Source organism: Brachyhypopomus gauderio, chromosome 17, assembly GCF_052324685.1.
Source record: "Brachyhypopomus gauderio isolate BG-103 chromosome 17, BGAUD_0.2, whole genome shotgun sequence".
NCBI lineage: Eukaryota > Metazoa > Chordata > Actinopteri > Gymnotiformes > Hypopomidae > Brachyhypopomus > Brachyhypopomus gauderio.
The window spans coordinates 7,258,660-7,536,159 of NC_135227.1; the positions used below are offsets into that span (position 1 = coordinate 7,258,660).

At 43.5% G+C, this 277,500-nt stretch overlaps 21 protein-coding genes, 2 long non-coding RNA genes and 1 other non-coding gene across 41 annotated transcripts in view; 13 read left to right on the forward strand and 11 right to left on the reverse strand.

The window, feature by feature from the left end:
* Positions 1-1,992: 1,992 nt before the first annotated feature.
* On the reverse strand, positions 1,993-19,145 carry LOC143481042 (serine/threonine-protein kinase MRCK alpha-like). The gene is made up of 5 exons (XM_076978984.1): positions 17,873-19,145; positions 9,399-9,490; positions 3,473-3,556; positions 3,177-3,272; positions 1,993-2,161 (listed from the first exon to the last, which is right to left on the reverse strand). Exons 1-5 carry the CDS (start codon positions 18,048-18,050, stop codon positions 2,009-2,011), a joined length of 603 nt encoding a protein of 200 aa, XP_076835099.1. The 5' UTR covers positions 18,051-19,145; the 3' UTR covers positions 1,993-2,008.
* A 3,905-nt stretch (positions 19,146-23,050) lies between these two features.
* LOC143480930 (left-right determination factor 2-like) lies at positions 23,051-24,609 on the forward strand. Its single transcript, XM_076978798.1, has 4 exons — positions 23,051-23,437; positions 23,524-23,767; positions 23,856-24,107; positions 24,201-24,609. The coding sequence occupies exons 1-4, from the start codon at positions 23,173-23,175 to the stop codon at positions 24,523-24,525; spliced, it is 1,086 nt and encodes a 361-aa protein (XP_076834913.1). The 5' UTR covers positions 23,051-23,172; the 3' UTR covers positions 24,526-24,609.
* Positions 24,610-25,284: 675 nt separating this feature from the next.
* Positions 25,285-35,764, forward strand: LOC143481153 (jouberin-like). Its single transcript, XM_076979089.1, has 27 exons — positions 25,285-25,386; positions 25,819-25,871; positions 25,964-26,085; positions 26,294-26,838; positions 27,195-27,313; positions 27,421-27,604; positions 27,769-27,961; positions 28,058-28,153; positions 28,336-28,521; positions 28,630-28,770; positions 28,902-29,034; positions 29,231-29,354; positions 29,470-29,699; positions 29,785-29,891; positions 29,984-30,102; positions 30,407-30,537; positions 32,297-32,437; positions 32,643-32,830; positions 33,016-33,061; positions 33,676-33,713; positions 33,856-33,970; positions 34,121-34,176; positions 34,300-34,350; positions 34,517-34,679; positions 34,773-34,864; positions 35,106-35,185; positions 35,319-35,764. Exons 2-27 carry the CDS (start codon positions 25,862-25,864, stop codon positions 35,473-35,475), a joined length of 3,567 nt encoding a protein of 1,188 aa, XP_076835204.1. The 5' UTR covers positions 25,285-25,386; positions 25,819-25,861; the 3' UTR covers positions 35,476-35,764.
* A 17,040-nt stretch (positions 35,765-52,804) lies between these two features.
* LOC143480878 (MFS-type transporter SLC18B1-like) lies at positions 52,805-57,907 on the reverse strand. 4 transcript variants are annotated; one of them, XM_076978740.1, is made up of 15 exons: positions 57,681-57,907; positions 55,809-55,950; positions 55,592-55,722; positions 55,404-55,499; positions 55,238-55,311; positions 54,935-55,082; positions 54,584-54,740; positions 54,270-54,406; positions 54,065-54,166; positions 53,887-53,978; positions 53,675-53,770; positions 53,438-53,512; positions 53,238-53,331; positions 53,104-53,153; positions 52,805-52,981 (listed from the first exon to the last, which is right to left on the reverse strand). In XM_076978740.1, the coding sequence occupies exons 2-15, from the start codon at positions 55,834-55,836 to the stop codon at positions 52,912-52,914; spliced, it is 1,350 nt and encodes a 449-aa protein (XP_076834855.1). In that variant the 5' UTR covers positions 55,837-55,950; positions 57,681-57,907; the 3' UTR covers positions 52,805-52,911. The 4 variants fall into 4 exon arrangements, with proteins under 4 accessions (XP_076834855.1, XP_076834856.1, XP_076834853.1 ...); XM_076978741.1 differs by having other exon boundaries at positions 55,238-55,259; positions 55,412-55,499; positions 55,809-56,039; XM_076978738.1 differs by having other exon boundaries at positions 55,809-56,039.
* Positions 57,908-59,723: 1,816 nt separating this feature from the next.
* Positions 59,724-74,346, reverse strand: LOC143480771 (tubby-related protein 4-like). 2 transcript variants are annotated; one of them, XM_076978604.1, is made up of 16 exons: positions 74,000-74,346; positions 72,926-72,990; positions 72,318-72,587; positions 72,006-72,134; positions 71,659-71,820; positions 71,385-71,565; positions 71,112-71,219; positions 70,727-70,893; positions 70,351-70,575; positions 69,406-69,640; positions 68,203-68,347; positions 66,198-66,339; positions 66,004-66,097; positions 65,727-65,870; positions 62,001-65,638; positions 59,724-61,796 (listed from the first exon to the last, which is right to left on the reverse strand). In XM_076978604.1, the coding sequence occupies exons 2-16, from the start codon at positions 72,944-72,946 to the stop codon at positions 61,680-61,682; spliced, it is 5,778 nt and encodes a 1,925-aa protein (XP_076834719.1). In that variant the 5' UTR covers positions 72,947-72,990; positions 74,000-74,346; the 3' UTR covers positions 59,724-61,679. The 2 variants fall into 2 exon arrangements, with proteins under 2 accessions (XP_076834719.1, XP_076834718.1); XM_076978603.1 differs by having other exon boundaries at positions 72,926-73,219.
* Positions 74,347-74,380: 34 nt separating this feature from the next.
* Positions 74,381-75,610, reverse strand: LOC143480772 (myc target protein 1 homolog). The gene is made up of 2 exons (XM_076978605.1): positions 75,470-75,610; positions 74,381-75,311 (listed from the first exon to the last, which is right to left on the reverse strand). The coding sequence occupies exons 1-2, from the start codon at positions 75,522-75,524 to the stop codon at positions 74,794-74,796; spliced, it is 573 nt and encodes a 190-aa protein (XP_076834720.1). The 5' UTR covers positions 75,525-75,610; the 3' UTR covers positions 74,381-74,793.
* Positions 75,611-77,546: 1,936 nt separating this feature from the next.
* On the forward strand, positions 77,547-155,314 carry LOC143480059 (nesprin-1-like). Of its 2 annotated transcripts, XM_076977495.1 has the most exons (145): positions 77,547-77,739; positions 86,988-87,049; positions 89,585-89,680; positions 89,917-90,000; positions 91,063-91,155; positions 91,587-91,765; positions 92,082-92,278; positions 93,041-93,150; positions 93,602-93,634; positions 93,883-93,990; positions 94,145-94,282; positions 94,594-94,758; positions 94,885-94,997; positions 95,073-95,241; positions 95,339-95,435; positions 96,146-96,348; positions 96,619-96,783; positions 96,931-97,083; positions 97,984-98,127; positions 98,245-98,412; positions 98,576-98,734; positions 99,615-99,779; positions 99,917-100,051; positions 100,315-100,473; positions 101,629-101,837; positions 102,096-102,204; positions 102,282-102,446; positions 102,713-102,880; positions 102,992-103,168; positions 103,549-103,689; positions 103,856-104,016; positions 104,219-104,369; positions 104,510-104,737; positions 104,820-104,918; positions 105,019-105,206; positions 105,312-105,435; positions 105,583-105,749; positions 105,856-106,009; positions 106,121-106,746; positions 107,167-107,346; positions 107,447-107,597; positions 107,763-107,921; positions 108,017-108,199; positions 108,288-108,389; positions 108,469-108,672; positions 108,832-109,039; positions 109,147-109,259; positions 109,443-109,648; positions 109,814-109,963; positions 110,098-110,389; positions 110,542-110,714; positions 110,928-111,237; positions 111,486-111,650; positions 111,869-112,225; positions 112,400-112,536; positions 112,664-112,841; positions 112,971-113,153; positions 113,519-113,662; positions 114,393-114,548; positions 115,083-115,247; positions 115,331-115,503; positions 115,755-115,908; positions 116,237-116,380; positions 116,475-116,639; positions 116,829-117,146; positions 117,575-117,730; positions 117,890-118,060; positions 118,194-118,520; positions 118,835-118,987; positions 119,647-119,814; positions 120,064-120,240; positions 120,339-120,485; positions 120,622-120,747; positions 120,843-121,019; positions 121,385-121,650; positions 121,733-123,893; positions 124,330-124,667; positions 124,767-124,911; positions 124,998-125,216; positions 125,498-125,766; positions 125,883-126,048; positions 126,164-126,319; positions 126,451-126,603; positions 126,706-126,888; positions 127,048-127,185; positions 127,709-127,894; positions 128,097-128,219; positions 128,974-129,156; positions 129,530-129,673; positions 129,878-130,075; positions 130,282-130,422; positions 130,683-130,802; positions 130,902-131,063; positions 131,193-131,387; positions 131,534-131,695; positions 132,055-132,246; positions 132,966-133,097; positions 133,268-133,368; positions 133,665-133,809; positions 133,910-134,041; positions 134,145-134,294; positions 134,409-134,618; positions 134,726-134,827; positions 134,906-135,025; positions 135,150-135,350; positions 135,449-135,622; positions 135,847-135,978; positions 136,186-136,382; positions 136,652-136,784; positions 137,033-137,215; positions 137,416-137,565; positions 137,708-137,884; positions 137,967-138,122; positions 138,223-138,378; positions 138,486-138,656; positions 138,770-138,903; positions 138,986-139,190; positions 139,506-139,688; positions 139,780-139,926; positions 140,033-140,187; positions 140,561-140,708; positions 140,842-140,936; positions 141,109-141,343; positions 141,592-141,786; positions 141,917-142,042; positions 142,942-143,097; positions 143,824-143,982; positions 144,264-144,430; positions 144,524-144,686; positions 144,878-145,065; positions 145,451-145,601; positions 145,916-146,098; positions 146,318-146,455; positions 146,577-146,768; positions 147,818-148,124; positions 148,434-148,502; positions 149,645-149,787; positions 150,135-150,261; positions 150,476-150,729; positions 150,913-151,113; positions 151,273-151,401; positions 151,522-151,734; positions 151,839-151,931; positions 152,742-152,800; positions 154,268-155,314. In XM_076977495.1, the coding sequence occupies exons 1-145, from the start codon at positions 77,673-77,675 to the stop codon at positions 154,515-154,517; spliced, it is 26,388 nt and encodes an 8,795-aa protein (XP_076833610.1). In that variant the 5' UTR covers positions 77,547-77,672; the 3' UTR covers positions 154,518-155,314. The 2 variants fall into 2 exon arrangements, with proteins under 2 accessions (XP_076833610.1, XP_076833611.1); XM_076977496.1 differs by lacking the exons at positions 77,547-77,739; positions 86,988-87,049; positions 89,585-89,680; ... (87 more) ...; positions 148,434-148,502; positions 152,742-152,800 and having other exon boundaries at positions 130,288-130,422; positions 154,268-154,455.
* A 309-nt stretch (positions 155,315-155,623) lies between these two features.
* On the reverse strand, positions 155,624-159,367 carry LOC143481154 (coiled-coil domain-containing protein 170-like). The gene is made up of 11 exons (XM_076979090.1): positions 159,298-159,367; positions 158,807-158,976; positions 158,453-158,709; positions 158,205-158,349; positions 157,944-158,129; positions 157,524-157,841; positions 157,250-157,429; positions 156,912-157,085; positions 156,520-156,762; positions 156,020-156,235; positions 155,624-155,881 (listed from the first exon to the last, which is right to left on the reverse strand). The coding sequence occupies exons 2-11, from the start codon at positions 158,915-158,917 to the stop codon at positions 155,624-155,626; spliced, it is 2,088 nt and encodes a 695-aa protein (XP_076835205.1). The 5' UTR covers positions 158,918-158,976; positions 159,298-159,367.
* Positions 159,368-159,959: 592 nt separating this feature from the next.
* Positions 159,960-163,756, forward strand: LOC143480971 (required for meiotic nuclear division protein 1 homolog). Its single transcript, XM_076978860.1, has 12 exons — positions 159,960-160,154; positions 160,622-161,094; positions 161,225-161,333; positions 161,494-161,569; positions 161,646-161,685; positions 161,871-161,971; positions 162,092-162,198; positions 162,316-162,380; positions 162,642-162,718; positions 162,803-162,923; positions 163,176-163,292; positions 163,639-163,756. The coding sequence occupies exons 2-12, from the start codon at positions 160,633-160,635 to the stop codon at positions 163,669-163,671; spliced, it is 1,308 nt and encodes a 435-aa protein (XP_076834975.1). The 5' UTR covers positions 159,960-160,154; positions 160,622-160,632; the 3' UTR covers positions 163,672-163,756.
* Positions 163,757-165,165: 1,409 nt separating this feature from the next.
* LOC143481155 (zinc finger and BTB domain-containing protein 2-like) lies at positions 165,166-167,548 on the forward strand. Its single transcript, XM_076979091.1, has 3 exons — positions 165,166-165,371; positions 166,093-166,281; positions 166,402-167,548. Exons 2-3 carry the CDS (start codon positions 166,109-166,111, stop codon positions 167,546-167,548), a joined length of 1,320 nt encoding a protein of 439 aa, XP_076835206.1. The 5' UTR covers positions 165,166-165,371; positions 166,093-166,108.
* A 948-nt stretch (positions 167,549-168,496) lies between these two features.
* LOC143480980 (uncharacterized) lies at positions 168,497-170,038 on the reverse strand. The gene has a single exon (XM_076978872.1). It carries the CDS (start codon positions 169,956-169,958, stop codon positions 169,005-169,007), a length of 954 nt encoding a protein of 317 aa, XP_076834987.1. The 5' UTR covers positions 169,959-170,038; the 3' UTR covers positions 168,497-169,004.
* Positions 170,039-170,866: 828 nt separating this feature from the next.
* On the reverse strand, positions 170,867-174,522 carry LOC143481156 (uncharacterized). Its single transcript, XM_076979092.1, has 3 exons — positions 174,447-174,522; positions 171,912-174,265; positions 170,867-170,992 (listed from the first exon to the last, which is right to left on the reverse strand). Exons 1-3 carry the CDS (start codon positions 174,511-174,513, stop codon positions 170,867-170,869), a joined length of 2,547 nt encoding a protein of 848 aa, XP_076835207.1. The 5' UTR covers positions 174,514-174,522.
* Positions 174,523-181,782: 7,260 nt separating this feature from the next.
* LOC143481059 (syntaxin-11-like) lies at positions 181,783-184,479 on the forward strand. 2 transcript variants are annotated; one of them, XM_076978997.1, is made up of 2 exons: positions 181,783-182,331; positions 183,291-184,479. In XM_076978997.1, the coding sequence occupies exon 2, from the start codon at positions 183,296-183,298 to the stop codon at positions 184,175-184,177; it is 882 nt and encodes a 293-aa protein (XP_076835112.1). In that variant the 5' UTR covers positions 181,783-182,331; positions 183,291-183,295; the 3' UTR covers positions 184,178-184,479. The 2 variants fall into 2 exon arrangements, with proteins under 2 accessions (XP_076835112.1, XP_076835113.1); XM_076978998.1 differs by lacking the exon at positions 181,783-182,331 and adding an exon at positions 183,136-183,195.
* A 2,368-nt stretch (positions 184,480-186,847) lies between these two features.
* trnal-uaa (transfer RNA leucine (anticodon UAA)) lies at positions 186,848-186,930 on the forward strand. Its single transcript has one exon. It is a non-coding gene; the product is annotated as a tRNA-Leu (tRNA).
* Positions 186,931-193,132: 6,202 nt separating this feature from the next.
* On the forward strand, positions 193,133-197,525 carry LOC143481182 (utrophin-like). 2 transcript variants are annotated; one of them, XM_076979131.1, is made up of 5 exons: positions 193,133-193,207; positions 193,506-193,662; positions 195,500-195,623; positions 196,758-196,873; positions 197,258-197,525. In XM_076979131.1, the coding sequence occupies exons 1-5, from the start codon at positions 193,170-193,172 to the stop codon at positions 197,447-197,449; spliced, it is 627 nt and encodes a 208-aa protein (XP_076835246.1). In that variant the 5' UTR covers positions 193,133-193,169; the 3' UTR covers positions 197,450-197,525. The 2 variants fall into 2 exon arrangements, with proteins under 2 accessions (XP_076835246.1, XP_076835247.1); XM_076979132.1 differs by lacking the exon at positions 196,758-196,873.
* An 832-nt stretch (positions 197,526-198,357) lies between these two features.
* LOC143481184 (uncharacterized) lies at positions 198,358-198,856 on the forward strand. Its single transcript, XR_013121968.1, has 3 exons — positions 198,358-198,421; positions 198,582-198,642; positions 198,819-198,856. It is a non-coding gene; the product is annotated as an uncharacterized LOC143481184 (long non-coding RNA).
* A 1,401-nt stretch (positions 198,857-200,257) lies between these two features.
* On the forward strand, positions 200,258-201,600 carry LOC143481095 (dystrophin-related protein 2-like; the record flags this gene model as incomplete). The annotated part of the gene is made up of 3 exons (XM_076979043.1): positions 200,258-200,428; positions 201,336-201,502; positions 201,597-201,600. Coding segments are annotated over 3 exons (342 nt in total), but the record flags the coding sequence as incomplete, so codon positions are not given.
* Positions 201,601-201,722: 122 nt separating this feature from the next.
* LOC143481183 (uncharacterized) lies at positions 201,723-206,578 on the forward strand. The gene is made up of 3 exons (XR_013121967.1): positions 201,723-201,769; positions 202,834-202,967; positions 206,439-206,578. It is a non-coding gene; the product is annotated as an uncharacterized LOC143481183 (long non-coding RNA).
* Positions 206,579-211,478: 4,900 nt separating this feature from the next.
* On the reverse strand, positions 211,479-217,030 carry LOC143480859 (F-box only protein 30-like). 2 transcript variants are annotated; one of them, XM_076978717.1, is made up of 4 exons: positions 216,762-217,029; positions 213,302-215,387; positions 213,048-213,180; positions 211,479-212,092 (listed from the first exon to the last, which is right to left on the reverse strand). In XM_076978717.1, the coding sequence occupies exons 2-4, from the start codon at positions 215,348-215,350 to the stop codon at positions 212,085-212,087; spliced, it is 2,190 nt and encodes a 729-aa protein (XP_076834832.1). In that variant the 5' UTR covers positions 215,351-215,387; positions 216,762-217,029; the 3' UTR covers positions 211,479-212,084. The 2 variants fall into 2 exon arrangements, with proteins under 2 accessions (XP_076834832.1, XP_076834831.1); XM_076978716.1 differs by lacking the exon at positions 211,479-212,092 and having other exon boundaries at positions 212,947-213,180; positions 216,762-217,030.
* A 342-nt stretch (positions 217,031-217,372) lies between these two features.
* On the reverse strand, positions 217,373-218,272 carry LOC143480861 (pancreatic secretory granule membrane major glycoprotein GP2-like). The gene is made up of 3 exons (XM_076978718.1): positions 218,121-218,272; positions 217,699-217,804; positions 217,373-217,545 (listed from the first exon to the last, which is right to left on the reverse strand). The coding sequence occupies exons 1-3, from the start codon at positions 218,250-218,252 to the stop codon at positions 217,373-217,375; spliced, it is 411 nt and encodes a 136-aa protein (XP_076834833.1). The 5' UTR covers positions 218,253-218,272.
* An 802-nt stretch (positions 218,273-219,074) lies between these two features.
* LOC143481060 (alpha-tectorin-like) lies at positions 219,075-223,026 on the reverse strand. Its single transcript, XM_076978999.1, has 6 exons — positions 222,786-223,026; positions 222,189-222,277; positions 221,955-222,059; positions 220,391-220,551; positions 219,946-220,081; positions 219,075-219,344 (listed from the first exon to the last, which is right to left on the reverse strand). Exons 1-6 carry the CDS (start codon positions 222,934-222,936, stop codon positions 219,150-219,152), a joined length of 837 nt encoding a protein of 278 aa, XP_076835114.1. The 5' UTR covers positions 222,937-223,026; the 3' UTR covers positions 219,075-219,149.
* A 1,611-nt stretch (positions 223,027-224,637) lies between these two features.
* Positions 224,638-236,364, reverse strand: LOC143480963 (E3 ubiquitin-protein ligase SHPRH-like). Its single transcript, XM_076978846.1, has 29 exons — positions 235,721-236,364; positions 235,302-235,431; positions 234,940-235,158; positions 234,716-234,794; positions 234,409-234,559; positions 234,148-234,241; positions 233,778-234,022; positions 232,804-233,475; positions 231,829-232,080; positions 231,623-231,701; positions 231,352-231,515; positions 230,987-231,243; positions 230,678-230,799; positions 230,474-230,562; positions 230,263-230,355; positions 229,709-229,816; positions 229,479-229,621; positions 229,188-229,361; positions 228,951-229,013; positions 228,604-228,829; positions 228,136-228,273; positions 227,900-228,001; positions 227,511-227,582; positions 227,142-227,330; positions 226,275-226,367; positions 225,741-225,827; positions 225,396-225,574; positions 225,234-225,314; positions 224,638-225,111 (listed from the first exon to the last, which is right to left on the reverse strand). The coding sequence occupies exons 1-29, from the start codon at positions 236,270-236,272 to the stop codon at positions 225,015-225,017; spliced, it is 4,950 nt and encodes a 1,649-aa protein (XP_076834961.1). The 5' UTR covers positions 236,273-236,364; the 3' UTR covers positions 224,638-225,014.
* A 1,108-nt stretch (positions 236,365-237,472) lies between these two features.
* On the forward strand, positions 237,473-253,129 carry grm1b (glutamate receptor, metabotropic 1b). Of its 3 annotated transcripts, none has more exons than XM_076978867.1 (10): positions 237,473-237,545; positions 237,934-238,787; positions 239,804-240,053; positions 241,814-242,049; positions 242,278-242,289; positions 245,043-245,289; positions 245,490-245,658; positions 245,906-246,032; positions 249,038-249,968; positions 250,475-253,129. In XM_076978867.1, the coding sequence occupies exons 2-10, from the start codon at positions 238,079-238,081 to the stop codon at positions 251,316-251,318; spliced, it is 3,525 nt and encodes a 1,174-aa protein (XP_076834982.1). In that variant the 5' UTR covers positions 237,473-237,545; positions 237,934-238,078; the 3' UTR covers positions 251,319-253,129. The 3 variants fall into 3 exon arrangements, with proteins under 3 accessions (XP_076834982.1, XP_076834984.1, XP_076834983.1); XM_076978869.1 differs by having other exon boundaries at positions 250,510-250,752; XM_076978868.1 differs by lacking the exon at positions 242,278-242,289.
* A 10,122-nt stretch (positions 253,130-263,251) lies between these two features.
* Positions 263,252-277,500, forward strand: part of stxbp5b (syntaxin binding protein 5b (tomosyn)) — a 29,525-nt gene continuing 15,276 nt past the window's right edge. For 4 of the 8 annotated variants that reach the window (XM_076979169.1, XM_076979172.1, XM_076979171.1 and 1 more), the window contains exons 1-12: positions 263,253-263,748; positions 264,486-264,583; positions 271,327-271,408; positions 271,744-271,844; positions 272,435-272,569; positions 273,393-273,456; positions 273,561-273,644; positions 276,436-276,559; positions 276,782-276,860; positions 276,970-277,124; positions 277,337-277,409; positions 277,482-277,500. The exon at positions 277,482-277,500 is cut by the window's right edge and continues 129 nt beyond it. In XM_076979169.1, the coding sequence (XP_076835284.1) occupies positions 263,611-263,748; positions 264,486-264,583; positions 271,327-271,408; positions 271,744-271,844; positions 272,435-272,569; positions 273,393-273,456; positions 273,561-273,644; positions 276,436-276,559; positions 276,782-276,860; positions 276,970-277,124; positions 277,337-277,409; positions 277,482-277,500 (1,152 nt within the window). In that variant the 5' untranslated portion in view covers positions 263,253-263,610. Of the gene's footprint in view, positions 263,749-264,485; positions 264,584-271,326; positions 271,409-271,743; positions 271,845-272,434; positions 272,570-273,392; positions 273,457-273,560; positions 273,645-276,435; positions 276,560-276,781; positions 276,861-276,969; positions 277,125-277,336; positions 277,410-277,481 lie in introns of all 8 variants that reach the window. The other 4 variants (XM_076979174.1, XM_076979175.1, XM_076979176.1 and 1 more) reach the window with 2 other exon arrangements.

Sequence of the window (277,500 nt, forward strand, 5' to 3'; positions counted from 1 at the left end):
TTTTGTCCCACTTTGCTCCTCTTCCCCCTTTTCCAGCACACACACACACACACACACACACACACACACACACGCACACACACGCACGTAGCACAAATAATCTGACACATTGCTCTAATCAATCTTACCTTAATACCTAAATTAAGGTGTAAAGAAGAAATTAAATAATTAAATATAGCCTGGTTCAGTATTGGGGTATAATCCTGTTCCCCCCCCCCCCCCCCCCCCCCCCCCCCCCCCCCCCCCCCCAGTCTGGGCAGCACCGCATCAGCACCGAAACTCAAGACTAAGCCACTCCACGATGAGGTAATACAGTACAGATGAGCTGGGCTGCGTTATGTCATGCGGTGAAAGACAAGTCGGCCTGCCTGTGCTCCTCATCAGAGTCTCCGCCACTAGTGTCACCATAGAGGCAGTCCCAGCCGGAGAGGCGACCGCCAGGTGGGCGTCTCTCACACGCGCTCACCTTCTCACACAGGCTCGTCGGGTGACACTAATGTAATTACTCGAGCTCTGGAGACGAGAGGAGAACACCCTACTGGAGCTGAGCGGCGTGTGCACAGCGGCGTGATGACGGTACCGCTGACCCGAGGGTGGAGGGTCACATCGTTAGAGCAGACAACAAACCAGCAGCACTAGAACCAGTCAGGCAGCTGCTCTGGGTCATTCTTGAGCCAAACAGAAAGAGTGTGATGTGCCATGCAGAAATCAAAACAATACTCAAGATTCCTTCAGTGTACTTGGACGGCTCTCTGCACACACACCGTTCAGCAGAATAGCAGCAATACGGGCGGACCAATAGGAAGTGAGACCCGCCCCTTCCTGCATCGACCGCCAATCACAAGAGAAGGTCCTCCTCAACCAACATGCCTACTCAGCATCCTGTTCCATTTCTCAGCACGGCCATTAGTGTCTGTACATATCCTACGTAATATGGCGTCGCTAAAACGCTCCAGGTTTCCGCAATGGAAGCGGTCTTCCATTATATCAACTTAGCTATGGCAACTAAGGTGACTAAGGCATGAACAACTACAATAACCAGCACGTGGTTGGCAAGTGTATTCAACCAGTGGCTTACCTACCATGCTGAAACACTGCCTGAACATACTCCTTCTGAGGTGAGAGATAGAAATTCCACTGTTTGTATTCATATGCAATGAAAACCGGCATGCAATTGAGATATGCACAACAGTAATAATGGTTATTTTAATTTCGGCATATTGTGAACACTACACAGACAGGAGGAACTGCATTTTCTTTTAAAGTTCAGCCAAAGCATTTTACTTCAGCTTGCAGATGCTGTGTGATGTAGATGAGTTTCCATAAAACACAGTAATACTGCTACATGTCTTTAATGGGGCTGGTTGGAATATGGCTGCCCTGTTAAAACTCCTAAGCAAACTCCTATGGTCCGGCCGCCTCTCTCCACAACCATACCAAACACTCTCTCTCTCACACACACACACACACACACACACACACACACACACACACTCACACACACTCACACACACTCACACACACTCACACACACTCACACACACTCACACACACTCACACACACTCACACACACTCCAGCTGCTAACCACCTCCTCCAGCGTGCAATTAACAGCCCAGAATAGTTCAAGTCCTCTGGAACCACATCTGAGAGCCTGAGCTCCTCAGAACATAATCTCTGGAAAGAAGGTCTACATATGAAACACATACAGAAAAAGCAGTCAAGGACTTCCCAGAGCCTTACAACGCGTTGTGATTCCAGACATCAGTTCTGTTTAGCCAGTTCCCATACATCAGCAGTCCAGCCTTCACAATTCCTGTCCAACGAGCCCAATGTGCCCTCCAGAGAAAACTACACAACCAGGCCAGTGAAACTGGAGCTACGCACCACCCACCTGCCCATCAGTCACAGATCAACCTTTTGGATCACTTGTTTTGTTCCACATCCAATTGTCCAGTTCAAGATGTTGGGCCTGTGGGCTTGCCGTAGGCTGAAGGCAGCCTGAGGGCTTACCTGTGCACGTAGTGGAGCTGATGCACAGAGTCGATAGCCAGCACCATCTCGGCCAGGTAGAATCGGGCCATGTCTTCAGGCAAGCGGTCCTCAAACTTACTCAGCAGAGTCAGAAGGTCACCACCCACGTAGTAATCCATCACCAGATACTGTAAGACAGTCGCACCATTTGCCTTATGAAGACATCTAAAGGAAAGATCTAAAACCTATAAAATCTTGCTATAAAGTTGTGGTTCCTTTGGTTAAAAATTCATTTAAAAATTGTAAAATAAAATGTATAAAAAGTCTCTCAGCCATTAGATTCTGAATGAAGGCATGTATAGCTCAATGTAAATGCTGGACTACCATCGGAAGAAGACCAGTAAGCCTCTTTATGACTACCTGAACCCATTCTAAAAGTAGTGCTGGGTACCAAAATCCAGTTCCAACATCATTTTCACTTAGATACCTAGATGCAGTCAGTCAGCCGAGACGTGTGGAGTCCAAACTGTGCTTCAGTGTTATCATTGCTAAACACTGGATATCAACAGCAACAACCTTGTAAAGAAGGTACATACACACAAACTTCTCTCAACCTGTTCAAACTGCAATCAGGTCACTGTCCATAGCAGTGACGTTTTTTATTCACTTTTATAGTTCAGAGTCTCGTTGCATCCTAAAACACACTGACTAGTCTGCAAGAACTTTATTTAGACCTGAGCAGTTGTGCACCTGCATTTATGAAGATTTGGACCATTTTTCCCCATACTTACACACACACACACACACACACACACACACACACACACACACACACACACACACACACACACACACACACACACACACACACTTCACATCACACTTGCTCTGATGCAGCAGGTGTCTACAGTTACAGTTATAACTAACAAATAAATACATTTGTTAGTTATAACTGTAAAGAAATCAAAAAGACATTCTTTAATGTCATGAAGGCATCAAGCTTTAGTGTTTTTTAAGCATGGGTTCAGGCTCCATTTTAAAAGCATTGTGTTAGCACTGGCACTGCAAAAACCCAAAGGAGAGCCATGTGCCTCTCTGCCATATCAGCAATCATCCACAGTGCTCATGTTTGGTGTGGTAGAGCTCTGAACCTGCTTGGAACCTCTCACAGCTGCCGCAACACGCTCGAAGTTGCAAGCTCACCAAGAAGTTGTCGTCCTGAAAGGCGTAGTGCAGCGTGGTGATCCACTGGCAGTCCCCGTACACCAGAACGTCCCGCTCCTCCCGGAAACATGCGGTCTACAAACAACATTCAGATACTAAACCCTCCACAGATGTCTAATACCACATTTAAACCAGCGTTCTCATTCTCTTTTGACTAACAAAAAATGTTAATGATCTGCAGAAACCATTTATGTATAATGTCAAATAGGTCTTGAGCCATCAGTCCTCCACCATAACTGCAGTAGGAGAAGTGGAGACAGGAACATGGACATCACCTCAGCCCTTTTTAGCATCTCCCACTTGTTAAGAATCTTCATGGCGAACACTTTGTCTGAATTCTTCACCTTCACGACCGCTACCTGGAACGCACACATGACAGAGGGGTTATTTTACAGCCGCACACAAAACAATCTCAGCCCTTACAAATCATAACACATAGATGGAAGTTTGAACATAAACCTAAAGGAAGAAATGGTGTTGAGTTAAATTTGCTGAAAGATTCTGTTGCAGATATGGCAGCTGTCCAATCACTGAGCTGTCTGGGTGTAAACCTCCAGTTCAGCAGCAGCTCTGGTTACTGCAGGCATTCAAGTCCCAGCTGAGGGGAGCTGAGGAGACAGAACGTCCAGGAGACGAGACGACCTGAGCTGAGAAGGAACGATCAAGTACTGAGGCACAACACAACCTTCTCTACCAGCACCAGACAGGCAAAGATGAAACCAGCTGGCAATGGCTATGGGTCACGCCAGGACTGAGGTTGCCTTCATTGGAAAGAAACTCTTGTACCGGAGAGTACAGAGAAAACCTCACACATCCTACACTTCACACATCCTACTTCTGTAACTCTTCTTCTACAGTGAAGAAGAGTTACAGTGTAGGAGAGTTACAGTGTAGGAGAGTTACAGTGTAGGAGAGTTAACATGTAGGCATGTTAATCATCATAAACGTTTGGATGAAACCCTTTCCTTTACTTGAATTTGGACCGACCGAGGGCAACAGTGAGAAGGGCACTTATATTCACACTGTTCTAAGGGAGCTAGCTGGTAGTCAGTAGGTCGCTTTGGGCAGTAACATTAAATTGATAAACGCACACTACTTAGAGCACATCCATGCAAGACCATCATTACCACAACACAGAAACGTGTGATTTGGAGAGCAAAACACTGGAGCAGCTATAATTGAGCAAATACTACCTCCAAATTAACTTAGACTTAACATAGACACAAACAGGATGCATGTTGTCTGAGGACCAACTGGTATGATGGATCTGGTGATTCTAGAAGGAACAGCAAAAATGTGTTCAACACCACAGCTCACCACGCCGCTGTGTTAGCTAGGCAAACGCTACAAGCATGAATTCCCTTGTTTACATGATTTCACACTGCAGCCCACGACCTGAATGTTACCTTATGGGTTTGCTTGTACCGTTAGCTGCCACGGTTTTACAAAGGCAGAACTAAAACTTCATTAAACTTCACCGTCACATGTGCAGAAAAACTTTCTCCCTGGTATTTTGCTTTTGAAATAGTAACCGGCTTCTCTTACAGCTAATGTTTACAATATAAAAAAACCCTTTCTATCCGTTTATTAGAAGAAGGCAAATCTGATCTGCCATGAGCAGATTTCCAGGAGAAAGTGACTTTTAAAAAATCTGTCAAACAAATACAGCTATTAGCCATGGTAATGAAGTCTGCCAGAGGGAGACTTTCCGGTGTACCCTTAGATTCAACAAGCGCTTTAAAACCTTAACAGTTATATGAGCCTTAGTAGAGATCCAGGAATTGATGGATAAAAAGAGCGAGTAAATCAAATAAGAGAAGTGGAATGGACATTCTCTTCCAGTCTGCTGTGTGTAAGGGAAACAACTGTGTGCTTCTCACTCTGCTGTTTAATAAGCCAAAACAAGCAGTCACTGAACACTGCACATTCCATCCTAAGTGGGGTTAGCAGAGGTAGACCAGACAAAGTCAACTCCTGGTTTCTACTTCCTCATCTCCTCATCTCCAAGCGAGATTCAGCCTAACATTCAAGTAACTTCTTAAACGATCCACATCGTAAACACGATTAAGAGATAGAAAAGAAAGAGTAACTTCTTAAACAATCCACATAAACATACAGACATTGATAGGGAAAAGACTGATAAATTCAGACGGAGAAGCAAAAGCCAAACACTGAAGCAACTACAATTCACCTGCTGAACCACCACCTGTATGTTTTTAAATTCAACATAAAACAATGCCAATACAATGAACAAAATGAATACAATGGACAACTAATTAAAACTTTAATTGTTGTTCAAGGAAGGCTGTTATATTCCTCTCCAGATGTCCACAGTAAAATAAAAAGTGTTCAAGACTGGAAAATGACGGGAGGCGGGAAAAACGAAAATAGAGCAACGTCAACAACATTCCTACTCCACTCGGCCTCCCTCGGGGCCAGCACTAGGATCATAATGTCCCTCACATTTGTTTTGCTTCTAAATATTTGCCACAGTTGAATTTGAATATCATTATACACAATATGACTGGTTACATTACTGTTTCTACCATAGCCTCCGTGACTTGCCCTGGCCATTTTCCCTCGGGGAATTCCCACCATTTTAAGGGCGATTTCTTTGCCTTTTCAACTTAGATGACCCCATACAGTCTCCAACCACTTTTTAAAACCACCTTCTAGGTGTTCCGTTAGATTAAGGCCTATTGGCTGCAGCAGACAGTGTGTTAGCCATCCTGCATCAATGTGCACTCTGTATATTTGACAGTGGCAGAGTACTCTCAACCCAGTCTCATGAATATAAACTCCAGGAGAACTCAGCAACATTCCTGATGCAGTCCTACTAGCCATCCTGTCAGTTGTGGTTTTGCATTAAGAAAGTGACCATAAAAGGTAGGTGTACCTGAAGAAGTGGGCAGAAGGCATATATGTACAATGACATAAAGCATAAAGCAAAATAAAGCACAGTACAGTAATTACCTTGCTACATACTCTCATGTATACACATGCACATTCAAATTATATATATATATAAAGTAATATCAGTCATGACTATTCAAACCAGAACTCCAGCACAAAATCTGGCAGCAGCACCAGTGCCCACACCATAAGGAACTTCAAGTAAGGAAGGTACTGCTATGAATGTTATTATGAACATACAATTATTATTATATATGTAATTAATGACATACATCACACTTCAAATGCAAATATGTCATTATTTTACCTCAGGTAATACCAAAGAAAAACAGAAAAAAAGAAGTGAATGCAATGCTACAAGTGATCACTCCTCCGATCAGCTAATATATGCCACAACAACATTAATTCTTGAGGTGCTTGGCTGGAACAGTATGAAGGACCAGTGTCCTCCATGGAGAAAGAGATGGGCAACATGGAGACATCAGACAGCTACCAGACATCAGATAGCTACCAGACATCAGACAGCACAACTGCACAAAGACGTGACAAAAGTCTAGAAGGAACTTGGGAAGGACAATAAGCTGATGCCTTGGAAACCGAAAATTCACAGCTCTGACTGGCCACCCAAAGAGGTACACAAGAAAAGTAGAAGCCAGGAGAATAAAACGGATATTCTCCCATGAGCCATCCAATGTTTACTCTCAGTGGACTAAGTAACAGCATGAGGACAGCCACACCAAAGCTGAAGACTGAACAGTACTGGAAAAGTATATGGGAGAAGTCATCATCACACAACAACAATGCCCAGTAGTTGCTGAACCTGATAGCAGACCACAGCAACCCCCTGAACAGGATCCAGTGACAAACATGCTAGCAGACAGGGAAGGGCATCAAGTATGAAGAGATGTTCAACTCCAAGTCCTGACAGGATCCACCGCTACATGCTGAAACTACACTCCATGGATGCCTTGCAGTGCAAATGATCCAGCTGATAACAGACGGAACTGAATGGTCAACTGAGGGCCACACAGTCCTTCATGATCATGATGCCAGAAAAGAGTGGGTGGCTCCATGCAACCACCAGCCGATAACGTGCCTCTGCACAAGATAGAGGCTCCTATTAGGAATCATTAGAGCTCCTGCACCTGGAGTCACATTGCTCAGTGCTTGAATCCAGAAAGGCATTGGCAAGAACAACATAGGAGCCAAGCGCACCAGCTCCTCGTGGATAAGCGTTATCTGAGACTGTTAGACCAGACAGGCCAACCTGTGCACCACCTGGATTGACTACAAGAAAGTCTATAATAAATGAATAAAAGACTATATAACATGAATAGGAGTCTTAAGAGTATTTTAAAAATCTCAATAAGGATGTGGAAATTGACCCTAGAGGTCAACTTTACACCAATGACACCAAGTTGCCATCAGCTTTGGGATTTACCGAGATGATGCCCCTGAGAGACCTCATCTCCAAAAGTGGCTACAGAATGGAGTGACCATCAGGCAAGTACTCTACATGGATGATATCAAGCTCTATGCCAGCAGTGAACAAGACATTGACTCACTACAGCTCACAACAATATACAGCAATGACACTGGAATGTCATTCAGACCAGATGGTTGCAAGGAGAGGAAAAGTAATTAGATGGCACAGAGAAAATAATAGAAAGTATGCAAGATGTAACAGGTCATAACTTACACGGAACGCCATAACCAAGTGGCTGGCATATTATGCATAAACATCTGTGCCAGGTACAGTCTGGTTCCAGATAAAGAATGCTAAAACGGTAATGACTAACCAACCAAACATCAGAAGAAGGACAAAGTGATAGATTTAGCAATCCCAACTGAGAGCGACATCAGGAGTGAAAGGCTCAAGAAATCCCAAGCCGAGCATGGGGAAGGTAAAGACAACAGCGGTTCTCATGGTAACTGGAGCACTAGGGGCTATTCACAAAATATCACAAACACAACAAGGTCATTGGCCACTTTATTAGGTACACCTTGCTAGTACCTGGCTGCCCCTCCCTTTAACTGCCATAATTCTTTGTTGCATAGATTCAACAAGGTGCTGGAAACATACTGAAGAGGTTTTAGTCCATATTGACATGACAGCATCAGGCAGTTGCTGCAGATTTGTTGACTGCACATCCATGATGCAAATCTCCTGTTCCACCACATCCCAAAGGTTCATTGTTGAAATGAGATTTGGTGACTCTGGAGGCCGCTTGAGTATAGTAAACTCACTGTCATGTTCAAAATGATTTCAGGTTTGTGACATGGTCCATTAACCTGTTGGAAGTATCCAACAGGCAGACTGCAATCATACAGGGTTGAACATCCTCAGCAACAGTACCTAGGTTTGCTGTGGTGTTTAAATAATGCTCAAATGCATTTGACAATTGGGTCTAAGCATGTGCCAAGAAAATACGCACCACACCATTACATCACCATCAGCCTGAAGTGTTGAAATGAGGCAGGGTGGATCCATGCTTCATGTTTATGCCAAAATTCTGATTCTAACATTCAAACATCAAAGCAGAAATCAAGGCGCGTCAGTGTTTTTCCAGTCTTCTAGGGTTGTTCATTTAGAGATGCTCCTCTGCATACCTCCATTGTTACAAGTGATTATTTGAGTGACCATTGCCTTTCGATCAGCTCAAACCAATCTGGCCGATTCCCTCTGACCTCTTGCATCGTCAAGGCATTTTACCCACAGAACTGCTGCTCACTGGGTATTTTTCCTTTTTTAGACCCTTTGCTGTAAACCCTGGAGATGGATGTGCACGAAACTCCCAGTAGGTCAGCAGTTTTTGAAATACTCAAACTAGCTCATCTAGCACCAACAACCATGCCATGTTCAAAGACACATCACCTTTCTTCCTCATTCTGATGCTCAAACTTTAGGTCATCTTTGCTATGTCTGCTTGTGTAAATGCACAGAGATGCAGCCATGTGATTAGATTACTAGGTATTTAATTTTTTACATTTCTATTCTTTAATATTTCTAAAGTACATTGCAGTTACTCACCTGGAATCTTCTTTGGATTTTTACATACATACAAATGTGTGTGCGGAAATCAAAAACAAAATGACACACACATACATGTACATACACAGCTGATCACATCGCTACCACCACAATTGACAAATGCTTTAGGCCTTAGAGCCTTTCCTACTGACCTTTGTTAGTGCTTCACTTTTCATAGATCAATATCAGAGTCATACAAAGTGAAAAATCAATTGCTCCATGCAATTCCCCATTGAACATGTGTTGTGCGTGCCTACCTCCCCAAATGCTCCTCGGCCAATAACTTTCAGGATTTCAAAGTCCTCCTTGTGGAGTCTCATCTGCTTCACTTTAGATGTGAATGACTTAGCTAGAGAGAGAGAGAGAGAGAGAGAGAGAGAGAGAGAGAGAGAGAGAGAGAGAGAGATTAGAACACAAGAAAGAAACATCAACCTGTGCACTTCCATATGGCTTTACAAGCACCTTTCTTAACAAGCATCAAACCACACAATGAAAACCAAAGTGCTTTTCTGATGCCAACAATGGATGAGGTGGTTATTGATCAAGATTAACATTCACCACAGAGCTGAATGCTCTAGTTGCAGCCATCTTAAACCCACAATCCCCTGGTATATAAAACATTTATCATTAGACACAGGCAATTTGAAGGCAGAATTGCATGCAAAGATAAAATATATAAATATGAATTGACTGGTTCCCATTTGATTTATATCTCTATATATCCAAAATTATAATACAAACTTTTTTATATAAAGCTGTTTTATATAAATTTCTTCAGCAATGACATTGCTGTGTCAAACACTGGTGTCTCAAGCGTATGGCAGTGAAGTGTATGGTAATTTCAGCATGCTAATTGGTGGCCACATGTTAGGGTGTTCAAACATCCGTATTTCCCGGGACATGTCCATATTTCACGTCCTGTCCTGGGCGACACAGGTTTTTTTTTTAAGTGAGGAAATGTGCTGGTTTTTTAATTACCTTCATTGGACTATTATTTGTTATTGGAGTTTCTGTTGTTGACTTTTACTGAAAAGCATTTTTTAATAAACCAACTGTAAATATGTTATTGTAGGATTGTGTGGGCCCATGTTAAGTGAGTGCATGTCACAGTATATGTGATAAACTCCCCCCCCCCCCCCCCCCCCCCCCCCCCCCACCAATCCAAGGTGTCCTGGTTTTCCCAAATGAAAATATGGTCACCCTACCATGTTTCCATTCTATTGTTAGCTACATTAGCCTTGTACCTTCAGCGCTAAGCTAAAAAAAAACTAAAACGCTTTAATTCTATTTAACACTGGTTCTGAATCTCATGTGAGAATGTTTCCAACAAGCAGCATGTAGTTGCTTTGCTCCTGGTGTCTCGACAAATGTCACTTGAGAAAACGTGTTAATGATATCCTCTCTAGTCTAACACGCAACACAGGATTCTGTGGGCTCATTAACCCTGTTAGACCATGATGCATGCATTCACCACAGTGCCTGGGGCACAGGTGGATCCCTGTCCTCAACCAGCAGACAGCAAGCAGTCAAAGCAGGTTCCCAACATGACTGTGGGAAACAACCATGCTTTTCATTAAAAAATATATATATACATATATAATAAATATAAATCATGTGTGTCATACCTAATTGACATTGCTTCCAGCAAGTCTTTTGCTAATTTTTATTTTTATTATTAAGACTACATGGTTTGTATCATAATATGACAGGTGTCATCCAGACTATAACAAAGAATTAATAAAAACGCTACACCTAATTATACGTGGAAAAAGAAATGGAATGACAAAAAGAAGCTTAAGGGCTAACGTGTCCAGTTCCAGGGTGGGAGCCCAGCATGGTGTGGTGATTTTCCACCTATTACACACCTGGTTCAACTCATCGTGTAATTACCAGATTTAGCAGGTGTGTAGAGAGACCACCAGATTCTGCTGGTTTGACACCCTTTGCTCTAGAGGCCACTCTGGTGCCTACAAAGAAATGGCTTGGGTATAAAAATTGAAGTCTGAATTTCAGTGAGAGGGGGGGTGAGAGGGGAAGCCCGGCGCACTAAACGGGTTTCCATGGAGCTTGACCTCTTTCAAACAACTGCTGCGTACACTGAATAGCTCTACACAAGACATAAGGGCAGAACAGTTTATGTAGCTAAACTGAGAAACCCCCCCTCTCTAATTACAATTTGTGCTGGCTACCTTACACTCACTGATTTCTGGATCATCAAAGCTGCTAAGCTGTCCAAAACTATCTATAAAATCATAGACAGATTCAGTCAGATAAGGTAACGGACAGATAACAGATTGTAGATGAATAAAACCAACTGTGTCTATCCTACAAATCAACATCATATTAATGTCAAGACTGCAACAGTGTCTGGGTTTCACATTTAGCCTTGAAGTATGGTAGGACGATTCTCACCATCAACCATTTTATATATTGGTGTGTTAGTCTATATTTGTTTATTGTTTTCCTTACAAGTGATTCTTATCTTTTTTGTACTCAATGACTTCCCAAACATGCAGGCTGGACATTGGGACCCAATCTCTCCGAGTTCCCCCCAAATCGTAGTACTGGAGTCCCTGCAGAAAAGCACAGGAGCGTGGACTGCATAGAAAACCCTTTCACTGATTGATGCACTACGTAAACACATTAAACTACTGTTTGTCCTGCTACTTCTAGCATGTTTGTAACTTGCATGAAATGTTAACAAAAATAACCACTGCCCCCCTCCCCAAAAAAACATTCTCACAACTCCCAGTTTGAAAACCACTGAGAGACTCTAATAGTCAAACATGGCTTAAACACCTACACGTCTGAAAAAGCATGAAATAATTAAAGCTGGTCGTCATCATACACGATTTACTGGCCATGTTTTGAGTTTCAACAATACAAAATGCAGTAAAATTTCAGCAGGTTATTTGGTGTGTTTAGTAAGATGTATCAGTCATAACCTGCAATATAACAGTAATCTACAGTATGGTCAATGAAAAGCTGCTTTGTACAAATTAGAGAGTTTTGCACAATGTTTTCGTAATAAATTATTTTACTTATTTTCATCATTGGCTTGTGTGTTCATAAATGTTCAATTAATACCATGATACTGTGATAGTTTTAGACTAGGATATCAAATCGTGAAAATTTCAAAAAGCAACACTACCATCTTGCTCAGTCAAGATTCTGCATTCAGAAACTTGCACAGCAGTGTAGCACTCTGTAGTCAAGGTGGTATGTGACTATAAATTAAATTAACCATATTGTCCATCTACTGGAATGCCCTGCAACACCACACCATATAAAGACAAAGGAACAGGAGAGGCACTAAAACACCATTTCCATAGAGGGTAAGAATCTCTCAAAGTCACCGAGCCACTCAAGTATACAAGAATAAAATGTTATGTAATGAAGTGGACAAGTCAGATCCACAGTTGTTAATAATAATAACAAAGGCCCCTGGGCTTCTGCATTGGTTTTGTGTTAACTAAAAACACTTCAACTTCCACATTTTAAATTGTGATCATACAGCAATATCGTATTCCCTCTTATGACATTTTATCAGAACTGACCCAAAGTTTTCTTATTTATGTCTAGTCACAGCTGTTTCTTGTTATCATACAACAGAGGAGTCTGTTTAGTGACAGACTACTACTCCCCAGGTGCAGGACTAATCGACTCAAACACTCCTTTGTCCCTCATGCCATCAAACTACACAACTCCTCTCTGGGAAGGAGGGGGGGGAAGGAGTTAAATAGGTGGATGTGCCAATGGGCAGACTGAGGATGTCTGGGAATTAGCTGATCACCTATAAACCGGACTATGTGCAATAAATAATATAATCAATCAGAATCACAATACTACATAATGGGCTGCAATACTCCATAATGGGCTATGTGCAATCACATGCTTTTATACATTGCCTTATTTCCTAGTTTATCTTTACTATTATTATTATTATGTTGTGTGCTTAATCTTGTCTTATTTCTTGTAAACATTACAGTACTGTAACGCTGCTACTTGAGAAATGCAATTTCCCGAAGGGATCCGTCCCAAGGGATCAATAAAGCTCTATCTATCTATCTATTAATATTTGTAGTGCCACCTTCATGGTGCAAAAAGGTTACCTAATATTAGGTATTAGGTATAATATACGAAACCTCTGTAATAAGCTGAATAAAGCTCATTCTCTCATGCAAAAGAGCCTGCACAAAGATGAATAAAACCTGTAATCCTTCACATAGTTATTATGTGAAGTTATTTTGTACACTCTGTATGTATTCATATATAGGTACTATATGAAGTAATTGTATATGATGTATTACATATATACCCTATAAAAGTGCAGATTTATCTCTTAAAATATATCCCTTATTTAATGCATAAATGTACAAAAGGAACAGTGCAGTTTGCTTTTTACCAGAAATACCTCTTCAATATATGAAAACTACATCTTTTGTCTTATGTGCTAGACACCAACTAAAACCTTGTGAATAGAGTAATTGACAATGTATAACAAAGGTGAAGATTGCAGCATTTTCCATGGTGGGTCTTGCTAATGGTTTTCCATGGCTTAGGAAGACAGACAGTAAAGTGATATTGGTAGAAGGCAGCAATATAGGCAGTAAAGAAATTTGCTGACAGAACTGTATCAAGCAAATTATCAATTTCATTGATTCGACCTGAAGTCAACTACTTGGTCTTGCCCCATTAAGACATGTGTGGCAGGAACCCCACACAGCGTCCATTATTGGAATACCAGAAGACAGATGTCAGGGTCCGGTCTCTTAGTCAGCATTTTCCATTGAACAGTTGGGCTCTGCATCTATGGCATTCCTACAACTATGCATGCCTTAAAGTCCACGTCCTCAGCATGGCTGGCGAGAGCAAAAACAGTGATGACACACCACTGATGTCACATTCTTGCACAGCTATGCATCGTTATTTTGTGCATTTGACCTTTAGTTCTGTAGTACTGCCTGAACTGTGCCTCTCACAAATTATGTAAGCCCTCACTGCTGATGCAAAGTCAGCCTTTTTGCTTAATAAAGGAATTTATATGTAGCTATTTCAACAAGATAGTGGTTCAATTATGATTTGCAGGGCTTTATTGTGAAATATGCTAAAATAAACCCTGCTTCTGTTAATAAAACACTGGTGCTCTTTTGTACAAGAGACAGTCTGAGCAATAAACCTCCAAAAAACACATCAAAAGACCAGTTGATTGAACAGGCTGCACACTCCATCATCTGCAACGTGTCAGTCAAACCAAAACATTTCTAAACCATGTGGTCATCACAGGGTTAGGACAGGCAGGATAAATCTGGCTGACAGGAAGAATGAAACAGTGATGCCACAGTCCTTAACTGAAGATCAATAATGCCACAAAAGATCTCAATGCTATAATGATACTATTTATAAAACCGGTATAGCATTTAAACTTTCAATTTTCATTTATTTCTAACATGAAATAAAAAATTTCCTCAACTCTTTAAACAGTTCTGTTCAAAACTGATAATATTTAGTCTTGATCTAGATTTGTTATGTTGCAGCGCTGCCCCGCATGTGAAATGTTAACTAATAGTCTTTACATATTAGTTAAATGGGAAACAATAACAAAGTTACTAAACTGAACGCATATAATGTCAGTCATATTTAGGATTCAAGGAGACGATCATTCACATCACATGTGGTACATGACGTGGAATGTCATTGTGCATTCAATTATGTTTACACCCAGTTTACAGCCAAAGAAGTAACAAACAATACAACAATAAATGACAAACAATGTAAATACTATGTATAAACACTATGTAAGGCCAGGTAGGGTAGCATTAACAAAAATGACCTTATAGGATTGAATTCTTAAAATGGAAAGGACAACCATCCACATGATGTCCTCTTAAAAAGAGTGCTGCCTTACAGAGAAAGGACCGCATTCTGCTCTTAATTTTTTTATTTAAATAGTGGAAAGTCTTCTGCCATGTCTGAGTTTTGAAAAAAAATGTGGTGTTCACTATCATAAATATTCTGGAGCAAAGAAATGACCAAACAATGTCAGTGTGTCTGTATGAAGTAGCACCACAGCGCAACATGGCCAATCCACTAACCCCTCCCCTAGTTCCAATGGATTTAGTGCACACAAGCTCCAGATCCGGCGTTAAATACTTCTTGAAGTATTCTGAACACATGCCAATGTTTAATAAGCATGTAGCCTATGTCAGTCAAACTTTAGGCTATCGGAAGCAGCCCGCTACTTTTAACTCCTTTCAAAGTGGCTGACTGGTATGCAGTGAAGACTCGCTTTGCTTTCTACACACCCTTCAAAATCACAAGTCAGCATTATGACTGGCTCGTGTAAAAATGCTTGTTCATTTCACAGAAAAAAAGTCTTTACCACAGCAGCAATGCTAAACTAGTGTCTCTCAGGACATGAGATTCCAATAGTCCACCAGCTTTAATGGTTAAAGTGGGGGCGTGACCGTGTCAGTACAGAGCAGACAAAGCCATGCCCCCACGCACCACCTAAAAGTTTAAGGAAGTCTGGGAAATGCAGGAAGTAGGCTAATGCATTGTAGCATAATATAAATATGTAGTACGGTACCATACAGAAAAAAACATAAATACGTTTTTTTTTTCTTTCATATATTCTATCATATATAAATTTTACATCACTTTATTTTATTAATTCTATTCCTTAATTCCTTTACATTCAATTGTTAAATTATTTTATTTGTCTTAATTTTGTAATTGTAAACTGTGTTTAAGAAAGTACTAGGCCTATATACATATTGACCATATGACATGGTCGCCTTTAACTAATGTGTTAATGGAAGACAAAAATCCTCAGTAGGCAGAAATGAAACCATTAAGTAGGACTGCCTACAATGATTTTTTAAAAGAAACACAGCTCAATATTTAACACCCATATTGTACAGTACTGTTCAAAAGTTTGAAATGGTTTCAGTAAGGTGAACTCCACTTAGCTACAGATATAATTTATTCCATGTTTTAATATTATAATCACTTGGTACTAGGAGTAAAAAAAAGAAGGTTGTATGTATATATATATATATATATATATATATATGGTGAACTCCACTTAGCTACAGATATAATTTATTCCATGTTTTAATATTATAATCACTTGGTACTAGGAGTAAAAAAAAGAAGGTTGTATGTATATATATATATATATATATATATATATATATATCACACACACACACACACACACACACACACACACACACACACACATACATTCATACATACACACACATCTTAAATGTTACAAGTGTTTAATTACAAACTGTATGCCATCTGTTGCCATTCACAGTTCATTACATTAGTCTTTCTCTTTAAATGTAAATGTACCTCACTCTTCACAGGTCAGTTTCTGACCACAGGACCACAGCTGACATGTTATTACTTTGCTAGCGGACCTCTCTCTCTCTCTCTCATCACAGTATAATGGTTGTGGGTATTGCTTTCACTAAGGCATCATGCACAAGAGTAGCAGTAGTTTTAACACATCATAATCACTGCTGGCCAGATAGAAAGTGGTCAGCCACCTAAAAGTATCAGTAGTGTTGTGATCATAAACAGGATCAGGAAACAGGATCAACAAACCATGCATGAATGAATGTTCAATTTATATAGCGCCTTTCAAGATACACAAGGTCACTTTACAATTTTAACACAGGTACAAGTCTTACACAACCAATCACACACCGGTGAGAAGCGGCAGCCAATTGCACACAGCGTACTCTCTACCGGAATCCACAGCCCCTTGGGGGACTGAATGGGGTGCAGGAAGGGGAGAGAGGACAGACCCTAGTGGCAGAGCACCATCCACCACTGGGCATACAGGTACACACATTCACACAAAGACACTCAGACAACTGTTTTTTTTTATTGAACATGAAGACACACAGACACACTCAGGAAGAATTTGTCAGGGAATCAGGGAGGGCCAATTTACCTAACCTCCAAGTCTTTGGACTGCGGGAGGAAACCCACACAGACACGGGGAGAACATGGAAACTCCACTCAGATAGGGACTTGAACCCAAGACCCCAGTGCTGAGAGGCACATGCTAACCACCAAGCCACCGTATGGAGACAGATGGACTACAGTCTCTAACTGTACACCTACAGAATGTTTCTAGTAATGTTTCTAAAAAGATTTATACTAAATGTAATAGGAGATGCTGTTCTAGATACAACATTGATTAATGTATGATCATATCACATACTCTAGACCTGTGGGGGCCGGAGAGCTTTTTTAATGGCAACATACTGAGTGTGCTCCAAACCTTCACATAACTAATATTATTCATAGTCTTGGAGGTATGAGGGTTTATGTACACATCATGCAAAAGTGTGTTTAGATAAATAAAGATTATGCATCTGTTTATAATATAGCCCTTATGCAGATGTTTAGACTACCAGTGAGGGTACATTTGGGAAATTCTGGTTAATGCAGCGTTCCTTGATGTTTAGGTCAGATGTTTAGTGCAGTTCACCACACAGGCATGAGTACAAAGTATTTAGCAGCATGTTGATACTTGACTTTACGGTAGGGCTGTATCCACACTTAAAAGGCTCGCTGACTTTAATCATCGAAGAAATGCATTCAAGTCGCATAGACAGCATACTTCTTTTTACATTGTTGGGTCTAGTGGATTTTAACAACGTTACTGGCGGTACTGTGTGAATCAGATGTGCTGAGGCTGCCTACTCACCCCACTCCAAGAACTCGGCTATATTCTTCTCTCTTCTCAGTGGAGAATTGTTGCACTCATCGTAAAGGCAGATCAGCACATCCAGAAGTGTCTCCACGCTGAGACACTGTCCGTTTGACTGGACGGGGCCATCCAGGACCATTTTCTCTAGCTTTTTCAAACGCACTTCCCCTGACATGGTTCAAACGCGGACGGTCCCCTGATTTAAATCAAAATGTGACAGAACAGTCTTCGTAATGAAAAAAATATAAAAAATAATAACACGAAACGTGGTTAGCAAGCCACGTCGATGGTGGGGTCACCCGGATAGCTACATGAGAAACCTCACGGTCCCGTCCGTGCGCAGCGGCGGACCGTGGCGTGTGGGGACCGCGATAGCTAGCACGCTAGCTCTTTTGTGTGTTAACGTCGCTTTGCCGCAGCTAATGTTCCGCTGCATTTTTTCAAAAATGACATTTTTTTAATACATAAGCGGATGAAACCGAATTAAAGTAGCCAGCGACACGCCACCGACATCGACTGAACTATCTCTCGCGTTTGAAGGACCTGAAGGAACCTTCCATAAACCCTAAAAAAATAACCCAGCTAGTCCCGAAACACACGGAATATATCAGCTAGACATCTACCTAAGCTAATTTACATGACTAATGTTTTCATTTATGGTAATATATATATATATATATATATAAGAAGCTTTCATTATCGACTGGATGTCTGGCGTGTGTGGAATTAAAGCTGGCGACCCACTTGCCCTGACCTGAAGCGCTAGCTGCGTGAGCTAACGTACACGTACGCTAGCCAGCTAGCTAGTGACGGTTGGTCGCAAACTGGAGAATTAAGACGCCACCTTTTTATCTATACGGTCCCTTCTTTTTAAACTTTTGGCTGAAACGACTACATTTGGCAGAAACAGAGACGTTAAACTCCGCTACGTTAAGTTCCGCTAAACTAACTACATTAACACAACAACAACAAAGTTCCTCGCCGCCGACCTATAGCCTAGCGGGCAGGACGGGACGGCGGCTCCTGCCAGACGGCTACAACTAGATCTGCTGCGAACTTGACAGAACTTCTCAAATTTATCTCGCTCCTCACAGAAGACGACATATCTGGTCCATAATAATCCGGTGGGTCTACGGATCAAGTCCCTTTTTTCATTTCTCCCCACAGTCCAAAGTCGCCAGCGTGAGCAGCAGCGGTGTTTTTGGTCAGTGATGTGAGGAGAAGGGTGTTTGAAATCCCTGCAGGAAGAGAGAGAGAGTTCCTCACCAACATGGCGCCCAGCGCACAACAGCTGTTGGGCTTCACGGGGATGTTCGGGACGCTCTGGGTCTCCCGCTACGCGTGTTAATAGTTACTAATAAAGAAGCACTTTGATATATACATTTGGAACAAGTCCCACGTTAGAGAAATGTTAATGTTCATAAAAACTTACTTTACCGGTTTATGATTTTCAAAGCAGCATCAACACTGCAGGAGATCTTTAGATAGTATTCGTAGATCGATTTATAAACTTGTAAAAAAAAAACAAATTATTAACAGTAACAAAACGTAGCCTACTTAATACCATAATTGCTAAAAACGCTACGTTTTGTGAAGGTAAAAATCTAAACTGTATGCATCTCAATTTGAAGCATCACGGTATTTACAAAGTAACAAATAGTTTAAATCCAGTTTGATACTGAAGTGCTTATTCATGGACAAATGAATCAGATGCGAGTGGCAAAATGTAGACATGCATTTAAAAAGTAAATATGCCTCTCTTCATCTAAAGGTGGATCTGCCTCTTTGTCTAAATGTAGACCTGCGTCTTCATCTAAAAGTTCTGTAAGGTTCTGTAAGGTGGGCTTACACCAACCACAATGCATGACCAGATCCGTCGGTGAGGTAGACGCTTACCGTAGTTAAATCACCACGTGAGAGTTTCTAGTTCACATCAGCTAGTGAATTACAGCTGAACTCTACAAAAATCGAACTGAAATGGAAGAAAAATGTGGATTGGCTCTGGGTCTAAGCTTGAGAACCAATGAGCTAGAACACGTAGACACAGTAACCCACTTGTATAAGATAGTGTAGGGCAGGGGTGCTCATTACGTCGACCGGTCGATCGCGAAGGAAGTGTCGGTCGATCGCGAAGGAATGTGCGTAGATCGCGTCACATAAAATAGTAGTAGATGAATCGCACATCTGCACTGACGGTTGTATTTTGATTGACATTCACGGTAGCCAATCTGCAATCCACTCAACAAATTACGTTCGCCACCCCCCCCCCCCCGCTCAACATATTACGTTCGCCACCCCCCCCCCCCCCCCCCCGCTCAACAAATTACGTTCGCCGCCACCCCGGTAGATCTTTCTGACTTGGTCATCTTATAAGTAGCTCACAAGCTGAAAACTGTGGGCACCCCTGGTGTAGGGTGCACACAGTAACCCACTTACATAAGATGGTAGGAAAGAAAGAATTTTTAACATGCTGAATGAAATTTTTTTGTTCACTTTGTATAATGTAGAATACGTTTGAATGGTTCTAAAAACAGGTTAACGAACATTTAGTCTGAAGCTTTGAGGAGAGAAAATAAATTAAAAAGCCATTTTACTATTACTATTCTGTACCTCTGTATGTACTATGTAGCTGTATGTAGCAGAAAGAGTAGGAAGTAAATAAATAGTAAAAAAAAAAACAGCAGGTGCAATTATCTTAAAGAAAAACCTTATTAATCTGCTGCCGTTGCTGATGATTTTGATTATGATAATGTAACTGCGCCCACTGCTGGCCAAATTAGAGAGCTGACGTTCGACGAAGGCCTAGTTGATTTGCTTTGCAATTATATCGCAAATGCAATTCAAAACATATAATCGCACCCACATCTACTCTAAGTAATTAAATAGTTGTTGTAACAATACATGTTGCCGACTTTATTCCAATCTTTAAAGGTTTGTTGTAAGTCATTAAGTTTGTTACACTTGCTGACCTAGATTGTAATAATTGATTAATAGTCTACATGCTTTATTGAATAACCTGCCATAATTTACCGGATCTGTCTTTAATTATTGACATAGAAAATGGCTTTCACATTATCGTTTTGCAGAAATATAATATGAGTTCAATAGTTTCATATGTTCTATTCTCATAAAAGGGAATATTGGTGGCGCCCTGGTTGGAATGGTAGCCTCTAATGAACTAGTGTCTAGCCTGTAGTAGTTTCAATGAGCTGATTTTGTAATGCTAATAACCTACATGAACACCATCATTAACACTTAGCCTAATGTGTTTATTGTGGATTGCATTTTGATTTAAAGGATAAAAGAAAGAAAGGCACAGTAGTTATTTTTATCCAGCTGAGCTATTGTTTTCCACTCGGAGAACAGACGGACCATGTCTCCAGAATACATAAGCTAATAAAATGAAGGGAATTATTAAGGACGTTTTAGATGAACAACCAAGCTCATGTTAAAGGATGGCACTACATGTATGTTAAGATACAAATTAAAAAATGATTGAGATTAATGATCGAGATTTCTTAAACAGAAAAAGTATCTCGTGTCAAAAAAGAAAGAAATGTTTGCATTAACTGATCTCTTGCTTCAGCAATGATTCTTAAAACACTATAAAAACTACTACCCATCATTTCGTGTTTAATTTAAAAATGTTACCCAAGATAACGCTGCAACTTTAAGACTACCAATAAACACGTAACACTGAAAGACTTGTGCTCTGTTATAGGAGACCACAAGACATCAGAAACAAATACGTGCTTCTCTCATTCAATTAAGTTGTTAGACCACTGTTTTATTTAATTAGATTTGGGAACAGTCAGCTAAATCATATAGGTAGAATATAATGAATTGTATGTCTAGCCAGGAACATTAACTGTCCAGTGGCATCAAACACATGAACAACTCCATACAAGACTTCACTATGTGGAATGACCATGATGACAGTTCCTAGCTCATGTATTATTGGGCTCAACAAATACCACTGGGACATTTTACATATATGATTGTTGTCAGTGATGCTTAAAATGTATATGATTTATATGAAAGCTAGAAGGCTACCTTAGCTACCTTAAAGAATGTAATGACTTGTACTTATTCTTCTTGAGACTCTTTGTATTTTTATATTGTTTTATATTTATTATATTGTACATGTTTAATTATTTTAATGTAAATTGTTTTAAGATGTTGTTCATTCTTATTCTGTGGTTTGGCAGCTACCTTGGCTAGGTCTCTCTTGTAAAAGAGATTTTGAATCTCAATGGGACGTCCTGGGTAAATAAAAATAAATAAATAAATAAAATGCACAAATAAATTTCACGTATTTATTTTTCTTTTTTTGGGGGGGGGGTGCACCATGTGTATTTTGTGTGTGTATTTATAATAATATGGTATATGATCGAAAATGAATTAGGCGTGTTAACCCAATTATACAATAATTATACCGTTCCACACTAATTTACATTTATTTAAAATACAGTCTTTTAAACCTATTTTATTGTGATTTCTTGATTGAATAATATCAATACTGATTTTTAAACTTTACACATTTTTTTCCCAAACAAGCTATCGTTAATAACATGATTAGCAAGTTGCATGGTGAGATAGCCTTTATTTAGTTAGTTGTCTGATATGATCTGTCATGGAGTTTGACTGTGTCCTTGGAGTCTGTCATCCTCCGGGAGCCTGTAAGGCAATACACAAGGAGGACTGAAGCCCACTTTGGTGCTGCTGGAGGGAAGCCTGACTGATCCAAACAGTGGAAACAGATAATAACCCTTTTAAGAAAACCCAATCCACATCTCTAAGTGCATGCTTAACTTCAGCCCTGTAAGAGATTGTCATTCCTGAATACACTTTAGTCTTTTAGTGTATTTCCAAATGCGCTGCTGTGTGAACACATTGCAGTAGAAATCTGTTTCAAACAATTCTGAAACAATTTTGACAACTGACAGACACACCAGACATTCAGTACACCAGAATAATGACATTATATGCCAGTTCTGTATACTAAACATGCACACTTCAACACACGTTAAAGTGTGGACTTTCATTGCGCCATTTCTGACTAATTTATGCAGATAGAAATTGCACGTTTTCGACGGAGAGACCTCATACCTGTAACGAGTCGCAATTAGCCACACAGATGCGCTGCGCCTTTGAAATGCATATGTCCTTTTAGGTCACCACCCCTCCGTGGCTGCAGCCGTCTAGACGTAACGTACAGCATGCAGCTCCATATAAAAGAGAGCCTGCGATCGTGTTTGGACTTCACTGGTGCAAGCGAGCCTGTTGCGTAAATAGACATGTCTCTCCTTATCCACCTGCTGGTGTGTGCTGCTATCATCTCCACAGTACTATGTTACAGTAGTGATAGTATGAAAGAGTCTGTCCTGCAAAAACTTGGACTAACGGAACTTCCCAAGATCCAGAAGAGCGACATGGAGAATCTGGTGGTTCCGCCTCACATCAAGAACAAGTATGTGTCTCTGTTGAAAATGCAGAACACGCGGCGGCGCAGATCACTGCCGAGTTTGGCGGGAATACTCAGGCGTATCCATGGCAACGCAGGTAAGTTCATTTCTGGAAACGAAAGGGAATCAGCTGGAGCCCGAATGGCGGCCAGAACTGTAATTGTTGCACTCTCTGTATTTAAGACATGACAGGGCAAGAGATGTACCCGGACATAACTCGCCAGCGCTTCGTATTTGACATGGAATCAAGACTACAAGCAAACACTGAGGTCACCATGGCTGAACTTAAACTTTATCAGACGGCTGCGCGTAAGATGCCAGTGGTGGAGAAGAAGAGGCACAGGGCGGTCACCAACGCTCGTGTGAGCGTGTACTGGGTGGAGGTGTTGGGGAACGGCTCCAATAAAACATCTCTTATAGACTCCAGGTAAGTACAAATAATCAAGCTTTAACAGCCACGTTCACGTTATCACGAACAATATCGAAACCTGATGTGTCTGTCCTGGTTTTGACAGGTTAGTGCCAGTACACCAGGCCGGCTGGAGGAACTTTGATGTGACCCAAGCAGTTCACCACTGGTCCAAGTCTCAGAAGAAAACACCCTTGTTTTTGGAGGTGTGGATCGAAGGAGAGAGACCTGGCAGTTATGCTGCTCAAATGGCAAAGCGAGTGCATTTCATTACGCAAAATGCATTAGTAAACACCCTGGACACGAGTTCAGGGACACCCGAGCTCGTTTTGTACACCCTAGACGTGGACGAATATGGGTAAGTACTGTTATTCAGTAAATAGAATAATAAGCAGTTACGTTTGAAACACATACACGATTCAGCATGTGAATAATTGCTTTATCTCCACAGGTCCTCGAGCGACTGCAACCGAGGTGGAGATAATATTATGTGCTGTCGTGAAGAGCATTATATAAACTTCCGAGAACTAACGTGGACGCAGTACTGGATCCTCGAGCCTGCTGGATATCAAGCTTTTAGATGTACAGGAGGATGCAAACAGCCTAAACGCAGTTATGGATATGGACAGAGGTCCTGCGCGGTCCTGGAGAGCGCACCACTGCCCGTTATGTATCTGGTGAAGAAAGGCGACCACACAGAAATAGAGGTGGCTCAATTTCCGGATATGATTGTTGAAAAGTGTGGATGCTCCATGGACAACATTTCTATAACGTGAACGTGGACCACTCTTAGTATTCAATTAAGCACTTACATGTCATATTTATGGTATTTTCTTGAAAACTTGCGTTGTATTGCATTATAAGGCACTATGTGTGATTCTTTTGAATATGCTTTTTGAAAATAAATTCATTTACGTTCACTTGAATAATTAGTTATGTTATCTGTTATGCAGGGTATTAGCCTACAAGATGCATACAATCATTTATATATAACCTACATGTATTTATGTAAACTTTTAAACGTTTCATTGGCTGGAAATTAATGACGAAATGGAATTTAATTGTGGTTAGACACCCTATAAATTCGTCTTTAAGTAGTTACAACACACGGATTAGTTCCATGCAAGTTAACACCATAATCGCCCACATTTACATACAAACGATCATACTTAAATACTTAAAGACGCAGAACACCCATTAACACCCGTGAACAACATAAACATTCAAACTGATATTTGAAGGAGGGAAAGAATTACTTCATGTAAAGCGCTACAGCCAGTGTTTTATTTTGGCCATGCACATATAACAATTGAGCATATTGCTTAATTTGAACTAATGTTAATTTATGCTTGTCATCTGTATATTTTTTAACGGTTGGATAATTAAACTTGGTGGAACTCGAACAATATTTGATCTGCGACTTCATATAGCCGCGTTTACCCGTATTTCCCAGCACGTCCCTATGCTCGTCCAGCAGAGGGCGCTGTAGTGACAGAAAACGAACCGGCGCGCTTTAATCTGCGCTCTGACGGAAACGTCAGACAAGAGGCAGGACCAAACGTTGTTTATTTTGGGATACCATCGCAACCCCTCATTGACTGGCGAAGCGTTTCCACAAGACTTAATTTACTTTTAGGGTAAGTAACCCACTTCATCTGAAAGTTCATCTTGATTTGTGACTACTGCAAAAAAAGCTTTTATATTGTATTCTTTGTTAAAGTTTACTTGGTAGCTTGCTAGCTAGCATGCTAGTTAGCTAGCTACGTGAGCGCAGTGATTCATTTACTGTGACCAGCTCAACATGAGCGCAGCACGAAAACAAGACTCGCGTTTCTACTGTAATGTTAACAGAAATCATTCATAAGTAGCTTATATGCTTATTTTGCATATCATTATATATGCGGTACTGTAGGTTAACTCGCTAGCTAATGTCAGTGACCTGGTTGATATACCCTAGTCTTACCCAGTCTAGCTATAACCCACTGTAGCTGTAGCTATGTTGGCTAGATAACGTTATTTTAACCAAGGCACTAGTATGTCCCAGAGACCGTATATGTTTTATGTTTTAGGGGTCTGTTTTATACAGAATGGTGTTTAACCAAGTTTTCGAGAATGCCGGCGGGTAAGGACTCTGAAACTCACACACACACACACACACTTGTATACTCATACATAATGTGATCCTGCCTGATGATATAAAACACGTTTTTATAGGTCAAAGTGACGTGCGAGAAAAGACGAGAGCCCGTTTTGACGAGGTTTTGAAGAGATATACAAATCCTCCTGAGAAAAAGAAATCTAAACAGCGAGTTGACCAGTTGCAAGAGAATGTTGTGGTATGTAGCAGACACAAGCTATCAAATACATTTTCTGACAGAATTAGAGAAAGAGAGTGAATTTATAATACATGGTAGTGCGAGAATATATTGCAGATAATACATATATAATTATATATGTATTATCTGCAATATATTCTCAAGGGTAGGAGGTAAATACATTGTGATTACATTAGTCATTGCTCTTATTCTTTTAATTTCCTTGCAGCTTCAGACCATAAGGAAAAACTTAGATTTCAGTAACAACACTGGAGAAGATGAGACGGTTCTCAGTAACACATACAACCCTGCCCAGGCTAGCCCGAGGTTCAGTAAGAACAGGCGCAGAGAGGAGGAGGTGTCGGAGAAGGCCAACGCCGTTAGTAATGACGGCGAGGAGAAGCCCCCTCTCAAATCAGGGAAAAAGAAGAGTAAAAGAACATTGCCTCCACCGCCCACTTCCATTCAGGACGAAGAGGAGAATGACCGAAGTGCGCAGAGGTTCAGCACAGACTCGGGAAGGGAGAGAAGAGGCAAGAGAGGGAACAGAACAGAAGGAGATGGTGGAGGGCAGGTAGCAAGGAGCGAACCGGACCTCCTTCAGGAGTATCAACAGCAGATCTCGCAGGAAGAGGAGAGGGCTCAGAAGAAGGCAGCTCAGAAGAAGCATGGTGAAGAACTGCCCAAACATCAAGAAGCTCTGGTATTAAACAATGAAGTAGGAAAGAAGAAGAAGAAGAAAAAGAATCTGATAACAAACGAGGGAGATGAAAGGTAACTTTTCACTTCTAGGCAACATCAGCTCTGAGTGGGGCTGTGCTTGTTCTTTTGGGGGGATGCTGTGATTTATTATTGATTGCAGTTGAGAGATTATTGCATTTCAGCACTGTTTACAACATGTATGTTTACTCTTTTTATTGGTGACCCTGTATGAGCATTCAGAATATTCAGAGCAGTGCAGAACACGCAACTAAAGTGTTCAGTATTAGCATAGTCATATGATTATTACTGATAATATAATAATTCACTAACCATATATTTTCATTTAGTAGTCATTTCATGTGTATTCACCAGAAACAATATTTGGTATCTTCTGTTATTATATGACCTTTCATTGAAATACCACAAAGCCATTCTGAAGTAGCAGCAGACAAGACATCAAAGGAAAATGTTCAGAGTGATACTATAGAAGAGGACAAAGAAGATACAGCAAAACCCAAAAAGAAAATGAAGAAAAAAAGACAGGAAGGTATGATGTAACACCTAGTGTTAATCCTGACAACAGCTTCAATACAGAGAACAGAAGATCTCCATTAAAGTATGTATAATGATAGTGTTCTCTTTCCTGTGGTGAAGTAACGGCTGAAGAGAGTCAGGACGAGGTTGTGTCTCAGAGACGGGTCTTCGACGATAGCTTGGTGCTAGGTGTTTACGTTCACCGGACAGACCGACTGAAGACAGACTTTCTGGTCTCCCACCCCATGGTCAAACTCCATGTGGTGGACGAGATGACTGGACAATATGTCAAGAAAGAGGATGGGTAAAGATATGACATTATTTTGTTTTCTCAAAAAACACAAAACATTGACATTAAACAGACATTAAATTCATGTTTGTTTGCTATATTAAAAGAGCCATCAGTGTCATCCATCAGCATAATGCCCACCTGGTCCATATTCATAGTAATTTCTCTGTTCTCCTCAGCCATCGTCGAGTGTCTTCCTTCTATGAACAGGAGGACATCGAGCACATCCTTCCCATCATCACTCAGCCCTTTGACTTTAAGAAAAACAAATCCACAGTCCCAGAGTGGGAAGAGCAGATCATCTTCAATGAACGCTTCGCCTACTTCCTACAAGATGGTGGAGAGAGTCCTCGGGTGATCCTCTTTTTTGAGGTGAGTGTGTAGTTTTCTAACAGGTGGGTGCATTATTCATCTTTGGTGGTGCACATAAAGTATATGTGAAAACCAAAACAATCCTTCGTGTTGTAGATCCTTGATTTCATGAGCATGGACAAAGCGAGAGCAAATCCCTCTATTGATCAGCATGAACAAGGATTCCGCAAAATTGCTTGGGCTTTTTTAAAGGTACCACAAATTTCATATCAGATTTCAAAGGTTTCATCACAGGTTGATCATACTCGCACCAGTAAGTTTCCATGTTTACAGAAGCTTCACAATATTTTTGTGATTATACTATCTATAAAGGGAGGTTACCTACTGTTGCCTCCCTTATTTTCAGAGACATCCAAAAAGCTGTTTTTCATTAGCTTGTAGGGACAAATGGCACGCTGAACATCAACAGCAAACTGCGTCTCCAGCTGTACAGCTGTCCTCCTAGAGCAAAGAAGACCACAAAGACAGTTGAGGTGTTCCACTGGTGGTCAAACTGCCCTAGGAACAGATATGCCTCCACTCTTTATGTCACAGTGAAGGGGATCAAACTACCAGAACACGTGAGTCTAAATTCTTCATGCAAATGAATTATGTCCTTTCGGAAAAGCTTGTAGTTCAATTTGTGTGTCGGTTTCCCGGTTTCCACTTATCCTGACTTTGGTTTGCAGGTGGACCCTGGTATCCGCTCGATGATGGCTCTCCAGCAGGAGGGCGTCAGCACCACGTACAGTGACCCTGACCAGAAAACCTCTACCCTGCTGCCTGAAAAAAGACCGGAGCCTACAAGGTGGACTCGCGTACCTGGACAGGTATTTCCTGACCAGTCAGTACCACCTTTGAAGACATTGCAAGCTCATAAAGGTCTTCAGACTTGTTGAACATCTCTTAAACCAAAACGAAGATCTCCAAAACGAACGAAAATAAGTTTGTGTTCTGGCAGGCGTGTCGCGTTCCCAACAAGCTGCTGCGGTCCCTCCGTGGAGGTCACATGGGCTGCTTTACTCTACGGTTCTCCCACGACGGGCTTGTACTGGCCGCTGCATGTGCAGACAGAGATGCCTTCCCCCTTGTAGGCAAGTTTCCTCCAGCCCCAATATGCCTCCTATTTGAACCTAGAACCTACTTATGTTTTAGGTCATCACCATCACAGTTATTCAGGTAGAAGCCTGGATTGGATATAGCGGCTATATTATGCAAATGTGTGGGTTTTTATTATCATTTTTAATTGAAATTTGATATGCTGACTCTAGTGTTTGTGTTTATCTCTAGTGTATGAGATACCTTCGGGTAAAGTTCTGGCATCTTTCCATGGTCACCTCAATATTGTGTATGATCTCTGCTGGACCAGAGATGACAGACGCTTAATCTCAGCATCCTCTGATGGAACAGTCAGGTAAATGCTCCCTTCACTGGTATTTTCAGTAGGTTTGCCCATCATCAGAAACTTAACATATGTGCATTTGAATTGGAATATATATAATATGATCATCTCTTTTCACTCTTCTCAGAGTATGGAACATGGAAAGGCTCCAGGGCCTCGCTGAGAAGATCCTCCCACACCCGTCGTTTGTATACTGTGTCCAGTGCCACCCGCATATGCAGAGCCTGGTGGTCACAGGCGGATATGATGGTCTGCTCCGGGTTTGGAATTTGGACATTAAGGATGTGAATGGACAACTCCTGCAAGAGTTTGAGGGGCACAAGACCTTTGTCAATGCATTGTGCTTTGACAGTGAAGGTAGATCATACATTACGTTTGTCCTCATTTTTGAGTATAACCAGAGGATTCAGGAAATCGTATTAACATGGTGGCTTTGACGCAGGGACCAGGATGTTTTCTGCAGACAGTGCCGGCCTGATTATTGTGTGGAATACTACAACTGAGCCTGGATCTCGCCATGGGCCAACATGGCATTGGAACATTGAGAAGGTCAGAACCATACTAATGCAGAATTCTAACTGTTCAACAGCATCAGCGTCTACTAAAACATGAAATAACGCACATCAATCGTGTGTCCACAGCAAATCAGGGAGAGTGATCTGAATGGAATTCCCATCAGTTCGTTGGAAGTGCATCCAAATGGCAGACGTCTCCTTGTCCACGCCAAAGACAGTGTTCTGAGAGTGATGGATTTGAGAATGTAACTATCCGTTATCTATCTATTCTAATCAGGGAGTTGGGTCTAGTTTGAAACACTGCTTTGAACTTTTACTAAATATTTCTGGATCTAAAATCGAAATGTGATGGTTAAATATAACTCACAAAACATGAGTTTGGAAATTATGCATACTACATGTATCATATATCAAATTACCCCAAATAATAAATTTTCTGCAGCCTGAAACAGGTTCTTGTAAGACAAACATCAGATATATGTATACAAGAAGAGACTCTGTTGACCTGTCCTGTTTTATTTCACTTTGACTTTGTTATTGTTATTGTAGTCTCGCTGTAAAAAAGTACATAGGAGCCACAAACTACGCAGAGAGGATTAACAGCACCTTCTCACCATGTGGGGGCTTCATCTACTCAGGCAGTGAGGATGGACTTGCCTATGTGTGGAACACAGAGACAGGTTAGTGCCTGGCCCCCCACACACAGCCCTAATATGTGTGGAACACAGAGACAGGTTAGTGCCTGGCCCCCCACACACAGCCCTAATATGTGTGGAACACAGAGACAGGTTAGTGCCTGGCCCCCCACACACAGCCCTAATATGTGTGGAACACAGAGACAGGTTAGTGCCTGGCCCCCCAAAAACAGCCCTAATATGTGTGGAACACAGAGACAGGTTAGTGCCTGGCCCCCCACACACAGCCCTAATATGTGTGGAACACAGAGACAGTTAGTGCCTGGCCCCCCACACACAGCCCTAATATGTGTGGAACACAGAGACAGGTTAGTGCCTGGCCACCCACACACAGCCCTAATATGTGTGGAACACAGAGACAGGTTAGTGCCTGCCCCCCACACACAGCCCTAATATGTGTGGAACACAGAGACAGGTTAGTGCCTGGCCCCCCACACACAGCCCTAATATGTGTGGAACACAGAGACAGGTTAGTGCCTGGCCCCCCACACACAGCCCTAATATGTGTGGAACACAGAGACAGGTTAGTGCCTGGCCCCCCACACACAGCCCTAATATGTGTGGAACACAGAGACAGGTTAGTGCCTGGCCCCCCACACACAGCCCTAATATGTGTGGAACACAGAGACAGGTTAGTGCCTGGCCACCCACACACAGCCCTAATATGTGTGGAACACAGAGACAGGTTAGTGCCTGGCCCCCCAAAAACAGCCCTAATATGTGTGGAACACAGAGACAGGTTAGTGCCTGGCCCCCCACACACAGCCCTAATATGTGTGGAACACAGAGACAGGTTAGTGCCTGGCCCCCCACACACAGCCCTAATATGTGTGGAACACAGAGACAGGTTAGTGCCTGGACCCCCACACACAGCCCTAATATGTGTAGAACACAGAGACAGGTTAGTGCCTGGCCCCCCACACACAGCCCTAATATGTGTGGAACACAGAGACAGGTTAGTGCCTGGCCCCCCACACACAGCCCTAATATGTGTGGAACACAGAGACAGGTTAGTGCCTGGCCCCCCACACACAGCCCTAATATGTGTGGAACACAGAGACAGTTAGTGCCTGGCCCCCCACACACAGCCCTAATATGTGTGGAACACAGAGACAGGTTAGTGCCTGCCCCCCACACACAGCCCTAATATGTGTGGAACACAGAGACAGGTTAGTGCCTGGCCCCCCAAAAACAGCCCTAATATGTGTGGAACACAGAGACAGGTTAGTGCCTGGCCCCCCACACACAGCCCTAATATGTGTGGAACACAGAGACAGGTTAGTGCCTGGCCCCCCACACACAGCCCTAATATGTGTGGAACACAGAGACAGGTTAGTGCCTGGCCCCCCACACACAGCCCTAATATGTGTGGAACACAGAGACAGGTTAGTGCCTGGCCCCCCACACACAGCCTTAATATGTGTGGAACACAGAGACAGTTAGTGCCTGGCCCCCCACACACAGCCCTAATATGTGTGGAACACAGAGACAGGTTAGTGCCTGGCCCCCCACACACAGCCTTAATATGTGTGGAACACAGAGACAGTTAGTGCCTGGCCCCCCACACACAGCCCTAATATGTGTGGAACACAGAGACAGGTTAGTGCCTGGCCCCTCACACACAGCCCTAACAGCCTTTATTATCATTTAAATAATCTGCTGTCAATTTTATTGTTTATTTTTATTGCATATAAGCATTTCCTGAAGGAAAAAAAACTTGTCTCTGCTCTCTGATCAAACACAGGTGATCAGGTGGCTGTATACTCAGAGCTTGGCTATCCAACGGCTCTCCGAGGCGTTGCTTACCATCCACATGAGCACATGGTGGCATTCTGTGCCTATGGGCAAAGCCAGCCGATTCACCTATATCTTTACGACCGGAAAGGTGAGTGCACATAATGGCGGATAAGTAGGGGAAAGAGGTTTTAAATGTTGAAACATCCTGTTTGAAGCTTCACCTCTGTCAAAATGCAAACAGGTAAACACCCCTTGTGTATTTGGCTTGTATGAATGTGTGATGTGAGATAACAGATGCACAGGTGTAGTACACAGATGCACAGGTGTACTAAGCCTCGTTCTGGTGATTGCAGTTGCCCTGTTGGAGGTGGACGGGCTGAGAGGCCAGAGCAGGGCTGAGAGCGGGGACGGTAAAGCGATGCACCCCACTGGGGCGCTGCAGGTGCAGGACTCCTTGGCCTCTGGGATGGAGCGCTTTACCGGCACTGCACGCATGTCCCTCAAAATGCAGCGAGTGAGACAGACACTGGACTCTGTCCTGGTAAGAACACACACGTTTTGGTTTGGGCACAGTAAACAAACCTCCGTCTCTTGACTACAACCGAGACACTGTCACGTAAACTAATATTTTCTATGGGCCTTTTGAAGAAAATGATAGCAGGTTCTCAAGTAATTGAGTGCAAAGTTTGATGAAACATGTATAATATGTTTGTTCTGTTGTTCTAGGAGACACATCGCAGTCTCTCTGGCATGGAGTACCTGGATGAACAGGGTAAGAGGTTCTGCATTGACCTTTCAGTTGTCTTTCATTGCCTGTTTGGTTATATTTTTATATGTACCATTTCTATTATTGTGAATTTGTATTATTATGATATGAATTTATCAATTGCTTTTCCAAATTCACCTGAAAAGTAGTCAAATTTGTCTGGATAACAAATGACATGATATTTAGTATGATGCTTTATATTATAAAATACGGGCCATAGTTTATTCCCAAAGTTCCCAAAATATGGGAAGTAGTTTATTTTAAAATAATATTGTTTTTATGTATTCAAAAATAATTAGGTAAAAAATGCTGTTTGCATAACTTATGTGCCATAGTTTATATAGATGACAATTATTGCCAGAATAAGGACAGATTTGTCTTACTGGGAATCATAAAAAGATTGACCTTTTCTGGTCATATGCCTTACAGATCTTACATCCAACTACTAGTGCTGGACTGTCTCAGGGGCTCCTTCCCAGTCTACACATTGTGATGCAACCCTGTTTCAATAGACCTAGTACTCAGTGTTCAATCGTGTACTGCTAAGGTGATGCCATCTGTACTGTCCCATGTAATACGATGTTTATTATTAACACACATTTCCCTTTTTTTAAATGAAGGAGTCATGAATGAGACAAGGAGGAGCCTAATCCAGCAGGCAAGTCGTCTAGATTAAACCAACAAATGAGTCCAAGATCTAATTGAAATCTAAAGTATGTTTGTGCACATTAGAATGAGTGAACACTCAGTACTGTGTAATGTGGAAGGGGATAAGGTGAAGAAGCTGTGCTGTGTTTCAGGGCCTGAACGTATTCCTCCCTCCGCCGCCTCTCCTGTCTCCTCACTCCAAGCTCCAGACGGCCGGCTCACTCAGTGCCCATCTGATTCCTCAAGCCACACTCGGCTCCCAAACATGTATGCAAAGCTCCTGTCATTAGTACTACACACAGTCTCCACAGAACATTTACTGCGTATTGCACAGATGGAGATGAGCACAACTTCTTAGATCTGTGTTTTCAAGGACTATTCCTGTACCCCCCCCCCCCCCCCCCCCCCCCCCCACAGTTGGCCACAGTGCTTTCGGACAGGCCATCAGAGGTCTTCCATCCCTACAGCAAAGGGTATAGTTTGATTATTTTTAGTACTTTTACTATTTTTACTACTATATTTTCTCACTGGGTTTTTGTATACTGTTGTGGAAAGATTACTACCTTCTTAATGGCAGATTCTGTTAATTTGCCTAGAGCATTCAAGATCAGGAGGTTCCTGTACAAGCAGTGGCTGACCTTGCACAGGTGCATCAAACAATGCTCTGGAGCTTTGTGATATCATTTATTAATGGGTTATATTTCCATGTACTTTTGTACTCTCTGAATGTTTTTTTTCCCTGATGACCTGTAATGTGGCACTCTCGTTTAAACCAATAACCATTGGTTTAATGGTTATCGGTTCCTCCTCCAGGTTGTGTCTCTGTACGACTATAGAGCCAATCGGTCTGATGAGCTCACATTTCACCGTGGTGAAGTGATCCACGTGTTGTACAAGGACAATGACAGCTGGTGGTTTGGGTGCTTGGCCAGTGGACAGAAGGGTTATTTCCCAACTGCCTACGTCGCAGAGGAAAGTGCGTAGAGCGTCTTTGGTAACTTGAGTTCCAGATGAAGCTGGACATTCAGTTTGTACTGCATTCAAAGTATTTCCTCCCTCTCCCATACAGATTGTTCTGACGAAGAGCCCTCACAGCCTATAGAGGCTCAACCCAGACCCTCAGACCCTCAAAGAAGTCTAGGAGTTGACCGACCTGCCAAGGTAACGTTGTTACTCCTGTTCCTGTGTTGCTATCAGCATCAGCACTATGAAAAATTATTTTTCCAGTATTCTGTTTTTGTTTCCAACGTTTACCACATGATTTGGTTCATTTATTCATAGATTTCATAGCATTCTTGTGCTGTGAAATCCCACTGTATAAGTGATCCAACAACTAATTATTGAGCTCCTTCTAAGTAAAAGAAAACAGGTGTAGTAAATCCTCCTGTTGCCCCCCCCCCAGCTGTCTGCTGCTATCAGTGCCACCGGGGAGCTCAGGATAATTTCTGAGCAGGACACGGACGTGGAGGCTCCCTCTGCCAAGTACGGCACTGCCACCTCCAGAACACATAATTATATATATATATATACACACTTATCTTTCTCCTTCAAGCTCAGGAAGGTACTATAAGATATTGCTCACAGTTTGTTCTATCCTCTTTATTACTCTTGATAGAATGAAAAAGAAGAAGAAAAAGGTGAAGAAAAGTGAGATCTCTTGTGATCTTCCTCAGAGAGCATTATCAGATCATATATCAGAAGCTTCTCAAGCATCTACCAGAAAAAAGAGACCTCTTCCAAGGTTAGGGGCCATTAGTGGGATGACTGACTGAAACACTACCAGTCAGAGATAAAGGGGTAGTGTCAGATTGAGCTGATCTTCAGTACTGAGAATAAGCGTGATATGCATTACAGTCAGTGATGTGGTCTTCCTATATTTTTGTAGGCAAACCTTATATACGAAAGTGTTTTGTAATTTTATAATGGATATTTTAACAGCTAGTTTTGCAATGTTATTTATAATGTTTATTAGATATCTTAATTTTGTAATATTTGTGTTGTAATATTTATTTGTGTATAAATGATATTCTGCTGCAAAGGTATAAATAAATACCCAAATATTAAAGTGATGTGATTAACATAAATGCTATATATGACGAATCCATTGCTAGCCTGTAATTTATGATACACTACTTAAGAATCTATTTGAAAATTGATTTACATTTATATCAGTGGTGTGATGGTTATTATGAGATCCTGAATGCCAGTTTCAAATCCTGGAGTTTGGTACTGTGATCTTTCCTGAGTGCCAGCACTGTGACACTATGTGCTTGGACTGTATTAATACTGGAAACTCCTGCAATACATACCAGAGGTTTCGTCCCACAAGGTGCAGACCAGATCGCTTTACGGATTGTGATATGAACATAGTCTGAATCTTGGCAGATTGTCCATGTTTCTGTGTCAAGAAACGGATCTGTGTCTGCAGAAGCAGCACATGATCAGGTCTGGATGTGGTCTTTCTTGAGGTGGCACGTCTGCAGAAGCAGCACATGAAATTTTCTGAGCAGGGGCAGTGATAGCATGCAATGACATCACATTTTCATTAAATAGTTCACCAACCAAAACTGGGCAAAATCCACATGGTTAAGGGAACAGTCAACAGTAGAATAGATCCCAAAACTAGGAATAGAATTTCATATCCGAATGCCTGATACATCCATCCACCCAGTGGGGGTCCTAGAATAAGTCCTAATCCTGTAAAGATTTCTATAAAACCCTGTCAAAAAAAGAAATGATCTATTATCAATTTAAAATTAGCATTAGGATTAATATTATAAACCTTTCAGCATTTATAATAAAGGTAAAAATGCTAAACATGTTTTGATTCCACGAGAACTTTATCCAAGGATTTCCTACATGTGCAAAGCAACAGCCTAGCAACGTCGGCCTTAATGGAGACATTGTTCGAATCAACACACTAATCTACTAAATACCATGGCTGCACTGAAAAAAATCGACCCCAACTTACCAAGATAGTCGCTATATTGTCGGGAAAAACTTTTGCAGACACCGCAAAAGCCGATGTTACTGCATTTACACACCTCACGACAAAACAGAGGGCTACAAACCTCGTTCCTTCAGGCACTCTGCCTAGGAAGCTGTAAATGTGTTCAAAAAACATTTGACAAAACCCAATGAGACATCTTAAGTATATTTAATCGAGTCTATACCTGAAATTTGCAAATAAAACACTAAAAATATGAAGATATACCCACAAGCACAGGAACTAACAAAACACTCACCCAAAGGCCACGGTACATCCGCCTGAAATAAACAAGCCTGCAGTCATCATGAACTTGGCCCCAAATTGGACAATCTGGATTTGCAAAGGAATATGAATTTCAAAATATCTTACAATGGAAGAACATGTTCAACAATACTGTTGTAATTCTAAATAGAGCAACTTACATATTTAACCAGTATTAACGATCCAATCAAAGTGCACAACGCATAGCACCCAAATATCAAACCAATTACAGCTTGGCCAGCTCCCTTTTTTTCTGCCTATACGCAATTCAGACGAGTGTCAAATGTTTGTAATAAACACGGGTAGAGTTTAAGAATACAATTTTTAAGATACAACGTAGGTACTTACCTCTTGTGGGGAAAAAGGGACCTAATATTGAATAACAGATCATCGAACTGAAATTTATGGACGCAATCGCAATCAGGGTTAATATCTGCTTCTGGGTCATTTTGGGAGAGGTCGCCACAGGTGGAGAACAATCTATGAAGGAATGTTCTCAGCTCAAATGTAGATAGGGGAGAGTGGGGTGATTTGTGCCAGTGGGGAAGTTGTGCCACCCCCTGTTTCTAGGGAACCAGAGAAGAAATCGGTTATGTGACCACAGATTTTTTTAAAGTCATTCATTTTACTCATCCTGCAAAGAAGAGAGCCTCATTGCATGAGAGGTAAGCACATTTCAGTTCAAACAGTTCAAAAACTGTTATGTATCCAAGTAAAATTTCTATGATCAAGGATTTTTGATTGTTGTGTCTGAACAGTTATAGAGAAGTATGAAAACATTTCACACATGTTTTAGTGCTTTGGTAAGCTACACTATGAGTCTTTACAGCTAGCATGATGCTGGCCCAAAACTACTGGATGATGCATTTTTTTCCTCAAATGGTGGGGTTGGGGTGATTTGTGCCAAAGGGCCTGGGTTAAGTTGTGCCAGTGGCACAACTCACCCCCACTTGTGAATATTTTAAACGTACTTTTTTTGTAATTGTACATTGTATTCTTATATTTAATCACTAAAACTATGTGACTTAATTTTAGACCCAAAATAGAAATAGACCATCATGCCATGGAGTTATAATAGGAAAACATGCAGGGCTTCCACTCCTCTAGAGGACATGGACAGAGCAGTGAAAGAGGTGGAGAAGGGAAAGTCCATTCGTCAGGTGGCGAGGGAGATGAGCATATGCAGGATGTCATTAAAATTATACATGGAGAAGAAAAAGATAAGTAAGGCCATGATATAGAAGAACTGGACTTGCCAATCAAGTATTTGATGAACATATGGAGAAAGAGCTTGCAGAACATATAAAAGCACTAGCAACAATGTTTCATTGTCTAAGTCCCATGAAATGCAGTGAACTGGCTTTTGAATACGCATGAAGAAATGACATTGATATCCCTGCCAGCTGGATCAGAGAGGAAAAAGCAGGTTAGAGGTTAGGTTAAGTGTGCATTTATTAAGAAAAATTAATAGGGAACATTAATAATTATTTCTCCAAGAACTGCTTATTATCAGTTATCACAATGCAGATAGTTCACAGAGAAGCAAACTTGGGTACTTATTTAAAGCGTATAGCTTCAACTTATGCAAATGTAAATGTAAACTGCAATGGCTCAATAAGGGACAAATTAAGAGATATGCTAATTATGCTAATAAACTTAATTAAACTTTTAATATTTGCTACTGTTTTTGTTTAATTTTGAACTGAACTTTGTTTTGCAGTGCTAGACCTTGTTTAAGAAAATTGACCTTTGGTGTGCTCATGTGGCATAATAGGCTTGTAGAAAATTGACCTTTGATGTTGTAAAGTAACTTTAAATAAACCTTAAATGTAAATGTAAACTGCAATGGCTCAATAAGGGACAAATTAAGAGATATGCTAATTATGCTAATAAACTTTTAATATTTGCTACTGTTTTTGTTTAATTTTGAACTGAACTTTGTTCTGAAGTGCTAGCCCTTGTTTAAGAAAATTGACCTTTGGTGTGCTCATGTGGCATAATAGGCTTGTAGAAAATTGACCTTTGATGTTGTAAAGTAACTTTAAATAAACCTTAAATTAGTAATTTTGTATTGAATTTGTCTAGCTTTTATATAGCATTACAGTTCTTGAGTTCAAAATATATTGTTTTACTTCAGTAATCAATGGGACAATTTACCCCCAATGTACTGGCACAACTCACCCCACTCTCCCCTAAATTACTTTTAAATGATTTACGTGTGTTTTATAAGTGTTTTAAGTGCAGAAGTGCATTTTAAGTGCATTTTCAAGTACTTTCGCCTAAATTCCAGCACTTTTCAAATCTGAAACACAAAGCAAAATTAAAATTGGTCAGATAAATGTTCCTTCTCCTGTTTTTGAGGGGTTTCTTTATACTACCACATCGTTCCGCCGTTCGAGGAGGTTCGTGCGAGGTGGGCGGAGTCGCGAGCTACGGTCACTCACGAAAGTATGGCTGTGTTCGAAATAACATACTACATACTACTGGCGTACTGATCGAGCCCCAAATCAGTATGCCGTGTGTAGTATGTGACCAAAATGAAATTTTCCAGTACGCGAAACATACCCGGATGACCTACTACTTCCGCAAAATATTCCAGTACGCGAACAGAGCTATCTTCGTGGTGTACTGCATCCCCTCATGCAACGCTACAATCACGTGACCCCGTAGTATGCTTTGCTTTTGTCGCATACTGGAAACTGTACTGCATACTACTACGAGGACCAGTATGCAGTATCCAGTATGTAGTAGTCTATTTCGAACACAGCCTATAACTAGCTTTATAGGGGAGACGCCTAAAGGCATCGCTAAAAAGGAGAGCTCTTATGTGATTTAGAAAGCCTGAATGTGGATCTTGTGTTTAAAAAATGTCTTTTATAAGATTATTTGTTCAATTAATTGGTTCAACGCAGACAGATTTTTCATAACTTATAATTAGTAGGCTTGAAAGTGACCGGATCGAGGCAGACAGTTCCCGGAACGCACCCTTCAAAATGAAAGAGTTCCTGGATCCTGTTCCGGCAGGATCCGGCTCAAATTAAGCCCTGTACAGGTATACCGATGTTCAACTGCATAACGTGAACTAGCTAACCTAGCAATCCATCCACATGTTGACTGAATAAATAGCCTACTTCTCAAACTGCTTACAAGCGTAGCTTCAGAATATCAAGCTAGCTTGTTGACATTTTGTTAAGTGGACACAACTTCCTGAATGCTATTTTAGTAAAAAAAATAAAAAAAACCACACATCCAGCACCTTGCATATTTGTAAAAATTCTTGCCACTTTGTTTTTCAAGCCATTTAAGAATGGAGAATGAGACATTGGTACACTTCAAGTAGACATTTTAGTAGACATCTTCTGAGCGACCGCTAGTCCGCCTACTTGATTCTTGCGGACAAACGCAACTACATCGACAAGGTAATTGAGACTGTGACGTCACATGGATTCATATCTAAAGAGACATTCCAACAGCCAGAAACAATCATTTGTTGGACAACGACATGAATTAAAGATCATCTTAAGGGTGCAAAATGGATTTTCGACATTTGATTGAGCAGCATTACAAGTTTTCACAGTCGGATTGTAGCAGCAACAGTGGCACATCCACACAGGTACCCTACTTCAAATAACTGTTTATGTTATTTATAACTCTGCTTTCAATGATGAAAATTATTTGGTAATTCAACATTGTGTCATACCTCAGTATGATTACTGTTTTGCGTGTCGATGTAGTCTGAATGGATACGTTAAATGAGAGCACTAATTCGAGTGTTTGGATGTTGTATTATTTATGTAGCCTAATGTATTGGTCTTTAGACCTACACATTTGTATCTAAACAGTTGTGATAGGAAATCATATAACAATTTATAGAGTGTGCAATATTTAAATGTAACCAGGGATGTATTTAAAATAATGTAAATAAGATGATTTACATGTGGTTTCTGTGTTTTGTCCCATACTTCAGGATTACATGCGGGACAGCCCATTGCAAAACCCCATAATCTCATCCTCCAAGCAGCTGGAGATGATGGAGCGAGAGCAGCGGCAGTTGCAGGTGGGCCGTGTTCAGAAGGTGATGGAAATAAGTTTACGTCATGAAGAAAGACAGGAGGCAATTCTTAAACGAGTATGTGGCAAGTCATTCCACCAGTCCACCAGGATCAACCACAACATCCGACTGGAGCCCATGAGGAACGGTCAGAGTGGCTCTTTCCACTCTGCTGTATCCTCTGTGAGCCACTGCACAAGCCGCAGAGAGTGCGCAGAATCCATGGCTCACAGGCTGCTGTAGGAGAGGAGCTGTCTCCCTTCAGGCCGGAGGACCCGTGCACGCCCGTTGAGCTCTGGGCAATCTCTTCTATTCGGACACCCATGCCCCCACCAGCGGTGGCCAAGCCCAGCAGGCACCCCAGACTGCTGACTCTGTACAAGCGGGCCAAGCCTGTGGAGAAGGCCTGTGAAGTGCCAGGTGAATTCTCTTCCTGGAAATCATCAGCTGGAGTAGTAAAGCCCAACACGGGGGCCATGCTCAGCTCCCCATGTATCTCATGTTTTCTGTAATGAATTATAATACTGTATATTTACAAGAAACCTGCAAGTAGAGCTTCAGAAACAGAAAGTTAATGAAACAGTTAATGAAAGTTAAATAACAGTGGCATGTTGTGAGGCTATAGGCAACCGAGCTGCTCCAAATGCAGCAGGATCCGGTCAGGAGCAGCAGCCAGAACCCCCCAGCAAACCGGCCAGCGGCAAGGCCGGCCTGAAGGCGGCTCGGTTCAGTCAGGGGTTGGCGACATCCTTCAAGCCTGCTGAGGAAAGAGACACCGCTAGGGCTGCAGAAATTAGCCAGGGCAAAGGGGCTGTGGCAGAGACTCTGTGCCTGGTTTGGGAGCAGCCTCTGGCCAGACCTGAGCTGGCCCTCAGCCAGGCATTTCAGCTCCTGGAGAATGAGGACTGGTAGGCTTTTATCAAGCTCCAGCCGACAGTCTGCTTCACACCGAGCAAACAAAGTTTACACAAAGCTATCCCAGCTAGAACAGGGGTGGGTTTCCCGAAACGTTCATAGAGCTAAGTACTTCTTAACCCCTTTCGTTTCATACGAGGTTATGAAGTACTTAGCGCTACGAACGATTCGGGAAACCCACCCCAGAGCTATAATGCCTGAGAATATAGAAATATCATGCTTTGGCAATATAAACATAACTAATTAGTGATGGGCACTCTAACAGGGAATACATAGCCTATAGCTTATGTGTTGATTTTTTATTGATGAAACTTGTTTAGCATTACTGATGTGATAACACCAGATATGTACACTGTGTTTTGGAACAGGGAGAAGTAGATCAATGGCCTCAAACTGGTGCGTTCGCTGGTGCAACACCATGCCAAAATCCTTCTGGCCAATCTCCACAACGTGTGCCTAGCCGTGCTTGAGGAGGTGAGGAACCTGCTTATGAACTAAATATTCTGTAATCCAGTGGAGAACCGTCAGGGCCCTCTACGCCCTCTCAGAGGGCTTAAAATATTCTTAAAATATAAATATATATAATTTATCCAATTTTTTTATCTACTTACAGTTTGACAATCGACATCTAAACAATTACAGAAATATAAGCAAATAAATTATTCAACCGTGTCTATTCAATCTGTGTTGGAAGGTGAGGGGTTAAGTGGAAGCCTGTGAGCCTGTGTCTCTCCCTATCAGGACTGTGATGCCCGCTGTTCGTTTATAGAGGGTCTGGCAGTGATAATTCAGTACAATACCAGTTTCAAATGACAGTAAAATTGACCAATCATATCTTCCCTCTTAGTGGGCGGGCTTAACTGTATGATAATTTCCGCCCGCAGTGGCGACGCTAGCTGACATTAGCATACCACCGCTAGCTAGTTTCGATTCAGTCCGATGCCCTTGTGTGCGTTGTTTACATATTCCGCTCCCGAGGAACACGGAGCTGTGAACCTTATTTTGTTTGGAACCTTATTTTGCTTAAGAACATATATTATTGTTTATTGCGTTTCTAAAGCTGTACTGTCGTCTCAGTTTTTTTTTTCTTTATTGCAGTTAATTAGGAAAGGGGGGGATGGGAGCGGGCCCACTTTTAATGGTCACGGTTCGCTACTGCTGTAATCAAAGCCAAGGCGCTTGAGAATGAGCTTCACCATTTGCTACCCCAACTGGACATGCTCCATTTTATGTATTTGGATGTTCTGACCTGTGGAATAGTCAATTTCGAATGTTTTAGAGAGGAATTTCTTGTCATAAGATTGGTGTGGAGGCCTGGCCTGGAACTTGAGGCTTACTGTTGCCTGTCTCTCTGTCTTTCTCTTCTGTGTCCACTGTCTCAGGTGAAGAACCTGCACTCCAAGGTTTCATGTGCTGCCATGACCACGCTGGCACACATGTTCACCTACCTGCGGAGGGCCATGGACCCCGAGGCAGCAGAAGCCCACGTCCTGCTGCACAAGGCGTGTGAGAGCAGCCTTGTAAGAATGAAGCTTGCGTTCATGTGCTTGCAAACTCCAGATGTATTTCTCACTATGTGTTTCTCTTTAATCCTCCAACCACAGAAACGCCACTGTGAGGAAGACTACAGCGTTTCATATGGAAAGCCTCGTTCAGCTGCAGGGGGCTTCTAAACTGCTCACGGGCAAGGACCTCACGGAGCGCTTCCTGTCCGCCATCAGCCGATTGGCTCTGGACCCTGCACAGGAAGTGAGGTAGACAGCTCCATTGCTCTCTATGGCCCTGGAGTCAGCACTGTGTCCATCAACACGTAGAATTGATCAATCAGCCATAAGAGTAATTTAAAAACATGTCTCCTCTGGTTCCATGCCCGTAATTGCATAACGTTTTTGGCCACCAATAAGGACTTTGTCAAGATGGTGGAAAAATTTGTGTCCCCAAAAGATCGATGGTCTGTTAAAGATATCATCATGAAGGGCAGGTAAAGAACAAGATAATCAACAACCGTACAGAGTCTTAAGTCTTATCATTTTCATATACAGAAAATAATAGTACTTATAACATCTGTTTGTAACCCAGGTTATAAAAGCTTAGTATTTTTAAAATTAAATAAGCTAAGAACATATAAATAATAAAGACAACTTTATTAAAAACTTTATTCAGTTGATAAATAATAATAATTTAATAATTATTTTTAATTTAATTCCCGGCATATTTCACATCCCTCCATAGTACGTCACACGCTACAGCCAATAAGGTGGTTAATTAAATCGATAGGCGCGGGAAATACTGCCGACCTGGACCCAGTTCTTCCTTTTGGTTCGAGCAGCCATCGTGAGCAGAAGGCATTTCTGTAAGAAAGTTAACAGAAACGGGATTTGTGATAAAAACTGCCGTGCTGGCAAGTAAAGCCCTCTTTAATTTAAAACGCGGAGCGGGTGGACCCAAGAAGCGCTTTGTATTGAACGGGGAGTGTTTACTGCTGGGATACACGGAGTTTTGCATTGGTCAGGTTTTTTTGCTAGAGTTCAGATTGGATCCCTTTTTCCGTTTGATGGCGAGCCTCCCTGGATTTCGACCCTGGACGCAGTCTGCAAGTGCTGTGGACAACTGTGATTAGTGAAAGTGAAACTATTCGGTTGCTGTTGCTGAACTTTAATTCATCTTCAGAGCGGTTGGAGAAACGCGTACCATTCCACAGACTGGATATTCCAACTGCACCTGTGAAACAAACGGACATTAATTACACCTACACACAGATCACAAGGGAAATTATATTGTATAACTATTTGAAACATACATAGATATTTTATTGCTGATTGTAATTGACACCAACTAGTGAATATATATATATATATATATATATATATATATATATATATATATATATATATATATATATATATATATATAATATTATATTATTATATGCATAATCTACCTAGAGATATTATTCATATTGGATGTTATGATTGTTTTGTTTTATTTTTTATTTTAAAGAAAAAATTATTTTTGCTTACCTTGTCATTAAAAGGAGGTTACCCTAGCCTCCCAAATTCCAAAACAGTTGTGCAGTGTCATCTCTAGTGTGGTGTAGTCCTTGGCTCCGTAGACGATCCTAGGTCTTCTGATTGGTCCACAGTATTCCCTTTATATTTCCTATTAATTAACCTCAAACACTTACCTTTGGTATTCAACACTGGTATTTAAATACTGAAACTAGTTAACTTATTGCAACTTCCTAGTCAGTCCGTTACATGTTGTCTTCTCTTTGAAATGTATAGATGAAAATGGACGCTGTTTGAGAAAAAAGAAAGTCCCCTACCGGTCGCCTCCATCTACAGCGCAGTTGTTGTGTTGTGTTTGTTCCTCAGGTGGGCGGAGCCCGCGATCCGTCTCACCTGAGGGTCGTTTGTTTGTCTATATATGTCTTGTCTTTGTACCTGTTGACTGCTGGTTATAATATCCTTCATTTGGATCAAGTCACGGGTACAGCGACAGTTGTCGTTGTTGTGTTGTGTTCGTCCCTCAGGTGGGCGGAGCCCGCGATCCGTCTCACCTGAGGGTTGTTTGTTTGTCTATATATGTCTTTGTACCAGTTGACCACTGGTTATTATATCCTTCATTTGGATTAAGTCATGGGTTTTGGTTTGTGCACTTTTTCTATTAAACCATACTTTTTCCCCTGAGACTTAGCATGATCGCTTCCTTTTTGTTTCGCTCACCCTGCCCGTCACACAATCAGCTATAAAGAAAAACACCACCACATCCTACTGGTCAATTGACATGACCACCATCATAAGATCAGCTTCAGGATTTACAGCAATAAGCTACTTCTTGAATCAATTAAACAAGTTCTTCCAAACAGTTCTATTTCTCATTATTTTCTCATCTCATTTCTCATAGAAAAAAGCACCGGCTAAAGTTTCCTATATATCTACTTTACTTGAATACATCTTGCTACTTCAGCTGCGGGGCCAGGTGCTTGAACTGGTACTGCAAGGGGTTCAATAGCTTGAGGCATGACAGACATTAGTGAGTTAGTGCATACATTATCCAGACAAATCAGAAAACAAACTAGGACAACAACCAGTAAACTATCCTGACAAATAAATTTTCATTTCTTTTCTTTCTCTTTGTGTGTTAATGGGCAAAACTTTCTTTGTTTTTTTGCATAATGAACTTCAGCTTAAAATAATGCAGAACATATTGCTAAGAAGAGAAAAAGCTTACAGCACCTGGTATTCCCAAGTGGTCTCCCATCATACCAGGCCCAATCCTGCTTAGCGTTCTCAGGGTTGTGTGGCTGTATGCAGTAGAGCACATGTAAAATTGAGCTTTTATACACTACAGGTTTAAACAGGAACGTCGTCAATGTTGTCAGAAAAGGATAAAATAACGTGTTGCGTTTGTTGTTTTTTCTTTCATTGGCTTTAATCTCCTCTTAGTCTCTGCAAGGTGGAATGTAGTTATTTAGCTCTGTAGACGCATAACTAGCGCACAACACTGTTTACACCAAGCAGAATGGTCTGTTAACACTTTCATGGTAAAATCATATGAAGTTTGTTTTAAGAGATAATTATTCAATGTTTCCCAATGTTTGAATTTCATCAGTATTTTGTTTCGTTGTTTGAATTTAATAATTTTTTAAAATATAATTTGAGGTAATTATCATCTTAAAAAAAACTGAATTATTTTCATGCTGGTTTACAGGTGATCTCATTTTAATGTTTTTAAATATCAATAAATTAGCTGTTTGGTGGCATATGCTTTTTTGTCAATAGCAAGGTTTTAACTGGTTTTGTCATGTTTTAAATTGGTGTTTAAAAAGTTGGTGATCTTAATAGTAAGATTAGCTGAGTTTAGAGCATTATTTAATTTTTCAGAGCTATGTGAAAACCTTCTGTACATGCTGTGGACGATACTGAACTTACTGGCTCCACGTGGAGTGTCTTTGGGTAGATTGGAGTGTTTGAGATACAGTATTCATTAATTTGATAATGGATTTCACTGAACCCTAGTTTGTTTAACCCTAGTTTTTTTCACCCTGCACTGATGCATTGACCATCCATGTCAGTGACGGCACTGAGATGTATGTGGTTGGCAAGCTTCCTCTGTACCACATCAGAATTCCTCCCAAGTCTCAACCATGGTGGACAGCCCTTTATTTGAGTAAGGGTGCAGTAATCTCATAGCAGCCAGAGTGCCAGTGGGTGTGTGGGTCTGCATGACACCAGGTTTCTGTTAAAATGGGGGTGTCTACATCTTCGGTGCTCTTTAGAACATCAGGAACGCTTCAGCTAAAAGGTTGAGGAGCGTCCTCAATGTCCCAAAAGCAATCAATCATCAATTTGCAATGAGTTAATTTATATCACGCCTTCAAAATTACACATTTACAGTGAGACAGAACCATAGATTGGTACAGAACTTTTTTCTCACATGCAATACCATTGTACTAAACATTATATCAATCATCATGACATGAATCATAAAATTCAGATATCTAGTTTTGTCAAGTTTAACTTATTTCTATATAAATATAAATAAAAGGCCAAATGTTTTGCTTAAAAACCAAACAAGCAACAGTTGACCGTGATGATGATCTATAAGCTTGATTATGCTTGGCCTTCAGAACAGAATCAGTTCTTCTAGGTTCACTTGCACAAAATCAGGGAGTTTGTAGGATTATAGTCAGATGTATGATTATCCAATTATACTAAATATACCCAGAAAAAACTGACATTGGCTAACTGGCTCACCTAACTAAAGGTCTAATATAACAGGTTTGCCATAACTCATTAGCAAATATTGCCATCTACTGGCCGGCAACATTTTGACCCAGTAACTGAACAGGAAAAGTACGGAACTATATATATCTATACGGTAGTGTTGTCAAAAAAATCGATATATCGATACGTATCGATACTGAACATTCTGAAACGGTACAATACTCGTTTCCCTTAAGTATCGATTCTTTTTACATAAAATGCGCTTTCGTTTGACCCACCCAAGCTGCCGTAATGCACAGGACAGTTTGTAATGCTAAAATGGCAGCTAAAGCAAACACAGTGCTATTGGATTTGAAGCAGATACAGATAGAAAACCGAAGGACATGAACAAGCCAGTTTGCAAGCGGTGCTTTTGGAACATTTTAACGAAGGGCGCTAAAGCCTGGTTGAGTGACCATAGTGCTCGACTCCGCGCGCACCTCGAGCGAACCTCCGCGAGCGGTGGAGGCTTTATACTTTGCGCTTTGCAGTGTTGTCCGAAACTATATGTGGTAGTATAAAAGAAACACCCCTCAAAACAGGGGAATGAACACTTACCTGACGAATTTTAATGCTGATTTGTGTTTCAGGTTTGAAAAGTGCTGCAATTTAGGCTAAAGTACTTGAAAATGTTGAAATTGTAACTACTTCGTTTCACAACAAATATCTGTCTGACTGAACAGTCTTCATGTATTACATTAACAAATACGAGCCTCTTGTAATTCCAGGATGAAACATGAGAGAACGTGAAGACGTTAAGATTGGGTGTTTTGAAAATAAACAACCATTAAATAATGTGATTAAAAGCGCAATATTTCGAATCATTTCGAGTATATGTATAAATATTTAACTTAATTAAGTTTAACGTGCTGGGAAATATTGGTACAAGCGCTTGAATTGAACCCTGCAAACATGACTTTGTTCATTGCGCTGAGGCGCGACGCGCGCGAAGTTACAAAATTCGAGAGGTGCACGACCTCGCGTGCGCCGCGCTTCAGCGCGATGAACAAAGTCATGTTTGCAGGGTTCATACACCTTTGTGTAATTCAAAGACTTGTATGTCACTTTCAAGGTCCATTTCAATATTTCCCAGCACGAGCAAAGACACTTTGTCAGACGTTCAAAAGACGTCCACTGAAAAGCCAGAATGAAAGTTTTAGCGACGTCTTTTTTAAACGTCTATTACTGCCGTTAAGTTGCAGTTTTTGCACGTCCTGACATCCAATAAAGGTCCTAGTCAGACGTTCAGATAGAAAACTCGTCATAGACGTTCATGTTAAGTTAAAAGGTTAAGGTCCTAGTTGTGACTACCCGATCCGTACACCCTGCCCGATCCGTACCGAGCATGCGCGAGAAAATGTGCGCATGCGCGTTGCGATTGGCCCAGGCACGTATCGGGCAGATATTTTGCGCATGCGTTAACACTTGACGACACAACTAGATGCGAAGTAGTGAACGGAGTCTGTGATCGTACGAGAAGCATTGTAATTAAAAAATGAAGGATTTCAGATTTTATGGCGAGTTAAAGGAGTATATCTCCCACGGTTTATTCAAATCGACTTGTGATAAAAATATGCGACGTGAAATTCGTCGTGTATCTGAAAACTTTATAGTTGAAAGTAAGTTAAATTCAAACCATGTTCCTAAGTTAACAGTCTGTCCTGTCGTGGAATATAAAGTTCTTATATATATATTTATAAATAACAATGGTGGAACGTTTTCTTTTTATGTTTAGATAACCGAATGTTTTACATCGGACCAAACAAAAATTATATGCGTTTGGTTATGTTGACTGAAGAGAAAAAGAGGTCTGCTCTGATCGAGTGTCATAACCCTGGCACCGGTGTTACCATCATGGTGTACGACGCACTAGAGACAGGGTTATTGCCGGTTACTTTTGGCCTACCTTTTGTTTGGTCCGATGTAAAATATTCGGTTATCTAAACATAAAAAGAAAACGTTCCACCATAGTTATTAACTTTATATTCCAGGACAGGACCGACTGTTAACCTAGGAACATGGTTTGAATTTAACTTACCTTTAACTATAAAGTTTTCAGATACACGACGAATTTCGCGTCGCATATTTTTGTCACAAGTCGGTTTGAATAGCTCCTTTATACTCCTTTAACTCGCCATAAAATCTGAAATCCTTCATTATTTTATTACAACACTTCCTGCACCCCAAACCAATGTTCTCCCCAATGTAACCAATGTATAAATCTATATTATATTATAATGTATGTGTATGTATTAATCCGCAGTTACAATTATAATAAATATAATTTATTATTATTTCTATTATTATTTAATTGTTATACTACTATTATTTTTAACTGTTTACAAAGGTGTCGTAAAATGTAACGGTAGTGTCGTAAAGTGTTAACGCATGCGCAAATATCTGCCCGATACGTGCCTGGGCCAATCGCAACGCGCATGTGCACATTTTCTCGCGCATGCTCGGTACGGATCGGGCAGGGTGTACGGATCGGGTAGTCACACTTGTCACACTGTCAGATTTTGAACCAGTTTTGAACGTCCACCAGACATGCAAAAATGGGTCTGGACTGACCGACGTGATACAGACTTGATTTTAACGTCTTTCTGACGTCGCATGTTTGTTGGGATAAGTTAAATATTTATACATGTACTCGAAATTATTCGCTTTTTTTATCACATTATTTAATGGTTGTTTATTTTCAAAACGCCCAATCGTAACGTCTTCACGTTCTCTCAAGTTTCATCCTGGAATTACAAGATGCTCGTATTTGTTAACACAAAAGAACTGTTCAGTCAGACAGATATTTGTTGTGAAATGAAGTTACAATTTCAAGCATTTTCAAACACAAAGCAACATTCATTTGTTTGTTTATAAAAAAAAATAAAAAGGCTTTAAAACGGAAATTAGCACCGTATCTGACTTTGGTATCGAAAATGGTATCAAATTTCAATATTTTTTTAAGTATCGTATCGAAGTTGTAATTCTTAGTATTGTGACAAGCCTATCTATGATGTGACGTTTGGTGCTTTGCAACAGTTGCATTTCTAGGTGAATTTGAATCATTGCTTTTTTAATGCAAATTTGAATTTTAACACTGGAAAATAACAATTAAATAAATTTAAAAAGGCATCTAAGGCATCACAGCAAGGGAACCAGACCATTCGTTGCTTGAAAAAAAACAACAAAAGCACAGCGCTAATATAATCTTCTTTAGAGTTCAAAAGTACGTCTTTATTGAGCAGCACAGGTCACAAGACAATAGTAACTCAACTCAATGATGCTTTTAACCACATTTTTAAATGGATTCCAGCAGCTGCCAATGAGATAATTTGTAATTTTGAAGAATATCGTGATTTATAAAGAAGAAATGGCATTCAGGTGTGTCTATGCAAGGTTATATAAATCAGATTTTTTTGGAGGAGCACATTATTTCCTGGTTTTTGTGCCGTTTTTTTCACATCTCCAACAGGAATCTGCTGGGATTACATTCCCTTTTGCAACCTGATATTCATTTCTTTGCATTAACTTTCAAAAATGACTTCCAGTCTACAGTAGATGTGTCAATAGATCTATTGTCCACCGTTTCTTTGACCTTGAGCAAGAGAACATAATTGTTCCCATAGTAGATAGCTTCCTAACCATTTAGACAGGATACTTGGCCTTTGAACAGATCTCCAGAATTGATAGTGTGGTTGTTTATAATTACATACCATTTGATTGAAGTGTAGGAAATGCTGTGTTATTACCAAATAAGTCATCTTTATGTCACAGTGACTATACAATTCATACCATACTGACTTATTGACAAGCAGTCATAATTTTGATGGAATGTATTCTCCCAGAACAAATATTCATGAACTTTCAAACAGATTATTACTTTAATATAAGAAAAGTGTTAAGAACACTGGCAATGTGCAAATCTACTGTAAAACTTTAAACAAGTACATGGAATATATCAGCAAAGTATTATTTGTAAAGTATTTGAATAGAATAAAACTTTATTGTCCTGCCAAAGCAGAAAATTTTCCTTTGGTTTCACCACCAAACAACACAGCACACCACAACCAAAATAATAACAGTAACAGCAACAACACCAGCAACATAACAATAATCATAAATACATAAAACATACACAGACCTTGAAACAGATTAGTGTGATTTGTTAATATATTTGATAGCGTTAGGAACAAAAGCTCCTTTATAGATCTTTTTTTCCACCAAAGGCACTCTATAGCGCCGGCCTGAAGGGAGCATCTCAAACGCAGTATGAAGAGGATGTGTCGGGTCCCTAATTAGATATAATCTCTGACTGGCTTTCTTACATACACTGTCAACATGATCTGCGAAACTCAGCTGATGATCCAATTGTATTCCCAAATACCTGAAACACTTCACCCTTTCCACAGATTGGTTACACAGTATAAGTAGTGGAAGAGAGTTTGTGTGATGTAAAATAAGCTCCTTTGTTTTCCCAACATTAATTAACAAGGAGCTATATTTACACCACTGTTCTAACTTTAAGACCTGAGCAGAATAATCAGAATTATCATTATCCTTATAAAAAAGTCCAACTAGAGCCATATCATCTGCATATTTTATCAACCTAAGATTATTCTCTTGCAATCTCATCTCATTAGTATACACAGAAAAGAATAAAGGCGATAAAACACATCCTTGAGGTGCTCCTGTACTTAAAATAATCTCATCAGAAAGAGTTCCCTTTATACACACTCTTTGTGGACGGTCTATTAAAAAGTCCTTAATCCAGTGCACAAGGCCCCCATTCACACCCAAATCCATAAGGCGCTGTAAGAGTATGCATATCTGCATTGTATTAAAAGCCGATGTAAAATCTATAAATAGTATGCGTACATAGGCCTACATACATTTGAAAAACCTTTGTAAAATCAGTATTTACACCTTTGTATTAATTTCATTTATTTAAGGCAGAAACATCAACATTGAGCGTACTGTATGTAAATTAAATAGATTTATCTATATCTGCGCTGCTGACATTTCAATAAACTATGAAGTCAGTTTTACAACAGCACTACATAACTGTCTGCCCCCAATTTGGGAACTACCTCAAAGTAAAATAGAAAGATTTATTGTGTTTATTTAGTAGTACTTTTGAACAGTACCACTACGTTGAATTTTTCAGTCTCATTAGAGTTTCGAATGGCTTTTTAGACAGGAACATTATAATTTTGCAGATGGTCAGAAGCTAACTGTGTTGAGCAGAACCGAGAAGAGGAGAATTTTCTCCTGATTCAATTGTATCTGTCTTCTGTAACCTTAAATCAAAATAGAAACCATATTAGAGCAAACTGACGATGAATGAATGTGTGTGTATCAGAGGTTAGAGTGCTACTTATTACATGAATATCTAGACTAAGTTACAAATCATTCAAATTACCTTCTTTTCTGTATCTTTTCATTGGAAATATATATTATTTGTAGAAATGCCTGCAGGAAGTGAGGGGAAAGATATTTACTGTCTAAAGCAATGTATTATTTGCTGTGAAGATTTTTTTGAGAAGTTGGGCTTACAGCAAGAAAGGTGAGCATTCCTTGAACACCTGCACTCCATTCAAAGTTCAGTTTCTGTGTGATGTATCCCCCAGTGGTGGGCCCAAAGAACATCCTTACACAGCATGGAAACAAGGAGAACATGGAAACCCACCGCTCACACATAAAACGAGCAGGGACTCCCTGAAAAAGCTTTAAAGCCAAACTTATTCAGTACATACCCAGCGGACCACACAGCGGTGAAAAGTCCCGATACCAAACCCAGGGTGCTCAAGCCCTCCTCAAAGTCATTTTCACTACAATATCAAAAGAACATTTTATTTCATTTGGACACATTTTGTCCTTTCTATTTTGCCTTTAGTTTGGGGCTAAACTAAACTTAAACCAATGGAATTAAAATGTTAATGAGGTGTATACGTGAAAAACTGCATGTGAAGGCCTGGCACTCTGGTTCTTACTGCGCACATATAAGCATCTCAGTGAAGGTCGGGATGCAGGTCATGCACAAAGAGAAGCCGATGACCACCATCATGACGGCGGTGAGCCAAAGCTGGCTAAAGACAAACAAAAGCACATCACCAGTGTAAGCCCACATGCCCAGTAGTTCCAGTAGTCGCCTATTGAAAACACACCACAGTTTACCCATTGAAGCATTTTATGCTTAGCCTACCTCTGAATATGCAAAAAGGGAACAGGACCAAGTAGCAAGAAGCCAACTGATGTGGTCATTCCACCTACCACCACCATCCACTTCCTCATAAACTGCAGGACGAGACAGAAAACAGGCAGCTGCACAATGCCTTAAGTAAGCACACACAAAAATTGTCATCAAACACTGGACTGCTTACTGGATACTTATCACTGATTATGCCAAAGATGGGTGATGCAGCGCTGTACGGTAATGACATTCCGATCATGAGCAAGCCCACAGATACAGCGCTCAGGCCAAACTGCTCGGGGAAAAGTTGGACAGCATCAGTCACAGCACTTGTGTTTTTATGAGGCTCTGACAGGAATCACTGCAGTGACATTTTGAATTTTCACTGTCACTACCTTTTCCATGGCGAACAGTGACAGTGTGGCATCCAGGAAGCCAATTCCTGAGCTGAGCGTGAATACCACAAAACAAATTAGAATGATTTTGACTTGGGAACATAGCCTGAAGAAAGAATCCTGGGAGGGAACTGCATCTGAGAATAGGCGTAAGCACAGACATTTATTTCTGCATCTTGGAAGCAAAATACACCTTTAATATGCATTCTTAAGAGTGATCATACTGAGATTTGTCAGGACCACTATGAAATTTTCTGAGCAGGAGAAGTGATAGCATGCAATGACATTACATTTTCATTAAATAGTTCACCAACCAAAACTGGGCAAAATCCACATGGTTAAGGGAACAGTCAACAGTATAATAGATCCCAAAACTAGGAATGGAACTTCATATCCGAATGCCTGATACATCCATCCACCCAGTGGGGGTCCTAGAATAAGTCCTAATCCTGTAAAGATTTCCATAAAACCCTGTCAAAAAAGAAATGATCTATTATTCATATTTATAAATTCTTATTTATAAACATTTTGATTCCACGAGAACTTTATCCAAGGATTTCCCACATGTGCAAAGCAGCAGCCTAGCAACGTCGACCTTAATGGAGACATTGTTCGAATCAGCACACTAATCTACTAAATACCATGGCTGCACTGAAAAAACTTACCAAGATAGTCGCTATATTGTCGGGAAAAACTTTTGCCGACACCGCAAAAGCCGAAGTTATAGCGGCAGCAAAGCCTACCGCGTTTACACACCTCACGACAAAACAGAGGGCCACAAACATCGTTCCTTCAGGCACTCTGTCTAGGAAGCTGCAAATGTGTTAAAAACATTTGACAAAACCCAATGAGACATATTAAGTATATTTATTCGAGTCTATACCTGAAATTTGCAAATAAAACACTAAAAATATGAAGCTATTCTCTCAGTGAAAGTGTACAAGCACAGGAACTAACAAAACACTCACCCAAAGGCCACGGTACATCCGCCTGAAATAAACAAGCCTGCAGTTATCATGAACTTGGCCCCAATTTGGACAATCTGGATTTGCAAAGGAATATGAATTTCAAAAGATCTTACAATGGAAGAACATGTTCAACAATACTGTTGTAATTCTAAATAGAGCAACTTACATATTTACCCAGTATTAACGATCCAATCAAAGTGCACAACGCATAGCACCCAAATATCAAACCAATTACAGCTTGGCCGGCTCCCTTTTTTTCCGCCTAAACGCAAATTCAGACGAGTGTCAAATGTTTGTAATAAACACGGGTAGAGTTTAAGAATACAATTTTTAAGACACAACGTAGGTCCTTACCTCTTGTGGGAAAAAGGGACCTAATATTGAATAACAGATCATCGAACTGAAATTTATGGACGCAATCGCAATCAGGGTTAATATCTGCTGCCGGGTCATTTTGGGAGAGGTCGCCACAGGTGGAGAACAATCTATGAAGGAATGTTCTCTAATGTTAAAAATAAGCGAAACGGCTCAAATGTAGATACACGAGTGACGAAAAGATTCGCTTACAAACCTGTAAGTTCGTCAACGGTTGTAGACATATCGCCGTGTTATTTCAATGAGTTAACCTTGACCCGTAGCAGTTGAGCTTCTCAGTTCCACAGACGTGTGGAGTTCGTCCAGGTCTGATAGCGCGCTGTGGGCAGTGTTGATCACTTCCAGCCCAACAACCCAGTCAACAGTTGCACAAAATCCCCCCAAAGGCACGAAAAATATTGTGTGTCAAAACAGTAGAAGTTTTGTACTAGAAGGCAGACAAAAGAAGACATTGTTCTATTAGAAAGATAGAATTATTTCCCGATGTTACACCAGATTCTGTGACCGTCGAGTTTTGTGACCACAGGGGGCGCTATTTCACAGTTTCTGTTCACAGGCACGAGCGCTACGTAAACTACGCTGATGCGCTTTCTTTTCTCGTTTTGTTGGTGTCAGCGAGCCAAAAGACGACAGATATTTTTGTATTCACTTTTTATCGTCTCTTAATTACATAAATGTTCTTAAACAAGAATGTTTTGATCATTTTACATGAAAATAGCAAGCTTCATCGTAAGCAAGCGCTGAAAGATTCTGTAATTACGAATGGTAATTCTGCCCCTTTGGATAAAATGTTTAAATATAGAGTAATAAAAAGTTAGAGTTAATTTTATTTATTGTGGAGTCACGGTGGGGTTTCCATGGTAGATGATGAAACTGTGCCAGGTCTTTAAACCATAGTTATTCACAAGAGTCATAATTTAACACAGCTGCCACAGAATGTGTGACCCCACTGAATGTCCAGATACTGTTGATAATAAAACAACCACATATTTCCAGGAGTCTTACCATCCTCTCACCATTGCAGCCAACTTTAAATTTCATGAATGGGATGGAGAGGTGAGCCTTTTAACTGGGGTCACATATTCTGACGGCCGCCATCAGAATATGTGACCCCAGTTAAAAGGCTCACCTCTCCATCCCGTTCATGATTTTTATTGTTGGTTGCACCGTGACTCCACAATAAATAAAATTAACTCTAACTTTTTATTACTCTATATTTAAACATTTTATCCAAAGGGGCAGAATTACCATTCGTAATTACAGAATCTTTCAGCGCTTGCTTACGATGAAGCTTGCTATTTTCGTGTAAAATGATCAAAACATTCTTGTTTAAGTACATTTATGTAATTAAGAGACGATAAAATGTAAATACAAAAATATCTGTCGTCTTTTGGCTCGCGGACACCAACAAAACGAGAAAAGAAAGCGCATCAGCGTAGTTTACGTAGCGTTCGTAAAGCGCTCGCCTGTGAACAGAAACTGTGAAATAGCGCCCCCTGTGGTCACAAAACTCGACGGTCACAGAATCTGGTGTAACCGGTGTTACCACGTAGTATACCATTAGACTGTATGCTGCCCAAAATAAAAATAAATACAGCCGCAAGCGACGATTGCGGGTTCACACACGAAAAGGCAAAAAAGCCCAAAAAACTGGCAAAATGATTCAGATAGAAGTAAATCACATGCTGTGATTAGCTTTGTGTGTATGTGTGTTTGTGTGTTGATGTAAGCAGTACATCTTGGCTTGAGCCAAGAACAGAAGAATAATTTTGTTTCTAGGCCATACAGTGTGGAAGATATTGGCAAAATGATTCAGATCATACATCTAAATCACATGCTGAGATTAGCTTAAAAGCACTGACACACTGACTCAGGAGCCTAGACAAATGAATATACCTTTGGCTGAATTTGTCAGAAGTTGTGAACATAGCAGGAGAGGTCTGTTTAGTGCTCCACATGTAAACACCACTCTTTAACCCTTTTCATTTAGTTAACAAAATCTGTCAAATGGGAATCCCAAACAAACCAAAGAGTGATGGCTTACCATACAATGACACAAAAATCTTACCGGTCCGTGTACTTCGCGGCCAACGGATTTTCGTTTAGGAATCAGAAAGCGAAAGACGGAAACGCAGTAAGGGTTCAGTCCTTGTTTGGCATGTGGCAACAGGAAGTGACACCTAGCGACATGTGCCACAAAATACGTCATCCGCAATCGGCACATGCCGATTAGAAGTGGCATGTGCCACAAAATCCCCACATATATATAATGCTGCAGGCCGGAGCCCCGGTGGACGTGAGTAAAGGGCGGAGCATGTGTCAATCATTTTCGACTGCAGCCAATCAAATACTAGATTTTCGTTGTCAATCAATTTTTATTAAGCCAATTATCAGCTAGAGTTAGCTGTCAATCATTTTTTACTGCAGCCAATCATCTTAACAGATCTGCCAAAAGAAGGCGGAAACTGCACGGAGAAGCTCTTTAAACAGAAGCATTACCCTTCTCCAAAATCGTGGCACATAGTGCCACTCGATTTTGGCATCTGCTTTATGTTTGGTGAACGATTCTAGCCGATAGCCGGCTAACTAGCTCTAAATTAAGAGTTTTTATGTTGTTTGACGATATCATGTCGAAGTTAGTTATAGTGTTCTACACTGGTAACAGTTTACGAAAGAATTATATATTAAATATTTATTATATTTCTCGATGTACGTTCATGTTATTCATGCTATCAGCGTATTATAAACCACTGTGAGCGAGTAGTACCGGCACATGCAGATTAGAAGTGGCCACCGCTAACGTAATCGGCCTCTCAGATGTGGCACTGACCACCGCCAGTGTCCCTTGAAAACCATTTGTTATGCTGGCCAAAGTACCGTTTGTAGGACGTGTGGACATGAAGATTTGTTTGTCAATTTGTCAATTATTCTACTATTAAATACACCTATTAAATCAATAATATGTCTTATTTCATTAATGTATTATTAGTATGGTAGTACTTGTGCACCATCTACTGGCCAAATACTGGAACTGACTGAAAACTACTGCTGACATGAAATACCACACAAACACACACAAAGCTGATCTCAGCATTGTGATTTAGTTCTGTGATCTAAATAATTTTACCAATACAATTCATTTAGATCCTTTTGGGCCTTTAGTGCCTCTGTTGTATCTTTTTTTGCACATTGATTGATTTATGCATTTTTCTCACTGAAACAGCTTCTTTTCACTTTTAGGTCTAAAGGACCTTTTGTGCTTCTTTTTGCCTAATTGAGGCCAAAATGCCTATTGTTGTGTGAACCCTCCAATCGCCGCTTGCGGCTATATTTCTAATTAAAATTAATTGGCTTAGGCAGCCATGTTTTTTGAGTGATGAGGTCATCATTGTGTGTCTTGATACCACTTGACCCCATGATGATGCCTGTAAAGTTTTGGCTTGATGTGACTAATGGTTTCTGAGAAACAGTTTTTCCCATGTTATAGCGCCCCCTATTGCACAATTGTGGCCAGCTTTGACCTGTGACCTCTGAGTCATGTGCCCTAACAATTACAATAGGGTTCCCACACTATGTGTGTGAACCCTAAATCTAACACACCGCGCAGCACAAACCAACATTAATTGTTTCGTAGTTTGCGAACCACACACACAGCCAAGCCAAACTAATACCAAAGGCTAGTGGTTTTGTCTATTGAAAGGCTTATGTAGCCTACATAAAAAGGAAAATACTTGTGACACCTATAAAACCTGTCAATATCAGATTGTGAGTTTGTCTACAAGATCCAAGTACACTATGCATTTTCCTGCATGATTTAAAGAGTTTACCTAAATCCGCCCCATCTGGCTGCACCCATCGACGTTCTGCGTCATTCGACCTTTCCCACGTGATGACATCACTGTGTTCGCTAGAGTAGTTACTGTGTAGAAGGTTGTTAGTCTTGTGATAAGCAAAAGGGTGCAGCTGTAGGGCATTCTAGTGGTGTATAGGCGTGGCAGTTATATCCTAGCTGCATTTTAATAAGGGCCATAAATATACTGCAAAAATGAAATATACATAATCAATAAACGTGTCTTCAAACTAGTTGATTTTATTCCGGTGATTCGTTCTGTTGGCTCATTAACCTACTGCACGCACATTCTACTTTTTGAGAAACATCCTTGAGTTAATATAACAAGCTCATCATGGTTTATTGTACATAACAATACTAAAGCAACAGCACAGTAAAAGCCTTACATTCCACACAATTCAGACTGGGCCTGCATACTCCAGTATAATAGAATTAGAAATTGCTGCATTTGCAAATCATCAAAGCATATACAACACCAAGAACAGAATGCTCATAGCAACCATCTTCAGGGACTCTCAGCAAATTTTTAGCTACAAGGAATATGTGAAATTAACCAAATAGGTTCCATAAAATTACATAAAGAGTCAGCTGGAAAATTGCATACTTAATGGCAAATAAATCAAAATAATAAACATGTTTACTCTCTTTCCTGACTGATACAGAATCAGTATACCAAAGATCAGCTTTCCAGATACGGAAAAACCTGGAACCAGACTATAAATGTCAGTGAAGAATCACTTTGCCAATGTAGTGTTCTACGTTACTGCCCCCTGTTCCTGCCCAGAAAGGTGTCCAATCTCCAGCAATCAGTGCAGCAGCCGGTTTTACTATGATTTGCTCACAATGAGCATCATCTCTATTAAAACTACCCAGGTATCCTTTATAAGGTATTTCAGTTTACACAGTGAGGTGTTTTTTGTAAAAATTAACACAATACATTTTGTATTAGTGTCATTGTGAACATACTGTTCAAAACGTATATTTACTTAAGGTGATTTGTTTACATTTTATATCATATGGTGATATTTATCGATTTATAGGTATGATAAAATGTACATTTTATAGTGATTCATGTGATATTAACATCCCAGGTTCATGATATTCATACATCTATTCAAGATTTGTACAGGGACAGAAAACTGTTGCCATAACAAAGTGTGCTAATAATGCATAAAAATGGAATGAGAGACACTGAAAACAAATTAGGACAACTATTAACTATCAAGGCAGTGGACCCATTCATTGTAATGGCACAAAACAAAAAAACAGAATCTTAGAAATGCCTGGTGTAGGACAATTAAGTCTTACTTAAGTGAGATACTGTAGATAGAACAGTTTAAATAAGTTATTTTCACCCTTGGCATTTCCTCTTTGTACGCAATTGCAAACAATCTGTCAATTTCATAATACAGTTGAATAACCTGCAGCACTGCAGCAAACATCCTTAGAAATCTTTAGGGAATCCCATTAGCACAGGGTAAAAGAAGTTAGGGAAACCCATTAGCACAGGGTAAGAGAAGTTAGGGAAACCCATTAGCACAGGGTAAGAGAAGTTAGGGAAACCCATTAGCACAGGGTAAGAGAAGTTAGGGAATCCCATGAGCACAGGGGAACAGAATTAAGGGAATCCTATCAGAATAGGGTAACAGAAGTAAGGGAATCCTATCAGCACAGGGTAACAGAAGTAAGGGAATCCTATCAAAATAGGGTAACAGAATTAAGGGAATCTCATCAGCACAGGGTAACAGAAGTAAGGGAATCCTATCAGAATAGGGTAACAGAATTGTTACTTGTCTTGCATGCACATCATTATTTAGCCTTCCAAATATCAATGTTATGAAACATATACACATACACACAAAATAAAAATTATAACTAGGAACTGATCTGTACTAGCTGTATTTTCAGCATTCACTTGCCCCTTATTTTCTTTGTAGTGGCCCTGCATTCTTTATAGTTGATTTTTTTCACCTATTTAAGATGACCACAAGCGCTTAACATGGTTATTTCAACCATTTCTGTACCTTTTAATGCCTCTAAAGAAAATGCGTATCTGGCTAACCAAATTGCCCTGACTATAACCTGTTTGACCCAACACAACACAAGCAGTGCCATATTGCGGCAACGCCGAGCATTGCACTTCCTTTTCCTACAATGCACAATCCACAAACATTAACTGTGTTGTCTTTGAACAAGATGGCTGTAACAGTTCTTTTTTTATTTAAGCCTTTGAGTCACATTGGCCAAGGCGACAGCAAATGCTTGCACAGCTGAGAATGGATACTGGAAATCCAGGATGTATGCATTACCATCAATTCTGCCAAACTGCATTACCTGCAACAGGAGATCAAATTTATGTCATAACAAAAACTTGCACTTTTGTTACCAAGCTAGTCATTTAAAATTAGCCAAAGCTCAAGTACAAACCTTTAAAATTTTGAATCAAAATTAGATAAATATTTTTAAAAGTTGTGATAATTATTAATGTGTAATAATTGCATGAATTAAGAATGAAGATTACGCTAAACAAAGCCTTACTTGTCGTCCGTCCAGCTCAATCTGAAAGTTTTTGGCAGACTCCTGTGTCACCCTGCCTCCAAAATCAAGCTGGTAGACTTGCGTGGCTTCATTCCACAATGGCTGTTTGTTGGCCATGACATATACAAACCCCTGGCTTCCCAGGCCCCGGTCCTCCCTTTCGTTTGCCTTGCGGCACTTTATTTCCTCCAGTTCATTCGATGTGCGCAAGCTACGTTTGCTCTTCCAACCTTTCTTACTACTCTGGCTTTGATTCATCAGCTCATCACCACTAATGAAAAGTTCGGGCTCGCTTTCGGAGCTGTCCTGAAACTCGTTTGTGGTCCTACTCAACTTTTTGGTCTTGTTCAACTGCTCCTTCTGACCTTTAGGTTTCTTCTTCTCTCTGCTTCCAAGTCGTGGGCTGGAGATGAGCGAGTTGAAGTCGGACAGTGCACGGCCGTCTTTTTTTGATTTACTCTCCGAAATGGTTGACATGTTTGCTTCTTCTGCCCTGCTGTCAAGCCTCTTGCGACTTTTTTTGCTGAACCTGTCTGCCCCTTGTGGAACTGGGCTCTCATTAAGTGATGACTGTTCCTGAAAACTCTCACCAGAGTCAGCTAAGACCTCTGAGGTGCTTTGATGGCTCATGAGTTCAGCTGGAGGTGGTGGAGGGGGTAGAGGGGGAGGAGGAGGTGGGGGTGGAGGTGGAGGAGGTGCTGGAGGTGGTGAAAGAACAGGCTTCTCAAGGCCTGGATGCATCTTACTTGGTAAAGTTGCTGAGTGGTCCTGCATGGGAGAGCATGCACTGTAAGTGCCCCAAGGATGTAAGGCCATTGGGTGAAGCTGAAGGTTGGTGCATGAGCTAGCCCCAGGGTACATAGGTGGTAGTGGGCAACAGGCAAGACTCGCCAGATTATTGGCATAACCAGGGGGCAGGACAAGAGCTGGGTCCTGTTGGCTAAATGGGACCGATGTTACTATGTCAGTGGGCCCACATGATGGTGGAGGATTTTGCAATGACTGAAGCTGAGGTCCATTGTGTCCCACATTGGGAGGGAAGGGTGAAAGTGAAATCTGATAAGCTGATGGCAGGGTCATTGTACTGGGACTGGACGGAGGTTTTGTTGAGAGGACGAAAGGCAGTCTGGTTATGTCCAAGTACTGTGTTTGACTAGGCAAAAGTGGGGGCGCTTTGTGAGGTGCGGGTGGGCTAGTCAATAGGTTTTGATCCTGGGACATCCATATTTGGTCCGAAGCAGGAGAGTCCCATTGGTAGGGAGGTGGCCGCTTCACAGTTAAACTGACATCCCCAAGTGTTAAGTGGCGCACTGATTTTTCCAAATGGCATTGTTGACTGAGAGTCTCATCTTCAGTAAAGGCAGAGTTTATATACACAGTCCTGTCTCTGCTATTGTCAACTGGACTCAGCAAGTTGTAAGATGACTGTGAAGCTAGAGGTGAGGTGCTTTTGGAGTGCACAATAATGGTACTGTGTTGGGCCCCTTTGCCAGGGGGAAAATCCTGCCGCACCACCGTACCACCTGCGATGCCACTACTGTTGCTGCCACCGCCACTCACACTCACACTAGTACTGCTGCTGTTGCTGCTGCACTGTGTGCAGGTGTACAAAGCTGTAGGGATCCTGGGCTGATAAGACAGTGTAAGAGCACTGTTGACTTTGGACTTGGTTGGCAAAGTCCTTGCTGTGTCCACCATCTGAGGAACCTTCAGAGATGTATCTCTACGATCACGTCGCAGAGTAGCATGGATGAGGCTGCCGTCGATCCTTTGTGTCGGACTCCTGATGACATTGATCTGGTTAGCCGGGTCGGGGTATGGTGGAGGATCTCCACTTGGTATAGAGTACCGAGGCACAGAAAGGCGACTGAGGGTTGCCGAGCTGTAAGGGAGCTGGACCTTCTTGTTTTCGGATGAGGTGACTTTCAATGTAGCCGAGCTACCCATTCCTTGCATGCCGTAGGCATTCTGGTTCCGTATAAGACGTCTACGTGGACGACACACCTCCTCCACATTTCCACTGCTGTCAAAAGTTGTGATCCTTTCATAGCCCAAAGGAGTCGGATACTGGATGCCCACTGGATGAAGAGAGAACTCGTCCTTAGTCAGGCACGGGTCTGCCGACAGCGTGTTAGCATTCTCCCCGCCGCCGATCAGGCCCGGAGGGGCCGCGGGGGACGCGGCGGCTCCTGCCCCTGTGGACACCACCGTGCCCGGGTACGGGGGCGGAGGGTTCATCTTACGAATCTGAATCTCGAGGGAGGCGTCGCTTTCGATGAACGACTGCGGCCTGGGAGGGGCTTTCGGGGCGTGCGTCTGTTCCCCTCTGTCCTGCGGCTGGTCCGGGTGAGGGACCTGCGGCATCATCTGGAGCTGGTGCACGGAGATGGGAGCGTATCCGGAGGGCGGAGGTGGCGGAGGAGGCAGGGTGATCTGCAGCTTGAGCTGCTGCTGCATCTGCTGATGCTGCCTCTGCATCTGCTGATGCTGCTGCTGTATCTGCTGGTGCTGCTGCTGGAGCTGCTGCTGCTGCTGCCTCATCTCCTGGATCTGCTGGCGGAGCTGCTGCTGCTGCTGCTGCATCTGCTCGTGCTGCAGCTGCATCTGGTGGTGCTGCTGCTGGATCTGCTGCTGCTGCACCTGCTGCTGGTGCTGCTGCACCTGCTGCTGCAGCTGCTGCTGCATGTGCTGATGGTGCTGCTGCAGCTGCTGCTGCTGCATCTGCTGATGGTGCTGCTGCAGCTGCTGCTGCTGCAGCTGATGGTGCTGCTGCTGCAGCTGCTGTTGGTGTTGCAGCTGCTGTTGGTGTTGTTGTTGGAGCTGTTGTTGGTGCTGCTGTTGCAGCTGTTGTTGGTGCTGCTGTTGTAGCTGTTGTTGGTGCTGCTGTTGGAGCTGCTGTTGGTGTTGCAGCTGTTGGTGTTGCTGCTGCAGGTGTTGTTGGTGTTGCAGCTGTTGGTGCTGCTGTTGGAGCTGTTGTTGGTGTTGCAGCTGTTGTTGGTGTTGTTGTTGGTGTTGTTGTTGTTGTTGTTGTAGCTGCTGTTGGTGCTGCTGCTGTTGTATGTGCTGTTGGATCTGTTGATGATGCTGCGTTTGCATTTGCTGCTGGTGCTGCATGTGCTGTTGGTGTTGCTGCAGTGCCTGTTGGTGGTGTTGCACCTGTTGGTGCTGTTGCAACTTCAGGTGCTGCTGTTGCGTTTGACTCTGCTGCTGATGTTTAGATGGTGGATGATGGTCCTCTGGCTGCTGCTGCTGCTGCTGTTGGCGTTGCTGATGGGGTTGAGGTGGAAGGTGATGTGGAGGTGGAGGAAGCGTTCCACTCAACAGGTTCCCCATTTCTAGTCCGCTGAAGATGACCTGCCCCGGACTGGAGTATCTCGTTGGCACGGTGTACTGTGCAGTTACGCTGTCTGTGTTATGGTCAGGGACCGTTACATTGGCTGCGGCCGCCGCTGCAGCGGCTGCAGTGGCCGTGGGATTGGTCAGGACATCAAGCTGTATATTCTGATTGGCCAAGAGGGACTGGACCAATCCTATGCTCTGTGTGGGTGACATGGCTTGAGCCGGGCTATGTATGGGAGCGATAGGAATATTAACTGTGCAGGGAGGGTTATCTGCTGATACCCCTGAAGGACCCATCACTGAAACAAAACATATTAGCGTCACAGAATTTTTTATTTACAGAGCCTTAATACTGTATACTTGAAAATGTGTTCAGCAAATGTTTACCTGGTAAGTCATCTTCATCTTCACTGAACACGTTGGGATTGAAGACTGGCAGACTCATGAAATCCAGGGAAATTTTACGGACCTCTGGTAGATAGATTGTCATCTGACGTGGTTGCAAGTGTAGCAAACTGGTTTTATAAATAACTGTAAAAAATCAAGATTTTTTAATACATTAGTGATATCAGTGATGTAGTGAACTGTGTAGTGAAATCAGTGTAGCACAGCAAACAAAAATATATATCTTTTTATTTTCATTTTTCATTGATCTAATACTTACCTGCTCCCAAATTTGCAGGCAAAAAGGAAGCAAGTCCTACAATCTTAAATTTTGTACCCCAAATATTAGATGTGACTTGAGCCAGATAACTATGCTGCAAGGCAAAACACAAATGTTATGTGTTTATAAAAAAAATTTGCCAAAAAAGGACAGAATTCAGAACAGAAACAGGGCAGAAACGACATTTCTCATACCTCACTTATTCCATCTATAGGAAACTCCCTGCGGGTCAGACTTGGAGATCTTATGGTAGGTTTCTTTGGTAATCTTGGTGATCTGGACATTTCTTGTGATGTTTGAGCTAGTTTTGGAGACTTTCGTGATTCCATATTGATTCTGGTGAAACAAAATGTAAACACAAAGGAGCAGAGGAAATGTGTATTTTCACACAAATGTACAGTATCTCTTGTATGTTCATACACATACACTACTCACAAAAAGTTAGGGATATATGGCTTTCGGATGAAATTTCAGGATGAAACATAAATGCACTCTAATCTTTTCAGGTGAACTTAATGTCACCTTCTCTAAATGTTTGAATATACATGTCCAGCTGTTCAATGTTTCAGTACTCTATGCACAATTTGGTGTTCTCTAACAAAGAGCTTAACAGCAAAATTTACAACAGGCGTTTTATCCATGAATCAACCAATAACTTTCCTGATTCAATTAAAACTGGTTTTTAAACAGTCCTCATCATACTCTTCACATTTTGACATCATGAGACCAAAACAACACCTAACAACTGATCAACAGTACCTCACCATTGTGAGGATTCAAACAGGATGTTCTCAGACAGAAGTGGCCATTGAGCTTAGAGTGTCACAGAGTGTCATCATCAGGTTGCAACAGAGATACAGAGACACTAGAAGTCACAGAAAGGCATAGGAGTGGATGTCCTTTGACTACATCCCACACTGATGACTGCTTCATTGTGAACAGAGCCCTTTGAAACCAGATGATGAATGCCACACAACTCCAGGCACATTTCAGAGAGGTAAGAGGCACCCAAATGTTTTGTCAAACCATTTGACACATCAGAGTGGTCTGCATGCTAGACAACCTGCAAGGGTACTTGACCACCCCACCAAGCACAGGTAGCAGCGTCTTTATACTATACAAGGGATCGGTAGACCTCAGTTCTGTTCAGTCGATTCACGCTGAGCAGAAATGTTGGCCGCCAAATATTTTGGAGATGTTAAGGAGAGGAGTACTCTACTACATCAGCTACTGTTGTCACCAGATGACTAGGTGGTGTTAGTGTGGGCAGGTGTGTATAGTCAATACAGAACTGCACTACACTTAGTGAATGGTACAGCGATAAGCCCATACTACTGTACTTGAATAACATCAACAATCCAGTCATTGTGCCTCTGCATGAACAAAACAGGCCTAATTTCATCTTCATGGATGGCAATGCTCCAGTTCATCGAGGTCGCATCATTAGGGAACGGCTGCTGGAGACTGGGGCACCTCAGATGGTATAGCCTACACTTTCTCCAGATGTGAATCAGCTGAATCGGTGTGTAGAGGCTCGTAAACTCTGTACCCCAGAAGAACCTCAATGAATGCCCCCCCCCATATGCCCCCACCGCTGAGGTGTCCTCAGATCTGGTCATACTAAATATGCCCACCACTGTTTGGCTTTTGTTTCAATAAATCCTGAGATGAGGTAATCACGAGTGCATGCTTCTACTTAAACACCCTACTTTCATGATAGAAAATCAATGTAGCTTGAACTTTTTACATCTTCTATGCATTTTACTCGAAAGCCAAATATCCTGTATATGTACCGGTATATCTCCTGAAACACTTTGCTTCCACAGCTGATGAAGGATTGCTCTCCTAAACACCTTGTGTCTCTGGAAACCTTATGTACCTCTCTGCAATCTACTACCTGATTTTGCCTTTGTTTACCAGCAGTTCTGAATATTCAGTTATATATGCTGTCATTAATAAATAGTGAATGAAAATGTACTTAACGTCTGTTAGCATTGTGAGCTCATTATTTTATCATTATGTAATTTGGGACATGTATTGACCGATTAACAATGGAATTCACACAATCTAAAGGATAACTGGTGCTATTGAAAGATAAAAATGGAGATTTTCATGTTAAAACGAGAGAACTGCAATAATGTTTCACTGTATCATCCTCCTGACAATGAGTGGATGGATCACTGCACTGCTCAGCTGTACCTGGGAAGTTTAGGGGACCTGTTGCCTCTGGAAAGCTTGGGTGATTTTCTTCCAACCCACTCATCACTTAACTCAATGTCACTGGAGTCAGAGCAGTTGCAGCTGTCAGTCATGTAGGACATCATACCATTCACACACACCTCATCTGAAATTCAATGACAAAATTCACATTAGCTTTGAAAAAGAAGCCAAATTTATAAACATCCATGACGTTTGTGTAGGTGTATGAACAATCAGTCATATGAATTATGTTAATAATGAGTTTAATTTATGTACCACATTTCTCATACTAAAGGTGACTGAACAAATATGAAATATATAAACAGAGAAAGCTGGAATTTCTGTAATATCAACTGGAGTGTCACGAACAGTTAAGGTATTTTCAAATGGAAAGGTTTTAAGCCGAGATAAGAAAGAACAAAATCTATGAAACTATAAAAAGGTTCCATAATGTGGGTGCCATGAAAAACATCCCCCCAAGATGGATTAGTCTGAACTTTGGGACAGCTAGGGGTCCAGAACCAGACATTACAGGTTAGCAGGGAGACTAAATAGGGTGGAGCTAGGCAATGTAGGACGTCACAGGTTAGCATGGAGACCAAATAGGGCAGAGCTATGCAATGTAGGATGTCAGGTTAGCAATGAGACTAAATAGGGTAGAGTTATGCAGTGTAGGATGTCACAGGTTAGCAGTGAGACTAAATAGGGTGAAGCAGGGCAATGTAGGACGTCACAGGTTAGCATGGAGACATAATAGGGCGGAGCTATAAAATGTAGGATGTCACAGGTTAGCAGGAAGACTAAATAGGGCAGAGCTATGCAATGTAGGATGTCACAGGTTAGCAGGGAAACTAAATAGGGCGGAGCTAGGCAATGCAGGATGTTACAGACTAGCAGGGAAGACTTAAAAGGTGGAGCAAAGCTATGTAGGACATTACAGGTTAGCAGGAAGACTAAATAGGACAGAGCTAGGCAATGTAGGACATTACATGTTAGCAGGGCGACTTAATATTGCAGAGCTAGGCAATGTAGGGAGTTAGTAGGACAAATTGGATGTAGTCAGAGTAATTGTTAGAGCACATGGGCGATGTGAACATATATTTGCAATAAGAATTCTGCTGAGTTTCCATTACACTGAAGAAGTTGTAAAGATCAGGGATGTGTCAGGGATGCCAGTAAAGAAGAGTGAGAACAGACATAAACCTGTTTTGCTGTCCATTTTCGGGTCCATTATTACAAACTCTGGGCGCAGCTTGCTAATGCGGCGGCCTTTGAGTATGGGGACGAGCCCTCCCAGGTGCTCAAGGTAGAGGGTGTAGCATGGCCCTCCCGCCTCAGGATTCTCCTCCGCCCGCTTCATGGTACAGTGTAACCTCTCGTTCCCTGCTGTGGGGTAGCTGACAAAGTCACGGAGGTTGTTTGGATCTGGAATTGGAGGCTGTAGATGAAAGACACATAAGTGTTAATTATTTTCTTTTTTACCTGCTTTAACATCATAACATCTGATGTTTTGGGTAATGACTGACATGAACACTGAGTGATAACTTAATTAGGTTCACATACTCTAGCTGTAGCCAATAGGTTGCAGTGAATTTTACAACCAATTGTAAGTTGTAATGCACCATTATTCATGTCTCTATTGTACTCTGAAGTCAACAGACTTACTGTAACGTGTCCTGTACTGTGTGTACGCAGTATCATTAAGTGCATGCATTTAATACTGTACATTCATACTCTGAATGCACTTGTAAATACAGTTTATGCAAACACACGTCTGCCCCTTTATATAAATATGCAATTTAGGAAAAAGTAATTAGTTAGTAAACCTCTGAGTCCATACAACTGACTGAAAAAGATTGATAGCCATTAGGCACAGCTGTAGAGTACATGTGTCCAATTAAGATATTGTAGTATGCACTGCCTATTACAGTCATGACAAGATAGTAGAGAAAATATGTAGAATTCAATTCTTTAATAAGCGTCAACAAGTACATGAAAGTGAGACCTGGGCTACCACCCAGAGTACTCCCCTTACTTCCTTTTGTTTTATGACATCACTCCTAGTATCCAATAAGAAAGCATGTTGTGAATACAACGCAACAATAGCAAGAACGATGTAGTCATTAAACAGCATCCCACGTCAACTACCTTTATAGTTGGGATGAATGCGCTGGTAACGTACGAACAGAGGAGGGAGGGCATGTTCAGTTTGCCCACGTCTTTCTCCTCTCGCAGGGCACTGGCTATGCCCTGCTGGCACAGGAGCTGCAGGCTGGCCACCCTGTGCTCCACCCGCACTACATACAACGCCGGCCCACACGCCAGAAACAGCCGTGAGTCCCGGTGGCCCCAGCAGATTGTGGTGATAGGCCGCTGAAATTAGAAGAGAGCCAAGGTCTTGGCGTACTGGTTCGCCGGTTATTTGCGACACATTTCACATGTGTTTTCTACAAATAAGTGTTTTCGATTTTAGTAAAAAATCTGAGCATCACTATTGAAAAGAAGAACCATTTTGTGGTCTCACCTGGGCTGGCGTTTCCAAAGTGTATATGTGTTCTCCTTGAACATTATAGAACTTTACTAGTGCATTTCTCATAATGGAGGCACAAGCTGAGTCAGAAGGAAGTCCATGCCTCTCCATCCCAGCCACAGCTAACAAGTCCCCCTGAGAGCACCACTGCACCTCCACATCTGGACAAGAACAGTGGATTATGTGGGATTGAGCAATCTGTTGCAAATTAAGGTCGACAACTAGTCTGACAACTAGATTAAAGCTAAAGCAGAATGCTGTTTACTCATAATCCCCCAAATTCAAAACAAGATGGTAGGAAATTATAATACTATTGCATGATATTGCCATAAATCATATCCATGTTCCTTGCATCTACAGAAAGGTCAGTGCGGTTTACCTTTTAGTCCTGAGTGGATAACATGGGGTGAAAGGTCATCATAGTTGGTCATGAGGCTGATGTCTCCAGATATGAAGCTCACAGTAAGCAGGGGCTTCACATTACGCACTTTAACGCAAAGACAGTTTTACAGTGAACTGAATGGCACATCAACACAAAACACACAGTTGACCAAGCTTTTACAAACCTGTCTGTGTGGTTAAGAATACCAGCAAAACCATCCTGATCAACAACAATTGATTTGTGATGCATGCAGTGATGGGAAGCTCTCACCTTGACTCGGCATGTTGTCGTCCGAGTCCGTGTCACTCTCCGTGCTGTCCTCCACCAGGAAGTCCGGGCAGTTCCAGGACATGCCAACGATGCCATCTGACTCGTGCAGAAGGACATGTGCAAGCATGCGCCCATGGCAATCCATGACGATCACCTGACCATCTGCTGTTCCGAACAACACCTATGTGTGCGTGCACACAGAAAGTAAACTCATCATGTTCAGGCATAAACTTTACCCACCCTAACACGTCATATGCCATCAGTGACAGCTTACTTGTTGATCATCGGGGGTCCATATCCCACAGGTAATTTGACTCTCCAGGTTGATCTCAGATGACCAGTGTCTCTGACCACTGACAGAGCCGACCAGAACAAAGCCGTCCCTGTAGGCAATGAGAGCCTGGGTGCCATCATGGGACCAGGTGAAATCACTTACCTAAAAGACAGACCACACATTAAACATTAACACATTGCAATTGATTAAATTGCTAGAATGGCCAAAATTTGCAATGATTAGCAGTGACCATTGTTTGCCTTGTGACATGCAATAACATTTATACTTTATCTGTCATTGCCATGTAATTGTGATTTTTAAACCACTGCACAGGTGTGTCACACTACCTGAGCCCCCCGATCATTAACCAGCTCCACAGACCATCGGCCTTCATACTGGATCCACACAAATATGCCCCCTTCCATGTCACACGTAGCAAGCTTCTGAAAGGGCTCGTTCCATCGCACCAGCACAACCTGCGCACACACAGCAGCTCTCCAGCGACCATTTCAGTGGGACTCATCACTCAATTTTTTAATGCGGCCTAGTGCACAGCTGGTAGCGGCTGTATCAATGTCTTCTAATACATCAGGCACCACATGGCCTTTTAAAATATGAAGGTGTAGCTGTATGAAAGGCAAATGTTGAGAAACACAAACCTCACTGTTGTGGCCTCTTAAGTTGAAGTTAATCCTCTGTGGGGTATTCCTGTCCCTCCTGCAGTGACTGGAGGTGAACGTCACGCCAACCACACCCCTGGCGTTCCCAGTGGCCAGCCACCCTTCCTCATAGTAGCGCCTCCTACACACAGCCTTCTCCTTCTCGCTCTTGGGAACTCTGCCCTTCCACGAGAGGCAGAGGATGTTGGAGTCACTGCAGAGGACAGGCCCATGCTCCACCGCAGCCAACATCCCTACTGAATGACCAGGCTGCCCAACACAAGAGAGAAGAATTCAGCTGTCTGCTGCAGGTTGCAGAGTGTTAACACCAACACACCCTTTGAGGAGTCGTTAAATACTGGTATGATGCTAAAAACGTTGGAAAACGTAACATTTTAGAGCACAGCACAACAATGATTATCGTTAAACCTTTATTTTAGCAGTGTAGAATAGCAGTGTTGTAGGGGGAAAATGCTCTAAGAACTCACTATGTAAATGAGTGTGTATGTGTCTTTGTGCATATGTGTGTGTGCATGCAAACAGCCATAATACACATCAGAATATACACATGGCCATTTAAGAAAACTGGAACCATGGAGCAAACCCACCTCTTCATAGTCCCTGGACATTATTAGTCCGAATATCGTCTTTGAATGTGTCTTCCATTTTGTTTCTGAATGAAGAAATGTGTAGAAGAACCTGAGGAGTCTTACTAGCAGGGGTGTGTTACTGAATAATATTACAGGTCATCGGGCCATTATAGGCTACTCTGCGTGTGTATCATAAAAAATACAATTCATTTTTATTTTAAAATGCCAAATACTATCTCTTGGAACAAAGGCATATTCCTTTTAGTTTCCTTCGTATACAAGCAGAGGTCAATATTCAACAGTCCAGGTTTTCTGTTGGAAAACAACAAAACAATAACAACAATGAGCGAAATGAGATTGGAACAAAAGCGTTTGTGGCTCGGTCGTGCTCGCGCTCTATTCTGCGAGAAATACGGTCTGCCCAAACAGACGAAACCGAGCCCTGTCGGTATCCTCTCTTACGTCACAGCACGTCAACCACGGTAAAATCAGCTCTTCGATATGACAAAACGGCCAATATGGGTATTTAATCGCTGATTTAAAAGAGGACCACAAAGGATGGTAACGCAAACTAACTGTGAGCGTATGTAACCAGAGCAAATGAAGGATGAGACTACATCCCAGCCGTCATGGCAACAAGGATGCGATGATCACTGAATTTTAATGATATCTCAATGTGCCCCTTCATTTTTATTGTGCTTACTGACATATTCAATTATTACATAGACTACATCCATTGGTATGTGGTCAGTATTAGTGTATTTAGAATAAATAATAACAGAGCAGTATATAATCTGTACAGGAATAAATATAACGACTCATAACGGCGTCACCAAGCAGTCTTATGATTATCCTTATGCGCTGTACCAGATAACGACAATGAACTAGGACTGCGTTTAAGATACATTCATAGTACCGTCGCTAGCTGTACTCATTTGGGGGCGTTTTATTCAAACCGCATAGTAAATATTTGCTGCTTTTTGGTTTTACCTATTACCTCATCAGCAATATACAGTGTATTGACATAGTATTTTCATATAGGTGTATGGCCTAATATATATAATTTGCGACAAATATTAAAGGCAAACTCACCTTTTCCAACTCGCTCTCAATGCGCCTAAATGGTTGCCAAGTCCACATCATGGATTAAGCCTCCGACGAGAACAGATTATTGTCGCTTTGGCGCAAAACAACCGCCGAATGCAGGATTTTAGTGCTCGTAAAGGCAACCTATTCTCTGACGAAGTATTAGATCACGTGACGGGCAACCCCATCCAGAGGGTACATTTACGGATTATCACTGCAGTGCACAGTGAAACTGTAGTGGTAGGAACAGACATTTTCCCGTTTTCTTACCTTATTCTCACACTAATGAGATATCCCACGGAGGAACATGGAGAGATAGATCAGACATGCTGTTTGTCCTATATACTGAGGAGCACTTGCAAATTTGCAGATGGTATGAACCTCAGGTTCACCACAGAGAGGCTACTTTAATAATTTGTGTAAAAATGTATAAGCATCAGTACATGTAATAATACATTTATTACTGTTTAATCTGTCATGCGCCAATGCGTTTTGTGTACAGATTTCTTTGCACCAATTTACTGTTTATATATTTTAACCTAAATTTTTAAATTACATTTACACACAACAGAATATTTACAATTGTGTATACTGACTGCTGCATTTTCCTCACATGGCTACAAGTCAAAGATCTACACAGCAAGTTGGAAGTAGCAAGATGGAAGTATAAACAGCCCTTTTGCACTTGAGCACAATTCCATAGTCCTCCTTTTCAGTCACCGGCTACAAACATCCACAAAACAATGGAGCACATCGAACTTCCTTCTTAAATGCCCACACATTCTCATCACATGGCAGAATCAGGTGTGAGTTTGAAAAACATGAATGACACTGTCATAGGCAGGTGGAGGACTCAGTGTGGGGAGGAAGCCTCTCAGACTGCCCTTCCCTAACCAAAACGACTCTGACTGGTTCATATCCGCCACAGTGGGGCTGGTGCTGCCGGAGCTGTCAAGAAGCGCTCCCTGGTTCTCGTCCCTTGTCTCACCACCATCCTTCTTCTTTGGTGGCCGGAAGGTGGATGCTTGGAAGCTGGGGCTCCGGCCAAGCAGTTCGTTAGGGTCGACAGATGTCTGCCTGTGAAGGTTCAACGCAGCTCTGTCCGCACCATCGCTGCTGAGGTTGAAGCCGTTAGTCCTGTAGAGGCTCAGCTGAGCATGGGTGTTGCCTGACCTGTTTGCTCTTGCCTGTTGATCTGGATGTGTGGTAATCCTTACTGAGGATCTCCGTCTAGACATCCATGTAAGGAAGATGAAAATCAGGATTCCAATCAGAAGACCGACTAGCATTGATAAGCAGAAGGCCAGGGTCAGTTCCTCTGGTGAAATAAAAATGGTAGCACATGAATTAATTTGATGAACATTGTTAGAAGTAAAAACTTGATATACAACAAGATATACAAGATATTGCATTTATTAGTTAGCATTTAAAAGTGGATCTTTTCAGGATGGTACTTAAATATGATCAGGGTCTTACCAATATCAAATGTTTTTAGTATTTCCAAGATGCCATCATTTTCATTTGCAGCCATATCATATATGAATAATAAAACAAATCACATGTGGTCAGATCCGAGAGTCCAGAGCTCCAGAACCCCTCTACAGTCACTCCCAGGGAGGTGGGTTCTTTCTCCCCTCAAAACGGAAACTTTGCTGTCATGCTTCCTGGCTCTCTATTTATAAAACTAGCCAACCCATGTCTTATCTGTGTGGGACAGAAATCCAGAGGAACAAACCTGCTTCCTTTTGCATCATTTCCTTTGTTTCATTGGACACAATGCAATGGCTCTATGCCTGGTGCATGTTGTAATGAATGTTGTGATAAATCGCATCTTCTCAGTAGCTGGTAGCTTCTCTGTAGTGAACTGTGTTTGAGCTGCGTGAAAGATGAGTAGATTCTAGCCTGTCACCTGGAGTTTGGAAACAGAAGCATGTTTGGAAAACCTCAGCCTTTCTCTCTGTGAAACCACAGTGATTCCTGTTGATGTTCCATAAAGTATCCATGAGAAACTGAGAGGGCCCATGTGATAACCTTTCACTACTGGATTTAAAACCACACAATACGGGTTATTTCCACTTCTGCTCCTTGTTGGGGGATAAATCATTTTCTTTCTATTTGAATTAACACTTGGTATTGTGAATTAACTCTTACAGTATTTATTTGTATCCATTTGGACCTAAAGAAATATTATAGGTTAATTCATTGTTTTTCTATGTGCAACATCTTTAAAAATATCTTATTGATATTTTATTTTCCAAAATATTGCAGGGCATAAATAAATGAGCTCTATGAAATTTCGACTTACATTTTACAGTCAGTCTTAATGACATACTTTGATATTCAATAAACATAAAATCTATATAAATCTACACACATTTATGAGTCACACAATTTTCTCCTGTAAAATATATCCTAGAAAACAATAAAAACATAAACACATGTATAGATGATAAAAGAAAGACTACATTTTCAAAACTGTGAAGTGTTTTTTTTAACCTAAAATGTTACTACGTTGCGATATGCTAGCGTTGACGCATAGAATGTAGACCTGCGATAGGTTAGAATGTACAGTATTCTAACTGATCTATTTACTGTACATAGATGATGGTGTCAGATTTATTCATCGCTAGGTGGCGATAAAGGACGGAAAGACGGCAAATTTGCAACACCATTTTTATCGTTTCCATAGGCAACACAAGTAACAGAGGTTTCTCCAGGCGAACGAGGGAGCGAGCTTAAAACTTTTAAAGAATGATTAATGATTGTTATTAGTTTCGAAATAGGGGCGAAATTGCCTAATGACATTTCTCCAAAAATCGAAAGTTAGGTTGCTTAGAGTATAGTTTGTCTACTCCAGCGCAGTCTAGCTAGCTAGTACCCTAATTATTAATGCTGACTCGCTTTATCTGAAGTATCTTACCACATGAAGGCTGTTTAACTATAATTTGAACAAGCTCTCCGATTTAACCTGCTGCTGGTAATAATGAAATGGTACACAGGCAATTAAATTCCTGGAGTTATGTTTGCGTATGTTTATGTAAGTACTTTATTCTTTCATGTTTGTAACGAGGACAGCAGATATTTTCTAAACAAACAAAGGAAAGATCTTTTGACTGACAAATTTATCATGCATTTGACTGATGAAATTCTTAATGTTGGCTGTATGGCCAACAACATATATTTTTCATTTGTATATTTTGTATATAATGTGCATTATTTTAAAGATCTATATCATTCAATTTTGATCAGTGGCTGCAGACTATAATATGACCTATTACTCAACTAATATGTATTCTGTGCCATTCTGTCTTGTGCATTGAAAGTCGTATGCAGATTACTTCCCCCGTTCTTGATCTATGGACAGTAAAAGGAAGAAGGCTTGTGATTTGACGGTGAAGCATCCACACAGCCAGGCCCCTAAAAGAAACCTGCCCTCTTATTGGATCCGTTGCAGCAGCAAATCAAGTTCCTAGACTGAGAGAGAGAGAGAGAGAGAGAGAGAGAGAGAGAGAGAGAGAGAGAGAGTGAGAGTGAGAGAGAGAGAACAAGCAAGCATCTGCAAACTGCAGGAAGGTTGAGTGGGGATGCCCTTCTAAGAAAGTAGTGCAGCAGCCGCTTTGCTGACTGCTTGAGAGATCAGACCCCACAGAGCTGTAGCCCTGCGGTGCAGTACGGAGCCATGGCCTCTCGCAGCCCTTTCGGAAGGTCCAGCAAGGACATCATGAACGTGATGCAGAGACTGCAGGGTAAGTGATGCTGCTTAAGCGTCCGCTGCCTAAACTCAGTAGCATTTTCAGTCGGGAGAGCAAACCAGAAGCAAGGCTGCTCCTCCTCCATGATCGTGCAGTGCAAACTTCTGAGCAAGCTGTTGATCAGACAATCCCTTGAATTACTTACATGCATGTGTCCTTCCTTGCGTGTGTGAAGATAATCAGAGTTTGATTGAGATGTCCCTCGCCAGTGCTACTGATGAATGCCTTGAATGAATCTGCAACCTCTTTTGTTCTCTTTTGAAATGCTATATAGTATATGCATAGGAATATGTATGTACGTACACAATTGAACGTGTGTTTGTGCACATATGCATACTTGATAATTCAATAAAATAGAGTTAAATGTTCTCTATGTCTTGTGACTCAGCCCTGAATCGGTTGGTCAGCGTAGAGATTCTGCTGATTCAGTCTAGCCTGGAATTTGCCAAATGCTTGTTCCTCCCCAGCCACAGGATACAGACGCTGTGTGTTATAGCACAGGTGCCTTAAAGAATTCAGTGCAAAAAGGACCGCTCAAACTAATATTTCTCTACTCATTCAGCCATACTGTGAATATATTGCCACAGCAATATTGTAGATGCGAACTGTGATTGTAGAATCTTTCCTTTGAATAAATCTAGAATCAAGAAGGTAAACATGAGCAAATTTTAGTTTAGGTAGGGAAGATTGCTGCAGGGATACTGAGATTTAACTCTCAGCTGAATGTTTAAAGAAACGGTTCATCCCAAAATTCTAATATTGTTAGTATTCAGTGAACTCTGTGGACCAATTAGCATTATGCAATTTGTGGTCGTTTCATTCTTTCTGGGTTTTCTTTGACTGTAATGATCCCTGCCAGAACGGGCCGTGTCCGGTCCGATGTCTAGACAGAGTGTTGCTGGCTGTGCTGCATTGCTGTAGGAACGGCCAGGGTATCATAGGGGAATATCTCCCCATAAGGCCTTAGCACAGCCAGGTTAAGGGATCTTATCAGGTTACGAGGACACTGGTCTCATTCCTGCTATTCTGAAAGATGAATCTTGGCAGAAACCCATAACCTTCCTGCGAAATAAGTGAATTATTCGATTAGAAGTGGCGGATTAAGCCATAGTGATAAAGCAACAAGGCACAGCCAGTCCCAGGTAGATCTGTTTTACAAAGAAAATCTCATTCTGATTGCAGCTGAATGAAGATGGTCAACAGAAGGAGCAGTGTTCATTCATTACACACTTTCATTTTCTCCATTGAGTGTAGCGTTCTGAAGTGTGAGTCACACTCTTCTTTAAGGAAGTATTATTTAAGGTTTTCATCAGGCACTTTTGTTACCAAGGAGAACCAAACTTTGACCAATCTGTGTTGCTCAAGCTTCCTTTGATGATCTGGCATTTCTATCTAGAAGGACTATTGTCACAGTATTGTCACAGTGTTAAAACAGAGGGCTCGTAATGATCCATTGTATGCTTGTGGTCACTTCATTGCATTAATTTCCTTGTTTTATATATAGAAAGAAAGAGAGAGGGAGTGTGAGAGAGGAGAAAGTGTCTCCTGGGAGAAGAAAGTGACGTTTTTCATGCAGGTGGCTTGGTGGTCAGCACATTTGCCTCTCAGCACTGGGGTCTTGGGTTCAAGTCCCTATCTGAGTGGAGTTTCCATGTTCTCCCTGTGTCTGCGTGGGTTTCCTCCGGGATCTCCGGTTTCCTCCCACAGTCCAAAAATATGGAGGTTAGGTAAATTGACAGTCCCTGAAAAATTCTCCCTTAGTGTGTGTCTGTGTCTCTATGTTCAATAAAAAGTAGTGTCTGTGTGCGTGCGTGTGTGTGTGTGCTTGTATGCACAGTGTTGGATGGTGCTCTGCCACTAGGGTCTGTCCTCTCTCCCCTTCCTGCACCCCATTCAGTCCCCCAGGGGGCTGTGGCTTCCGGTAGAGAGTACGCTGTGCGCAATTGGCTGCCACTTCTCGCCGGTGTGTGTGTGATTGGTTGTCTGTGACTTGTACCTGTGTTAATCTGTAAAAAGCGCCTTGGGAATTTGGTAAGGCGCTATATAAATCGCACATTCATTCATTCATTCATTCATTCAGGTGCTGTTCATATTGATGTATGTTTTACACTCACCACCTGCTTTTAAGAGCAAAACATCGCTCATGCAGTTTGAACCATACCACACATGTGACCAACAGATTATACCCCAACACAGGTGACCAACCACCAAACACACATGATAACCTGATAATACATAACCAACTCATTATACCCCAACACACTTGACCATACCCCAACTCATTATACCCCGAACACATATAACCATACCCCAACTGATTATACCCCCAACACACATGGCCATACCCCAACTGAAATATCCCAACTGATCATACAGCCAATATTGCATTCTGAAAAGACAATGCACCTCTACATTTTTAGTGATGATCACAAAAGCAACGCATATGGATCTGTTTATATTCATATTAGTTTCAAAGATTTGCTGGGAGGCACTCTAGACAGCCTCGGGAGATGCCCCTTTATCAATGGATGTGTAGCGAGAGACAGACACTGATACCCTTTCTGTCCTTGGGAAATGAACAAATCGATAGGACCCCCTCTCCTCCTCCAACGCTCACAGATCCAGGACTGATGTGTGTGTTTGTGCTCATCGTCTGCCTCAGGCACCTCTGAGCCGGTCCTGCACTGGCGTTCATATAGACAGGTCGTGTTGTTGGGTGTAAAATGGAGAGGAGAACGTTCTGGGCGTCTGATTCCAGCTCACCAGGGGATTAGAGGCATTCTGGAGAGCAAAGTGACCTAGTGACTGACTAAAAGATGATGTGTTACAGTGGGTTGCAGATGATGAAAGGCATCAGGCCATAGTATAACTGTCGGTCTTTTTGAACAGGCCCGGAGAGAAAGGATGTGTCCGCTTTTACTCTGAAATATTTTTTACTGCCAGTGATGTAGTGCGGGGGTTGTGGGGTGGTGGTTAACTTGACCTCTTCTGAAGCTGTATGACAAAAGGTCTGGAAAGTGTTAGTAATTACAGTCTGCAGTTATAGATCCACAACAGTTGATTGTTTTGACAACAATGTAAGCAGCCTACATAAGAACCTGCACTGAGATGAATTGGAGATCTCTGAAATTTGGGCTTTGGTGCAATGATGTCTGCAAACACAGACCAGAACAGCATCCTGCCTGTTTTAACAAGCCCCGATTCCATGTATGCAGGACTGGGTCTCTAGTGGGCCAGTGTGGTGCAGGACGGGTGCACGGTAGCCTGCAAGTTGGTCTAATATGTAGCTCTCACCAGCAGGGAGATTCTTGAGTGTCTGTAATCCGCACAGTCAAAGTATAACTGTGAATAATGTGTAGGGAGGAACTGAGTATTCATACACACCAGGAAGGAAGTAATGTTTGCAGCTAGTTTTGTCACAGTGGTAAAAATGAATCAAGGTTGCATCCAGAATGCAATTTTAATATTTAGCATTTGCATTCCCCAAATTTCACATGTTTTATTCCTTGGTTTTGTGGACCGATAGGAGGTGATCAGCACTACGTGGGAGGATACTAGCGTTTGTTTTCTTATATGTATTTGTATGATATTAGACCTTTCAAGGAGAAAGGCACATTGAAGGTAAAGAGGAAGGAGAACGCTTCACGCGTCACGCAGGAAAATCCCGTTGCCATGGTAGAAAGGTCCTAAATAAAGGCGATACGTTAGTACTGTGAAACAGAGCTGTGGTTAGCGCTGCAGTTGGTCTCAGACACGAGCTGCCATGTGGTTTCCTCCAAGGTGGTGGCTGCCATCATCCATTTAAGAGTCTGTGGTTGAAATCGCGTGCCATTCATGTACCTAACATCGCACACCATCTGCCTATCAACCCGGTTGTTGTTCTGGTGTTAGGAACACAGAAATGCTCTTTGCAGTGCTTGTTTTCAGCTAAGTGATCGTAGACGTGCGAGGGATAATGAATTTGTTAGGCCGTAACCACAGAGTAGATGTTCATGGTCCGAGATGGTGGATCAGTACGCATTGATTGTACTGTACATACAGCAGGGAGAAGGTACTCACAGAGGCAGGAGTGGTAGGCAGGAGCTCTAAAGGCAGAGCTGACTGTGATGTTATCTCAGACCCAAGAGACCATCAGCACCCTGCCAAACACTCAGTCTTTCCTAAGCCTAAGACTCAGTGTCTTGTCTGATACTGACTAATGCCTGTTGTGAATGCTTCACTGGGTAATTACTGGACAGAACTGGTTACACTACACACTACCTACGTTAGTTGTTTGATTGCTCACCTAAAAAAATATTTTACTTCAATTGTGATTGTACTAATAACTATTTTGACAGTAGTTTTGACTACTATAAACATGTAGCAGATTACAGTATATAGACTTACATAATTAAACATGACGTTCTGAGGCACCTTTTGTCACTTTTTCTATCAAACACTAGATGGCAGTGTTTCTACAATTGCCATCTACAATGTTTCTGTGTTAATTTAGGAGGTGAAATGCCAGGCCTTTGGTGTCTCTTCATGGAAAACCTTAAAATCATTTAGCGCAGTTAATAGCGTGCAGGTCATGGCAGCAGCATCAGGGTGTTGGAACTGGGGCACCCAGGAGGGGGCAGTAACAGATCTTGGCCGTTACAAGGGCCCCGGGTGGATGGAGCTCCAGATTTCTCTGTGCTGCCTTTAATGAGAGCTGCTACAGTCAGTATAACACACCTGACCTGCTGCCAAGCCGAGTACCTGTCACTGGTTTATATTAAGTGGCAGGTGGACCCCTGTGAATCTCAAATGATTAGGGGCACATCATTTCATTAAACACGTGGTCCTGATCCGCATCACCGTTGCTGTGTTTGTAAGTGGAATGGATTTGTTGGATATGGTATTAAAGTCATTTGGCACTGGTTGTAATACGATTGGATTCACTAAGAATTTTTATGATCAATTTTACTGTAAAGAAATCTTACCCATGAGGAAACAACCTTATGTTTGAGGGCCACTGGGACACTGCTGTGTATTACTTGTATAAGTCTTGTATAAGTGTTCAGTAGGGTGTGATAGTAGGGTGTGATAGTAGGGTGTGATAGTAGGGTGTGATTATATGGTGTGATTATATGGTGTGATAATAGGGTGTGATAGTAGGGTGTGACAGCAAGGTTTGATAGAAGGGTTTGACAGTAGGGTTTGATAGAAAGGTATAACAGTATGGTTTGATAGTAGGGTGTGATAGTAGGGTGTGCTTTGTTCAGCCATTGTTCCCTCTCAGTGGTGTTAAGACTCTGCATATTCACTCAATAGTGAATATTGAGTATTCCTACATTTCTGTTCCTGTTCATGAAAAAAAAACCTCCTATTCACTAGGGCTGAACGATTTTGGAAAATAATCTAATTGCAATTTTTTATCTGTAAATTGCGATTGCGATTTAAAATCGCGATTTTTTTTCCAGTTTTCAGGAAACTCTGTTTCGGCATTTTTTATACAGCTCAGATACAGGGTTGCCAACTTTTCAAGATCGCTTGAAGTGAGACTTGAACCTGGAGTGGGTGGCGAACGTAATTTGTTGTTATCGGGGCGGTATAAAATGGACAAAATGTATTATTATTATATCGCGATCGATCGATCGCCTGTGGTTTACGCCAGAGCGAACTAGTAACTTTTTAGTCTAAGACGCTCAATGCGTGAGAGTTGGCAGCCCTGCAGGTATAGCAACTTGGCTAAAATATGTGCGTGAGGGCATTTTATCCAGTGTGTTTAACAAAGCCATGAAGCCGGGCTTGTTTACTATATTAACGGACATCATGTCTTTCACTATGAACTCCGTTACTGCCCGAGTTATTTCAGCGTGCCGCTTCCAATTATATCCATAAGGAGTTACACTTTCAAACGGTTCGGTCAGTGAACCCTGTCTGCTGGACCGCGGTCAAGCTATGCGCGCTTTTGCGATTCATCTGCGCTTTAAATCTTATTGCGCCTATATGCGTGATTTTATGGAATTTCGCTGCTCACCGCATACTGTATAAGCGCAGACAAACACTTTTGCGTATTTGAAGATGCAACTGGTCGTTGGCATTTTAGCCTTACAAATATCATACGAGGCTTTGTGGTGTTTTTTTTAAATGCTGAAGGTTTGTAGTGTTACCTCGCGTCGTAGCAACAGTAGCAAGGCACGTTTTGCAGGGTACCTGACGTTGAGCAGCATCTTTTTTAAAGCCAAAGTAATTTCACACAACTGATGTGCTGCCCCTCTTTGGTATTAGACTTTCAGTTGTGTCAGCTTCTGTCGAGCCTGAAGCCATTGTGCAACAAGTTAAAGTGCGCTGTGTTAACTTCACTTCTCCACCTCCCTGCCTCCTGCTCGGGTTTTCTCAGTTCGTCCCCGGCTCGGCTCGCTCCCAAGTCACGTGACCAGTTTAAATTGCAGCCTGTGCAATTAGAGAATCGCGTTTTAAAATATCGCGAGATTATCGCAAATGCAATTAATCGTTCAGCCCTACAAGTATTCACCCTCTTCCTTGACGGCAGTCAAAGAGAAAGGTGTTTATTTCTGAAGAATGGAAAGCCATCAAATCTGCCTGCAGTTGCAGGTTATTGTCACAGGTTTAGATTAGTCATGAGGGAAGAAGAAGGATATGCTGTCTGAGTTGTACAGTGGTTTTGATCGATATTGATGGACACGTGACAGCTAATACTGAACATATACCGTTCCTCCTACAGCAGTCAGTTTTTATCTTGATATATATGTAACAACAAAGATCAACATTACTTCATCTGAGCTAAAGTGCTTTGCTACTGTGTGTTTTTCTGTTAGTGTTCTGTATTAGGTCAGAGTACAGAAGGCTCCCTGAGAGTTAAGTACTTCAAGCACGCAGGCAGTGGACTTTACAGTACCACACAACCCAGACACAGAACATGAGATTACATTAAGCACAATTAAATTAACCATACTTTGAAAAACAATGCGTGCTTTCAAGTTCAAGCCATAATTCATTCTGGGCGTATCCCTGCTAGCATCACGGCCACGGCGGTTTAGCACACGGCCAAGGTGGGCTAAGATTTCACTGCCGTTAGGAGGCTGTCAGGGGGAGACGATGAGTGAGTGTAGAGGCCCTCAGGACGAGGGCTGACAGCAGTGCAGCAGGTGGCCCGCGCTTAGCAATGCGCTACATCATTAATGATTCAGAACTTCGATTGGGGTACTTTGCATAGATCTACCAGAGCATCGCAGCTCTTTTCCTTGATGCCTGTTTCAGCTGCTGCCAATAATGTGTGTGTGAATTTGTACGGGATGGTTTTGGCTCACTTCTCAGCCAGTAGCTTTATGTGAATATCAGTGGATGACGTGAATTTGTTTTGGTCGAGGCTCACTGTTTCTTATGTGCATGGGGATTTTGTGTATCAGCACACCCTCACCAACCTCATGCTCATGAGAGGAAAAGAAAGAGCGTTTATTGGCAAAGCCTCTCGAGGACTGGGGCCCGGCTTCGCTTGGTACAGTGGCCTGGTGGATAATATACGCTGTGCAGCACAGGAGTGCTCCCTCCTCCCCTAAACCAGGATAATACCAGCCACCCTGTGACATCACAGCTCCCTGCGTGCTGATTGGAGGAGCGGTGCTGTAGATGTTGGGATGCCGCGGATGGTGCTGGAGGCAGAGCTGAGTAGCGGGGGTTGTGCACATCCACAGTAGCATGGCTCTTCTCCAGCCTCGACGACGACAGGGACCAACCCCCGCCTCGTAAACCAGCCTTTATGAGGCAGAGGGGCGTACGCAGGTGAAAGGGGGAGAGAGAAACGGAGGGAGAGAAAGAAGAGAAGTGGAAGGGCCGGGAAGAGAGAAGAGGAGTGAGAGGGAGGTGTTTGCTGTGGGAAAGCCGCTCTGGGGAAAAACAACGCTGCCTGCTCTGTTTTGCTTCCTGAATAAAAAAAGGATTTTATTTCAACTCCCTGCGTTTCCTTTTTGGATGACATCTCCACACACACAGACACACACACATGCGTGTGTGCTGACCGCCACTGGGAAGGAGACAGGACCAGCTGCCCGGTAGAATGGCTCAGTTTAAGGACATAGCCATGAAAAAGACCACATCTCTGAACCTGGTGACTGGATTCTTTCAGTATCTGCGTGGTAAGTGGGTCACTGGCGTCTCGTCCTCACGGACTCGTGTGGGAGTGAGTCCGGCAGCCTGGACTCATATGTAGTGTGTGCTGTGCCGTATGTAGGTGAAGCAGATGTATGAGCGAGATATGCAGTGACACAGCACTGGGTCACAGGCCTCACTAGACACTGCTGGCCAGCTGAGATCCTCTTCCAGAGAGAGGTAATTACCGTTCGGTGGCTCAGCTGTCCTGCTGCCGTCCTGACTTACAGCAGGTCCCGCTCTGCACGTGGGCACTAGCCGAGGTTGCAGATGGAGTGCGCATGGGTTTTGTCAAACGTGACCCCGGCGAGCTGGAGATGAAGCTGTGCGTGCCTTTCTGCTACAGGATGTTGTGTGTTGCAAGGATGCTTGGGAAACAGAGCCCCCAGTGCTGCAGTGGTTGCATGCATGCGAACCCAGGCCTGTGTCCTCTGCCAGTGTGTTTAATGTCAGCTGTGTGAACCCAGGCCTGTGTCCTCTGCCAGTGTGTTTAACATGAGCTGTGTGAACCCAGGCCTGTGTCCTCTGCCAGTGTGTTTATCGTGAGCGGTGTGAACCCAGGCCGGTGTCCTCTGCCATTGTGTTTAACGTCAGCTGTGTGAACCTGTGCTGCTTCAGTACCAGTGCTCTGTAGGTGAAGGTTTGCTGGATTCATGTGAAATGTTGTTTTCGTTCTGGTACAAGCTTCACGTATTCAGTGCAGACGATTAAGTGTGAGCTCCAGTCCTCAGTGACGAGCCCCGTTTATACATGTGATCGCAATAATGTTTCCTTCGTACTGTCTCACAGTGGTTTGTAATGCTGATGTGATTTTGCTTGCTCAGTGTCAGCATCAGCACTGTCATCCATGCCACATCAGTTGAGTTTCTGCTGTGCTGTGGAATCACTCCTCCAGTACTGTATAATGTCAGATGGATGAGCTAGACCAGCTTCCTTTACTGCTCATGTGTAAAGTCACCGCGTGCTTCAGATCTGTTATGTTAAAGCTTGATGAGCGCCGGGCAGGACGTAAGCAGGAAGATCTTCCACCTTCTCAAGAAGACGGCAAAAATAGGCACATGTATTCTTTGTTTTTTTGTAATTACTCGTTTTCTCTTCTTTTCCAGATGAACAAGAGTTGGTCCAGAAAAGAACTTTTACAAAGTGGATTAATTCACATTTGGCCAAGGTGAGACTCCTAATGTGTCCAAATGGTTTTCACTCATCTGTTGCATCACCGCCAAGTCTGCAAAACACAGACCGAATGACACGGGCCTTTGTTCTGATCTACACTGCTAACATGGTTGCTTTAAATAGCTTTTAGAACCCACAGCGGTCATGTCGCCGGACTTAATGAAATTTAAGTCGCAGCAAATCTCTCATCTTTTTGCCTGGCACTGTCTCCATTAGCTCCCTGTTCATGATCAGAGGGTGTGTGCAGCTCAGTTGATCTGTGGACAGTCTGATTTTCTCAAGTTAAATGTGTCAAATTTCACCTGAGCTGTCTTGTGATATTCATGTTGCAATAAAAAATGTATGTATATATGTATTATTATTATTATCATCATCATCATCATCATCATCATCTTGTGAGCAGGGACTGAGGGCCGTATTGTTCTGTCTGAATGAAGAGCACCGTGACGAGTGCTTGTTGATATTGCACTTGTGCTGCAGGAGTGCTGTGCTGGCCTCCCTGTACTCTGGCTGTACTGGCCTCCCAGTACTCTGGTTGGTTTTAAAAGGCCCTTATAGCACCTCCAGGGGCAGGCTCTTATAATACAAGATTGAAATAATGCTGAGACCCAGTATGAGGATGGTGGCCATTGTTGTTAGATTGATTAGATTTGTGTGGGTTGGTGTAGAATGGAGAGTGATGGTGTGTCATATCTGTTGTGAACCTGAGCACCGATGCTATATTGAGAGAGAATTATTACACTCATGCTTGTTGAAGTGATAGTAGCCTTTGGTGGTCTCACCTTCCTATGTGGGAATGTGTGTGTGTGTGTATGTGGGTGTGTGTGTGTGTGTGTGAGAGAGAGAGAGAGAGAGAGAGAGAGAGAGTGTGTTTGTGTGGGCACTTTTGGACAGTACATGTATGCAGATGGTGGACAAGAAGGGTTGGAACACATCTCAGCAGGATAGCTCTCCGAGGTCTGCTCTCTGAGGTCTGCTCTCCGAGCATTTGGCTTCATATCTTGTGTATTTGCATGACACGTTGTTATAGATGACACGTTATTAAAGATGACACGTTATTAAAAATGTCTCATTAATATGGATATACAATGGTGGTCTTCCACACTAGTGTCTAAGCAGGACTGTGTACCAGTGAAGAACATCACAGCTGATGATGGCCTATGCTTTGTCACTGCTCCTATTTTTATTCCTGATTAGTTGCTGTGGTGACAAGGCATGTTGCTTCCCACAAAGACAGCATAATCTGGCCCTAATGTGCAGGGTTTAAGTATTCCAGTCAGGGCAGATTGTGTTGAGAAGCCCTTTTCTTTGCCTGAATTGGTCTGGCACTGGTATGGAGGCACAGTACTGAAAAGTTTGGGGAAATGCAGTTAGGCACTCTGCAGACTGCTTGATTACCCCTCATGCATACGGATCCTCAAAGCAGAGGAACATGGTGAATCCAGCTACGGGTGCGTATCCTGGGGGAACGTGCATATCCACGTTCTGCACCGAGTGTGTTTGGTTGCTGTATTATAGTTCTTCTGTGTGGCGGGAGGTGTCTCGTCCACCTGGGCCCGTCATGGAGAGGGCAGGACGCTGCCTCAGCACAGACCTGTCTCCTCATTGTTTCCATTTCCTGTTGTGGCAGAAAGGATTTTGCCTTTGACCGGGAAGAATGAACTCAAACTTGAACCTCATTTTTGCTTGCTAGTAAAATGCATTTCATGCATATGTATAATGTTGGAATGAATCAGTCAAAATCCCAAAAATGAACATTACGAGTGCCACAGCTCATGTGTGTGTGCGCGTGTGTGTGTGTGTGTGTGTGTGTGTGTGTGTGTGTGTGTGTGTGTGTGTGTGTGTGTGTGTGTAGCATGACGCAGCAGCATCTCAGTAAAAAATGAGAATGAAATCCAGTCCATGATGCTTGAGCATGCGTCTGGTTGTCACCATGAAAAACACAGTTGAGAGGCGTCTGCCCATTTTGTCTTTGTTTCACAGATGCTGCTTTTTGTACTTTCCTAATAAAGACAAAGACCCCCTTTGTTACAGATTTACATGCAGACAATTAAGCTATGCTGAATGACCTATTTTCTGAGTGCTGTGTTTTAGATCTAAAAACTGTCTCAGAACCCAATAAGATTCTCAAGATGGTTGTCATAAGACCTGTGATAATAGATGGTTGCCTGACCTCTCACCTTTACTCTTATTAAAGTGTGCCTAAGAAACAGGACCTAGTTAGACGTGTGCGGGCTGAACTCAAAGGTCTACTCTGAGTGACTTTATTACATGGGATTGGCATGGTACCAGGCACTGGCATGGCTCCAGGAGTTGGCCTTCAGAAGCTGTTCTCCAGCAGTTAGAGATCTGCAGACTGTTGCCTCCTATAATCACTGTGCAGAAGGCAAAAAGGGTGTTTAGGTTTTCCTAATGTGATGCTGAGACACTGACTTGTTCTGAAAGCCATTGTAGTTAAAGATATCACATGAACACACAAACAACAATTTTGTTTTTCATCCTTTTGCTATTTTTGTGCTCTTTCCTGAAGCATAAACCTCCTTTCGAAGTCAGTGACCTTTTTGAGGACATCAAAGATGGGGTGAAGCTGCTGGCTTTGCTGGAAGTGCTGTCTGGGCAGAAATTAGTGAGTGACGCATTATCACACACTGTCTGACACATTGTCTCACCAAATCTGCAGATGATCGCTCCAGATAACGAGACTGAAGGTGTGAGCGGACCTGCAGTAGCGCGAATCGAGTGTAATATCTGCTGTTTGCTTTCAGATACATCAGTGGTTCAGATTTGATTCTGTGCAAGTCAAAGAAAAAGGCTGTTTAATTGTAGCTCTTATCAAAGCTCTACCCCCTCCTCCCTCCCCAGCCATGCGAACAGGGCCGGCAGCTGAAGAGAATCCACTGGGTGTCCAATATCGGCACTGCGCTCAAGTTCTTGGAAGGCAGAAGAGTAAGTGATCTTCCCGCAGTCCTGAGACAAAGGTCCCGTTTCTCCAAACACAAGGCCCAAAACCTTATCCTGTCTCTGTCTGAGAGGCCCCATCTGAAATCTTACATTTAAACGAACATTTTAGATTTATATTCATAAAGAATTTTTAACCTTACGTGGTGCCCCTCTTTTGACTACACTAAGGCCTTCAATACTCATGACAAGCACAGTAGGTAAAAATATAGCAAATTTCCCCTTAGTCATTGTCCACAGATGTAAAGCCTGTGTCTTACTGTGTCTCTCTCCTGCCATGTCTTGCCTCAGTCTTTGTACAGAGGATCTCCGGTCAGTATGATTGGCCGCTGTAGCTCTCACTGTGCTCATGGTGGTTTGCTCGTGCTGATTGTGGAGAGACATCCTGGTTCTCTCTGACACCCAGTGCTTTAGCCTCACGCAATTACAGAAAACAGGCTTCCTTTAAAGCCATGTCAGGACAAGCACTGGAGTGTCAGCTAAGCTGACTTCAAAGAGAAAAATATTACATTTGTTGTGCTAAAAAAGGAGACGGGAAAGCAAAACGGCACAGCATGCATGTCTGAGCTGGAGGTGGGACATGGCTCTCTGGTGTTAATGTTTGGGACATGGCTCTCTGGTGTTAATGTTTGGAACATGGTTCTCTGGTGTTAATGTTTGGGACATGGCTCTCTGGTGTTAATGTTTGGAACATGGCTCTCTGGTGTTAATGTTTGGGACATGGCTCTCTGGTGTTAATGTTTGGAACATGGTTCTCTGGTGTTAATGTTTGGGACATGGCTCTCTGGTGTTAATGTTTGGGACATGGCTCTCTGGTGCTAATGTTTGGGACATGGCTCTCTGGTGCACAGTGAATGAGCTTCGCTTTCGGGTTTGGTTTTGCCTGGCTTGCTTCGGCTGACAGCGATATCTCCTAGTAACAGTGATGTTGCTCAGACGTTAGCTAGCTAAGAAACAGACCATGCCCTGGGTGTATACGTGCTTGTCTACTCATCTTTCCGTGTCTACTGGAAAATGTCACAGTGATTTTCTCCCCCTCCCCCCCACCAGATCAAACTAGTCAATATAAATGCCACTGACATTGCTGACGGACGGCCATCCATAGTCCTGGGCTTAATATGGACCATTATCCTTTATTTTCAGGTAATCTATTTTTAGAAGGTGTGCGTCTATATTTATATTTCTCTTTCATCTCCTAGAACTTAAAAAGCATTGTGCTTGCACAGCTAACAAAGGATCAGATGAGTCTGAAGGAGATATTCCGTAGAGTAACTGCAGCGTACTGTAGTAAAAAATGTAAGAAGGAAGTCACAACTGCAGTAAAGTACACAGGAGAAACGGGATGTTTTGCTTGTACAGCTGACGGAGAACCTCTGCCCAAAACATCTTGTTTCTCTGGATACTTTGTGCATTTCACTACAATTGTAAATATCTACATCTTTTACTACAGTACACTGCAGTACAGTCATTAGGGATCTTCTTCAGATTTATATATTGTTATATATTTCACCATTTTATTGTAAATGGTGACTGGTGTACAAATGAGCCCTGACTTGTCCCGATCCCATGTGCAGATTGAGGAGTTGACGAGTAACCTGACAGCGTTGCAGGCTCTGTCCACCAGCGCCTCGTCCGTGGACAGCATGGCCAGCTCGGAGACAGCCAGTCCGCCCATGAAGAGGAAGGTTATCACCAAGTTCCAGGGCAATGCCAAGAGGGCCCTGCTCCAATGGGTGCAGTGCACTGCAACTAAGTATGCAACGCTTCTGTCACTACAGTAACCGTTACTGTAGAAACGGGAGAGTCATACAGTATTCAGCTGCCATCAACAAATGTTGCACTCCTCTGCAAGCAGATAAAAAAAAATTATAACGCAATAATAATATTTATTTACAAAAGTGAAAGACCTCATAAACTGCATATAAACCAGAATAAACTACATACTCTTTAATCTGGATTTAAAATCAGAGCTTACACAGAGCTGGCAGCACAAATCCAGGAAAGACTTTGTGCTGGCGGCTGATGTTGGGAGACCCAAGCTGAGAGGGTGTTGTGTGCTGTGTTGGAAGGCGCTTGGGTGTGGAGGTGAAGGACTTCGGGCCTAGCTGGCGCAGCGGGGTCGCCTTCCACTCCGTCATTTACGCCATCCGGCCCGACCTGGTGGACATGGAGCTGGTGAAGAGGAGAAGCAACAGGGAGAACCTGGAGGAGGCCTTCAGCCTGGCCGAGAACCAGCTGGGCATCCCACGCCTCCTCGACCCTGAAGGTACCTCCACTTCCTCCTCTTCCGTGATGAGTCTTTTAGCAAATGTCTGGTTTGTGATGTTTCCACCTTTTGATTACCCTTGTGATGTTCTTTACTAAATATGTGCCTTTAAATGCTGCAAACACATATTCTTGCCTCGGATTTAAAACGCTGTCCTGACAGCATTACTGACGCTGTCCTGACAGCACTACTGACGCTGTCCTGACAGCATTACTGAAGCTGTCCTGACAGCATTACTGACGCTGTCCTGACAGCACTACTGACGCTGTCCTGACAGCATTACTGACGCTGTCCTGACAGCACTACTGACGCTGTCCTGACAGCATTACTGATGCTGTCCTGACAGCATTACTGACGCTGTCCTGACAGCACTACTGACGCTGTCCTGACAGCATTACTGACGCTGTCCTAATAGCATTACTGATGCAGTCCTGACAGCACTACTGACGCTGTCCTGACAGCATTACTGACGCTGTCCTAATAGCATTACTGATGCAGTCCTGACAGCATTACTGACGCTGTCCTGACAGCATTACTGACGCTGTCCTGACAGCATTACTGACGCTGTCCTAATAGCATTACTAAGGCTGCCAGCAGCTCTTAACGGGCTGAGGGTGACACCGCACTGCAATCTTTATGTAAAAGACAGCTTTATTTCTTATGTTGATCCACATCATTATGCGGCTTGTGTCCCAGTGTGTGATTGTTGCTGATGCCACCACCATCGTGCTATAGAGCTCGTGCATCTCTGTGCTTGTGCAGATGTGGACGTGGACAAGCCCGACGAGAAGTCCGTCATGACTTATGTGGCGCAGTTCCTCAAGCACTACCCGGACCCCCACCGATCAGAGACAGATGGCCAGCAAGAGGAGGTTTGCCTTCGAGCCCTGCACCAAATGCCCGTTGGCGTCTATACGCATGCGCACTGGCTAGACACCGCTGACCTAACCCCGTTGCTCTAGTGCTTGTTCACCGCGTGCGTCCAGCCGTTCGCATTGACGTAGCGGTTCCTTCTTTAACCCTGTCCCTCCATAACCACGTGCTTCACATGCTCACTCTGTGTCTCTGTGTGTCACCTGTCATGTGCACTCATAGCTGCTACCGCGCTCCATCCCGACCTTTGCCCTCTCTGTCCCCACGCTGCAGGTAAGCACCGACGTCACCTTTCCGCTGCATGTGGCCTGCACACTGTCTGCAGTGGACTTTCCATGCAATTTTTTTCTGTCTCTCTGTCCGTCTCTCTGTCTTTCTCTCCTTCTTGCTGCTAACGTCTTTGACTGTGTTGTGTTTGGGTCTCTCTGTGTGCCTGACTCCCCTGGACAGTATGAGCCTCAAGATATTGAACTAATGCTTGAGGTATGTGTATGTTCCTGTACAGTGTTCATACATGGTGGTTCTGCAACTCTGTGAATGATGTTTTATTGTGTCACAGGTTGCTATTCTTATTGTTCTAGAGTATTTTGAGCTGTTTCCAGCTGTTGTGTCCAGCATGGCCATGTTGTGGTTAGCCTACTGTTGGTTTGGGTAGATGTTAGCTGAGCTGATGCAGGAAGCTTGGCAAGGTGGCCTTGTACGAGGACTGAATGGGACTTGTGCCCTTCCAGAGAGAGGAGCGGAAGGTCCTGCGTGAGCTGAAGACCTGGCTGGATCAGCTGGAGAGAGACGTCCTCCGCACCCAGGGAGGAGAGGGCAGCCCGGCAGACAAGTACCAGGTAACACGCTCCAAACACACACCCCGGCATTGAGAAGTCTAGTCTTGGACTAGTTTAGGACCAGACCCAGTGTTTCTGTCGCTCTTGTTAATATACTCGTCATTACAGTCGCAATGGAGAAGATGTGGACATGTCCTTCTGCTGTATTCTCCAGGCCTTTAAGAGCTTCCGTGTGCAGTATGAGATGAGGAAGAAGCAGGTGGAGTCTCTCCTGCAGCCCGTGCACAGGGACGGTAAACTCTCCGTGGACCAGGCGGTGGTGAAGCAGGCCTGGGACCAAGTGTCCGTCCGGGTACGCTCCCTCCCACCACATCGGGTCTCCACAGTAACAGTAACCCAGGTGCCGCGCAGGGCTGTAATAGCGCTGGAGTGTGAAGTGGTGCAGAGGCCATTCCCTCACAGCTCATTAATGGGGACGGAGGACAGAAGCACACGGAGCGCTTTTGTCTGGAGGAACACACGGCTCTGCTAACGCCACCCGGTTGCCAGCGCACCATGTGTAGTACGCGCTTGTCAGCTGGAAGAGGACTTAACGCTTTTCACTGTACCAGAAGCACGCCTGTCTTTTAAAAGCTATCGACGTTTTGTTTTTTTAATCTGTAGCTCCTGGACTGGCACATCCATCTGGATAAGTCTTTGCCGGGGCCACTGGGAGTGATTGGGGCCTGGCTGCATCGTGCAGAGCTCGCGCTCAGAGAGGAGATCCCCATCCAGCAGGCCCACGAGGAGACGGCCAACATCGTCCACAGAAAGCTGGAGCAGCACAAGGTATGCTGGCGGTCTGAGCTCCCGTAATCTCCCCTGATCCTGCATCACAGGTTAATTCGGGTATGTGCTCCAAAACGACAGAGGGGGGCGCTGAACATACCAATGCTGCGGTTTTCTTTTTTGCAGGAGGTGCTGGCGAATTTGGAAGGGCACAGGCAGACGTTCCAGAAGATACACCGGGACAGAGCAGTAAACGGCGTCCCCGTCCCCACCGAACAGCTCCAGGACATGGCAGAAAGGTCAGACCCGCCCCTGCCCCTAGCCACACGGCGCTAGCTGTTTTGGTCCTTTAACCGAAGCATTATTGTCCACAGATTCAATTATGTGTCCACTTCATCTCACGTTCACATAATTAAACTGGAGTTCTGGGAAATCAAGTATCGTCTCATGGCGTTTCTTATCCTGGCCGAGTCCAAACTCAAGTCCTGGATCATCAAATATGGCCGTCGGGACTCTGTGGAGCTGCTTCTACAGAACTACATTGTGAGTCCTCACTGCTGTGCTGTATGACGGTCACTGTCGCTGTTGTGTTTGAATGGGCCATACCACAGACACATCACCAGGCCTCTCTTCCCTACAGACCTTCATCGAGGGCCACAGGTTCTTTGAGCAGTACGAGACCGCGTTTCAGACACTTAAACAGGCTGCAGACACCTACATTAAATCGGATAACTCAGGTACAACCCCTTCACTCATCCTCTCCTACGATTGGACAGTTATGCTTCCTTTACTGGTCATTTGCTAGTGCCAGAGTGTTTACTATTGCTAATATGTGTACACTAGGTGTTTGGTAATGACACTCCGCCTATAGTAGTAGTACTTGAGTTTAGTGGTGCTCCTAGGTGTTTGGTAGAGCTAGTATGTGTTTCTTCTATACCACTAATGCAGTGAAGTCTGACCTGTTTCCATATCTCCAGTAGTAGATGAATAATCATGTGGTGTTTGGCTGTTTGCCTTTGGGCACCTAATTGTCCGTCTCATATTCTAGGCTGTAGTAGCACCAGGCGAGGTGTGTGTAGAAACATGCAGGCACTGGAAAGCATTTAGGCCATTAGACCCGTAGTCTGTGTGCAGCGTTCCGTGATTGTGCACTAATATTTAATCCAACAGTGTAAAGGATACTGAATCTGACTCACTCAGTATCTGATTTGCTCACATTGTAACATCTACTGCCAAAATCTAGCCGTAATCATTTGTAGTAATACTAACCTCAAATGTCACATAATGGACTTTCTGCACGACTGACAGCCTTGAACATTTGTAAGCAGTATGTGTAGTTACGTCTAGAGATTGTTGTTGCAACATCTCGTGTTTTGGGGCTGAAACGCGGCGTTCGTGGCGTTTGCCCCTCGCGTGCGCTCACGTCCCCGGCGCTCTGTGCTTTCAGCGGGCGAGCGGGAGGGGGTGGGCGAGTTCCTGAGCGAGGCGACGGCCCAGTGGAGGAACCTGGCTGTGGAGGTGCGCAGCGTACGCAGTATGCTGGAGGAGGTGATCTCCAACTGGGAGAAGTACAGCAGCGCCGTGGCCGGCCTGCAGGCCTGGCTGGAGGACGCCGAGCGCATGCTCGTACACCCCGAGAGCGACAAGCGCGTGAGTGGGGTGGACGCATGGAGACCTGGCCCGAGGAGGGGGGGGGGGGTGTTGTCTTGATGGGGGTCGGGTTATTTGTTCTGCATGTTTTTGTTTACTTTTTTTCTAAACCTTGTCTTGTAATCTTGTAGTTCCATACTGTATATGTTGCTGCACTTTTAAAGGTTTGACATGCCAAGTTTAGTTCAGATGTGACAAATGCCCAGGCTTTTCTCACATAGCTACAAGACAAAAAAGAATTTGATATAGTTGTCTCGATGTCTCGTTCAGGAGTTCTTCCGGAACCTTCCACATTGGATACAGCAGCACATGGACATGAATGACGCGGGGAACTTTCTGATCGAGACCTGTGATGAGACCGTGTCCAGAGACCTGAAGCAGCAGCTTCTCCTCCTCAACGGCAGGTGGAGAGAGCTGTTTGTCAAAGTTAAACATGTAGGTGCCACGTCCTTCAGCATTTTACACATCTGAATCATCTCATATTTGGCATATGTTAATAAAATGCGAGCACAAGATAATGAGGATAAATAAAATCTAGGCTCCTTGAGGAAATTAACTGGCCCTTGTTTTCCTTAAATGTAGTATGCACGAGCAGATGAAGTGGACAAGCTAAGGAAAGACTATGAGGACAGTGTGTTGGCTTTAAAGATTTTTGTGGAAACGTCCAATGAGAGGATGAATGCACCAGTTCAAGTTTCCTTCTTGAACATAAGGACATTTATTCAAGACATTGAGGTAAAGACATCCTTGCTTTTATTTTACTGTATACTTCTGTAAACATCCATACACACATCATGTGAATTACAGTCTTCATGACACTGTACAGTCTTCTTCTACTTACTTTTTTTTTCTATTTTTAAGCAAACATTAAGATTTCGTTACATTAATATGAGCCAGCTACCTGGGCCAGATCTTATTTAGTGACCAGAGCGAACATTTTGTGGAGGGCATATGCCAAGATTCATGAGAGCTGTGACTGAAAATCAGAGTTATTCCATTAAATTATAATTGGATCAAAGCATCAGTTTTGTGTTGTTTAAAAATGAATATGGACTTGCTTCCTTTACATTATTTGAGGTCTGAAAACACAGCATTGTTTTCTTATTTTGACCAGGGATGGAGTGAGATGCAAGTGCTGGAAAACATACATCACACATATTTGTGTTTATTTGTTTATTCTCCATTGTGCAATAAAGAAAACAAACCAATGAGCACAGCAGCCAGCTGGCTAAACACAACATAACATAATGGCGGGTGCTAAGGCGCAGGGCTCTGAGGTGTAGAAGCAGCTCTCAGGGTTTGTGTGTGTGTGTGTGTGTGTGTGTGTGTGTGTGTGTGTGTGTGTGTGTGTGTGTGTGTGTGTGTGTGTGTGTGAGTGACAGTGGGCATGTCCCTCAAGATGTCCCTCAGTATGACATCTGTGTTCTATAAATAAATGCACGAAATAACAATTTTTTATTAGGAATTTGGGAGAAATGTTGTAATATAAATACCAGATCCAGAGAAACTACTTTTCTAGAGCTTAATATGTACAATTGTGCATACATACATTCACAGAGTTTTAATAAACTACTTCCTTACAAACATTGGCTTTTGGGTGCTAATTCAGCCTTTGCTTAAATGGTGCCCCTGCAGGACATCAAGCATAAAGGACCCTCAATGGAGGCTGTGTATAAGGCAGCCACTCGCCACGCACAGCAACTGACCAAAGACACCCCTCCGGAGGAGGTCACTGAGATGCTGACTGCCATGGCGACCATCAAAGAGGAGCTTAGCAAGGTGCCTGCCCACACCTGTCTGAATGAGCGGCTCTGTCACATCAAAGAACCGAGAGTCACATTTCTCTCCTTCACCCCTTTGCTGTTAAACGAACCAAATGGCCTTTCTGTGCACTAGATCAGGGAGAGGGTGTTGCCCTTGCTGCGGGATTCCCAGGCCTTGCTGCCTCTTCTGGAGGAGATGGAGAAGCACATCACAGGGTTCTACCAGGCTCTGGAGAAGGCCAGCCGCATCACTAGCACACGCGACTCTGACAGTCCGGGAGACTTCAAACTGAAGTGTCAGGTGACCTGGAAGCGTTCTGTCAAATTATGTTTTAACACAAACTCACACAAATATGGGCAGCATTGAAATGAAGATAATCAAAAGAAGATCATCGCTTACGTTCTAAGATCTGATTTCAGAATATATGATCTACTATTCTCTCTGTCCTCTGTCCTGTTTGTAGGAGCTGGTAACGTACCAGCAGAGCTGTAAAAAATGTCTTACAGTGATAGATAAGAACCACGAGATTATAATCAAAGCCCTTGAGAGCAGTAAAACTCTGAGGCACCTGGACACATCCCTGCTACAGAAGAGAGTAGGAGAGCTTCAGGCCTCATCACAGGTTAGTAACATCACAAAGAGCTGACAGCGGCAGATTAGTAGGAATGAACATGTCCAAACTCAATATTCTTATATAGTCTGATGAACATGTCCAAACTCAGAATTCTTATATAGTGTAATGTCTGTACATGCTGCAGCATTAACATTACCCTTTGGTGAGTTCTAAAGGGCCTAGCCCTCATCCACAAAGCTGCTGCTGGTTCCAGCAGTCTGCTAGGTTGTATCATAACTGCAGAGAAAATCTGTCCACTGCACCAGAGTCCAGTGTCCCTCCCGGTCATGACAGTAGGCATAGTGACCTCAGGCCTGTGGGCAGTGGCTCAGCCATGGAAACTAATTTCAGGAGGTTCTGGATTGCCGTTTTTGTGATTACCCTGTAGTGAGGATCTGTCTGCGCCGCACCCTTCAGCCCTTGGTAGCCATGCCCCGTGAGTTTGTGTGCTTTTCTGCTTCATGGCCGTGCCGGTGTTTCCCCTCAAGGCTTCTATTTCACAATTACAGCACTTAGAATTGTGTGAGGCAGCCCTGACAGGGCAAAGATTTCACAAATATCCTTGTGACAAAGGTGCCGTCTAAGTCACTGCGATCCTGAATATGACATTTTCTACAGTTTGTGTATGAAGATGGCTTGCTCACTAAGGGGCTAGGACTCGGCACTTGTAAAGCTGCTTTGTGACAACAACTGTTGTAAAAGGCGCTATATAAATAAAATTTGATTGATTGATTGATTGATTGATATGACTATGTACTTGATTTTATGCAGCTGTTAACAGTGGGTGTGGCTGATAGAGCTGATGTGACCAACACACCTGAATTAATTAGATGGGGTGTCCATGTTACTATGGCCATATGTAATGCTGTATGTGACGGTGTGTCTGAAGGCCATGGTAAAAGAGACGACCGAGTGGAAGAAACACATGGAGGCCAACAGTAGCCTGATGAAGCGCTTTGAGGAGTCGCGTGTGGAGCTGGAGAAAGTTCTTAAGTTGGCCCAAGGCTCCATGACAGAGAGAGGAAACCCAGAGGAGCTGCTCAAAAAGCACACGGTACAAATAAAATAACATCTGTTCTGGCCAGCGTAAAGTAGGCAACGGGCCGAGCTGGACTCAGCCTCAGTCTCCAGCAGGAGCTAAGTCCCTGGAGATGAAAGCTTTTTTTTTCTTTGTTGCTTGTGTTTCTGCAGGAGTTCTTCGGGCATCTTGACCAGCGGGTTCTCAACGCTTTTCTGAAGGCTTGTGATGAGCTCACTGACATTCTGCCTGAGCAGGAACAGCAGAGTCTACAGGAAACAGTCAGGAAACTACACAAACAGTGGAAGGTCAGGTGACCCCTTTCAGAAGACAGTTAGACTCATAACACATTAAAGGTTCATGTAACCTGACTCACAGTTTTAGAAGTATGAGCTTTTTTTTGTCGGTTTTGAAATTGAAATCCTCCTTCTGTGTGGTATAAATATATTTTAATTTACATTGTGTGTTTTCCCATTTGACACTACAAACGTTTGAGAAAAATTCAATCGGAAATCTCAGATTAGTGGATAACATGGCTTCTGATCTGAAGGGCTTCATTTCTGCCTTGCAGGATGTGCAGAGTGAGATTCCCTACCACCTGCTTGGCCTGAAGGTGGAGGTGGAGCGTGGCCGTTTGATGGCATCTCTGCAGGAGTGCCAGTCTGAGCTGGCGCGGGAGAACCGCAGCCTGCCTGGCATGGGCAGTGAGAGGCTGGTCAAAGAGCACAGGGTGAGGGAGAGGCGTCATACATCACACAGTGGCCTCTGCCCTTCAACCACACTACACTGTACCATGGCCACCTGCAGGAGGTCTGAGTGTCCTATATGCAGAAGGGCTGTGAATGTAAATGTTGGTTATTAAAAATATTTATTCCTTAATATGGCCTATTTCATACATAGTTGTGTTTTTTCCCATTTGCCATCCCTTTTGTATAGCTCAAGATTAATTATGGACAAAAATTATATTTGACACATACAGGACACATATGGAGTTGTGACCAATTGTTATTTCAGTCAAACACACCAGTAATGTTAATTTAATCAGTTTAAAATCAAGAAACCTGAAGATATATAACCAGAAAATTAACCCACAGTACAGCTTAAAAACCACAAACCAAACACATAATAATGAACTATACAAATAATCACCGTCATGAGGAGTAATGTAATATATGTTAATGTATATTGTAGTGTTGGTGTCTCCAGTATTTCTGATGAGAGGTGTCTGTGTATAGCTATAGTTTAGGTGTCTCCAGTGTTTCTGATGAGAGGTGTCTGTGTACAGCTATAGTTTAGGTGTCTCCAGTGTTTCTGATGAGAGGTGTCTGTGTACAGCTATAGTTTAGGTGTCTCCAGTGTTTCTGATGAGAGGTGTCTGTGTACAGCTATAGTTTAGGTGTCTCCAGTGTTTCTGATGAGATGTGTCTGTGTACAGCTATAGTTTAGGTGTCTCCAGTGTTTCTGATGAGAGGTGTCTGTGTACAGCTATAGTTTAGGTGTCTCCAGTGTTTCTGATGAGAGGTGTCTGTGTACAGCTATAGTTTAGGTGTTTCCAGTGTTTCTGATGAGAGGTGTCTGTGTACAGCTATAGTTTAGGTGTCTCCAGTGTTTCTGATGAGAGGTGTCTGTGTACAGCTATAGTTTAGGTGTCTCCAGTGTTTCTGATGAGAGGTGTCTGTGTACAGCTATAGTTTAGGTGTCTCCAGTGTTTCTGATGAGAGGTGTCTGTGTACAGCTATAGTTTAGGTGTCTCCAGTGTTTCTGATGAGAGGTGTCTGTGTACAGCCATAGTTTATGTGTCTCCAGTGTTTCTGATGAGAGGTGTCTGTGTACAGCTGTAGTTTATGTGTCTCCAGTGTTTCTGATGAGAGGTGTCTGTGTTTAGGCCTTTTTCAGGGAGAAGGGCCCTCTGGCCCTATGTGAGAAGCGGTTGCAGCACATGGAGGAGCTCTGTGGGAAGTTGGTGGACAGCCAGCAGGCCCGCCAGTCCCTGGAGAGCGCCAGGACGGCCGTCGCTGAGCTCAGAGACGAGGTGGACGGCACCCATCAGAAACTCATGCAGCACCCTGACAAGTGGAAGGAGTTTAACACCAGGTTTGCTCCTGTGTAGAGTATGTCATGACGGTTAAATGCACAACTGCGGTTGTTTAGGAGAAAATAGAAGGGCATTGAGTTTGATATGAACATTGTGCTACTGGATACTTCACCACCTCATCGTCAAAGATGTGTGCAGTGATGCGGTAATGTGCTGCCAGTGTCAGAGTGCAGTATGATAATTTATCTTTTAAGACTATTGAATAATGTGAATAATGTGTAGTGGTAATAAATATTGATTTATCTGTGCTATTACAGATTCTCTGAACTGTCTGCCTGGCTAATTTCAAAGGAGAGTCAGCTTAGGCTTTTGCGTAACCGTGCTGGTGACCCCAGTAATTTTAGCCAGGTGAAATCCACCATAGAGGTAAGTGAAAAAACACAGACAGCGGGATGTGCAGTTATACATGCAAAGCAGCCGTCTCACTCTCTGATGATTAACAGAGTCTGCGGAATGATGCGGAGCTGCAGGAAGGCAACATGGGCTGGCTCAAATCTCGCCTGGCTGGGCTCATAGAGATCTGCACCGAGAGCGATGCCCAGAGGCAGGCCGCCACCCTTAGCAAGCTCTCCACAGACTTCAAGAGTCTCCTTACCTCCCTCTCCGAGGTAGGACCCGGCAGAACAGATGAAGCGTTTCTGCTTGAGTAAAGTAGTTCCTTACACCACCTGATAAATCATTGATCAGTTCTGTGAATTTTCCCCCCATCAGTAAAGGAGGCCAAACAGCCACACACTTTCCAGATGACTGTGCTTATTTTTAAGAGCTCCTCGTGGTGAAGGTATTGATCCAGTAAGAACCTGTGTGTGTGTGTGTGTGTATGTGTGTGTGTGTGTGTGTGTGTGTGTGTGTGTGTGTGTGTGTGTGTGCACAGTCTGAGAAGGTTATATTGGCCGTTGGGGACTGTGTGCAGTTCCAGGAGGAGGTGAGGAACTCTGTGAAGGAACTGATGGAAGGCCAGCAGGAGTTGCAGTCAGAAGCCACAAAGATCCTCAACTCAGAGTGTGCCCGAGAAGCCCAGCAGCTGCAGCTCATACACCAGGTACTGGTGTAGGTTCGCTTCACTTCCATGTCATTTACTTGGTACCTTTAACAACCCTCTGTGTCACAGAGCAGCTTTGCGGTTTGCGTTTTTCTCCTTCCCGCCACACAGCAACAGCTGAAGCGTCTGCGTCTGAAGAGGAGGGACATGAGGCAGCAGCTCAGTCGAGGACAGCAGCTCCAGATGGAGGAGGGCCTGGGCGAGGGTCTGCAGGAGGACCTGGACCAACTAGAGACCACCCTGGACAAGATGGACCACAGCATGGAAGATCAGGAGCAGAGCCTAGAGGTGAGCATAGTTCCAAAGGTCTTCAACTGCAAACCATAGATCCTCATTTTGGGCCTGGTTTTGGTAATTGCAGACAGTAAATGTAACAGAAAGGCCACTGTTGGTTCCTCCTGGCTCCCAGGTGAAGGTGGGTAGAAGATCTGTAGGACTTTGACCTTGAAGACTGTTACTGTGTTCTTTGAACTATGTTCTATGACATAAATGAAGTACCATTAATCAAAAAACACAGAACGAGATTATGGATTCGGTAACTTGAGTTTTGGTTTATACAGGTAATTCATCATTGTCAGGGGGTTTATATCTCTCATAGAAGGACTTTGTATGCATTAAGTAGTTGTAGTCAAACAGACTCCACAGCTGCCCTCTCCTGCCTATCACAGGTGACGCTGGCTGCATGGCAGGAGTTTGACAGCCAGCAGGCAGCAGTGAGTGAGTTTGTGAGCCGAGCGCGGTCAGTCACAGACAGAGAGATGACCTTCAGTAGTCCTGAGAGCCTGACCACAGAGCTGGAGCAGGCCAAGGTGACCAGCAGCATTACGTCTTTCTATGAACTTTTAAATGACAACCAAGTTTTTGGAAAACTACATCTTTGACATGTGATTCTGATATTTTAAGTATTTAAGTATCTAGGTTTTTCCTTGTTTCCCTATTCCAAGTTTTTAATCATATGTCATAAAAACTGTTCAGGAGCTGTTAAGCCAGTGTGAGACTGAGACCAAGCAGGTGAACACTCTCCTCAAGAAGGCAGCAGAGATCCAGCTCGGCCCTAAGAATCAGTTTCTGCTCCAGAACCAAGGCCGATCTCTCAGTGAACAAATGGACAAAGTTGAGACTGGCCTCAAAAAAGAGTAACCTACCATTCCTCAGATCCATATTACTGTGACTCTACACAGAGATCTTCAGCACAGTCCTCGAATTGGAACCTATACCTTACAAGATTTTTAAGGACTGGGTTGAAGACTTCTGTTTTATTAATATTTGCATTTTTGTTTTTTGTTTGTATATGAGGGAATAGTAAGGGCTGTATTTCGATGACTGTCTATTTCTCAGTGTGAAAACTCTGGAGCAAATGAAAACTCAGTGGGACTCATTTGGAAATGAGTTTGAAGCATTTTCCACATGGATTTCTGAGAAGGAGAAAGAACTTGAGACACTGAAAACCTCCACTGTTCCTCTGGAACAGCAAATCAGTACTGTGAAGGTACTAGTGTTATTTATTAGTACCTTTATAACATGCACTATTTGAAGGTACAAATCTTATTTATTAGACCCTTTATAACATGGACTATCTGCACATTGCTGAAGTCTCTTATTTACACCTTTGCTTCCCTTGATGGACAGGCTACATTGGTTGAGCTGCAGGACAGAGCAGAGAGCCTGTCCCATCTGGACGAGGACGCTCAGGCATTGGGCCAGTTTGTGTCATCAGGCGAGTCTGCACGAATCAAAGCTCGTCTGACACAGATTGGCAGGTACTGGGAGGAGCTTAGGGAGAGTGTGGATCATCTGAATGGACAGTTGCAGGAGAGTTCATCTAACCAGCAAAAGTTCAATGCAAATCTTCAACAGGTATTTTGACATATTAATTAGTGCAGTTAATGCAAAACATTAAATTCAATTGCTGTCTTTGACTCCCGGTTCCTATTTTAAGGTGCAATCTGAGATCGATGACATTCAGAAGAAGCTGGACACACCTGTCACGTCCTGTGTGTCCTCATCAGAGACCTACAAGGCTCTTCAAGACTATATGGTAATTTTCCTTGGTTTGCATCTCACGCCTATTACCACCACGGTGTATTAACAGTGCAGTGCTCCATCTTCCCCTAACAATGGCCCTGTTGTGTCCCTAGGATGTGCTCCAGTCCCTGGAGAGGCTGAAGGTAACCCTGCTGTCTCTGTGCACGGCGCCCCGAAGGCTGAGCGAGAGGGAGGCGGCAGAGAGGGCGGTGAAGGCCTTGCAGAGCAGCTACGAGCAGAACCTTCAGCAGGCCAAAGACAAGCAGGTCCAGCTGGAGGGCCTGCTGACCCGCTGGCAGAAGTAGGCTCACCGTCACTCCGTTGCGCTGCGACCCGCCTTATTTACGTTTTTACTTCCAGCGTCAGGTACGGCATCTCAGTGTTTCCTTCGACCGTTCTCTCTCAGGTATGAGAAAGACTGGACGTCTCTGCAGTCGTGTCTTGAGAGGTGCGAGTCTGTGACGGCTTCTGCAGGCCAGTGTCTCATAGTTGACAAAGCAAAGCTGGAAGGAGAGCTCATGGAGCTGAATGTAAGTCCATATAGTAAATATGTATAAAAGAATATAAAACTATAGTCAGATATTCACCATGTTCATAAATACCGACATCTGATATGGACTTTATACATTCAGACTTTAGCCACAGCATTTGCAATCATTGGTGTTTCTGCTCTATAGCACCTACGTTCTGAGCTGCAGTCTCTGGAGTCAGTATATGAGGGTATGCTGGCCCAGGCTCCAGCACTTTACCCCACTGCTTCAGAGGAGCGAGTAAAGACACTGGAGGAGGACCAAGAACAGCTGAAGGAGAGATGGACGTCCCAAAGCACAGTGATACCCCAGAGGTCAGGAGTGCTGAAGGACACGGGTGTCTCGAAGACATGCTGCATGGTGGCTATTGCTTAGTATCATGAGCAGAGCGTTTGGCCATAATCTACTTTGTCTTCACAGGATCCAGGTGCTTCAGGACCACCTGTCTCAAGTGGCAGAGTTCGACCAAGCCCTTCAGACATTCTTCAGATGGGGAGAGTCTTTCCTCTCCTCTCTCCACTCATTCTCCCAAGTGAACATCACCAATCTACAGCCAACAGCCGTGGAAATAAAGGTGCGTGCCGCCATCGAGGTGTCTGTGTCTGACAGAACGGCACGCGGGGGTCAGAGAGCTTTGCTGTTGTTGTGGTCACTCTGTAAGGCAGCTGGACTGTTTCTTTGGCAGGAGAAGGCAGAGCTGCTCCAGAACCAGAACTGTGAGAGGGAGAGGCTCCAGCAGCAGGCCAGGGACCTGTGCTCTGCCTGCGACTTCGTGGAGCGTCAGCTCCTGCAGACCCGGCTGGAGAGCAGCTTGCAGCCCTACCTGGAGGCCCAGCAGCTGGTGACGCTCCGTGGCGAGAGCGTGGAGAAGCTGGAGGCCTTCCTGCAGACCCACGGCGTGGCCGCCGGCGTCCTCCGGGGCCTCCGGCACACCGTGGAGAGCGCAGGCAGCTGGGACAAGGGCCGGGTGGACGAGCTGCAGAGGGACCTGGAGGCCATCGTCCCTGACATCAGCCGCCTGGAGACGCTGGCCATCAGTCTGGACGGTAGCCTGTGCAAGGCCCACCTCCAGCTGGCGGACGGGAAGGAGGCCCGCACCTCGTGCCGCTCGCTGGCCGACTCGCTGAACGCCGACCTGGACGGGGTCAGGACCCTGCTGGGCTCCAAGCAGAGTGAGGCGGAGGCTCTGGGAGCGCTGTGGAGCTCCTTTAGGCAGCGTAAAGAGCAGCTCCTTAAGAGCGTGGAGGACATAGAGGAGAAGGCTGATGAGCAGAGCCTCACCGAGCCCAACCTGCTCACCTTACAGCAGAGGTAATGAACAAGATCAATAGAAATCACCATTTTTGTTATCACTTATAACTAAAAGATAAGCTAATTATATTTTGTATTTTGTTTTTAGTAATCCCATAACCTGTGCATGTACATCTAGCCATGACAGTGTGGGTCAGTTCTGTAGCCTCTTGTAGGTCATTTTAGTAATATTACCACTAAAAGCAGGATTAAGACATTTGAAATACAACAGCTCAACCCAGCAGCTCAAACACAGCAGCTCAAACTAACCAAGGGTAATCATACTAGAGGGTTAGAAAACGGGTTAATGTAATGTATTAATAAAAATAATGCATTATCTACAGATGTTTAACTTCTCATTATCAAATGCTCTGTGTGTGTGTGTGTGTGTGTGTGTGTGTGTGTGTGTGTGTGTGTGTGTGTGTGTGTGTGTGTGTCTAGACTGCGCTTTTTTAACCAGCTGGAGGATGAACTCCAGTCTCACCAGCATGAGGAACAGTGGCTGAGGGACAAAGGGCAGCAGCTGGCCCAGAGAGATGCGGAGCTCGCCGGGGAGGTGATGAGAGAGATCGGCCTCCTCCAGACCACCTGGGAGGACACCAAGAAGCTTATTACAGAGAGGTGGTGTGCTCTCTCCATCTACCTCTTCACCTCATCGTGCTGTGCATAAGTGGTTAAATTAATTAACGTTAACACGACCTTCCCGTTGGTCTCACTCTAGGCAAGAGCAGTGCGGGGCCTTGATAGAGCTCATGAGGGACTATCAGGCTCTGAAGTCCTCCATTAATTCAGTAGTGGAGAGTGCTGAGACTGTGGCTGACATCAAATTGGTTCTTAAAGACCAGGAGGATACCAGGCGATCACTTTCTAAGGTAAGTTAAATGGTGATCTATTAGGACACATGGACTTTGTACCTGGAAAATTCCACATTTTCACTGCAATTAGCATTTAAGCAGTTTTATTCTGTTATTGACAATTGTGTCCATTTGTACTTCTTTTTGTTATTAAAGAACTTATTTGTTCTGTCCATTTTTCAGCATGAATCAGTTAAAGCCGAGCTAGCACGCAATCAGAAGGACCTGGACTCCTTCTCCAGTAAAGGGAAGCAGCTACTCTGTGAGTTAAGCAGGATTCCAGACTGTCAAACCCAGGTGTTAAAGACTAAAATGGAGGCCATGGTGGACCAGTGGTTAGATGTGAGTGTGACACACTAATTACAACTCCCCTATACTCCCCTATGTGAAACACACAAAGCCCCAACACTGACATCCTCCCCTTGCTTCACCTACAGGTGTCTGAGAGAATTGAGGAGAACATAGAGAATCTCAGAAAAGCTTTCTCCGTATGGGAGGATATTTATGGTATCAACGAGGAGATTGACAGCTGGTCTAATAAATCTGTAATGGAACTCACCGAGACCCTCAGCAACTTCAACGACAGCCAAAAGACTGAAAACCGCCTTGTGGAAGTCAAAGTAAGAATGTTGATGGAAGCTCACAGTATTTCCTTCATACTGTAATCAAAGTGCTGGTGCATCATCTAGAGTCTGCTTGCTTATGTAGGCTGAGGTGGAAGAGAAGGAGAAGAAGTTAGACACTCTACAAAGCAAAGTGTCGGAGCTGCAGCAGATTGGTGGCACCCAGGACATCCCTACATCACTGCAGGTGGGGCTTCTACTGCAAATCCCACAATGTTAGTTCATCAGTGGCAGTGTGTAATCTCTTCTTTTGGTATCTCTGACAGGTCATGCAGGCTGACCTGAGTAAGAAGATCAGTACCGTGAAGGAGTTGTGTGAGCAAGCCAAGGACAACCTGAGAGACTTCTGCTCTCAGAGACAACAGCTGGAGGACTTCCTCTCCCGCATGACTGACTGGCTGAAGAACTTGGAGGAATCCCTGCTGGACTTTACATGTGGGACTCCACCAGAGGAGATCTGCAGAGTGAAGGTAAACAAAAAAAACCTGCCAAGCCCACGTGAATATCACAGCTGTAATTTCATACAGTGCACCTCCAGTTTTAGAGCTCACTGTGTTATATGACTCCGTGGTTTCTTGCCGGGACAAATAAAACGTGCAGAAGTTCCTCAGTTACTTTTGTGCATGCAGGACATCCAGAAAGAGTTGCAGAACCAGCAGGTGAGCATAGACTCAGCACGGGAAAACCTGAACACACTGTGCAGGAAGTACCCCTCGGAGGAGCTGACCACGCTTGGCTCCGCCCTCACCGCCCTCATCAAGAAGTACGAGACTGTTAATCAGCTCTGTGTTAAGATGCTGGCCTCAATGCAGCACAGCCTACAGCAGCTTTTCAACGGTGAGTGTTCTGATAGAAAAGATAGACACACTCACGTTTGATTACCACCATGTGAGCGCACACTGTTGGCCTTCTCACCTCCCTACCATGGTCTTGTGGTTCTTTAGACCTTGTGAAGCAGTTTCACACGTGGCTGTGTGGACAGAAGGACATAGTGAGAGAATGCTGCGACCACTCTGGAGACACCAGCGTGGTCGAGCGCAAACTACAGAAGCTGAAGGTGCAGCTCAGCATTTAGTCAACTCAAAAAAAAACCCTCAGTAAAAAGGGGAAATTGTTTCAGCTATTAACTTGAAATCTTCTGTCATCTTAAGAATGCTATTGACCATAAAATGAATCATTTATAATGAGTAATAGCAGCTTTGCAGTGCTTCAATGTGCAGTGGCCTCCTGTGTCCTGCAGGGGGCCCTGGAGCGGGTCGAGGACGGAGAAAGCCGTCTGATGGAGGTGTGTCAGGAGGGGGAGAAGCTCCTTCTTCACCTCCCCAAAGCGAGCGCTGGCCAGGTCCAGCAGAGCCTCTGCTCCATCCAACAGGACTGGGACAGTTATGTGGAGCAGTGCCGAGTGAACCAGCAGAGTCTGGAGGAGAGTGCCGGCTTGCTCAGCGGGTGAGGGCACTGCATCACACGGGCCTTCCCCCCCTCTCGTGTCTCCCTTGCCCGGGGGATTTCTGTCTGAAGCAGCCCGGGCTCGGTGGCACGTCCCGCACGTGTCCCGCACGTGTCCCGCACGTGTCCCTCACTCACGTGTCACTCGCGTGCCTGTCTGTGCAGCTTCGAGAGCCGCCAGCAGAGACTGTGCCGCTGGCTGGAGCGGATGGAGGTGAGACTCAGCACGGAGCTTCCGGAAGGTAAGCACAGCGACCCGGAGAAGGCCACGCTGGAGCGCGTGGAGGAGTTCTACCAGGAAGCCCTGAAAGAGAGGTACGAACCTGCAGCCTGCTTTAGCGCTCTCTGTATAAAATACAAGATGACTATGCCACTCTGCCAAGCGTGGATGGATAACGGAAAAACAATAACGGGCTGACGTTTGTTTTTCGTGCTCTCCCGTCCTCCAGGGACTCCTTCGAGAGCCTGTGTCAGGAGGCGCAGGCCCTGGCCGAGGGAGGCCACGGCAGCGGGGGGGAGCTACGTCTGGCGGCGCAGCTGCAGGTGCAGCAGCAGGGCCTGCTGAAGGCGGTGCGGGAGCGCCTGCGAGGCTGCCAGCTGAGCCTACAGGAGCAGCAGGCCTTCGAGGAGACGCTGCAGGGCACCTGGGCCTGGCTGGGCGGCCTGCGGGAGCGCCTCGCCACCCTCAGCACCACCACGGGCTCCAAGGAGACCCTGGAGAAGAGGCTCAGCCTGGTTCAGGTCACTAAAGCCACTTGTTGTTGGGCCGTCGGCCCGAGCCCTCGGCTTTCCCTCGGCAGTGCTTTGTTTCACCAGATGAACAGGCAGGATTTAGATTTTGATGTTTTCACTGTAGACTACTGTAGTGAATGAAGTGCTTTGTGGTGTTGCAGGAGATCCTGTTGATGAAGGGTGAAGGAGAGGTCAAGCTGAACATGACGGTCGGGAAAGGGGAGCAGGTGGTGAAGAACTGCAGTATGGATAAACAGAAGGCCGTCCGCTCTCAGCTCCAGAGCCTGAAGGATTCTTGGGCCAACATGCTCATGACAGCCATGAGCTGCCACAGGTAGACAGCCTGATGAAGCTAATGCAGAATTGCTAATTCAGAAACAGCACACATACAGGTGTAGAACTTTCCAGTCTGATATGTAAAAGCAAAATGTGAACCGAGGATATGAACAGTATTTATTGGTATGAAGTTATAAGAGGTAAGCTTCTGATTTACGAGCGTCATCGCTTACTTACACACTGCTTACTGCTGTGCGTATGTAAACGACAGCCGCCTCGAGTGGACGGTGGCACAGTGGAGCAGCTATCAGGAGGGCAAGGCCCAGCTGCAGCAGTGGATGGAGACGGTGGAGCAAGAGGTGGGGGTGTCCCTGCCCCAGCAGCCTGGGCTGAAGGAGAAGGCCTCGCTGCTGGACCGGCTGAGGGCCATCCAGGGCGACGTGGAGGGCCACGCGGCAGCACTCGGCCACCTCAACGACAAGGCCGGCGAGCTCCTGGAGAAGACCGGAGACCAGACTTTCGCTGAGGAACCCAGAGCAGAACTCAACGCCCAGTTCTCTGACATCACAGCGGTCATCAAAGTAAGGGGGGGTCGGCTTCTATACGCATGTTCCTTTTTCATAGACTTGATCTTAGTAGCATCATAATCTCCGGTATGATACAAACATGGACCATTATTGCTGAAAATTTATGCTGTAACCCAAATGCATGTACAAATGATTCGTGGTAGACCTGCCCATAGACCTGCCCATAGACCCTCAATACTATCAAGACCAGGAGGGAGCTGTGCTGATGACTCTGATGGCTGGTGTTGTGCCCTGTGGTCTAGAACAAAGTGCAGCAGATGGAGGAGATAGTCAGAGAGCACGAGCAGTATGTGGAGGCCGTGCGGGAGCTGAACGACTGGCTGACGTCTGCTAAAGAAGAGCTGCAGCGCTGGTCCGACATGTCTGGGGACGCCGCCTCCGTCCAGAAGAAGCTCTCCAAAGTGCGGGTGAGGATATCCACGTGCAGACTTGTTCTCATAGAGCTTTTCTTGAGAACGATCAGTGTTAGAAATAAAATCCTACATTTGGAAGATTTAAATTCATTTGTGGAATCTGCAATTGGGAGCATTTAACAGAATGAAAGTTAAACAGAATTCTGTTAGAAGGTTCATATGAATATTTAGGATCCTCACGTGTGATTTGTCGCTGCCCTGTTCCATGTCAGGAGCTGCTGGACTCACGGAAGCAGGGGAGGGAGCGGTTGGTGCGGGTGCAGCGGTGTGGGGCAGTGGCGCGGGACCACACCTCCACCATGGGCTGTGAGGCTCTGGAGCGGGAGGAGGCGGGGCTTCTGTCGGCATGGGAACAGTGGGATCAGGGGGCCAAGCACGTGCAGGCTAGCCTGGAGGCCACACTCGCTCAGATGGCCAGCTCCGAGAAGGAGTTCAACAGCCTGGCCACACAGCTGGAGCACGACTTGCACGGTTTCGGAAGCCGTCTGCGCGAGTGTCGTGAAACGCTGCAGCAGGTGGAGACCATGAAGACCAGCCAGGAGGCCGTGAGAGGCTGGCAGATGGCCAAGGTAACAGGCTCAGTGGGGAATTCATAACCAGACTGCATGAAGGCGTGTGAAGACGTTGCCAAGAAATCAGATCTGTAGTAACAAAATGAGGTTCAGGGGTTGAGTTATAGTAAATGCCTCTTGAGTGTCTGTTATCACGTCTAACCATTGCACTTGTGTTGCACTGTGAATCAGGACACCTTGGAAGCTTTGCTGAATGTGGAGCCCATGTCAGACGGTCTGAAGTCCCAACTGAATGACCTCTGTCGCTTCTCCAGAGACCTGGGAACTCAGTCTGAAAGGGTGTCTGCCCTTATCAAGGAGTACAACAGGTGAGGCCATTGACTGAGCTTTATGTTTTAGTTTTTTTGTGATGCAAAGGCTGAAGACTCAACGTTGTACAATTCCTACATTAAAATAAACATTGACCCTGTAGTTAAACATTGACCCGTCCTGCAGTCTCAGTCTTCAGGCTTCCCGGGAATGCCAGGGAAAAGAGAAGCTCCTGGAGCAAACGTTCCGGGCGGCTTTCAGAGACTTTCAGCAGTGGCTGGTCAATGCTAAAATCAACACAGCCAAGTGTTTTGATGTCCCTCAAAACCTGAGTGAGGCTTCATCTAGTCTCCAGAAGGTCCAGGTACTGTATATCAGCATGCTCCTTCTCAAATACCTTTTAGAGACCAATCATGGTTATGAATAGTGTTCGTGATGTATTGATGGGTTGTGGCGTTGTGCGTGAAGCTACCTGTGCTGTGATATTGTGCAGGAGTTCCTGAGTGAGAGAGACCAGGGTCATAGCAAACTGACCACAGTGGCTGTGAGTGGAGACCTGCTGCTCAGCGTGGCAGCCAAAGACCGCGTGGATGCAGTCCGAGCTAAAGTGAGCAGCACCAGGGAGGACTGGAAGACGCTCATGAGCAACCTGCACCAGAGAGAGACCGCCTTACAGGTGCGGCTCGCCACACCCGCCGTCCTGAGCAACGACCTCATACCAAGCTCTAAAAATGCAGTACTAAGGTGCATTAGTAAACTCCTGATGGCATGGTCCTGAATTGGCCAAAGTTGTTTACTCTTGTTGGATCTTACAGAACACCCTTCTGAAAAACAGGCTGTTCAGATCAGGATAGTCAGGATATTCACAGCACACAAATAAAACAAAAATCTGACTTCACCGAATATTCGTCTGAATATTGCAGATAAATTCACTATAAATATTACAAAGACAAACTTTTGACTAGCATCTTATTAGTCTTTTGAGGTCCAGCTCAGTAAGTCACATAAGCTAAAATAACTGAGGCTTGTGTTGTGTGACAGAACCTGCAGGCTCAGATGAGGGATTTTGAGGCGAGTGTGGAGCCCCTGCAGGACTGGATGAACGAGACCGAGGCAGCAGTGCAGGAGAGCAGCAGTCGGCTGCATGACCTGCCAGCCAAGAAGCATGAGCTCCAGAGGCTCCAGGTACACACCCAGTCCCCTCATGGCCACACCCAGTCCCCTCATGGCCACACCCAGTCCCCATGTGGCCACACCCAGTCCCCATGTTGTTACACCCAGTCCCCATGTGGCCACACCCAGTCCCCTCGTGGCCACACCCAGGCCCCATGTGACATCACCATGACCACTGACCTGTCCAAACACTGCACACACTGGCTTCAACAGCTGGAGTGTTTTTCCTTAGAAACATCCAGACATGGTGTGTGTCATTAATTCCGAGACCTTTTTCTGCATCACACTCATCTTTAGATGTATAGCTGCAACTTTCATTATGCTTAAACCATATGCTTACATAAGCTTCACAGTAGTGAAGGTTTAGTTATGTGAGTTTGTCATTCTATTTATTATAATAGACTTTTGTAGATATTTTTGTAAACAATGAACATCGATTTGAACTTGATACCATAATCAATCTAGACCATCTATTACTCATGATTAGTGGTTTCCACAAACAAGACTTCATCGCTCGTAGGCCATGAAAGAAACACCACCTCCGCCGTAGTTGCTTTCGCCTCACGCTTTAATCTGCATTGCTGCTAGCCGTGTGCCATGCTGCTAACCTAACCCACACCGGCTCCATGTAGCTGAGTTATTCCTTCTGTCTTACTAACGGGGGACGTCGTCCCCTGCTGTCGTGTGCTGAGCCGCGCGCTTGCGCTAACGTGCTTGCGCTAATGTGCCTGTGCGTCCCCAGTCAACGCTCGAGGAGTTGGCCTCCCGTGAGGTTCAGCTGGGCCGGCTGAGGGAGAAGGCCCGGCAACTGTGGGATGGACACACGGCCGGAAAGGGCTTTGTGCATCGTGTCTCGCAGCTCTCCGCCCACTACCTAGCTTTAAGCAACCTGACCAAGGTAACGTCTGTCTGCACCTAGGCTGATCCTACTACTGCCCACCAGGCTACACTGTGTGCTATGTGCTTAGGGACAGGGAGCCCATGCGCTCGACATATATTGGGTTGTCGGCATAGACTGTGTAGCCTATAGTTTAAACAGATGTACCATTGTAGTGATATGTAGGTTTTAAACTCTGGATATTTACTGGATATTTTTGCCAGTAAATGTGATATTAATTGATACCGTTATTCTGTCCAATGATATTAACATGTATCTTTCTCACAGTCTGTTGTGCATGAATATAACAATGTAAGTCTTGTAACAATGTAAGACCTAACCATTAATTAACAAAGATAAATCACAATTATTAACTCTAAAAAAAATCTACCTGAGAAGATATGAAATGACTCTCAGTACTGTCTTTTTAACACATTTAATATTCTACTTAAGATTTTAAATCTTAAGCCACAACCTTTACTCCATGATTCATTTTTGACAGGTCCCGGTGTTAAGTGTGATTTTTGCTCCAACGTGTTGGGCCTTTTTCACCAGGAAAAGACCTCGAGGATTGAGCGGATCGTTTCGGAGCACCAGCTCTTTTCCCAGAGCCTGAAGGAGCTGCAGAACTGGGTGGCAGACACCTGCCACATGTTACAGACCTACTGCACGCCGACGGCCGATAAGAACGTACTGGACAGCAGGATGATCAAGCTGGAGGTACACAGGCTGGAATTCATCCTGCGATCTCCGCATGAGGTGGATTGCAGCCTCATCCACTGAGTGTCCTGCTGTTATTCTAGGCGCTGCTCACAGCTCGCCAGGAGAAGGAGATCCAGCTGAAGATGCTGGTGACGCGAGGTGAGTCTGTGCAGAGGAACACGTCTGCAGAGGGGGTTCCTCTGGTGCACAAGCAGATCCAGGACCTGAAGGACTCGTGGGATGGCCTGCTGTCCACGTCCATCCAGTGCAAAAGGTCAGTGTACCATTCAGTGTACCATTACTCCTGGGTCACGTCAAATCCACCTGATTGTTCAGCAAAAGGAAATTATTGTATGCAAATGGCTTCATCACTTAAGAGGAGCAGTAGAAAATTCTCAAGCTTTGAACGAACACCTGCTGGATGTGGCGTTCAGGACACTGGTGGTGGCGTTCAGGACGCTGGTGGTGGTGTTCAGGACACTGGAGGTGGCGTTCAGGACACTGCTGTACTGTTTGTTCTCACAGCCAGCTGGAGGCAGCACTCTCACAGTGGACCAGCTACCAGGAGGATGTGCGCCAGTTTGTGAGCTGGATTGAGCGCGTGGAAGAGAGCCTCAGCTCCACAGACAAACAGTGCTCTGAGATGAGGGATAAAAGTGCCAACCTGGGCAAGGCCAAGGTAGTGCTGTCACTGCATGCTTCGCAACAATATGGCAAAGCCGCTCCACCATATGCTGTGTAATGCAAAACATAATTACAAATAACATGCGTGTTTCTCCAGTGGCAGACTTACTGTAGAGAGTTCCAACCAACATGTGATGACACATGCCACCGTTTCAGTGTTAAAACTTGATTTAGTCTTTAAAGGGAACAATTGTCAAAACATCAACAAAGATCACTGGCAGAATGCATTTTGAACAGCTCAAATAATATGAACCAGTTATGTCTGTGTAAATAGAGACTATTTAGGGACTACTGTTTAACTGACTGATTTCTGTTGATTGTAGTTGCTGCTGGAGGAAGTTCTAAGTCATAGCTCTGTGCTGGACATGATCTCTGTGAAGGGCTCTAACATGGCTGAGCACTACGTCACCCAACTGGAGATTCAAGACCTGCAAGAACGGTACAACACAGTTAAAGAAAAGGCCCAGGTACAGTTCCATGTGCAAAGTTACAAAGTTAAGTCCATTTCACAATGTGTGCTATTGTATTGGTGAATTGAGTGTGGGGCCTCTTATTACCCAGCATGCTGTGGGAAAGGCTGAGGAGCTGGTGCTGGCCCACCAGGACTACCAAGGCAGTCTGCACGAGTTTAAGGACTGGCTGGAGCAGCAGCAGGAGAGGTTGGGCTGCTACACACAGCTGGAGGGAGACGTCGACACGCTGGAGGAAACTCTGCAAAAGCTGCAGGTGGGAACACACGTGTATATGGACTGACTTAGTCTAGAAGTCAGATTTATTTATATAGTGCTATATGTCGATAAATCAGTTTTAGATGGAGGAGTCTCAGATATATATATATAGTCACTATCACAGAACAAGTGTAGTTGAATCACTATAATAGAACAGGTCTAGTAGAGCGACTCTCACCCCCTGCAGGAGCTGCAGGTGCACTGCACGGAGGGCCAGGCCCTGCTCAACACCCTGCTGGGGAGCCGGGAGCGGGTCATCCCCTGGGGGGCGCCACAGATGGAGGAGCGAGTCCTGGAGACGGCACAGCAGGAGTGGGGCGCCTACCAGGCCCGGCTGGGCGAGGCCCGCTCCCAGCTCAACAGCGCCCTCGCCAAGCTCAGGCAAATCCAGCAGAAGTTCCAGCGTCTGGATAACTGGCTGAGAGGGATGGAGGGCAAAGGTCAGCTGCGAGAAGGAAGGCGCTCGGACCGGACCACCAAGGAAGCCCAGCTGCAGCTGCTGAAGGTCTGGGGGGCCACGCACGCTGGTCTAACGCTTCGTGGTTGGGTTCCCATAGCTGACATTACTCTGAGCACTAGTTAACATTAACTAACCATGAACATGAGTGTAAATAATATGTAAGTAATGTTAACAAAGCAACATTTGCTCATGGGGAAATAGATGATAAATGCTAAGAGTTACAGGTGTAACTGTGAAATCACTACTGTGTTACATAGTGATGACAGGTTTGTCTTAGCAAGTCTTTAAATAACTTATGGGAACCCTCATGTAAAGTATAACAGATCGATCTAACCACCAATCTCTCTGAGACATAGACCCTTTGCTGTAATGGGATGTAAGACTTGTATAACACAACATATTTAAAGCAGTGTTGTATTGGGTGAATTGGCTGTAGGTTTAAACAGTGAAGTGGTGTTTATTGTGTTGTGCAGGGATGGCATGAGGAGGTGCTGGTCTACCAGGAGGAGATAGAGGGCTTAAGTACTCTGGCCCAGCAGGTTCTGGAAGATACTCACATCAGCAGCAGAGTCAGCACCAGGGCTACTCAGCTCACCTCACGCTACCACGCCCTGCTTCTGCACCTGCTGGTAGGCTTCACACACACATACACACACACATACACACACACACACACACACACACACACACACACACACATACACACACACACACACACACACACACACACACACACACACATGTAGAGCACACACAGTACAGTGCATGAGGTTCTGTGTATTCTACAGGACACGATAAAACAGCTGAAGGAGGAAGTGTCCACCATCGAAGAAGCACACAACATCTTCAGCACCTTCTCTGACTGGCTGTGCACCGCCCAGAAGAACTTCGGCAGCGTGGCCGTCAGCATTGATGTTGTTGACCGCGCTGCAATGGAGAAGAAAATGAAAAAACTCGAGGTACCGAGTCCTCCACCGTTACATCACCTGTGGCTGCTGCTATAGTGCTACACTCACCCACACGCTTTCCACGCTCAAGTAAATCAATACGGTTTTTCCACATTGCCTCTCCCCACTCTACTGGAACATTTAGGCTCTGCAAGGGGACATGGAACAGGGTCGCTCCTTCCTGAAGACCACGCGGGAGAAGGCTGAGAGGGCCATGGCCTTCTTGGAGGAGCCGGAGGTGGAGCAGCTGAAGGAGGAGATCGCCGCACGCCTCGGCCAGCTGGAGGAGCTGGTGGGGGCTGTGCGGGCGGAGCTCAGTGCACAGGAGAAGTGCATCCAGCTGTCAAAGGACTACCTAGACAAGTACAAGGCCCAGAGGCAGTGGCTTACTGAGACCAAATCTATGCTGGCCTCCGCTGTGGAACTTAAAGCTGAGCTCTATCAGAAGAAGGCCCAGTTGGCCAAATACAAGGTTGGTTTGAGGCTGTTTGCTGGATTTGTGATGTGTTTCCTGTATGTTTGTGCTGCATTCAGTTCAGTGTTCTTTGAATGATTCGCATTTAGTCAGTTTAGTTTTTCTGCTATTTTCTTGTGTTTCACCCTACAGTTGAGTGTTTCAGTGTGCGGTACTGATTCCTGCTGTAACACACATTGTTCGGTTCATTTGCTGAACGTCAGACCCTTCTCAAGCTGATGTATTAGATTATACGTATTAGAGACCAGAAGGCAAGAAGCACAGCGTGAACGTGCATCTGTTGATTCAAGTGTTTTCCATCTTTGCCACAGACAATCCAGCAAACTGTGGAGTCTCATGAGGCAGCGGTGAGGGCTGTGATTGAGAAGGGAGAAGCCCTGCTCGACACGGTGCATGACCCCACCATCACTGAAAACATGAACAAGATGAAAAATGATTACCAGGATATATGCAACAATGTCAAGGTATTCACCCGGATGCATATTAGTTTTTTGCAGTCCCTAATACTCATTTTGTCAAAACATAAAACACAGCAGCCAAAGCAACATACACAAACATGCAAAACATCATCTCGACACTTTTGGAAAAAAAGTCTAAAACTCTTTTAATATATATATATATATATAAATAAATATGCAAATATGCAGGTTATTTATGCATATTCAGTACATATACTCAATAAAGTAAAACAGAATTTTAAAATGAATGTTTATTTTCTTTTTTTGCATGAACAGTACTGAAACACATGGTGTATATGGTATATAATAAAATTTAATAGAATTGCTATGTGTGTGGCAGAGAGTGTGCTTAAGGTTTAGTGTACTGGGTCAGTTACTGGATCCCAAAATTGTGCTATAAGTACCAGTTTTTGGGTCTTGGCAACTGCAAAAAACTTGATCTTTAAATAGAGTTCATTCCCCCTTCCTGTTTTTACAGGTGCAAGTCATGTACTGCATTCTTTCCTTAATACATATTTAGCATAAATATTTAGCATGAAACAATTCTGTTGATTTTATATAAATACTTTCACATTCATCATTCGACATTTTTTGCAGTCAGTGTTCAACTGATAATCAATTACTGCGGCAAATATTAGAAGGTGTAATTGTTGTGTGAATTGCAGGCTCATGTCCAGAGGCTGTTGGAGGGGGTGAGAGAACATGAGGACTACAACGTGGAGCTGCAGGAGGTGGAGAAGTGGCTGCTGCAGATGTCTAGTAGACTGGTCACCTCGGACTCTACGCGCAGCGCCAATCTAGAAACGGCCACTCAGCAGCTGGCCAGACACAAGGTGCACAGGGCTTTCTTAACATAGTGGGACCACTCGTATACCAGGGGCTTTTCAACACTGATCTAGATTACAGAAGCATTGTTTGCTGTTGGTTGCCAAACTCTTTCCATTCATGTAATAATTTGGTTGTAATGTTGAAATGCACTGACCTTTAAGGTAAATTAACCTTAAAGGCTACATATTTAGCTACTTTAATAGCTCCATTTACACGGTTTCCTAAGTAATCTTTCTAGCTCTCTTTCTCCCCAGGCAATAATGGAGGAGATAGCTGGCTTTGAAGAGCGTCTGACAAGTCTTAAGGAGAAAGGAGATAGCCTTGTCAGTCACTGCTCCGAACAGGTTCAGGCCAAGATAAGCCAGCAGGTTCAGGTCCACCAACAAGGAACCAAAGACAGCTACTCAGCCATCTGCAGCACCGCCCAGCGGGTCAGCATCTCTCCTATTCTACAGCTGACACCCGATTTTAAGTATTTCAAAGAACTAATTGGCGTCTTTTACTGACCACTGAACCTGTGTCTCATCAGGTCTATCAGAGTCTTGACCGGGAGCTGCAGAAGCACGTTAGTCACCAGGACACCCTGCAGCAGTGTGACACCTGGCTCTCCACTGTCCAAGAGGAGATACAGCTACATTCACAGACCCCATTTGGCCTGCAGGAGGCGCTGAAACAAGTGAGTGGATGACTGTGATCCAGTAGCTCCAGTTACTGGAGAACTCCAGTTTTCACATATTTCATATATATGGCTTATATATGCAGAATGAGGTGCCTCTAAGTGCTGTTTATTTAATTTGTTTTTTTTTTTGCAGGTGAAGCACTTCAGGGCCCTGCAGGAGCAGGCCAGCACCTATCTTGATCTGGTTTGCTCAGTGTGTGACTTATCTGATGAAGCTGTGAGGACCACAGCTGCCAAGATCCAGCAGATCAAAACCATGGTGAGTTTGGTAACTTTATTTCCATACTTTAGTGGGTTTATCGTGTACTAACCTGAGCATTACTGTTACTTGATGACACATTAATCACGCCACAGATCGAAGAGAGGATGACTAGAGCTCAGCAGCTGTCCGAGAGCTGGAGAGAGATTAAGGAACAGAAGCAGGAGTTATCTGTGCTCTTCCAGGATTTGGAACAACAACTACAAAGCCTCTCCAGGAGACCAGCTGAACTGGAGCCCAAGATTGCTCATAACATGCTGGATCAAGCCAAAGTAAGAACTGCCATCGTACAGTTCATTAATAACTCAAGTCAATGTCAGTTAGGATGCATGGGTGTTTACATACGTTTTGGGTGAAACGTAGGAATCAGGTCCTTTTTTATACACAATCCCACAGTTTTAGTGGGTGATATGTAATTAGGAATTTGACTGTTGATCAAAAACAGAAACAAATAAACATAATGTTTTTGTCCAGATTCAACTAAAATGCATGAAATACAGTTTAATTAACATGCTAACATGTTGTCGTGATATGTATTTAAAGCCATAACCAGTTGAAATTTGTTTTTTTTAAGTATTATAAACTTATCTAAAATAATTTTTTAGCTTTTTCCTAAACACTCATATTTTCCTTATAGGAGTTTGGCCAGCAGCTTCAAAACAAGCAGACTACTTTGACTAAGATGACCGAGTGTGTGAGCAGCCTCACTGAAGGCAGAGCCTGTCCAGAGCACACAGAGATTAATCGCCTGAGTCACGCGTGGCTGGAGTTGTGTCATCAGGCCAGCAGGCTGCAGACCCAGAGGGAAGAGGACCTGCTGAGGACCAGGGAGTACCACAACTGCATCGGAGCCATGGAAGCCCTGTTTGAACAAGTTTCCAAGGAGTGGGACAACCTTGCTAGGTAGGCTCTTAACATCAGCGGTTCATAGCAGTACTAATGTGCAATTGCAGTCTAACTTTTTTTTCATTTATTGTGTTTTTAGGACTGATGCAGAGAGCTCGTCTGATCATTTGGAGGCTCTCCGGAAACTTTCTGTTGCCCTCAAAGAAAAGAAGAACACTCTCGAAGACCTGAAAGACCAGCGTCAGAAAGTTATGCATCACTTAAATCTGGACGACAAAGAGCTGGTGAAGGAACAGATAAGTCACTTTGAGCAGCGTTGGGCCCATCTCGAGAGCCTCATTGAGAGAAAGATACAGGACTCCGTTGTGACGCTTGAGGACATGAGCCAGGTTGAGGCTCGACTGAAAGAGGCAAGAGAGTGGGCAGAGGAGCAGCGGCCTGCCCTGTCTGAGGCTATGAAAATGAGCCCACCACCAGAGCTGGCACAGAGCTTTCTCTTTGACCACCTGAGCATCTGCAGCGAGCTCGAATCAAAACAGCTTCTGTTGGCTCAAGCCATGAGTGATGCAGACAGGGTTTTAGCACACCTGGGTCTCAATGAAAGGCAGCGATTGCAGAAACTCATCTCTGAGACCCAAAGGGAGGTAGAGACACTAAGTGTCAAAGTATCCCAGCGAAGGAAGCACCTCAGTAAGGCTTTCACTGAGAGGAATCAATTCCTGCTAGCTGTGAGCCAGGCCATCACTTGGGTTCAGCAGAATGAGAAGAAAGCGCAGGCTGATGACTACATAGCCCTCTTACCAGATGACCTGGCCAAGCAGGTGAGAACCTGCAGGAACATCCAAAGCAGCTTGAGAGCTTACCAAAGTGAGCTGACTTCCCTGTGGTCACAAGGACGGGACCTGATGAAGGATGCAACTGAAGATGAGAAGGCTGAGATGCTAACTAAGCTACAAGAACTGCAGAATACTTTTGAGGTAGCTTTGCAAAAGTGTAGTCAAAGACTGCAAGAGCTGGAGAAAGTACTGGTAACTAGGAAATATTTCAAGGCAGATTTAGAGAAGACATGCCAGTGGTTGAAACAAGCAGATATTGTGACATTTCCCGAAATCAACCTCATGAATGGAGATGCCGAACTAAGTGCACAACTTATAAAATACCAACAAATATTAGATCAAGCAACCGAATATGAGAATCTCTTGCTAATTGTCCAAAGAACAGGCCAAGATATTTTGCCAACTCTCAGTGAGGTTGACCACTGCTACCTAGATGAGAAACTTAACGCTCTTCCACAGCAATACAACAATGTCTTGGCATTAGCCAAAGAAAAACAGGAAAAAATACAACAAGCCATTCTTGCGCGTCAGGAGTATGCCTCCTTTATCGATGTGACCCACAAAGCCCTGAAAGAACTGGAAGAGCAGTTCCATAACCTTGGCACTCAGCCAGTTGGGCTACAGACAGAGGAGGTCATCAATTTGCAGCATGACTATAAAGCACTGCTTGATGAGTTAGTAAATCTAGGCCAGGCTGTTAGTGAACTCAACCAGAAAAAAGAGGGCTTTCGTAGCACTGGTCAACCCTGGCAGCCTGAGGAAATGACTCAGCTAGTCAGCCTTTACAATGGTCTGAAGAGACTGATAGAACAGAGAGTTGAGCACTTAGATGACACTTTGGAGTCATTTGAGGATCACCAAGCCATGGCCATGCAAGTTGACTCTGAGTTAAAAGCCACCAAAGAGCAGCTTGTCAAAGTCAATGCAGAGACTCAGTCAGCAGAGGAGAGACTACAGAACTATCATGCCCTGGCAGCCAGCCTTCAGGGAGCCAGCTCCCACCTCTCCAGGCTGATGGAACAGATGGGCAGCCTTGCTTCTCACATAGACCCAATGGCCCATGAGGCCTCTAAACAGCGGGTGACGTCCTGGCAAGAGGAACTCCAATCTCTACAGTCATCTGTTGGAGAGCTGATAGTGGAGTGTGAGAACAGATTTGTGCAGAGTAAGGACTTTGAGACCGAAGTGCAGCGGACACTGAGTTGGCTACAGCAGATCAGGGATGAGCTGGGCTGCGCTGTGGTTGTGGACGTGAAGGTGGAGAAGGTTCAGGAGGAGATCCGGAAGCAGCAGATCATGCAGGAGGAAGTGCAGTCTCGACTCAGGATTGTGGCTGCACTCAGTACCAGGGAGAAGCAGAAGTACACCAGTGCTAATGAACTCGTCCCAGCTCACGTGGACTCGAGCCTGCAGGAAATGGCACAGCTAGAGGCAGATGTTCAACGTGCTCTCAGCTCTAAACAGGTAAGTGACCATTCCAACTAAGACTGTGCTGAAGCTAGGGTTAACCACAGCTGTACTTTCTTACATGTTGTACCTTTGAAGCTGCACCTTTGTTGCAATAATTTGTTTGTTTGTTTGTTGGTCTTCTTATTTACCTTTGTTGCCAGCTAAGCTGTGAACCATATGATTGTTGGTAGATTGAGTCTAGGTTCTACCTGAATTGTGCTCTTGGGCAAGACACTTAAAGCACTACTTAAAGCACTTAACCCCTACTGCCCTGGGGAATTAACCTCTTATATTGCTTCCACTTGCATGCTGTAAAGCAGAAGAATGACTTCCTGTTGGAAAATAATCTAGAATGTTGTTTAATGTTGTGTTCTTATCTCAGTCTTATCTTAATGTTGTGTTCTTATCTCAATCTTATCTCTTATCTTAATGTCGTGTTCTTATCTGTCAGATCACGCTAGAGCAAGCATTGGCTTTGTGTCAGAAGTACCACTCACGCATGCAGGCTGCATGTGAGTGGCTCGAGGATGCCGTGAGCTTCTTGCAACAGGCCAGTCTGGGAGTGGACGTGGAGAACTACGAGGAGTGCTTGAGGCAGCAGGAGGACATCATGGCCACCGAGCAGGAGTTCCTGGGTGTGCTACGAGAACTGGAGGCACTTCCACCCCAACTGGAAAACTTGGTGAACCCAACAGCCCAAGAACAGCTGAGGCTGAGTGTGGAATCGGCACAGCAGAGAGGTGTGGAGGTCAGAGATCAGCTTCAGTGTCACCAGGATGTCTTGAACAGGTACGTCGCATGGATGTCTGGGCTCTATTTTCCAACAACAGCAGCGACAAAGGTAATGTTGTCGTAATGTAGGGATTACATTTATCATGTTTTTGACAGCTGTGTGGCACAATGGACATCCTATCAAGAGGCCCGACAGACGGCCATTGAGCTGATGAATGAAGCGGAGAAGAAGCTTACTGAGTTCTCTACAGCCAAGGCTGCAACCATTCAGGAGGCAGAGGAGAAACTCAGAAGTCATAAAGTAAAAGAGAACCCAGAAAACCTCACTAGCTTTCTAAAATAATCTATCGTGGACCATTTGGTGATTCCTTCTTCTCTGACTTTCAGTCACTGGTATCCATGGTGAATGGATTCCAGGAGAAGCTCACAGGCCTAGAGGAGCAGGCGTCTCAGCTGGAGCTGATCGGCAGCGATGCCAGCAAGGCCACCATTAGCCGCTCCATGACCACGGTCTGGCAGCGCTGGACCAGGCTACGCAGTGTGGCTCGAGGACAAGAGAGGGTGCTGGAGGACACGGCTCATGAGTGGAGGACGTTCAGAGAGAAGGTAACTTCATATAAGCACACAACATTTCCAAAATGGGCACATGCCATATGCAAACACCAGTGTCATTTTTGCCTACGGACAGAGTTGAATAGTTCTGGTTCAGAACATTCAAAGCCTCGCTGGGCTTTGGCAACAATCATCGTCACCGCTTAGCTTAGACATGAGTGTTTAATCAAATAATTCAAATGATTCGTTATCATAGCAAAGCCGTAACGTATTTGTTTGCCTATTGCTGCTGTTTGCAAACTAGCCTCATTAAACCCTTTTTGTAATATCTAAAGATGATGAAAGTGAGGACTATGGCAGAAGAGCTGAGAAGTCGTGTTCCTGAGTGTGCTGTCGAAAAAGCCTCTAAGGCCACGCTGCAGTCCCACCTGGAGCAGCACGAGCTGGTCACTCAGGACCTGGAGAGGGAGCAGTCCTCACTCACACTCCTGCGCCAGTACGCCCTCAGTCTGCTGCACGATGTCGGGGTCCCTGCGCCGACCGCCGACCTCGACCAGCTGCCCAGTCTAAAGGAGATCAAAGCCGTCCAAGATCAGTTTGAGAGGTAAAGACCCGAACAGAACAGACCGTTTCTTGTTGGGTGGTTGTAAACCAGTTTCCGATTACAAACCGCGATTACTGTGAGCTTTATTTAGGAGTTTTGGTGTTTGTCTCTCCCAGTCTCCTGCAGAAGTCCAGAACAGGCAGAGGACGTGTCCAGCAGGAACTCAAAGACAGGGAAGATGTGGAGAGGGGGCTAAGCCTGGTGAAGAGCTGGATTCAGGACTCCAGAGAGCTGCTGCTCAATCCCACAGCAGATGTAGACATTCTCACGCAAGAGCTGGAGGTGACTTGTTTCTTTTGATTTCATCATAGTCATTCACATTAGCAAGCACATGTTCTATATTGTGGTCCACACTATATATTGTGTAGTTAGAGTAGTGTCTTATCACTCTATTTAGGTAATGCATGGGGAACTGATCACCCATCGCCAGAATGTGGATAAAATCGCAGAGCAACAGCAGAGCAAGTATCTGGACTTGTACACCATCCTGCCCTCAGAGATCTCCATGCAGCTGGCTGAGGCTGCCTTAGCTCTGGGCTCTATTGAAGATCAGGTACATAACCGCTGTCAAGTAGACCTGTAATGTAGTTTATAAGAGAAATAATGCATTTTCTACTTTCTTTCTACTTTCATGAATCTATGATGTCATTTTAATGTTTCAAATGGTACCTGTTATTGCACAAGATTCAAGCCAAGGAGAGAGACATTCAGAAGACCAGAGCTATCAAGGAGGAGTTCAACTCCAGGATCCATGATGTGTCTGAAAAAATGAAATCCATTTCTGCAGCACTTAAGCAGAAGGCCACCGACATTGATCAAGCCAAAGAAGAAACTCAAGTGTGTTTTTAATCAGTTTTGTGCGCTATCCATATTCCCGAATGCCAATAGTGGTCTCACTACTTGTGTCATTTCATGGGTGTCTGATTTTGTTTCACTCAGGGTTTCTGTGACGAGCTTGAGAACTGTGGCAGGACGCTGGCGGAGCTGGACGCTGCCGTACAGGACTGTGGTCGGCGTAATCCGCTTCTGGCCAAACAAGTCAGCGACGCCATCACCAAGTTAAGAGAGATCCACCACCACACCCTCCGTCTGGCAGAGTACAGGACAGTCTGGCTAAAGAAGGTATATGTATGTCCTGTCTAAAAAGAAGCTAAATTCAAGCCAGAAAAAAAAATCAGACAAAATTGTTCCACACCTGTGTTGGTGTTTTCCGTGCTTGTACCTTTTAAAATGAAGGAGTCCCGATACACTGTTCTTCATCTTTGGGCCTCTTTTCACCAGGCTGACGCTCATCTAGACGAGTACAACGAGATGCTGGACTTCATAGTGAAGTGGGCGGAGCAAGCCAGGAGCCTGGTTAAGGCCAACATCATCTGGAGCTCCTCCTCTCACTTGCAAGAGCAGATCAGAATGTACCAGGTCAGCAAATGCAAATGATCATCTTATTATTGTGATGATTGTAATATATGCAGTAGCATATAGGCTGTACAGTATGCATGCTCACTGCCCCAGGTCCATATGGGCTTTACACACTACACCAACAGCACATTCTCACTTAGTCTCACTATTTTTAGCACTGGTTCCATCTGCCTAGTCCTCCACATGAGACACCAAACAGCTATTGCGTCTTTATTATGTATTTCCTTTACTAGACTATGCTGTTTCAGGTCTTTCACTGCTTTCAGATAATTTATTTACCAATATCCTTATATTAAAACATGGCCTTTAAATCCATGTTGCACAAGGTGAGAATGTGGTTGACTTAGTCCCATCAGACCTATCTGTTGCCCTTACATATGTCTCCCGCCTGCATTCTCTCACCTCAACCATCAAGTCTGCTTATTTCAGCTTCTCCCATCATCCACCCCATCCTCACACAGAATTGTTAGCACTACAAAATAAACTAGAATTTCATTTTAACCTAATGACCCTGGACCTGCAGTCTGTGTTGCGCGAGTCGAGGGAGCTTCGCGGAGACCTGGAAGCCATGCAGGAGAAGGTGGAGCTCTTGTCGGAGTCCCTGCAGGCAGAGGCCATGGGGCAGCAGGTGGCTGAGCTGAGCCGCCACACGGAGGAGCTGGAGCAGGCCGTCAGGTTCCGTCTGCAGAGCCTGCAGGATGCAGCTAAGGTGCCACACACTCTCCACGGCTGTCTGCTACGGCCCTCGTAATCACGCGCTCACGTTAATGCGTCTCCAGTCACACTGATTTATTGCTTGTGTCTGCTGGAACCCTTGAAATGAAAATATTTTCAACTGAACTGGGTAACAATAAGGTGATGTAGCGCGCGTGCTAGTGCAGACAAGTCACATGTTGAATTCTCTTCATCAGGACATGGAGACATTTGAGAACGAGGTGAAAGCCCTGCATGTGGCTCTGGAGCAGGTCCAGTCCACTCTCACCTCACCGGAGCTGGCACGCCTGAGCCTCAAAGAGCAGCTCACTCAGAGACAGGTACTGCTCCACCCACCGGGGACGCTCACTTACACACAGGTGTTACTCCACCCACCGGGTACACTCACTTACACACAGGTGTTACTCCACCCACCGGGTACACTCACTCAGACACAGATGTTACTCCACCCACCGGGTACACTCACTCAGACACAGGTGTTACTCCACCCACCAGGTACACTCACTCAGACACAGGTGTTACTCCACCCACCGGGTACACTCACTCAGACACAGGTGTTACTCCACCCACCGGGTACACTCACTTAGACACAGGTGTTACTCCACCCACCGGGTACACTCACTTAGACACAGGTGTTACTCCACCCACCGGGTACACTCACTCAGACACAGATGTTACTCCACCCACCGGGTACACTCACTCAGACACAGGTGTTACTCCACCCACCAGGTACACTCACTCAGACACAGGTGTTACTATACCCACTGGGTACACTCACTTAAGCACAGGTGTTACTCCACCCACCAGGTACACTCACTTAGACACAGGTGTTACTCCACCCACTGGGTACACTAACTTAGACACAGGTGTTACTCCACCCACTGGGTACATTCACTTAAGCACAGGTGTTACTCCACCCACCAGGTACACTCACTCAGATATAGGTACTGCTCCACCCACTGGGTACAATCACGTAAACACCGGTGTTACTCCACCCACCGGGGACGCTCACTTAGACACAGCTGTTACTCCACCCATGTTCCCACGTTCACTGAGTGTGGTGTTGTCTGACAGCGTTTGCTGATGGACATGGAGAGCTTCAAGCTGCACACACAGGCGGTGCAGGCGTGTCAGAGTGGCCTCCGCGTGCCCGAGGAGGTGATGGTGAGCTTGGCCATCTGCCGCACCGCCCTCACCCTGCAGCAGGAGGCCAGCCAGCTGCAACACACCGCCATCCAGCAGTGCAACATCCTGCAGGTAGGGGGCGACGGCGCACCACATTCATAAGCCCCTCACTATGGCTATTTTTATAACCACGCACTCGTGGTTCTGTTTCCACACATCGCCTTGAGTGTGTTCTCTCGACTTAAGACTTGGACCCAGAGCAAGTATTAGCGTTAAGCAGGCGTATGCTTGCAGTGCACTATGCAGTCACGCAGTCATATTTATCATCCAGATCTGTAGCTCCATAAGCATCTTATTGTCTTTAGATGCATAATAACTCCGAGCACCTGCGCCTATAATTTCAACTGGCATGCTGTGAGCTTGTCTGAGACGATGGTTTTATGTTATTGCTTCAATATATTGTGATTCGTGTCTGTGTGTCTGTGTGTGTGTGTGCGTGCGCTAGGAGGCCGTGGTGCAGTATGAGCAGTACGAGCAGGAGATGCGGCATCTGCAGGGACTAATTGAGGACGCTCACAGGGTGATCCAGGACAGACCCGTCCCCACCACCAACATCCAGGAGCTTCAGACTCAAATACGCCATCATGAGGTAAGCATGCTCCAGAACAGATAACATAGCATTTTAGGTTTATTCTGTTCATGCTAATATTTTTCATGTTTATATTGAATGTCATCTGTGATGAAGATGGCCTTATCGGAATAGGGTTTAGTGTGTACATTGCCTTGTTTAAGTGCTTGTTACGGAAATACTGTCAAATGCAGTAACTGGAGGGGTTTGGCTCTTCTTAAACAGGAACTTGCCCAGAAAATCAAAGGCTATCAGGAGCAGATTGCATCTTTGAACTCCAAGTGTAAGATGCTGACCGTTAAAGCCAAGCATGCCACGACGCTGCTGGCAGTGAGTGATGCTGAGAACCGGCCTGAGGGCGAACAGGAAGTGGACGGGGATGCCGAGGCCAAGCAGCTACTGTGCCAACCCTCCATGGGCATGGTGAGTACGTCTGTGTTGCGGGTTGGGGCATTAGCACACACAGCCAATCTACAAATCGGAAGGGGCGCGGTCTGCATGAGACACACCTGTAAAGCAAATGGCTTTGTTACCTTCTGGCTAACCAGATCAAAAGTATCTGGACTAATTGTTGACATTAACGTTCATCTGCTTGTTTCTGCACTGCTTTTTGCCTGCCGCGGGGTCAGACGGCGTCTGGGCGCAGTCACGACCTCCTGTCTCCTGTCACTGAGGAGTCTGGGGAAGAGGGCGTGACCAGCGAGGTCTCCTCCCCTCCTTTCTGTCGCTCCCCCTCTCCTGTAACTAACAATGAGGCCTCGTCTGGCCAGGTACTCTAGATGATGCCTGAGCACCTGCTGTTACAGGTTGATTTTACAGTCTGACATCTGCTGCCAAATTTCTGGCTCACTGAAATCTTTATAACATTTCACCCAGTTCCTTCCTTCCTTCGTCCATCCAAGCATGTTAAATATGTGGATTGCAGTATTAAACTGTTATAGCTCCAGTTTAGGTGCAGTGAGTTTTTGCTCATCAACACTGAATTGCATATAATGGACGCTGGCTGACTTGTTTGCTCTGCTGGTTTTAGCTGGTTATGGGCCGAGCAACTCTGACCAGAGCGCCTGTACAGGAGCTGTACGACCCCAGCCTGGAGTCTGTAGCCAACCTAGATGAACTTCAGCGCTCATGGGACACCCTGAAAAATGTGGTATGTGACAATGCCAGTAATCCAGTAGGCATGTGCGCTGTAGTTTTTCAGCAAAGGACTCGGTGATCTCATTTTTATCGTATCTTCTCCACCTTGCAGATCAGTGAGAAGCAGAGGACGCTTTACGAGGCCCTGGAGAGACAGCAGCGATACCAGACCTCTTTGCAGAGCATTTCCACAAAAATGGAGTCCATCGAGTCCAAACTAAATGAGCCCCCTCTGCAAGACCTGAGCCCAAACAGACACATTGTCCTGCATCAGGTAAGAGGCTGCTGTAGAAGGCATAGTCTATCCTACTGACTTTTGCTGCTTTTCCATTATGGAGATCAAATACTTCTACAATGCAGGTTTTCGTAGTAGTCACGTAGTCGGTATGCTACATGCTTTCAGAACCTTACGGAGGACACCGTTCAGCTGCAGGACGACATAGACAAGCTGCAGTCAAGCTTTGTTGAGGAGCTGATCTCAGACACCACGGACTCGGACGCAGCCGAGCAGCTGGCCATGCAGTCCACCCTCACCGTGTTGTCCGAACGCATGGCCACTATCCACATGAAGGCTTCTGGCAAACAGCAGCTTCTGGAGGTATTTACTATACTGACTGCAAGCGAACAACCAGGGACCCACAAATCTCTTTTCCTTCATCTACCAAGAAAATGTATTCTAGCCCTGCGATTATTGATGTCCTGGACGCTGAATGGTGTGATGTGATTGGCTGGTTTGTGGTGCAGGAGCGTCTGAGCGAGCAACTGGAGAAGAAGCAGCAGGAGCAGGCCTTGCACCGCTGCCTCGGACAGGTGGAGGAGCTCCACCAGTGGCTGCTGAGAAGACGTCGCATACTCGACTCCGCCCCTCAGGATGCAGAGTTGAACGAGCAGCTGTCAGACTGTCAGGTTGGATCGCCACCTACTGGCCACATTCATTATGGACATGTTTACGGACCGAAAGGTTTTGTTTATTACATGTGTATGACAGCCCTATTATTAGTCATTGTACAATTTTAAGGTGGTGTAAGCAGGCAAACGGCAGTATTAGACCTCATGGTTGGGGTCCTAAGCTTGAGGAGCATGAGCTGTAAGCAGATTATGCATATGCCTCAGTGCCATATGCACTGGTTGCTGCAGTGGCTGTAGAGCGATTAGCAGATCCCTCTGAGTGGACTGGTGCTGGCAGCAATATCCACCAGCCCATCTTTTAATATTCATTAATTCAGGCCATGTTTGAGCTGGTTCCTTTGCTGCTTCTGCTGCAGGCCTCTCTGCTGGAGATGGAGGAGAAGGTGCTGACTCTGTCCGAGCTCTCGGGCTACTGCGAGGCCCTGCTGCTGGAGGGCCGGCCCGAGACCAGGGGCGAGGTTGAGCAGCTGTCCAGGAGACTGCGCACCCTGAAGAGTGGCCTGCTGGATCTGCAGCGCACGCTTCAGGACAGACAGATCAATATCCAGGTCAGCTCCCCAAAGTCCAGCACAAGCTGCACACTGTCCGGGATTCTTTACACTCATTAGTATTGAGCACTGAACTAATGCAGAAGTGTGTAAAGGTGTTCTCAGCAACTCCACATGGTCTGATTATTATTAGAAAAATGCCTAAGGTTGAACTAACATGATTAAAAATAATGAAAGCATAAATGATAGTGAAAGCACATTATAAAGCTTGACATTACGATTTCTCTTTGTAACACCTAGATAATTGCCTATATGATTATCTATAATGCTGCAACAAAGGTCTTTCGAGACTCCCTGACTATATTACAAAACCATGCTATTGTGTTCCTTGCAGGCTGCTGTAGTTTGGGAAGAGCTGAAATTCCTGACTCTGAATGTAATGAACATAATAAACGTTGCTCTCTACAGCATAGAACGCTACTGTGTTTGATCAGTGGGGCAAGCCTATTATTTGTGATGTTCACAGACACATTCAAGATGGATATTCATTCATGATTGTTATCAATAATTGTTTCATGATTTCTCTTGTATCAAAATTACAATGAAAATCTCTGTGAATCAGATTTCTTCTAACAGATTTTTCAGTCACTGACCCTTTTATTCTGAGCAAATCATCTCGTACACGCAGACGTCTTTTGAGCAGCGCTTCACTCTCTTGAAACTAATGGCGGTGTAACTACAGAATCTGACGCTCCCCGACGTCTCTGTGTTGAGCGCAGGGCTCACTGCAGGAACAGTCTGACAGTGAATCGGAGTCCAGTCTCTCTCAGAGTCCCAACATGCATGAGTGGCTGGCTGAGGCCCGGTCCACACGGAACCTGCAGCACCAGGACTCCCTCCAGAGACAGAAGGTACGGAGGACCGTCTGCTACAGGGCCACTGTCTCATCAAAAACGCCTCAGATAGAAACTACTCACATTACACACTTTGTGCGATTTTTACAAACAGGACAGCAAGTGCTCGCCCTTGTTTTAACCGGTATGATTAAGAATATTAAACTAAAAATGCGTTATGTGATAAGGAGCTCGAGGAGCAGTTGGCGGAACAGAAGAAGCTGCTGAAGTCGGTGGCGAGCCGTGGAGAAGCGATCCTCACCCAGCGGGCTTCACCCAGCAGGCCCAGGTACTGCCTCGGCCCCGTTAGGCTTGGCCAATAGGCTTCCTCCAAAGCTGCCTAACACATTGAATGGTTTCACTATTTTTCACCAAAATGGGCTCACTGTTTTCTACACTCACTTCACTTGACTGGGTCTGTACCGAGCGATAGGCTTTCTGTTTAGTCACATGCGTGTATGTTATGGCTATCTCCCTACCTTCTCTCCTGTAAGCCATGTCTCTAGATGTCTCTGTTGTTTCTCCACCAGGCTGTGAGCATAACTCTTTGTCTTTAACACACACTCTGTGCCTCACACTCTATAGCGTGAGTGAGATCCTCAGTCCAGAGCAGGAGCTGGAGGTCCAGGTTGCACCCAGCTGCATACACAGATGGGAGAGCCTGAGGAAAGACCTGACCACCAAACTGCATCTCCTCCAGGGCAGCCTGGAGCAGGACTCCAAGCACCCGGTACTAGAGAGTATTCTAGCGAGCACCTGCAGGTGCTTTGGCTCTGTTAGCACAGTCCAATAGAGGGCAGCAGTGTTATGACAGTGACTGTTCCCACCAGGTTTATTCCAGAACTGCTCGAGTGAGCACCTCTGCTCCTGTGTTGAGAGGAGAGGCCCAGGACAAGTCCACCGTAAGAGGCTTATACAGCGAGCTCAGGCAGGCTGCAGGCGACCCCTCCACCCACTCTCAGGTAATCCCGCTTGCCCTGCTGCCCCCTGCTACGCCCGGACCCCGCTGTGTGTGTTGGGGGGTGGTGTATGCTGCTGTAGCATCTCCCGCTGCCGTGTGTGCAGGTGGCAGAAGGCGGAGGCGTCCAGATGGAGCAGCAGCTGTACTGCGCCGTCACCGCTACCTCGTCCTGGCTGGACGGGGTGGAAAACGCTCTGTTCTCCGGGCCCGTGCTTCTGACAGAAAACGCAGAGACACAACTGTCCAACCACGAGGTCAGCCGTCTTCCACTGTCAGAATGGCTGTTGAAATGATGGCCGAGTTACCAAGAAATCTCAAAGCATCTCAAATGTTTATTTTACTGACTTTCTGACTTGCGTGATTTGCAGGCTTTAGGAAAAGATGTGGCCGAGGTCTCCAGAGAGGTGAGCAGCAGCCAAGCCCTGTTAGGGGGCGCTGTGGGCTTCAGTGCAGAGGAGCATGCCCTCATGGAGGAAACCCTAGGCTGCCTGTCTCGGCGATTGGGAGCGCTGGACTCAGCTGTGGAGCAGCGATGTGTCACCATGAGGAGCAGGATGCAGTCACTCGCTGCCTTCCAGGTCAATGTTGGACCAATCAGAGGAGCCCATTTAAAATGTCTGACTTTACAGTCACTGAGATCACTAGGTATTAATACCTCATGTATTATTTGTTTTGTTCTTCACAGACTGAGCTGAAGATCCTCTTTTCAGCTCTTAGCGAGAGCAAGTTCCAGATTTTACAGAAACTTGCAGAGACCCTCAACCACCCAGCCACAAAACAGCTGGAGGTACAGGACAAATCTGACTGTACATCCATACTGGAGAGATTGTCATTACAAGTTGCTTACATGATGGTGTCTAATTAGACCATTGCAGAAGCTGAAGAGATCCTGAGGGAGTTTGAGCAAAAAATCACAGATCTGAAAAGCAGAGGAATGGAACTGCAGCCCGATCAGATTTCCACCAATCAGCTGCTGAAGCTCCAGGTGTGTGTTCAGTTTTTAATGTGCATGAAACAGTTTGGTTAGAACAGAACTACTGTTCGAGGGAGATCTGATGTACTCTGGAGGCCGATCTCGTGACGTTTTCCCTGTGTGCCATGTTTTGTAGGACACGTATGAGGAGCTGGTGATGATGGTGGGTTCACGGCGCAGTGGACTAAACCAGAACTTGGCTCTGAAGAGCCAGTACGAGCGAGCACTACAAGACCTGCTGGATCTGGTAGACACCGCTCAGGACAAGATGGCTGCAGGCGAGAAGATAATCGCAGGCTCTGTGGAAGAAGTCCAGAGTCTGTTAGACAAACACAAGGCAAGCTACTGTGTTCAGACACTGTTCTTTAACAGTTGTAGCATATATAGTAAATGTTAAATTAAGTTTTGTTTGTTTGTTTTTTCTTACTTTTCCAGGAATTCTTTCAAGGATTAGAGTGGCACATGGTCCTGACTGAGACGTTCTACAAGAAAATTAGTGCCTTTGTTGTACCTCAAGAAAGCCAAGTTCTAGAGGAGACCCTGGCCCAGGCTCAGGGCATCCTGAAGACGGCTCACAGGAGAGGAGTGGAGCTGGAATACATTCTGGAAGTGAGCGACAAGCTGAGTTAGCATAGCAGGGACTCCTATCTGAAGCAATTATGAATTAAGCAATTGCTAATTGATCTGCATGTTTGTGCATCTGTGTGTGTGTGTGTGTGTGTGCATGCGTGTGTGTGTGCGCGCGTGTGTGTGCGTGTGCGTGCGCATGCGTGCGTGCATGTGTGTGCGCGCGTGTGTGTGTGTGTGTGTGTGTGTGCTCGGTTCTTCACCAGACATGGAGCCGTCTTGTCCTGGATTACCAGTGTCTGTACAGACATCTGGAGACGGTGGAGGGAAGGATGCCTGCTATCCCACTGCTGGAGGAGACAGAGGAGAAGCTGATTGAGAGAATAACTCTCTGTCAGGTACATTAACACGGTCACGTTCGACAAAGCTGTTTTCTGTGCATATATCTTTATATTATATGACATCAGATCTGTATGGAGTATGATTTGATGTGATTTAGGATTTGTGAACCTGGTATGTAGAAACCTCATCAGAGCACAATGTGAAGCAGCTCTGATGGTCTGACAGATGTTGATTAATGGTGATCTCATCTTCTTGCCATCCAGGACCTGAAATTCATCCTGACGGAGCACCAGCACAAGCTGCATCAGGTGCTGGAGGAGGGCAAGCGGCTGCTGCAGTGTGTGGCCTGCCACACTCTGGAGAACCAGCTCACCCTGCTGGGCGAGCACTGGCTGAGCAACACCAGCAGCATCAGCAAGGAGCTACAGCAGCTGGAGTCACTGCTGAAACACTGGACCAGGTCCAGCCCCCAGCACATCAGCACTCTAGGACTAATAATACATCAAAAATAAAACAAAACAACAGCTAGCTACTTCACCCCTATAGGATAACCTACTCCCTACAGTACTGTAATGAACTTAGGAGTGATAGAATCGAATCTAATAATATAAGAAACTAATCTTCTATCAACTGTGTAGCCAGTGGTCTTAGGGGTTAGAAGTACACTATGGCCTAGTGCAGATTTGATTTGTTTCAGGAATAATGGTGTGTGGTGTCCGTGTTGCTCAGGTATCAGAGTGAATCTGCTGAGCTGAACCAGTGGCTGCAGGACGCCCTGGAAAACCTGGAGTTCTGGAGCACTCAGTCCGTGATAGTGCCTGAGGGCCAGGAGACGGTTCGGGATCACCTCTCATCTTTCCTGGTTAGTACCAATTCACCGCACCGTCACCATGGTCGGCTGTTCCCAAGGACTTTACCAGCTAAACTGCTCAAGCTAAACTGCTGACTGAGTGCACGTCATGCTGGATCTTAAACTTAATTTCCCCTAAATGTTCACGATTTTATATTTATGTAGGGCTGTGGTCTCGAAATGTACATTTATATCCCCTTCACTTTAGTCCACTGGACTAAATGGTGTGTGTGATGCATCCACCCATGTTCTTCCTGCAGGAGTTCAGTAAGGAGGTGGAGGCGCGCTCCTCCTTGAAGAGCTCGGTGCTGAGTGAGGGTGGGCAGCTCCTGAGGCTGAAGAAGGCGGACACGGGGGTGCTGCGCTCGGAGCTGGCACGGGTGGAGGCCCAGTGGACAGAGCTCCTCACACGAATCCCCACCGTGCAGGAGAAGCTCCACCAGGTAGCGTCCTGCACCGCACTGCAGTGTTCCTCCAAACTTGTCTTGCAGACTCTAAAGAACTGGACAAATGCCCTTTCGCAGTCTTCTGGCCATGAGCGGATGGAGGCTCTCTGTCTTATTCAGCGGGAGATCTTTCTTTCCTTAGTGTTTATTTCAGCGTGCCCTGCCGAGCTAATGGTGGATTCATGTTTCTTCCTCAGTCACAAATGGACAAGCTGGCATCCCGGCATGCCATCACCGAGCTGGTGAACTGGATCTCACTGATGGAGAGAGTGATAGAAGAGGATGACGAAAACATGAAAGGAGCCGTGGGGTCAAAGGTCATCCAGGGGTACCTGCAGAGGTACAAGGTAGGTTTCCTGGATAGTGTTTGTCACTAACATCAACATAGATCAAATTTTTTTAAATGTACAGGTGACCTTATAGGGTTTGTTGGTGACTCTCACAGATAATGGTTCTTCAATGACTAATCGTTCCTCCCTCCTTCTGTAGGGATTCCGCGTGGACGTGAACTGCAAGCAGCTGACGGTGGACTTTGTGAACCAGTCGGTGGTGCAGCTGGGCGGGCAGGACGTGGAGAACAAGCGCAGCGATAAGACGGACTTGGCCGAGAAGTTGGGAGCCATGAACCGACGCTGGCAGATCCTGCAGGCTCACATCAGGGAGAGGGTGAGGCCTCTCGTACGCTTCTGTGCTCCAGAGCAGCAATCCAGCAAACGATCCCGCTGACCTGTTTGAGGGATTCTTTCAGGTCCAGTACCTGGAGGGCCTGCTGGAGTCCTGGCTGGAGTACGAGAGCAGCATTCAGAGCCTGAAGACCTGGTTCTCCGCCCAGGAAGAGCTTCTGAAGAGGAAACACAGGATCGAGGATCTCTCCTCGGTGCAGAACGCCCTGAAGGACTGCCAGGTAAGAGCTCCTTTACGCCGTCCGCAAAACAAACGACTGGCGTGAGCTCTGTATGCGCCACAACAAACGTTCTCCCACTGTCTCTGTAATATGTACACAGGAAATGGAGGAAATGGTTAAAGAGAAGGAACGGGAGGTAGAGAGAGTGGAAGAGCAGGCCTGCGCCCTCGTCCAGAACAAGACGGACGAGGCCTGCGCCGTCGTCATGGAAACCCTTCAGGCGCTGAACCACACCTGGGCGAACCTTGACCACTTGGTACGTTCTTTTACCGATCTTTAAATTTGGTTTCTGCTCGTCCTGTTTCGGCTTTATAAGCGCCGAGCATGCGTGTTTGTAGTAAAGCTGGCGTGTGGGCTTCGCAGATAGGGCAACTGAAGATCAGCCTCAGGTCTGTGTCTGACCAGTGGAGTCAGTACAAGCAGGCGGCGGAGGATATCAACGGCTCCCTGACGGAGGGCAGATACTGCGTGTCTCGCTTCCGTCTGCTCACTGGCTCTCTGGAGGCCGTGCAGCTCCAGGTGGACAGCTTGCAGGTGGGCTTGCCTCCGACACGCACCGGACATTGACTTTGCTGTCTAGCGTTGAATTAGCTTTTTTCCTAACGGAATGAAAAAATTGTCGTGGTCCTTGTCGTCATGTGCGTCAGACCCTGCGCGAGGAGCTGGAGAAGCAGGAGAACAGCTTGAGGAGGTTCGGAGCCATTACGCACCAGCTGCTGGAGGAGTGTCACCCGTCTGTGTCGGACTCGCTCAACAACGCCCTCAAAGACGTCAACGGCAGGTAGGAAACGCCGGGGCGAGGCGCGGCTACGTTGCCGGAGCGGCTCTGAACGCGCGTTAGCGGTTGTTTCTGTGTGACTCAGGCGGGGCAGCCTGCTAGAGGAGATAGCGGAGCGTCTGAAGAGCAGCCGGGCCCTGTTGCAGCTCTGGCAGAGCTACAGGGAGCTGTATAAACAGAGCAGCGACAGCATCGGCAGCCTGGAGGAGAGAGGCGAGCAGCTGCTGAAGATAGCTGGCCAGAAAGACATCTCAGAGGACGAGGTGTCCACCTGGATCCAGGACTGTGCCGTACGTGAGACACAGCCGCTGGCCTTCTGTTGTGCGGCAGCCCTCGCAACTACACCTCTACATTTATTTTACCCAATAAAGAATTAAATGTGGACTTTAAATAGCTTGAATTTATTGGTACTTAATTCCCTGCTCTGTAGAGTGATTCATAGGCGTGAGTGAAATGTAGGTGGTGCGTGAGAGTTGAGGTTAATGTTTATAATCTCAACTCCAGTGTGTTAAGCAGGCCTAAACATATTTCAGACATATAATGGTCATTATCCTCATAAGTGGGACTCATCTCGTGTACTGTGGTCCCACCCTTTGGTCCTGCAGGAGTTGCTGCGAGCCCGGGCCCCGGTCCAGGCCTCTCTGCAGGTCCTCCTGGAGCTGGGGGAGCAGCTCAAACAGCAGGTGGACACGTCTGCTGCCGCCTCCATCCAGTCAGACCACCTGTCCCTCTCCCAGCGCCTGGGCTCCATGGAGCAGGCTCTCAACCGCCAGCAGGCCGCCCTGCAGGTCAGACCGCCCGCACTGCGCCATGGAAATGCGGTAGGCAGAGGCTGCGAAGGGGCATGGTGGTTGTAAGAGCTGCAATGTTTCCTTACAGGCAGGAGTGCAGGACTACGAGACCTTCAACGAACAACTGGACACTCTGGGCCGGTGGATAGCTGAGGCTACAGAGACACTGCAGGGTCAGGACCCCAACGGCTCTTCTGACCTTCCCGTCATCCAGGAACGCATGGAGGAGCTGAAGGTGCATCAGCCTTAATCAAACACCCCAAACAATGACACAGATCACACCGTGTGTTACATCCGCGTCAGCCCTGACTGAGGTTGTTTTGTTGACTGTCCCGATGCAGAGACAGATGCTGAAGTTCAGTAGCATGGCTCCAGACCTGGAGCGTCTGAATGAGCTGGGCTACAGACTGCCCCTCAACGACTCGGAGATCAAGCGTGTGCAGAACCTGAACAGGACCTGGGCCAACACATCGGCTCAGACTACTGAGAGATTTAGGTCAGACTGATTTAACACCATCCAGTTATGAAGTATAGCATTTTGGTTTGTAGAAGCTAACAGCTTTACAGTCACTGTAAAATTGTTAGCTTTACAGTCACTGTAAAATAGTGTAAAATAGCTTTACGGTCACTTTAAAGCTTATATCTTATGGTTAATGTAATGTAAAGTTAGCTTATATATCATAGTTCATGTAATGTAAAGTTAGCATATATATCATATACAGTCATTCTAATGCCTCCTCACACCACAGGGATTTCTGGTACCTCTGTATTTACGACCGCAGTTAAAGCCTGCTTTGAACCTTGTGCTCTAGGACACAAATATTTCTGAGGAGTTTTTTTTTTATACGGTGACTATGTTTCGTCTGCAGTAAGCTACAGGCCGCTCTGCTGCAGCAGCAGACATTCCTGGAGAAGTGTGAGACATGGATGGAGTTCCTGGTGCAGACTGAGGAGAAGCTGGCTGTGGAGATCTCTGGAAATTTCCAGAGCTTGATGGAGCAGCAGAGAGCCCATGAGGTTAGCTCCAGTCAGGGATAATGCAGCGTCATTACGCCCCTTTGCGCCCTGCATTGTGCAGTTGTGGTTTGGTTTTCTAACGCTTGCATATGTATAAATATCCTTGCATATGTTTGCGTGTTTTCTAATGTAGTTGTTCCAGGCAGAAATGTTTAGCCGACAGCAGATTCTTCACTCCATCATCAGCGATGGGCAGCGCATGCTCGAGCAAGGGCAGGTGGATGACAGGTGAGCAGTCTTAATCTGAATCATCCTCACCTCCTAATTATACAGATTAGGACATTAGTGAGATCATTTGTTCAACTCTCAAGTTTCGTGTGGATAGTCAGAGTCAGACATGCAAGCAGCCTTCATCCATAAAGCACACGGGGACCGACTCCATCTCCTCTCCCGTCTCCAGAGATGAGTTCAAGCTGAAGTTGGCGCTGCTCAGTAACCAGTGGCAGGGGGTGGTGCGGCGGGCGCAGCAGAGGCGGGGCATCATAGACAGCCTGATCCGCCAGTGGCAGCGCTACAGGGAGATGGTGGAAAAGCTGCGCAAATGGCTGTCGGAGGTGTCCACGCAGACGGAGGCCCTTCAGCCCGGAGCTTTGGTTCCCCTGCAGAGGGCCCGAGCCATGCTGGACGCAGTGCAGGTAAACAGAACCTCATACCTCATACCTCCTCAACTTCTCCCTAGAGCAGAGCCCATACAGAAAATGACGGGAGTGTCATTTCAGTGATTTAAAGCGGACATTTTGTAATGTGTAAGTATTTTGAAAGTAGTTTTGTGAGGCTAAGATAATCAGCAGGTCCAGTTCATTTCTGAACGTTAAAAGTGATTTGTTTGGTCCATGAGCTTCTACTACTGCTGCCCCCTGCTGACGGTGTGTTGTCCCCACAGCTAAAGGAGAAGGTTGTGCAGAGGCAGCAGGGCAGCTACATCCTGACGGTGGAGGCTGGTAGGCAGCTGCTCCTGTCTGCGGACGGCCGGACGGAGGCCGCACTGCAGGACGAACTGCTCAGCATACAAGAGCAATGGAGGCACGCCAACATTTGCCTGGAGGAGCAGAAGAGAGAGCTGGCTGTGCTCCTCAAGGTGCGGCCCTGCGCCTCATCACAGCCCTCTGTGCTGGTTTATGCTCACATTACTGTGCACTAGCAAAGTAACTATGTTAGAAAGAAGTAGTTCATGATGGGTTCATGGTGCAGGGGTTGTCTGTGTGCAGGACTGGCAGAGATGTGAGGAAGGTCTGGGTGGATCTCTGGAGAAACTACGAGCCTTTAAGCGTCAGCTCTCTCTGCCTCTGCCAGACCACCACGAGGAACTGCAGGCGGAGCAGATGCGGTGCAAGGTGATCCTGGTCTGGCCCTCCAGGCCCACCTCACGAGTTTAATATATTTTGATGTTTTATACTCGTACATTTTTTGCTAATGAATGTTTATTTGAGTAAACTGTATTTCTCTACAGTGTTCTGTGTTACCTCAGTAATCTGGGTTACCTCAGTGTTCTGGGTTCCCTCAGTGTTCTGGGTTACCTCTGTGTTACCTCAGTAATCTGGGTTACCTCTGTGTTACCTCAGTGTTCTGTGTTACCTCAGTGTTCTGAGTTACCTCAGTGTTCTGTGTAACATCAGTAATCTGGGTTACCTCAGTGTTCTGGGTTACCTCTGTGTTACCTCAGTAATCTGGGTTACCTCAGTGTTCTGGGTTACCTCTGTGTTACCTCAGTAATCTGGGTTACCTCTGTGTTACCTCAGTGTTCTGAGTTACCTCAGTGTTCTGTGTAACATCAGTGTTCTGAGTTACCTCTACATTCTCATTATGAAACATCTTCACAGCAAACAGAAAGAGAGCTTGGCCCTGGAATTGATACTAACAACATTTGTGTCTGTGTAATGTGAAACTTTAAATGAGTATATTAAAAGTAATGCAATTAAATAGAAATCTAGTTAAGTACATCGATTTAGTTAAATACAAAATGTAGTTATGTACATCTGGAACTTTTTTATTTGAAACTGGACTCCTGCTTCTCCTGGACTCCTGGCAGCAGTGAGCAAGGCCAGTCTCAGCAGACAAGACCTTAGTGTGCAGCTCATTTTAAGTTAGTTTAAGTTAGCATAGAAGCAAAAATATTAAATATCCAAACATTCTTTGCAAATACTCATTACCCAGAATGCCACACGGCAGCCTATGACAGATTGCTTTGCACCAGCCCTGTTCAGAACGTGTCTGACCTGTCGCTGAACTGCAGGACTTGGAGAGCACGTTCGATGGCTGGACGGAGGACCTGGCCCACCTGACCGTGCTGCGGGAGTCTCTCTCCAGCCACATCAGCACCGAGGACCTGTGTGTGCTGCAGGAACGCATCGAGATGCTGCACCGCCAGTGGGAGGAGATCTGCCACCAGGTACAGGAAGACTGGACACTGAACACCATCATAATGTATCACAGTGCTTACATAGTTCAGCTATAGGTGATGTACATATGTGTATAATGCAAAACTTGCTGCACAAGGCCTGGTAGCACTGTTGCACCGTGTGTGAGTTCATTCTCTAAACAACGCTGTGGTGTAGATGTGAAAGATCACAGTACATTCTCACTCGAGATACAATATCTCAGTCTGCTGAATGTCAGACAAACCTCTGAAACGGTCTGTCTGAGTTAAAATTGTGGTAAAATGACATGGTACTGATAGCTGATTTTGTGTTTCTGTAAATACTGTGAAGGTGACAGTTTTAAGTCCACAGTTAAGTAAAATGTTCTGAGGACTAATTGGTCTTGAGACTGAGAGACAGATGCAAAGGGCTTTTCCTGTCAGCTTGCCTGTGTAGCATCCGTTGCGTGAGCCTGTAGACCACAGGATGTGTGCAAGCTTTCAGAATAACACCCTAAAAAATAGATACTGATTGATACCACCTGAAGAAATGCAGTTTGACATTTTTATTTTTCATTTCTTGCTGTTTCCTCCCAGCCCTGGTGAAGGTGTGCTTTACAGTCACACGAACGGAGTAAAGAAAGAAAGGACGCGCAAATCTTAACGTGTGATTTGTATGGGTTGTACATGCGCACACACCGAACTGCGCACCTCAGGCAGAACGTCCTCATTCTCGTGTGTGTGTGTGTGTGTGTACAGCTGTCTGTGCGCAGGCAGAGGCTGAGTGAGAAGCTGAGCGAGTGGGCCGTCTTTAACGAGCGGTACCGGGAGCTGTCCGACTGGCTCACTCGCATGGAGAGCAAGGTCTCCCAGAACGGTGACATCAGCATTGAAGACATGATCGAGAAACTCCGAAAGGTACGTCTCTTGCCGTTACGTTCGTGGAAACCGGCAGCGTTTTCCTCGCCACAAAACGGCACTTTTCACACACGCCTGAATTCACACAGCATTCACAAGCCGCTGCTGCTAACATTATGCGTCGCTATCAGCTATTACTGTAGCTCCTCCCTGTAAGAATGTGACTGACGTTTAAGATTCAATCACCTGCTGCACTCCTAGCCATCTGTCAGCATTAACCCATCAGTGCACGTGTGCGCACGGGTGTGGATGTGTGTACAAATGTACGTATTTGTCATCAGGACTACCAGGAGGAGCTGGCGGTAGCACAGGAGGACAAGCAGCATCTGGAGCAGCTTGGCAAGCGTTTGGTCTGCGCCAGCAATGAGACCAAAGCCTCGGAGATCGAGCACAAGCTGAGCAAGGTCGGCGAGCGCTGGCAGCACCTCCTGGACCTCATTGGAGCCAGGTAACAGCACACAGCACAGGGCCTCCAGCCAGACAATGGCGCCAGCACTGTATTTTCGCATGTGTGGGTCTAATGCTCCCATGTGAAAACCAGGACGAAGAAGCTGCGTGAGACTCTGGTGGCCGTGCAGCAGCTGGATAAGAACATGAGCAGCCTGCGCACGTGGCTGGCCCACATTGAGACCGAGCTGGCACGCCCCATCGTCTACGACACCTGCGACTTTCAGGAGATCCAGAGGAAACTGGACCTGCAGCAGGTACGGCTACACCACCGTCGTTTACCCTCCTCCGTCTCTGTAACTCTCTTCCCCCTCTGCTCCAACAGTCTCCAACTCTCTCCATTTTTAAAAGTAACCTTAAAATACATTTTGTGAATGTCCAACTGTGTGCATGTGTGTGCGCGCGCGTGTGTGTGTGTGTGTTTGTGTGTGTGTGTGTGTGTGTTCAGGAGCTGCAGAGGGACATAGAGAAACACAGCACAGGCGTGGCCTCTGTGTTGAACCTGTGCGAGGTGCTTCTGCACGACTGTGATGCATGTGCCACAGACGCGGAGTGCGACTCCATCCAGCAGGCCACACGCAGCCTGGACCGGCGCTGGAGAACCATCTGCGCCATGTCCATGGAGAGGAGACTCAAGTACGCACAGCTCCTCACCTTACAGTTCCACACACTCTTAATGTGACACTTCCACCCATCTGGTGTATAGTCTACTATAATTACTACGGTATTGCAGCATGCTTTAACTTAGTTCAGTGGTTTTATGAAATATTCATATTCTTCATTATGATGTGATGTGGAGATATAGAACACAAGGTTATCAGCATTCGCATTAGCACACTGCCTCAGCAGCCAAAGTTATTCTTTATAGGTGTAATTAATATATAGTTATCTGTAAATAGTGTAATTACTGTTCTGTTACAAGAGGCCTGTCATGAAGATTAAGGACACGGCTGTGAACATTAGAAGTTAGTGGTGAACATTGTCAACCTCTTGTTCTTCTGAATAACTTTTCTCATCATAGGATTGAGGAGACATGGCGTCTTTGGCAGAAGTTTTTGGATGACTTTTCCAACTTTGAGGAATGGCTGTCCTCATCGGAGAGGACAGCTGCCCTGCCAAACTCTGCCGGTGTCCTGTACACAGTTGCCAAGGAAGAACTGAAGAAATTTGAGGTGAGACTCAGACCAGAGCAGAGGCTAGTGTTTCAACCCCTCATGCTAGCCTTTGCCCATATCCTCTGGTAGTTCTATATGGAGGATGAAACTGAAATAGGATTTTAAAAGTTTCTAAAAGTGTATTACTAATCAGACCTCATACTATGCAGCTTCTGTTCTTATTAATTGAGTTTATCAGTAGCTAATCAGGTGAGCTAATAAGAAAGACAGTGAAGAGTGAGAAGAGAGATGAGTGAGACTCCAGATTATGCGGTTGGGTCTAGTTGTTGGCAGGATTTAAAGGGTTAAAGAATATCATTACTCTCTGACAGGTTTTTCAGCGGCAGGTGCATGAGAGCTTGACCCAGCTGGAGCTGATCAATAAGCAGTACCGGCGTCTGGCCCGGGAGAACCGCACCGACGTGGCCTGTCGCCTGCGTCAGATGGCCCACGATGGCAACCTGCGCTGGGACAACCTGCAGAGACGCGTGGCTGCCATCCTGCGTCGGCTCAAGGTACGCACACCCACACTCCCTTCAGACGGAGACCACCACCCCACGGCCTGACGCCTGGCTCTGAGCATGGACTAAATCATGCCTAATGAGTTTATGTTAAAGAAATCTTAAGTTTGTTCCAAACACATGTGTATAGTATTAAAATAATATGCGACTAGTCAGCTTAAATGACATTCTGCAGGAAGGTGTCTTTTTCATTTGAACTGTTCGCTCTTGCAGCACTTTATTAGTCAGAGGGAGGAGTTTGAGACGGCCCGAGACGGCATACTGGTGTGGCTGACTGAGATGGACCTCCAGCTGACCAACATTGAGCACTTCTCCGAGTGTGACGTCCAAGCCAAACTCAAACAGCTTAGGGTGAGCCGCCTCCGTCCACTCGCTCTCAGCTCGGGTGACTGCGGGCGATTTGCGTACTATAATTTCCAGTTTGTCTCGTTTGCCTGGTCTGACCCATCTCCTTTTACTTTCTCCCGAGCAGGCGTTCCAGCAGGAGATCTCTCTGAACACAGCCAGGACGGAGCACATCTTCCACCACGGGGAGGCGCTGATAGAGAAGAGTGAGCCCCTTGATGCCGCCGTCATAGAGGAGGAGCTGGAGGAGCTGCAGCGCTACTGCCAGGAGGTGTTTGGACGAGTGGAGCGCTACTATAAGAAACTCACCCGCCTACCGGTAAAGCTAAAGGCTTACTGAAGCCTTACCTCCTTACCTACAGGCTTACTGAAGCCTTACCCCCTTACCTACAGGTTTACTGAAGCCTTACCTCCTTACCTACAGGCTTACTGAAGCCTTACCCCCTTACCTACAGGTTTACTGAAGCCTTACCCCCTTACCTACAGGCTTACTGAAGCCTTACCCCCTTACCTACAGGCTTACTGAACCTTTACCTCCTTATCTACAGGCTTACTGAAGCCTTACCTCCTTACCTACAGGTTTACTGAAGCCTTACCCCCTTACCTACAGGCTTACTGAACCTTTACCTCCTTATCCACAGGCTTACTGAACCTTTACCTCCTTATCTACAGGCTTACTGAAGCCTTACCTCCTTACCTACAGGCTTACTGAAGCCTTACCCCCTTACCTACAGGCTTACTGAACCTTTACCTCCTTATCTACAGGCTTACTGAAGCCTTACCTCCTTACCTACAGGCTTACTGAAGCCTTACCCCCTTACCTACAGGCTTACTGAAGCCTTACCCCCTTACCTACAGGCTTACTGAAGCCATACCCCCTTACCTACAGGCTTACTGAACCTTTACCTCCTTATCCACAGGCTTACTGAACCTTTACCTCCTTATCTACAGGCTTACTGAAGCCTTACCTCCTTACCTACAGGCTTACTGAAGCCTTACCCCCTTACCTACAGGCTTACTGAACCTTTACCTCCTTATCTACAGGCTTACTGAAGCCTTACCTCCTTACCTACAGGCTTACTGAAGCCTTACCCCCTTACCTACAGGCTTACTGAAGCCTTACCCCCTTACCTACAGGCTTACTGAAGCCATACCCCCTTACCTACAGGCTTACTGAACCTTTACCTCCTTATCTACAGGCTTACTGAACCCTTACTTATAGCAGTAATATCAGAAGCATAGATATCTGATAAGGTCCTAAGTTGTTAAGTTTGTACGAGGTAAATTTTAGGTTGCCCTGTTGTAGCTTTGGCTTTTCTCATTGTAGTCTGATATGTTTTCAAACGTGTGCTTTGCTTGTATTTTCAGCTTGCAGACGACGACCTTTCCTGCTCAGACCTGGACGAGGCAGGCGAGGCGTCCAGCCTCCTGTGGAGCGAACGCCCGGGTGACGGTCTTCTCTCCTCCAGCCGCTCCGCCTCGCTGGCTGCCCCCCCGCGGGCGGAGTGCTCGGGCCGGGACACCCCAGCCAGCGTGGACTCCATCCCCCTGGAGTGGGACCACGACTATGACCTGAGCCACGGCCCCGAGAGTGCAGGCAGGGTCCTGGCCTCGGAGCGGGGCGAGGAGGGAGAGGACGGCGCACGCCCCGAGGGCGAGGCCTCGGGACTCTCAGGTCAGTCTGGGCTTTGGCCTAAGCCTGCTGTGAATGCCCCAAAGGCCTATGAATATGGGTGTTTAAACCAGCCTTTAAGGTCGTGTAGCGCCATCTTTATCTTAATTATGAATGAATCTGACTTACAAAAATATACTGAGCTCATCAACAAGAACATTATAGGTGCATTTTTAGATGGAGCACGTATCAGATTCCCTACAGCTGAAGATGGTATCTAAATATGAACTGTTTTAGACGCGCTGCCGAAACCATTCTACATATACCGTATGTACTGTATGTACCGTATGTACTGTATGTGTCTCTTCCCAGATGTAGAGATCCCAGAGAGCCCTGAAGCATATGTAAAGTTAACAGAGCAAACTCTGAGCTCGACCTCTGGTAGGCAACGTTGGCCACAGCATGCTGGACTGGGGAGCACATATTAACCCAACCAACACCCCCTGAAAATCTGATTAATCACTTCTAACCCCTTAACAGCCAAATCTTGGCACACAACCAGTTTTTGCAGTCGTGACCTTTTTTTAACCTCCTTCCTTTGCTTTGTCTAACCTCTTTCCTTCTTTTTTGCTCTGGGTTGATTTACATGCTTTAATCTACTGCATGTTCTACAGAGGTTTGTGATGAGGAGAGACTGATGATTATTGAGATCATTTCATTCTGTTTCAGCACCATACAGGTTTCCTAAGGGTGCTTTTCATTTTCTTTGTTTTGTGTCTGTGTTTCCCAAACACATGGGTATTATTCACAATAACTTACTAAAGCAACTTGGCATGATCTCTTAAAACAGCAATAGGTCAGTTTGATGCCTAAATCAGTGTTGAATTAATATATATATATATATATATATATATATATATATATATATATATATATATATATATATATATATATATATATATATATATATTATGTGATAAACATGTTTGTCGTTATGCAGGGGTGGGGACCCTCCAGCCTGCGGGCCATATACGGTTGAGTGGAGGGCCACACCTGGCCCTGTTATGTCCATGCCCTAGATTTTTAGTGGCAAAATGTCAATATTGAGCGCAAAGAGCTGAAGCTATTCTGCAGATGAGGGTGTGAAGGAGTGTGTGCTTGCTGCCCTAGTGCTAGTGCCAGAACATTTCGGCCTTTCCAGCCCCGTCAGACCACACTGGAAAAGATATTGCAAAAGATATTACGAATATCTAACTTTATATACTGTAATCAGTATGTGTTTATTACATCCCTATTTGTTGGCTGTATGTAACTTTGCTGCAACCTGTGGCCCATAACCAGCTATGATAATTTTAATTTGACCCCCAGTGGAAAAAATGCTCCCCACCCCTGTCATCATAGAGGGTCAGAACCTCAGAACCTGTTATGAATAATCCCCACAAATATATTTCTGCTTCAAGTACCAGAAATTAATATTTTATTTATTTTATTGAAAGATGGATACAAGCTACAGTCCTTGTGCCTGTGTCAAACTTCAATGGCAGATTTTTTGGACTTTGATGGTAATGACTGCATCTCTGCAGGAGACGGAGCTTTTCTGGAGACACACTTCCGTCACCTGGCCAAGGCCCTGGACACCAGCAGATTCCACCTGCAGCAGACGGAGAACCTCATCCGCAGCCGCACGCCCACCGGGCCCGAGTTGGACGCGTCCTACGTGGGCTACGTGAGTCCTGCAGAGGCCTTAGGGCTCTGTGTTCTTGCAGGCTCAAGAACAAGGCCCAGGCAGGGCCCAGGCAGGGAGGGCAGAATTTTCAGAATTTTGCAGAGTGACATATAAGTTTCATCTATATTTTATTTTCTCCATATTACACATGGCATACCTACTATGGTAATACAGAAACCATATTTGGATTCAGCATGCAAAAATACATAATAAATAGATATTTTCTGCAGGAAGCACTCTCACTGTTCTCCAGGGTAATTGTGTGGTGTGACTACCTAGGCTGTAAGTGATTCTGGTAGAGGTAAACTTTCCTTGAGCAACGTGAGCATGTTTTTGTGTTTCTGCAGATGCGGTTGCTGGGTGAGTGTCGTGGCAGCATTGACACACTGAAGAGGGTCGGCTTTGAGCTGAAGGACGAGGAAGACAAGCGGTCTGGCTTTGTGAACCCAAACAGCTCAGAATCCCAGACTTCAGGTACTCAAAAACACATATAATACTCTCACATCACACTTTTAATAGTAAATATAATATACTTAATATTATAATTAAGGTTCATAATGTTTAGTAGTGGTGATGCACAGTGAATGTACTGTATATGTTTTCTGTGACACATTTTTAACATTGACAAAAATATGCAGTCCGTTTGTAGTCCATGGTCTCTGGAGCTCTGAGGTGCTGCTGTCTCCAGGTGTGATCGAGCGCTGGGAGCTCCTGCAGGCCCAGGCTCTCAGCAAAGAGCTACGCATAAAGCAGAACCTACAACAGTGGCAGCAGTTCAACTCGGACCTGAACAGCATCTGGAACTGGCTGGAGCGGGCAGAGGCGGAGCTGGAGCAGGCAGGGGCGGAGTCAAGGCAGGCAGGGGCGGAACCGGAGCAGCAGAGCCGGCTGGATGCCAGCGCCGACATCCAAGCCATCGAGCTGCGCATCAAGAATCTCAAGGTCAGCCCCTCCAGACATGTCTGCTGGGAACGGCCGCTTACCACACGAATGGTGGCCTTAGCCCTTACATCGACTCAAATAACTTTATTAATGAGAAATGAGACGTGATGGGAGACAGAGTTCAAATCTCCAGCCGAAACGTCCAGAACGGTGCCGGTAACGGAGCTTTCCAATCTGCTGTAGGGCTTGCAGAAGGCTGTGGACAAGCGCAAGGCCATCGTGTTGTCCATCAACCTGTGCAGCTCTGAGTTTGTGCAGTCGGACAGCGGTGAGACGCAGCAGCTGCAGGCTCGGCTCAGGGAGATGAACAACCGGTGGGAGAGGCTGAACAGCGCGCTGGGCGAGTGGAGGAGCTCTCTGCAGGACGCTCTGATGCAGTGCCAGGCAAGTCTGTCGGCTCTTACTGCAAACTCACAGGGTATTGCAGTAATTCACAGTTCGATTGGCATGAAAGGTATTTTGCTCTGTCTGTGTCTCCAATGAAAGTGATATATAGTTTATATATCATTATGTACTGAACTATATATGCGTTGTGTCCTGAAGGACTTCCATGAAATGAGTCACGGCCTTCTTCTGTGGCTGGAGAATATTGATCGCAGGAGGAATGAGATTGTCCCGATCGATCATAGCCAGGACAGCGACACTCTGCAGGAGCACCACAAAACCCTCTCGGTACGACACGTTATGCTGGTTTATAAATATTGCGGAGCCCAATATGCGCTTGTGTAAATGCAGTTCTGGAGTAGTTCCAGTCTTGGGCAGGACTTATTCCTCTGTGCTTGCTCTCTCCAGCAAATCCGACGGGAGCTGCTGGACTCACAGCTGAAGGTGGCGTCCCTGCAGGACATGTCCCTACAGCTGCTCGTCCATGCAGAGGGCAGCGACTGTCTGGAGGCCAAGGAGAAGGTGCATGTTATTGGGAACCGCCTCAAACTGCTCCTGAAGGAGGTGACGCGAGCCATCAGAGAGCTGGAGAAGACTCTAGACATTACCAGCAGTCAGCAGGTCAGCGCCTCGGTTCAGCTGACACATACATTCATTCCTTTAAAACATATTTGGATTAAACTGATGCATACTGTACATACCTTTCATTATGTTTAATCTGCTAGGATTTGTCATCTTGGTCTTCCGCTGATGAACTGGACACGTCGGGATCTCTGAGTCCTGTCTCGGGACGGAGCACTCCGAGTCGGCAGCGATCGGTAACGCGTTGTCCTGATCTGGCGGGTATGGGGTAGCGTTCTGGCGGGTAGGGGGTAGTAGCTCTGCAAGGATGAAAGTCTTTTGTCACGTGAAGGCAATGGATGTTCACTCGTGCCCCCACTGCCCCAGGAACCTGCTCCACAGACACGCTTGACACTCAGTATAGTCTTGGTGTCCTTCGGCATAGTTCGCAGTGCCCACGCCCATATCCCGCATACCCCAGTGCCCACGCCCATATCCCGCATACCCCATCACCACTTCAGCTCTCAAGGTCTGATTCCTCCTCTCTTCTACTTGACTCCAGTGCCACTTTCTCCAAACCAATTTCTCATTTGATGTGAACACCCCCCACCCCCATGTTCTGCCTCATTTAGTCATTTAGCTCTTCAGCACATTTTCTTCTTATTCATGGTCCTTGTAGACACCCTCGATTCTCTAATGTCCACAGAAAACTGGTTCTGATATAAATACTAAATGCTGGCCTCACTTTGTCTTTAAAATGTAGGAAACCAGACAGTTTTAAATTGTCTGAGTTAATTCTTATTTTTTAATCTAGCCCTCCAGCAAGGATCTTTTGCAACATTATGCTTTGAAGAACCAGTTTCTTTGAAGGACAACTTTGTTTGAAGAAAACGTTTCTTTGCTTCCCTAGAATGTCCCTCCCACTCATTCGATTTTCTTCCTGAGCATCCGTTTAGGTTTCTGTCAGTAGCTTTGCTAGATGTATTAGAATCAGAATCAGACTTAATTGCACAGACTGAAACATTCTTTCTTTCTTTTACTCCCCCCCCCCTGTTCATTGCAAACAGCAACAGGGCAAAAGTAGTCTCTCCAAGGCTGGAGCTTCTGTGAGCAGTGCACGTCGCAGGTACCTGTCTCCTGGTTTCTAGAACATTAGGAAGAGCTCAGCCTGTGATCTGATATTTCACAGTTCCGTCACTGTGTCTGGGTTGATTTGAAGTTTTACTAAGACCTGTATGACTAAAGCTCCTTAGCTTAGTCAAATCACCTCAATCAACTTAGGTGCTAGTGACTGAAAAAACATACCTGATTTTGAATTGTACAAGTGAATTTGAACATTTTATATATAGTTTTTTTTAGAAACAGCTTAGACTAGAAATCTCAGATGTCACCAACAGGAGGCCATGCACCAGAAAAGTATACTATACTCCTCAAGGAGTACATTCAGTTACTGTCACAGCGCACTTTACTATGCATTTATTATTTCTGCTTATACTCTGTGGCTGAAAAAAAAAATTGTTATTGGCTACTTGCTTGCTGAGCAACTGTTTCATCGTCCGCGTAGCCAGCAAGCGTCTGCAATGAACAGCGTCGCAGCAGAGGTCTGTGGCGTTCTCCTCCTCTCTTTCCTGTGTCACATCTTCTCAATGACTAATCCTCCATCTTCTTCCCCCTACAATCTGCCATCTGTGCTTCAGTCCTCTCAGGTGTCCATTTGTGGAGAATAGAAGGGCGTGTTTGGGGCAGTGCTGAGCAGTCATAACAGTGCTGTTTAATAGGCGTACTGGGTGTGAGGAGAGATGCTTTCAAATGGCATTTTGTGTCAAATACAAAACATGCAGACCTACTTTGGCTATATAATGACATAAATTGAGATGATCAAGTCTCATTTTTTTTAAACTACATGAAAAATTAAGCTTTGTTTTACATAGTGTTCAATTTCTCAGATCTCATTTTTTCAGTATCCAGACTGAGATGTTGAACAATGCCTAGTTGCCTCACGTGATTGTAATGTTTTTGGCTTTAATCTGATACACACTGAACAGCATGAATAGTGAGCCGTTATCTCGCATCAGTTCAATGTTTAGTTTGTATCTTCACAGTAAATTCTGCCGTTATCAAAGAACTGCTTGAAATGCTTTTCCAGTACACACTGCTAGGCAGCTTCCTCTCCTTGGCATGTACTGTAATTCCTCTCTAACTATATGGCAGGATGTGGAGGAGAAACACTCATTTAAGGTGGTTCCCTCACTTCTAAGTAAAAGCTTGCATCTCACTTAAGCTAACTCTGTCTGTCAGGCCTGACCAGCTTAAGCGTTCTCTGTTAATAAAGTAGCAGCCTGCATTTGCTAAGATAGAACCATATCAATTCTACCTGATGGTGCATGGACTTTTGATTAGGCAAGTATGGATATATACATACAAATCCCTGAAATCTGAAAAGCACACATATTTGACGTTGTAAATGTTTAGATATTCAAAACTGTAGTTCACAGGATACTTCAGAACTATACAGATAGATAGTCCAACTGATGTGTATGAATGCTGCAACTGGGCCTTCCTATGTGATCTGCTATGTCCATGATGTGAGCAGGTCTCCCAGCGGCGTTGGATCCGGTTCCTCCCCTTCTGAGGAGGCGGAGTCATGGTCCTGGTGCGGACGCTTCCTGCGGCGTGTCCTCTGGACCTCACTACCTCTGCAGCTGCTCCTCCTGCTGCTACTGGCGGCCACGACCTGCCTGGTGCCCGCGTACCAGGACGACTACAGCTGCACACACTCGAACACCTTCACCCACTCCTTCCATCCTACGCTCAGTTACACCCACGGGCCTCCACCTGTGTGAGCGTTTCTGGAACACTGATGTCTCATAGATGTTACTCTGCCTGGACAACTAACACCACTACACTGGCAGCCAAAGCCGACTACTCTGTCTTTGTGTAGCTAAACACAGCTGCTAGGTTTACATCTAATGTAGATATTAAGAAGAAGCTTGTTGCACTGAAAATTAATACCATAAATAATAATGGTAAGACAGATGGTTGTTGGTTATGCACTGCAAGATAGGCAGACATTAATGGTATTAATACAGATCTTCCAAATTTAAAAAAAGCAGAAAAAGATATTTATCAAAGTATTTTGACTGATTATCAGTGGATGTTCACTGTGGATTAGTCCTGTTGGAAATACTGGTTCATGACCAGTTCATGTGACAAAGCTGTAATATTTTTCCCTCTTCTTTTTTAATCATGAAAAGTACTGAGTTGACTTGGTGATATAGATATAGTCTTTGGAATTACTTGGAAAAAATGGAATACTTGTAAAATAACATTTTAAAGAACTATATATTGCAACTATTTTTTATATGTATTTTTGGCATGTGATATTCTTTTGCTTTTAAAGTTGTTCATTGTTTTTCTCGATTTGTCATTGTTAAACTTTAACTAACCTGCTATATCAAAGTTAAATGTCAGATATTCAGTATTGTATGGAAAATCATGGATACCATAGATATATTATCTATGTACAGTTTGCTAAGGCCTAGGAAACCTTTGCATTGAAAATAGAGATGCTATATAAACTTGTTTTTTATTATCCTATTAGCCCAAAACAAAAATATTAAAAAATAAAAAGTTGCTGATATTTTGAGTTCTGTTTATTTGGTGTGGATACGTAATTAATTATTAAGCATAAAAATCTCATAAAAACTGAAGTCTTTCATCTCCAGTCCAAACACTTTAAATGTCCTAAATCAAATCAAATACATTTTTATCCAATAAGATAAATCAGGACGTAAACCACAAAATACCTTTTTAATGACCTCCTAAAAATAAATCTCTGAGACGAGTTCATAAACATTGTTCAACCATTGTCATAACATGCACCATTATTACCTATTAAATACCATTTATAATTTGCCACTGATTATGAACGAACCAGGCATAATGGTCCTCAGGGTGTAGTTCTGGAGGGAGGTGGAGACAGGGCCAGTGGTTCAGGTACCAGGGCACCAGCTGTGTGGGTGGAGCAGGTAGTGACTGGAGCCCCGTAGGGCCCATAGCGCAGTGCTCCACACTGGCACGCCAGGCGCGGTTGGAGGCAGCTTGAGTGAATCAGAACCTCCAACCGTTTGATGACCTCACTGCTGGGCGTGGTGGATGGCATGTCCACCCCCAACATTTGTGACACCACAATGCAGAAGTCCAGCAGCTGACATGGGAAACACACCAAGTTATCGTCCTATTGACAGAAGGGCGAGGCATGCACAAATATAATGCTAAGATCAACAGGAATGTCAATGCAGTCCATAGCGGTCCATAGCGGTGAGTAGGTGACCGTACACTGTACCTGTTTCTCCCTGTGGGCCAGTTCTGCCATGGTGCTGGCCTGGCCGTGGAGGATCCTCTGGGCTTGCTGGAGCTCGTGGCTGGCTTTGTACTCCTGGTTCTGCAGCTCTGTCTTTACTGTGTTAAGTCTCTTTGCCACTTTTGCCTTGTTCTTCTCAAGTTTGTCCAGACACTTACTCTGCTCCTCAATGGTCTGGCTCTGTTCCATCACTCTAATCTTATTGCACCAAACACAGTAAAACCTGAGCTATCAGGGTTTTTTATGTTCACAAAACACAAATGCAAAATTCACAATATTTTAATGCCACAATACAACTTATGTCCTATACAATATCTTAAAAATCTTATTATACAATTCATACATTCTGGAGGGTTTTAGATTGTAGATATGTGTAGTAGATACATTTATACATTTCCATATATATATATATATATATATACACGTGGCTAAATGACTCTGCCTCTGGCCGGCTTGTGGGCGGGAGCTCTCTTCCCTTCTACCTTCAGCTCGTTGGTGTGGGACAGCTGGGCCTTCAGCTCCGTGCTGGAGAAGCGCATGACGCTCAGCTGAGCCTGAAGATGCTCCACCTTCTTCTGCAGCTTCCTGCTGGCCAAGGCGGCGTCGTCGCGTTCAACGGCGAGAGCCGAGCGACTCCTCTTCTCCTCCTCCAGCTGGGCCACCTTCCTCCTCAGCAACACTATGTGCAGCTCCTTGCTCTCCAACCTCTCCCTCTGCTCCTTCACCTTTCACCCAAAACAACAGAGATCATCTCGGTGTGCCCCAGGAATCGCTGGACCAGTTAGGAGAACAGGGGAGTTCAAGCGTGTCTTCGTACCATTACAGAGAAACCTGTTATACCACAGTCCACTGTGTTCTCCAACAGTTTTCTAACCTTTTTCTGAAGACTGTAGACCAGAGTTTTGGTTTCGACTACTGCACTCCCCTCTTGTCTTGTAAGTTGTTCTGCTCGTGTCAGCAGAGCCTCAAGTCTCATGTCAAAGCCCAGATCTGTGGCTACACGCTCTATCTTCATTCTCTCGGAAAGCTGCTCCAGAAACTGCAGGTACTGCACAAAAATCAAGAAAAACTAAATGGATAACTGAACCCTGTCAGGCACTTCTAACTTTCACTGTTGTGGCATTATTAGAATATCAAAACATAAACCAACTCTTCTACGCTGGTAAGAAAACTACAGTAGCTGGAGGACCCTGTAAACACCTGTCAGCTCACCTGCTGTTTCTCGTCTCTCAGCCCATCTTTGCTGACTCCTGCTGTCAGCAGCTCGGTCTCCAGCTCCTGCATCCTGCTTTGGAAGTGCCGGGCCTTCACCTCTGTGGCTCTCAGCAGCTCTGTCTGCTTGGCAAGCTCGCACGACCCCTCAGCCAACCTGGCCTCCAGCTCAGCCACGGCCTGGAGCAGAGGGACCGGCACTTATTCAAAGTGTCAGAGATAAGTGAATGCAAAGAATAAAAAGCATTGTTTCTGTTTGAGAATTTAACATTACCTCATTACTGCTCTTCTCTTTTCTGCATATTTCTCTGAGTCTCTCCAGAATGTGTTCTTCTCTGGTCAGAGCAGTTGCAGACTGAGCCCCAAGCAGAACTTCCACCTCCTTCCTGAAGGTCTCCGTGCGACTTTGCAATGCCCGGACCTCATTTTGGCATCTGAGGAGCGTGTGCTCCAGGTCCTGAGCATGCTTGCTGTGGCAACTGTACTCCTGGCTAACAGCAGCTAGCGCCAGCTCACGCTCCTGCAGTTTCTTTCCCAGGCTGCGACGCTCCTCTTCCAGACTCTGCTCCCTCAGCATCGCATGCTCAAGCTCCTGAGAAGCACAACAATAACATGGCTGTTCTCCTCCGGCCGAGGCACTACGTTTGCCGGATCGTAGCTGCTCATGGTTGACGTGTCAGAAACGAAGAGTTACCTGTCTGACTGAGTTCAGGTCGCTAACACGGGCTGCTGAGATTTTCTGTTCACGGTCCACATCAGCCACCAGTCGTCTCACCGTCTCCCTGCTGGCCTTGGACTCCACCTCGTGACATTTCACACTCTCCTCCAGGGCACTTATCTGAGTCTTCTGTCTGTCTCTCTCTTTGCAGCACTGATCTACCTGAAGATGCAAGTGTGCTTTATTAACAAAGAGAATAATACAAGTCCCCATTGAAAGCATTCATCATGCACTCACCAAAGAGACAATGGTCTCCGTGGGTTTGCCACTCCTGTCTACATCAATGGAGAGTTTGCTGGCTAATCGGGACACAAGCTCCTCCCACCTCGCCTGTAAATCGCTTGCCTGCTGCTTTGCCATGTCCCATTCTCCAAGATATTCTCTAGAAAAACACATTCAATGTTTCAACTCTAAACTATTTTTATATGTCAGAGGTGCTAATTGTGGTATAATGTATCAAATGAGCAGAACAACCCAATGCTTACTTAGATTTGATCTCCATTTGTAGCTGTCTCCGTTTCATCTCCTCATTCTCTTTGGTAAGCACTTGTAATTTCATATCCATAATGCTTTTGGAGGAGGCAATGGCGCTAATCTCTTGTTCTGTGTTGTGGATACGCTCCCTGAGGGAACTAATGAGAGAAGTCTGTCTGGCCTCTGTCTCCTTGTGCCTGTCAATTGCCTCTCTCATGTCAAGTACCACAGCCTCCTGAGATGAACTCTTCGACTGACAATCCTGCAGCTGTTAAAGTGAAAATGTGAAAAACATAATGTGGAACAAATGTTCAAGTTCTACTTTGTATTATAAGAGGCACTCTTTAGTGAAAAGGTGAAAACACCTGTGTCTGGAGACGCTGATATTTAGCCTGGAGAGCAGCTAGGTCCTCTCGTGCAGATTCTGTGGCCTGTTTGTAGTGGACCAAGTGCTGCTGCATCACAGACTCTTCCATTGCAGTGGTAGATTAAACGCAGTTTGTCTGTTTAAGTGTACAGACCTCAGACTCTCTGGCTACAGTAATAAAATTAACTTCACATGATCAAAGGTAAGGCTTAAAATAATGAAATGCCATTGCATCTGTCTAGATCAAAGTTAGATCAAAGGTTATAACGTGGTTCAACTGATAAAGTTAAGCACCACATGAAGTGCACATTTAGATAAGACATGTTGTATAAAACATTTTAAAAATACTTTTTTTTGGTTAAAAATACTTGGAGCTGATCCAAGAACAAAATGGTAGCTAGCTAAATAAGAAGACTGACAAAATTAGCCTTATTAAAACGACATAATAAGGTGAGGGCTTATTTTTACAAGTGGGTCTCAATCTCTTACCTTGTATATTTTTTCACACCTTTCATCAGAATTATATTTCCTCCACTACACGTTGCTATCTTCAACATAAAAGTGTCACAACGTCTCTTCACTCTTATGTATCTAAGCAACACACCAACATTTCACTTTATCGATAGGGGGCACTAGTGTGTTTTTTTACCACCTAAGTGGTAAATTATGCAATAATTCCAACCTGTCAACAGATTATTTTCATAAATGACATGTTTTACACGTGAACGTGAAATACCAAGCAAGTGAAATTGCCTTACAAATGTTAATAAACACAACAGAAAAAAATACTTCAAAGAGTGTTCATTACATTTGCAATTAGCTGTTTCTGATAATGTGAACGTTTTTTTCTGTTTTGTTTATTGTATAGTGATTTCACCGAAATATTTATTGAGCAATAGTGTCGATAGCTTGGCATAACCCACCAAAATAAGTATATTTGACTTCGTCAAAGCTTGTTTGAGTCGTTTCACAGAATCTGGATGTGACGATACTAAACGTGGCCAGTAGGTGTCTCCATTTGGAGATGGAGATGGACCACCATGGACAATGGTCAGATTGCTTCAAAACCTCGAAGCGACACAATTTGCTTCGAATGGTTCAGTGTTTCACAAAACATCGCTTTACCCACGAGTATCAAACAGATAATCTAAAGCGGAGCTTCGGATCTTTTTGTATGTGGCTTTGAATCAATCCGCGATACCAATACGGAAGTACCCGCTTTGTTCAAATATTCCAAATAAACTTTATATGAATATCTCTCAACGTACCAACACTTAACTAGCTAGCTGGTAAATACAGCAATGCCAGACAGTTGTGGTATGGTGTTTTTTGGAAGAGAGCACATGGTAGGTAACTAACTTTACTACATTTTATGTAAATGTGTTTTATTGTATTTCAATGCTATAAAGTACAATTAAATTTAGTATTTTCAATTAGCTAGCCAGCTAACATGCTTACAGTTGGCAATGGACTTCATTAATCTATATAGCTAACAGGACAAGACGTAAAAAAAGAAAACATAGTCTGCTGTTGGTGGCTTGCTCTGCAGAGCATCCATTTATCTTGCTGTTAATTTCTACACATTACAACGTCTAATACAACATAGCTGGCTAACTACAAGTTCAGATAACTTGCCTAGCTGGCATGCACAACTATCACGAGTTTAGCATCTAGCCAGTTATCTGACTGCTGTTGCCTCAGTCAAGGTCAGTAAGATGAAATTACTGACTGGAATGTCCTTTCAGCTAGTCACCCTTTATGGACTACTACTTCTAGTTAACTAATGAATGCCTAATGTTTATTATTTTAACAGGTACGTAGAGTATGTTAACAAGGTGGTTTATAGCACTAACACCCTGGAGACTGCAGCAGCCTTTGGAGAGGGCATGTTACTCCAGATTTATACTTTCTGGAATAGCAGAACATGTAGAAAATGCCTCTTCCTCGGGGTTCAAGTGTCCTCCAAATCAAAATCTGTTGGCTCTCAATGCTTCATGCCTTCACACAGACCACAAGAACGTGCATGCCATTACACACCGTCCTGTGAGGTCTTCTGGACTTTACACAAAAACATGTAAAGGACCACATATTTTACACACTAAAACATCACCTGTCCTAAGTCTGATGCCTAAAACATGGAGTATACATATGAGGCTGCAGTCAACAACAACAACAACATCCACCAGACCTGTGCTAAAGCAAGGAAACATACCAAGCATGCTAAGGACGTTAAAGGGACCAAGGACGAAACAACCATCCAGAGCCAATCTACCTTCTCCAGAAGAGGCAAGTCACTTATTCTGACATCATACATACATTTAGAGCACTGTTCAGTATCCCCCACGCAATTTATGCAATACACAGTGTGTTGATAATCATTGAATTAAATGCATATTTGCTAACTTTTATTTTACAGGATATGATGCAGTGTATTGCCTATGCCACTGCAGACCAGTATCATCTACCTACTCTTTGCCATGATCTAATGGCCAATGGGTTTTTTGAAATAAAAGACCTACCAAGAGGTTAGAATTAAACATAATAACTATGTTTCTTTCTGTTGTAGGCTAATACATGCAGTAGATGTTAGAATCACTTTGCCATTTTCATTTTCCATTCCTAAGTCGTGAAAATTGGTATTATAAGTACCGGTAGTTGCTTATCATGGTCATTTTGCAATTAAAGATGCAGCTAATGTCCTGGTGATCGGAACAGAAAAGGCATCAAAACCAAATGACACTGCTATGATCTTTTTCTTCAGGTAAATAGAAAATATTATTATCTCATGCCAGGTGTCTTTAATTGTGGTACTAACCTAAGAATGTTTTTGTCCTTAGAGAAGGCTCAGTGGTGTTCTGGAATGTTGATGAGAAAACAGTGAGTAAATGTGTTCGGTTCTATGTTTCTGTAACTTCTGTCCTTAAAATAGACAATAGTTAAAATAGACATTATTTTTTTCTTATAGTCAACAATGTCACAAAATTATTACTTCATAAAAATACCCAAGCTTGTTTTGAATGTTCTTGCACATCTTCATGTAGCCTTATGATTTTGACTTACAGATAAAGAAAGTAATGAGAATATTGGAGCATCATGAGATTCAGCCCTATGAGGTAGCATTGGTCCACTGGGAAAATGAAGAGATCAATTACACAGTAGGAGAGTATGTCATGTGATTTGATTGATGGAAGGGTATAGCTACACAAAATAATGTTTTATTGCACATTAATGGTCCATCTTCATTTTGTGGTGTAATAGGATATGCTTTAATGTTTGTGTATAGTGGAAATTCAAAGCTGCATCGGGGAAACTTCATATTTAATAGTGAGATGGACTACCAGCAAGTCATACTGGAGAAATTTGCATTTTCCAATGCTTTGTCTCTGTCAGGTCAGCTGGAGATTCCTTTCTGTTTCTTAAGTTATTATTTTTTCAATCATAACATAGCCTTTTCTTTTATTTGTATTTTTAATTAAAGCATTTTTTAGAACTCTTACTTTTTTGCAGTTAAGCTAGCAATATGGGAGGTCTCTCTGGATAACTTTGTTGAATCCATCCAGTCAATCCCTGAGGTATCTCAACTTATTAGTTTTGTACACTGTATGTTCATTTAAACCGTCATTTGTAGTTGTGCTTTTTCGTAGTTGATGAAATATACAACACATCCATTTTGAGAGCAGCATTAATGTGTCTAAAATGCAAAAGTTCCTTATTGAATATAAATTATTTATGTTCAGTATATATTATCAAGAAATTGACCAACATCTGTAGAAAGTTAATCTACATTACACTACAACTGCCATGCAACTCTCATGTCTGTACTCTCCCAACAGACACTGAAATCTGGAAAAGCAGTTAAACTGTCCAGAGCAGAGGTCTTGCAGAAAATAGGTGAACTGTTTACTTTGAGGTGAGAAACCGTCTGTGGAATAACTGATTAGTGTTGATGTCATTGTAGGTCTTGGGTTTTGTTTTCATTTTTGTTATTTTACAGGCATTGCATAAATCTCAGTTCTGATCTTCTGATCACCCCTGATTTCTACTGGGACAGAGAGGACCTGGAGCAACTGTATGACAAAACCTGTCAGTTTCTCAACATCAATCGTAGGGTCAAGGTAATGATGTGTCTCCTTTTTAAGTCTTTGGTATCTATTATGTAAGCAAATTAGGAAAAAACGTGATTGTATAAATATTATATCCTTATATAACCTAACCTAATAGCCTTCCAAATAAACATGTGGATTTTTATTTATTTATTTTTATTTTGTGCCTATGTTTACATCAGAGCTGTAACCAATGAAAGTATTGGACTTTAAAGCTGATGCAGATTAGAAGTGTTGGGGGGGGCTCTGGTGATTGTCATGTAGGTGGTGAATGAGAAGCTGCAACACTGCACTGAGCTCACAGACATGATGAGGAATCACCTGAGTGAGAAGCACAGTCTGCGCCTGGAGTGGATGATTGTGATCCTCATCACTATTGAGGTCAGAATCACTGATATCAACAAACATCTTGACTGGTTAACATTACCAGCTAAGTACTGCTATACTCCTGCCACCTGAATGAGTTGTTGCTTCTGTGCAGAAGGTAAACATAATGACAAATGAAAGGCAAAACTTGTAACCTGATTTAATGACTGCAAAATGTTATGCTTGAAAGTGATGGTCGGGTGAATTGTCTTAAAAGCATGTTAAGAACCATATGTTCAGTGTAGCTGGTATTTCTGTTGTTTCATTTACTCACTGTAGTCCACAGATTAGCAAAATGGCTTGTTCAGTAATTCATGCAAAAATAAATATTTGCTTCTGTCCCACTTTCTTTTGTCTGAAGGTAATGTTTGAACTTGCCCGGGTCATCTTCTGAAGATGCCAAGGATCCAGTCATGGAGGGAAAAAATGTGACTGTCAGTATGAAACCAACAAACCAATTAAACACTTCAAATGACAAAGTTTATGATTATGATATTACAATTATGCCTGAATCTTTTAATATGTGTCTGAAGAGTATAATCACATGTTCATATACACTCACTGGCCACTTTATTAGGTACACCTGACCAACTGCTCATTAATGCAAATGTTGAATCAGCCAATCATATGACAGCAACTCAATGCATTTAGGCATGTAGACATGGACAAGATGATCTGCTGCAGTTCAAACCGAACATCAGAATGGGGGGAAAAGTTGATTTAAGTGACTTTGAATGTGGCATGGTTGTTGGTGCCAGACGGGCTGGTCTGAGTATTTGATAAACTGCTGATCTACTGGGATTTTCACGCACAGTCATCTCTAGGGTTTACAGAGAATGAGCGGCTATTCTGTGGGCGCAGATGCCTTGTTGATGCCAGAGGTCAGAGGAGAATGGCCAGACTTGTTCGATCTGATAGAACGGCAACAGTAACTCAAATAACCAGTCATTACAACTGAGGCATGCAGAAGAGCATCTCTGTACAACATGTCGAACCTTGAGGCAAATGGGCTACAGCAGCAGAAGACCACATCGGGATGCTGACCATGTCCATCCGTTTATGACCGCAGTGTACCCAACCTCTGATGGCTACTTCTAGCAGGATAACGCGCCATGTCATAAAGCGCGTAGCATCTCAGACTGGTTTCTTGAACATGACGATGAGTTCACTGTACTCGAATGGCCTCCACAGTCACCAGATCTCAATCCAATAGAGCACCTTTGGGATGTGGTGGAACGGGAGATTTGCATTATGGATGTGCAGCCGACAAATCTGCAGCAACTGCGTAATGCTATCATGTCAGTACCTTTTTGAATATGTGCCACAAAGGATTAAGGCAGTTTTGAAGACAAAAGGGGGTCCATCCTGGTACTAGCAAGGTGTACCTAATAAAGTGGCCTGTGAGTGTAGGTTGTAATTGCCAAGGCTCATAAGTGCTGTTATTTGGATGTTATGTTATTCTTAGTCTTAAGGAAATAAAAGTTCTTTGATATTTTAATAAAGCCTTTTCCCTGCAGGTAAAGGAGGAAAATGATATGATCATTAAACTATTACATAGTTCTGTAACTCAATCAGCAGACTCCACATGCTCACATTTGCATTAAAGCATTATATCAAGGTGGCCTGGCAGGTGACCCTGGTTATGGCATTGTCTTAAATACATCTTAACTATATCCCATTGTATCTTGATGCGAAAAAAATACTTATTCCACGGTAACACTCCATATAAAATAGTCCTATATAGAAACAAACTAAGTAAAACGATCCTCTGTATTAAATCTTGTTTCTATTGACTACCTGATTCGTGTCACGAGTTATTTTAGATGCAGCATTATGCTGTTTATATATTATTCTATCCACATTTATAGAAATTGTTTAATTAACAAAAGAAAACTGGAACTGAAGCAGGTCAGTCATCACATCTCAAACGCTACCATAATTCAGATAAAATGACCATTTCAGGAAGTGCAAACGGGAACCCGCCGTGTTCTCATGTGATGGAAACGTAGTGGGACTTCGGAAAATAACTAGCTTCGAAACCGTTTTAATTCGACTATGAAGACGACACAGCCTGTCTTGTAAGGAAAGTATAAGGTAAGATCTTGCCGAAAGGATCCTTTATAAAAATATATATTTACTAGCGAAGTCCGGCTACTTGCTAGCCAGCCAGGCTGCTTGTAAATAGAAGTGAAACTCGCAAAGTTTCTGAGCATCTTTACTTCTCACGCGGCATTTGGCTTCTGATCAACTCCCTATGCAAACTGTTACTTGTTTGCCATTATAAATACATCAATAATAAATATAATTTTTTAATTAAACAAAAGTATCACATTGGAGACCATAAATATACATGTTTTCTCAAGTTTGTTAACCTAGTCGTCAGATGCCTAAACCATCTCTTCTGCTTCGCGCGGTTGCGGCGGTTGCCATGGATAATGACTTACAGCTAGTTGGTTAAAATGCTAGATACCTAATTATTAAGTTCACTTTTCTTACTACGTTAGCAAACTAGCTATATCTACTGAATACATTTAAATTATATAGCTATAAACTGTATTTAAACTATATAAATTATATAGTGATAGCTATAACTGTAAACTATATAGCATTTTGTCATATAAAGGCCTGCATGTTTATTAACTATATAGCTTATAAACAGTCGCCAGGACTGAGAATGAATGAATTAAAGATAACGCTGATGCGATTAAAACTCTCAATAGGACACAGTAAAAATAAACGAGTATAATAAACGAGTATAATTTGCCTCGTTAGTATGTCATGTTATAAAAAAATCTTCATGACGTCTACTTTGAAGTTGTGTAGGGCGAAGAATGGAGCTAGCCCACCACGGTCTCGTGCTGCTGCAGCAGCTCAATTCTCAGAGGGAGTTTGGTTTCCTGTGTGACTGCACTGTGGCCATCGGAGATGTTTATTTTAAAGCTCACAAGGCTGTCCTTGCAGCTTTCTCAAACTACTTCCGCATGTTGTTCATCCATCAGGACAGGTAAGGGGAAAACACCTAGATGTGTACAGTTCACTCAGGAAAAGTGTCACTAATATTTTGTTTTGAATTATAAACACCTGAGTACTGGGGGAAAATGTAAGTTAACTTTTACTTTTTCAGTGAATGTGTACGCCTGAAGCCCTCAGATATACAACCAGAAATCTTCAGCTATCTGCTTAACTTGATGTACACAGGAAAGTTGACCACACAGCTGATAGATCCTCTCTGCTTGGAGCAGGGAGTACAGTTTCTGCATGCATATCCACTTTTGCAGGAGGCAAGTCTTCTTATTAACCCAGAGGCTCATTGTGTCCCTTTGACCAACTCTCTGTATGGAATTCAGATCTCTGATCAGTCATGTGGCATGCCCAGTACAAACACAGTATGCAAATACCGCACCTGGTCTGAGTCTAGAAGTGAAACTCTAGCCAATGACATTTCAGAAGTTCCTGAAACAAAAGTCAATAATGCAGATGTTTGTAGTCTAGAGTTGACCTCAAAGAACACTGCAACTTCCCAACATATCACAACTGGTATTGTGAGAAGAAATGCCTCCTTCAGGAAGCATTACATATGCAGGCACTGTAATAGTCGGTTCAACCAGAAATATCTATTAAAGGAGCATCTGCTCCTCCATGCTGCCAAAGACTTTGAACATCGTATGTCATCTGGGGTGGATGGCTGCACTATGGAACTAGAGGGTCAGGAGGGGGAATATGAGTCTTTGCGTGTTGACAGCGACGACATAAGCGATACTGAGCACCAAATGAAGAGGGAGAAGACCCCTCCTCCTTCGGACATCGCTGATATTGACAATCTGGAGGCCCTGGAGCGTGAGGTGAAGCGAAGGAAGTTCGAGTGTCCAACTTGTGGCCGCAAATTCATCCAGAAGAGCCACTGGCGGGAGCACATGTACATCCACACGGGCAAGCCCTACCGTTGCAGTGCCTGTGGGAAGAGCTTCTGCAGGCCTAGCCAAGCTGCGCGACATGTCTGCCTGAATCAAGGGATGGAATCGTACACCATGGTGAACAAGGAAAGCATGGTGCTTTGTGGCAGTGAGGAAACCAACCAGGCGGAAACATTTTTCCTGTCTTCAAGCCAGCACTATAAATGTAGTGCATGTGCATTGCCTTTTGGCAGCCCTTCTGAGGTCCTCACACATCAGTGTCCAACTGTAGGAACAGAGATAGTCATGCAAGTCAATCCTTCTGATGATCACAGAAAAGGCAACTCAGTAACTGAGGAACTTGTCACTGATCAGTGACCATTTCTGATTCAACTTTGCAGAAGTGAAGCTGGTTAGGTGATTTTTTTCCCTCCAAAATAGCCACTTTCATTTTTTAGACTTTTTATACTTCACATCACACACACACACACAAATGGGATGTTTCGGGCAGAGCTTCATCAGCTGTGCAAGCATAGAGGGACCAGTAATTGTTGAAAACTTGCTTTGCTTTGTTTTGCTAAAATCTGCATTTGGGTAAGAGACTGTTTTGGTCTGCAGAAGAATTTATTAAATCAATTTGAATTTCATGATCTCAGTTCTGGCTAGTTCAGGAAATTGACAAGGAATGTTGTATCCCATTAATTTATTTATTTATCTGAAATATGTTTTTTTCCTTATATTTGTACAATTTCCATTTGCACTATATAATAAAAACATTGACCATGGACTCTTTGGGGTTATTTTATTTAAATAAAACAAGCATCATTTGTATTAATTCATACAAAGTATAAAAATTAATTTAAAAATAGGATCAGTTATAGTTTTGCATTTAGTTCATTGTTAATACAATTTCTTATAAGATGTAGTTACACTATCTGTACAATTGTCATCTGCAGATCTGGGTGGATTAATTATTGGAAATATACATATACAAATGTTTTGACCAGACAGCACCATTCAAACTCAAACAAGATATGTTCACTCCCATATGCTAAAAACAAAATCTATAATAACTGTGTTCTTCATTTATTTTGCTTTTCACTGTTCTGAATTAAACAGGTATAATAGGCCTGACACAAATAAGTATGACCTAAAAAAAGTACTAAAATGCAGAATGACATCTTCTAAATAAATAGTGGGTTGACTGTAGGAATAGTGGGAATTCTTAAGCAGCATAAACCAGAGTATTGGACAAATTTAAATATAGATCATTGGAGGTACATGCTATGCTTCTAATGCATCCTAAAGAATGTCTTCAAAGTTAATGTGAAGTTCAAGCATCAAATACTAAATGCATCATATTCTGTATTTCCGTTTGCTTTAATATGATAAATACTTGTAAACCAAAGTCTGTTCTATGCATAGATATTACAGTATTCATACTTACATGTGTATTATTTGCTCATTATCCATCACTTTAGAAACAATGATTTGTGTTAATGGTCAGTTTCTGACCACAGAACTACGTACGATTTTGAAGCAATTATATTTTGTGCCAATCCTAGACTACAAAATTGCTTGGACTCAAGATCACTCTGAATCTAGACTTACATTGTTCCTCAAGTATTTAGTCAGGTATTTTATGTTGAGGGAAAGGTTTTTGTGATCTGTGCCCTAATCCTTTGAAATGTTAATATTGAAGTTTCCAGCAACTGAATGAAGAGTTGCCTCTAGAATCATTTGAAAAGTTAGGACTGGAGTCATATTATATAAATGCAATTATTTAAAGAGGTTAATATGGCTTTTGTCATGTAAAATCCATCTCACATATTGTCTATGGCATCCTTCCACATGTCATCTTCCCTTTATCTAATGCTTTGCTTACTGTTTCATGACTTTTGATGACCTCTTTGGAATCTGCGTTTTGTGCTTCAACAGAAACCTTTTTGATCATCTCAGTTACTTTTAGTTCTGGCTCAGTCAGAGATGGAAGTTTAACTTCAACATTGGCTTCAAATGATGCATCATTTTGTCTTTCCATATATTGTGGTCCTGCAACTGCTGCTTCTATTTCTTTTACTTCTGTGTCATTTGCTAATGTTTCTTCCATTGGTGAAAGATTTGGTAGATGAACCTGTGCTGGAACCATTGTTAGTATCTGGAGCCCTAGAGCCACTGTTAGTGGTTTCACTCGTTCTTCAACAGCTGATGTTATTGATGACAACATGTCTTCTTTCACAGGTGTCACTTCAGTCACTGTTACCACTGGTGTTTTTGCTCCTGCTTCTGTTACTCCTGATGGTGCTACTTTTATTTCTGTTACCACGGATGTTTCAAACTTTGGTGCAGTAATATCAACTGTACATGGTGTTCCAGGCTTTGTTTCTCTTAATTCATGTGCCACATGTGGCGTTTGTGGTTCCTGTAGTAATAGAACAACTGATTCTTGCACTCCTGAGACTTCAATGGGTGTTTGTGCCACTGGGCTCACTGAAGCTTTAAGTTGTGTTTCATTGACTACTGCTGTCATTATTGTGGACCCCACTTCTTTCACTAATGTCACAACAGAGGTATCAGAGTGAAGATTATTTTCCTCATGTGTCCTCATCAAGGTTTCAGTTTCAAGTGCTGATGTCATAAGTGGTATTTGGTCTCTTGGTTCTATAACCACTGATGTTTGCATTGGTGACTCTGCAGCTATAGACATTTCTAGTGTTAGTTCTTTGACTTCATCTGCCACTGGTGTGTTGGCTTGTGAGTCTTTTTCTTTAGAAGCATCAGCTAACATTTCTGCTTCCTTTAACACTGGCAAAATACCTGGTGGTTGTTCTACTGCATTTGTCTGTGAATCTTGGACCACTGCGTGTATTTCCCTCAGTGTCAGTGCTTCGACGTCTGTGGTATCTTCAGTTACCTCTGGTTCTTTGATTAATGTTAAAAAGTGTGATTGCACTTTAGTATCCTTAATCACTGATATCTCAACAGGGGGGGTTGTATCATGAATATTTTCAGCTTCCAGTGTCTCTACTTTGAGCTGACTCTTTACTTGCTTTTCCACCTCTGGCTGTGTGATTGTAAGTGTCTTAATTTTATTTTTAATGACCATTGGTTCTGCTACCTGTTCAGCTGATTCTGAAATTAATTCGTCTTTTATTCCCACCATAGCTAGTGTTTCTGAGTCCACTGCAGAAACGGCTATCTTGTCTATCTGCAATTCAGTTACTTCATGTTGAGTCCTATCTGGAGAGTATGTGTACCTGTCAGAGCTTATTATTATTTCAGATTTATGTTTGCTTACTACCTCACAACACAGTTCTGTTGGTTCAGGAGTGAGCAAAGATTCTAAATGGACTTCAGTGTTCTCCACAGAATTGTTTGTACTTACAGCCTCAATTGAAGTCCCCATTGCTCTGCCATTAGCAAATGTTTCTTCTAACCTCTGAAGGTTTGCTACTGGTTCCATGGATGTTTCAGATTCCCCTCCTGGATTAGCAGCTTTATATTTCTCTAGCTCAGATGTGTCTTCAGTTTCTTTAGACTCCTTATCTGTAGATGACGTTACAGTAGAACAGTTTGTTTCTCCCACATATATTATAGATATCTGTGAAATTATTTCAGTTACTTTTACAGTATTTTTTATTACTTGCGTGTCTCCTTTGCCAAATTGGGATCTTGATTTTTTCTCAAATTCAGATTCTATTTGTACTTGCTCTCTGCTGCTTTGAGGTTCAATTTTGGGAGATGTAGTTGCTGTATCTGTTTCTTGAGGTTCTGTAGTGATTTCAGAATCAGCTTCAAGTTGTACAGTTCTTTCTCTGGTTTCTGGCACATTCTTCAAATGTGTGTCAGGAGTCACAGCTTCAACTTCCACACATGCTCTTTTAACCTCCTGTGTCATTAGTGATTTTTTTTCCACTGACTCTTGAGCTGCCTCTGTAGTTTGTATATTTGCGCTCACCTCAGAATCTATTTGACTTTTTGGTTGTGATCCTGCTCTTGTATTGGTCAATGATTGCCTTCCTTTCTCTGCGAATTCCATTTGGAGAGTTGGTTGCTCAGAGATGACAGGTTCCCTTATACTAACTACCTCATTTTCAGCTCTGATATCACTGATGATATCTACTTCACAACCTGTGTATTGTTTTGTTTTGAGATCTTGAACAGGAGTTAAGTCTGGATATTTCTCAAGGTCCATTGTAAGTTTTGATATGTCTTTGGTCTCCTCAGCTGATTTACTTTCAGCACAGGGAACAATTTCAAGAAGAGAGGCTTCCATCACTAATAGGTCCTTTTCCTCACATCGTAACTCGTTTAAACTTCCTGAGAGGTCCTCAGCTGTATTGCTATGAAAACCTCTAGTAACAATGTCTCCACTCTCTTCAGCTGGTCTGGGTTCAGTATTATTTTCCACTGTTGATCCTTTTGTAATTTCTTCTAGTCTGTCATACATGCCTGGTACAACCACTCCAGCAGTAGCCTCAAATTCTTTTTCAATGTGTGCATTTGCTGTGTTCATCACTTCATTTGGAACATGAGCAACCATTTGATCAACTTTGTTCAACCTTTCTGCCTCTTCTGTTTTTTCCTCCACCAGTATCACGTTTATGGTTTCATCCTTTTGGCTTTCCTCAAGCAAATCTGTATGCCTTACAGTAGGTATCTCAGCTTTTTTCTCTGTTTTATCAAAAGGTGTGTTATCATCTGAATGTGCATCATGGAATTCAGAATCTACTTCACTGACTTCAGCTTCGTAGCTCTCATTTGTTGCTATCCCTACTTCCTCAGATTCTTCCGGAAAGTCTTCAAAGAGCAGTTCTGGTGGTACAGCTTCATTAGTCTCTGGGATTCCTTCAACTAAGGACAAAGAAATAAATTCTTCTACAGGTTTAACCTCCTGAGAAACAGGTCCCATACAGATGGGTGTAGCTTCTGTTTTGTCATGGGCCAATAAAACTCTTGTTTTACCTGATACAGTTGACTCTACACAAACTGAGACAGCCAGAATGTCTGAGTTTCCATTTGTTGTTTTAAAGGACAGAAGGCTTTGAGTCCTGCAGACAGTCTCAGCAGTGTCTTGATGCATTAAATCTGGATCTGTCAAATCATTTTTGCTTGGTACCGGTGTTATATTTCTAGATGTTTTAGGGGACTCAGTTAGGTGGGAAACTGCTGAAATCATTTCAGTAGTTTCATCATCATTACACTGTTCACTTATGAGTTCAGGGGCAGTGACTGCATCAGCTGTCAGGTCTATAAAATCCTCAGCTAATGTGTCATCTTGAGTGGTCCACTCAGCAGAGGACACTGGTGTTTGAACACTTTCCTCAATAATTCCTTCCTCTGGAATGTCACTGAGTTGCTGATATTTGCTTAAGAATTCTGTCAGGTCTTCAACATAACCTGGGAGAATGGGTGTAAATGGAGGTCCAGCAGTACATGTTGGTGTCTTGAGAAGCTTTTTTTCCTTAGATTTGTCTTGTTCAGTCATGGGCTGCATCTCAATCACCGGTATATATTTGACTGTCTTCTCTGTAGTCTCTTTAAAGCTTTCAGGTTCAGTTATTTCATATTCAGATAGTGGAACAACCAATGGAGTGTCATCATCTTCAGTGTCCGTTGCTGTGCCTTTACCCGTCTCATCCGAGGATGAGTGTTCTTGCCACCTATTAGACTTCCTCTTTTTTCGTCTTGGAATAAGCTTCTTTATAGAACATGAAGATTCATCTTTGGTAAACTCACTGTCTGAGGGTATTTGCTCAGTTGAACCACTTTCTTCTGTTCTGACCTTCCTCTTTGGAGTAACTAGTTTTTTTAGTGATTTCCATGTGGATCCACCTTCTCCCTCTGCAGGACTCTCAGTGTTTTCATTAGAGGATGTAAGACGGTCATAGTCACCTTCAATGGAGCTTCCAAGTGGTGATGCGGTTGTTTTTCTGGGTTCCTCTCCCTTGTCTTGAGTATCAACTTCAGCATTAAATGTTTTTCTGGACCTTTTCTTGGTAGACCCACCACATATCAGGGTTTCCCAGGAAATGGTTGAGTCAAATTTCTTTTTTGATTCTTCAGACCTAACATCTGTATCCTGCCCCTCTGTAGGCTTTGGTTGTTCCACCATTGCTTCTTTTTCCTCTTTTTCGACCTTAACGAATTCTATAAACGACTGAAGGTTTTCATTGGGATATTCTTTGGAGTTGATTAAATTTAGTTCATCAGGTTTTGTTTGTTTCTGTCTTCTTGGGGAAAATAGCCTACAGATCCTCCTAAATGGACTATCTTGTACCTTTTCTTCTTCGCGGGCATTCATTAATGCTCCTTTTGTTGCAGACATGCCCTCATGTCTCTCACCTGCCTCTAAAGCTTTACCTTCTTCAAATGTGATATTAAACACATCTAGACAAACACATGTACTGTCTTCCTGTGCAGCTGTATTAAATTTATCACCCTCCTCTTTTTGAGTTATCTCAATTAATTCATCTTTATTCTCTTTTGAGGCCTCTTCCTCTTTTCTTCTCTTTCTTAAACTAGCCCAAATTCCTTGTGTGAAGAATTGCTTAATTGGGGACATATGTTCCTCTGGCTCCAGGTTTGTTTGGACGTCCTTCAGCAGTTCTATGTCAGATATGATTTGCTCATTATAATCTGTGAACTCTGACATTTGGCCAGCTGGCAATTCACTGTCTGTCTCTGAAGAGAGGTCACTGTTCCTACAATCAATACTTATTTTACCTCTGATTGACTCCTTTTGCATCTCTTCTGCATCCTTCTCTTTTATGCAGACAGAAATCTTGTCTCTGGTGTCTCTGGAATCCATTGAAGAACCGGTGACCTTTCCATCTTGCTCATTTATAACTGGCTCCTTTGCAGCAGTAGTGTCACATTTGTCTTTTTTCAGAGTGAACTTAAATCCAACAAATCTCAAGATTTTTTTTAAGCCAACTTCAACATCATTCGGTTTGCCATTAGCCTCATTTTCCTCTTTCCTTGTCACACCACCTGCTTTAACAATTTCTTTGCCTAGATTATCAGCACTTGCCTCAGAGACATACTCTTCAAGATCATCTGTCTCTTCTTTCAGTGTCACAATCCCAGATCCAACTGAAATTAGATGAGTTGTTGAGATATAATATGAGGGTTGGGTAAAAAAAGCAAAAGCTTGTGCTCACTATGAGCACCAATTCTGAAACTGAATTGTGAAATGTAAATCATTACTTTTACAAATAAATGCAACAGCAAATGAGAACATTTTGAAGCCAGTAATGGTCATGAACATGCTCACCATCTCCATGGTCCCTCTCCTCACAGTAGCCATTTACATCCTCAGAGTGATTTTCATTGTTTTCCATCAGGCTTGAGTCTTGTTCATTCTTCTGTAGCAACTAGAAACAAGGTGATAGGAGGAGATAGGCTCTAGTCTAGTAATCTGGTATGTTTTTGAGAAAAATCTTTACCTCAGTTTTCTAGCCCAGATATTTACATTTACAGTTTTGTAGTTCTGTGTCTTAATGTATTGAATGCTTGATTTTTGTTTTACTTCAACATAAAATCAAATTTTAACAAAGACGTAGTGTCTATATGAGATTAATTAACACATAACAGTTTGATGTATGTGTGTGGTGGATAAATTAGTGAGGTGCTTGCTAACTACATTAGTTTTGTAGCTCCAGTGCACATGAAGGAAGCAACTGAACATGACTTGAATGACTGACCTCACTTTGTGGAAAAAAATCAAAAGCCTGCTGATTCAGCAAACTATATCAAAAGTCTGCTGATTCATCAGTAAGCTCTGAAATTTTCTAATAAACGTGATGTCACTTTTGTTAGCTTATGTGGATCAAACAATATAATATGAAATGTATATTCATCTCTCTAAATCACACAGTTTGCACTCAGCATTGCAGATATCTCTAATATATAACAACAGATGAGGCAAATATCTTAAGTGGCAAGCAAAGCCCTTCATTCAACTTCACTAACATGAAGCCTCTTATATCTAAACCTTAAAAAAACAGAAGAGCTAGTACTATAATAGCTAATGAGTGGATATAAACCAAACATGAGTTGACACACTATGTGCTAGCACTAGCAAAAATAATGTATTAGAATGTACTGTATGCTACTGAAACTGGTACTCCTGTGTTGTTCTACCTACAGTCTCCACGTTAACGAGATGAATCAATAACATCTAAGAGATAAGTAAAGCATTAGTTATCTCTTGCACAGTCCATGATTCCTGTGGGACATCGTGGTAGGCCAACATGCTATTTGCAGTGCAGCTGCAGGAGATTTTAAATTTCCTTTGGGAGAAGTGTTAAAAATGTACCACGAAACTAATTAAGGTTATGTTCAAAACTATTCAAGGGATGTTAGTCCCATTAACAATGAAACTAATAATTTGACAAATGCAGCCACAGCCAAGCAATAACACCACACTGCCCATGCATACTCTACCCCCCCCCCCCACACACACAAAGCGAAATATACGATTTCGATAAATGCTAAAATCTAAATAACTAAGTAGATATTTTGTTAATTATTCATATTTTATAAGTATTTCTACACTTCATTAAAAAAGACGTGAAGCTCTTAATTTTATGAATACTCAAAACTAATAATGCAGCTTTGTAAATATCGTCCCGTATCCAGCATAACACCAGCGTCCTGCCGTCATGATTACTCACTGCAGTAGCTGCAGAAAAGTTTCCCCACGCAATTCACACCTAGTCCACAGTACCGTTTTCTCTGTTCCACTGCAACTGTATTTTAATATTAGCTACGATGTGAACACGTCTCAATACATTTCCTGCGTGGTTTGTCATCAGTTTCACTATTAATGCCCTGTTATCACCTTGTCCTCAGAGATGTTATCTTCTGCCTCATTCGGTCCTGTGTTTCCCTCGTCGGCGACAGCGTCTTCTTCGTATTTTCCAATACGCTGCGCTGAAGGTGTGGTACCCATGTTAAACCTCTGTGTTCCTGGACGTTTTTGCCGACAACAACAAATAAAGCAGTCGGTGTCGGAGTAGGCAACCCCAACGCAATCGATGCTCCGCTAGTTGTGTTTAGACAGCATCTCCCTCTTGCTACCACACGCACGGGGAAGCGGCACTCCTTGCTACATCAGTGGGGGTAAGAGGTGACTGCAGGGAAATCTTATCGCAATTTCATGCCACACAAGGCACGGAACTTGGGTTATTTGTCAAATGATCGAATTCGAGGCTCCACGCGTTTGTATCTGTAACATAGATGCAGAGAAGACTACAGAGAAGACTGCTGCGGTTTCACATATACCAACGCTTGTTGTGGTGGCATAGTACACTCTTCTCAGCGGTTTCCGCAGTATATACAGTAACGACCTTGCTTATTGTGCTGAACGACTCCTCATGGGCTTTAAAGCCACATCCGCATGCGCACTCACTCATGTCTAAAATAATATTTGGAGTTACCCTTTGCACTGCAGTAGTGTTCCCCAGTAGTGTTTCATCCCACACCCTCTTCTCTCAAACACACGATTAAGCTGTCTGATGCTGGTACAAGGGACAGTTGGGGGACTCTGAGAAGTTGGACACGAAGTCTGTTACTGTCTGTCCTAACCCACCCACCAATGCCTGATATGCCCCCTGCCAGTCCCACTGTGGCTTCCCCTTTTGTGTTTTTACTCTGCAGTGTTTAGCAGTATCCACTAACTTGACCTGCAGTTTTCTCAATAAGGACAGGCTTGATGTGACTACTGTGAATATCATACTATGAATAACATACATATATGTACAGTTGTGATCAAATTTATTCAACCCCCACTGAAATAAAGTGTTTTGGCCAGTTTGACATTGATTTTGATCATTTCAGTCATCTTATTTACAATTATATCAAAGAGGCACTTATAAATTAGACAAACATAACATAATATTTATGATGGAATAACCACAAATGTCTTTACTGTGCTCACATCATTATCAGTTTTATTCAACCCCCTAGTGACATTATTTTTTAGTACTTAGTACAACATCCTTTTCCAGTTATGACAGCTTTCAAGCGTGAAGCATAGCTTGACACAAGTGTCTTGCAGCGACCTATGGGTATCTTAGCCCATTCTTCATGGGCAAAAGCCTCCAGTTCAGTCACATTCTTAGGCTTGCGCACTGCAACTGCCTTCTTTAGGTCCCACCAGAGGTTCTCAATTGGATTTAAGTCTGGTGATTGCGATGGCCACTCTAGAATGTTCCAGCCTTTCATGTTCAACCATGCTCTAGTGGACTTGGATGTGTGCTTCGGATCATTGTCCTGTTGGAAGGTCCAACGTCTCCCAAGCCGCAGGTTTGTGACTGACTCCATCACATTTTCCTCCAAGATCTCCTGGTACTGAAGGGAATTCATGGTACCCTGCACACGTTGAAGCTTTCCTGTACCATTAGAAGCAAAACAGCCCCAAAGCATAATTGACCCCCCGCCATGCTTCACAGTAGGCAAGGTGTTCTTTTGTTCATAAGCCTGGTTCTTCCTTCTCCAAACATAGCGCTGGTCCATTGTCCCAAACAGTTCTAATTTAGTTTCCAAAACCTGTTCCAAAACCTTTGTGGCTTGTCCACATGACTTTTGGCATACTGCAGTCGACTTTTCTTGTTCTTTGGAGTCAGCAAGGGGGTGCGTCTGGGCGTTCTGGCATGGAGGTCTTCGTTATGCAGTGCGCGCCTTATTGTCTGAGCTGAAACTTCAGTGCCCACATCTGACAGGTCTTTTTTCAGTTCCTTAGCAGTCACGCGGGGATTTTTCTCCACATTACGCTTCAGGTAGCGCACAGCAGTCGCGGTCAGGATCTTCTTTCTGCCACGACCAGGTAACGTTTCCACTGTGCCCTTTAACTTGAATTTGCGAATGATACTTCCAATAGTGTCTCTTGGAATATTTAACAACTTCGCAATCTTTTTATATCCATTGCCATTCTTGTGAAGAGCAATAACCTCTTCTCTTGTCTTCTGGGACCATTCTCTTGCCTTCACCATGCTTGGAAACACACCAGTAGATGTCTAGAAGGAGCTGAGTATCACAGTCCTTTTAAATCTGCCTAATTGTTGCTTATCATGCTTGATTGCTGCTCGTTGACATCCACAGATGTTTTCAATACCTGATGGAAAACACTGGAATGAACCTCTGTTCTTAGGAGTGGTAGTCGTAAAGGGGTTGAATAATTGTGTCAATGAAGAAATCACAAAAAGGCCATTTAATACTTTATGACAAAAAAAATTGATGCTATCTTAGTTGCATTTAGTTCTTTAACAAGTCCTTGTAAGATTTCATTATGAACACAATTACAAATGTGCACTGAATTCCATAAAACCCTTCGCAGCATTGGGGGTTGAATAAATTTGATCACAACTGTAGTTAACTTATATGTACAGTTAATCTGAAGACTTCTGTTTAGTGTACCTATCCTTAGAACTTAATGATGAGAGCTTTGCTTGCTGTCTGCACAGCTGTGTTGTTTCCTGTAGTCTATGATTCTTTAAAAAATGGTGATGTATGTTTGTTTAAGTAATACATATATGCCAGAGTATATCTGTTTCCATTGAATTTGTGTTACATAAATGGCATTCTCAGTATAAAAGTTCATTAAAACCATATAGCTAATCCCTCCTCAAATGGTTTTTACAGGAGATAAGTATTGATCATTTTGAAATTTTGAGTTTAAATGAGGCCAACAAGACATCAAGGCCACTAGGGTTATTCTGTAGTACATTTTACTGTAGATAATACAGTATACTGATTTCACTGAATACTGTTTCCTGAACAAACACATAAGTACTAAAAGTGAAAATACTAAAATTCTCTAAATCCTGGTGCAGTGAATAACAGAGCTTTTAAATTTAGTTTGGATTCTCAGGTCAGCCCTCTGCTCTCAGAGTTGATCATCTCAGGTTCAGAGCAGACGGCCTGGAACACAGGGCATCATGATGCTTGCACATAGGGAGCCCACAAAGAATATGTGAAAACCAGATAAAGATGAAGAGTGATGTCATGGGCCTCCGGCTGTGTAACACCATTTGGGTTCCGAATAACTACTATGTGTGCGCCAGACTGCTTTGAAGACCTGTGGCATTAAATAATTAAAGTCATCAGAATGGTGGAACATTTTTTAAAATAATGTTTATTTAATAATAAATAAATGTGTTCACAATATTTTTCTTGTAAATAAAATGTAAAAAATATAAATGTGCTGTATTTGTCAATTGTGATTTTCACCTCAATTGGAATTTGTCCTCCGCATTTACCCATCTCTGCAGTTAACACACACACTAGTGATTACTAGGGGGCTGTGGTGCACACGTGCCCAGAGCGGTGGGCAGCCCTAGCCCGACGCCCGGGGAGCAGTTGGGGTTAGGTGCCTTGCTCAATGGCACCTCAGTCCTGGGAATTGAACCCACATCCCTAACCACTAGACCATGACTGCCCCGACTGTTTTTTTAGCCAAGGTGAATATAGCTGAGGTACAGTATTGTTCATAACAGACAACAAGTACACGCTTTTTACATTAAGCAAAGTCTGTTTCCATTCTGATAGAGGCAAAGATTTTGTCAGCAATCAGCAGAAGAAATATTTCAAAAGGCATGACAGAAGCAGAAATATGAAGCCATGGAATGGCCCTGAAACACTGTTGCTGTGCGGAATCATTGCGGTTTTTTTTTTTTTTTGGGGGGGGGGGGGGGGGGGGGGGTGCCTAATCAAGCAGAAACCTTTAGATTCACAACATTTTGTTTTCATGTGTATCTTATGTGCATCAGTGGTAAAAAGGAGATCAGTGTCAGTAAGTGGAGATGGAATTCTTCACCAGGTGCAAATGTGACAACTGTGAGCTGTAGTTCCTCATTATAGAACATTTATGGAGTCAGCGTTTAGTTTGGGGTGAATGTAACCACCATAGTTGATGCAAACATGCAATAAGATCCTGAAGAAGCATAGCTCATGGTTTACACACAGATATTTCAGTTTTATAATTTGGACATGGTGCATTTTCTCCCACCCATTTAATTAAATTACAAGGAACATACAGATTGTGTTTCCCCCTCATTTTATGTAACAATAACCTAACATTACTGAAGCACTGAACCATGAATTTATTATGATTTTTTTTTGCTGTGAGAGAGAAACAAAACATTCTGTTTTATTCAAGTGGCATTAAATTATGTCTTCTTTTAAAACATAATGTCTCTTAACAGCTTAGTCACTTGGTCCAAGCCTCTTCGTGCATAATGGCACCGTGGTCTGCTGTGGGTGAAAAAAAGCCACATGCTTCTGTAAATGCCAAAGTGCAAAGTGATCCTTGATGCTCTTCCTGTTTCCGTATTTTAGGAGTAATTGTTATTAGATCCATAGATTAACAAACTGTTCCACCCCAGATGCATGAGATACATTGTTATTTTAGCTTCATTTTTAACCATATCAGTTTAGATCAATTCAGAAGAGCTACATAAACTCATTACATTAGCTAAAAGTCGGTCCTTCCTTATTTGTCAAACACAGTAATTAATTTAATAATATAACCGAAACTATGGAATCACCAATGCAAAATTAGAGAATCGAGGATGGGTAAAAACAGCCATGCCATAGTTTGGTAAACATTACACACCCTGCAGATGGATAAAACAAGTTGGGAGCTAAGCCCTGAAGACTCATTACAATAATGAAAAAGCTATTGAGCACACACACAATAGCACTACAATCTAAGGTCATAAAATATACACAAAATAGAAAAAAGTGCCATCCCATAATTTAACGTAACCCAACTGTCCAAGAAATTATTAAATGCTCCTGTTTTGGCTGGTTGTCTTAACAGCTGGAGCACTGAGAGAATTTCTCCTCAGTTCGTCTAGCACAGGCCTTCAATGTGATACTGTAGTCAAACTTCAGAGCATGACTTCAGCAGCTTCAGTGAGAACATTACCAACAGCTTCTGTGTGTACAGACATTCTTTCTTTCCTTACTTTTGAAGTCTGAGGTCAATCAAATTTCCACAAGCACTTCATTTCAGAAGCACACATGCATAAACTGCTAAACAAAAATCTGATGCAACAATTTAACTTTCAAGCCAGAGAGTAGGCCTACAACTAATTCTTAGCTTTACTGCCATCATGTGGTTACAATAAAGAGATATGCACTACATTACGTTGCATTTTTCAGATTATGGGTAATATAACTTCATCTAAGCTACTTACTTTACATATAGTTTTAACAATTGAGAAAAAACCTCTAATAACTGTCTTACTCATTGGTAGATCTAATGTGAAATAATATCTTCTCTACAATATATTAAACTGTTAGTGGTCTAAAAAAAAAAGTAAATAAAACACAAATTCTAAATTGTACTGAAGTCAGTTCAAAGAATTTCAGTTTGTGCAACATTAATTTAGCTAGGCCTATAGGCAATTTAATTTGGTTTACTATTTTAAGTACCTATTTTAAAAATAAGATTTAAAATAGTAGCCTATTTTAAGTATTTTAGGTTTTTAAGTAACTTATTTATAGGCCTACTATTAGCCTACCTAACAAATTAGAATTAATTGTAACTCTAAATAATTCAGTTACAGCATGTAGGCCTATAGCAATATAATCACAAAGAGTGTGTATCCTAGTATTTTTAAGAATTACCTTTTACCTAATTAATGTACCTTTTTGCACGGTTGAGTACTGGCATTGCTGGCATCATAAACGTTTGCCTGTTAGCAGTGGGCCTACTGACAATACCTCAAATTTAGTTTAAGCCCGGGGCAAAGGGGGAAGTCTGAGGTATCTGGCAATCTCACTTGGGCACTAACGGCACCACAAGGTTCAAGTGTTTTGAATCGTAACTTTAGGAATGTATATTTTGGTATGGTTAGTCTACTCCGATTCTAATAACTACAACATTATACAACATGAAGTGTAACTTTAGGCCTACCTTTTTTCCCATTTTTTTCTGAAATTGATGTAACAGTAAATAAACGTCACTCTCGAAAAACAGAGCAAAACCGAGGCTAAAAGAAACTGAACACTCCTGCTTTCGAAACACCCACTACTCGACTGTCTGTTATTTCCTGCAACGATGTGAGACTTGTGTTTGAGGAGAAAACACTTCGTTATACTTCAGTTTTAAATGAGAGATTTTTTGGATTTTTTACGGAACATGAAGTAAGGTATGTAACATATTCCTCGTTATTATTTGTTTACTAAATACAATTTTAGAGTGTTATACTTTCATGAAGTTTATGAATACTTTTACTCGCTTCATCTAGAGTTTCATCTAGAGCAGGTGGTCAAAGAATCGCATGAAACTTGATCTTGTCGACCAAGCTTGTTTGATATAATCTGTTGCTTAACAAACTGGCACTGAAGCGTTTAAGACACCATTATGAAAGGTTTTGATTAAGAAAGAGTATAGGCTACGCCTGACGTTCTTCACTGAAGCGGGAACTTTACTGATATGTGATTTAACAATAATTATTACCTACATGTCTACACATGTCTGAATTCTATGTACATACAACTGGATCAAAGTGTTCATGAAATGCCCTTCAGTATGAGTAGATTGTTATTATAAACATACCCCACCCTTATTATTTAAATACACATTTCATACTACATTTTTTATTACTCTTTCTATTTGTATTGAGTCATGAATCAAGTAAACATGTTTACCCAATAAAGATTTATAAAATAATAGTTGCTTTTACTGATGTCCTAGTTTCTGAGACCTTAGATAAGGGAAGTCCCCACCCGTTCTCTCGTTATACTTGATAGGAAGTAAGTGTCTTAAAAGCATGACTTGTATTACTCGGAAAAAATTCGTAACATCTAACTACAGCATGCATGATGGTGTTTCTGTGGCTTTGCAACACGGGGGGTTTTCGTGAGTGTACTAAATCATCACCTCCCTCTCAAAAGAACAGTTGCAAGAGGTCAGTCTGTTCATTTCAGAAGTCCCAAAAGACATCTGCAGTGGTTGCATTACAATGTGTCCATATCTCTGAAGCTTGCTAAGGCATCACATGATAGAACCTGTAAGTATTTGTGTATGCCAATCTTGCTGAATGAGTCATCGGGGCCAGTGCTTGTTCAACTGATCGTGTTTTCTTGTTTCTCCATTGTCATGTAGGCAACATGAAGAACCGACTGAATGAGCTGAACGATGCCGTGCTTAAGGAGCCCAAGGAAGAGGTCGCCACAGAGGACGGGGATCGCGCGGACGAAGCCCTGGTGCAGCAGTACGCGGTGGTGTTCGAGGGCGAGGATGTCATGGACAGTGTGTTCAGGGAGGCACAGACCATGCACAAGAAGATCGCTCACCTGAGGCTGGAGGTGAAGAGGCTGAGCAAGCAGAACGCGCGCTTCCTCACCTCCGTCAGACGCATCAGCAGCATCAAACGCGACTCCAACGCCATCGCACGCAGCATCAAGGCCGACGGAGAGAAGCTCTACGCCAGGCTGCAGCAGATGGAGGCGCTGTGCCGAAAGCTGGAGGAACTGCACGGGCCCCAGGGAGCCCTCGCCCGCATGGTGCGATATCAGTACGTCTCCTTGACCGGGGCCTTCCACCAGGCCATGTTCGAATACAACGAGGCGGAGATGGCACAGAGGGACAACTGCAAGACCCGCATCCAGAGACAGGCGGAGATCATGGGCAGGGAGGTCACCAGCGACCAGATTGAAGAGATGGTTGAGACGGGCAAGTGGAACGTGTTCTCGGACGACCTGGTCGCAGACGGGCGAACATTCCGCTCTGCGCTCACCGAGATCGAGAACCGACACAAGGAGCTTCTGGAGCTGGAGAGTCGCATACGGGACATTCATGATCTGTTTTTCCAGCTGGCGCTACTGGTAGAAGAACAAGGAGCTATGGTGAACAACATCGAGAGCAATGTATGCGCAACACAAGAATACGTACTTCGTGCTACGGCCGAGGTAAAGAAGGCTGTGAGATATAAGAAGAAACACCCATGCAGACAGCTGTTTTGTTGCTGTTTCCCCTGTTGCAATAAGTAATGAATAATGTGTATTAATTCCTCATCGTGCCTCTTCAGTTTCACAATAACCGTTTACGGAAGTTTACAGAAGGTACTAGTTTAAAGAACATTGAACTTAATTGTGCAGTTGATCATGCTAGTGTGTAGCAGCGTAGCATATTTGCACGAAGGTCGTGTTATTAACAAGATTGTGTATCCCACCTGTTTCTCTCACATTATTGTTGTTTTCCATCTGCCACACATGGGTCTGTGGGCTGGCCATGGTGGGTGTGACACAGCCCAGTTATTTGGTAACCACAAGAGCATCGGTGCATGCTGTCTCTCTTTTTTCTGTCCTGTGAATGTTAAAGAATGTTAACCTGCATAACAGTTCTGAAGAATTGTTGTGTGTTCATAATTGTGTCAGTGTAGAAAATATTTAAAAGGTATTATGTCTGATCATAAAAAAATCCTTTGTTTCTATAAGGGGTACTGTCATCAAACATGGTATTAATGTATACTGTTTTAAGGTTTGCTTTAATTTAATAAATTGCTTAACTCTGCTTACTCTGTTTTTAACTTCCCTATTCTGTTACTTTGTTTAACTGATGTTAGAAGACATTGCAACACTTGTATTATCAAAGGTTCTTAGTAAAGAGTTTGCAGTAAGGGGAGTCGATACTATAGTAATGCATAATATGGAACTACATATAAATACCAAATATCCTTACCTTTCATTTTAGGTGAATATGCAGTCGAGTTATTGAACTCTTCATCAAAATGGCAGCATTGAGATGACATTGGTGGGGTATACTGCCGTGTGCCTTCTGGAAATGCACTGTAATCATGTAGTTGCTCCAACTTAATTTAATTAAGGACTCTAGAGGAGGTCTTTGACTTGGCTGTAGATAACTGTTGAATGAATTTTTTTGTGTGGTAATACACCTGCTTTGTGTGAATATTGTTTGAAAATTAGCTCTAAATACTTAGCTCTTGCATTGGGACTGGTTTACAGTATGACAGGATGCACTGATGTCACACAAATGCAAAAATGTATAAAAGGAGCATAACTTAATGCAGTAGAGTTTCAGCATGTTTGAAAAGCAACTCCCTGTGTTATTTACTAAACTACAACAGCAGCCACTTTAGCAGAAGCACTTTGCTCAAATAATTTGCCACTCTCTACTTCACACATCAGTGGTCAGTTTCACTTCTGACCAGAGATTATTTTTGTGGTCCGTGAGAATTTTGGATTTAGAATGGATACTGTGGTTCACCGTCATCCTACTGCAAGATCCTGTGACCCACTTACTGAATTCTAGCAGACAGAGCCATGTGTGTTGCTGTAGGACGTTACTTAAGGAACTTTAGGAAGTTACAGCTCTGTCACAACACTTTGTAGACGCTTTCTCACCTTCAACATGGCACAGTAGCACAGTACTTGATACATGCACCACCCCTGAGTCAAACCCCAGCGAAATAGGAAGTTGTGAATTTACATGAGCTGCTAATGTGAGAAATTAATTTACCAAGTGAAATGAATCTAGGGTAGATATATCTCCTAGGTTATTCACACATCTTAGCATTTTAAGCATTTTTTTTTGCTTGAATGTGAGACTTACAAAAAAAGGGTCATAATGATGAAGCTAGATTTATTTTATGGTTTATCTTTACGTAAAAGTGTCAACTTTATTGTCATTCGTTCTCACAATTTTTTTGACTGAAGAATAATATATTGTATCTCTTTGACAGTCCTACAGTTGACTTCAACAAAATGTAGACAACAGTACATATATTATAAATACATAAATACATCTCTATAGTGTAGATGAAATCTTCACTAAGTACTGATCCTGATAGGAAAGGTCAGCAGTCTAGATGATAGACATTGTTAATGGGATGGTTAGCTAATTTACATCTATATACAGTACACACTGATGACCTTAATACCCTTGTTGGAGGAGCTGACAATGTGTACAGATTAATGTGAGGAAAGTTTAATTTCAGGTGTCAAGTGACTGTGTTCAGTAAGGAGTGCAAATAGATGTGAGAACAGAGCTGAGGAAGCACTTCAGATTGAATCCATTGTAAGTGTCCATTTAGCATGACCGCCCATGAGAAGAAACGTGAGTCTGATGGTCTTAACCTGCATGTTCCCCAGCCTACGTCCAGATGGGAGCAATGTTAACAGGCCTGTTTGTGAACGAGGTCCTTTGAGATGCAGTAAGCTTATAAACTTACACACACACACACACACACACACACACACACACACACCAGCTGGGCAGGCTTATCTAACCATTGAGCAATGTAATCTAACCATTGAGCTCAATGGGCGGTTTGTGATGTACTCCACAGAACTTGACGCTGATTCCACTGTAGCAGTACTAATGTGCTAATGTATGAGGCCACGATCGTCACTTTTGTCTTACAGACATTCAGTTATTGTATCCTTGCACCTGGACTCTGGCTGCCTTAGTTCCTCTAGCTCTCAGCATTGTTAGCGATACGTCCTAAGGGGTCATCAGCAAACGTAATGCCGTGGTGGCTGTGATCCCTGGTGTAGCTCGCATCTTCAATACATGGGTGCATGGATGACGCCTAACTACATAAAGCCTACACCAACCAAATGTTTCCGATGTTTTATCCACGTACTATGAGAACGCTACCTAGAACTACCTGTGTGAATATCAGCAACGACTCATCCGTGACCAGGATGGCCGAGTGGTTAAGGCGTTGGACTTAAGATCCAATGGACAATTGTCCTCGTGGGTTCAAACCCCACTCCTGGTAAACGCACACAGGTGTGTTTTAAAAAAATCATGACAAAGAGCCACCATGCACGCCTGTAATCCTAACGTTATCCTAATCCTATATCGGCCGTGCTCTGTTGTACATAGATTATAAATAACAGAAGCACACAGTGTTTAGGCCACATATCCTGTACCTCTTGGATTTGCGCCTGTCGTGTGGCTCTATTTATACCGCGATTGCCAGAGAATAGGGTTTAAACAGCACAACCTGATGACAGAAACGATTTCCTGTTTCAATTACTATTATTTCTTTCATTTGTTTGCCACGTTGTTAGGTTCTTTTGCCACTAGATGTCAGAATTTAGTTTTGACTGTAAAATCTTTTGGGTAAAAGTCCTGTCTTTGATTACTGCCAAATAATTAAGACGAATTATTGAGTTGAATGTTTTAGTTACAACTTTTACATGTTTTAGTTACTACAAAAAATGGTTTAACTGTTAAACAAGTCTCGAACATTCTGACATTTTGTTTGACCGCTGTTTTTACCTATAGTTATATACAATGTAAATTTCTTGGGACACACCAGATAAAACATATAACGGACAGTACAATGCAACCTAAAATCAAGCTGAAACCCATCACACCCTGACCACCCTGGAAGAGTTGGTGAGCTGCTTTGGGCTGTTTTTCTCTTAAGGGGGTGTTTATACCAGTGATTGAGCGTCCCTAGTCACAACGAAAATGGATGACTCTATTTCTACTCAACTCTATTTCTAGGCAGAAAGGACAGGTTGAGGACGATACTCTCATAATGCTCAACGTCTGGCGTGGCTTACCATGTGAGCTCCCCACCCCTCCCTCTCTCAGCCTCTTTCTCGTTCAAATCTCCTCCTCAAGCACAGAGACTCGCTGTCAAGGGACCTGGCTGTTGCATTGTGGAGGCATATTTATGCTTGAGGTTCTTATGTTCCTGAGGATTTATCCTGTGAGCGTTCGTGTGATTTGCCCAGTGAGCGTTCATGGAAGAAGGTCTGAGTTGCTGGAGCTACGTGTCTCTCCGTTGCTCTGTGCACCGTGCTGCAAATCAGCCTCTTTTCCACTCACCTATGACCTTCGCCTATGGAGGCGGACTGTTGAGGAGTGCAGAGGTGAACTAGCTGAGATACTTGGGGAGTTAGATGCTCAGCGCACACAGTGGGAGGGCAGGAAGCTCCCCTGTCTGCAGGATGAGAATTCTGAGGAGCTTTCAGAAGTCCAGCAGCCAGAGGATAATGGCTATGGTGAGGTCCTCACTACAAAAAGTGATGCTCTTTCTGCACAGAGTACAAAGGATAGCTTTCACATCACCGAAATATCAAAAACTACGGAAGGTATGGTAGTTTAATTTTTCATTAATTATTACATATCAGATGCTGTGCAGGTGCTTTGGTATGGAGCTGTGTGCTGTACTTTATGTCGATAGTTGATGTGGATGTGTCAGACATTTGTGTGGGAAATGTTATAAGAAAATTATAAATCGTAAGGGATGTTAAATGTCAAAGAAAAGGAAATAGGTAACAATGTTTTCTCAATAAGTCAGATATCGTTAATAAAATACTAAAAAGATCATTAATCAAATATCAAGGACATTCTTCATTATTACATATGTCCAAAAACCTGCTGAAGAGATGGAAAGTGAGTCTCGTGCCAGTGTAAATCAAAACATCTTATCACAGTTGGAAAAAGATTTCTACTCCGCTTCTTTATTCTGTTTTTCAAGTTCATTATTTCATGTAGTTTGGTAAAGTTGTCATTTGGACACTGGTAACAGGAGAAAGGCTAAAGGTCATAATAGATTACTGTTTGCTTGTCACACCCTCTTAGAATTTGGGATAATTAACTCCAGAATGGGAGTTAAAAACAGGCATAGTGTGAAATGGATTCCAGGAACATGACATCTTAATATTGGTCAATTCAGTTTCATTCCAGTGTTACTCAACATTCTGTGTCGTTCCATTGCTTTTGACTTTTATTGACTTTCTAATGCAAATTGTGAGTGTTCATTTCACTTCACCTTATATGATAGTAACAATTATCATTATCATTATAAGGTCATATTAATTTATTCAAAGAAAAAATATATATAACATTTTGGGGAAATTAGAAATATGAGTTTATTAATTATCTGGGATACAAACAAATAAACTACTTCTTGCTCACAACGACATGCTGATAATATGGTGTGTGAGTGTTATGGGTATATAGATAATAATAATAATAACATTTTATTTAAGAAGCGCCTTTCAGGAAACCCAAGGACACTGATAGATAGATCTATAGATAGATGCATATGGAAGGTGATAACTAAAAAACTGCTAATTTTATGTTAGAACGAACATGCACAAAGTTCTTGCCTATATGGACCAATTTCCACCCTAAGAAGTTGCATAGTTGCATTCATAACTCAAATCCAACCTCTATTCAGGATGCTTTGTTTGGATTTGTTTGAGCAGTATATTTCTTTATAGTATAGTCTTTTTATTTATGAGAGTATGTCATATTATGAGTCCCATAATGTAGGATGTAACATACTTTTTGCAAGGATAAACATGCTGAGTATTTACATTATCTTACATGGTTCATGGAAAAGTTAAAACAAAACAAAACAATGGTGGTGTATAACAATTAGCAAAGAGCTGCCATACTGCAAATCACTATTTTATTAAGGCCTTGAAGTGACAGAACAATTTGGTGTAGGAACTCCATTCTGGTGGTCGGCGTGTGGACGGAATTCAGCGACGTAATTTATATCTTAATCAGGTGGAGAGAGTCGAGCCAGAACGGGACAGAAGAGAGCTGCTGCTTCTAACTCTGTGCACGTGTGTAAATCCTCTTGAGGTTGTTCTAGGAGGCTGTCAGTCACTGTGGTGGCAGACTGTGAACTTTCATTACTCTCTGGGAGGGAGGTGCGCCAACCGGGAGACTCGTACGTGATGAGCGCCGCTGCCGAAGCAAACTGCCTACAATGAGGCCTATCAGCATGTCGCTGTGCCTTTCATCATCTGTCTGTGTAACCACCGATACTGTGTCCATAGACTGATATAAAAGCCCCAGTGCTGTGGTAAATAAAGCATTAGGCCTATTTCGGATGCAATTGATATGAAGATTATGGTGCGTGGCATGCTGTTGATTGTGTCTCTGAAGCTTGGCTTGCTTTAGGATAAATAGTCCATCAAACTACAGTATATGTTTCTTATAGTGTATAAAACCCAAAATGAGCACCCGTGTAGCAGTAGCGACGTCTTGGTGCATCATGAGTTCCTTGTTGTTTCTTACCATCTGATGTGATCCCCTGTGTGGGCTACTTACCTTTAGCTATGGCTACTCTCTTTATAATTTGCATTATTGCAGTGTTAGCCTTTGTATTATTAATATTGCAAAAGACTGATGGTGCAATATGCAAATTCTGACCAGCATCAGACATTCCAGATGACTGTTCTGTGTTTTGTTGAATCAAAATGTATTTTGGTCAAAGTACAGGCCACTATTCAAAGACGTCAGATCAAAGGTTCACAATGTTGTACTGTAGGCGCCTAATCACAGTTTGCATCACTATAACCAAATACAGTTGTGATCAAATTTATTCAACCCCCACTGAAATAAAGTGTTTTGGCCAGTTTGACATTGATTTTGATCATTTCAGTCATCTTATTTACAATTATATCAAAGAGGCACTTATAAATTAGACAAACATAACAATATTTATGATGGAATAACCACAAATGTCTTTACTGTGCTCACATCATTATCAGTTTTATTCAACCCCCTAGTGACATTATTTTTTAGTACTTAGTACAACATCCTTTTCCAGTTATGACAGCTTTCAAGCGTGAAGCATAGCTTGACACAAGTGTCTTGCAGCGACCTATGGGTATCTTAGCCCATTCTTCATGGGCAAAAGCCTCCAGTTCAGTCACATTCTTAGGCTTGCGCACTGCAACTGCCTTCTTTAGGTCCCACCAGAGGTTCTCAATTGGATTTAAGTCTGGTGATTGCGATGGCCACTCTAGAATGTTCCAGCCTTTCATGTTCAACCATGCTCTAGTGGACTTGGATGTGTGCTTCGGATCATTGTCCTGTTGGAAGGTCCAACGTCTCCCAAGCCGCAGGTTTGTGACTGACTCCATCACATTTTCCTCCAAGATCTCCTGGTACTGAAGGGAATTCATGGTACCCTGCACACGTTGAAGCTTTCCTGTACCATTAGAAGCAAAACAGCCCCAAAGCATAATTGACCCCCCGCCATGCTTCACAGTAGGCAAGGTGTTCTTTTGTTCATAAGCCTGGTTCTTCCTTCTCCAAACATAGCGCTGGTCCATTGTCCCAAACAGTTCTAATTTAGTTTCCAAAACCTGTTCCAAAACCTTTGTGGCTTGTCCACATGACTTTTGGCATACTGCAGTCGACTTTTCTTGTTCTTTGGAGTCAGCAAGGGGGTGCGTCTGGGCGTTCTGGCATGGAGGTCTTCGTTATGCAGTGCGCGCCTTATTGTCTGAGCTGAAACTTCAGTGCCCACATCTGACAGGTCTTTTTTCAGTTCCTTAGCAGTCACGCGGGGATTTTTCTCCACATTACGCTTCAGGTAGCGCACAGCAGTCGCGGTCAGGATCTTCTTTCTGCCACGACCAGGTAACGTTTCCACTGTGCCCTTTAACTTGAACTTGCGAATGATACTTCCGATAGTGTCTCTTGGAATATTTAACAACTTCGCAATCTTTTTATATCCATTGCCATTCTTGTGAAGATCAATAACCTCTTCTCTTGTCTTCTGGGACCATTCTCTTGCCTTCACCATGCTTGGAAACACACCAGTAGATGTCTAGAAGGAGCTGAGTATCACAGTCCTTTTAAATCTGCCTAATTGGTGCTTATCATGCTTGATTGCTGCTCGTTGACATCCACAGATGTTTTCAATACCTGATGGAAAACACTGGAATGAACCTCTGTTCTTAGGAGTGGTAGTCGTAAAGGGGTTGAATAATTGTGTCAATGAAGAAATCACAAAAAGGCCATTTAATACTTTATGACAAAAAAAATTGATGCTATCTTAGTTGCATTTAGTTCTTTAACAAGTCCTTGTAAGATTTCATTATGAACACAATTACAAATGTGCACTGAATTCCATAAAACCCTTCGCAGCATTGGGGGTTGAATAAATTTGATCACAACTGTATATACGTCCACATCATTCAGCCCAAGTAGTATAAATAGCCTCCTCAGGTTATAAGTGCACTGTTTATTCATATTCGTGTTATGGAAATCTGTATTGACAGTTCAATTAACTTAGCAGATAGAATCAATTCGCTTTTATTGTCGAATTACTTCGGAGCGTGTGAGTGAAAAACTTGGGTGCACTTTGGTTTGTCTTTGACTGTGCATCATTGCTTCATCCCATAACCCATTTTTAACTGGGAAGCAGGGAGGAAGAGTTTCTTTATTCTCAATGTATAAAAAAAATGCACAGCAGCAAGCAGAACACGCACAGGAAAATAAACCACGCTGGCAGAAATGAGACGAGGCGCAGAGACGTTAACGAGAGGAGACCGGCCACTCGGAGCGCCATTTACAGACACGGTACATGCGCGTAAGGCGAGCGACCTGTGGACTTGAATAGGGGAGAAAACTAATGAGGCAAAGAAGGCACAGGTGATCATGATCAATAAACTGGTGATTGAGAGTGGGACAGAAGTGTGTGTGTGTGTGTGTGTGGGGATCAGTGGGCGTATCCCTCAGGCCGCGTGCCAGGTGCACCGTGACAAGAAGAACAGCAGTTCCTCTCACGCGTAATGAGTCAGTGCTGACAGTAAAGTTCCAGTTTTTACTGGGAGTCTGGCGGTATAAATCAAGCATATAAAATGTCTCTCAAAAGCAGCTCAATACATTCATTGTTCTCTTTTGTTTTAGATTAGTCTAGACGCTTATGTTTCTGCTGCACAGAACAATACAATATAAGTGGTCTCATACCATGCTACTTATGACATTCAGTGTTTCTCAAACTAATGACTTTGGCCTGACTTAAGGGAAGGGGGCAGCAACTTTGTATTGTTTTTGCAGGCTCTCTGGAGAACACTAGTCAGGAACGGAGAGAGACTGTAGGGATCCATGACATCTCAGATTCTGTGTATTCTTGTTTTTACAATCTAGGACTCACAGGCAGAGACTGATTGTGATCCTATCAGAAGGGGGACCAAACACGAGGACCAAGCGCAGGGCACCCAGGCAAAACGCCATGATGAAAACATGCAGCAAAATGAGGGGAACACTGCCTTTCCCCAAAGGTGCCCTGTATACACAGATATTTACAGGCATGCTGTACTGTCTCCGTCTTAATGTTTGTACAATTTAGCTTCAATTATAAAACCTCATTAAAACTTATGAAACATTTAGCTTGAGTCACATAACCTTATTAAAACATATGAAACATTTAGCTTGAGTCACATAACCTTATTAAAACGTATTACACTCATTTTGAAACAGACGTTGTATCAATACCTAGTGTGTTTATTTAAGTCCAGATGGGCACGGGTGAACACTGTGTATTACCTCAGCCCTGTGTGATGTGCCATGTTCTGTCAGGGAGTGTGTGGAGCCTCAGTGTGAGAGAGTGGCAGGACTGCTGACACTGCTGGAGGAGATGTGGTTCTGGGTGTGCCTGAAGGAGGAAGAGCTTTCATGTCAAAGCCCTGCTGAAGATGATATTCATGTTCTACTGCAGCGACAAGGCTACTGCGCGGTCAGTTCCTTTAGATGTGTATCAGTCGGTCAAGAAACATACACTTAGAAATGCATTTCATCGTATCGTGGCTACCAGGCATAGGAATAAAACTTCAAGCACAGTGTTCGGTTCAGAGAGACCGAGCATGACTTTACATTCGAATGTGTTTGGATTTCATTTGACTTTTTTGTTCTCTCAGGCCAGTTTTACTATTCAGAATGTAACTCTATATTCAGGGTGAATTCCATATTTCAAGTGAATGTAACATTAAGTTTCCAGTAGTGGATCAAAGCTCTTTATATTATTAAAGGGCTGGTGGACCACTCTACACACAGCATTAACACTGACGTGTTAATGCTGTAGTTGTGGGTACACCATCACTGCAGGAGTTTATTACGTGCAATCATATTCAGTCAACAACAGGTCAGAGTTCAGAAACTGACCAATGACTAACAGGGTAGAGGGTGCTTTGAACAAGGCGTGCATTGCAGTGTATGAATTACAGATCCTTAAGGTAGCCCTGCAAGGTGCTACCAGACTTTTCCAGTTGTGCTTTTATCATGGTGTTGTTTCTAATACAGTGTTGTAGTGATGTACTGTTAATGAAGAACACCATTCAGCGTAGTTGTTATAATTAATTGCTGGCCATTCACTTAAGACCTGGCCTGCAGATTGCCAGTCCAATCATATATGCGGTGCCAACTCACAGCCAGTGGGTTGTCATTATGAGTTACTGTAATGATATTTGAAGGATAAAAATAGCTAATGATATTATCCGCCATTTGGCTCTATCACTAGGGAACACAGAGAGAATGATACAAGAGTTTTGCTCTCCATATTGATCATAAAAATAGATGCTTTTACCCTGCGTGAAGGAGCTGGATTCTCAAGGTGACTTTTAGCTCAATCAAATCTGAAAACATCTTCACATGAAACACATTTTTTCCCAAATGTGAGTTTTATTCTTGAATCTTCCTTCTGACAGACAATATCAAACTAACTCATATTTTATTTAACGTAGTCCACAAAATAACCTTTAATGTGTTATTAAGTGATACCATTTGTGAGGACCATTTAGGCATGTCTACAACAGTCTTGGAGATCAGTGGGGTATGACAGCACTACAGCTGCTCCAGGATTACCTCCCTACACTGACACACTGTACTGTTTAATCCCAGCAGTGCCTCCCTGCACTGATACACTGTACGGTTTAATCCCAGCAGTGCCTCCCTGCACTGACACACTGTACTGTTTAATCCCAGCAGTGCCTCCCTGCACTGACACACTGTACTGTTTAATCCCAGCAGTGCCTCCCTGCACTGACACACTGTACTGTTTAATCCCAGCAGTGCCTCCCTACACTGACACACTGTACTGTTTAATCCCAGCAGTGCCTCCCTACACTGATACACTGTACTGTTTAATCCCAGCAGTGCCTCCCTGCACTGATACACTGTACTGTTTAATCCCAGCAGTGCCTCCCTGCACTGATACACTGTAGGCTACTGTTTAATCCCAGCAGTGCCTCCCTGCACTGATACACCGTACTGTTTAATCCCAGCAGTGCTTCCCTACACTGACACACTGTACTGTTTAATCCCAGCAGTGCCTCCCTACACTGATACACTGTACTGTTTAATCCCAGCAGTGCCTCCCTGCACTGATACACTGTACTGTTTAATCCCAGCAGTGCCTCCCTACACTGACACACTGTACTGTTTAATCCCAGCAGTGCCTCCCTACACTGATACACTGTACTGTTTAATCCCAGCAGTACCTCCCTACACTGACACACTGTACTGTTTAATCCTAGCAGTGTATCCCTACACTTATACACTGTACTGTTTAATCCCAGGCTCTGGAGAGGGTGCTAAGTAGTGGGAGTCAGGTTTTGGACTCCAGTCTTGAGCAGGTGTGCCTGGCCCGGGCTCCACAGCCAGAGGAGGATCTGAGAGATGTCAGCATGGAAGCAGCAGCAGGTCAGAGCCACACACACTACCCAATCCATCCATCCTTTAAACATTCACAAAGATCATTACGTCAGTACACACTTCCCAGGCAGGGGTGCAGTCACGGGTTTTGGACATATTGGGCCCCAGCATCTAATCTGATAATCTGTTAGGGCTCCTGACAGTCACAGGCCCTTAGACCCGTCCTCTTTTTCCTCCTCCATACGGTTTCCAAAGTACCATAAAAATGTTTGCCTCTGTTAGACTCTTAGTAGCTACAATTGAAACCTCCTTAATAACTTTGAATAATTAACTTTTAATCTACTCCCAGGCTCATCTCTTCTGGCAAGTGAGTGGCATCATTGTGAACTGATGTGTGTCACTTTTATGGCTGAGTGGAGACAGTAAATCTGACAAAAAATGTTGAAAGGGGAAGGTATAAATCTTGTTTAGTTTTATGACAGCTTATAGCTAAGGATAGACAGATTATTATTTAAGCAGCACATAGACAGGTGCTGACCAGTATTGCAGTGGGACATGAAAGTCTTTGTGAAAGTATTTTGGACTACCTGCATGTCCTCATTGTTCTTATAGCCCAGTGGTCTTCAACTCCAGACCCTCAAATAAAATTTTTAGTCCCAGATTGTGTAATCATTAGCAGGTAAATGAGCAGTTAATGCTACCAGTAATTGCAAAATTTATGGACACATTGTTGATTCATGGTTAAATAGTTGAAATTGAAATCTGTTGTTTTACACTGTGAATTAATCAAACCATGTTATGGGACTTGTCACTTGTAGTTGATGTTTAAGTATAATGTTTAAAGCGAAATAAAAATGAGGTTTCGATTTTACCGTTTTTATGTTATGGGCCAGGACATTTTTGTCTGCAATAGTGTGAGACATTGAAGAGGTGTAGTCTGCATAATGTATCTCATGAAACTACACAGATGATCCATCATTTTAAGTGGAGAAGAACTCAAAAGGACAAATTCAGATAAAAGAGGAAAGGAACTACCAAACATTTGTTACTGTCACAGTCATTGTCCTTCTTTATAAGTCTCAGACATGACATGACATGTATTTATCGCTGTTGTTCAGTATTCCCTGGTGTGGGTCTTCTACTCTTAGCTGCCTTTCTTCTCTGGATGTTGCTCCTACCCAGCATGCTGTCTGCAGAACAGTGACTGCGGACGCTGGGCTGGAACCATGCGGGATGATATCATGGACGTCCAGCACTGCTGGAAATGTCTTCATCCTCACGCAGACAGCTGGCAGCAGGTCAGCCGGGCACTGGGGAAGCATCGGGCCCTCCAAGAGGCCGTGGATCAGCTGGGGTTGGCTTAGGCACACAGAGAGAATGTGAAGGAAGGGCATTAGGAGGACTGGTTGGTTAGGTCTATGATGGGTTGTTTTGAGGAGGCTGCTGTAAAATGCCTTTTTAAAAATACCTGATTGTATTTTTGGGCATCAACACAACTTTGTTTGCTGAATTTGTATTTTGGAAAATCAGATGGGCTTCACACATGTAAACAAAGAGGCATGGCTGATGTAAACTGAGTTATCACAGTTGTTCTGCTTTCCTTGTCTAAGAATTGACTGTGGTTTTGTTGGCTAAGCATTACAGCTGTATCTATGAATAAAAAACTTTTCTTTATTAACTAGAGCTATTTTGAGAGAGCAGAGGTCCACCCCAATGTAACAGCCATGAAAGTCAGCTTGGTTCCACCTCCTGACATTCATCTGGGTCCACTATCGTCAGCTCTACCTCATAGCCCCCAAACACTAATGGACCTTTCAGAGGTAAAGAGACTCAGTAGGGTTCTATCACTCAAAGCTGAAATATTCTATAGATGAATATATGAATTTGCTACTGAAAGGTCACCGGAAAGTCTAGAAGAAAATCAAATGTCTAAATGCCATCATGACTGGGTCGTGGTCTGCCTACGAAATATCATGTATAATAATTTTGCTTGCTCATACGACAGTGTAAGAGATCTCAACAGGGGTCAAGTGTTCAATACATCATCTGATCACTTTGATACAACTAATTGACCTTTTCAATGCATTTCTTTTCATCATTGGCATTGATAAATGTGGCCTTTAATCTTAAAGTCACAGTCACATGACACCTTGCTTTGTGTGGAGGTTGGCCCCTTGTTCTGTCCTTCCAAAATAATCTGTCAAAGTCTCTTGGGGATACAGTTGAGCTGCCTTTCCCCTTTGATCTAGGCTGCTGGTGAGGACTGATAATTAAACCTCTGTTTCCAGAGGGACTCCTGGGTCATCCAACACTAAAGCCTTCAGAGTGATAAAGTTGTATCTATCCAAACAACAAACAGCAACCTTGAACCTCTGGAGAGTCCAGGGTGGCCAGGCTATTCATCATAGTGCTATTGAAACAAAACAGTGAGAGAAAGAGCTAAAAGTGCAGGCCATGGTCTCAGTGCGGGACATGGTCCGAGCACACTGTCTGGGCACGATTATGGCGTCTGGCCATTTCAGGCAGAGAGTTCCTTCATTTATTGGCCAGCCAGGATGCCATCCACCCAGTGGCTCTGCTGGGCTAAGTGTGTCAGAGGAGAGTCGGGATTGTCTGATTTGATTGTCTGATCAGTCATCGCATTGTGACATTTGAGATTTGAAGTGCTGTCAAAATAAAAAATAATCTTTGCTTTTGTTGTTGTTGTTCTTAATTCAGGTTACAAAGTTATGTGTTATTTCTGAAAACTTTTATCAAATCTTTGCAGGAGATAGACATTAATCAAAACCGATGGCTCCTAGATGCTCAGGCTGATAACAGACTGCTGTCCCAAGACATTTTGTCTGGTAAAGTGAAGTAAATAATGTGGGCATGTATTGTATTCTATTATTATTCAAGTTATTTGGCATCATTCATCTTAACTGCACTACATGATTGCTGGAAATTGCAGTAGTATGTGATATGATTACCCTTTAAGATACAAAGGGGGTTATGTCTCCTCAACAGTCTCCGTTCGTTCTCCCTGGCAGAGGGCAGTCCTCCATAATGGTGTCCCTTACTACATCAAGTGAGTTTGGGTCTTCATACACTCATCACTCTTCTTCGCCCTAAGTTATCAAACACAGAGGGCATTCAACCCTTTACTTCCTAACACACTAAACTGAAATGATACAGTATTGCTATTGAGATGTGGGTTTTTTTGGTTTTGTTTCTGTTGGGTTTGTTTAACACTCTGAAACTCAGCCATGAATGTCAGACTACATCATGGAATCATCCACAAATGACTCGGCTATTTAAGTCAATGGGTGAGTTCTGCTTCTTAAAATGGCACAAAAATATAATCTGATCTAAATATAAAATACTGAATTATTTTAATTTGTCATTTGTTTTAACCAAAGGCACTTGCATTAGTGTTTCTGTGTATGCTAACTCCTCTGTATGTGGTAGAAGTCTATGATTTGTGCTGTTATGGACTCCACCCCCCACACACACTCCCCAAACCCTCCCGCTCCTGTAGATGAGCTGGGAGACGTACGTTTTTCTGCCTACCGCACAGCCATGAAGAGTCGGCAGGTGCAGAGAGTCTTGGCCTGTGAGTGCCATCTACACCCATCTGTGTCCTACGCCATCATTCTCCATTCACCCATGGAGGGGTTTAACACTTTCACAGTGCATCCAGTATAGTGATTAATGAAGGCACATGGAGACAATCTAAGCAGCCCTCCATATGGCATTTGCACTCAACACAACAGCGAGATATATTGAGGGCAGCTTGCAAGATCTAAATCTCACTATTGTGGTACAGTTTTAACTGACAACAGTAGTACACAATTACAAAAAACATCTGTGAGTTGGAAGTCTTATCTTTGCTGTGAAGCTCTTTATACATTTGGGAAGTAGATAGAACATGTAATTGATTGCAAATCTGATTAATCCCAAAAAGGAATTAAGCACTTTTCTTCTTCTTTTTTTTTTTTTTTTTTTTACAGCTTTTTGAATTTGGAACTTTCATTACATGGCAGCAAATAACGTTCCGCTTTGCTGCTTTCCATTAATATGCGCTGAATGGAATTCATTAAAGATGTGTCCCCTGTGGACAGAATGAGTAGAGATGAAATTGTGAGTTCTCTTTGTCTGTTCCAGTGGACCTTCTGGAGTTGTCCATGGTGCAGTATGTCTTTGATCAACATCACCTGACTCACAATGCTCATCTTCTGGAGGTTCCTGCAGTCATTAACTGTCTCTTCACAATCTATACTGGACTTCATCAGTTGTATCCAGACCAGATCAATGTCCCTCTTTGTATTGATCTGTGTCTTAATTGGCTTCTAAATGTCTATGACAGGTGAGTACGGGTTTCGATGCCTGTATCACTCGTCTGAATAACAGTGATATTACAGTGAATTTGGTTATTAGAGTGGATGTTAATGGGCTGTGGTTTCTATCTGATAGTGGTAGAAGTGGGAAAGTTCAAGTCCTATGCATGAAGATCGGCTTGCTTTCTCTTTCAAGAGGACACCTTGAAGACAAGTACAAATGCAAGTAGTTTCTGTGTTTGTCTTTTGCAAATGCAAGGACCCCATTCAGCACACCAAAGTTCCTCTAATGTTCGGAGCAGAGATCTTCAACCCAGTGCATCACTCTGGGCTGCACATAATTTAATTCCTTGGTTATAGTCCTGACTGGTGTCCCCCTCAGACCTGTTCAGCCAGGTGTCCAGCTCAGGCGCCTGTGACCCTCAGCAGCTGGCCCTGCTGCTGCACACCAGCTTACAGATCCCCCGACAGCTGGGGGAGGCAGCCGCCTTCGGAGGCAGCAGCGTGGAGCCCAGTGTCCGCAGCTGTTTTCAGCATGTGAGTCGAACACTGCCAGACCCCCCCACCCCCCCACGAGGCTCAGCTGGGAAACGCATCACACTGTACAATCACAGTTTCTGGAAAGTGCTTAGAGGCATATTGGTTTTTAAGTGAGTTTTTACGCTTGTTTTTATTAGAGAGTTAATTTTGGATTTGTAATATGGTTTTTTTATGAATAAGATATAATGTGATTATCACTCCAGGGCCTTCCATGGGGGCTTCTCTGCTATTCTGTTGATGACCGGAATTTAGTCCAGACTAAAATCTCACTATAAGGAGTCTGAAAGCTGACTCACACTGAAGGACATTAAAATTAATTTGCATTTTCTGATATCATCATAATTTCTGAGGGGAATCCACCTTGTATATGAACATATTCACCTATAATGAGTGCTTGAGACATCAAAAGGCATCTACTGATAAAGGACAAAAAATCATTTATAAAACCATTTGGCTTGCGTATGGCCAGTGAGTTGCTGTCTCTATACTGTTCCATATCTGCCACACCACAGTCTGTTTTATTTCATGTTTAATGGTCTGTGTGATGAAATAGGTGCCTTTGATGACTCTGCATTTTATTTGGCTGCTGTAATTGATCCATCAATGTAGTAACAGGTCTAATGCTGTAATGAGCAGTAATGCTTCCTTTTAGCCACTCGGCCAAAATTACATCATACCGGCCCCTGATAAATCTGGATAGGGACTTCACAGACTCCTATAATAGATCATTATGCCTCTGAAGTGCTATTGCAAAGTGCAATCACCCCCCCCCCCCCCCCCCAGCTCCTCCCCTCCCAAAGTGAGTACCACTGGAAGTTTCTTAAAGCTGCACAGTGTAGACATGTGGAAACATTTTCCAAAGTGCCCAAGGAATCGGTGACCCCTCCCTGCTCATGTGCTCCAGGTGAGCAGTACGGAGACGATTGAGCTGGACCAGTTTGTGGAGTGGATGCACCTGGAGCCCCAGTCCATGGTGTGGCTACCAGTGCTGCACCGAGTGGCCGCAGCTGAGACTGCCAGGCACCAGGTCAAATGCAACATCTGTAAAGGGTTCCCCATAGTGGGCTTCAGGTACACTGAACTTATGAGAGATGATCTCTTATACGACCATGAACGGCCTTTGTTTGTGATCATTATGTTGTGGTTGGCACCATGCACAATGAAGCTGATACTGATTAAAGTGCAAGAGATCATAAGAGGTTTTTAAAACCCGTTCATTTTTTTAGGTATCGCAGTCTAAAGCATTTTAACTATGACATATGCCAGAGGTGTTTTTTCTCTGGGAGAACCACCAAGGGCCACAAGCTAAACTCTCCCATGGTGGAGTACTGCAGCCCTGTGAGTATCTTTTATTATGTCTGTCATGATCTCAGTCCCTCTACAACTCACACTAGCACACGTCATGCATGCTCCCATAGTGTCATCTTGAAATTGGCTGCTAATACTTTAGCATGGAGAATGAACCCATGATTGAGGAGCTCCAACACTATTAGCAACAGGCAAGGATAATATCTCATTGACTTTAACCAGCTGTATTCTATTATTTAGAAAAGCAAAGAAAGAAAATACAGAAAAGGATATGAACAGCTCTGGAAATCGGGGAGCAAATTCTGGATTACAACTTTATAAAAAATAAAAAAAACCAGTATAGCAGAGCAGTCCTTTCTCAGAGCACCAAAACAGCAAGTGGCTGACAGGTCCATAACACTGTTTTGGGTGAATACATAGAAGAGCAGATAACTGCAGGAAAAACGAATATCACAGCATGAAACAGACAAAGGCCAGATAACTCAAGGCAGCAGTGAAGAAAGTGATAAACAGAGGCTTAGAAACCCGCAAGCAGCAAGAGAATAAATAATAGCCTGTAGCAAGAGGAAAAAATAGGTGCTTCACAGCTTGATAGTGGCCAAGCAGGACAGGTGATCAATAGGTCGGCGATGCGTAGGCTGGTGTTCAGTAAACCACTAATCAGTAGCACAGTGATCAATATGGCACCAATCAATAAGTCTTTGATCAATAGGCCTGCAGCACTGAGCATGGTGTCGTGAGGCAAGGCCGTGAGCAGGACAGTCAAGCAGTAGGTGGCAGACTTCAACATCAGCATGTCTCAGCTCATAAGCCTTTGTCACACAGTTCACTTCAGGAGGGCTTTATACCATAAATGTCTTTTGTTTCCTTACCAGTAAAAACTTCACCTCTACCTGAACAATATTAAGTACTTTAAGGACCAATGTAAGAATAAGCTCACAAGTGCAGAATACAATGTCAGTGTTAACTGTGATGAATTCTGAAGTCTGAGGTATCTGAATCTGATATGGAATTTAAGGGCTGGTCTAGAGTTATCAGACTCATCAGATACTGTCCACAGACACATGCAAGACAGTACTCACAATCTGTTCCAGACAACCTCTGGAGAAGATGTACGTGACTTCACCAAAGTGCTGAAAAACAAATTTCGATCTAAGAAGTACTTCACCAAACACCCACGTCTTGGATACCTGCCTGTACACACCATTATAGAGGGTGATCCAGACACGTGAGTATTAATTATAAAATACTGCTGTTGGACAGTGAACTGATGCTTTTCTCTAACTGCATGATATACACATATGCTGACCAATGCCTCCATATAGACAAATCACATGTGCAGAATACCTTTGTCATTTCTACATTCAGCTAATGTTCATCTGTATCTCTAACTTTGCTGCGATTATGTACAGCAGTCATCACTTCACTAAGTTTCACTAAGAGTCTTTATCTGAGTTTTCTTTGCTAGACATGATTTTGAATTGCCGAGCTTATTTACTTGTTTACTCTCCATTCTTGCACTGGAAAAGCACTTTGTAAGTTTCTCTGGATAAGAGCATCTGCTAAATCCCGTAAATGTAAATGTAAATATGCAGAACCGTTCATCTCGGTCAGAGGAGAGATTCGTTTCAGCTTCTACCTGTACACAGAGGGGTGGCGCTCCTCATCTGGGCGTTGTTGTTAATGACAGAAGTGATCTCTGCTTAGGAAATGTGAACACAGGCTTGACTGAGCTGCTCAGCGGTGTACAGTAGTACAGCACATCTGTTCTACCAGCCCCCGCCGCACTGGCCCACATCTCCACCCATCCTCGTGTCCTTCTTTCTCTATGTTGGCTTTTAACCTTCTCTTTTGCTATAAATAATTGCTATGCCAGGAGACCCTTTTTTAGAGTGTGTATGAGTGTGTGTCTGGCCAGCAGAAATAGTGTTGCCTGGATAAACAGATGCCTCCTGTGATGATTGGTCCATACTGCTGCAAGCATGTCTCACTTATTGATGCTTCCCTCCACCACTTGTCCCGTAGTTGAGCTCAGAGTGGTGTGGCCATGTCTTCATCAGTCTCTCCTCCTCTTTCTGGCTTTCTCTGCCCATGTAATATTGATCAAAATATTGAACAAACTGAATACATCTCACTCTACAACCCACACACACACTGTCTTGCTCCACCTCACTTAGACATCTTCTCATATTACCCCAAGTCTACATATGTACACACACACAGCAGAGGTTATATTTTAATTGTCAGTGCCAGTGTTAATTTTCTTACTATGCCTACAGTCTGCCACTGTACTCAGTGTCTTTTGACAAGTCCTAAAATATGCAAGACAGCATTACAACAGACAAGAACTTTAAAGGAAATTTTGAACTTTGTTTTTAACAGGGTGTCTTCAAACATTTAAGAATAATTTCCATTAGCTCAGTTACAACAGCTAATAAAAATCAAGCTGAAAACCATAGCTACTTCCAAATGCATTTGTTAAATTTTAGATGCATTCATGCATGTGTAGTGCATCTAGGGCTGAGAAGGGTCTTTTTAAAACCATCGTTCCCCTCTACCTGGCCTAGTTTCAGATAGCCCAGATAAAGAGCCAGTGTGATGGTGCTATGTCCATGGCATCAGCAGGGAGGGAGGGAGTAACTCCCATCAGTGTGACACATGGGCCACTCCTGTCTGCCGCACACCGTACCACACAGACATCCAGACCCACTGCTGCTGAGCACAGACCCTTCACACTCACAAACCTCTACACTCACAAACTACACTCACAAACCTTTCTTATGTTAGAACTTTATTTAAACATTTAAAAAACAAGTTTAAATAAAAGCTTGAATGAGACAAATGTTCACATAGCTACGTCCTGGCATTGTTTAATGCCGGGACAATACAAGTTTGAGGGTGTGAAGATTTCATGCACTTAGATACTTGCTGTCTGTAGTTTATAGTTTACAGTTACAGGTGTGTTGCTAATATATTAGATTTTTTTTTTAAAGATGAATGCAAACTGGAGACTACCATTTACAGTTGTGATCAAATTTATTCAACCCCCAATGCTGCGAAGGGTTTTATGGAATTCAGTGCACATTTGTAATTGTGTTCATAATGAAATCTTACAAGGACTTGTTAAAGAACTAAATGCAACTAAGATAGCATCAATTTTTTTTGTCATAAAGTATTAAATGGCCTTTTTGTGATTTCTTCATTGACACAATTATTCAACCCCTTTACGACTACCACTCCTAAGAACAGAGGTTCATTCCAGGTATTGAAAACATCTGTGGATGTCAACGAGCAGCAATCAAGCATGATAAGCACCAATTAGGCAGATTTAAAAGGACTGTGATACTCAGCTCCTTCTAGACATCTACTGGTGTGTTTCCAAGCATGGTGAAGGCAAGAGAATGGTCCCAGAAGACAAGAGAAGAGGTTATTGCTCTTCACAAGAATGGCAATGGATATAAAAAGATTGCGAAGTTGTTAAATATTCCAAGAGACACTATCGGAAGTATCATTCGCAAGTTCAAGTTAAAGGGCACAGTGGAAACGTTACCTGGTCGTGGCAGAAAGAAGATCCTGACCGCGACTGCTGTGCGCTACCTGAAGCGTAATGTGGAGAAAAATCCCCGCGTGACTGCTAAGGAACTGAAAAAAGACCTGTCAGATGTGGGCACTGAAGTTTCAGCTCAGACAATAAGGCGCGCACTGCATAACGAAGACCTCCATGCCAGAACGCCCAGACGCACCCCCTGGCTGACTCCAAAGAACAAGAAAAGTCGACTGCAGTATGCCAAAAGTCATGTGGACAAGCCACAAAGGTTTTGGAACAGTGTACTGTGGTCAGATGAAACTAAATTAGAACTGTTTGGGACAATGGACCAGCGCTATGTTTGGAGAAGGAAGAACCAGGCTTATGAACAAAAGAACACCTTGCCTACTGTGAAGCATGGCGGGGGGTCAATTATGCTTTGGGGCTGTTTTGCTTCTAATGGTACAGGAAAGCTTCAACGTGTGCAGGGTACCATGAATTCCCTTCAGTACCAGGAGATCTTGGAGGAAAATGTGATGGAGTCAGTCACAAACCTGCGGCTTGGGAGACGTTGGACCTTCCAACAGGACAATGATCCGAAGCACACATCCAAGTCCACTAGAGCATGGTTGAACATGAAAGGCTGGAACATTCTAGAGTGGCCATCGCAATCACCAGACTTAAATCCAATTGAGAACCTCTGGTGGGACCTAAAGAAGGCAGTTGCAGTGCGCAAGCCTAAGAATGTGACTGAACTGGAGGCTTTTGCCCATGAAGAATGGGCTAAGATACCCATAGGTCGCTGCAAGACACTTGTGTCAAGCTATGCTTCACGCTTGAAAGCTGTCATAACTGGAAAAGGATGTTGTACTAAGTACTAAAAAATAATGTCACTAGGGGGTTGAATAAAACTGATAATGATGTGAGCACAGTAAAGACATTTGTGGTTATTCCATCATAAATATTATGTTATGTTTGTCTAATTTATAAGTGCCTCTTTGATATAATTGTAAATAAGATGACTGAAATGATCAAAATCAATGTCAAACTGGCCAAAACACTTTATTTCAGTGGGGGTTGAATAAATTTGATCACAACTGTAGTTTCAGCTGTCTGACCAAACTACCACCAGTGCGTCACTTTATTGTTTCTCGTGTGGTCAAATGTCTACAGGAGTGAAGAAGACACGCCCAGTGAAGAAGACACACCCACTGAAATGTGCATGGACTCCCCACCCAGGGCACCACGCCAGCCCTGCAGCCCAGCAGCCACCAGACACTGGACCCCCCAGGCTGGAAGCAGCTCACACGGACCACCTGCCTGAGGCACAGGCAGACAGACAGGCACCCCGGCCCCGCCTCCTGACTCCTCCCTCTGCACTGCTCTCTTCCACTTAACATTTGCTTGCCAGAATGATGACATTTTATAATTTTTGGACAGAAAACTTTAACACCGAAATGTACAAGGTGCTGATGTACTATATATGGACTAAATCTAACGAGAAAAGATTGGGGTCTGGGTGATAATGTGTTCAGAAGTGAAGGAAAAAAATATGCATTGCATCTTTTAAAGATCAAAAACTAAGGCACATTCATTATCCTATCTTTTTCCTATTGTTCTATTCCCGCTAGATTATGTGATACTGCCCTTGTTGGGCTGACAGTATGCAAACAAGTCTGCTTAGAGATTTTTGAGATGTAAATCAATAATGTGATGAGGTTTTAAAAGACTATAAATGATAATGGGAGCATGCAGAATAGTTTTCAAATACGAGAGAGGGAGAGGGAGAGGGAGAGGGACTGAGAGAGAGACTACAGTAGGACAGATGGTTTGGGAATCAGAACAGTAACAAATGATCATACGTACATAATTCATACATGATCAGAATTAATTCCTAGACTTCAGTTTTGCAAAAGCTCTCTATAGGCCTTTAATATGCAGAGGTATCACATATCTGAGAGGTATCTCAGATGTACTATTTACTAGAGGTACTATTTTCTGCATGGACTGAAAATCTGGATTTTATGTGATAATCTGAGCCCATGGACAAATCACATAGCATAAACTAGCGCCTACTACATTTGAAATACGACACACAGGTTTTGCACATGCTTTTCATTAACGCATCATTTCTCAAAGTAGAGGTAGTTCCTTCTCCTGCATGCCTCTAGACTGTGTATTAGCTATACCTATTTTATAGATGTTTTCTACAAGTATGCATTTACAGCCCATCTGTTGGTAACATGATGGTAACATTATTGTGGCTTGGCTGTTGGGGTTGAGTTAGTACATGTTTAGGAATGTTTCTAATTTTTTTCTCATGATTGTTTCACTTCTGTCTTGGTCTATCACCTACAAATATCCCACAGGTGGTAGCACTATGGACAGGACCGTTCAGCTGATAAAGACCTAGAGAATAACAAGTTTAAACCATGCATGGCACCATCGGGTTGGAGTCTCTTATAAACACTTAAAAGATCTCTCAAATATCTATGAATATGAATGCTTATTTCTCCTACTCACTTGCAAACCTGTATACATCATGGACATGACCAGTAACACCTTTTAATAAACAAACCAAGAAATAACTTTGTTGTTGCAAGAAAAGGACGATCGTTTGCTGTTATTTTACAGGACTAAAGGTCATATCTTCTTCATGCCTTTTCATGCTATGGTGGAACGTTGCTGTCTCCATATGCACAGATACTCTCTGTCACCTTCTTCATGAATGAATTAGCCCACCACTATAAGACACATGAGTGAGAGGACTCCCATTAATGAAGTAAGACTGAAAGAAATGTTACTGCTAAAATACATTTGAATTGATTAACTGACCGTACATACGTTGTAGCTTATCCTAAAATATATAAATCTTCTTTTTCCTTTAACATAAATGTCATGATCACTCTGGGTAATTAGAAAAGGCTGTTGTCTGGCAAGTCTGCTCAAGTCTCTTCCAGGAAATAGCAGTAACAGTTTCTACAGATTTTCAGAATTGGAAACAGTCCCAAATGAAAGAGGAATTATATTTTATTCAGGGATTCTTGAGGCCATAGCTTTGACCATTTAACCATTTGACCTACTAATTGTTTACACAGAATAGAATAAATGTACATGGTTTACAGTTTAATTATTGTAATTGTTTAATATTGGTTTTGGAAACCATTCATTGCTGCAACAGGCTAGCAAATATTAGCTTTGCAAACATTTGAAATTAAGATTTTAAGGTCTTTTCATTAAAATATTTTGATATACCATATATACTACTATTTTAATCCAGTGATATTTAATTGAAATCACTTTTGTGGTTACCAATTTTTACCTACAATTTGGTTCTTCATAGTAACTAAATGTAAACAGACTTTGATAGTGAAAACATTTTTATGGCCAGGGGCTGTGACTTCTGTCTGGCTTTTGTAATGCATTCAGATGAGAGAAGTAATGCTGTTACAGCATCGATTCTTTATACACCATTGTGGACCTGTGACTTAACCAGATGCTTAAAATCTCCATAGCATGGCTTTTTTGTAGTGTATGTAAGATCTGGACATACACCCCAGAATTCTAACACTACACTGGACTTGGTTTCGAGCAGGATTGCTGGATTGAACAGAACTCCATCTCTGCTCTGTTTCTGTTTCCTCCTCATTTTCATAAAACAGCTGAAACCTTAAATTTATTATAGTACATGTATGCCCTCTGAAAGAGGTTGCTAATTATTGCTTGTGTGTAATGAACTTGGTACAGTAATATGAGGTTTGTGATACAGTTCAGATTACATCTCAAATGTTATGCTGACTTGTGATTAAAAGCTCATTTATAGGCACAGCTTTCTTTCCTGTCTTCACTGTTTTTTCAGCAAACTCATGAACTGAAGATCTGTTGATAATATATTAATTACTCCAGCATTTATTTCTGTCAGTATGTTTATGCTTATTCTGGAGACAGTGATAACTTATGTTTGTCTTCCCATCTGCCTGATGGCAGTGATCAACTAATGATTACATCTTTATTTATTAAATTCACATCATTAATAGAACAGTGAATTAATAGTATTAAAACCCATCTTAGTCTGGCATGACCGTAAGTGGCCTCATCCAAGTTAACTAACACTATAAGTTTTAGGTAACACTTTAAATGGCTACTGTTACAATGTAACTTTACTATTAGTAAAGTCTGTAATTACTCTATTGCATACATTTTTGTTCTGCCTTATGTAACTACAGTATCTGTGTATCATCCGTCATTGTTACTCAGTGTGTTACACTAGTTTTTGTTAGTTACATATTAGCAGCAGCCATGTAAGTTGCTACTGAATCAAGAAATGTGAAATTTTAAATGTGAACAGGATGTGACATTTTGTTAGAAACGTGAATATGATACTGACCTGAAGTACCTTTTCATTTCCTATAAAAAAGAAAGACAGTGAAAGCATTAGAAAATTTGTGTTCACCAGGAAACATTTAGAAATTGCAGAAGGTTTCACTAGAATCAGCGGGATGAGCAAGAAAATTCAGTTTTTAATGTTTGCTACACTGAGATCAATATTTAAGAAACCCTTGCACAAAAGCTGTAAAAGCTGTTAGGCAGGACCACAGTTAAGGCTTGACACAACCATTTTAAGGGCATTTGATTTGTTTGAGTGATGCTCAAAGTGACAAACAGTAATGTATCAGATATAAATTCACATAAAAAGGTTTATGGGTGGAGGAAGCACATTCAGATTCATCTGCGGAGTCATCACAATGCTCAAGCAGCTGTATGAAGGAGAATCTATGTGGATGAGGCATGCTGAGTGTCTGTAAACCAGACTAATGATTGTTCCTGGATTCTTCATGGGTGAACTTGAAGTTCTTTCAGCTTAGTTTTTTTCAGCTTTTGGAACAAGGGAGTGAAACCCTTTCTGAGACACCAGGCTCCATGAACTAATTTCATTGAGATTCACCTGAGCATTGCTCACAATTAATTCCATGTCCACTGGGTCTGTCCTGAAGATTTATTAGACTATTTTATCTTTTTTTTTTTGCCTCTTTGGCAATCTGCCAGGTAAGAGAACTCAAAGTATTATTAAAATATTTAATGTCAACACCATTTAATATGTGATCACTCAGCCCCTTGAGGATTATTTTTGAATAGTTAGCAACATGATTTAAAATACATTTCAATATAAGTATTTTGCAATAAATATATTCACAATTCGATGGGGGTGGGTGATATTTACACAAGTGTCAACCTGGTTTTACAAATTTCTTGCTAAAACTGACTTAAACCCTGCTTTGCATATATGGAGCAGCGTATTTCTGATTATTGCATGAGTCTAAACACAAGTTTTCAAAGGTCACAGCCCCAAGTGAAATCAAATAAGAATGATTTGGAGTTAGTCATGTGTATAAATGCATCACTAACATCTACTACCATCTTGAGGATGAAATGACAAATGCATCACAAATTCTACCAAGCTGTATCCATCTCCAGTGCTGGAGCACCCATGTACATACTGTCTTTTAATCTGAACTGAAACCTGAATTTGATCAACTCATCCCCCAGCCATCAGGTGGAACAGGAGATGGGGATAGGGAGGAACTTCTGTTTAAAACTCAGTGTTTGAAACATGGCATTGCCATTGTTGTCATGTCTTCCACCACAGAGGAGTACACCACCCACATTGATACTTGGGAGTCTCAATCCATCATCACCTGAATTCTAACACCTGACTCTAATTTCAGTGTATTTATACTCTTGTGTCCTGGATTGTTTTTTGGATATCATCTTTGCCTGTTTTCTTTCCTGCCTCCTCTCATGTGCCTGACCTTGGACTGCATCCATGTTGTGGATTCTGGATCATCCTCCAGCTCCACCGTCTTAAGTTTTCATTACTATTATCTGCAAGCATCTTGTGACTCTGTTTTACACAATGTCACATTTTATGCTTTCTATATAATGCACTTGAACCACCTTACCACAGGAAACATTTAGCTGTTACTTATATAAAGACATGCAAAGATGCATTTTCTGTATCTCTGACATACATGACATCATTCATTTTAAATACATACTTTTTTTAGCTGCATTTGTATCTAAAATTGTATTGTTTGAAAACAGCAAGGAACCTGAATATAGGACATTTGGATTTCACCGTCATTTATTAAATAAATGTTATCAAAATGCAATCCACAATACACACAACTCTTTAAGGGTAAAAGACCATTGTGTAAAGTCTCCAGCAAGACAACAGCAGTCAGTTTACTGCTGTTTATGGTAACATGTTAATGCTAAATATTAACTCACTCTATGGTATAAAACTGAAAAAGACCAGTTTGATTTTACCAAAAAATAATAATGAATCAATATGCAAAACTTTACAATCACATAAGATGAAAAAGTGCAAATCTATTCATATTCAATTCAACCACTTTTAAGAAGTTAATAGTTTTTCCAAACTAGGATTAAAAATTGTGCATCATGCAATTCCATGTGAAATTACATGGGAATTCTGCACATTAGATATAAATTCATTTATAAATAGAGACTTTAATTCAAGGATTTTTTCAGATGCTTTATACTTTTCTAGAATACTTTTCATCTGCCTTAGGCAGATGAAACAAGCTTTCCCAGAATAAAAATAAACATTTCAGACCGTTTCTTATATCAAAACATCAAAAACAGCAGTTGTCAACAATGACAGTTGCAACAGTACTGAGGGTTTCAGCAGCTGTAATCCTCTTCTCGTCTCTGACATCGACATCTTAACTACTCAAGTACAACGATGAGTTCACATCAAGTTTCATTCTGTAGACAGCAGTGTCCAATCTTTCATCTTTAGAACCCTGAGAGGCACAAGAGACACACTTGGAAATGTGTTGAGCACAGCTGCAGAAAATTGTATGAACTGAAATGTCCATCAAATTAGCCATTTTCTGATAGCTGAACACTAGGAGTGCTAGACCTGCCCAGCAGGCTTTCATTAATGGCTGAAGACATCAAGACAAATCAGCTAGTATAGATGTGGATTTCTGAAACAGCAAAGTATTTTAAAATACATAAAAACATTGAAATACATATAAGAAAGCTAAACTACAACTTTAAAAGAGAGGAGTAGGATAATTAGTGCTGATTTAAAAACAATAATAAAACATTACTGTAGAGTCAGATGAAGATGTTTCAGCTTTAAAAGAAGCACTCATCAGCTGCAAAAAGTAAACTTCAACTGTTCAAAGTGCTACAAAAATGCAAACCATCTGTTTAACCGATGAAACTGCACATCATTATGAACAACTGCAATCTCACAAAATAAGAGTCAGAAATCTGTCAAATGGAGATTTAAATTTGACATTCATCTGAGAATTACATGCAAAGTGCCTCATGTTTGGTCATCACCATTTGACTATACAGTATATTTCTGACTTAAGGAGAACATGCCTCAAAGTAATGACACTTCATCAAGACATTATATCTGTGCAAAATAATATAAAATAATATTTATAAAAACAAACTCGGCATGTTTTATTAGGGGAAAAAACATGCAAACAGGTCACGTGTATCGTTATATTAAGGCTGTATTTCTAACTGCCCAGTAGTAAAACAATAAAAACAAAACAAATGGGGGGGGGGGGGGGGGGGATAATAACCCCAAAAGGACGTTAATCATCACATCGCACGTGTCAGCACAGAAGCAGTTAGGGCAGCGCGTTTCTTTACGCCTGAGCTCGGCCTATAGCACAGGCTGCAGCAGTGCGCGCAGGGAGCGGCCCTCTCTCGTAAGCTCTCTTGCGTAACACATACAAGGCAAAGGGACGGCCTCCTCGCGACGGGCCACCGTGTTGAAGCGGCACTCCTTCAGGTGGTCGGCCATGCTGGAAATGTCGGCAAACTTCCACTCGTTCACTGTTCCAAAGGCAGTGCTGAACCTCCACACCTGAAAACCAGACAGAGGAACACGCATTTATACACGGACAACGCAGAAATGCAGCTATGTGTATTTGCATATTTCTGTCTACGATACTGTTGTGTTATTTTGTGCCACAGGCATTACTCGCCTTGTCTTGAATGTGCCAAGATGAGGATCCATCACTGGATCTGGTCTTAGCCCAGAGCAGGACCACCATCCCACGGGACTGCAGCAGACTAGCACAAACATCCCTCATGGTGCGAGACACTCGAGACAGCTGGCACAGACTAAAGGAATCCAGGAAGCTGGCCACATGCTGCAATAGCTCAAAGGGTAAACTGCTAAGGTGATCACAGTGGGAGCCATACTGACAGGTTCTCCGAGAAAGGTGCTCACCTGGACATGCAGCCAAGTCGGACTGCACCCCGAATGAGCCCAGGTAGCTGTCGTGGATGATTCTGGAGCCCTGCACCGAGGGGCAGAACCTTCTCTGTGAATAGGTGCAGCCATAGAATGCAAGAGGACACCTTTGCTCCATCCAACCGTTAAGCCCGGCGTGTATGTCCCCGTGAACGTTCTTAAAATGAGAGGAGAACTCGTCCCTGCGAAACAGCTGCCCACAAACAAACGTGAACATGGAGCGCTGCTTGGTCTGGTAGCGGGCCACGCACTCCAGCACCAGGTCCAGTCGGAGGGTGTGGAAGGGGCTGGGGTTGGACAGCTGAGGACTGGCGTGGTCGCACGCGGACGCCGAGGCAATGTCGCCCACCATGGTGCGGGTGGCAAGTATCGCAGACGGAAAGGAAAACGTCTGCGTGCCGAAGTCGATGCGATAACCGTCCACAAAGCGGCTGTCTGAAATGCCCCTGCCCCCTGGCGAGTCCCCGAGGCAGAAGAGCAGAGCGGCTGTGATGAGGTCGATGCCGTGGAGGCCTATCGGATCGTCTGTGACCTCAAGGTCAGAGGTGTCCACCGCCTTGTCCTCCATCTTAGCCCGGAACGTGTAAGGGTTGGACAGCAGAGTCTTCCGCCCGTTAACCGTAAACACTTTCATTCCCTTGAGCACCTGGAGATGATGCAACTTGCGTTCCAACCACCGGTCCTCAATTTCGACAGGAAGTTGTTGCAAAACATTGTTCTGTACCAAATCAGGCAGAGGGATCGGGAGGGGCATGGCTAACTGGGGTGGGAGGGCCATTTCTGGCTCCTGTGCTACAACAGGCACGGAATGGTGTGGAATCGCTGGCATACGGTCTGAGGAGTCACTGGCTCTGTCCACATGCATTTCGAGTCTGACTGGATTGAGGTTCTCCTCTATGGCTTTAAATCCATTACGAAAGAGTTGTCCATCAGGCTTCATTGCATCGCTCATTTCCTCCTCTCCATCTGAAGACAGAATGAGTCCATTTTGCTCCATGCACTCATTTTCCTCTTCAAAGTCTGCTGGAAAAGCACAGTCTGCTCCACCCACAGCTCCCAGCTCACACTCAGAGTCTGTGTCACTTTGACTTATTGCTGCATTCTTACATTCATTTGAACAACAATCTCCACCATTTTTATCAACCTTCACACCACCAAGGTTCTCCATGATCAGATCAATACCTTTGTTAGCACTGCTGAGAATGTCCAGTGCTGCTGCTAAGCTTCTGCTGGTCTCTACTGAAGCCTTATAAAGCTCACTGTATGACTCCCCACCCATTTCAATCAGTCTGTTCGTCATTTCCGCTTCTGGCATGCCATCGGTAATCTTTTCATTTTGCTCATCTCCAGTTTTTGTCACAGTGGTAGTTACTTTGAGCGATTCAAGCAGCATGCGCTGATCTTGTAGGGCCAATGCCATATCTAACTGTTCTACATCATGGACCTCCTTGCTCAAGTTCTCATAAGACTTGCGATCAGCGTAGCTCACTGGCCATCGGTTCCACTCCATGGTGCAGCACACGACACTGGCTGGGCATATCCCCAGGTGCTGTGCCATCTTACATCTCGCAATCGAAAAGGGGCATCCAAAAACATGATTCAGGCAAGGCACTCGTTCATATGGACACAGCAAACGGTGTTCAGACACTTTACAGGAGTGGAAAACTGCCCCACACACAAGAGGACAGTTCATGAGGTCGCATGAGACACCAGTCCTTGGCCTTACCATACACCTTCTGCTCACACAGTGCTGGCAATGGCTGTGTAGTTCCTCCATCCCAGATATTTACTTTGGGCTGGTGCCACAGATATGCCTACAAAGGAAGGAAAATGAGGAAAAAGTGAGTCTCTGCCTTTTTCATTCAATGAACAATCTCAACTTGTGCTGAAAATAGAGCAGAGGTCATTGAGGCAATACTTAAACATGCAGCAGAATTTCAGTGGTAAATCAGTAACTGATATAAAGTTCCTTCTGATATTTAATAATGTGGTGTAACTAAGCCAGTGTTGCAATTTCATAGTAGGGGGCTATGTTTACTGACTCTTCCTGCTACTACAGATCATTTCATAACACCTTAAGTTGCATCATCATGATCACACGATTTCTTCAATGAGTTTATTTTACTGAACGAGATCAATTAAGAAGATCTCAATAAAACCTCCCACCACCCTTAACAGCCTCTTCCTCCCTTTATTAAATACGATAATGTAAACCACAACATCCCGTGTCTGACAAAACAAGATTATGCTGAATAACCTTGAAACAAAATACACTCGAGCGTTTTGTTTTGCTCCTTGAGTTTCAGTCCAACCGGGTGACCGGACCTCGTGGTTCGCGGTACTGGGTTCTCGGCTTTGTTGGGGCTATTTATGATCCCCACAGCTGGAACGAGCTCGCGCGCGCGCGTGCGCACGTGACGGTGGCGTTGCGACATTCGCGGGTCAAAAAACCGCAGTTTTACAGCGACCTGACGGCGCCTCAGAAAACGTTAATAAAGCCAAGTTCTGCCGGCAGCTGACCCGTCACGTTTTTTTGGTGATTGACAGGCGTTGCTCGACACTATTACACGGCACCTAGCTAGATAAAAATGAATATGAGTATTTTGTGGTAGAGCTAGTTAGACAAGTCACTGGCTGACTAAGCAGTTTCGAGGTCTAGCCTGCCGGCTAACGTACGCAGTAGCCCGTTAGCTTCTTCAATCAAAACCTGTTAGCATACAACTTTCTCTCAGCATACAGCCGCAGTTAGCTATATTTAACTGGGTGGCCAAATACGCCGCCGTTCAAGTTCGTTGCACACATATGGTAGTTGCCCACAGCAATTAGGGATGGTAGTAAAAACATTATTGCTATTCCTGGTACTTATTGAACGGACCTGGTTAGCCAAGCCGCTAGCTAAGAAAGACCGCAAACCTAAATTTAGCAGCAAAACGTGTTCAGGCTCGCATTTGTACCACTTTGTTAGCTAGGTTGTTCGTCGCGTAGCTAACGCCGCATAGCTAGTTAGCCCGGCTAACTAGCCCGGCTAACTAGCTACCAAAGAGAGTCTGGTAGTTTCTAAGCACTTGCTAGCTAGCTACCTTACTGCTAAGCTAGCATAGTTATGTTGTGCTTTTCTGACCATGTTGAGAATAAAAATAACAGCACAGGTAGGTAGTTAGTTAGTTAAGAAAAATAAGTTAACTTACCACGCCAGTGTAATAGAGCGCTGAATACAGGTGTTTCTATTACATAAAAGTCAAGATTACAGCTTATTCAATGTTTACCACACTATGTTCACCTTCATGTAATCAGGTGCTACGCTCCTCTCGTGTTTGTTTATGGTGACTGAGACATGGCACGCTGCTTTAACACTTCTGCATAAAAGGGGCGGAGAGTTGTTTATGGGAATGCCATGTACAAAACAAACACAGCGAGCAACTCATAACATTAAGGCAATCATAGTATTAAGAGTAGGTTTACTCTAGGTTTTACTAGTTGCATATCTTAATTGCAGGCTGTTAGCTACTATCTACCTAAATAAACAAACAGAGTCATGAAATGTATTTTATTTTTAAACATTTCTCATTTTCTCTTAGCCATGTACTTAGTTGCAATCATAGAAACCAATATGCACACATTTAAAACAAACTTGTTTATCAGAATGACTTGATACTATTATATCTACTTCTTTTAAAACAACATACTATACCATATCAGAAATTCTCTGTACAGAATGAGAATACATATTTTATTTTTGTGTGTGTGTGTGTGTTTCTCTGTGTGTGCATGTGAGAGGCATTTCTATGTGCGAGGCTGTCTAGGTGGCGACCTCTGCGATGTTGTGGATATTGGACAGGGTGAGCTGGGCTTCTTGAGTGGGATAGGATCTTCTGCTGTGGAGCCACAGTCTCCCAAACACACCAGTAATGATGAGCAGAACCATCAGCAGACCTCCCAGCACAAAGGTTTCAACTGGAGGCATACCTGCATCTGGAGGGGAGATGTGCATTGGGACATCAAACATGTCACATGTTTGACATCTGATATAAACAAAGTATTTACCTAGTAGAGGTTGACAATCTTGAGACATACTGTATATTAAAAATTATGTACAGCATATACTTAACCACATATGAAACGTACTTGGGTTAGATTCGACCTGGAGTCGTCTTATTGGTCCATAGGATACTGTGTGGGACAGAGTGACCTCCCTGCGTATCCGCCCTGACACATCATCACTGGAGCAGTTCTGTCATTTTATTTGAAAGGGTAGTGTCCCAAAATAAGTGGTGCACAACAAAAAAGAGAAAGATTTATGTGGCCAAAATATCTAGGAACAAAACCGAAATGACTTAATAACTACTGTATACTTAACAACATTAATAGGGAAAACAATAAAATAATTTTAATTATAAAAAATAATTGAATCATCAAAAATATAGAACTTACAAATAATTTTACAGTGAGTTTTTTTTTCTTATCCAATTGTTAGTGTGATGAAGGAACATGTGTCAGTAAAAGAATGTATCAGTAAGGGAGCCATCAAGAGAGAAAGGGGATCTCACAGGCTGGCATGCTCCTGCATTGCTGTGGCAGATCTGCACATTGCAGTGGAGGAACACATCTGTATAGGAGCTGCCCACAAACTTAAACATCTGGATCCTGAACAGAGCCTCTGGACCACGCCCGTTCTTCATCACATCCAGCGTCTGGTCGTTTGCCAACACGGGACAACTGAGAAGGGAGGACAGTCCCTTATAAATTATTTAGATTCTATTTATATTCATCTGTTGTAATTATTTATTCATCTATGGCAACAAATATTAGATTTAAGAATGAAGAAGTATGTAGAAGTGGGCAAAATGTTTAAATATAACAATTTATACAATATATTTAATTGTATGTTTACTTACAAAGTTTGTGTTTACTGATAATATGTTGTAATATAACAACAGCAATAATAATAGGAGTCTGTGGTGAACCTCAGAACTCTTCAAAATGCTATATAGTGTACAAGATTCACATGATCTGGTATTTCATCCATCCCTCTGATTCCTCATGGCCAAAAAAGCAAAACAAAAACAAAACTTTATACAGTAACACTGGTGGTTTTGCTTCTCACTTAGATGTGGTAAAGTAATTAATTTATACATGCTGTGTATTTCGCTATAAAACACAGTCAAAAATAAATATGTACAAAGACATCCTGTGTTAATGGGCAGGCACAGGTGTTATGGTGAAACGCATACTGTCTAAGACTGGGGTCACATGAACACAGCACGTATAAGCTGTTTTGCCAACAGCTCCCCTGGCAACTGTCTAAGTGTGTCTCAATAACATCCTTTTCACAGTGCAGGTGACAACCATTACAAAATATTAATTAATGAATAAAAAAATGTAACAATTAAATATTAGTAATTCATATTAATTAATATATCTTTTTACAGATGTGGGGCATAAAATTGTAAACAAGACTATACCACTACAATCAGGAAATTCCCAAAGATTGCCACAACCGCTTTAGGACTATTTCTGAGTTTCAGATTTTCATCCCTGCACAAAGGATGTGATGCATTTTAACTGCCATTGTCCACTCACAACATTTCCCAAATAGGGCTTTCAGTTGCATTTACATTTATGAATAAAATATCTTCATTATTAATCATCAAGAGCTGAATATGTACATGCACAAACCTGTCGTGGATGAAGGTGTATTGGATGTTGCTGTAGGGATCATTGTTGGGTGTGGCCCAGCACCTCTCCACTCGGAGCATAAGGTTTGCTGGCGTCTGCATGAGGAGAGTCCAGACAGCCCAGTCACTGACCGGCATGTGCACACACAATGGTGCAAGAAGGTTGAAAGTAAACAAGGGTGTGTGGCAACAATCTGATAAACAACAACTGAATTGTAGATTTGCCTGTAGAACATGTGACAGAGAAACCATCACTTACTGGGTTAATTAATCTAATCTTCAATAAATGTTTTTAATTACATTTTACATTTTTTAATGTATTTAGAGCTATTTTTATTTAAAATAACATTAGATTCTTATGAAAGGGCTATAGGTTTGTATATAGGTGAGAGCAGCCTTATAACACAAGTTCTTGGTTGAAGACAGGCGTCTAACATTGATAGCAGCCTCTCATAAAAGGACTGCAAGCTATTTCTCACTTTCCTCTCTGAACCTCAGTGTTGGACTACCTATACAGAAGACCCATGTAGAAAAAGGCCATCTGATTCATTACTCACAGCCCAGGCATATAGGAAGCGAAACAAGGTTAAAGTGGGTCCCAGCCGCCATCGCCTACAGGCCGCATCCGTCTTTCTTAAGACCTGAAAAACAGGTCTCGCCATTTCTCATACGCTGTTGAATCTGTCTGCTTACACACCATGTAAACTTTCACATAGACATTGTCTTCAAGCATCAGCGAGGGAACAGTGGTCCATTTGTCCTCAAAGTCCTCATCTTTGTACAGCAGCATCGCCACAGAGAAATTGCCTTCTTCTGTGTTCAGGGTGATTGTCCTGCAGGGCAGCAGACAAGGTTTAAAGACCTTCTGGAGGAGAATGAAGGGCACTCTCAATGAATATGTAGCAGACACTTCAGATAAAGCCCAGGGTGCACTTCAGTTACCATTGGTTACATCTTTTGTTGATCAGGAAAACAAATAATTAGTGTGAGGCTCAGTGCTATTTAGGCCTTGACAAATAGGAATAATTAAACCCATTATTATATAGGTGCTTTAGTCTGGACACAATGTGCTTTATACTGAAAAGGTAGATGCATTGGACTGAGTCCTTAATGAATTTGTACAACAGAGTGCAGAATCTCACCTGACGTCCACTCTGATCATATTTTCTCCATTAGGTTGCTGGACCATGTAGTTCACGGGATAACGACATCCGAATGTAATGTTTACATAGCTTCTTGTGATGACGTCTGTTTCATTATTGTGGATAGTGTTGGTGAACATGATGTAAGTGTCATCAGATGCCTGAAGAAAAAAAAAAAAACAATTTCTTCTCAGTTTTGAAGATATGTTGCCATTTTTTAATTGCAGCAAAATTGTGAATGATTCTTCAGGCAACAAATGAAAGAGGACAAAAGGCAATAGAATTGCTCGCGAGGAAATAGCCTTTATGCTGCTGAAAAGCACAAACTGCCCTCCGCCCCATCCGGAAAGCTTTATTGCATGTCAGTAAACTATCCCCTCACCATAACAACAGGCGATCCTTTCCTCTACGCTCATGTTTAAAGGGCCCGTGTGTGGTCAGCACAGCAGGACCATGTTTTGAGTGTTGAAATCTCTTTTAGTTTAAAGCAAGCAGTAGCTGTACTAATATCTAAATAATGGGTCTTTAGTTCAAAGGTCTCATTACTAAATGAAAAGAGTATTCTTTATTCAACATTATGAATCAGCAAATTTCTAATCAGCAAATTTCTAATTGTTTTCATATATGCTTTTGAATGCAAATTGTCATGACATTAACTGATCTCAGTAAATCTGAATTCATTAAGCAAAGTAATACTACCAGTATCAACAAACCAGTATTAAAAAAACCTCCTAAAAGCATTAGAGGGGGTACAAGGGGCGTGTTTATACCCACAAAGCTGTGTTAACCTTTTGCTGGCTTTACAAGAAATGCCTCTGTGCATTCTGAGTGACCCTCTCAGTGATACTCATGGTCTCAAGTACAGATTTATACCCTGCCAGAATGAAACCTGTCCTCAAGGCAATGCTACAACTGTATGAGATCGGCTGCAGAGCTGAAGAAAAGAGGGACTACAAAGTGTGACACTGAGTTATGGTTAGCCTATTCACCACTGGTGAAAACACAGTCATCATTTCCATGTAAATCAAGGTAATTTAAAGCACTGTGGCTGCCGGTCATCCCCTGCAGCTCTGAAACACACTAGCCCTCCAGTTTGGAGAGAAAGAGGCACAACTTGCTCATTCCCTTTCTGCATAATCTCCCAAAGCAGTATGAATCCCCCCAGAATAATGTCTGTGATATATATAATCATTAGTTGGTATTTTATCCATGTCTTGCTTCAGTTTAGTTTAGCCAGAAGTGTTATTATTATTATTTTGTAGTATTATTTATCAAAAAAAAAAATCATTCAAGGTAATCTTTGGAAATGAATGTGTTAAAAGCATTTTAATCAACAAAGGAAATAAAACCAGCTTTGTAAACTCAAAGACTGTGACCAAGTCTGTAATGAGCCTTAACATGTCTAGAAATTATACCAATGCTGATAATCTTCTAAATAAAAAAAACGTCATATGCAGGTTCCTTAAACCGTTTCCTATGAATTATTTCCTTCAATTATAAACAATATGTGTTTCATTTGGATTAAGTGCATATTGGTTGCATAAAATGACTATTACTCACTTACCATGATGGTGCCACAGTCTGTAAGATTAGTCTTGATGGTGAAGACAAAGTCATTTCCAACCTCAATCCCACGACACTCAGGGTCATTTAGGTGCAGATCCCAAATCTGAGGAAAAAAGATTAGTGGTTCACCAAAAACCCACTTCCCTCCTGAAAGAGTGCAAAGACGGAACAGAGAATGAGTAGGGATAAGCTATTCATGCATTACAAAAATAGCTTATTTGCACAAACGCACATAAACTGGAGGTTCCTTGTTGAGAAAGAAGGTACGGGGAATGAGAACTTGCATCTGGTCATTATTACAAACAACAGCTTCATTTAGCTCTGTAGGAAAACAGGAAAGGGTTGCATGTGTTTGCAAGTTTCAAGACAATTCAATCCACTTTGTCAATACAACACATAATAGTGCCATTCAGTACTGGAAAACATAAATATGCTCATCATTGATAACTTTCCCTTTGGTGTTGCATTACAGTTGTAAACAATTACATCGCTCTCAAAAAATATATTTAAAGATTTCTTGTCATCTGTCAGTATTAGTCAGTATTGGTGCCCAAGGGTCAAAAATGTTTATTAGTACACAGATGCATCCAGGCATTACCAAACATCTGTATCATTGTTAAATGACCAGAATTCTAGAGTTAATGTATGGAAACACTAGGGAAGAAACAATGATGTACTAATAAACAAAATCCAAATCTCCAGATATCTGCACAGATCAATACACATACTGTACATTAACAAGCTTAGAGGACTATTCATTTGTAAAAAGGATGCAGGCTATTATGAGCCCCTAAGGGACTTGGATGTAGCTGACAGAAAGCAGACTCACCCTGCTCTTCTATATGTGCAGCTGAGGTGAGTGTCCAGGGCGTGAGGAGGCACCACGCCAGGGCCAGCGCAGCAGGTGTCGTCTTCGCGGGCTTCGCTCGCCCCGGCTGCCGTGCAGCCCAAGCTTTGCCCCTCAGTTCCTCTTTGGCCATTTCTCAACCTAAAATCTTGTCTTTTCTACTATTCACGCCGACTGGCTGCCAGCCGTGGACGTCGTAGTAGCTCTCGCCCTACCTCTCCAAACCCGGCTGTAATAAAGTAGGAGCCTCCCTCCAGACTTAAAACACCAGCGTGAATGATGCCTGCACCAACAATGAGATTCCTCACATGAATAGGGCAAACTGGGGGGAGTCCAAGGTAACACAGACCAAGTAGATTTGGGGTAATAAGAGTGAAAATACTGCTGACAGCCCACTTAGCGGACACCTTACAACGACATTCAAATGTACTGTCCAATAAGGAGTTTGTTCATCATGTAAAGGGTGTGGAGAGTTGCAGGGTGGTACACTATTTTGTCAGACTCTTTTGTCTGTATGTTTTTAAATAAGGAACTATGGGTAGCTTTACTGTTGCGGGAACCCCAGACACTTGCATATAAAGAAGGTTTGGGCCATTGAGTTAAGGGTGGTTCTCTGCCACAGTGGGTGAGGAGCTGACCGTAAATTTTTGTGGACAGAGAGAGCGTGGAGATGCCAGTAATCTAGTTAAAGTGAAAACAAACAGAGGCCAACCAGAAACTACATCAGACGTGTCGAGCCTTGTGCATGACATCATTCCATTATATTGTGTAACAAATCTGTATTGCTCAGACCTCAGAGCAAGAAGCTTAATTTTGTACATACTTTTAATCACTTTGGTCTTGCTTAAGTGTATATAAATGGTGGTAGTACTTTCAAGCACTGAAATGCAGGTTACACTTGCAGTGAGAATGCACTTTGTAAATAAATGCTGGCATGTCTTTTCAGCATTTCTACATTTTGGAAATTTTAAATACAAACAATTTATTCAATCGAAAATTGCCAGAAATCTGGGACCCTGCCCAGTTCATACCATTTAAACCCAAAAACCCAGCATTATTATTTAGAAGTTCACATAAGTTAAAATAATTCTCATATTATACATAACTGTTTAAAATTAACCCAACAGAACCAATACTTTAATTTACCTTTTAAACCAACTATATTTATGGGTAAAGTTTTACAGACATTGATTAATGTCTTTTGTCTTGCAAATAGCTAAAACTTTTGCATGGGCTATTCACCACAACTTATTTTTGAATGAAGGAGGACTAGAAGGAGAAGGAGTCTCAGGAAAGGTTAAGATGAGTAAGACCAGGGGTTTTCTTATTAAACATTTACATTTTAACACCTTTACATCAATATACATTACTTTTTATTTAGCAGAAAGACAATTTATGAACAAATGAGATATTTGCTACAAATAAAAACTAATTGGTTATTTTTTAAACAATTTTTTATATTTTTTTCTTATATTTTTGCAGGCCTCTCCCATGTGTTTATCTTCACCATTATTAATTTATGAGAATTTAGACAACTTACAAGCAAAATCTGGTCACTCATACAAACTGCTGTGAAGTATCAAGCCTCGAGACTTTTTAATACAATGCAGAAAAGTGAAAAATCATTATTAAAATGTTGATAACATTAAACAGGAGAATACATCGAAAGTTCATTAACCTGGTTTGGGTTCTGCAATAATGGTGAATAAATAGATCTCACCAGTTTGGAATAATATCATAATGGAATGTGACTGAACATGGAATTCACAATCAACAGGGTAGATTATCTCTACCAGTCTGTGTTGATTTATATTCCTAAATATCAGACCTTGGTGGTACAGCTGATGCCATTTGAAAATTTAGGCAGATGCAATAAATAACAGTGTTTTCAGAATAATTAAAATATTTTAAAGGTTTCCAGTACCTTAATGTTCTTGATTTCAATATATTATGGTTTTATGTAGTTTGCCTCTTGTCCAATAGCCAAAACTCATCAAGGTTCCATTTTATGACTAACTTTCTCTATATGCATAACATCAATAAAATAAATATAGTGAATCAACTACACCACTGCAACTGCATATGAAATGTGTGTGTGTAACCGATAATATTAGGGAGTCGTAGGTACTGGTTGGAGCAGAACCGTCGTCTTCACTCCTCCTTGCTGGCACTAATGTTCACCAGGAAAACTATGTGACTGGGATCAGAGTGTCACTCAAGCGCATCACTGTCCTCCGTGAACAGCTCAGCCAGGTCGGCCACGGTGAACACAGAGGCCTCAGAGTGCTTCATGGCTGTGGTCCCATGACTGGAGGTGGGCAGAAAGCACCAGGGATGGAGGGTTTGTACACGCTTACAGCAAACCATGGCTATATTGAGAGGCACGTTGTGAAAACGATCCCCCTCACAGCAGTGGTAGCACACACTCACCTTTTCTCTGCTGTTTTTAGCATGGCCTGCATGCGCTCCTCAATAGTGGACTTAATCAGGAACCGGTGCACGAAAGTGGGCCTAAGAAGAAGAAAGACAAGGGATGAGACGTGATCGGTTCGTCCTCGGAGAACATGGCGTGGTGGGCGGGCGGCGCCTCACTTGGTCTGCCCGATGCGGTGCACTCTGCCGATGGCCTGCAGCTCGTGGGCGGGATTCAGGATGGGCTCCACCAGCAGCACATGTGTGGCCTCGATGATGTTAAGACCGTTTGAGCCAGTGTGTAAAGGCAGCAGCAGAATGTTGATCTTCTCCTCGTATTTGAAAGAGCTCAAGTTCTCCTGAAAAGGAAATTGCAAAGGTATTATCAAGTGGGGACTGTTGCTGTGGACTTGGTTTAAGAAATTAAATTTCATTATGTGCATATGAAGACACAAAAATATGGTCATATCCATAGCCAAACAGAGACCACAGAAATGAATATAATAGTCTTGTGTAAGCATAAACCTGAAACTTATGAATTCCATTGATCTGCGAGAACTCCATGTTGTTGTCAAAAAGTGCTTTGGCAATGATGTCCAGCACTCCTTGCCACTGCGAGATTTAGAAAATTGTGTCAACACAGTCATTTCCTCCTGCAGTCTTATAAATATGCATTACATGAAAAATATGCAAAGCACTCAAATAAGTGCTTATTATATATTGGTCTCACAGAAGAAGCACAAACACATTTCAGTCTACAGCCATCTTCTTATAATATCAAAGCGGAGCATATAAACATTTAAATTAATTTTTATTTGAAAAAAAAACCAATAAGAAAACAAATTCTGGTCATTTAATTTGATGAATTTGAAATGAAATCCAAGTATATGCAATAATACTGTGTGCCAAAAAGTATTTGTGTTTTTTCTGTGAGAGCAATAAAAAAAGTGCTGACCATATTTTTCATGCAATACATATAATTCTAGATTCTGCATGTCCCATACTTTTTTAATTGTCATTTTATAAATATACTCCAAAAACTCTGTAAACACGTTTTACCGTAGAGAATACGAGGGATTTTGCTCCTGGGTCAGTGATCTGAATTTTCTTGAGAGCTCGAACCACAGCCTCTACTTTAGTGGAGTGGCTTCCCTGTGGGGCACAATGTTCCAGAAAAACCACTCAACATGCTTCAACACAAGGTGCAACATGGCTGCCTTGGTGTGGCACTCATACTGGTTGTGTTTCTGCTTCTTAAAGTCATCAAGAGTGAATCAAATTTGACTACTAGGATCCAACTAGGATCCAATTAAAGACAATGAACCATTTTTTCCCCGATCATTCCTAAACCATCTGAAATTGTGGGAATCCTCACAATGAGTGTCTTCACATAGCTTAACCTTGAGACACAAATCCAACAAGCCTATTACAACAGTGAAGATGTGGTCCATTGAAGCCATGCAATGTCATCTAGTCACCTGAATAACATTTATTTATTTACAACATTTAATTACCCCACCTTTGCAACTCCTGAATCTCACCATCAGCGAGCATGATGTCAGCAGACACCTCTGAGGCCAGAAGGTGAAGAAAGACCTGATCTAGAGCCAGATCTAGAATCTGATCTAGAGCCTGATCTAGAGAATGATCAAGAGCCTGATCTGGCACCTGAACTAGAGTAAATTTTGGTTTCAGATATTTTTCGCTTCTGTATTCTGTGCTTTTTACTGTTGGTAGTCCAGTGCATCGGTATGCTCACCTAGACAAATCCCTTGATATGTGTAATGCACATGGTAAAAAAAATATTCTGAAAACTAAATTTTAAAATGACATCTCACACACACACACACACACACACACACACACACACACACACACACACACACACACACACACACACACACACACACACACACACACACTGACTTTGACAGGGATCTCCTGGTCGTGGTCTGCCGCCTGCGTGGTGAAGACGTAGGAGATTTCAGTGTGGGAGGTGGTCTGTCTGCAGATGGCACACTTTATCGCACGCTTTCGGTTGCCGATGCTGTACTGCTCCACAATGATGGAGATGCACTCGTTACAGAAACAGTGTCCACAGGTGAGCACCGCCCACTGCCAAACACAAAACACACAGTCAGCCAGTGTGGTGCAGACACGCCAACCGTCCCAACACTGCTCTCCTGATAAAGTGCCATTATACAGTGTAGTCTACTGTTCAAACCTTCATGCATGTGTTAGGTCACATGTTCGATCTTTGCATGCAGAGTGTGTATGTTTAAAATGCCTCCTCACCTCCTGGCCCAGAGGTCGGGCACAGATGGGACACGGTTCTGGATTCAGACCTCCTGTGGATTTATCCTGAGACTGGAACAACCATGCAGTGGAGAGAACAGTACAGTAAGGAGGAAACTGAATATGTACCTTAAAAATAGTCTGAATGCAACTCTCAGTGTTGTAGTACTGGAATAGGTGGATATACATGACGGTATGTCAACTCTGCCAACTCGGCTGGTCACATGGTTTGGCACAAAAGTGGAAGGTGAACTTTTGTGGCACTTTGCCATCTCAGAGAATGCTGATAGGCTGCATGTCTCACCATTGAATCCGACAGAACTCAAGTACTTTGCTGTGTTGTATAAGTTTCACAAGCTTAGAACATACAAGGCCTGTTCAGCTCTTACCTTCTCCAGATTGGTGAGATAGAGAAATTGCCCCAGTTTCTTCTGCAACTGTGATTTAGCCACAGCCTTGTCATTCAACAGCTTGACTCTGTTCTGCTCCACCTGGACCCACGGACACAGGTGGACAAACACAACACACACACACACACACACACAGAGGAGGTGTTAGCAGCCGGCTAGCTCTGTCTCGGGTGGGTGCTGCTGGGCTGTGGCCGTGCCCACGCACTGCTGCCCACCTCGTGTGGCTCTATGATGTGCAGGACTTTGGGTCGTGGCTCGTCAGGCAGGCGCACGCGCAGGCGCTCAGTGGCCATGCCCAGCTCGTCTATAGCAGACACGCGGTTCCGTAGGGTCATCCAGTACTCATGTAACACCTGAGACACACCAGCAGGGGTCAGTACAGGCAACTGCTGGTCCACAATGACTTTGCAAAACACAGTTAGCTGAAGGCTAAGATCAGTGGACAATCAAGACAATGGAATTCAATGGGCCTGGGCCAGCTTTAATTTTGCAGGCATCACATTGTCTACTGCAGGCGATGAACCCTTGATTACAGTGCTCCTAATGAGCTTAATCACTCACGATGACCCTTAATGACCCATAATGACCTGTGTGGGGGGAAAGCTTGACTGCATATTTAAGTCACAGGGAGCCATATTAAACGACACACCTGTGCTCAGGTGAGCTCAGGTAAGTTCACAGACCTTATACTCTTTTTTCCAGGCCTCGAAGAGCTCCATGAAAGCGTTGCCTTCCTCGATGAGCTGGGGTTCGATGCGACGTATCTTGGCGAAGGACAGGATGGCTTTGAGGGTGCGCTCCGTCTCACTGGCGGCCCACAGGCCACGGCTTGTGGTGGGCAGCCTGTCGTCCAGCAGGCCATCCTCGTCTTCGATCATCTCCTCAAAGATGGCAGTCTGACCTTTAACTCTGGTGCAGACAAGACAAAAGTCTTTAAAAACGGTTGCTTTTTTGTTAATGCTTGAATACATCTGATGTGTCTGTGCAAGTTTATTTTAAAAGGCTCAGAAGAGCAGTGTTTTCTACTTACGTATGAGAGAACAGTTTTGACTCATAATCTGTGAAGAGCTCATCAGCTTTGCAAAACACACAGCTGGAGTAAGAAACAGAAATGAACCAAGCTAAATAGATATACCAAACTTTGAGGAATGCATATTTTACTAGGCCAAAGTCTTTATATACAGCTAACTATGAAATGCAGTGATATATAAACCAAGCTCATGGGTGCAGCCTCTAAGTGAAAGCATCTCAAATAACGGGTTCTTACTTGTTGAGTGGAAGACGCACTGGTCTCAGGTGACAAGCAGTTGCCTCTTCGATGACTTCCTGAGATGGTGGAGCTTCAAGCTTTTTGACAGCATCCTGAACAGTCTTCTGGGATTTCATCAGCTCGTCTGTCTGAGTACTGAGCAAAAACTGGAGACCCCGGGCATCCCGGAACCTGAGTAGAAAGCTCAGGATGAACACTGTAAAATAAACTGTATAATCACACAAATGTAAAAGTTCAATGAGATTAGGACATGAGGTAGAATGACTGAATTGCTTCAGCTTGTATTACTTTTCTGCCATCGAGAGTTTGTTGTCTTGCTGTTTGTAACTGGAAGTGAGCTCGTTCTGGATGCGGCTAACCAAGTCATCATCCATGGAGTACTGAATAGCCTGCTGTATGGTGTCCAACCACCAGGGGGAGCGCAGGTTCACCTAAAACAGGCCAGAGAGAGAGAAACTTAGTTGTTTTCTGCATGTGTGTTGTAGAGGAACAGGGTGAGCTTCCTGGGAGGGTCATACCTTGCATTTGAGCTCTCTAATGTTCTGGAGGACAGGCAGCAGGTTCTGCTGGGCCTCCGACACCTCCGAGCTGACCTTGGTCATGTAGTGCTGTTTCAGCTGCTCCGCCTAGCAACAGCATAGTCTGAATAACTGAACGCATTTCAAGGGAAGTCCCCAGCAAGATGACTGTCTCTGTTTGGAGTGGTGTTCCAGTGTAGCACAGGGAAGGAGACACGCACGAGGACAGCCACTCCCAACAGACCTTCTTTCAGACACACTTTCACTCAATGCTGAAGCTTCCTGCTTCTTATTTCCTTACTGTCCCATCAACTGTCACTCACAGAGCACAGAAAAAAATATACGTCTGCCACCTACAGTGAGGAGGACAGTGTGGAGTGAACAGGCTTAGGTGTGAAGAGGGTGCAGTGTCTTTATGTGACAGTTACAGTCTTCTTTAAGATGTGCGCTCAGTGCTTCCACTTGCTCCAGGGGACAGCATTTTTATCTGAAGGGATGATAAATAATTCCCTTTCATAAAAAACTCATTTGGAAGTATAAACTCCTGAACTAACCTCCTCTTTCAGCCGGTCATCTCGAAGAGTAGGAGGTATCCCAGCATGCTTTGCACTTAGCAGCTCCATCAGATTGTGCGTAGCATGAAGTCTCTGTATTTTGGATTAAAGATTCTCTTGAGTTAACATGAACAATTATTTAGATACTTATTTAGCCCCGCAAGTCCCTGTAGAACAGGATTATCCCCATGGAGAAGGTGGAGAGCTGCACCTGCAGTGAATCGGTTTTAAGCCGGTCTTTGTGTTCCTCAGACGACCGAAGCACTTCTCTGTACATCTCTGCCGCCTCAACGAACTCACCTACCACACACACACACACACACACACACACACACACACACACACACACACACATTAACACATTACCTTTACCCATGTGGGCAGAGAGAGGTGGGCGATGTTTTAGTGCAGGTACCCCTGATGATGTGGATTCCGGCCAGGCCATTGAGGGCGCACACCAGCTGTCTGTGAGCCTCCTCACACTCCACACGACACTTCTTCTGCAGAGACTTCAGCAGCTCCTCCATGGTCATCGTACTGAGTCACGCAGCGAGTGGAATCATAAAAACGTGGGGTCATCAAATCGGTTAAATGGTGGGAAAGGGTGACACTGTATTCAGCGAGCAGTGCTTTTAGTCACGGTCTGAACTTTTCAGTGTCTGAGCCAACTGGTGTCCACGCTGAGGGGTGTCCAGACTGTGCCTGCACGCAGCCCGTCACTGACCTCTTCTGGAAGGGCAGGAACTCCCCCCTGACGGCCTGGGGGTGGCAGCAGGCCTGGCGCAGCCGCAGGAGCGGGCACAGGATGGTGGTGACCGTGCGGCGGTCCAGGGTGCCCAGCCTCAGGGACCAGTCCGAGATCCGCCGCAGCTTGAGCAGGGCGTCCTGGGAACACACCTCATGCTGCCGGTGGTAGAAGTGGCTCTCCACCGGCGAGAAGTGCAGCCAGTGGACCTCCTCCGTCTGCGGGGGAATCTGGATCTGAAATGAATACCAACATGTAAAAAATGTGCATTAATGATGTAGCTGTGTATCAGTGAGCAAAGCGATTTTTAAAGGGCTCTGGATGAAAAGTTGCTGATGAACAACCTGGTCGATAACATCTTTCTTGGCAGATCGCCATAGCAACTGGCCAATGACGTTGTAGAGTGGGCTTGTGTTGCCACGGCGGTATGGTCTGTAGAGCAGCTGTTCCCACCAGTGCTTCACCCAGTACGGGTCGACTCCCAGAAACAGTACAAGCCCATACAAATCTGCAGCACATTGACAAACCAGTTACTGCTGTAGTAAATTAGTAAGTGAAAAGAAGAGCACCGAGCTGTGAACGGTTCTGTACAGGAACTTCACGAAGACTTCTCACCTTCTAAACCTCTCTGTACAGGAGTTCCACTTACACACCAGCGATTTATGGACGTGAGTCTCAGAGCCATTTCTGCAGCCTACAGAGAAGAGAGAATGTGTATACATTTTGGATCCGGCTGTATTCTTTAAACAAAAACCTCCGTCTGTACTGCCACTCAGATCTGTCCCACAAAGAGCCCCTCCGTGTGGCTGATACGAGCTCACCTTGGCTGTTGTGCACTCCACCATCTGAGCCTCGTCCAGACAGACGCGCCACCACTCCACGGCCACCAGGGGGCTCGGCACGGCCATGTATCGCTTCTGGTTGCGGAAGCGTCTGCCATCTTTGCTGTTACTGTGAGGGAGGTCCACATAGTTAAGCTCAGTGCGCAGGACATCGTAGGTGGTGATGACCACATCCTGCTCAGCTAGGACGTGAGGCTGAAGGAAACCGTGCCTCTTCACGCCCTGGTAGACCTGAAAGACAAACCCGGCAGGGCCCTGCTCACACCGAAAGGACAAAAGCATGGTATAATAAAAACAATAATAAAAACAAATGTACCAATAAATCAAAATTATAGAAAGCTAATTCACATGAAAGGTTATGCATAAAAATTAGAATTTATCTCTTGCTTTGAGAATCCACAAATTTGTATCTGAACTGAAATTGTATGAGGAATGTTGCTGCTTGGTTAGTGTAACCACACTGGATAACAACCCCCCCGGTCTTAGCGCATTAATACAGGGCTATGTGGACATTTCTTAAAACTTCTGGCACTTGAACACATCAGGATTTGCCAGGACGGTGGACAACTGGAGGAACTCTTCTGCACACTCTCAGTAATCGCGCCATTTATTATTCATTTGTTTCACCTGTCTACTGGACACTATTGATTGGCACTTTATTTTTGACTGTGACTTTATCCTATTCTGAACAATGACACTGTAGTATAATCACCTGATACTTTACCATCACAGAGCCATTCACCTCATCCCCACTATTTAGCAACTTTTTGTCCTTTATGGATTTTGTGTTTATAATGTTCTCTGTACTTAATGGGCCTTGTGTACTGCTGTGACAAAACAATCTCCCACCGAAATCAATGCAGTTCTCTTTCTCTCTCCATCCCTCCCTCCCTCCTTCCATTCATCCACCCATCCCTCCACGCTTTCATCCTTCCATCCATCTTGGACGTTTACCAGCACTCGTAGAGAGGCGGAGCGGATGTGTCGGTTGATCTCCTCCACCCACTGCTGGCAGATGGAGCTGGGGGAGATGATGAGCGTGGCCCCAGTGGGGACAGGCATCATGGCCACCAGGCAGTGTGGGCAGTAGAATGGCGTGGTCTCCCGGTTCTCTTCTTTATAGTTCACACATTCGGCATGCTGCCACAGCAAGCAGTTCAGGCACTGCACCCGGGCCTTATAGTCCACCAGACCCAGCTCGCCACATATGCACTCAAAGCGGTAATCGGGCGTATTGAAGGGGGCCACAGATGCTCGGGTTGGAGCGGGAGGCTCTGACTGAGAACCCGGAGTACCACGCGAGTCCAGCTGCACACTTCTGCACACGTCCATCGTCTCTGATTGAGTCACAGGAGTGTCTGCTGCGTGTTTCTCCTGGTGGTGTAAAGGCGACGGCGGTGTGGTGGGGGTATTTTGGTGAGAGTGACTGCAGGGTGTGTCGCCGAGCGCATCCGACACAGATCCACATTCTTTCTTTGGCTCTTCTGTGAGTGTAGGAGGAGCCAGGCCACTCAGGCTGTCCACGGAGTCCGAGGCCGGACTGGGTGAGGTTGTTACCGCCTCACACTCCTGTCCTGCACACCGACGAGAGACTCTTCTGGGGACTACCTCTCCAGGAGACTTCTGCTAAAAGAACAGAAAAACTAATGTCAAAACATTAAATGCAATTAATTAAAGCCTTGTTTTGAATTAAATGTGTTATGTAAATAATTATAAATACACTTGAGGTGTATAAAAAATGAAAAACCACATGACCAAATCAGATAAGCAGAGTGACAGAAACACAAAAAACCTCCAATGGAGCTGCCAAACACATAAACATTCTTGGAATACTGTTCTACATCAGAAATGTATTAATATAAACAAAATCAGGTGAAATTGTTTCTTCCACCACCTAAACTCAACAATGTCTAAAAACACAGGGGTACCACGGCTCTCATCTTCTTCTCTTTGTAGTTCTTTCCCAGTTTGAACGACCCGGCTAGACCGCGACCCTTGATTTGTTCCACTAGTCCTTCAGTCAGGAGTTTGGTTAACGCCTTCTTGATGTGGCCGCGGTTCCTCAGCGGGTCGTACTTGTACATATCCCGGAGGTACGTGAACACAGCATTCATCGAAGATCCTTTGCCAACCTTCATTTCCTTTATGGCAGTTAGAAGCATCACACGGACAGCTATAACATCCAGAATACAGACAATTATATTGTTAAATATGGATACACATACTGCGGAAAACACACACACTTCTGCATCACATGGACCCTCGCAGTACAGTACAGCTTCTCTTTAGCCATCTTACCAGGATAGCTGACTTTTTCTCTGGGTTTCACCTCAGTCTGCGTCCTCTGTTGTTCTAACGGTGGTGGGGGGACGAAATAGTTCACCGACTTCCCCTGAGAACAAAAGGTCTTCTCAAACATAGCTGTTCCCACCAGTGCACATCTCATGACCTTTTTATTATCTTACTCTCTTATAAGACCTGTGAATAGCACATTAAATCATAGTAAAACGTGGATAATAAGAAATGTGGATGTTAGTCTTGACCTTTGGTCACACTCACCACAGGCAAAATGAGAGCAACCTGCTTCACGCCTTGCCGGGTGTTGCACAGGATAAGGGCCAGCACCTCCACCGTCTTCCCCAGGCCCATCTCGTCTGCAAGGATCCCACCAGGCCAGTCCAGCCCAGCCAGAGGAAACTCCTGGATTAGACTACACAAGTTGAACAGGATCAAGTCTGATTTCACCGTACAAATGTATTCAGTCTCATTGTCAGATAACTGTTTGATTTGTTGATTTCTGCATGGTTTCAAGCACATATACTAGCAAGTCAAAGCACTTGCCGGATCACTGACACAACTATCTTACCAGCCAGTGTAGGGGTTATAAAACAGCTTCTTTCCACACATTGTAACAACTTCCCTCCAAAGGAAATGTAGTGTTTGTTCTGTTGGTAAGATATATTAGTGTGCAAAATCATATTTGACCGAAATCCAATCAAATATATACATATGAAACCATAAAGCAGTCTCAACCTAACAAGACATATTGGTGTGATACAATGAACACGTGTAGGAGTGTAATACTGGTACCTTGAGGACTTTCTCTCTTGTACCTCTCCCTCCTCAGCATCCAGTTGACAGCCTGACTCTGGTATGGTCGCAGCACAGGGATGAGGGCTGCGTGCTGCACATCAAACCTCTGCTCCTGCTCCTCCCTCTGGTGGAGGTGCCTGACGTAGTCATACAGCTCTTCCACGTTCTGCCTCTCCAGATCCATGTCACACTCTTCCTCCTCATTTTCCATGATCTCTGCCAGGAAGAAACATGCAATATGACGTGATATTTTTTTCTAGTGATCGCACAAAGTTGGTGCAGAGACTGGAGTGTGTTTTCAGAATAATGAAGCAAACTCCATATACAAGGTCTCAGCTGAGCAGAATCAGGAAGGCTACCAGGGATGATGAAGCCATAAAAGAACCCCATCAGTTTCTGCAGCAGCTGGCTGGCTCTTCTTAGACGGCCATTTCCCTCGCTAAGAAATTCCGGCCGTCCCAATCCTGCCTCCAGAAGAAACATTTTCAGCTGCAGAGCAAAAAAACAGAAATGGGACAAATATAATTCTTTGCTTGTTTGACTGTTAACACAGTCATATGCATACAGCCCCTTGAATATAGATCCTGATCCGAGAATATAGGAAATATAGAATGTATTAAGTAGTTTCTCACAAGGCCACCCTAAATTAAGAAACCATTCATAACCTACCAAAACCTGTAAGATCTGTGAAGCACAAATTCATGAACACATAATGATATAGCTCCAAGCTGCATGTCTTGTTCGAGTACAACAAGATGCTCAGCGGATCAGAACATACCTTCAGCGCTCCCTCTACAGAAAAGTGGCCCAGCTGGATCACCTTCCTCTTCTGCAGCCAGTCCAAATCCTCCAGTGAAATCCCACCAAGGGAGAACTCAATGGGGACGCTCCTGGGTTTGTCCAGCATTGTACTGGTATAGTTCAGTGACAAAACATCACCCATTTGCTGCAGACATACAGTAAGGTCTGAAACCTCAGTGGGAACTTTCAGACCCTTTAGACAGAGGTTTAACTCCCCAATGAGTGCGTTCCATCTAAGGTCCAGAGAAGACAAAGGAACCACATAAAGCTCAATGGTTTCAGAAGAAGGGTCCTGGTAAAGGCAACCTCGTTCATCTTCTGTCTCCACAGGTGGTGGGAAAAGATTACATGCAACACCTTGACTCTCATCTTCAAGAAGGAGCTGACAGCTGGCAGAGGGCTGAGAGCTGCTCTCGTCGCCCTCCACATCACACTCGTTTTTCCGATCCTCGATCATATTCCAGTTCAGTTTCTTCTTGGACTCCTCGTCCATGCGGACGGGAGGCGCGCGTTTTCTTCTGCTGCTCATGTTGTAAGCTTACAGAGCCGAGTTCAAATTGTGTTTCTACTTCAGCATCTAAGGACTACAACACCTGTCTAAGCATTACGTCCAATGTCAATAACTCCATACGTCAAACCTCTCCGTTTGGTCTACGCTGTGACTTTTTCAACATTCAGTAGTCCGATTTATCTAAGAACCCACGATCAACACGATCGAGCGTTTGGCTCTTGCCCTGTTATACATCACAGGTGATGTGCAATTCATCTGTATTTTCTGGAGACACATTCTGTATAACACCACACTATCAAACTGAGCCTAAATCTAATGGTCAGTGCAGTGAAATGATGCGAGAGTTACAGCATCAGAGAAGCGGTTCAGTTATCGTGTTCGTTACCTATTCCAAATAAATGCTACTGAAGAGACACACTATGAAATAAGCTTCGTGCAATATTTACTCAATTGTGGAGCAACTGTCCTCCATGAAGAAACAAAATAACTGCCAGAAAATTACTTTATTGTAGCTTGACGTCCAGTATTGTGTAAAATTCTACAACAATCCGCCATGTTTAAAATACCGGATGTGACGTATATTAGACACAAACAAAGCGCAGTGATATTCTCGTCCGAGTCAGAAGATGGCGCTATAGGTCCGTTTTTTAATGTAACTTCCAGCGATTAAAGGACCGCGATTACGTTTTTGGGTCAGCTCAGCATCGTAGTTGTTAGAAAGTGTCTTCTTTGTTAGTTCAAATTCTGTAATCAAATTATGTGATATTTCTCTATTTTCATGATCAGAAATAACACACAGGAAACTAACACAATCATGGACCTGATCTTCAAGAAGAATAATGGCGCATCCTTCCTATCGGACAGTCAGGGCTGTCAAAATGTTGTACATTTGTTTTTTCCCGAAGAAAATTATGGGTTTTTAAATTATTAAATTATTAAGTTATTATCGTAGTAGAACGATTCATGAAAAGTTTCATGAGAATGCCAGTGAAACATGAACACAACTAAATTCCCGCCTCGCTCACGCGGCTTCATTGGAAATATTAGTGTGAAATATTCGTTTTAAAATACTTTACCACAGCTTTATAATTGGTCTTTTTCACTGCATCAAACCTACACTGCGGTTGATGTGACCCGCTTTTGGGCGCAGTGATAGCATGGAAAGGAGGGGGCATCCGCGCTCGTTTCGGGGATGAAGAAAAAAAAACTATACGCACAGTAGAAAGTGAACTGCAGTTTAAGACTGAATGGTCCAGCAGACGATACGGGATTAGGTGTTCTCGGATTTCGGGTAAGAATACACTTATAGAGCTTTATAGAGCATTCGGTGCATGTCCCAGTAAACAAAACCTGCGCTGCCTAACGATTTACATTGATAGGTTTTTGGCGTAGATTTTTTGCAACTTGTAGCCTATTCGGATATTTGGTGTTTGGCATTCTGGCTAAAAAAAGTTTCACCGATGATTTTTAAAGAATGTAAATTGTTAGAAGATAATGATAATCCTACCTACACGACTACACGATAGGATAAAGTTCGCTATTTCCACTGCAACAATGTTTCTGTCCATGGTGCTGATTTACGCAAAGCGCACGTCCTGGTGATTGATTATAATGGGTTAAGACGTTCGTGAAAAGTTTCTCGTACTTTTGCATGATGGAGTTTTCACTTTTGTTCGCAGGATATTTGATGACGATTGCCTTGAGTTAGTTGCAAATGAGCAATGGTTGATACGGTAAATATGGAGAAAACGGACGCCTACGTCGCTTCTTCGCACCAGCAGGCTTACATATATATATTATTCAGCAACCGAAGCATTTAAGACCATGGGGAGAATAATGAGAATGAATTTTATCACCATTTTATTTCTGTCACTTTTGTTGTTTTGCGCACTGGCAAGAAACGTCTATGAGAGGTCACTGGTACCCAGAGCTGCAACCCGCTCCGTGGCCCGAATGGACGGTGATATAATTATTGGAGCTCTCTTCTCTGTACATCACCAACCGTCTGCAGAGAACGTGGCAGAGAGGACGTGTGGGGAGGTCAGGGAGCAGTACGGGATCCAGCGGGTCGAGGCCATGTTCCACACCCTGGACAGAATAAACTCCGACCCCAACCTTCTACCCAACATCACTTTGGGCTGTGAAATCAGGGACTCCTGCTGGCACTCCTCAGTTGCATTGGAGCAAAGTATTGAATTTATACGGGACTCTCTCATTTCGATCCGCGACGACCGGGACGGTCCGAAGTGGTGCTTCGACGGGCCTCCGTTGAGTCAACCGCCCGCCACTAAGAAACCCATAGCTGGTGTGATCGGTCCTGGGTCCAGTTCAGTGGCCATTCAGGTTCAAAACCTGTTGCAGCTGTTCAACATCCCCCAGATCGCTTACTCTGCCACCAGCATTGACCTGAGTGATAAAACTCTCTATAAATATTTCCTAAGAGTGGTACCATCTGACACGCTACAGGCCAGGGCCCTTCTGGACATTGTTAAACGCTATAACTGGACTTATGTATCGGCTGTGCACACTGAAGGTGAGTGAGCAGTTGCATAAATCACATTCCTGTAGTCCTCTTACTTAACCTCTTACTTAACCTCTATAACATGTAATGAACCACGTGTATGTTTATCTAAATAAAGGTTTGTACAGTTACTGTGCATAGCGATTTAATTGTTTTCAGTTATAATATTACATAACATAGTTATAGAGTCTGTTCACCAAAAATAGTTTGAAGCCAGCTGGTATGTAAAGACATGGATAGTTGTTCTTATTTGTTAGCCACAGGATGGCCATGTCACTCAGACGTTCTCAGAGTGGTGAGCATACTGATGTGTTCTAGTCATTTCAGACGTGTCCTAGATAGCAGTGAAGGCATCTTGGCAGGTGATGCATTTGCCTGGCAAACCTGCCAAGAGGGACTTTATGTAAATGATGCATTTAGCAGGTCAGTTAAAGACCTGCTCTCCTTTATCCTCACACTTCCAGCGCTACGCTCAATATATTCATGCCCTCTGTCAGAGAATTCTTCCTGAAATATTTGCGGAATATGTTCTGTTTGTTTACAATGATGTGGCAGCATTATAACTCCATAGCAGAGTTACTGTGAAATTGAAAGCTGAAATGACTTTTTTTAATGAAAGCTTTTGCAGCTGGTGCAGAAAGTATTTCAGTTTATACCGGGTGATATTTGTGAGGTTTGTGATGTTTGTCTCTGAGCATCATGCACTAGTCATGTACTACAATCATCAGATTGTTAATCTACTGATGGATTGGGATGAGGTTGGCAAGGCACCTGTAGGCACGTTACCTTTAAGCATGATACTTTTGTTCCAGGTTCATGGCAGTCACGAATGGAACTTTTAGTGCATGTCTGTTGTCAAGCAGTCAGAGAGAAGAACTAGTTTGCAGGAGTATTAGAATTACTAAGAGGAGCTTAGGGTGACAAGGCTCCTGCTGTCCCCAGTCCCAGCATGTGACGAGTCCACTCGGAGCACTGACCTAACGGCCCCGGTGAGGCAGAGACTTCCATGTCCATCCATTTTCTCCTAGGGAACTATGGTGAGAGTGGGATGGAGGCTTTTAAGGAGCTGGCTTCCCAAGAGGGCTTATGCATCGCTCACTCTGACAAGATCTACAGCAACGCTGGTGAGAAGCACTTCGACCGTCTGCTGCGCAAGCTTCGCGAGCGGCTGCCCAAGGCGCGGGTGGTGGTGTGTTTCTGCGAGGGCATGACCGTCCGCGGCCTCCTAATGGCCATGAGGCGCCTCGGCGTAGCAGGAGAGTTCCTCCTCATTGGAAGGTGATTAACGCCACCGACGGGCACCGCACCAGTCAATTATTGATACGCTTGATTTGTTTTTCCCCTTTAAGACTCATGCTTACTCTGAAAGGACTTTGGAACGTTTGAGAGTTTGTTTGTCATGGAAACTAGAGCTAGCGTTTGTTTGATTCTAAAACCACCATGCGGTAAACCAGCAGAAACCTAGCAGGGATACGATTTCTCCTCAGGTCAGGCAGGACATTCTTACGTCTACATCCCCTTGAAGATGTCAGCTCATGCATAATACATCCACACTGTCCTACTGGGTCAGATCATACCGATAGATACTTGTGGAGGTCAACAGCCTGCTTGCCAGATAAGAACTGTGTGTGAAGTCTCCTCCTTTGTGTAGTATCACTATCCAGGGCTGCAGTTAAATGCTCTTTAAAGGACATTAATTTAAACCCTTCATATTTCCATGAATTGTGGACTATTGGACACAGAAATGAAATGATCATGAAATCGCTGATTTTAAAGCAGTGATGCAGCTGGTTTCATATTCAGAAGATATCAGAGTGACGGACTGTGGGATGTTGTTCTTTGACAGACTGCATGTTCTCCCTCAGCAGGCGGATACCCTTTTTTTTTTTTTGTTAAGATGAAATTTTTTTTTTCTACTCTCCAGCCGCCAGGGACGTCTCTGAGGACTGAAAAAGAGAACATGAATTGGCCAAGGCTGTTCTATTCTGGGTCAAGGAGAGTGTTTCGAAAGGGGCTAATTCAAAGCTTTGCAGTAACTTAGGAAAACAGCACCAGTGACTCTGAGATAGTCAGACAAGTTCTCAAAGTGACTATCAGATTCATAGTGTGTCATTCATGACTGGGATGTTTCTTCTATATATGTTCACAGGACTCGATATGTATCCCTGAAAACTGCTTAAGTAGTTGGATTAATTGCACTTTATTAATTCAAGAAACACTAGTATCCATCAGTTGCAAGAAGTGAGTTGCCTACATACTATGATCAGGCACCTAAGAATAGGCCATTCTTGGCACACGTTATGGAGAGGGTGCTGAGAGACAGATGGCTGTGGTGGCACAGAGTAGCCACACAAATTAATCTTTTTCAAGAGGAAAAACAAACGGTCACTGTACTATTCTGACATGTGTCTGATGCATGATCACTGGACAGTTCTGAATTCTGAAAGTGTGTCTGTACTGTACACGAAGGCCTGCAAAGGAGGCCTCCCATCTACTGACGTCCTGACTTTTCTGATCCCACTCGAAGAGCTGCAGCAGCATAGCTGAATCCTGCTGATGCCTGAGAGAGAAGGCCATCTGAAGACATGCTCAAAAAAGCACCTCGATGGCTTTGTAATGAGCTGCTTTTAATGTTGCCAGACTCAGTACTTAAGAGTAATCCTGTCTGACAGTATATGACAGTATATCCTATATATAAAACATATTAAAAAAAAGATTGTAAAACATTATACAGTTATGTTCACATTTACAAAAATGTTATTAAGTTAGATTGAAAACATCAGATCATATTTCTGTGGTCTCAGCCTAATGAAAGTACTGAGGTAGAAAACAAGCATTTCTTCAGTAAAATCCCATGGCATCAAAGGAAGGGACGGGAGGATGTGCCAAGTTTAGGAAGCTTGTGCTAAACTAGGTCAGTTCACTCACGTGTGTCAGTGTTTGTCGCTCCTATTGTTCCGGCATCGTAGGTGTGAATCCGTAAAAGAAGCCGGCAGTAATTAAGAGACTAATGAGACTTCGCGACCTGCTCCCGTTAGTGACGGCTGGGCGGATCGAGACGAGGTGGTGGAAGGCTATGAGCAGGAAGCAGCAGGTGGCATCACCATGAAGCTTCAGACAGAGGAGGTCACGTCCTTTAATGAATACTTCCTGAAGTTGCGCCTGAAGACGAACACCAGGAACCCGTGGTTCGCCGAGTTCTGGCAACATCGCTTCCAGTGTCGCATCCCCGGACACCCGCAGGAGAACGCAAACTACAGGAAGAACTGCTCAGGTGAGTGTGAGCTCTGGGACAGTCTCTGCTGCAGGTAACCAAGGAATGGGGAGTGGGAGTGGGAGTGGGGACTCCAAGAGAAGCAGGTAACATGCACAATTAAAGAATGATGGGCTCATGAAGAGAAAATCTATGAAGCGCTGTCCTCTTGAATTGTGAATGCCTGTATTACAAACCTTGTCCTCTTTTGATCTGTTTGTATTTTGAATCATTTCTCTGCTGACTAAGATGGTGACCTAGGTAAATTGTTTTTGTTTTGCTTCTTGTTTAGTATAAGCAATTAGCTTATCGATATGCTCCACAAACACTAGCATAAGCATTAGACTGCGTAAAACAATGCTCAACAAGCATGTTTTCAAAGTCACAAATACTTTTGTCCATCTTCATTAACTGTGTGATATATTTACGTTTTCATCTGAACATTCCTAAATGTTGCCGTAAATCAAACAGTCGAGTTATTTCCAGGACAAACGTAAATATAGACAAGCACGCAACTATTGCTGTCTGATCTGGTTTATGTCTGATCTGGTTTACGTTTTTTTTACTTCTTTTCCATCCTGTTTGCACACGTCTCGTCATCCTGTTTTCATTTCATTTACTTTCTCCACAGACTGAAGCGACATAAGCCATACACTTGCACTCTTAAGGCTTCTTTAATAAAGGCTAGGAACATATAGCACAGTAACAAATACCTTTTTACAAATGCTGACACCAAGAAATAGTCATAGTGTGCTGTTCTGTTACCTCTATTATTTTTCTATCTAGAGCTACGAGATGGTAAGTAAATATTCCTGAATGGATAGCTTGGATTCTCCCTACTTCAGCAATATAGATAGAGGTCAACTGATATCACACAATCATGTATTGTATCTTCAGATCATTATATCATCATGGTCATTAAAGTCTGAAAGTATGTGCTTGTCATAATTGTTGATTGTTGATGCTGATCGTCATAGTAGTAATAATACAACACAATAAAGAACAAATAATGTGTATCGGTAGACCTCTAATATATATGAAGTTATTGGGATGTTCTGTGAACTGCAGATAATAACCCTGGACACTTTCTTGTATATGACTTTAGATCCCAATAACACTGATGTTAGCTATCACACGCCAACTGCCTTTGCTGCATGTTCCAAAGAGGGAACCTTACGGGCCACCATGCACCTTTGGTTGCTTATGCACACAATGAGATCTGAATCAGAGGGTTCAGAATAAAGACAGCAGCTGTGAATGCATTTCTAATATCTCTGTGTATGCTCTCCCTAAACCACTTCTCTCTGCACTATTGAACAAATGTGTGTCTTTATATGATACTTATGATATACACAAATCATGGCTTTAGCGTCACAGTAATGTCGCAGTTGCAGTGCACGTTGGCAGAGAATGGGATAAATCAGGCACTTTATCATACATATACAGGATCACAGTAGGATCAAGCACCATACCATACATTTATAAGATCACAGTAGGATCACAATACTGGCTTGTCTCCTTTGCAAGTCATTTCTAAAGTACAACTTCAATGACAATTTTTTTAGCTATTTCTTGTCTCTTTTCTTCCTTAGTATCTGATTTTCAGTGTTTTTGTCCCAGTTTAGCTATAGCCAAAGGACAATTCACATTCTCAGAAGACGTCACTGAAAGCTCACAGGCTGGAAAGATGGGGACCAAAACATGGCCCTGTTAATGCTTATGTAGCAAATCACAGCACGCTTTTAATTGGCACGAAAACACAAAGCAGACACAGGAGGACGTTTCAAGCTCAAATAAGTCTGATTCACACGCTTTCCTTTTCCTCCAGCCATGAACAACTGCTGAAATATGTTACCCTGTATTATGGCTATGAATGCAATATATTATTGTACAGAGAGAGTGCTGATGAGTGTAATAAACATCGTATTTTATAATTTATGTAATTTATTCTCTGCTATTTCTACAGTAGTCTCAACCTTCTGCGTAATATCATGAGGGCAGATATAACATGTTTAATCTCATGAGTGAAAAGGCACCGGTTCTCATAAAGCATGTCTTGGTTTTGTCTGCTGCATCCAGCTTGCTGCATCCCACTTAAATGGATAAGTTGAACTGAAAGTCTCATCCTAATGAGATGTAGCCCACGTTATTTTAATAGATTTGTTTCTTTCTCTGCAAAATCATCAGCTGTAATGCCTGATGCTGCTTTTCCTGCCGGCTTGGTCCAGATCACAAGGCGCTGTGCACTGATAGGCTGTCCTTTGGTCCAGATCACAAGGCGCTGTGCACTGATAGGCTGTCCTTTGGTCCAGATCACAAGGCGCTGTGCACTGATAGGCTGTCCTTTGGTCCAGATCACAAGGCGCTGTGCACTGATAGGCTGTCCTTTGGTCCAGATCACAATGCGCTGTGCACTGATAGGCTGTCCTTTGGTCCAGATCACAAGGCGCTGTGCACTGATAGGGTGTCCTTTGACATTTGCTGTTTCCTTTCACGTTATGGTGGCTCCTAAACCATAACAATTATGTTTCTGGGATTTTTAGAACAGTAGTGTGTCATCTCTATTCTGATTTGTGGTGGGAAACAGCCAGAATGAAAGTATTATGAGTAAATTATTAATTTCTTCACCCAGTTAACAACAATAACATCCATTACTAATTAAAATACTGTGGGATTGCAGAAAAGAACTGTGTCTCCAACGAAGCAAGCATGCTTTTAATCCTCTGGTCTAATGATGCCGGTCTTTTGATTTGAAAGAGTATGTAATGTGTCCTGCTGCCCATAGCATTGGAGGAATCATGGGTCTTTGGACACCCTATCATTCTCTATTCTCTCCACTACACTGTCTGGAACTCTAGGATGATTTACCATTGCTGAAACATGTGGCCATGTGGATGCTGCTAAAACAGGACCGTTCTATGAGCGGCTGTGTGATGTGGCACATTAATCAGAAACCAAACTCTCAACACATGTAAGAAAGGGTGACTTCATGTCAGTCCTGTTTGTATTGGCAGGTTATGAGAACCTGGAGGAGAACTACGTGCAGGACAGTAAGATGGGTTTTGTCATCAATGCCATCTATGCTATGGCACATGGTCTCCATGACATGCACCAGCACCTGTGCCCGGGCCACCAGGGCCTGTGTGAGGCCATGGATGCCATCGACGGCAGCAAACTCCTGGATTTCCTGCTCAAGACCTCCTTCACTGGAGTGTCTGGGGAGGACGTGTGGTTTGATGAGAATGGGGATTCACCTGGCAGGTATTTCATTTTTTAAGTGTAGATCATATATTTCTAATGACTTGTTTTTGTATTGTACATTTTAAAATAATCTTCATTTTCTTTTGTAGTGACTATGGTGACTTGGGGGGGGGGGGGACTTTAGCTTTTGGTTGGTTGAAGAAGTGCATGCTGGGTATTTTCTTTAGAAAGGATAGCAGCATTCTACCCTTCCGTCTCAGGTATGACATAATGAATCTGCAGCATGTGACCCCTGGTGTGTATGACTACATCAACGTGGGCTCCTGGCACGAGGGCATCCTGAGTATTGATGACTTCACGATCCAGATGAACAGGAGTGAGATGGTGCGCTCAGTCTGCAGTGAACCCTGCTCTAAAGGAGAGATCAAGGTGAGGCTTTGAGTATAACAGGAAAATGGTCACATGACATGTATGGAGAAATGGATGGTAACAGTAGGGAAGAGAAAGAGAGAAGATCTGTTTTCTACAGAGGCGACAGAGTTCTTTTCTGTTCTGACAACAAGCTGTGTGACAAAATATGTGACTACTGTGACTACCCACTTACAAGTAGTATTGAGAAATAGTGGAGTGGTGTATCTAGCAGGTGTGTGCTGTTCCTCTTACGCTCCCCCTCCAGGTGATCAGGAAAGGAGAGGTGAGCTGCTGCTGGATCTGCACAGCCTGCAAGGATAACGAGTACGTCCAGGATGAGTTTACCTGCAAGGCGTGTGAGCTGGGCTGGTGGCCTGATGAAGAACTGCAAGGTAGCACAACTCTTCAGTCTCACTGTCCATGTGGCTCTCACGCTGGAGACCTGCAGCACACTGGAGCTGCACAGCAAGAGCAGCTAGTAAATGTGCAGGGGTAGTTAGAGCAGCTAGTAGTGCAGGGGTAGTTAGAGCAGCTAGTAAATGTGCAGGGGTAGTTAGAACCACTGGTAAATGTGCAGGGGTAGGTAGAGCAACTAGTAAATGTGCAGGGGTAGTTAGAGCAGCTAGTAGTGCAGGGGTAGTTAGAGCCACTGGTAAATATGCAGGGGTAGTTAGAGCAGCTAGTAAATGTGCAGGGGTAGGTAGAGCAACTAGTAAATGTGCAGGGGTAGTTAGAGCAGCTAGTAAATGTGCAGGGGTAGGTAGAGCAACTAGTAAATGTGCAGGGGTAGTTAGAGCCACTAGTAAATGTGCAGGGGTAGTTAGAGCAGCTAGTAAATGTGCAGGGGTAGTTAGAGCCACTACTAAATGTGCAGGGGTAGTTAGAGCAGCTAGTAAATGTGCAGGGGTAGGTAGAGCCACTAGTAAATGTGCAGGGGTAGTTAGAGCAGCTAGTAAATGTGCAGGGGGAGGTAGAGCCACTAGTAAATGTGCAGGGGTAGTTAGAGCCACTAGTAAATGTGCAGAGGTAGTTAGAGCAGCTAGTAAATGTGCAGGGGGAGGTAGAGCCACTAGTAAATGTGCAGGGGTAGTTAGAGCAGCTAGTAAATGTGCAGGGGTAGGTAGAGCCACTAGTAAATGTGCAGGGAGAGGTAGAGCCACTAATAAATGTGCAGGGGTAGTTAGAGCAGCTAGTAAATGTGCAGGGGTAGGTAGAGCCACTAGTAAATGTGCAGAGGTAGTTAGAGCAGCTAGTAAATGTGCAGGGGGAGGTAGAGCCACTAGTAAATGTGCAGGGGTAGTTAGAGCAGCTAGTAAATGTGCAGGGGTAGTTAGAGCCACTACTAAATGTGCAGGGGTAGTTAGAGCAGCTAGTAAATGTGCAGGGGTAGGTAGAGCCACTAGTAAATGTGCAGGGGTAGTTAGAGCAGCTAGTAAATGTGCAGGGGTAGTTAGAGCCACTACTAAATGTGCAGGGGTAGTTAGAGCAGCTAGTAAATGTGCAGGGGTAGGTAGAGCAGCTAGTAAATGTGCAGGGGTAGTTAGAGCCACTAGTAAATGTGCAGGGGTAGTTAGAGCAGCTAGTAAATGTGCAGGGGTAGTTAGAGCCACTACTAAATGTGCAGGGGTAGTTAGAGCCACTAGTAAATGTGCAGGGGTAGTTAAAGCAGCTAGTAAATGTGCAGGGGTAGTTGGAGCCACTAGTAAATGTGCAGGGGTAGTTAGAGCCACTAGTAAATGTGCAGGGGTAGTTAGAGCAGCTAGTAAATGTGCAGGGGTAGGTAGAGCCACTAGTAAATGTGCAGGGGTAGTTAGAGCCACTACTAAATGTGCAGGGGTAGTTAGAGCCACTACTAAATGTGCAGGGGTAGTTAGACCCACTAGTAAATGTGTAGGGGTAGGTAGAGCCACTAGTAAATGTGCAGGGGTAGTTAGAGCAGCTAGTAAAGATGTGCATGGCAATCAGGCCACTGGCTCCTTAAGTTTTCCTGGATGAGTCACAGAGTCCAGAGTCAGCTTCCACTCAGCACAAAGGGTACGATGTGAATCTTTTTGGACTCTGTTCCTGTAAAGTCCAAATTATTATAATTCATCCAAAGATCCATACCAAAGTTAAAGACCCATATTGTGATTTGGTTGTTGAAGAATAATGCTTTGTCCTATTTTCAAAAGGTTTCTCCTGACACCTGAAGGCTATTTATCATTTTACAGATTGCTCTCTCGGTGCACTTTATAACAGACCTACTTCTTGCTTTTCTGGCCTGTTTTCAAAGGTCTCCTGTGATGTTCAATGTCAAATCTACCCTCTTATATATTGTCCTACCTGTGTATGTATATGTTAGTTCAATGCACGATACATTGAACACATTTTAAGGCTGCTCCTTTACATCTGGGTAACTTAGGCACTGATACTTCAAAAGAATATATTTTTGGGTTATACAATGTCACAATGTTTGATACATATAGTATGTCAGGACATGGTAATCGGGACAGGTACATTAGATATGTCTCAATATATTGCTAACACATTGGTCTCTTTATGTCATAGATCGTTCTCTAATTAGCTGATTTGTGACCAAGCTCGTTAACTCTTTAACTCAGTAACCCATTAGTGTGCATACACGAAGCGGCACGAGAGTGATGAATGTTGGTGTCAGCAGTGTGGGGAGCTTCTGCTCCTCCAGAGCGCCCCCAGGTGGATGCTGTAGCCTCTCTCTTGCCGCAGTCCCCCTTCCCTCCCCTGGCCTGGCTCTGTCTTACGGCCACTCCCTTAGTGGAGAGTCTGTTTATTTTTAGTTGAACTGGAAACCTACTTTAGCACTTGGTGCATTGGAGAACTGGTCACACGCAGATGGCCAATATTACAGCAGAAACAGGCAATCCAAGCCACACGCCTTTGTTATTTATCATTTATATCTTTTGCGTTCATGTAACTAATTCCAAATCTCTGCCCCCTGCTGGCCTCACTTAGTGTGTTTATATTTATTTATATATATTTATATTTATTTATATATTATTCTGACATGATTACCAAAAGTACTTTGGGCACCGGCATATAAGCACAGAATACAAACTTTTATTTAAAAGCTTTTCTTCCATATTTACCTTTTTGTCTGTCGTATAAGATGAATCCTGCAGAAATTCTATCACTTTTCAAACTTGGCATTAGAACTGTTTGCTCGTTCAGACATCAAATAAATGGAGATGGACCCTCATGAACCCTCTCCAGACTCTTACTGCAGTCACTTTTACTATCAGTAAAATATGCAACAGCTTGCTTCCTTGAATTTTGAATCCTTTAGTGATTGGCCAAACAAATCATATTTGTTTATAGTTTACAGAGTTTTGCTTTGTAATTGTCTTGTAATTAGATTTTTGTTTTGTAATTGTCTCCACAGGCTGTGAGCCCATTCCTCTGCGCTACCTGGAGTGGAGCCATGCTGAGTCCATCGTAGCTGTGGTCTTCTCGTGTCTGGGCATCCTGGTGACCAGCTTTGTCACATTCGTCTTCATCCTCTACAGAGACACGCCGGTGGTGAAGTCCTCCAGCCGTGAGCTCTGCTACATCATCTTGGCTGGGATCTTCCTGGGCTACATCTGTCCCTTCACTCTCATAGCCCGGCCCTCCGTGGCCTCCTGTTACCTGCAGCGCCTCCTGGTGGGCTTATCGGCCTCTATGTGCTACTCAGCCCTGGTCACCAAGACCAACCGCATTGCACGAATTCTGGCGGGCAGCAAGAAGAAGATCTGCACGCGGAAGCCGCGCTTCATGAGCGCCTGGGCCCAGGTGGTCATTGCCTTCGTCCTGATCAGCGTGCAGCTCACACTGGAGGTGACGCTCATCATCCTAGAACCCCCAGAACCCGTCAAGTCTTACCCCAGCATCCGGGAGGTCTATCTCATCTGCAATACCAGCAACATGGGCATGGTGGCGCCGCTGGGCTACAACGGCCTGCTCATCCTCAGCTGCACCTACTACGCCTTCAAGACGCGCAACGTGCCGGCCAACTTCAACGAGGCCAAGTACATCGCCTTCACCATGTACACCACCTGCATCATCTGGCTGGCCTTTGTGCCCATCTACTTCGGCTCCAACTACAAGATCATCACCACCTCGTTCTCCGTCAGCCTGAGCGTCACCGTGGCGCTGGGCTGCATGTTCACGCCCAAGATGTACATCATCATCGCCAAGCCGGAGCGCAACGTGCGGAGCGCCTTCACCACGTCGGACGTCGTGCGCATGCACGTGGGCGACGGCAAGATCGCCTGCAGGAGCAACAGCCTCATCAACATGTTTAAGCGGAAGAAGAACGGCCCCGGGAGCGCAAAGTAAGTCCTGCTCAGCTGCAGTGTAGGACAGCCTCTCTCCGTCCTGTTGCGTGAGTACCAGTACCCACGGGCCCGGTCTCGTAATTCACGCGCCACTCGAGACCTTCAGGTCATGCCATTTCAGGGGCAGCCTTCAATTAACAGCTTGTGCAGACATCTCTGATTTGCAGGTCGACTGCAATTAAAACAGACACACCCAGGGGGTCTCAGCAACAGGGACAAGAGACGCTCTGCTCCATATAAGCCTCTATAGAACCGTTTAATCACCATTACATGAATCATTGCTTAAGTAGAACTTAAACAAAGAAATTATTGAAATTTAATTCTTCAATGCAATATAACAACGAACAGAAAACAAATATTTAGTAAATATTTGTTTATACATTCAAATTATAATGCGTGATCAAACAAACTGACAGCAATTTTTACATGAACCAGAAATGTTGTTCTTGTGTCCACCTTTCTTGGTTCCTGTGAAATAACTGCCATCTTTATTTTGTTCATAGTTCTAATGGAAAGTCTGTGTCATGGTCTGAACCAGGTTCAAGACATCCTCCGAAAGGAGAACACATGTGGCACAGACTGTCTGTGCATGTGAAGAGACAGGAGGCCGGCTCCAATCAGATGGCTGTCATCAAACCTCTAACTAATACCTACCATAACACAGGCCTGGAGTTCTCAGACCTAAGCACCAAGACTCTGTACAATGTAGCTGAGGAGGATGAGGGCGACCCAGTCAGATACAACCCCCCAGTCAGCCCTGCTATGATCGCTCACAGGCAGGAGCCTGACATCAAGCCTATGAAGGAAGGGGTTGTGGAGCAACAGCTTTACACCCCCGAGCAGCACCTGCCACACAAACGCATCCTCCCCCAGCACGCTACCGCGGACCTCCTTCAGGAGGTGGTGGGCGAGCTCACCTCCAGCATGTCTGATCTGGACGACATTATTAACATGCCTGACCCGGACGCTGGGATGAGGCCTGCCTACCCACCCCTCATCCTCCCAAACCTGCTGGGCCCTTACTCGAAGGAGCCAATCTCCCCTCTGGAGGAGGAGGACGAGGAGGAGGAGGAAGAGGAGGAGGTGGAGGGTGAGCAGTTCGGTCTCCTCCACGGCTACATGTATGACAATGCGCAAATCCACGATGAGGAGGACCTGGTGCAGGTTAAGCATGCGATGGGGGACTCCGTGTCCCTCATGCCCCCCTCTCCTTTCCGGGACTCTGTGGGTGCCGGCAGCCCCATACCCAACTCCCCCGTGTCTGAATCCATCCTGTGCACACCGCCGAGTGTCACATACGCGTCTGTCATCCTCAGAGACTACAAACAGAGCTCATCTACCCTGTGAGTGAGCTTTAAAAAACACAGAAAAAAAACCAAACACAATAAGCGACCCTCATCAAGTATCACGTCATTTGGTGTCTCTGGATTGCAATATAATAACCAAACATGAGCAAAAATCTGACTCGTCCTGTAAGGGAGTTTTTTTATTTTTTGTTTTTTGCAAGTAATTTCAAAGGAAAAGTAAACTTCAGGATTTCACTATGGACACTTGCATTTGGAATAAGTGTTTGTGATTTAAAAGAATTTTTCAGCATTTGACAAGCTGACAACAAATACATTATCACTTCTTTCCAGACTACACAGTTTATGTTTGATTTTATCATATGGTCAAATGGACTCTCATAAATATGTATGAGTGTGTATGTAGCAATAAATGAAGATTTAAGCATTATTAATAAAATGCCTAAACTGTAGCAAGTAGAATATGTAAATTGAATGTGATTTCTACCACCAATGCAACTTTTCTAAGTTGAAATGAAACCTCGACCTTTAGTAAGATAACATAACGATATTAAACAACATCATATTCTAAAGATGGCACAAACATTCTTGTAAGAATATTATAACATAAACATATGCAGTAATTTAGGTATAAATTAACAAAAATATAAATATATAGATAGATAACTGTCAGAAGCTTGTTAAGCTGTAGGAAACTGAACTGTTATATCTACACATCAGTGTTGTGATGTCTTTTTGTCAAAGCATTTTTGTAGTTTGTTTTTTATCTACATTTTTATGTGAGATCTGTGAATGTTTACAACATTAATATTCTGTACAGATTAACCTGGTGGTTCCCATTTATTTATACAATTCTTTTAATCAATACATTTAGTCTAAACCTCTACATGTAGCAAATGATAGATTGCTCAAAAAAGCAATTTAAATGGTCATAACCCCAGTACAGCACACACATTCTGGTAATGTCAAACGTTCCTTTGCATTCTAAGGCTTTGACCTGATTTCCCCTTTTGGTCCTTTTTCAAACTGCGGTGTGTAGAGTGCTCTGTCTGCTACGTAACTGTGTCGTCTCCAAATTAAATGTCTCTTCAGCTTCTGTCCATTTCACGTGCCACAAACTCTTCATAAAGTCAATGTATTATAGATAATTAGGGAAGCGCTTTTGCTCCACAGGGCCACCGACGGCAGTTTCTCCAGAATGTAGCTTTAATCACTCCAGAATGTAGCTTTAATCACATGTGTGGCTGACATTCTCTGTTAGTAGCATGCTCAAGGTTTCAGAGCATAGGCAGCATCATCATGCATTCAGTTATAACCATTTAAGTCACATCCAGATTTATTAAAATTGTTCTAAATTGTTAAGTGATCATAGAATATTGTCTTGTATTTTGCTAAATTTTAGCTTAATATTTATGATTGTTATATAGTATAAAGTTATTTTCAGTGCAATATTGTTCCCTCTCATACTTAATAGCATCGTATAGGCTTGAACTCATACCACAGCTGTAGCAGGATCAGTGTCATACTGTCATAATACTTTGTGCATACTGTACTAATACACAAGGGTGAGAGGTTAGCAAGCATTTAAGGTCATTTCGATTGAGCTTAGATTTACTTTACGTTTAAGCCTGAGTTAGCTCCCTAACCCCTAAAAACATCTTTGTAGTGTAGCATTTCCCTGCTGTCTGCAAATCCTTGCTTCCTATTATTCTGTATGTAGATGGATATTAAGCCTACGATAAGCTTTTTGTTTCCTCAGATAGACAAAATATGCACTGTATGGTGATTAGTTAAAAACATATATAAATATGTTTTCTTAGTCATGTTAAATTAAATACTATATGTTTTTGTAAATGTGTTCTCAGGGTTGTTATTGTACATAATTTACAGTTTTCACAAAAGATATGATAAATATTACTGGTTACTGGAGTACATCCATATAGCACAGAATCTGTGTGCAGAGAGATCATTTGACTATACATTTGTTTATTTGAGTTTATTTGAGTATATTTGATCACATTTGTTCTGCTTTACTGGTGCAGGAGTATTTTACCTGCAACAGATAAATGAAAATACTTTGTACAAGGATTTCAGTACTAGCAAAAATTGGAGACACTTTAAATAATATCCCATTAGGATATTATGGACAATGGACTGTGGACATTGGAAGCATCCTCACCCATCTTAACTTTCTATATCCTTTACATACACTGAAACCATAGCCTACATGAATATTTAATCCATATATCCACACAATAAAAAAAAATGTTTAAGCTCACAATGTTCTAATTGCCCCTCCAGGTGTATAAGGGAGTTGAGAACCTAAAAGCTCCTCCCCCAAGATGTTAGGGAGCTGTGATCCTACAAGATATCTATTATATTTAAAAAAACCCTCCCTAGAACAGAGTGCTTCATGGAGTGCTGCTCTAGTGCTGTGTTGGTACCATATGTGAAGGTAGCACATATATTCCAATGATTGCTTTCACCTCCAGCATTTAGTGAATCACTGGGTTCTTCCTGGTATGGATCATCATGATTTAAGGCATAGTAATCTTCATCTTGAACAAGATGATCAGTCATTAATGTAACTGATTTCCTTGAACAAAAGAAAAGCTGATTGTTGTTTTATAGCCATTAGAACTAGAAGTATTTCATTTATTATTATTATTATTATTGATAATAATAATACATTTTATTTAATATAGTGCTTTTCAGGACACTCAAAGTCGCTTTACAATACAAAACAAGTAGCATATAGAATGTACAAAATATTACATTATAAAACAAAACATTAAAAATAGAGAAATAAGAAAAACAAATAAGAAAGAGATGAATGTATAACATCATAAATTAAAAGCGGATCTGAAGAGGTGACTTTTTAAAAGAGATTTAAAAGTGGAAAGATCAGAAGAATCACGGATGTGTTTGGGAAGATTGTTCCATAAGGTGGGTGCAGTCACTGAAAAGGCCCTATCACCGATGTTTGATCCTACATGGTATGGACAGAAGATTTGCATCAGAGCAACGAAGCGACCGAGAGGGAGTATAGTGATCAAGCAGATCGGTGATGTAAGGAGGTGCCTGATTATGGAGGGCTTTATAAGTAAAATAATTTTATATTGAATACGTTGTGTGACAGGGAACCAGTGTAGTTGAACAACAGGTGTGATGTGTTCACGAGAACATGACTGGGTGAGAGGACGTGCAGCAGAGTTCTGAATGTATTGAAGTTTATTTAGGATTTTGTTAGGTGTACCATAGAGAATGCTATTACAGTAGTCAATTTGTGATGTAATGAAAGCATGAATCAAAGTTTCAGCAGCAGAAGAATTGAGTGATGGATGAAGGCACGCAATATTTTATAAATGAAAAAAAGCCGTTTTTGACGAAAATAACACCAAGATTACGAATGTGTGAGGAAGGGTACGGAGTGGAGTTGTCTACGGTCAGGGGGAAGTTCTGTATGTTTTTTGTGAGGGATTTTGGACCTATTATGACCATGTCAGATTTATCACAGTTTAATTTGAGAAAGAGCTATAGTGGTGACTGATTTGGTGAAAATATAAAGCTGGACATCATCAGCATAGCAGTGGAAATGAAGACCATGTTTCTGTATGATGTCACCTAAGGGGAGCATGTAGAGAATAAACAAAAGAGGACCAAGCACAGAACCCTGGGGAGCACCTTGGGACAGTGGAACCATGTCTGATCTGCAATTGTTGATACATACAAACTGTTTACGGTTTGTGAGATATGATCTTAGCCACTCAAGCACAGTACCAGTGATATTGGTAGAAAATTTGAGGCGAGATAGAAGGACAGAGTGGTTAATAGTGTCAAAGGCCACAGTTAAATCGAGGAGAATGAGAATACTAAGACTTCCAGAATCAGAGGACAGAAGAAGGTCGTTTGTAACCTTGATAAGGGCTGATTCGGTGCTGTGTTGGGAACGGAAACCGGACTGAAATGGTTCAAACAGACTATTTGACATTAGGTAATCATTAAGCTGAGTGGCAACTACCCGTTCTAGTATTTTAGGCAGAAATGGGAGATTAGAAATAGGATGAAAATTACTCAAATTATCTGAATCCAGACCTGGTTTCTTAAGGACTGGAGTTAGAGCAGCAATTTTAAGCTATTTTAATTTCAAATCAAACAAACTTCAAATAGCATGAAGGAAGATGGGGATGTTTGTGTTTTTTAAGCTTCCCATATATTATAAACCTTAAGCCATACAGAGGATTAATGATATATGTACTTCAGACAAGGTCAGATTTGGGTGACAGTACCTGTCAGGGTTGGGTCAACATCCAACCACAGGGACATGCCCCCCCCCCGTCCCCTCCCTGATTCCAATCACAATCCTATTAACCCTAACTGCACACACCTGTCCCTCTTCAGTTATCAGCACTGTCATCTCTTTACACCCACAGGACGGCTCCTCAGCACTTCACATGTCACCTCTGCACCCAGAGGAAGTGTGGCTCACACCCCTGAGAGGCTATCTCCGCACACTATCTTCTCCACACATTCTCTTCTCCACACACACCCTTCTCCACACATGTCCTTCATTTGCTACTTTCTCTACATTTTGTTTGTTTGACCACATCTGTGTAAAGTTGCTATTTTTTCACACTTGAGCTTCACTCCTGCTATGAAAATGTCATAGTACTTGTTGCCAGAGGCGGTCTTTGCATAGAGGCGTTGCTAGGCAATTGCCTTGGGCCCCTCCCACAGTAGGGCCCCCTTGTCTAGCTAAAGCCAGGTTCACACTACACGACTTTTCAGTCGTCCGGTTTTTGTGCCGTTCGCACTACACGACTGGTTGTGCTGTAATCGCGAGTCTTTTAGTTGTTGTGGCTTTCATACTACATGACTGATCGGCGACGCGGGCTCACGAATTACATGACTGGGGAATCGCCGACTCATCTGGCTGCCGTCCAAAAACACGAACACGAAAACGAAACTCTCGCGAGAACCAGCAAACACCACGTAGAAGAAAAAACAATGTACATGTACTCCACATTTTCGTTGTTATTATTATTATTATTTTTTTTTTACTGTTTAAACACTCCATAGTCCCAAATTGCCAGAATTATTTCATCTCTCCGTTGCAGTGAACATAGATACAATCAATTGCACTATTTCTCCAGTGCTGTCACAATAACTTAAACACAGCGTTGTAGTAAAGTTGTAAGAAAGGTGAGGTTTTTGTGTGTTTGCTGGGTAACTGTTTTGAAAGCATTCTTGAAAGTTTTTGTACATTCTTCAGAGATATCTTCAGCGGTGCCGCGGTTCTCTCTCCGCGTTCCCATTGGCTGTAGCTAGACGCTGCTGGTGACTCAGTCGCCGACTGAGCTAGATATTAAACATGCTACATATTAAACATGCTAGATATCTGCCGGTCGTCTGCGATGAGTCGGCGACCACTCGGCGAGCGTCTTTCAGCAGTTCACACTACACGACTGAGCGAGCGCCGAGTGATCGCCGATTTGCCTCCGACCACAGGTTTCTGTCGGCGATCTACAAAAACAGTCGGCGACTGAAAAACCAGCCGAAAATCGTGTAGTGTGAACCTGACTTAACTTATTTATCGCATATTAATGTTGATGGGCCCCCTAGCTAAATTCGCCTTGAGCCCCCAAATTGCTAAGTCCGCCACTGCTTGTTGCTCAATTTATACTCGGGTGTTTAGTCTAGCATTTAGTCATAATCTGAAAATGTGCTAATCTGTTGCTCTAATAGTCTTAATTCTCCTGAGGTCAAGAAAAAGTTTCTTCAACTATGAGCAAAGTCTATGTCTAATGACCAAACAGTGAATTGATAATACCACTTAAACAGGAGTCAGTGATAAAAGAGGTCTGGAACTGGAAACCTGACCACAGCCAGAGACCACAATCAGAGACTATAGCCAGAGACCACAGTCAGAGACTATAACTAGAGACTATAGCCAGAGACCACAGTCAGAGACTATAACTAGAGACTATAGCCAGAGACCACAGTCAGAGACTATAGCCAGAGACCACAGCCAGAGACCACAGTCAGAGACTATAGCCAGAGACCACAGTCAGAGACCACAGTCAGAGACTATATCTCGAGACTATATCCAGAGATCACAGTCAGAAACTATAGCTAGAGACCACAGTCAGAGTCTATAGTCAGAGACTATAGCTAGAGACTATAGCCAGAGACCACAGTCACAGACTACAGTCAGAGACTATAGCCAGAGACCACAGTCAGAGACTATAGCCAGAGACTACAGTCAGAGACTACAGCCAGAGACAACAGTCAGAGACTATAGTCAGAGACCACAATCAGAGACTATAGCCAGAGACCACAGTCAGAGTCTATAGCCAGAGACCACAGTCAGAGATCACATTTAAACTGAGAATCACACTTACACCCATCATTCTCATAACTGCAAATCTTTTAGTCAATAATTTATATTACTTATCAAATAATTGCTCTGAAATGGCTAATTAAAATTATGAAAATCTAAAAATGTATAACAATTTAGAGGAAATACCAAAGCATACCAAACCAATCGATGTCTTGCACTCTTTGGCCTGATCAAAGTTCTGTTTAATGAGGAGAGTGACATCGATCTGATGGTGGGAGGATGGCGGAGTGTGGGGCACACGCCGAGTGTCTAATAAACACCTCCCTGGTGTCTCATCTTATTTCCCTTGTTAATCTGGCAGCAGCTCACAGGCTAATTAACAGATCAGCATGGCAGGAGCACTTTGGCACCATTCTAACAGTCCACTGCTGCAGGAAACCCGTTTATCATATAGCTTCCTTACGTAATAAAAGATACACAATGGTGCTGAGCAATTTCATAATCAAATCTCAAAAATTGTAAACAGAGAGCAAGGCATTCCTCGAGCATTAACCAATGACAAAAGGATCCAGGACAAGGGAATCCACTAGGAATGATGATTTTCCAGACAAGCTGCTGGATTGTGCAGGTACAGGAGGGAACAACCAGCGTGACGCGGTTCTTGGATGTTTGCTTGAGGAATTGTTTGGAATTGCAACATACTGTTGCATTCTCTAGAGACCTGTGCTATATTCAGTGAACTACATTGGATTAATGATCTTTGTTAGTCTTGACCAGCACTGTACAGTACTGTGATCACATCTGTAGTTTAGTATAGTATAGTTTTAAGGTATTATACATTTTTTAAGGAATTTTCTCAAGCATACTGAAAAATTTTACCATGCATACCTTTAGAGTGTTTTCCCTAGAGGCCAAAATAAATACCTACCATCTGTTATGTAGATAGACAAAAATAAAAAAACTATTTTGAGATAAAATTTAAGTCGCACATCTAAAGTTGTCTCAGCCTTTTCCAAAATTACATTTGCTCTGATTTGTTTTGAACATACTGCACTTACCTAAAACCTGCAAACTAATTCAAAGTTCACATTATTTTTACTCAGTGGAGTTTCTCACAAAACAAAAAATCTTTGTTCTGCACTTGTTTTTCAGCACTGTGTTGACAAAGATTCAGAATCACAGAGAGAAGGTGCAAACACTGGAAGCAGAAATAGTGTCAATGAACATGTCTGTCATGCTTCACCCTTGGGCCCTTATGAGGAGGTGATAAATGAGGGAATCTGTGCATTCATGGATTCATCAGATGAACAATTATGTGTCCTTTTCTCGGCTCAGACCAGCCATTTTTGAGTAAATCATATGAATGAAGCTAATTCACTGCTGCAGACAGTAAGTGTTCAAATGCTTTTAAGGAAACTGAATGAATGACCATGGAGCAGTGTTCTAGTTCTTAGCCTGTGTAGCAGCACAGAGGGAGAACTGCAGGATCTGCCAAAGCTGTGGTCACATCACAAAATGGCTGATACCGAATAGGATGAATCCTCATATCTACAGAGACATGGCAACCTAATGTCACTTGTTAGACTCTCTTAGCCGATGCTCTTCTGACTGTTTTCTCGATTACAGAGTGCCGGGATGGTCTCGTGCCAGACGTGTGTGTTTGTCTGCGAGATCCACACCTCGGGCCTGTGTTTTGCTGACATGGAGTGTATTTGGAGGGAAGATATTTTTACTCAACCCATCTGTTCTGCACTGTCCGGTAGTTTTACTTTCCAGTGTCCTTGCTGTGTGTCTGGGGATCTGTTCTACATACCATTTATTCCAGCGTCTCCATCCCATTTACAAACATTTTCACTCAATTAACAGGTTCCCCTGGTGAAAAGCCTGGGAAAATGAGGATTTTGATCAGTCACAGTTATTTTATATTAAGATAAGTACACAGCATTCCTCAGAGTTCCACATGCCTAATCATACTATCATTCTAATGCACATCGCCTAGCTGTGGAGTCCATTTAGAGTGATTGTTGAATTATGTGCAACTTGTACTGGGAGGGAATCTGTATTGGAGAAGCATCATGTCTAAATAAGAACTCATGCCCTAGATACATCAGACCCAGTTACAGAGGCCAGTTGAAATAGTGTTAGCATAAATGTGAGTAATAAGATGACAGATACATAAGATGCTTGCTAACAATCTTCAGCATATTTTAATGTATTACTAATGTCTTGTTATACATTGCTTTTTATCGTCCATGTGTGGTAGACATGATACGTCACTCAGATAATTCAAATAATGATAATAAAATCATATGCAACTGTGTTATCATAAATACACAGAGGTAATGAGAGAAATGTGTAAGCTGGTTTTGATGTAGCTGTGGTATTGGCTGGGTTTGATGTAGCTTTGGTATTGGCTGGGTTTGATTTAGCTGTGGTATTGGTCGTAGGTAAGAGGTCTAATCAGGATTGTCTTTAAAAGTCTGAAGTGCAACACTGCCACCTGGTTTGAAGATTCATTTAGAGAATGATTCAGTTCAGAGAACGATTAAGGTACTGATTCAGAAATCAAGCAGTCTTTTTACTTGTTTGTTTTTTTTTGCATCGCTTTCTCCAACTTAGATATGCATTGTCAAAGAATTACTACATGTAAGACTTTAATGATTTCATTATAAATGTATTGATTAGTTGCCTTAAAGCAAAAAATTTGTGCAAAGTTTTTCACATTTTTATAAATATACTTTATCTTTATGCGCAGTCTAAAATACTTTGTTCTTAATCTTAAAATGAAAATCTGTGTGTCTTCTTTGCCAAATTAGAAATCACTCCTGTTCATGCCATCACCTGTAACTGGGTATTAAATAAAAAATCTGACAAAAACGTATTTGCCCTGATCATTGTATTAGTCTAAACCGAGGTGTCTGTGTCATTCATTGGGTCCTCTGGGCAGAAGCTCCCGGGTGGTGGGAGTCAGTGTGAGAGCTGGCTGGGGAGAGAGGGCTGTGGATGATCTCGAGTGGTCAGAGCTCATCCAGTGAGACATGGCAGCGGTCCCACGTGTGAGAGCAGATGGCTCGCTCTTGTGGAGAAGTGGATCATGATTCTACAGGCACAGGGAGCCTGAGGAAGAGAGGAGCAGGAACATGAGAGACAGCGACAGGACTGAGCACATTCAGTTCTGCTGTATTTTATTTGAGCATTTGTCCATTCTGGACAGAGACGGAGACAGTGAGTGATGACAGTGATGTCCCACTGCAGAATCTATATTTGACATATCATTTCAGAGACGTCTTCATCTCAAAATAAATTGACTTAGATTATTCAGTGCAAACCAGAAAGCCTCATAAAATAGCTTATTAACAGTTTGCTTGTTCTTGTCATTATCATCTGATTGCATTATATATTTATATCCTTTAATGCTGTATTAAATGAAAACAGTTGTGTGGAACAATTGGTTAAAAAATAAATAATATGGTTTAAAAAACCACCTCTTTATAGTAAAAGAAAAAAATCCATTGTGAATATTTATGTCCAACAGTGGTAAATTCCTAATGAAGTAATTGATTGATAGCGACATTTGTAACATGAATATCTGGTGTGCTGAATTAATTATCTAGTTCATTACAATGACCTACATTGTACCTGCTTACACTGGTTAGTCTTATGGTACATCTATCTTACACTGTAGGTGAATTTTGTAGGTGTACAGGTACAGACTGTAACCCATCTGTTGGCCTAGTTCACTATTCGCCCTCTTTGCCAAACATCACTTGGACACATCACTCTGACCAAAGGACCACTGCTGACTGGATTTTATTGATGACACAATTTTCAACAAAGCAATAATATTGATAGGGTAATGGGTTGTGGGTGTTGAGTTGGTCTGTGTTCATACAATACAGCAGTGTCGCTGGGAGATTTACTGCTGAATTTAGAGTAACTGACAAATATATAGCCAGCAGTAGTCATTTGCTCAGACACTGAGCTTTGTTGGACTTGACGATGGCACTGCAACAGATGCCACAGACTATAACTGTACTTCTATAAGGTTTTCCTTTTTGTATTTGATTAACCAGTTTGATGATGCAGATTTTCATTGATGTTCATTGTTTTTAACTTTACTATGTATGCCCAGCTGTTGAAAGATGAAAGCTTGAAAACTTCGCGAGCATTAGAAGGCTTCCATGTTTTTTTCTTCAAGCTTAAAACTTATAGTTAAACTCTTACAAGGAATATGGCGCCATCTAGTGGTTAAACCAACCGCGTGTAAGACTTAAATATAGCTACCTCTCATACGTAATTCAAAACAACCGGCCAAAGCACTGTGTAAAGGGCATACGTGTACATTTTGCCAGTTAGGCTACTTTAAGTTTCTCTTCTTTGTCACAAAAGTGACTTGGCCCTAAACAAATTCTATATGTGCTTTATTTAAATGTAGGGTATATACTAAAAATTCTCCCATTTTGTAATTGTTTGTTAATTAGCAGTAATTTAATTGACACCCCAGAACAAAACATGCCTATAAGTATCCCACTGGGAATAACGTAGGAGACATTGTCCAGTGCCAAAAAAAGTGATTATTTCCACGGTAATGGTTTCAACTGGACCTCTGCCATTGGCTTAATCAAACAGCTGAGTTCAGTGAAAGTGATATGTTAATGCAGTCAGCAAGCAGAAAACAAGTGTGAATCCAGCCCTTAATGATGCAGTAAAATGTGACCCTTGGGACTGATGTAATAGAAAGCCCCAAAAGAGCCAGAAAAACCAGTAATTCCTGTGGGGACAGAAAGGCTGTTCCTCAGCATCAAACAGAGACAGTTTGTGCCAGTACTCGGGTAGGAAATTAAAATGACATGATCAGACATGTTAGAGAACCTGTACGTTTTTCTGTTTATCATGGAATGTACATATTTACAGAGATATGCACCCTTCAGCCACATTGGAAATAGCCAAATACCAGAACCACTGCTGAGTCTGATAAACGTGTACTGGGTCAAAACCTTTCCACTACCAGTCAGTGTTGTCCCCAGTGGAGGTTCTAGAGTCTAGAATTTAGACCATCTGAACTGAGGGTTGGGGGAGTTGGGGGCGTGACTTTTAAAGACACTCCCATAAAAAGAGTAGCTCATTTAGGGGGACCTTAAGGAGAGTCAATGATTTTGTGGCAGAACCGTCACTGGTTTTCCCTTATATAAACTGCCACTGTTCAGTCAGCAGTGGGCCCATGGTCAAACAGTGACTAGTGATACATATAGTAGAAGGAGACTGGTGAATTTTCTATGCCAGCAGACCAGTCTGTAACTAAACCATGAACGTGTTAATGTGTTATGGTTGATGCTTGATGTATAAACAAACGAATGAATATATTTGTGTTATTCACACGTGCGTAAACCCTTAGCGACGTTACTGTCAAAACACAACGAAATCAGAGACACTGTCAGCTTTCCAGCGCAAAGGTAATTAAAAAAACCTACATAAAAAACTATTAAAAGACTGCACTAACTTAAGAAAGTGTGATCAATTAAGAACAACAAGAAAAAAACACAATTTGAAAATATCGACTTAACCATGCTTGAACAGCACGAATAACAGAACCCGTATTTTGAAATGTGACCGCAGTATCTTCCCAGAGCCGCGCCGTCCCAGCCGCACATCCGGGTACCGCTCCGACACGCCGACTCCGTTTGGGCTGCAGCGCCCTGCGTTTCCGTGTTGGATTCGGTGACCGTATAGCGACTGACTGGTTCCAGTTCTAGCCCAGTACAACCCTACAAATGGGAAACGAGTAGCTTTGGACAAGGCGTTAAGATTGCAGCATGTATGCTGAGGTGTGACTGATAACTTTAGCAGGGGTTGGGGGGGGGACGGCTGTGTAACACTGGCTGTCATGTTAAAGGTCCAACAGAACTGCAGGGGGGCTGTAGGTCTCCATAAATATTAGATAAACACGGTTTACTCTTGATGTAGAAGGTCCGGTCCAACGTCTGCTGGAGGAAGCATGAAGAAGTTTAATATCAGAAAGGTGTTGGACGGCTTGACTGCGGCTTCCTCCTCTTCCTCGTCGCCCCAGTCGAGTAACAGGGACAACGACGTTGTTCTGGAGACTCTGCAGTCGGAACATTTCCAGCTGTGTAAGGTGGGTTCGGGTAAAAGGTCGTCGTGGAGGGTCTCTGGACGGTTTTACCACCGGCGGTTCGCTGGCTCGGTTAACACCGCTCACCTTTCGGTCCAGCTTAGCGCCTTCTCGGCCAGCTCGACACCAGCTTCCGCTCAGCCCGAAAACTGACAGTTTTATAACCTGGTTCTGCATAGAAAACCAGAACCACGTCTGTTAACGGTGATACTTTCAGAAAACCAAGAAATTGTCGTGAAAAAACTGTTAAATAACGACGTTTCACACCACACACACACTTCAGTAGCTGTGGACGCATTCACTATAATGGGCAATACAGCCAAGCTGCCACAGCCTGCTGGCCTAAATGAGCTCAGTTTGTTAACCAACTGGGCAGCTGTGGTAATACTGCTACCTTATAATACTTTATTTGTACCGGTCAGAGTTTCCACGGCTGTCAGACTTAACCTTAGTGTGGGTTCACTCGTTAAGATACTTCTTTATCGACTTGTTACTTTGTTAACTAGCTGTTATGTATGGCCTATTGTATGCACCAGTTTTCTGGTTTGTGCACGAGGCGATTCCTAACAATAACAGTTTGGTGAAAGTTTTGATGCATGGAAGAATGGTCCTTAGTTAGATTGATCTGGGTGCTTAAGTAACACTGTAGTATTTTTAATGCAATGTAAATTGTCTTGTTCTCTTAATGAAAAATGAATGCAATGTCTTCCATCTATGCCATCTCATGTTTTGCTTCACAGACAGTGCGACATGGCTTTCCTTATCAACCCTCTGCCATGGCCTTTGACCCTGTGCAAAAAATACTGGTCATTGGAACAGAGAGTGGAGCTCTAAGGCTGTATCCTTCAACCCTAAACATAGCAATTAACCATAAACGGTTCAGCATGCATTTACAAATCCTGAGTAATGTGAGTGAGTGCTAATCTTTTGAACTTTTCCAACATTCATTTTTCTTTCTTATTTTAAGCCGGGCCACTGGGGAACATTCAGACTCCCTCCTGGGTCTTGTGTCTCGGATTTTTCTGTGTGGTTTCAGTGATGTGATTCTCAGCAGCTGCCTGTGAATTGCTGAATTCCTGGAAGAGTTGTGCTCATTAATGATATCTGTGCTGTGGCACATGCAGCTGTGTTCACCATATGCTGCAGCGCTAGCCTCGTCCTCGCCGCTTCTAGCCGTCTGCAGCTCACATGGCACTGGTGCAGTTCATGCTGGCTGTTGTGACCATCATGGCGTGCTGATGCGTCTCATATCAGTATCTCATCTTTTCTCAGTCTAACTGCTTTATCACGTTTGACTCTGTTAGAGCCCAGTGCCACAAGACTGCATGGACACAAATTACAGGTCATTTTTCATTGGCTGAATGTTCGGACGGACTGTTCTTTGAGTTTAGTGTCGTGTTACTGCAGCTCTTTCTTGATGGTGGCTTCAGGTGTATTAAAAGGAGGACTGTGCTGTGTAGGTTTGGGAGTCCAGAAGTCCAGTGCTTCACTTGGCTTACTTTGCCCACGATATGCTGAAGAGTGTTGAGTTCAGACACAGCTGCTGTTTGGATGTGTTAATGTGCTTGGGGGTGTTAATAAATTCGATGTTTGGCTGCTTGGTCTGCTGATCAAAGAAGGGCTGCATCGATTGCATCATTCCTCTCAGCACTGGACACCACAGCCAAACTCGCTTTCTGTAAAGTTAACAAGATGTTTAGTAAACATGCCATTTTACATTTCTTTGGAGATCTGTCTTTGTGCTTTAAAATGGCCTGTTTTCCTAAAATGTTTAGCAGAGGAAAAGTGGCGTCCAGTTGTTTAAACATGTACTGGTTTCTCTTTCTTCCTGTAGAGACGGGGCTGTCCGTCACTTGTGGGATTGTTCGTGACACAGACAGGTAGCCTGCGTGAGCCACAGACAGGTAGCCTGCGTGAGCCACAGACAGGTAGCCTGCGTGAGCCACAGACAGGTAGCCTGCGTGAGCCACAGACAGGTAGCCTGCGTGAGCCACAGACAGGTAGCCTGCGTGAGCCACAGACAGGTAGCTTTCCCATCTGATACCCAGATGCCCAGGATGCCCAGCAATAAATGCTGGATTGGATATTAGAGGAAGATATTAAGAGCAAATCTGATACACTTCTGTAATAAGTCAAGCCTGAAATACCATAGATTTTCAGATTGAAAATGGATGTGCATAAAATTAAAAAACAGCTCATTTTAGAAGGCTATTTTTTAAATAAAGTATAGACATATTGGTTCCATATTTAGCCAGTTCTGAAGGTTTCAATATCGGTACTGAAAAGCAAAATGTGTTATTGTGCCATCTGTATTTATGCTCTGTAATGCTTGATAAGTAGTTTAGGATAGTTGATGGACATGCAAACTTTCAGGAGTACAGTAACAATTAATATAATTTCAGCTTGCAATCTGCCACTGAGAAGTTTGCTCAGAATCTGATATTTTTTAAATAAATATTTTGGTGAGCTAAGTTGTTACAACTTAATATTGAGTTTACATGTTCTTTCACAAACCTTGTGCATATTTTTGATGTTCAGCTGTCTTGTGATTTGATTAAAGTCATGCAGCTCCTGCAGCATTTCACCACAGACCACGCTGGTTTACCAAATGAGGAAGTTTTCTTCTTTTAAGGCGCCTGAAACATTTCAGTTCTCTTATTTAAGAGAGCTGTAGAGTTCAGTATTTTGTAAGCATGTAGGATATTGGGGTAGTATGTGTGAGTAATCCAATGGTTGAATAGAACATGGTCATTTGTAAGAGTGACATAATCTGTTAGGTTAGTAGTCTGTAAGAGTGGAGTAATCTGTAAGGGTGGAGTAGAGTACAGTAGTCTGTAAGAGTGGAGTAATCTGTAAGGGTGGAGTAGAGTACAGTCGTCTAAGAGTGGAGTAATCTGTAAGGGCGGAGTAGAGTACAGTCGTCTAAGAGTGGAGTAATCTGTAAGGGCGGGGTAGAGTACAGTAGTCTGTAAGAGTGGAGTAATCTGTAAGGGTAGAGTACAGTAGTCTGTAAGAGTGGAGTAATCTGTAAGGGTAGAGTACAGTAGTCTGTAAGAGTGGAGTAATCTGTAAGGGTAGAGTAGAGTACAGTAGTCTGTAAGAGTGGAGTAATCTGTAAGGGTGGAGTAGAGTACAGTAGTCTGTAAGCGTGGAGTAATCTGAAAGGGTATGGTAGTGTGAGACAGGAGTAATCTAAATGAGTTGAGTGGGGTAGTCTGAGAGTAATCTGTAAGGGTGGAACAGAGTAGGGCAGTATGTAGAAGTAATCTGTAAGGATGTGCTAGGGTAGTCTAGAAGTAATCTGTAAGGATGTGTTAGGGTAGTCTAGAAGTAATCTGTAAGGATGTGTTAGGGTAGTCTAGAAGTAATCTGTAAGGATGTGCTAGCGTAGTCTAGAAGTAATTTGTAAGGGTGGAGCAGAGCAGAGTAGGATAGTCTGTAGAAGTAATCTGTAAGGATGTGCTAGGGTAGTCTAGAAGTAATCTGTAAGGGTGGAGCAGAGCAGAGTAGGGTAGTCTGTAGAAGTAATCTGTAAGGATGTGCTAGGGTAGTCTAGAAGTAATCTGTAAGGGTGGAGCAGAGCAGAGTAGGGTAGTCTGTAGAAGTAATCTGTAAGGATGTGCTAGGGTAGTCTAGAAGTAATCTGTAAGGATGTGCTAGGGTAGTCTAGAAATAATCTGTAAGGATGTGCTAGGGTAGTCTAGAAATAATCTGTAAGGATGTGCTAGGGTAGTCTAGAAATAATCTGTAAGGATGTGCTAGGGTAGTCTAGAAATAATCTGTAAGGATGTGCTAGGGTAGTCTAGAAATAATCTGTAAGGATGTGCTAGGGTAGTCTAGAAATAATCTGTAAGGATGTGCTAGGGTAGTCTTTAACAGCCATGGAATCGATGCTATTAAACAGTTAATGGCTGCATGACTCCCATTTCCTGTGACAGAACATTCCACTGACATTCTCTGTTTAGGCCAGTTCACGAGACTCAAATGGACCTTCCTTCTTTTGGCCTCCTTTTGTTTTCGTGTGCACGCTAGCATAGCTAATGTTACACACTCTGAGGGAGCCAACACCACCACAGGCTGCGATTGGCACTGAAAAGACACACCTCCACAACATGGGAGGGGTTACCTGGATTGGTTTTATTTAAAAGAAAAAGGTAGAAATAGAATGAATTGTGCCTGTTCAGCCAAAACACAAAAAATCATCTTTCGTAGTGTTTGACTGAGAAAATAATAAATATGGTTTCAAGTTCATGAAATGTTTCTTTCTTTGGGCTGGGTTTTTGTGTTGATTTGTGCAACCTTCCTTCACCATATGCTGCATTTGCATTTAGCTTGAGAAATGTCATCTGTTTTAGACTCAACTTGAGTTGGTTTAAAGCACGCAGGGCCTGTGTGGTTCCACTGGTGTTAATCTTGTTAGAGCAGATCCTATCTCCACTGTGGCATGGTGAACAGCACTAAACTAATGAGGCCTGCGTGGACACAGAAAGCACTAGCTTCTCGGTGGGTAGATTGATGCTACTGTGTGTGTGTGTGTGTGTGTGTGTGTGTGTGTGTGTGTGTGTGTGTGTGTGTGTGTGTGTGTGTGTGTGTGTGAGAGAGAGAGAGAGAGAGAGAGAGCATAGTTAAAAATAAATAAACAAAAAGGCTTGTGTTGCTATGTTTTGTGCAGTTTTTTACTTTATACAGTTGCTGAATTGAATTTACAGTTGAATTTTTACTTTATACATTTGCTGAATGTGTGTGAGACCTGGATAACATTGTCCTTACTGAGTTTTGAGATTGAGATTTCAAATTGACAGTATTTAGATTACGTTGAGATGTTGCAATATGCTGAGGTTTCGCTGAAAATGAGCACTCTTCAGATAACTAAGTTGTTGCCCGCTGTGAGTAGGCATGCTGTGATGAATGGGGAGATGGTCTGATCAGGCCCTCGTATGATGTTGCACTGTGCAAACATCAGAGGTTTCGAAAAATGTAGTTGCGAAAAATCCTTAAACCTTCAAAGCCCTTTGTGGTTTTAAGACTTCCTCAGTCTTTCTTCTAGAGCACATGAGCATCTTTGTATGAATTCATCTCTCTCTTTCTCTCTGTCTTTTGCTCTCTCTTACCTTGTTGCCGATACATCGGTGAGTGTCTGACGTTGGTCGTGGTTGGCAGGGATCACTGACAGCCTGCTCTTTTCTACCAGTGAGGCGTATATCATGCACTTGAGGTCTGCTCCATTAGTGTGCATTGTGTGACAGCAGCTTTATCAGATGGCGAGGACGTTTGCTTTTCACCGGAAACTTCTGCTGTTTGACATGAGTCAGCTCATGTTGCAGCATAATAACACAATGCCTATTTATCAAGGTGTCATAAGCTCTGAGCATATAGAACAGCAGCAAGGTGGGGGTGTGTGTGTTGGGACGGGGGTGTGTGTGTGTTGGGCGTTTTTTTGTGTGTGTGTTGGGGGGTGTGTGTGTGTGTTGGTGGACGAGGGTGTGAGAGAAAAAAAACCAAGCGCAGGGTGAATGTGTTCATGCAGGCTGAGCCTGAAAGTTCAAGAGACAACAGTAACTAAAAATGTATGAGCAGAGATGACCCATGTCAGAAGTGTTGTACCATACTGTTGTGTGTGTGCGTGTGTGTGAGAACATTCATGCAGTCCCTGCAGTGTGTGTCTGGGTTGTCAGATCTGAAGTCAGTTCTCTGGCAGTGTTGAAGTGCGTTGGTGGCTGCACAGTGAGCTCTGTGTGGTGACAGGAGTGTTGTACAGCAGGCCTGTGGTGGTGTCTGGGGGACCTCCCCCTGCGTAGCACCGCACACTGCTGCCTCACGCTGCTGCTGCCGCCTCACGCTGCCGCCTCACGCTGCCGCTGCCGCCTCACGCTGCCGCCTCACGCTGCCGCTGCCGCCTCACGCTGCCGCTGCCGCCTCACGCTGCTACCGCTGCCTCACGCTGGGCTCCACGCCAGGCTGAGCTGCGGGCAGTGCAGGTACCCACGCCCCCACCTCCCCTGCCCCCACCTACCACACCCGTCTCCCTGACACATGCAGTGATGAATAAATGATGCAGCCATGCTCCGCTGCTTTTTATTTATAATGGCCTACTGTTATTTATTTAGCCCAAGAGCGGAGTGTGGGTAAACGAAGCCTGCTGGGTAAAGAAGAGACCAGGTCCTTGCCTAGTGCGTGGGGGTGGGAGAGAATGCTCGAAACCCCTCTGACGGATCTGTGTCATACATTTAATCAACAGTGTGAATGGTAATCATTCACATTGTGATGTGAAATATTACCATAACCAAACACAGAGATCAGACTCCAGGTTCTGAACATTAATTATTAAACTGTCATAGAAGATGTAAACATCCATTTGGTGGTTGTCGTGGTGTTCTCTCTGCCTGTCTGTCTCTCTGCCTTTCTGTCTGTCTGTCTCTCTCTCTCTCTGTGTGTGTCCCTCTGTCTTCTCATCTCTCTCTTGCTCTTTTATTCTTGGATGTGAAGTTGTTTGAGTCAGCAAAGTAATCTATTCACCAGTGATACAATTTCCTTTCCTGGCCCCGGATGTTTAACAATGAAGCGTTTATACAAAGTATCGTCTTTAAGCTCATGCTTATACATCCAGCTTGGAGGTTGTGATGGATAAGGAGAACTGCAGAAGTCCCCCCCCCCCCCCCCCCCCTTTGACACCACAGCCTGTTCCTATTACATCCCATGACCCAGCAACACATTTTCTGAGTAACTGCAATTTCCTGTTTATAGTCTGAAGCACTTTAGCCTTGATTCCATTTAATTGGCGTGGTTTCTGGTTTCCTGAACGACCAAAGGGCTTTTGGTAACATTTAAATTCATATTCACGTTCATATCACAGTTTGTTCGCTATGATTAAATGGCTCTTTTAATCCAGGGACCGTGTTGGTGAGCAAAGCCCTGCTTTGGGGACTTGCCCTGCCTGTCAGAAGGAGAAGGGGTGGGGCCTGCTTCTCATCTATAATCCCAGTACTGCTGCTGAGCTTTACAGTCAGGTGATTAGCAGGCCACAGATATCCCACAGAGGGTGGAGGAGATCAGAAGTGAAATATCTGTCTCATTCCCTTTGTGCATTCTTTGTGCGCAGCTCCCCAGTTTGGCCGTCCCTCCTGACGCCTGGGCCTGCTGCCGAGAGCGGCGGTGCAGCTGAGCTTATACCAGCACCTGTGACGCCCGCTCGGCCATTTGGGTGCCTGCGTCGCTGTGGGGGACATGTGGGACCACGTGGCTGTGTGTGTGTGGGGGAGGGGGGGTCAGAGGGTAGTAGGACCTCCAGGGGTCCGCTACTTGCACAGACACGGCTGAGCCCGGCGTTCAGGAATCCCGCTTCATCCTTTTAGCTAACAGAATGCTTAAGTCCCTCATTAGTGTCCCTCTGGATCCGGACTCCCTCTAGTGCTCGGCATGAAGGGATTGATGATTTCTCTTTGTCAGAGGAAACCCACGGGTAGAATTACACGTTAGTTATGCATATCCACACATTACCTGCTTTGGGTTAGGCAGATGAGTTGTTTTGGAGTTGAGCGAATATTCCTTTAGAGTTACGCTAACCTTGACTGAGCCGTCCAGCTTCGGCCGAGCGGGAGTGGAGTGTTACTGCCAGCACGAGGGCAACGCGGCCGTCATCCAGCTGCAGTTCCTCGTCAATGAGGTGAGTGCTCGTCTGAGCCGGGGGGGCTTCGCCAGCTACCCACGCCCCCCTGCTGCCAACCTGCCCTTACTGGCTTTTTGTCTTTGAAATTTGAACATCACATGAAAAGAAGGGCCTGGTAAAGCATGATACCAGTAGAGGAGTTCGATCTATAACATACTAATACCATCGTGCATGGCCATACTGCTAGATATGCAGGTTGCTCTGTATGAGAGATTGTCTGACAAATTCTGTGATTTTAAGAAACTTTCATTCCACCTTTTTAATGGGAAATGTTGATTAAAAAGTGTTTGGCTTCTCTTGTCAGTTCAGCAGTTACCTGGTCTGTTCCACAGGGGGCGCTGGTGAGTGCTTTAAGTGATGACAGCATTCACTTATGGAATTTGAGGCAGAAGATTCCAGCCATTCTCCATTCCCTTAAATTCAGCAGGGAGAGGTAGGAATTCATTACAGATTTCAATTGGACAGTGTTTATGTTTACATGATGGGGATGGGAATGTTGTAATATGCAGAGTTTTTGCTCTGCATACAAGTTCTCAACCACATTTTTACAGCGCGTGAAATGTTGCAAAATTCTGTTAAGAGACTCCAGAGTTGAACTATGCATTGCTGACCATGTCCTGTCATTAGCTCTAGATTAAGTGCTGGATTATCAGTTACATCAACATTCAAAAGAACAAAACAGACAGTGTGATCTGTCCTTAAATGGCTCGTGACTTCAGCTTTGCCCTATCATTCCATGAGGGGCACATGAAACCATGCTAAGCACAATCTGTTATGTCATTTGATTTGTTCAGATTCAAAGATCATATAGCCGTGTGTAAACTGCAGGCGATTCATTTGTTCCGACAGGTTTCACTGTGTTTTACACCGCAATAAAGATTTTGCTATTGACACTTTTGTCCATATGGCTGTCTAAACCGCAAAGCTGTTGTAACGTCGGGACTAGGAGTGTGTGGGGATGCTTGGTGGAAGGTGTGTGCAGTACGTGATGCCAGCTCTCTCCTCCCCCCTGTGTTCCGCCAGGATTACGTTTTGCCATCTGCCCTTCCAGAGTAAGTGGCTGTACGTTGGCACGGAGCGAGGCAACATCCACATAGTTAATGTGGAGTCCTTCACTCTCTCGGGCTACGTCATCATGTGGAACAAAGCCATCGAACTGTGAGTCTGCTCGAATGCCTTCCTCTCTGGCTACGCCGCCCTCTCTGTGCCGTGGTTTATGGGCTCATGTCCAGTGACATGGTCCACTTAGCACAAGAAGTATTTCTCTTTCATTGGGATTTATAGGTCTCCTATGACTGCGCCTGTTTAGTGTTCGGGCTGTTTTATATTGCAGCGCTGTGGTCACCTTTGCCCCTCTACTCACTTGTCAGTCTCTGGTCCATGATGAGGTAGTATAGAAATAATAAAGAAGTTAAAAAGAAAGCACACAAACTTAGTTTTGTTCTTCCCATAGCAGAGACCCCCGTGAACTAAGCTCTAAAGCAAGAAACTGAACACTCTGAAATCATTCATGAAGTACAGACACATTTCTGCCTTCTAAAGAAACGGAGAAAGCTCTTCATTCAAAGCCAGCTTGGCAGTTCTGAGCTGATTATCTACATGTTGCTCTCTAAAAAGTGAAAATGTGGAAAATGGGAGTAGTTTACTGCTGTGTTGTTTTGAACATGGTAGTGATGACATTGAAGGGAACAGTTACATGAGCAACGCTGTGGTCAGCCCACAAAGATGCCGCCTCTCTGCTGTCTCTCCTCACTCGGCTCTTCCTGCTGCTGTTGCTATGGAAATTGAATCTTTCATATTCCAGGGGGTGTAATTAAATTCCTTTCCAAGCCCACTGAGGTAGATAAACGTTCCTCTGATATGTGCTTGAGGTCATTGGCCATTCTTCTCACCCTCTTTCCAGATGATTTTAAGTCGGACAGTTTTCAACACCTTTTTTTTTTAACCCGAGTCTTTCTGGTTTTCTTCACTCACGTTTCAGCTCTTCTAAAACCCATCCTGGACCTGTGGTGCACATCAGTGACAACCCTATGGATGAAGGAAAGGTACACGACCTGTAGCTGCAGTTATTAGACACTTGTGCTTTGGTGTGGTGGTGTTGATATTGAACTAAATTGTTTCTACTCTGTGCCTTTGTTCATCTTCATAGCTCTTGATTGGTTTTGAATGTGGTATAGTCGTGCTGTGGGACTTGAGATCAAAGAAAGCTGACTACCGCTACAGTTACGACGAGGTACTATGCATCTTTGATTCTTACAATCTAATAGTTCATTTTCCGGATGAAGATAAAAGTCTTGCACTAGGACCAACTTCTATTATCTTCATTTAACTTGTTTGGGAAATTGGTGCATTTTAACAAGATGAATGCCATTTAAAGGTAGCTAGCTTCTTCTGGGTTCATTTAGGGATACGTCTAGATCGATTGATGACTACACAGTTTTCCCAGAGTCTTTCCCCTGAGACAGCAGTACTGGGCATTACGGGAGCCCAGGCTTTCTTTAGCCTTGTGGAGAGCTGGTTACGGTGTCCTCTCCCTTTACAAGCATGTGCTGTGCTTGCAGACGCGCTTTGCTCCCTGCTTCACATTAGGTGCCTCTGCCTTTTCCCACCATAGCAAATAATAGTGGGGAACAGCCCAGGGAACCAGAGCTGCACATGCTCGCCCGGAACAGCTCGGGGCCTAGCACACCACAGCTTCACTGAGAACAGCTCAGCGCCTAGCACACCACAGCTTCACCGAGCTCAGCGCCTAGCACACCACAGCTTCACCGAGCTCAGCGCCTAGCACACCACAGCTTCACTGAGAACAGCTCAGCGCCTAGCACACCACAGCTTCACTGAGAACAGCTCAGCGCCTAGCACACCACAGCTTCACTGAGAACAGCTCAGCGCCTAGCACACCACAGCTTCACTGAGAACAGCTCAGCGCCTAGCACACCACAGCTTCACTGAGAACAGCTCAGCGCCTAGCACACCACAGCTTCACTGAGAACAGCTCAGCGCCTAGCACACCACAGCTTCACTGAGAACAGCTCAGCGCCTAGCACACCACAGCTTCACTGAGAACAGCTCAGCGCCTAGCACACCACAGCTTCACTGAGAACAGCTCAGCGCCTAGCACACCACAGCTTCACTGAGAACAGCTCAGCGCCTAGCACACCACAGCTTCACTGAGAACAGCTCAGCGCCTAGCACACCACAGCTTCACTGAGAACAGCTCAGCGCCTAGCACACCACAGCTTCACTGAGAACAGCTCAGCGCCTAGCACACCACAGCTTCACTGAGAACAGCTCAGCGCCTAGCACACCACAGCTTCACTGAGAACAGCTCAGCGCCTAGCACACCACAGCTTCACTGAGAACAGCTCAGCGCCTAGCACACCACAGCTTCACTGAGAACAGCTCAGCGCCTAGCACACCACAGCTTCACTGAGAACAGCTCAGCGCCTAGCACACCACAACTTCACTGAGAACAGCTCAGCGCCTAGCACACCACAGCTTCACCGAGCTCAGCGCCTAGCACACCACAGCTTCACCGAGCTCAGCGCCTAGCACACCACAGCTTCACCGAGCTCAGCGCCTAGCACACCACAGCTTCACCGAGCTCAGCGCCTAGCACACCACAGCTTCACCGAGCTCAGCGCCTAGCACACCACAGCTTCACCGAGCTCAGCGCCTAGCACACCACAGCTTCACCGAGCTCAGCGCCTAGCACACCACAGCTTCACCGAGCTCAGCGCCTAGCACACCACAGCTTCACCGAGCTCAGCGCCTAGCACACCACAGCTTCACCGAGCTCAGCGCCTAGCACACCACAGCTTCACCGAGCTCAGCGCCTAGCACACCACAGCTTCACCGAGCTCAGCGCCTAGCACACCACAGCTTCACCGAGCTCAGCGCCTAGCACACCACAGCTTCACCGAGCTCAGCGCCTAGCACACCACAGCTTCACCGAGCTCAGCGCCTAGCACACCACAGCTTCACCGAGCTCAGCTCAGCGCCTAGCACACCACAGCTTCACCGAGCTCAGCTCAGCGCCTAGCACACCACAGCTTCACCGAGCTCAGCTCAGCGCCTAGCACACCACAGCTTCACCGAGAACAGCTCAGCGCCTAGCACACCACAGCTTCACCGAGAACAGCTCAGCGCCTAGCACACCACAGCTTCACCGAGAACAGCTCAGCGCCTAGCACACCACAGCTTCACCGAGAACAGCTCAGCGCCTAGCACACCACAGCTTCACCGAGAACAGCTCAGCGCCTAGCACACCACAGCTTCACCGAGAACAGCTCAGCGCCTAGCACACCACAGCTTCACTGAGAACAGCTCAGCGCCTAGCACACCACAGCTTCACCGAGCTCAGCGCCTAGCACACCACAGCTTCACCGAGCTCAGCGCCTAGCACACCACGGCTTCACCGAGCTCAGCGCCTAGCACACCACGGCTTCACCGAGCTCAGCGCCTAGCACACCACGGCTTCACCGAGCTCAGCGCCTAGCACACCACGGCTTCACCGAGCTCAGCGCCTAGCACACCACAACTTCACTGAGAACAGCTCAGCGCCTAGCACACCACAGCTTCACCGAGCTCAGCGCCTAGCACACCACAGCTTCACCGAGCTCAGCACCTAGCACACCACAGCTTCACCGAGCTCAGCTCAGCGCCTAGCACACCACAGCTTCACCGAGAACAGCTCAGCGCCTAGCACACCACAGCTTCACCGAGCTCAGCTCAGCGCCTAGAACACCACAGCTTCACCGAGAACAGCTCAGCGCCTAGCACACCACAGCTTCACCGAGAACAGCTCGGGGGAACTACAGCCACACGCAGTCACCCATAAGCATGAGTATCCAGATAACATAATATAGTCCTTTCCACTTAAACTATTTGGCATTATTTAAAAGGCTTATTTCTATTACAGGAGGTTATGATTGTATAGGGGTTTCCCTCTATAGGTTTGCCTATTCTATAGATTGTCTATAGATGTTCTGTGTTTGATTTCTCATCCTTTGTTTGACCTGTAGGCAATCCACTCTGTGGCCTGGCACCATGAGGGGAAACAGTTTGTGTGCAGTCACTCAGATGGCACACTGACCACGTGGAATGTACGTTCGCCTGCCAAGCCTGCCCAGATCATCACACCACACGGTAATCATCTTCACAAACATACTCCCCATGTTCCTGGTGTGTCTAGCTCTTAAAACCATCCCACACGCGTGTACCTCAGCTTTCAGCTGTACTGCAGGCTATCGTATCGATGGCTTCTGTGGTCTTGCGATGGCTGAACTTAACAGTATAAACATTCCCCACAAACGTAATCAAAAGGATAAGAAACGTAAATTAGAAGCTCTGTCTGGAATGTCCTTCCAGGCAAACAGCCCAGGGATGGGAAAAAGCCAGACCCGTGCAAGCCCATCCTGAAAGTGGAGTACAAGACGGAGAAGTCCGGGTAAGGAGGCGTCCTTCCTCACAGCTCTTCCTCACAACTCTGTTCCTCGCACCTTTTTGTCTCCTGCGTTGTCTGCTCGAGTTTCTCTCCCTCTCGGCCTTGTTTGCAGGGAGCCTTTCATGGTGCTGTCTGGAGGTCTGTCGTACGATACGGTGGGCCGCAGGGCGTGTCTGACGGTGATGCACGGGAAGAGCACAGCCGTGCTGGAGATGGACTACCCCATCGTGGACTTCTTAACGCTCTGTGAGACTCCCTATCCAAACGGTGAGGTGCTTCTCCATCCCCAGCCGCGTGCTGCCAGCGTGGTCTTGGTCATCTTTTCATGGGGAACCTACTCCCATGCCAACATCGCTAAACAGTAAAAAAGCCTTTGGTCACCACTGCCAAAACGCTGTTGTTTTGTCCTGCACCAGCTGGTGGTGTTGCATTACGTTTTAACCTAAGTATATAAAAATGCATGCACACGCTCTCCCTAGATTACCAAGAGCCGTATGCTGTGGTGGTCCTGTTGGAGAGGGACTTGGTGGTTATTGACCTTGCCCAAACCGGGTGAGTAGAGGAACGTGGCGAGATACAAAAGGAAGGACGTTTCCACGTGCTGAGATACCCTCTTGTCCACAGGTACCCCAGCTTTGAGAAC

What these genes read in the sequence shown, in the direction of transcription:
- LOC143480930 (XM_076978798.1), top strand. Translation starts at nt 23,173, where the DNA reads ATGTCTCTCCTTATCCACCTGCTGGTGTGTGCTGCTATCATCTCCACA. An exon ending in ACATCTCTTATAGACTCCAG is followed by an intron (nt 23,768 to 23,855) that starts GTAAGTACAAAT and finishes TGGTTTTGACAG; the next exon opens with GTTAGTGCCAGTACACCAGG. An exon ending in CTAGACGTGGACGAATATGG is followed by an intron (nt 24,108 to 24,200) that starts GTAAGTACTGTT and finishes TTATCTCCACAG; the next exon opens with GTCCTCGAGCGACTGCAACC.
- LOC143481153 (XM_076979089.1), top strand. An exon ending in GAAGAAAAAAAGACAGGAAG is followed by an intron (nt 27,314 to 27,420) that starts GTATGATGTAAC and finishes CCTGTGGTGAAG; the next exon opens with TAACGGCTGAAGAGAGTCAG. An exon ending in TGCCTACGTCGCAGAGGAAA is followed by an intron (nt 34,680 to 34,772) that starts GTGCGTAGAGCG and finishes TCTCCCATACAG; the next exon opens with ATTGTTCTGACGAAGAGCCC.
- LOC143481156 (XM_076979092.1), bottom strand. Translation starts at nt 174,513, where the DNA reads ATGGAAAACAATGAAAATCACTCTGAGGATGTAAATGGCTACTGTGAG. An exon ending in GGAGAGGGACCATGGAGATG is followed by an intron (nt 174,266 to 174,446) that starts GTGAGCATGTTC and finishes ATCTAATTTCAG; the next exon opens with TTGGATCTGGGATTGTGACA. An exon ending in ATGAGAGCTACGAAGCTGAA is followed by an intron (nt 170,993 to 171,911) that starts GTCAGTGAAGTA and finishes AGAATGTGCCAG; the next exon opens with AAACCAGAGAAAGAACTGTA.
- LOC143480971 (XM_076978860.1), top strand. Translation starts at nt 160,633, where the DNA reads ATGTTAACAAGGTGGTTTATAGCACTAACACCCTGGAGACTGCAGCAG. An exon ending in ATCTACCTTCTCCAGAAGAG is followed by an intron (nt 161,095 to 161,224) that starts GCAAGTCACTTA and finishes TTTATTTTACAG; the next exon opens with GATATGATGCAGTGTATTGC. An exon ending in ACATCAATCGTAGGGTCAAG is followed by an intron (nt 162,924 to 163,175) that starts GTAATGATGTGT and finishes ATTGTCATGTAG; the next exon opens with GTGGTGAATGAGAAGCTGCA.
- grm1b (XM_076978867.1), top strand. Translation starts at nt 238,079, where the DNA reads ATGGGGAGAATAATGAGAATGAATTTTATCACCATTTTATTTCTGTCA. An exon ending in GAGTTCCTCCTCATTGGAAG is followed by an intron (nt 240,054 to 241,813) that starts GTGATTAACGCC and finishes TGCTCCCGTTAG; the next exon opens with TGACGGCTGGGCGGATCGAG. An exon ending in AACGGCCCCGGGAGCGCAAA is followed by an intron (nt 249,969 to 250,474) that starts GTAAGTCCTGCT and finishes TTTTGTTCATAG; the next exon opens with TTCTAATGGAAAGTCTGTGT.
- LOC143480059 (XM_076977495.1), top strand. Translation starts at nt 77,673, where the DNA reads ATGGCCTCTCGCAGCCCTTTCGGAAGGTCCAGCAAGGACATCATGAAC. An exon ending in TCCTTACCTCCCTCTCCGAG is followed by an intron (nt 102,447 to 102,712) that starts GTAGGACCCGGC and finishes GTGTGTGCACAG; the next exon opens with TCTGAGAAGGTTATATTGGC. An exon ending in CAGAGCTGGAGCAGGCCAAG is followed by an intron (nt 103,690 to 103,855) that starts GTGACCAGCAGC and finishes AAAACTGTTCAG; the next exon opens with GAGCTGTTAAGCCAGTGTGA.
- LOC143481154 (XM_076979090.1), bottom strand. Translation starts at nt 158,917, where the DNA reads ATGGAAGAGTCTGTGATGCAGCAGCACTTGGTCCACTACAAACAGGCC. An exon ending in CAAATGGAGATCAAATCTAA is followed by an intron (nt 158,350 to 158,452) that starts GTAAGCATTGGG and finishes GTGTTTTTCTAG; the next exon opens with AGAATATCTTGGAGAATGGG. An exon ending in AAGAGAAGAGCAGTAATGAG is followed by an intron (nt 157,430 to 157,523) that starts GTAATGTTAAAT and finishes CCTCTGCTCCAG; the next exon opens with GCCGTGGCTGAGCTGGAGGC.
- LOC143480859 (XM_076978716.1), bottom strand. Translation starts at nt 215,350, where the DNA reads ATGGAGGAACTACACAGCCATTGCCAGCACTGTGTGAGCAGAAGGTGT. An exon ending in CTTGGCACATTCAAGACAAG is followed by an intron (nt 213,181 to 213,301) that starts GCGAGTAATGCC and finishes TCTGGTTTTCAG; the next exon opens with GTGTGGAGGTTCAGCACTGC.
- LOC143481155 (XM_076979091.1), top strand. Translation starts at nt 166,109, where the DNA reads ATGGAGCTAGCCCACCACGGTCTCGTGCTGCTGCAGCAGCTCAATTCT. An exon ending in TTGTTCATCCATCAGGACAG is followed by an intron (nt 166,282 to 166,401) that starts GTAAGGGGAAAA and finishes TTACTTTTTCAG; the next exon opens with TGAATGTGTACGCCTGAAGC.
- LOC143480980 (XM_076978872.1), bottom strand. Translation starts at nt 169,958, where the DNA reads ATGTTAGCTGATGCTTCTAAAGAAAAAGACTCACAAGCCAACACACCA.
- LOC143481060 (XM_076978999.1), bottom strand. Translation starts at nt 222,936, where the DNA reads ATGGCCAAAGAGGAACTGAGGGGCAAAGCTTGGGCTGCACGGCAGCCG. An exon ending in CAGACTGTGGCACCATCATG is followed by an intron (nt 220,552 to 221,954) that starts GTAAGTGAGTAA and finishes TTTTTTCTTCAG; the next exon opens with GCATCTGATGACACTTACAT. An exon ending in ATGATCAGAGTGGACGTCAG is followed by an intron (nt 220,082 to 220,390) that starts GTGAGATTCTGC and finishes GCTGCCCTGCAG; the next exon opens with GACAATCACCCTGAACACAG.
- LOC143480772 (XM_076978605.1), bottom strand. Translation starts at nt 75,524, where the DNA reads ATGGCTGCAAATGAAAATGATGGCATCTTGGAAATACTAAAAACATTT. An exon ending in ACTAAAAACATTTGATATTG is followed by an intron (nt 75,312 to 75,469) that starts GTAAGACCCTGA and finishes TTATTTCACCAG; the next exon opens with AGGAACTGACCCTGGCCTTC.
- LOC143480771 (XM_076978604.1), bottom strand. Translation starts at nt 72,946, where the DNA reads ATGTCCAGGGACTATGAAGAG. An exon ending in GAAAATGGACAGCAAAACAG is followed by an intron (nt 68,348 to 69,405) that starts GTTTATGTCTGT and finishes ATTGAATTTCAG; the next exon opens with ATGAGGTGTGTGTGAATGGT. An exon ending in GCCTGCAAATTTGGGAGCAG is followed by an intron (nt 65,871 to 66,003) that starts GTAAGTATTAGA and finishes GATTTTTTACAG; the next exon opens with TTATTTATAAAACCAGTTTG.
- LOC143481042 (XM_076978984.1), bottom strand. Translation starts at nt 18,050, where the DNA reads ATGTCAGGGGAAGTGCGTTTGAAAAAGCTAGAGAAAATGGTCCTGGAT. An exon ending in AGCCGAGTTCTTGGAGTGGG is followed by an intron (nt 9,491 to 17,872) that starts GTGAGTAGGCAG and finishes CTCTCTCTCTAG; the next exon opens with CTAAGTCATTCACATCTAAA. An exon ending in TTCAGGACGACAACTTCTTG is followed by an intron (nt 2,162 to 3,176) that starts GTGAGCTTGCAA and finishes ACTGTCTTACAG; the next exon opens with TATCTGGTGATGGATTACTA.
- LOC143480878 (XM_076978740.1), bottom strand. Translation starts at nt 55,836, where the DNA reads ATGTCTACAACCGTTGACGAACTTACAG. An exon ending in GTCCCTTTTTCCCACAAGAG is followed by an intron (nt 55,500 to 55,591) that starts GTAAGGACCTAC and finishes ATTTGCGTTTAG; the next exon opens with GCGGAAAAAAAGGGAGCCGG. An exon ending in CACTGTTCGCCATGGAAAAG is followed by an intron (nt 54,167 to 54,269) that starts GTAGTGACAGTG and finishes TTCCCCGAGCAG; the next exon opens with TTTGGCCTGAGCGCTGTATC.
- LOC143481182 (XM_076979131.1), top strand. Translation starts at nt 193,170, where the DNA reads ATGCAGCAAAATGAGGGGAACACTGCCTTTCCCCAAAG. An exon ending in CAGCATGGAAGCAGCAGCAG is followed by an intron (nt 195,624 to 196,757) that starts GTCAGAGCCACA and finishes GCTCCTACCCAG; the next exon opens with CATGCTGTCTGCAGAACAGT. An exon ending in ACGCAGACAGCTGGCAGCAG is followed by an intron (nt 196,874 to 197,257) that starts GTCAGCCGGGCA and finishes TTTATTAACTAG; the next exon opens with AGCTATTTTGAGAGAGCAGA.
- LOC143480861 (XM_076978718.1), bottom strand. Translation starts at nt 218,252, where the DNA reads ATGAAGAACGGGCGTGGTCCAGAGGCTCTGTTCAGGATCCAGATGTTT. An exon ending in ATGCAGGAGCATGCCAGCCT is followed by an intron (nt 217,805 to 218,120) that starts GTGAGATCCCCT and finishes ATAAAATGACAG; the next exon opens with AACTGCTCCAGTGATGATGT. An exon ending in CCAGGTCGAATCTAACCCAA is followed by an intron (nt 217,546 to 217,698) that starts GTACGTTTCATA and finishes TCTCCCCTCCAG; the next exon opens with ATGCAGGTATGCCTCCAGTT.
- LOC143481059 (XM_076978997.1), top strand. Translation starts at nt 183,296, where the DNA reads ATGAAGAACCGACTGAATGAGCTGAACGATGCCGTGCTTAAGGAGCCC.
- LOC143480963 (XM_076978846.1), bottom strand. Translation starts at nt 236,272, where the DNA reads ATGAGCAGCAGAAGAAAACGCGCGCCTCCCGTCCGCATGGACGAGGAG. An exon ending in TATAACCCCTACACTGGCTG is followed by an intron (nt 234,560 to 234,715) that starts GTAAGATAGTTG and finishes CAACTTGTGTAG; the next exon opens with TCTAATCCAGGAGTTTCCTC. An exon ending in AGAAAAAGTCAGCTATCCTG is followed by an intron (nt 234,023 to 234,147) that starts GTAAGATGGCTA and finishes TGGATGTTATAG; the next exon opens with CTGTCCGTGTGATGCTTCTA.